General features: G+C 45.1%; 4 protein-coding genes and 1 long non-coding RNA gene across 11 annotated transcripts; 2 read left to right on the top strand and 3 right to left on the bottom strand.

Annotated features, from left to right (window-relative positions):
- Positions 1–77,896: 77,896 nt before the first annotated feature.
- On the bottom strand, positions 77,897–117,434 carry cdk7 (cyclin-dependent kinase 7). 6 transcript variants are annotated; one of them, XM_085981933.1, is made up of 12 exons: positions 117,233–117,425; positions 109,342–109,401; positions 106,326–106,359; positions 103,272–103,339; positions 101,520–101,588; positions 101,282–101,392; positions 97,494–97,612; positions 96,575–96,674; positions 94,514–94,600; positions 93,556–93,705; positions 92,228–92,372; positions 77,897–78,188 (listed from the first exon to the last, which is right to left on the bottom strand). In XM_085981933.1, the coding sequence occupies exons 1-12, from the start codon at positions 117,296–117,298 to the stop codon at positions 78,133–78,135; spliced, it is 1,065 nt and encodes a 354-aa protein (XP_085838059.1). In that variant the 5' UTR covers positions 117,299–117,425; the 3' UTR covers positions 77,897–78,132. The 6 variants fall into 6 exon arrangements, with proteins under 6 accessions (XP_085838059.1, XP_085838071.1, XP_085838078.1 ...); XM_085981945.1 differs by having other exon boundaries at positions 77,897–81,077; positions 117,233–117,422; XM_085981952.1 differs by having other exon boundaries at positions 77,897–78,655; positions 117,233–117,422.
- On the top strand, positions 117,394–127,732 carry LOC147124109 (uncharacterized). The gene is made up of 2 exons (XR_015077585.1): positions 117,394–117,505; positions 125,207–127,732. It is a non-coding gene; the product is annotated as an uncharacterized LOC147124109 (long non-coding RNA).
- kgd4 (alpha-ketoglutarate dehydrogenase subunit 4) lies at positions 121,279–139,619 on the bottom strand. Its single transcript, XM_085981998.1, has 4 exons — positions 139,458–139,619; positions 128,470–128,533; positions 124,442–124,659; positions 121,279–123,172 (listed from the first exon to the last, which is right to left on the bottom strand). Exons 1-4 carry the CDS (start codon positions 139,617–139,619, stop codon positions 123,155–123,157), a joined length of 462 nt encoding a protein of 153 aa, XP_085838124.1. The 3' UTR covers positions 121,279–123,154.
- Positions 139,620–145,763: 6,144 nt separating this feature from the next.
- On the bottom strand, positions 145,764–182,007 carry cenph (centromere protein H). Of its 2 annotated transcripts, XR_015077581.1 has the most exons (11): positions 181,904–182,007; positions 179,882–180,025; positions 171,842–171,897; positions 163,927–163,975; positions 163,694–163,765; positions 162,415–162,471; positions 158,441–158,504; positions 155,810–155,861; positions 155,182–155,342; positions 153,350–153,511; positions 146,519–146,605 (listed from the first exon to the last, which is right to left on the bottom strand). XR_015077581.1 is itself a non-coding variant. In XM_085981983.1 (10 exons), the coding sequence occupies exons 1-10, from the start codon at positions 181,906–181,908 to the stop codon at positions 146,498–146,500; spliced, it is 768 nt and encodes a 255-aa protein (XP_085838109.1). In that variant the 5' UTR covers positions 181,909–182,005; the 3' UTR covers positions 145,764–146,497. The 2 variants fall into 2 exon arrangements, 1 of the variants encoding a protein (XP_085838109.1); XM_085981983.1 differs by lacking the exon at positions 153,350–153,511 and having other exon boundaries at positions 145,764–146,605; positions 181,904–182,005.
- A 107-nt stretch (positions 182,008–182,114) lies between these two features.
- Positions 182,115–233,266, top strand: LOC147124106 (uncharacterized). Its single transcript, XM_085981911.1, has 9 exons — positions 182,115–182,317; positions 202,977–203,220; positions 208,218–208,294; positions 209,482–209,564; positions 214,614–214,731; positions 215,238–215,374; positions 220,187–220,347; positions 228,833–228,950; positions 232,001–233,266. The coding sequence occupies exons 2-9, from the start codon at positions 203,003–203,005 to the stop codon at positions 232,241–232,243; spliced, it is 1,155 nt and encodes a 384-aa protein (XP_085838037.1). The 5' UTR covers positions 182,115–182,317; positions 202,977–203,002; the 3' UTR covers positions 232,244–233,266.
- The last annotated feature ends 11,800 nt before the right edge of the window (positions 233,267–245,066 follow it).

Genomic DNA, 245,066 nt, shown 5'->3' with positions numbered 1-245,066 from the left:
GCTTGCGTACTATGATAGATGTTATAAATTGTTATATTTCTTAATAAAGTATTAAAGTTGCTGAATCTAGACTCTTTAACCTACTAATAAATAAGATAAAGCAAAGGCCAAAATCTTACAACCTTCTTCTGATTCCTCCATCCTCAACTCCAATGTCAAGTGTGAGGAGTTCATTTACTTTTTGTCCTGAAGGACCAAGACTATCAATTTGGCCCTTTCGGCCTCATCTTGCTCTACCAATGACCCCCAGCTCTCCCTGTACTCCACTTATGCCCTCAAATTACTCTGTAGATTATCCCCAACTCCTTCCTTTCTTATCAAGCTCATCTCTTTTATTAGACAGACCTCCTGTACCCTCAATTCCCTCCCAACCCAAATTCTAGCCACATAATCACCTCCTTGGCCTAACGTGTCATCAATATCCAGCTCTGTACTCGCCTCTCCCATCACTCACTGCTCAAATCACTTCAGTCTGTTTATGCCCTGGCCACAACACTGAGACCAACCTGCTCAAGTTCAGCAACATTATGACTGTAACCATGGTGCACTATCCCTTCTTGTCTTCCTTGTTTCCTTCACAGCATTTGACACAATTGACTACTCCATCGTCCTCCACCATTTCTGCACGGCACTTTGTTTGCTTATCTGAACATAGTCAGCAAGGACTTTTCCTCTTGCCCTGCATGGTTACCTTGAGTGTGCCCCAAGGGTCCAGCCTAGGCTATGTTCTATTCCTGACATATCATTCATTGACAATGCTTCCATATGGACGCTAACAACATTCAGCTCTATCTCTTTGCCACCATGCTTGGCTCCACAATCACCACTGTACTCTCTGATCACTTGTCTGATATCAGGTCATGGATGAACTAAAACTTTTTCCTATTTAACGTCAAAACGACAGAGATCATTCTTTTGGCTCCCACCAAAAACCATATTCCCTAACCCCCAATTCTATCCCCTTCTCCAGGTTATTCAGGCTCAATCTGACAGTGCATAACTTTGGTCTTGTTTGACCCTGAGCTGAGCTTCAAACGCCATATCCTATTCGTCAACAAGATCAAACTATTTTCATCTGTACAACATCACCCACCTCTGCCCCATCTCTCCCTGACGGCTACTGAAACCCTCCCCCATGCTTTCTTCACCTCCATGTTAACTTTTCTAATGTAATCCTCACTGGCCACACAAGGTCTATCCTATATAAACTCTGGCTGCATCTGCAACTCCATCCATGGCCTCACCCCATCCTACCTCAGCAACCTCCTCCAGCCCTACATGCCAGCATACACCTTCTGTACTTCTGAGTCTGGCCTCTTTTGCATCCTCTGCAACATTAGAAGCAAAGCCACCAACTCTTTTAGCCCCACAATATGAAACCCTGACCCTAACCCAGGAATTTTGGACCAGACCGGGGCTGCAACAGATTGGCGAATGGAAATCTGACCCTGCCTCACTTCCGGCGGTGCAGTGGGGCCCCATGAATTTTGGACCCTAAGGGCTAGAAATTTCCTCCTTAGCACCACCCGTTATTGTCTCCAGGGGGGCGCTAATAACTTACCGCCCGGGCGCGGTGAGATGAACGACTCCTGCGAATGTTGACGAGAGGTTTGCGGCGGCAGTAAGACTTCACGCCACGATCTCCTTCACCTGGAGATCGTGACGTCATTGCCATGTGCATCGCCCTGGACCCGAACTTTGGCTCCGCCCCCTGCAGCATCGCGAGGCGATGACACCGACAGCTGCAGGAGGCGTTGATCAGGAGGCCGGGCACTTCGGGGGTGAAGGTTAAAGGGGAGGTTGCCGAGGTAAGTACCTAAATTTATGAAACGTTGTTCTTCAATTTTTTTTTACTTCTCCTGGGCCGCGATCAATCAGCCCAGCACTCTGCTGGAGTGGATGGGGCTGTTCAAGCCGGATCATGGCTGCCGTCGGGGACCAGTTAACTGGTCCCAATGCAGAGCCTGCAGCGATGGCCCTTCCCTTTAAGGGAGGGAAGGAGCCTCGGAATGTGGCAGTGCTGCATGGGACATTCTGCAGCGCTGCACCAATACCGGCCCACCTGTGTCCTTTAGCGCTCCAGGAAGGAAGTGGAGCGCTTGATTTAACGCTAAACTTCCTTCCTGGAGCGCTAAACCCAATTTCGTGAAAGCTGGGAATCATTAGCGCCTGGTGCTAAGTTTCCCAGCTTTCAAAAGTTACCACCCCCAAACGGGACGATAATGAATTTCTCCCCCGATGTTTAATATAGGCCCTGAATTTCCGATCCCAAGCTTCCTGCGGGCGGATGCCTCCGATCGGAAAAAAATCTACGAACCTACCTGCTGGTTCCATAGATCCCGAGGCTTGCGATCCTGGGCCTCTCCTCTTCGAAATACGCAGAGGCCCAGGTATCCCAGGGGCGCTGGCGGTTCGCAAGCGCCCCTGGGATCACATGGGCCAGGCGAACCAATGAAAGAAGGGAATCTCCCTTCATACTTTTGACAGGTCTGTCCGGACAGAACTGTCAAAAGTATGAATGGGGGATCACATTTAAAAACACACTAAAACATTAAATACATTTTTAAAAATTACATATTTAAAATTAATTAAAATGCCATTTAATTAAATATTTTAAAAAAAATTTAATTTTTTGAAAAAAATAATTAAATGTTTTTACATGGCTAAAAATAAACTTACCTTTTTTAAGAGTATTTTTAATTTATAAATTAGTGATAGCATTTTATTTTCTGTCTTTTAAACTCTTATGCTGGTAAAAGTAGGCCTTACGCCTGCTTTTACCAAGCGTAAGAATTTGACAGGCTTTCAGCGGGCGGAAGTTGTGCAAAAAGTGCACTCTCCACCTGCAGAGGCACTTTTCTTGGGCATGCGGATGATCTGCCAAGGGAATTCTTGACAGATCGCAAGTGCCGGGTTTTAGCGCATGCGCTTTGCATGCCTGAAACAGCCACTGGCGCGGCCCCTATGGACGCGTACGCACCTCGTACGCACCCATGGGGGTCGGAAAATCCGGCCCATAGTTCAATTTTAGGTGTTTTACAACACTCCTGACTTCCGAAGGTGCAGTGTCTTAGGTACATCGATTCCCATGCGCTGGACAATTCTATGTTCATGTGCAATTAAAGGCTTTCCACAGTACAATCCATTATCCTGTTCACATCTTTGGCCTGCTTTTCCACCTAAGTTTGGCCTTAAAATGTGAACAGTTACAGGCTGGCATGGCAATTGTTCATTTGTACGTGTGAGTATTTCACTTATTAGACCAAAGCCAAAAGAGAAGTGATAGGCTTTAAGAAGGCTTGTGACAGCAGGGGAAGAGGTTACAAGGCAAGGTGGCTTTGGAAGAGAAATGCAGCGACAGGGATACAGTGGCTGAAATGTTTGAATGATTACCCCCAATGAAGGGGCTTAAGCAGACATCCAACATCAGAGGAATGAAGAGTTCAGGCTAGGACATATGGTTGGTGAAGATTTCCCAAATAGCGATGAGGTAAGGCTGGAAATAAAAAGCTTCTATTAGTAAAAGTGACCATGGATTGTCGTAAAAACCCAACTGGTTCACTACTGTCCTTTAGGGAAGGAAATCTGGCATCCTTACCTGGTCTGGCCGATATGTGACTCCTGCTCCAGACCAACGTGGTTGGCTCTTAACTGCCCTTTGGAGTGGCCTAGCAAGGCACTCAGTTGTATCAAACTGCTAGAAAGAATACCACACAAACTGCCGAGGTTCAAGAAGTCCTGCACCACCTTTTCAGGGTAACTAGGGATGAGCAATAAATGATAACAAGGATAAGGAGGTCTTGAAATCAATTCACGGGGCACATTGATCCAGCTCATTGTCAATGCTCATGGGAACCATGGTGAATGAGGAGCTGTTACAACATTTCAATTATTACCTGATCACCAGTGTGGCATACTTGTCAATTGGTTGATATTCTCAATATCAGGTTCTGGAAATGGAACAATTCTCCTAAATCAGTCTGAGCACTAACCTTTGACATTCCCATGGCTTTTGTTAGGATATGATAATAAGGCATTATTGTTAAGTTGAACTCTTGTGGTCTATCTAGTGTGTTGTCAGATCGTAATTTCTTCAGAGAAGGTGAACAATGCGTCATAATAAAAAGGTGTCCCCCTTTTAGTCTTTTTAAAATTGATTCTCAGGATGTGGGTATCACTGGCAAGGCCAGCATTTATTGCTCATCCCTAGTTACCCTGAAAAGGTGGTGCAGGACTTTCTTCTTGAACCTCTGCAGTCTGTGTGGTATTCTTTCTAGCAATTTGATACAACTGAGTGCCTTGCTAGGCCACTCCAGAGAGCAGTTAAGAGTCAACCATGTTGGTCTGGAGCGGGAGTCACATATTGGCCAGACCAGGTAAGGATGCCAGATTTCCTTCCCTAAAGGACAGTAGTGAACCAGTTGGGTTCTTACAACAATCCAACAGCTTCATGGTCACTTTTACTAATAGAAGCTTTTTATTTCCAGATTTAAAAAAAAACTGAATTCTCAAACTGGAATTTGAATTCACACTCTCTGGAGTCCGGTAACAGAACCACTACACTCCAGTACATGCAGGAATCCCCTCAGGCCCTTCATTGTTCTTTGTCTTCATCAAGGAACAGATAGATGTCATCAAAAATACATTTTTGTGCAGATGGCACCATGCCAACATCAGATAGGGAGTTAACCAGTGGTGACTGAATCAGTGCTGGCAGATAGAGACAGAAATGTACCATGGCTGCTAAACTGTTTTACCAGCCATGAAGTTGAAAATCAAAGGGGTCACATGTCACAAAACATGCCCGCACTTTATAACAGTGATCACAATTCAAAAGTAACTCACTGGCTGTGAAGCACTTTGGGCCGTCCTGAGGATGGGAAAGGTGTCATATAAATGCAAGTTCTTTCTTTTCATCAAAACAGAGGAGGGAAGGAGTGCCTAGCATTATTTATTGTGTAACTATGAAAATAATTGGACCTACAAGCTGCTTATGAGTCTACAGATGGAGAGCGTACTTAGCAAAATATAGCACTGTGAGAAATAAGGGAGCAGCAGAAAAGTATCAAACAGCGTTATTCATGAATCCATTGTGGGTCTTAAGCTGCATGAGTGGCTACTGAAAAGGATACACTTAGGTGAAATTAGCAAAGTAAGCAATACTAAATATATGATAATAATCAAAGTATAATAAAGAGTTCTGGTGGGACTTCCTGCTTACATTGCTTGGGTATTTTTTTTGTGAGGTTGGGAGATTAAGTAGTATTAGCTTACATTTATTGGACCATAATGTATTACTGTGTCATTTTCTACTGAGGGTATACCTTGCAATGGTTTTCTGAGTGATTGATGTACAAAATGTATTCCTCCTTCCACAAAATTACACTGTGAAGGTGCTGATATAGAGGATATAATAATGAATGTACTGCAGTGCTAAGTTTTAACAAACGGGTTACATCCTGTAGTTACACAAACAGATTAATGAGGCGATTTGGAACGATTATGCTGCAAACCGTTGCTGATGAGCTCTGAATAGGATTGACATTAAGAGAATCTGTCTGTATCATAGAATCATAGAATGATACAGCGCAGAAGGAGGCCATTCAGCCCATCGTGCCTGTGCCGGCCCTTTGAAAGAGCTCTCCAATTAGTCCCACTCCCCTGCCCTTTCCCCATAGCACTGCAAAGTTTTCCCCTTCAAGTATTTATCCAATTTTGAAAGGTATTATAGCGTCGGCGGGAATCTCGAGCGGTAGAGCAGGGCTATAAAAGGCCCCAGAGACCAGGTAAGGCCTCACAGCGTCGGCGGGAATCTTGAGCGGCAGAGCGGGGCTATAAAAGGCCCCAGAGACCAGGAAAGGCCTCACAGCATCGGCGGGAAACTCGAGCGGCAGCAGCGGGGCTATAAAAGGCCCCAGAGACCAGGAAAGGCCTCACAGCATCGGCGGGAAACTCGAGCTGCAGAGCGGGGCTATAAAAGGCCCCAGAGACCAAGTAAGGCCTCACAGCGTCAGCGGGAATCTCGAGCGGCAGAGCGGGGCTATAAAAGGCCCCAGAGACCAGGTAAGGCCACAGAGCGTCGGTGGGAAACTCGAGCGGCAGCAGCGGGGCTATAAAAGGCCCCAGAGACCAGGTAAGGCCTCACAGCGTCGGCAGGAAACTCGAGCGGCAGAGCGGGGTTATAAAAGGCCCCAGAGACCAGGTAAGGCCTCACAGCGTCGGCAGGAAACTCGAGCGGCAGAGAGGGGCTATAAAAGGCCCTAGAGACCAGGTAAGGCCTCACAGCGTCGGCGGGAATCTCGAGCGGCAGAGCGGGGTTATAAAAGGCCCCAGAGACCAGGTAAGGCCTCACAGCGTCGGCAGGAAACTCGAGCGGCAGAGCGGGGTTATAAAAGGCCCCAGAGACCAGGTAAGGCCTCACAGCGTCGGCAGGAAACTCAAGCTGCAGAGCGGGGCTATAAAAGGCCCCAGAGACCAAGTAAGGCCTCACAGCGTCAGCGGGAATCTCGAGCGGCAGAGCGGGGCTATAAAAGGCCCCAGAGACCAGGTAAGGCCTCACAGCGTCGGCGGGAATCTCGAGCGGCAGAGCGGGGCTATAAAAGGCCCCAGAGACCAGGTAAGGCCTCACAGCGTCGGCAGGAAACTCGAGCGGCAGAGAGGGGCTATAAAAGGCCCTAGAGACCAGGTAAGGCCTCACAGCGTCGGCGGGAATCTCGAGCGGCAGAGCGGGGCTATAAAAGGCCCCAGAGACCAAGTAAGGCCTCACAGCGTCAGCGGGAATCTCGAGCGGCAGAGCGGGGCTATAAAAGGCCCCAGAGACCAGGTAAGGCCTCACAGCGTCGGCGGGAATCTCGAGCGGCAGAGCGGGGCTATAAAAGGCCCCAGAGACCAGGTAAGGCCTCACAGCGTCGGCAGGAAACTCGAGCGGCAGAGCGGGGTTATAAAAGGCCCCAGAGACCAGGTAAGGCCTACCAGTCTCCGAACTCGGAACTCGGAGGGAAGGAGAGAGGTAAAAAGTAATCCAAGTGTGACGTCACCAGAAAGCGGGTAAGTGATTGGTTGGTAAGTAATTCTCTCTTTTTTAAGCTTAAACTCTGTGGTTTATAGTTTCTAAGGTGCGATATTCATCATCTAGAATCGGGGCAGAGGGTATTTAAAAATAATATTAATAAAGTTAATTAATTACACAGAATGGGAGATCAGGTGATGTGTTGCTGCTGCAATATGTGGGAGCTGGTGGACACCATTGATGCTCACGGTGATCACATTTGCAGTAAGTGTTGGCTGCTCGAGGAATTCCGGCTCCGTGTTGATGAGCTGGAGTCCGAGCTTCAAACACTGAGACACATCAGGGAGGGGGAGAGTTACCTGGACTCTGTGTATAAGGAGGTAGTCACACCAATTAGATTAACTAATTCAGATGTAGTCCGTGGCCAGGGTCAAGATGGTGTGACTAGAAGTGAGGCAGGTACGGGGATCCAGGAGGTAGTGTTGGAGGAGCCGCAGCCCTTGCTCTTATCCAACAGGTTTGAGGCTCTTACTCCCTGTGAGGATGGGAACAGGGACTGCGGGGAGGATGAGCAACCTGGCCACAGCACCGTGGAGCGGGGGGCCATTCAAGTGGGGGGAGTTAAAAGAAATGTTGTAGTGGTAGGGGATAGTATCGTTGGGGGGATAGATAGAGTTCTTTGCAGCCGAGAGCGAGAGTCCCGAAGGCTGTGTTGCCTGCCCGGTGCCAGGGTTAAGGACATCTCCTCTGGGCTGGAGAGAAACTTGGAGTGGGAGGGGGAGGATCCAGTTGTCGTGGTCCATGTTGGTACCAACGACATAGATAGGACAAGGAAGGAGGTTCTGCTGAGGGAGTTTGAGCAGCTAGGGGCCAAATTAAAAAGCAGAACCACAAGGGTAATAATCTCTGGATTACTACCTGAGCCACGTGCAAATTTGGCTAGGGTAAATAAAATTAGAGAGTTAAATGCGTGGCTCAAAGACTGGTGTGGGAGAAATGGGTTTTGCTTCCTGGGACGCTGGCATCAGTACTGGGACAGGAGAGAGCTGTTCCGTTGGGACGGACTTCACTTGGCCAGTGCTGGGACTAGAGTCCTGGTGAATCGAATAACTAGGGCTGTAGAAAGGGCTTTAAACTAATTAGTGGGGGGGAGGTTTTAAGAGAGCGAAAAATAAAAATGACAGCAGAGAAGGCAATAGAGCAAGGTAGCAGTGGGGGAATTAAAAACCAGAGCGTGTCAGGAAGGGACAGAATGTATAATGATAAAGGTAAAGTAGTAAAAGGGGTAAAAGCAGGAATAAATTGTCAGAAAACATATTTGAAAGTTCTTTATCTGAATGCACGCAGCATTCGTAACAAAATTGACGAGTTGACGGTACAAATAACTACACATGGGTATGATCTAGTGGCCATTACGGAAATATGGCTGCAAGATAATCATGACTGGGAACTAAACATACAAGGGTATTTGACAATTAGGAAGGACAGACAGGAAGGAAAGGGAGGTGGGGTTGCTATGTTAATCAAGGATGGAATCACTGCAATAGTCAGAAATGATATTGGGTCAAAGGATCAGGATAGTGAAACAGTTTGGGTGGAGATAAGGAATAATAAGGGGAAAAAGTCACTAGTGGGCATAGTCTATAGGCCTCCTAACAGTTGCAACTCTGTTGGTCGGAGTATAAATCAGGAAATAGTTGGGGCTTGTAATAAGGGAACAGCTATAATCATGGGGGATTTTAACTTTCATATTGACTGGACTAATCAAATTGGGAATGGCAGCCCTGAGGAAGAGTTCATAGAGTGTATTAGGGACGGGTTCCTTGAGCAGTATGTAACTGAACCAACCAGGGGGCAGGCAATCTTAGATCTGGTCCTGTGTAATGAAACAGGATTAATAAAAAATGTCCTAGTAAAGGATCCCCTTGGAATGAGTGACCATAATATGGTTGAATTCCAAATTCAGTTTGAGGGTGAGAGAGTTGGATCTCAAACCAGCGTACTGAGCTTAAATAAAGGAGACTATGAAGGTATGAGAGTAGAATTGACTAAAGTGGACTGGGAAAACAGATTAAAGTGTAAGACGGTACAAGAGCAGTGCTCTACATTCAAGGAGATATTTCACATCTTTCAAGATAAATATATTCCACTGAGGAAAAAGGGGAGTAAAAGAAAAGACAGCCATCCGTGGCTTAGTAAAGTAATAAAGGATAGTATCCGACTGAAAACAACGGCATATAAAGTAGCCAAATCTAGTGGGAGGATAGAAGATTGGGAAGCATTTAAAAGCCAGCAAACAATAACTAAAAGATTAATTAAGAAATGGAAGATAGATTATGAAAGTAAACTAGCAAAAAATATAAAAACAGATAGCAAGAGTTTCTACAGCTATATAAAAAGAAAAAGGGTGGCTAAAGTGAACGTTGGTCCCTTAGAGGATGGGACCGGGAAACTAGTGGTGGGGAACATGGAGATGGCAAAGACGCTGAACAAATATTTTGTATCAGTCTTTACAGTAGAGGACACTAAAAATATCCCAACACTGGACAAACAGGGGGCAATGGCGGGGGGAGGGGGGGAAGCTAAACACGATTAAAATCACTAAGGAGATGGTACTCAGTAAAATAATGGGGCTTAAGGCGAATAAATCCCCCGGACCTGATGGCCTACATCCTAGGGTCTTGAGAGAAGTGGCGGTAGGGATTGTGGATGCATTGGTGATTATTTTCCAGAACTCCCTGGACTCAGGAAAGGTCCCGGCAGATTGGAAAACTGCTAATGTAACACCCTTATTTAAGAAGGGAAGTAGACAAAAAGCTGGAAACTATAGACCAGTTAGCCTAACATCTGTGGTTGGCAAAATGTTGGAGTCCATTATTAAGGAAACAGTAACAGAGCATTTGGATAAACATAATTTAATAGGACAGAGTCAGTATGGTTTTACGAAGGGGAAGTCATGTTTGACAAATTTGCTCGAATTCTTTGAGGATATAACATACAGGGTGGATAAAGGGGAACCAGTGGATGTAGTGTATTTGGACTTCCAAAAGGCATTTGACAAGGTTCCACACAAAAGATTACTGATCAAGATAAAAAATCACGGGATTGGGGGTAATATACTGGCATGGGTGGAAGATTGGCTATCTAACAGAAAACAAAGAGTTGGGATAAATGGTTCGTTCTTGGGCTGGCAATCAGTAACTAGTGGTGTTCCGCAGGGGTCAGTGCTGGGACCCCAACTCTTTACAATCTATATTAACGATTTGGAGGAAGGGACCGAGTGCAACATATCCAAGTTTGCCGACAATACAAAGGTGGGAGGGAAAGCAGTGAGTGAGGAGGACATAAAAAACCTGCAAAAGGACATAGACAGGCTAAGTGAGTGGGCAGAGATTTGGCAGATGCAATATAATGTTGGAAAGTGTGAGGTTATGCACTTTGGCAGAAAAAATCAAAGAGCAAGTTATTATCTAAATGGAGAGAAACTGCAAAGTGCTACAGTACAAAGGGATCTGGGGGTCCTGGTGCATGAAACACAGAAGGTTCGTATGCAGGTGCAGCAGGTGATCAGGAAGGCCAATGGAATCTTGGCTTTTATTGCAAGGGGGATGGAGTATAAAAACAGGGAAGTCTTGCTGCAGTTATACAGGGTATTGGTGAGGCCACACCTGGAATACTGCGTGCAGTTTTGGTTTCCATATTTAAGAAAAGATATACTTGCTCTCGAGGCGGTTCAGAGAAGGTTCACTCGGTTGATTCCGGAGATGAGGGGGTTGACGTATGAGGAAAGGTTGAGTAGGTTGGGACTCTACTCATTGGATTTCAGAAGAATGAGAGACGATCTTATCGAAACATATAAGATTGTGAGGGGGCTTGATCGGGTGGATGCGGGGAGGATGTTTCCACTGATGGGTGAGACTAGAACTAGGGGGCATAATCTTAGAATAAGGGGCTGCCCTTTCAAAACTGAGATGAGGAGAAACTTCTTCACTCAGAGGGTGGTAAACCTATGGAATTTGCTACCCCAGAGAGCTGTGGAAGCTGCAACATTAAATAAATTTAAAATGGAGATGGACAGTTTCCTAGCAGATAAGGGAATTAGGGGTTACAGGGAGAGGGCAAGGAAGTGGACGTGAGTCTAGATTCGGATCAGCCATGATCCTATTGAATGGCGGAGCAGGCCCGAGGGGCCGTATGGCCTACTCCTGCTCCTACTTCTTATGTTCTTATGTTCTAGAATCTACATCCACCACCCTTTCAGGCAGTGCATTCCAGATCATAACAACTCGCCGTGTAAAAAAAGTTCTCCTCATCTCGTCTGGTTCTTTTGCCAATCCCCTTAAATCTGTGTCCTCTGGTTACCAACCCTTCTGCCATTGAAAATAGTTTCTTTTTATTTACTCTATCAAAACCTTCCATGATTTTGAACATCTCTATTAAATCTCCCCTTTGTTAGATCCGGGTATCTTAATGTTGTGTCCTTTCAATAATCAGACAAAGACTGCAGGGAACGATCAACAGGTGTTCACTGGATGAAGTTCAAACTGCAACTGACTGTACAGAGCGCCACTCAGGGCTTATATACAGGTGTGGTCACTGCCGGTACTGCAGGATACAGGAGCTGTAAAAAGTAGTTCTCCCCCTTAAAGGTACATACACTACAATTCCTCCCCTTTTAGATTAACAGTACCATAACACTCATTTAACAATTAAATATCAAACTAATTACAATTAACACTTTTAACATGCAACATTAACTGGAAATAGTCTATTTATAAATTCAGTCTTTGGGGAGGCTTCCTGATTCTTTCTGGATAACACCTTTCCCGAGTGTCTCGCTCTTGGTGCGGAGGCAGTTCTAACACCCTGTCGTCAGTTGATTCATCAGCTTCCAATGCTATTGTTTCTGAGGTAGATGCAACCTGTACGTCGGGTTCCTCACCAGGTACGTATGGCCGAGACATGGGGTTGACTCGTTCCTGTGACTCTAGGATCTGGTCAGCATGGCATCTCACAATGTTCTCCCCAACATCCACTGTGTACATTAGTGGCCCCTGCCGTGTGCATATCGTTCCTGGTTGCCATTTTCTGTTCGGTAGTCGCGGGCTAAGACTGGTTGCCCTACATTGAAGCTCCTTGTCGGCTTCTCATTGATGTGCTGGAATTGCTTATTCTCAACATCTCTTCGTACATTTGGTCTGAGCAAATCCAGACGAGATCTCAACCTTCGGTTAAAGAACATCATGGCCGGGGCCTGGTTGGTGACTGCATGTGTCGCATTTCTGTCGGCTAACAGGAAATTGTCCACCTTATGCTGCAGTGGAATGTCGTCATCGCACATGGCCTTTACTGCTTTTTTAAAGGTTTGTACGAACCTCTCAGCCAATCCATTTGTGGCTGGATGATACGGGGCGGATGTGTAATGCCTTACCCCATTCCTTTTCATAAATCTTCGAAACTCTTCGGACACAAACTGTGGTCCGTTATCAGAGCAAACCTGCTCTGGCAAGCCGTTCCTGGCAAAAATGGTCCGTAGGACTGCAATAGTTTTCTCCGTGGTGGTGGAGGACATTTTGATCACCTCAGGCCATTTCGAGTGCGCATCCACGGCTATTAAAAACATTGAGTCCATGAATGGACCAGCAAAGTCAATATGCACCCGTTGCCATGGAGATGAGGGCCACTCCCATGGGTGTAGAGGGACATGTGGTGGTGCATTTTGGACCTTCTGGCATCCTGAGCAGCTCTTTGTCAGGTCCTCGATTTGCTGATCGATCCCCGGCCACCACACACAAGCCCTAGCAAGGTTTCTCATTTTCACCCCTCCCAGATGACCTTCGTGAAGCTCATTGAGCACTCTCTCCCTTAACTTGGGTGGAATTACCACTCGGGATCCACACATCAAGGTCCCCTGGCATACTGACAGCTGTTCTCTTCTGGATGAGAATGCTGGCAACAGTGAGTCGCCATGTGCTGGCCATCCCTTCACCGTCAAATCATATACCCGAGACAGTGTCGGGTCATTTCGGGTCTCCTTCTCTATACCAGCATTAGTTACTGGCAAGCATTCCATTATAGTCGAATGAAATATTGCGACAGGATCCACTGCTGGTGCTTCCTCCGCAGTAGGCAGTGGCAAGCGTGATAGCCCATCAGCGTTTCCATGCTGTTTCGTGCCCTTATACTCGATATCATATTGGTGCGCCCCTAGAAAAGGGGACCATCTTTGTAGCCATTGCGCAGTCATCACCGGAACGCCCTTCTTTGGATTAAAGATGGAGACAAGTGGTTGGTGGTCAGTCAGCAAGGTGAACTTCTGCCCGTGCAGATAGTGATTGAACTTTTTCACTCCCCACACTAGGCTGAGGGCGTCCCTGTCCCTGTCAATCTGGGCGTAGTTACGCTCGGCTGAGGTTAGTGACCGAGACGCAGAGGCTACTGGCCTCTCCGAGCCGTCCGGGAATTTGTGCGAAAGCACCGCTCCAATGCCATCGGGTGATGCATCACACGCCAACCGAATTGGTAGTGCTGGGTTGAAATGAGCCAACACCTCTTTCGATGTGATCAATGCTTTGGTCTTCTGGAAAGCTCGTTTACATTCGTCACTCCACTTCCATGGTACCCCCGTTTGCAGTAGGGTGTTCAGTGGGTGTAGTACGGTAGACAAATTCGGCAAGAACTTATGGTAGTAGTTCACCAGCCCGAGGAACGACTTCAGTTGTGACACATTTTCCGGTGCTGGAGCCTTGACTACTGCCTCAATCTTTTCAGGGGACTTATGCAACCCCTCTTCATCAATAACGTGGCCACAATACGAGATCTGCTCCTGGAAAAACTCACATTTGTGGCGATTAGCTCGGAGCCCATATTCCTTCAATCTAGTGAGCACCTGCTCCAGGTTGGCGAGGTGATCACTGTCATTTTCGCCCGTGACCAGGATGTCGTCCAAATAACACTGGGTCCCTGGAATCCCTTGCAGAACTTGATCCATTGCCCTTTGCCAAATAGCCGGAGCTGATGCTACCCCGAACACCAGCCGGTTGTATTGGTAGAGACCTTTATGAGTGTTGATCGTGAGGTACTGTTTCGAGGCTTCTTCTACCTCCATTTGCAGGTACGCCTGGGCCAGATCAATCTTAGTGAAGCGTTTCCCTCCAGATAGCGAGGCGAAAATATCTTCAATCTGCGGAAGCGGATATTGTACAGTGTGAAGGATTGGGTTCACTGTCACCTTAAAGTCCCCACAGATGCGAACCTTCTTTGGTTCCCCAGGCGTATTACTCAACGACCTCTTCATTACAGGAACGATGGGTGTAGCCCACTCACTCCAGTCCACTTTGGACAGTACTCCTGAACGTTCGAAACCTTCCAGCTCTGCTTCGACAGCTGGGCGGATCGCATAAGGTACCGGTCTGGCCTTAAAAAACTTTGGGCTTGCATTTTCCTCTATTTTGATCGTTGCTGTTATGCCTTTTAGTGTTCCGAGTCCCTGCTGGAACACTTCTTGTGCGTCAGTTAGCATTTTTGACAGTCGTCCAGGTGTGACGTCATCATCCTTTTTGGCATCTACAGTCAGTGCTTGTATGGAATGCCAATCTAGCTGTATCTTCCGGATCCATTCACGTCCTAGTAGTGGTGGTCCTCCATCTGGCAATACATATAGGTCCATTTTTGGTGTTTCCTTGCCGTTATATATAACGTTCACCCTTATTTTTCCTTTGGGGTAGACTTTTTGCCTCGTTTACGTCTTCAAGTCCAAAGGCGGAAGTCACACCCCCATCCACATCAATGGGGCGGAGGTGGAAAGGGTGGCCAGCTTTAAGTTCCTCGGAGTCCACATCACGGAAGACCTCTCCTGGTCCCTCAACACCTCCTCTCTGGTGAAGAAGGCCCAGCAGCGCCTATATTTCTTGAGGAGGCTGAAGGGATGTAATCTGTCACCCCTGATCCTCTCTAACTTCTACTGCTGCACTATAGAGAGCATCCTGACAAACTGTATCACGGTATGGTACGGCAGCTGTAGCTCCCATGACCGGAAAGCCCTGCAGCAGGTAGTCAAAACTGCCCAACGCATTACCGGCACCCGGCTACCGACCATAGAACATATATATCAGAAACGCTGCCTACGGAGGGCACGGTCCATCATCAAAGACCCTACCCACCCCAGCCACAGTCTGTTTGCCCTCCTACCATCTGGAAGACGCTACAGATGCATTCGCACCCGTACGACCAGATTTAGGAACAGCTTCTTTCCCAGGGCTGTCATCCTACTGAACTCCACAAATAAACACTAAAGCCTGCACATCTGCTGATGCACTTTATTATGGTCATATTTATGCTAATATATATGTACAAATGTATGTTGAAATGTTTAAGTGTCCTAATCCAAATTGTACACTCTCGGGAGCCGCAAGCCTACATTTCGCTGTACTGCACTTGTGCACTAACAATGACAATAAAAGTTGATTTGATTTGATTTGAAGACAATCTTTGTATCTCTCAAGGGTATATGTGAGAATAGCTGCTTGTAGTCCCTTCGGTTTATGACTGTTAGGGCTGATCCTGTGTCCAATTCCATTTTCACTTGGACTCCTGCTATCTTGAGCATGACCCAGATAGTTTGGTGATCCTCTGTTTTGATCACATTATGTAGTTTCAGACAACCCAGTTCCTTGCTTCCGGAGTTTGTATCACTCTTCTGTTCGTCTGAACTACTCTCCGTCACCTTATGTACCTTCTTGTACTTCTCCTGTGGAGATTTCTTGCTGCTGGTTTTCTTTCCCGAATTGCAGACTCTTGCTATGTGTCCTACTTCTCCACACTGTCTGCACACTTTGTCCTTGAACCAGCAATCATTATGGTCGTGTGTTGTTCTGCCGCAGCGATAGCACTTCACTGTTCCGTATGACATTTCATTTGTGCCATATTCTTGCAGTCTCCGTTGTATCTCTGCAGCGTCCCGTGCGGCTGCTTCATAGATACATAGAGATACATAGAGATAGGAACAGGAGTAGGCCATTCGGCCCTTCGAGCCTGCTCCGCCATTCAATGAGATCATGGCTGATCTTCGTCTGAGATCATAGCTGATCTTACCAGTTCAGTACCCCGTCCCCGCCTTTTCTCCGTAACCCTTAATCCCCTTAGCCTTCAGAAATATATCCAATTCTCTCTTGAAAATATTTATTGAATTAGCCTTCACAGCCCTCTGTGGCAGGGAATTCCACAGGCTCACCACTCTTTGAGTGAAGAAATTCTTCCTCATCTCTGTTTTAAATGATTTGCCTGCTATTTTTAGACTGTGGCCCCTGGTTCTGTGCTCCCCGGCCATTGGAAACATTCTCTCTGAATTCAGCCTGTCCAGGCCTGCCATAATTTTATATGTTTCGATGAGATCCCCTCTCAATCTTCTAAACTCCAGAGAGTACAAGCCCAAACTATTTAATCTCTCTTCGTAGGTCATTCCCGCCATTCCAGGTATCAGCCTGGTGAATCGCCGTTGCACTCTTTCCATGGCAAGAACATCCTTCCGCAGATGGGGCGACCAAAACTGTACACAATACTCCAGATGCGGTCTCACCAGCACCTTGTACAGCTGTAGTAAGGTATCCCTATTCCTATACTCGAACCCCCTTGATATGAAGGCCAACATACCATTTGCCTTCTTAATCGCCTGTTGCACCTGCATGCTCTCCTTCAGTGACTGGTGCACAAGAACACCCAGGTCCCTCTGCACTTCCCCATCTCCCAATCTATTGCCATTTAGATAATAATCTACCCTCCTGTTTTTACCCCCTTCGTGTGATACTGCAATGCTGAAAGCCTTGTCCAGCGTAAGATCCTTTTCTGATAGAAGCCGTTTCTGGGTTCCTTCACTTTGAAGCCCACACACAAACTTGTCCCTTAAAGTATCTGCTAGTCCCGTTCCAAACTGGCAGTGTTTCGATAGCTTGCGCAGTTCTGTTAAATACTCAGCATTACTTTCATCTTTATGCTGGTTCCTTCTGTGAAACTTAAATCTTTCTGCTATCAGCAGCGGTGTGGGGTTTAAGTGGTCCTGTAGGATTGACACTATGTTTTCAAAATCCTTTTCTACTGGCTTCTCTGGGGTTACTAGGTTTCGTAGTAAGCCATACATTTTTGCACCCATTGAATTCAACAATACCAGCGCTTTCTTGTCATCTGGCACTTCATTCGCCTTGCAGCATACTTCTATGCGTTCGACATATGTCGTCCAATCTTCAACTTCATTGTCGAACGCTGTGATACTGCCACTCTTCGGCATTTTTGGGTGTGTTTAAACTGGCTTAAAATGGCGTCTCCCGTGCTTTCCTTTCTTCCCCGCTGCGGCTTAAAATGGCGTCTCCCGCGCTTTCCTTTCTTCTCTGCAGCGGCTTAAAATGGCGTCTCCCGCGCTACTGCCAACACCGCTCTTGGCGGTCCTCCTGGCAAATGGCGACGCCCTGTGGGCCTCGCGCGCTGCTCCTGCGCTGCTGCCAATGCCGTTCTCTGCGGTCCTCGTGGCAATGGCAGCGCCTCGCGTTTTCCTGCGCGCCTCTCTCCCCCGTTGACGCTGCTCGGCCCCTGAACACCGGCTGCGCTCTGCTCTCTCTCGCCTCTCTCCCCCGTTGGCGCCGCTCGGTCCCGAACACCGGCTGTGCTCTGCTCTCTCTCGTTGACGCTGCTCGGCCCTTGAACACCGGCTGCGCCCCGTGCGCTCTGCCCTCTCTCTCTCCCCCGTCGACGCTGCTCGGCCCTTTCTGTGCCGCTCAGTCGGCTCTAGCCACCGCTGTCTGGGAAGGGTCTGCGCAGTACCTGTTGCCAGCCCGTTTCGCTGGACCACCATGGCTGGAAGGCCAAGCCTGGCTCTCGACAGCCTCCCCTGTGATGCCCGTGCTTCTGGACTCGACCTCCTTATGCAGAGTTGCAGGTAGGTTCGAATCTTCTCGTCGCCAATGTTAGATCCGCGTATCTTAATGTTGTGTCCTTTCAATAATCAGACAAAGACTGCAGGGAACGATCAACAGGTGTTTACTGGATGAAGTTCAAACTGCAACTGACTGTACAGAGCGCCACTCAGGGCTTATATACAGGTGTGGTCACTGCCGGTACTACAGGATACAGGAGCTGTAAAAAGTAGTTCTCCCCCTTAAAGGTACATACACTACACCCTTAACCTTCTCTCCTTTAAGAAGAACAACCCCAGCTTCTCTAGTCTCTCCACGTAACTGAAGTGCCGCATCCCTGGTACCATTCTAGTAAATCTCCTGTGCACCCTCGCTAAGGTCTTTACATCTTTCCTAAAGTGTGGTGCCGAGAATTGGACACAATGCTCCAGCTGGGGCCTAACCAGTGATTTATAAATGTTTATTATAACTTGGTGCTTTTTTACTCTATGGGCAGGATTTTCATTGGGTCGTGGAGGCGGGATTGGAGGCGTGTGGGGGGTTAAAATCTCAAAATTGGGGGGCACGAACCCATCCCACCCCCAACCCGCCTCCATGCCAGTTTCAAAGGAGGCAGATACCCGACCTGTGCTGGAACCCGTCTCCCCGAGGCGGGAAGGGGATTAGTGCCAATTAACTGCCTATTTTTATTGTTGAAGTGTGGGATTCCCGACGGCTCCAAACTACGCCAAGTTAGCGAGGCGCACCGTCGGGCTAAAGGGCTTGGAGGGTTTGAGATGTCCGGTGTTCAGGTGAGTGATGGGTGCATGAGTGCAGAGGTAAGTGTGTTTGGTGTGTGTAAAGTGTTTAAAGAAATTTTACTGACCTTTACTTACCTTTACAGCCTTCCTTCCTTCAGGTCTCGGGAGTCCCTCATCTCACTGGCACAGAAAGCAGAATGGCTGCGAGCTATCAAAAGTTGCAGCATTCAGCTTTCTGTTCTGGAGAGATCTCTAAATCAGCCTGAGAGGAAGGAATTAACTTGGAGTACAGATTGTCAGTGTTTGACAGCTTCAAAGAGCTGTCAAACGCTGATATTTCATCTGTCAAAAGCTCTTGACAGATGAAATGTCAATCTGTGATGTTGCCGGGTGGCCCTTAATTGGCCTGCTGAGCCTGCTAGGTGGGCTCAACAAGGTCAATCAAGTGAAAATCGCGTGGGTTGGCCACAACTCGATGGAGGCGGGACTACAACCCTGAAAGTTGTAGTCCCGCCTCCTACACGCCTCCAGTATCAAAATCCAGCCCTATGCCTCTGTTTATAAAGCCAAGTATCCCATATGCTTTTTTAACAGCCTTTTCAACTTGCCCTGTCGCCTTCAAAGATTTGTGTACGTATACCCCAGGTCTCTCTGTTCCTGCACCCCCTTTAAAATTATACCAGTTAGTTCATATTGTCTCTCTTCATTCTTCCTACCAAAATGCATCGCTTCACACTTCTCTGCATTCAATTTCATCTGCCATGTATCTGCCTATTTCACCAGAGTCTAAACACCTCCCCTTGACATTCAACGGCATTACCATCGCCAAATCCCCCACTATCAACATCCTGGGGGTCACCATTAACCAGAAACTTAACTGGACCAGCCACATAAATATTGTGGCAACAAGAGCAGGTCAGAGGCTAGGTATTCTGCGGCGAGTGTCTCACCTCCCGAGTCCCCAAAGCCTTTCCACCATCTACAAGGTACAAGTAAGGAGTGTGATGGAATACTCTCTGTGATGAAATATATGCCTTCATCAGCCCCTGTGTTTTACCTGCATTGTATTGTGTGTACCGCCCCCTTTTTTCCTATTGTGTGTATTGGCCCCGCCCCTGTCTTGTGTCATATAAAGGTCTCAAGAGCTGTATGAGTCATTTCTGCCAGACGAATCCGATGTGGAAAGACATGCAATATTCTTAGTGATTAAAAGCCTTCAGTTGAATCCTTTAATTCCTTGTCTTTGAGTTATTGATGGCACATCAATTTTAATCACTAAAACACCAAGATGGATCGATTCCTGAAACCAGAGCGCTTGGATCTGGACCCCCATGCCTCAGACGCAGCCACACAGCTCGGACACTGGTTCCAATGCTTCGAATTTTTCATCGAAAGCTCAGCCACCGCCATCGCAGCCGCGACCGCCACCGGAGACGTGAAACTGGGAATCCTGCGAAACTGGGTGAGTCATCGGGTCTCCCCTCTCATCCGAGATGCCACCAGCTACGGGGATGCCTGCACCATTCTGAAGGCCCACTATGTGCGGCCAATAAACGAGGTGTACGCCAGGCATCTTCTGACTACCCACACGCAGCGGCATGGTGAGTCATTAGAGGACTTCATGCTAAGCCTAAAAGTACTGGGCAGAGACTGTAACTGTAAGGCCGTGTCTGCCACCGTGTACACGGAGGAGCTGATCCGAGACTCCTTTATTGCGGGCCTCAGTTCAAATTACATTCGGCAGAAACTGTTTGAAAAGGAGGGACTGGACTTAAAACAGGCTATGGGCATAGCGCAATCACTGGATATGGCCCAGAGGAACTCTGAATCCTCGTGCGCGCCGTGGGGGCCGCCATCTTGGAAGCCATCTTCACCTCCCAGGTCTCAGGCCAGTCCAGCACCATCGGAGCCCCAGCCTCCACCCAGGAGCCCCACTACTGCCGCGATGCATCGGGGCCCGAAATGCTACTTCTGCGGCCAAGACAAACACTCCAGGCATCTGTGCCCAGCGAAGGGCACCACCTGTTTTAAATGCGGGAGAAAGGACATTTCAGCAAAGTCTGCAGAGGGAACCCAGCCTCCAACTCCGCCACCGCCGTGTGCGCGCCGTGGGGGCGGCCATCTTGGACGCCATCTTGTCCACCCTCATGGAGTCCACCATCTTGTCCCGACTACACGGACCTCCAGGACCCACTGGTGGCCTCGATCACGGTGGATCAATCCAGGCCGCATCCGTTGTCTAGATCGATGATGGACATAGAGGTAAACGGGAACAAGGTTAAATGCTTGATTGATTGCGGGAGCACCGAAAGCTTTATTCATCCTAGCCTGGTAAAACGACTTTCACTAACGATAGTCCCTACACAGGGCAAAATCGCCATGGCTGATAAGACCCATACCTCAAAAATTACAGGTTTCTGCGCGGTTATGTTGTCGGTAAAAGGCACTGATTACAGAGATTTTAAACTATTGATAATGCCAGATCTCTGTGTGAGCGTGATCTTGGGTCTGGACTTCCAGTGCCACCACCAAAGTATCACGCTCACCTACGGTGGGTCCCAGCCGCCCCTCACAGTGTGCGGTCTGGCTACTCTGAAGGTCAAGCCGCCCTCTCTGTTCGCCAACCTCGCACCCAACTGTCGACCCATAGCGACCAAGAGTAGGCGGTACAGCTGGGAGGACAGACGGTTCATTGCGTCGGAAGTAGAAAGACTCAAGCGGGAGGGTATCATTGAATGCAGTACCAGCCCGTGGCGCGCCCAGGTAGTAGTAGTTAAGGGTAGCGAAAAGAAGCGGATGGTGATAGATTATAGCCAGACGGTTAATCTATACACCCAGCTAGACGCCTACCCTCTGCCCCTCATAGCAGATATGGTTAACTAAATCGCGCAATACCGGGTGTTTTCCACCATCGACCTAAAATCGGCATACCACCAGCTCCCCATTAGGCCGGAGGACCGTCCATACACCGCCTTCGAGGCGAACGGACGCCTCTACCACTTCCTCAGAGTCCCCTTTGGGGTAACGAATGGGGTCTCGGTCTTCCAGCGGGAGATGGACTGCATGGTCGATGAGAACCAGTTAACAGCCACCTATCCATACCTAGACAACGTCACCATCTGCGGCCACGACCAGCAAGACCACGACTTGAACCTCGCGAGATTTCTGAAAACCGCCCTCAGACTCAATCTCACCTACAACGAGGATAAGTGTGTCTTTAGCACCACGCGCCTCTGTATCCTGGGCTGCGTGGTGGAAAACGGGGAAATCGGTCCGGACCCCGACCGATTGCGCCCCCTACAGGAGCTACCCCTACCAAACACTCCCAAGGCCCTGAAAAGGTGCCTGGGGTTTTTCTCCTATTACATAGAAACATAGAAACATAGAGATAGGAACAGGAGTAGGCCATTCGGCCCTTCGAGCCTGCTCCGCCATTCAATGAGATCATGGCTGATCTTCGTCTGAGATCATAGCTGATCTTACCAGTTCAGTACCCCGTCCCCGCCTTTTCTCCGTAACCCTTAATCCCCTTAGCCTTCAGAAATATATCCAATTCTCTCTTGAAAATATTTATTGAATTAGCCTTCACAGCCCTCTGTGGCAGGGAATTCCACAGGCTCACCACTCTTTGAGTGAAGAAATTCTTCCTCATCTCTGTTTTAAATGATTTGCCCGCTATTTTTAGACTGTGGCCCCTGGTTCTGTGCTCCCCTGCCATTGGAAACATTCTCTCTGAATTCAGCCTGTCCAGGCCTGCCATAATTTTATATGTTTCGATGAGATCCCCTCTCAATCTTCTAAACTCCAGTGAGTACAAGCCCAAACTATTCAATCTCTCCTCGTAGGTCATTCCCGCCATTCCAGGTATCAGCCTGGTGAATCGCCGCTGCACTCTTTCCATGGCAAGAACATCCTTCCGCAGATGGGGCGACCAAAACTGTACACAATACTCCAGATGCGGTCTCACCAGCACCTTGTACAGCTGTAGTAAGGTATCCCTATTCCTATACTCGAACCCCCTTGATATGAAGGCCAACATACCATTTGCCTTCTTAATCGCCTGTTGCACCTGCATGCTCTCCTTCAGTGACTGGTGCACAAGAACACCCAGGTCCCTCTGCACTTCCCCATCTCCCAATCTATTGCCATTTAGATAATAATCCACCCTCCTGTTTTTACCCCCAAAGTGGATAACCTCGCATTTATCCACATTATAGTGCATCTGCCACGTATCCGCCCATTCCCCCAACCTGTCCAAATCGCACTGTAGCCTCCTGACATCCTCATCAGAGCCCACCCCTCCTCCTAGTTTCGTGTCGTCAGCGAATTTGGAAATATTGCATCCAATTCCCTGATCCAGATCATTTATATATATTGTGAACAGCTGGGGTCCCAGGACAGATCCTTGCGGCACCCCGCTGGTCACTGCCTGCCACTCCGAAAACGAGCCGTTTATTCCAACTCTCTGTTTTCTATCCGCCAGCCAGTTCTCTATCCACGTTAATACTTTGCCCCCAATCCCATGAGCCTTAATTTTGCATGATAATCTTTTGTGTGGAACCTTATCGAAGGCTTTCTGGAAGTCAAGGTACACCACATCCACTGGCTCTCCCCCATCTATTTTACCAGTTACTTCCTCAAAAAATTCCAGCAGATTAGTCAAACACGATTTACCCTTTGTAAATCCATGTTGACTCTGTCCGATCCTTTCCCCATTTGTCAAGTGCTCCGCTATTTTATCCTTAATAATGGACTCTAGCATTTTGCCCACAACCGATGTAAGGCTTACTGGTCTATAATTCCCTGCTTTCTCTCTACCCCCCTTTTTAAATATTGGGGTAACATTAGCTACCCTCCAATCCACGGGTACTGTTCCCGAGTCAATGGAGTTCCGGAAGATGATCCTTAGAGCATCTGCTATCTCCAGGGCCACCTCCTTAAGTACCCTAGGATGTAGTTTATCAGGCCCCGGGGATTTGTCGGCCTTCAGTCCCCTCAACTTACCCAACACCATATCCCTAGAGATACTAATTTCTGTCAGCTCCTCCCTCTCATTAGTCCCTATGTTTGCCCAATGGGTCCCCAATTATTCCGACAAGGCCCGTCCCCTCCTGAAATCAACGTCCTTCCCGCTCACGGCCGAGGCCCACGCCGCCTTCAACAGCATTAAACACGACATTGAGAAGGCCGCGCTGCAGGCAGTGGACGAAAACATCCCTTTCCAGGTCGAAAGCGATGCGTCCGACTTCGCTTTAGCAGCCACCCTCAACCAGGATGGGCCTTTTTCTCAAGAACCCTCCAAGGGCCCGAGATCAGGCACTCCTCGGTAGAGAAGGAGGCCCAGGCCATAGTGGAGGCAGTGCGACACTGGAGGCACTACCTAGCCAGCAAACGCTTCACCCTGCTTACCGACCAGCGGTCGGTAGCCTTCATGTTTAACAACAAACAGAGGGGGAAGATCAAGAACGACAAAATTCTCAGGTGGCGGATCGAACTCTCCACGTTTGAGTACGACATAATATATAGGCCGGGGGCCCTCAACGAATCCCCCGACGCCCTATCACGAGGGATGTGTGCCAGCATCCAGGGGGACAGGCTACAGGGCCTCCACAATGGCCTCTGCCACCCGGGGGTCACCCGGCTATTCCACTTTATAAAATCCCGTAACCTGCCCTATTCCATCGAGGAGATCCGGTCTATGACCAGGGACTGCCGCACCTGTGCGGAATGCAAGCCCCGTTTTTTCAGGCCCGACCAAGCCCACCTGATCAAAGCTACACGGCCATTCGAGCACCTGAGCTTAGATTTCAAGGGACCACTCCCCTCCACCGACCGCAATGTGTACTTTCTCAACATTGTGGACGAGTACTCCCGCGTCCCATTCGCCTACCCCTGCCCAGACATGACCAGTGCCACGGTCATCAAGTGCCTCGGCAGCCTGTTTTGCACGTTCAGCATGCCTAACTACATCCACACTGACAGGGGGGCGTCGTTCATGAGCGACGAACTGCGCCAATACCTGCTGTCGAAGGGGATAGCCATGAGTCGGACCACTAGTTATAACCCCCGGGGTAATGGGCAAGTGGAGAGGGAGAACGCGACGGTGTGGAAGGCGGTCACCTTAGCACTAAGGTCTAAAGGCCTCCCTACCTCCCGCTGGCAAGAGGTCCTCCCAGACGTACTCCACTCGATAAGATCACTACTGTGTACTGCTACTAACGCCACTCCTCACGAGAAGATGTTTGTTTTTCCCCGCAAATCAACCTCAGGAGTGTCCCTACCTTCGTGGCTATCCACCCCAGGGACAGTCCTATTACGGAAGCATGTGAGGGGCCACAAGACGGATCCCCTCGTGAAGGCAGTACACCTACTCCACGCAAACCCACAGTACGCGTACGTCAAGCACGCCGACGGGCGTGAGGACACCGTGTCCATAAAGGACCTCGCCTCGGCAGGAAGCGATGACGACCCATCCTCACCACCCCCAGAAGAACCTCCACCATCCCCAGAGGTATCCTCACCACCCCCAGAAGTACCTGCAACACCCCCAGCACAGGGGTATGCCCAGGAGGGCACCACGGACTCCCGGTCGGAACCCGAGGTACTGTTGCGGCGTTCAGGAAGGACTATCACACCCCCGGACAGACTAAATCTGTAGAAGGGGTGAATGTGATGAAATATATGCCTTCATCAGCCCCTGTGTTTTACCTGCATTGTATTGTGTGTACCGCCCCCTTTTTTCCTATTGTGTGTATTGGCTCCGCCCCTGTCTTTTGTCATATAAAGGTCTCAAGAGCTGTATGAGTCATTTCTGCCAGATGAATCCGATGTGGAAAGGCATGCAATGTTCTTAGTGATTAAAAGCCTTCAGTTGAATCCTTTAATTCCTTGTCTTTGAGTTATTGATGGCACATCACTCTCCATTTGCCTGGATGAGTGCAGCTCCAAGAACACTCAAGAAGCTCGACACCATCCAGGACAAAGCAGCCTGCTTTATTGGCACCCCATCCACCACCTTAAACATTCACTCCCTCCACCACCGGCGTACCGTGGCTGCAGTGTGTACCATCTACAAGATGCACTGCAGCAACTCGCCAAGGCTTCTTCGGCAGCACCTCCCAAACCCGCGACCTCTTCCACCTAGAAGGACAAGGGCAGCAGGTGCATGGGAACACCACCACCTCCAAGTTCCCCTCCAAGTCACACACCATCCTGACTTAGAAGTATATCGCTGATGCTTCATCGTCGCTGGGCCAAAATCCTGGAACTCCCTACCTAACAGCACTGTGGGAGTACCAGCACCACACAGACTGCAGCGGTTCAAGAAGGCAGCTCACCACCACCTTCTCAAGGGCAACTAGGGATGGGCAATAAATGCTGGCCTTGCCAGCGACGCCCTGGTCCCATTAAACAAATTTAAAAAAAAGTCTATCTATGTCCTCCCGAAGTCTGTTACTATCCCACTCACTGTTTACTATATTGCCAAGTTTCGTGTCATCTTCATTGCAATAGAAGGCTAGGGTGTGCTCAGCAATCAGCCTTCTTATTTTTCATGAATTCCATAAAGTATACTGTGTGCGTGTGTATGTTTTTACTGTTTATTACACATAAAAATGTATATTTCATCTGGGCTAAAATTAGGTACGCAGTTAACAGTTGGACAGTCAACTAAATTCCATGATTTTCCTAGCGCAACTACAGAACACAAGTGGTGTTAGCCTTCCAGAAAGCATTACTTGAAGTAAATATGATTGTAACTCTTGGTGGTGAAGCTCTGAGCTAGAATTCCTGAGGCCACTGCAACACTTGGTACAGGGTACATGGGAGAGGTAGATTTCCGTCTGTACCAACTGGGTACAAATTATCAGCTGTGCAGAGTGCAGAGAGGAAAACTGGGTGGGAAGGATCGTGAACCCATACCACAATCTGCTCAATTTTAGTTTCATTTAAATTAATGGAAGGAAAATCAGCAGAATCCAGTCGAGAATGGTCGTGGGTGTAAGAATAGGTGTACTAGATTGAATAGCCATATTTTTCTATATAAAAAAATATATCCACATATTGGAACCTATTCTGCAAAGGCTATGCAAGGCCAGGTCTCGAACCACTGGAGACATTACCTCATTAACTATCCATGAGAAGATATAGTAAATCAGTCAAGTGACTGTAGGGAGGTGATATGGGAGGAATAGTCTTGTATTATGGATGTACTGGAAGAAGATAAAGTGCCAAGCCATAACTGATACCCATGGTTTCTCAGATCTTGGACATCCTGGAGAGTTAAGGGTTAATAATCAAACTTCCTTGTATCTTGGAACAACAGGCTTTCCAATATAAACAGGATACTGTGGCGGAGCCACCAAAGGACTCAAAGCGGTTGTACATAATTCCTTTAACAGCAATGTAGTTACTGTCTGTGCCTGTACCTTTAATTACACTGTTTGACTGTACAATGTCTAGTTACCTTTACAGTGCGGTTTCAACATGATGACATCATGCCGTTAGTCACGTGATGCCCCAATGGCGGGAAGAACGTGATGACGTCATGACGTCCGTCTTCTGACCAGAGGATCAGTCCTGGTGGAGCCCTCAAGGAGAGTCGACCTGTTATTGATGTGTTCTAGCAGTTTCCAGTTTAAACTCGTTTCCTTTCATTAAAGTTCATTATTTTAATTGCCTGAGTCGAACTCAGTCTTTTTGATAGGAACCTCCATTCCTACATTGGTGACCCCGACTTCTACGAACGATTTTTGTGGAAGATTCGACATGGACACGAACGCCGTCACGCTGAAACTGCCACAGTTCTGGGAGCAACAACCAGACGCCTGGTTTATCCAGGCTGAAGCCCAGTTCGCCATCCGGAACATCATCGCGGATCAGACCTGTTATTATTACGTGGTCTCCGCCCTCGACAGCGCAACTGCATCTCGGATCATCAGCCTCCTCAGTAGTCCTCCTACTGACAGCAAGTATGATGCAATTAAAGCGCGGTTGCTTCAGGTTTTCGGGCTATCAAAGTCGGAGCGCGCTCGCCGGCTCATCACGCTGCCCGGCCTCGGGGACTCCAAACCGTCCGAGCTCATGAGCCAAATGCTCACGCTCTTGGGTGCTGAACCGGAATGTTTCCTCTTTCGGGAGCTTTTCCTCTATCAACTGCCTGAACAGGTTCAGGCTGCCCCAGCCAGATCCGACATTACAGACTGCGCCAAGCTTGTGGCCGAAGCCGATAAGATTTTCACGGTTACCCAGCAGTGCTGCGCGGCCACGAGGCGCCCATCCCCCACAGACGCGGTTCCGGCTTCTCCTACAGCGGGCTGGTGCTCCTACCACACCCGTTTTGGCGCGAAAGCACGATGCTGCCGTTCCCCCTGCAGTTTTTCGCCCAAAGAAACCCCAAGAAAGCGCAGGCGGCATCCCTGGCGACGGATGACCAAGTCTAACGGGCGTTCCGTGGTAGCGATGGCCGTCGGTTCTACGGGGAAACTCCTCTATATCACCGATTCCCTCTCGGGCCGCCGTTTTCTTTGTGACACCGGGGCGCAGTGTAGCATTCTACCTGCGTCGAAGCTCGACATGCAGACTGGGAACCTCGGTATTTCCCTCGTAGCGGCTAATGGCGCAGCAATTCGAACGTTCCGAAAGCGGCGGGTCAAAGTCTGTTTTGGCGGTCAGCACTTCTTTTGGGAATTCGTCACGGCCACAGTCTCACAGGCTATCCTAGGGGCGGATTTTCTGTGTGCCAACAGCTTACTAGTCGATGTCCGGCACCGCCGGCTGATCAACGCGGCCACCTTCCACTCGATTCCATGCTACCACGGTACCTCCGTGGTGCATTCCATTGCCTGTGCTTTCCCTCCTCCAGATGACTTCACGCGGCTCCTCGGGGAGTTTCCGGAGCTGACAAGGCCCACCTTCTCCTCTTCAGCGACGAAATATGGTGTTGAACATCACATCACCACTACTGGCTCCCCGGTTTATGCACGGGCTAGAAGGCTCGAACCCGGCAAGCTCGCAGCTGCGAAGGCGGAGTGCGACACGATGGGGCGGCTCGGGATCATTCGGCGTTCCAAGAGTCCCTGGTCCTTGCCTCTCCACATTGTGCCGAAACCAGGCGGCGGCTGGCGGCCATGCGGTGACTACCGACGCCTCAACCACGCCACCACTCCGGATCGGTACCCGATCCCGCATATCCAGGATTTCTCGGCCCGCTTGGCGGGAAATTCTATCCTCTCTAAAGTCGACCTCGTCCGTGGATATCACCAGGTTCCAGTGCACCCACAAGACATCCCGAAAACCGCAGTCATCACCCCTTTTGGCCTCTTTGAGTTCCTGCGGATGCCGTTTGGCTTAAAAAATGCAGCACAGGCGTTCCAGCGTTTAATAGACTCCGTTCTTCGAGACCTGCGTTTCATTTTCGTCTACCTTGACGACATACTCATCGCCAGTGCCAGCAAGGAGGAGCACATCTCCCATTTGCGTTCCCTCTTTACGCGCCTCAGCCAACACGGTTTAATCATCAACCCGGCCAAGTGCCAGTTCGGCCTGCAACAGATTGACTTCCTGGGACATTGCATAACATCGGACGGCGCCGTCCCTTTGTCGCCGAAGGTTGAGGCAGTTACCTCTTTCCCGCGGCCGTCGACAGTCAATGCCTTGCAAGAGTTCCCGGGGATGGTCAACTTCTACCACCGTTTTGTCCCCAAGGCGGCTCAACTCATGCAACCTTTGTTCGGGGCCCTCAAGGGCAAGTCCGGTAAAGATCCAATCAGCTGGACAGCTGAGATGGTCCAGGCGTTCGGCGACACCAAGAACGCTTTGGCCAACGCAACCATGCTGGCGCACCCACTTCCAGGTGCTACTATCGCCCTTACCACCGACGCGTCAGACTACGCCATCGGTGCAGTGCAAGAACAGTGGGTCAAAGGCACATGGCAACCGCTGGCGTTTTTCAGCCGTCAACTACGAAAGAATGAAAAAAAGTACAGCACCTTCGATAGGGAGCTACTGGCCCTTTTCCTCGCCATTCGCCATTTTCGGTTTTTATTGGAGGGGCGTCCCTTCATGGCTTTTGTCGACCACAAACCCCTTACGTTCGCCATGGCCAAGACCACCGAACCGTGGTCCGCTCATCAACGACGTCACTTGACGTTCATTTCCGAATTTACCACGGACATTCAACATGTGTCTGGTAAGGACAACCTGGTGGCAGATTGCCTCTCCCGTGCGACGGTCCATGCGATGCACCTGGGAATCGACTACGCCCTCATGGCTGCAGATCAGGCCTCGGACTCGGAGGTCCAATCATATAGAACCGTTCCCTCTAGCTTCCAAGCGACCGATGTCATTTTCCAGGCCGCAGGTGCCATGCTCCTTTGCGACATTTCCATGGGATTTCCTCGACCTATCGTGCCAGTCGCATGGCGCCGGAAGGTTTTTGATGCCATACACGGGTTGTCGCACCCGGGGATGAAGGCTTCGCAACGGCTTATGTCGGCTAAGTTCGTCTGGAAAGGTATGCACATCGATGTCCGTGACTGGGCTAATACCTGCGTCGTATGCCAGAAGGCCAAAGTCCAGCGTCATGTCAAGGCTCCAGTGGCTGTGTTCACTGTTCCGGAGCGTCGTTTCGACCACGTGCATCTGGACCTCGTGAGGCCGCTTCCACCTTCTCAGGGTTATACTCATCTCCTCACCATAGTGGACCGCACCACTAGGTGGCCAGAGGCAATTCCTTTGGTTTCCACCACTTCAGCAGACGTCGCTAGAGCTTTCATCTCCTGTTGGGTTGCCCATTTCGGGGTACCGGCGGACATCTCCTCTGACCGCGGGCCGCAATTTTCCTCGGAGCTTTGGAACGCTGTGGCTCAGGGGCGCGGTACCAAACTTCATCGCACCACCGCCTATCATCCACAGGCAAACGGCCTTTGCGAGCGATTCCACAGGTCGCTTAAAGCCTCTCTTTGGGCCAGTCTTCAAGGTGCAGGATGGGTGGACAGACTCCCATGGGTCCTTTTGGGTCTTCGTACGGCACCCAAAGACGACCTACAATCGTCTTCAGCTGAACTCTTCTATGGCCAGCCGCTCCGTATACCAGGGGATTTCCTCCCTTCTCCCACAGAGCCATGGTCCGCCTCCCAGCAACTCGTTCGCCACCAGGAAGCGGCCAGATGTTTCGCTCCGATACCTACGTCCAATCACGGTTTGCAGAACTCCTACGTGCCACTGGGACTGAAGAATGCGGAGTATGTCTTCATCCGCCACGACGCTCACCGGGATCCGCTCAAGCCCCCTTACACTGGTCCTTTCCGCGTCATCGAACCAGGAGACAAATCCTTTTCGGTCGACGTCGGAGGGAAGCTGGATCACATCTCGGTGGACCGCTTGAAGCCGGCTCACCTGGACCTGGACCACCCTGTCGTAGTCGCTCAACCACCCAAACGTGGCCGACCGCCCACAGCCGCCGCACCAGATCAACCAAAGCCGCCTGCCAACTCGACCGCGCTCGCCGTGCCTGCTCAGCCACAACTGATTGCCAATTCGACCACCGGTCATCAACTTCCTCTACCAGGGTATCAAAGTCGATCGGACAGGCTTGTCATGCCTCCTCCTCGCCTCACCTTTTCTGTTAAAGACAATTCTGGGTGGCGCATATGGCGGAGCCACCAAAGGACTCAGAGCAGTTGTACATAATTCCTTTAACAGCAATGTAGTTACTGCCTGTGCCTGTACCTTTAATTACACTGTTTGACTGTACAATGTCTAGTTACCTTTACAGCGCGGTTTCAACGTGATGACGTCATGCCGTTAGTCACGTGATGCCCCAATGGCGGGAAGAACGTGATGACGTCATGACGTCAGTCTTCTGACCAGAGGATCAGTCCTCGTGGAGCCCTCAAGGAGAGTAGGCCTGTTATTGATGTGTTCTAGCAGTTTCCAGTTTAAACTCGTTTTGTTTAATTAAAGTTCATTATTTTAATTGCCTGAGTCGAACTCAGTCTTTTTGATAGGAACCTCCGTTCCTACAATAGCAGCGAAGTGTCACAGGAGAAAGCATGGCTTATCTTCTCCTTTTAATGTCTGAGTATTATCTACAAGAAATGCTTGTGCAAGGAAATAAGTGACTGTTAATTAAACTCCTCAAAGGATTCGAGAACAGTTAGGTTAGGAAGTTTTGTTTGAGAGAGGTACCTGTGAAGTAAACAACTGTTTATGTAAATAGACTGTTTTCAAAGGATTCAGGAACAGATACATCATTAATTCTTATCTGTGACATGTACCTTTGATGTAGGCAGAATAAGATGTATAAAGCAGCATGGTTTCAACAGTTATTTGGAGGACTCGAAAGATACAGGAACCGAAAAGCTACTCTCTGTATACAGTTAGGCCGATCACCTGTGTTGTATATGAATAAAGTCTGTTCTGTATACTCTGCCATCAAGTGTCTCGTGCTTACTCGAAGCATGTAATTGTGAACCATAGAAGGAGGTTGACTAACAGTTGATCCTTAACAACTGTGCAGACTCATTGAAGTGAGAACATAATGACATTACTTTAGGATGTAACTACACATATAAAAGGTACAGATTCTGGGGCTCCTTGGGGACTTTTCTGGTCTTGCTGAGGCTAGCATAAGCAGTTCATGGCGACACGCTTTCGATCTCCTGAAGGGAGTCTCTCGTATGTGAGTTATAATGTTATAATTGCTACTTATATCACATATACACTGTATGTAAAGGGTTGTGTTTTATTATCTCCTTGACTTGATTTAATAAAGATTTAATACCAGAGGTTCAATGTTTCCTAGTCCTCAAGCTTGTATTAGAGCAATAGGGATATATGACAGTAGGCAACCACGCAACTAACAGAAGGAGGAGGATTCAAGAATATCCCCATCCTCAAGCTTGGTAGAGCCCAGCATCTGAGTGCAACAGACGGCTGAAATGTTTGCAAGTGTCCAGCCAAAAATGCCATGTAGCTGATTCTACTCGGCCTCTTCCCCAAGTTCCCTACCATCATAGACACCAGTGTCCAGTCCATTTGATTCACTCCAAGTGATATTAAGAAGTGCACTGGAAACAGCAAAAGCTATGGGCTTTGGCAACATCTGCTGTAGTGCTGAAGACCTGTGCACCAGATATAGCTGCTCCTCTAACCATGCTGTTTCGGTACAGCTACAACACTGGCAGTGTGGAGGATTGCCCAGGTATGTCCTATCCACCAAAACACAGGATAAATCTAACCTGGCCATTTTCTGCCCTATCAGCTTCCTCCGGTCATCAATAAAGCGATGGAAGGAGTAAGACTATAGTTCCATCAAGTGACATGTACTCACCAATAGTTTACTCGTTGATGCTCACTTTCGGTTAGGCCAGAACCACTCAGTTGCAGACTTATCATAGCCTTAACCCAGTCATGGACACAAGAGCCGAATACCAGAGGAATGGTGAGAGTATAACTTAACATCAATGCAACATTCGATTGAGTATGGCTAGTATGAGTCATGTTCTAGGGAAACTGAAGTCAATGGAAGTCAAAGGTAAATTTCTCCTGTGGCTACTGTCATACCTGCCACAGAGGAAGAAGGTTGTTGTTGTCAGAGGTCAGCCTCATGACACCACTGCAGGAGTTTTTCAAAGAAGTGTCATTGGCCTAACCATCTTTAGCTGCTTCATCAATAACCTTCATAATGAAGGAGCTCATGCCAGCCTACAGCAGGGACTGGATAACATCCAGGCGTGGGCTGAAAAGTAGCAGCTAACTTTCGCAACACATATGTGCCAGGTAATAAGTCTCCAACCATCACTGGGGTCACCAGAAGCTTGACTGGATCAATCACATCAAGACCATGGCTACAAGGGCAGAAGCTGGGTACTCTGCAACAAGTTGCTCATTTCTTGACCCATCAAAGCCTCTCCACCATCTACAAACTCAAGTCAGGAGTGTGATGAAATACGTATCACTCACCTGGATGGGTGCAGTTGCAATGACATTTAAAAAGCTCAACAACATCCAGGACAAAGCAGTTTGCCTTGTCAGCTGTGGCTCAGTTGGTAGCACACCCGCCACTGAGTCAGAAGGTTATGGGTTCATAGTCCTGTTCCAGAGACTTGAGCACAACAATCTAGGCTGACACTCCAGTGCAGTACTGAGAGAGTGCCGCACTGTCAGAGGTGCCGTCTTTCAGATGAGACGTTAAACCGAGGCCCTGTCTGCTCTCTCAGGTGGACGTAAAAGAACCCAGGGCACTATTTCGAAGAAGAGCAGAGTTCTCCCCAGTGCCCTGGTCAATAGTTATCCCTCAACTAATATCACTAAAACAGATTATCTGGTCATTATCACATTGCTGTTTGTGGGACCTTGTTGTGTGCAAATTGGCTGCCGCATTTCCCACATTACAACAGTGACTCCACTTCAAAAAGTAGTTAATTGGCTGTAAAGCATGTTGGGACGTCCGGTGGTCATGAAAGGCGCTATATAAATGCAAGTCTTTCTTTTTATTAGTGCCCCTACCACTGGACTCAGTATGCCGGCGTACTGTGGCTGCAATATGTACAATCTACAGGATACAACACTGCACCTCAATGTTAATATGACAGCACCTCCCTCCATTGCAACCTCTACCACCGAGTGAGAACGCAACCCCCTCCAACTTTCCCTCCAAGCCATACGCCATCCTGACTTGAACATTTTTCACCATTCCTTCACAGTTGCTGAGTCAATATCCTGGAATTCGCTGCCTAACATAATTGCAAAAGTACCTTCGCCACAAGGACCGCAGAGGCTCAAGGAGAAGGCCTGCCACCACCTTCTCAGGGTAATTAGGGATGGGTAACAAATGTGGACTTGCCAGCATTGAACGAATCCTGAAAATAATTTTTTTTAAAGTTGACTTCCATGGAAAAGAAAAATGGGCGGAGTGTAAAGAAGGCTGCCGATTCGCTATCACCCATTCTGCGCTATAGCCCAAACCAAACTCTCCACAGCCTGGCAGGAAACTGATGGGATCGGATCGACTGCTCGTTTTACACCCCACCCCATTTTACTTTCCATTGAAATCAATGGGGTCGATGTTCCTGGAGCCGTCAGGCGGGGTTTCAAGCGTGTGGGGGGGGGGGAAATCCTGAACTTGGGGGTCCCGACACCATCCCGCCCAAAACCCCGCTTGCTACGTCTGTGTAATAATAAGAAAAGGACTGCAGAGAACGGTACAACAGGTGTTTACTCAACGTGGTTCAAACTGCAACTGAAACAACAGATTACTACTCAGCATTATATACAGGTGTGGTCACTGCCGGTACTACAGCATACATGAGCTGTAGAAAGTAGTTCCCCCCTTAAAGGTACATACATTACAATTCCTCCCCTTTTAGATTAACAGCACCATAACACTCATTTAACAATTAAATATCAAACTAATTACAATTAACACTTTTAACATGCAACATTAGCTGAAAATAGTCCATTTATAAATTCAGTCTTTGGGGAGGCTTCCTGATCCTTTCTGGATAGCGCCTTTCCCGAGTGTCTTGCTCTTGGTGCGGAGGCGATTCTGGCCCCCTGTCGTCGGTTGGTTCATCAGCTTCCGATGTTACTGTTTCAGGGGTAGATGCTACCTGTACGTCGTGTTCATCACCAGGTACGTATGGGCGAGGCATGGGGTTGACTCGTTCCTATGACTCTAGGATCTGGTCAGCATGGCATCTCACGATGCTCTCCCCAACGTTCACTGTGTACATTAGTGGGCCCTGCCGTGTGCATATCGTTCCTGGCTGCCATTTTTCTGTTCAGTAGTCGCGGGCCAAGACCGGTTGCCCTACATTGAAGCTCCTTGTTGGCTTCTCATGGATGTGCTGGAATTGCTTACTCTCAACATCTCTTCGTACGTTTGGCCTGAGCAAATCCAGGCGAGATCTTAACCTTCGGTTAAAGAACATCATGGCTGGGGCCTGGTTGGTGACTGCATGTGTCGCATTCCGGTAGGCGAACAGGAAATTGTCCACCTTGTGCTGCAGCGGAATGTTGTCATTGTACATAGCCTTTATTGCCTTCTTAAAGGTTTGTACGAACCTCTCAGCCAATCCATTTGTGGCTGGATGATACGGGGCGGATGTGTAATGCCTTACCCCATTCTTTTTCAAGAACCTCTGGAACTCTTCGGACATAAACTGTGGTCCGTTGTCGGAGCAAATCTGTTCTGGCAAGCCATTCCTGGCAAAAATGGTCCGTAGGACTGCAATAGTTTTCTCCGTGGTGGTGGAGGACATTTTGATGACCTCAGGCCATTTTGAGTGCGCATCCACGGCTATTAAAAACATTGAGTCCATGAATGGACCAGCAAAATCAATATGCACCCGTTGCCATGGAGATGAGGGCCACTCCCATGGGTGTAGAGGGGCCTGTGGTGGTGCATTTTGGACCTTCTGGCATCCTGAGCAGCTCTTTGTCAGGTCCTCGATTTGTTTATCGATTCCCGGCCACCACACATAAGCCCTGGCTAGGCTTTTCATTTTTACCCCTCCCAGATGACCCTCATGAAGCTCATTGAGCACTCTCTCCCTTAACTTGGGTGGAATTACCACTCGGGATCCACACATCAAGGTCCCCCGGCACACTGACAGCTGTTCTCTCCTTGTCGAGAATGCTGGCAACAGTGAGTCGCCATATGCTGGCCATCCCTTCACCGTAAAATCATATACCCGAGACAGTGTCGGGTCATTTCGGGTTTCCTTTTCGATACAAGCATTAGTTACCGGTAGGTATTCAACTATAGTCGAATGGAATATTTTGACAGGATCCACTGCTGGTGCTTCCTCCGCAGTAGGCAGTGGCAGGCGTGATAGCCCATCAGCATTTCTATGCTGTTTCGTGCCCTTATATTCAATCTCATAGTGGTGCGCCCCTAGAAAAAGTGACCATCTTTGTAGTCGTTGCGCAGTCATCACCGGAACGCCCTTCTTCGGATTAAAAATGGAGACAAGAGGCTGGTGATCAGTCAGCAAGGTGAATTTCTGCCCGTGCAGATAGTGATTGAACTTTTTCACTCCCCACACTAGGCTGAGGGCCTCCCTGTCCATCTGGGCGTAGTTACGCTCGGCTGAGGTTAGTGATCATGACGCAAAGGCTATTGGCCTCTCTGAGCCGTCCGAGAATTTGTGCGACAGCACCGCTCCAATGCCGTAGGGTGACGCATCACAAGCCAACCGATTTGGTAACGCTCGGTTGTAATGGGCCAATACCTCTTTCGATGTGATTAGTGTTTTGCACTTCTGGAAAGCTCGTCTACATTCGTCATTCCACTTCCATGCCACCCCAGTTTGCAGTAGGGTGTTCAGTGGGTGTAGTATTGTAGACAAATTTGGCAAGAACTTATGGTAGCAGTTTACCAGCCCGAGGAACGACCTCAGTTGTGACACATTTTCCAGTGCTGGAGCCTTGACTACTGCCTCAATCTTCTCTGGGGACTTATGTAACCCCTCTTTATCGATAACGTGGCCACAATACGAGATCTGTTTTCTAAAAAACTCGCATATGGGGCGGTTAGCTCGGAGCCCATATTCCTGCAATCTAGTGAGCACCTGCTCCAGGTTGGCAAGGTGATCACTGTCATTTTCGCCCGTGACCAGGATGTCGTCCAAATAACACTGGGTCCCTGGGATCCCTTGCAGGACTTGTTCCATTGCCCTCTGCCAAATAGCCGGAGCTGATGCTACCCCGAATACCAGTCAGTTGTATTGGTAGAGACCTTTATGGGTGTTGATTGTGAGGTATTTTTTTGATGCTTCTTCTACCTCCATTTGCAGATACGCCTGGGCCAGATCAATCTTAGTGAAGCGTTTCCCTCCAGATAGCGAGGCGAAAATATCTTCAATCTGCGGAAGTGGATATTGTACGGTGTGAAGGATCGGGTTCACTGTTACCTTAAAGTCCCCACAGATGCGAACCTTCCTTGGTTCCCCAGGCGTGCTGCTCAACGACTTTTTCATCACAGGGACGATGGGTGTAGCCCACTCGCTCCAGTCTACCTTGGACAGTACACCTGAACGTTCCAGACTCTCCAGCTCTGCTTCGACGGCTGGGCGGATCGCATAAGGTACCGGTCTGGCCGTAAAAAATTTTGGGCTTGCGTTTTCTTCAATTTTAATCGTCGCTGTTATGCCTTTTAGTGTTCCGTGTCCTTGCTGGAACACTTCTTTCGCGTCAGTTAGGATCTTTGACAGTCGCCCAGGTGTGACGTCGTCATCCTTTTTGTCAGCCACAGTCAGTGCCTGTATGGAATGCCAATCCAGTTGTATTTTCCGGATCCATTCACGTCCCAGTAATGGTGGTCCTCCATCTTGCAATACATACAGGTCTAGTTTTGGTGTTTCCTTACCGTTATATATAATAGTCACCCTTATTTTTCCTTTGGGGTAGACTTTTTGCCCCGCGTATGTCTTCAAAATAATTTTTGTGTCTCTCAAGGGTATGTGTGAGAATAGCCGCTCGTAGTCTCGTCGGTTTATGACTGTTAGAGCTGATCCTGTGTCCAATTCCATCTTTACCTGGACTCCTGCTATCTTGAGAGTGACCTAAAATGGTTCGGTGATCCTCCGTTGTGATCACATTATGTAGTTTCAGACAACTCAGTTCCCTGCTTTCGGAGTCGTTATCACTCTTTTGTTCGTCTGAACTATTCTCCGTTACCTTATGTACCTTCTTGTACTTCCCTTTGGTCGGTTTCTTATTGCTGGTTTTCTTTCCCGACCTGCAGACTCGTGCTATGTGTCCTACTTTTCCACACTGTCTGCACACTTTGTCCTTGAACCAGCAATCATTATGGTCGTGTGTTGTTCTGCCGCAGCGATAGCACTTCACTGTTCCGTATGACATTTCATTTGTGCCATATTCTTGCGGTCTCCGTTGTATCTCTGCAGCGCCCCGTGCTGCTGCTTCGTGTGATACTGCAATGCTGAAAGCCTTGTCCAGCGTAAGATCCTTTTCTGATAGAAGCCGTTTCTGGGTTCCTTCACTTTGAAGCCCACACACAAACTTGTCCCTTAAAGTATCCGCTAGTCCCGTTCCAAACTGGCAGTGTTTCGATAGCTTGCGCAATTCCGTTAAATGCTCAGCATTACTTTCATCTTGATGCTGGTTCCTTTTGTGAAACTTAAATCTTTCTGCTATCAGCAGCAGTGTGGGGTTTAAGTGGTCCTGTAGGATTGACACTATGTTTTCAAAATCCTTTTCTACTGGCTTCTCTGGGGTTACTAGGTTTCGTAGTAAGCCATACGTTTTTGCGCCCATTGAATTCAACAATACCAGCGCTTTCTAGTCATCTGGCACTTCATTCGCCTTGCAGTATACTTCTATGCGTTCGACATATGTCGTCCAATCTTCGACTTCATTGTTGAACGCTGTGATACTGCCACTCTTCGGCATTTTTGGGTGTGGTTAGACTGGCTTAAAATGGCGTCTCCCGCGCTTTCCTTTCTTCCCCGCTGCGGCTTAAAATGGCGTCTCCCGCGCTGCTGCCAATGCCGCTCTCGGCGGTCCTCGTGGCAAATGGCGACGCCCTGTGGGTTTCGTGCGCTGCTCCTGCGCTGCTGCCAACGCCGCTCTCTGCGGTCCTCGTGGCAATGGCAGTGCCTCGCGTTTTCCTGTGCGCCTCTCTCCCCCGTTGACGCTGCTCAGCCCTTGAACACCGGCTGCGCTCTGCTCTTTCTCACCTCTCTCCCCCGTTGACGCCGCTCGGTCCTGAACACCGGCTGCGCCCCGTGCGCTCTGGCCTCTCTTTCACCCCCGTCGACGCTGCTCAGCCTTTTTCTGTGCTGCTCGGTCGGGCTCTAGCCCGTCGCTGTCCGGGAAGGGTCTGCGCAGTACCTGTTGCCAGCCTGTTTCGCTGGACCACCGTGACTGGAAAGCCAAGCCTGGCTCTCGACAGCCTCCCCTGCGATGCTCAAATCTCCGCTGGATGACTGGGCGGTTGCCCGTGGCCGACGCCTGTGCTCTGGGCTCGACCTTCTTCCACTGTTCTCCAGGAGCGAATCCCTGGGAGGTGATGCAAAGTTGCAGGTAGGTTCGAACTTGCTCGTCGCCACTGTTACGTCCGTGTAATAATAAGAAAAGGACTGCAGAGAATGGTACAACAGGTGTTTACTCAACGTGGTTCAAACTGCAACTGAAACAACAGATTACTACTCAGCGTTATATACAGGTGTGGTCATTGCCGGTAATACAGTATACATGAGCTGTAGAAAGTAGTTCCCCCCTTAAAGGTAGATACATTACACCGCTCCACGCAAGTTTCAGAGGCGGCGGGTACCCGCCCCACACTGGGACCCACCGACCCCAGGCGGGAAGGGATTAGTGCCAATTAACAGGCAGTTTTTAGCCTAATCCCTATTTTGAGGGGTGTCGTGTGGGATTCCCGACAGCTCCAAACCACGCCAGGTTAGAGTTGGAGGGGTCGCGATGTCGGTGTTCAGGTGAGTGATGGGTGCATGAGTGCAAAGGTAAGTGTGTTTGGTGTGTCTAAAGTGTGTAAAGAACTTTTACTTACCTGTACTTACCTTAACAGCCTTTCTTCCTGTAGGCGTCGGGAGCGCATCACTCAGCCGGCACTTAAAGCTGAACGGCTGCGATCTGTGAAAAGTGACAGCCTTCAGCTTTGAGTGCTGCTGAGAGTTCTAACTGAGTCTGTGCAGAAGGACAGATCTCTTGACAGATGAAATTTCAGTCTGTGACGACACCTGTTGCCGGGTGGCCCTTAATTGGCCTGCTGAGCCCGCTGGGCGGGCTTAACAAGGTCAATCAAGGGAAAATCGCGCGGATTTGCCGGACGTCGATGTAGGCGGGTCTAAAACCCAAAAGTTGTAGTCCCGCCTTCTTCCCGACAGCTTCGGGAAAATCGACCCCAATGAAATTAAAATCCGGCAGGGTGTAAAACAGGCGGCTGATCCGATCCCGTTAGTTTCCCGCCGGCCAGGTTAGGTTAAAATTACCCCAAGGTTTCTGGACCAAATAAATTCATCCTAACCCTTAACCAAAAACGAGTCTTGTTTCTTCATTGTCCTTCATTGGCTGTGAAATGCTTTGGGACGTCCTGAGGCCGTGAACAGTGTTATATAAAATACAAGTCGTTCTTTCCTTTTTCTCTTGCAGCAATCAACGGATTGCTGATACTGAAACCGAGCGGAAAAAGCCAGCCCAAAGAAAACCGTTTGCACAAGAGTGATTGTGCCTCATAATGTCCCTGTGGGACTCTTGGGGTTGAGGTCCCCTGATTGATGCAGAGGAACATCGCGTGCCGCGGTTGCTCTCGTACGCCTCTTTACGCAGGTTTTTGCACTCTTTTTTAGAATCGTCAATCTGCCCCTTGCATTGGTGGCCTCTTGTGAAAAAAAAGTACATTTGGCCACCTGTTACTATGCCCTGGTTGCATAGATTGCATTCATCTAATAGCTTTCACCTACAACTAAAGGTTATTTTAGGTGCACATTTGTAAATTGCAGCAACCTTGCTGCCTATGAGAAACTCCATCTTTCAGAGCAGAATGTGCAGCATTGCAGTGCCCTCTAGTGGAATAAGGTCGCATATGTAATGTATGTACCTTTAAGGGGGAGAACTACTTTTTACAGCTCCTGTATCCTGTAGTATCGGCAGTGACCACACCTGTATGTAAACCCTGAGTAGTGATCTGTACAGTCAGTTGCAGTTTGAACCCTCATTCAGTAAACACCTGTTGATCGTTCCCTGCAGTCTTTTGTCTGATTATTGAAGGACACAACATTAAGATACCCGTATCAAACATTGGCGACGACGCAGATTCGAACCTACCTGCAACTCTGGTGGTCCAGCGAAACGGGCTGGCAAAAGGTACTACGCAGACCCTTCCCGGACAGCAGCGGCTAGAGCCGACCGAGCGGCACAGAAAAAGGGCGAGCAGCGTCGACGGGGGAGAGAGAGAGGGCAGAGCGCACAGGACGCAGCCGGTGTTCAGGATCGAGCGGCGTCAACGGGGAGAGAGGCGAGAGAGAGCAGAGCGCAGCCGGTGTTCAGGACCGAGCAGCGTCAACAGGGGAGAGAGGCGAGAGAGAGCAGAGCGCAGCCGGTGTTCAGGGGCCGAGCAGCGTCAACGGGGGAGAGAAGCGCGCAGGAAAATGCGAGGCGCTGCCATTGCCACGAGGACCGCAGAGAGCGGCATTGGCAGTAGCGCAGGAGCAGCGCATGAAACCCACAGGGCGTCGCCATTTGCCACGAGGACCGCCGAGAGCGGCGTTGGCAGCAGCACGGGAGACGCCATTTTAACCCGCAGCGGGGCAGAAAGCAAAGCGCGGGAGACGCCATTTTAAGCCACAGCGGGGAAGAAAGGAAAGCGCGGGAGACGCCATTTTAAGCCAGTCTAACCACACCCAAAAATGCCGAAGAGTGGAAGTATCACAGCGTTCGACAATGAAGTCGAAGATTGGACAACATATGTCGAACGCATAGAAGTATACTGCAAGGCGAATGAATTGCCAGATGACAAGAAAGCGCTGGTATTGTTGAATTCAATGAGTGCTCAATGAGCTTCACGAAGGTCATCTGGGAGGGGTGAAAATGAAAAGCCTTGCTAGGGCTTATGTGTGGTGGCCGGGGATCGATCAGCAAATCGAGGACCTGACAAAGAGCTGCTCAGGATGCCAGAAGGTCCAAAATGCACCACCACATGCCCCTCTACACCCATGGGAGTGGCCCTCATCTCCATGGCAATGGGTGCATATTGATTTTGCTGGTCCATTCATGGACTCAATGTTTTTAATAGCCGTGGATGCGCACTCGAAATGGCCTGAGGTGATCAAAATGTCCTCCACCGCCACGGAGAAAACTATTGCAGTCCTACGGACCATTTTTGCCAGGAACGGCTTGCCAGAGCAGATTTGCTCTGATAATGGACCACAGTTTGTGTCCGAAGAGTTTCGAAGATTTATGAAAAGGAATGGGGTAAGGCATTACACATCCGCCCCGTATCATCCAGCCACAAATGGATTGGCTGAGAGGTTCGTACAAACCTTTAAAAAAGCAGTAAAGGCCATGTGCGATGATGACATTCCACTGCAGCATAAGGTGGACAATTTCCTGTTCGCCTACCGGAATGCGACACATGCAGTCACCAACCAGGCCCCGGCCATGATGTTCTTTAACCGAAGGTTGAGATCTCGTCTGGATTTGCTCAGACCCAATGTACGAAGAGATGTTGAGAATAAGCAATTCCAGCACATCAATGAGAAGCCGACAAGGAGCTTCAATGTAGGGCAACCAGTCTTGGCCCGCGACGACCGAACAGAGAAATGGCAACCAGGAACGATATGCACACGGCAGGGGCCACTAATGTACACAGTGGATGTTGGGGAGAACATTGTGAGGCGCCATGCTGACCAGATCCTAGAGTCACAGGAACGAGTCAACCCCATGTCTCGGCCATACATACCTGGTGAGGAACCCGACGTACAGGTCGCATCTACCTCAGAAACAATAGCATTGGAAGCTGATGAATCAACTGACGACAGGGTGTTAGAATCGCCTCTGCACCAAGAGCGAGACACTCGGGAAAGGCGTTATCCAGAAAGAATCAGGAAGCCTCCCCAAAGACTGAATTTATAAATAGACTATTTCCAGTTAATGTTGCATGTTAAAAGTGTTAATTGTAATTAGTTTGATATTTAATTGTTAAATGAGTGTTATGGTACTGTTAATCTAAAAGGGGAGGAATTGTAATGTATGTACCTTTAAGGGGGGAGAACTACTTTTTACAGCTCCTGTATCCTGTAGTACCGGCAGTGACCACACCTGCATATAAACCCTAAGTTGTGATCTGTACAGTCAGTTGCAGTTTGAACCCTCATTCAGTAAACACCTGTTGATCGATCCCTGCAGTCTTTTGTCTGATTATTGAAGGACACAACATTAAGATACCCGAATCTAACAGCATATGATAGTTCAGCTCTGCATGTGACCATTTGGTAATCTAAAGGGAAGACTTTTTCAACGGATCATCCTCCACCATTTCCGTCACCTCCAGCGTGATCCCACCACCAAACACATCTTCCCCTCACCTCCCCTTTCAGCATTCCGAAGGGACCGCTCCCTCTGCGACACCCTGGTCCACTCCTCTATTACCCCCAACAGCCCTTCCCCTTTGCCTGGCACCTTCCTGTGCAAGCGCAGGAGATGCAACATCTGCCCTTTTACCTCCACCCTTCCCACTGTCCAGGGCCCCAAACACCCCTTCCAGGTGAAACAGCAATTTACTTGTACTTCTTGCAATCTAGTATACTGTATTCGCTGCTCACGATGCGGTCTCCTCTACATTGGGGAGACCAAACGCAGATTGGGTGACCACTTTGCGGAACACCTCCGTTCAGTCCGCAAGGGTGACCCCGAGCTTCCGGTCGCCTGTCACTTTAATTCTCTGCTCCACTCCCACTCAGACCTCTCCGTCCTTGGCCTCTTACACTGTTCCAATGAAGCTCAGTGTAAGCTCGAGGAACAGCACCTCATCTTTCAATTAAGCACTTTACAGCCTTCTGAACTCAACATAGAGTTCAACAATTTCTGACCATAACCTCTGCCCCATCCCCTTTTTTTCCCCATTTTATTTTATTTTTCTCTCCCCCACATGGCAGCTGTCTTTCATTCTGCCAGTGTCCATTACACTTCTCTAGAGCCATCTTTTGTTTCTTAACTTGTCCCATTACCATCTCCTTTTGCCTTGTGTAGTGTATGTACCTTTAAGGGGAGAACTACTTTTTACAGCTCCTGTATACTGTAGTACCGGCAGTGACCACACCTGTATATAAACCCTGAGTAGGGATCTGTACTTTAGTTTTAGAGTAACCTGCATCCAGTAAACACCTGTTGATTGTTCCTCTGCAGTCTCTGTCGATTTATTGAAGGACACTGTTGAATCCGTGATTCTTAAAGTATGATGTTTTCCAATAACCACACGGAGGCTGTAACTTAACAATCAACAGGTGTTTACTGGAGTAGGGTAGTCTCAAGACTGACAGTAGAGAGGCATGCTCAAGGCTTATATACCGGTGTGGTCACTGCCAGTACTACAGTATACAGCAGCTGTACAAGTAGTTCTCTCTTAAAGGTACATACACTACAATTCCTCCCCTTTTAGATTAGCAGTACCCATAATATTCAAATAACAATTAACACTTTACATGCACATTAAACAGAAATAGTCCATTTATAGATTCAGTCTTTGGGGCGGCTTCCGGATCCTTTCTGGATAGTGCCTTTCCTGAGGTTCTTGTTCTTGGTGCGGAGGCGATTCTGGCCCCCTTTCGTCGGTTAGTTAATCAGTTTCCACTGCTACTGTTTCTGAGGTAGATGCTACCGGTATGTCGGGTTGATCCCCAGGTACGCGACACATGGGGTGGACTCGTTCCTGTTACGCCAAGATCTGGTCGATGTGGCGTCTCACAATGTTCTCCCCGACATCCACTGTGTACTTTAATGGCCCCTGCCGTGTGCATATCGTTCCGGGTTGCCATTTCTCTGTTCGGTAGTCACGGGCCAAGACTGGTTGTCCTACATTGAAGCTTCTTGTCGGCTTCTCATTGATGTGCTGGAATTGTTTATCCTCAACATTTCTTCGCACATTTGGTCTGAGCAAATCCAGACGAGATCTCAACCTTCGGTTAAAGAACATCATGGCCGGGGTCTGGTTGGTAACTGCATGTGTCGCATTTCTGTAGGCTAACAGGAAATTGTCCACCTTATGCTGTAGTGGAATTTCATCATCGCACATGGCCTTTATCGCCTTTTTAAAGGTTTGTACGAACCTCTCAGCCAATCCATTTGTGGCTGGATGATACGGGGCGGATGTGTAATGTCTTACCCCATTCCTTCTCATAAATTTCCAAAACTCTTCGGACACAAACTGTGGTCCATTATCAGAGCAAATCTGCTCTGGCAAGCCGTTCCTGGCAAATATGATCCGTAGGACTGCAATCGTTTTCTCTGTAGTGGTTGAGGACATTTTTACCACCTCAGGCCATTTCGAGTGCGCATCCATGGCTATTAAGAACATTGAGTCCATGAATGGACCAGCAAAATCAATATGCACCCATTGTCATGGAGAGGAGGGCCACTCCCATGGGTGTAGAGGGGCATGTGGTGGTGCATTTTGGACCTTCTGGCATCCTGAGCAGCTCTTTGTCAGGTCCTCGATTTGTTGATCAATCCCTGGCCACCACACATAAGTCCTAGCAAGGCTTTTCATTTTCACCCCTCTCAGATGACCTTCGTGAAGCTCATTTAGCACTCTCTCCCTTAACTTGGATGGAATCACCACTCTGGATCCACACATCACTGTCCCCTGGCATACTGACAGCTGTTCTCTTCTGGATGAGAATGCTGGCAACAGTGAGTCGCCATGTGTTGGCCATCCCCTCACCGTCAAATCATATACCCGAGACAGTGTCGGATCATTGCGGGTCTCCTTCTCTATATCCGCGTTAGTTACTGGCAATCGTTCAATTATTGACGAATAAAATATCTCGATAGGGTCCACTGCTGGTGCTTCCTCCACAGTAGGCAGTGGCAAGCGTGATAGCCCATCAGCGTTTCCATGCTGTTTCGTGCCTTTATATTCTATTTCATATTGGTTCGCCCCTAGAAAAAGGGACCATCTTTGTAACCATTGTGCAGTCATCACCGGAACGCCCTTCTTTGGATTAAAGATGGAGACAAGTTGTTGGTGGTCAGTCAGCAAGGTGAACTTCTGCCCATGCAGATAGTGGTTGAATTTTTTTACTCCCCATACTAGGCTGAGGGCCTCCCTGTCGATCTGGGCGTAGTTGCGCTCGGCTGAGGTTAGTGACCGAGACGCAAAGGCTACTGGCCTCTCCAACCCGTCTGGGAATTTGTGCGATAGCACCGCTCCAATACCATAGGGTGATGCATCACATGCCAACCGAATTGGTAGTGCTGGGTTGAAATGGGCCAACACCTCTTTTGATGTGATCAATTCTTTGCACTTCTGGAAAGCTCGTTTACATTCGTCATTCCACTTCCATGGTACCCCCGTTTGCAGTAGGGTGTTCAGTGGGTGTAATACTGTAGACAAATTTGGTAAGAACTTATGGTAGTAGTTCACCAGCCCTAGGAACGACCTCAGTTGTGAAACATTTTCCGGTGCTGGAGACTTGACTACTGCCTCAATCTTTTCAGGGGACTTATGTAACCCCTCTTCATCAATAACGTGGCCACAATACGAGATCTGCTTCTGGAAAAACTCGCACTTGTGGCGATTAGCCCGTAGCACATATTCCTTTAATCTGGTGAGCACCTTCACCAGGTTGGCGAGGTGATCACTGTCATTTTCGCCCGTGACCAGGATGTCGTCCAAATAACACTGGGTCCCTGGAATCCCTTGCAGGACTTGATCCATTGCCCTTTGCCAAATAGCCGGAGCCGATGCTACCCCGAACACCAGCCGGTTGTATTGGTAGAGACCTTTGAGCGTTGATCGTGAGGTATTGTTTCGAGGTTTCTTCTACCTCCATTTGCAAGTACGCCTGGGCCAGATAAATTTTGGTGAAGCGTTTACCTCCAGATAGCGAGGCAAAAATATCCTCAATCCGTGGAAGCGGATATTGTACCGTGTGAAGGACTGGGTTCACTGTCACCTTAAAATCCCCACAGATGCGGACCTTCTTTGGTTCCCCAGGCGTATTACTCAACGACCTCTTCATTACAGGAACGATGGGTGTAGCCCACTCGCTCCAGTCTACTTTGGACAGTACTCCTGAACATTCCAACCCTTCCAGCTCTGCTTCGACGGCTGGTCGGATCGCATAAGGCACCGGTCTGGCCATAAAAAACTTTGGGCTTGCATTTTCCTCTATTTTAATCGTTGCTGTTATGCCTTTTAGTGTTCCGAGTCCCTGCTGGAACACTTCTTGTGCGTCAGTTAGCATTTTTGACAGTCGTCCAGGTGTGACGTCGTCATCCTTTTTGGCCTCAACCTTCAGTGCCTGTATGGAATGCCAATCTAATTGTATCTTCCAGATCCATTCATGTCCTAGTAGTGGTGGTCCTCCATCTGGCAATACATATAGGTCCATTTTAGGTATTTCCTGGCCTTTGTATATCACTTTCACCCTTATTTTTCCTTTGGGGTAGACTTTTTGCCCCGTGTACGTCTTCAAGACAATCTCTGTAGCTTTCAAGGGTATATGTGAAAATAGACGCTTGTAGTCCCTTTGGTTTATGACTGTTAGGGCTGATCCAGTGTCCAATTCCATTTTCACTTGGACTCCGTCTATCTTGAGTGTGACCCAAATAGTCTGGTGATCCTCCATTTTGATTACCTTATGTAGTTTCAGACAACCCAGCTCCTCGCTTCCGGAGTCTGTATCACTTTTCTGTTCGTCTGAACTACTGTCCATCACCTTATGTACCTTTTTGTACTTCTCCTGTGGAGATTTCTTGCTGTTGGTTTTCTTCCCTGACCTGCAGACTCTTGCTCTGTGTCCTGCTTTTCCACACTGTCTGCACACATGGTCCTTGAACCAACAATCCTTCTGGTCGTGTGTTGTTCTGCCGCAGCGATAACACTTCCCTGCTCCATATGACATTTCATTGGTGCCATATTCTTGCGGACTCCGTTGTATCTCTGCCGCGCCCCGTGCGGCTGCTTCGTGTGATACTGCCATGCTGAAAGCCTTGTCCAGCGTAAGATCCTTTTCTGATAGAAGCCGTTTCTGGGTTCCTTCACTGTTGTATCCGTGTGTTAATGGAGACACGGAATGCAGGAGTTGGTTTAACAGGTGTTTACAGGACAAAGTCTGGAGGTGAACTAAAAGATACAAGACACTATACAGGCTTATATAGCCCGAGTGGCCACTACCGGCATTACAGTACACAGGGGCTCTTAAAGGCACATACACCACAATTCCTCCCCTTTTAGACAACCAGTACATAACATTTTAAGTAATTGTTATTAACACGTGTACAAGAACAATAATCTACACATTTGCTGCAGTTAATCAATTATAAGTCAGTCTCTCTGGAGGCTTCCTGACTCGGTCCGGATAACGCCTCGGTGGTGTAGTAGTTTTCGGTGGTGTAGTAGGTTCTTTTGGCAAGGTCGATTCGGCTTGCATGCCAGTGTCGGGTTCATCTGGTTCCAGTATCACCGGATCAGAGGTAGATACTATGGGTATCTCTGCTTCATCATTAGGCATATAGAGTGGTGGTGTAGGTTGTCCCTTTTCGGATGACTCTATGATCTGGTCAGCATGGCGCCTTATTATGCTTTCTCCAATGTCCACGGTATACATCAGCGGTCCTAGTCGTGTGCAAATAGTTCCAGGCTGACATTTCTCGGTACGGTAGTCCCGGGCCAAAACTTGTTGACCTATCTGGAAGGTTCTAGTTGGCCTTTCATTCATGCCTTGAAATTGTCGGTTCTCTACGTCCCTTCTGATGTTTGGCTTGATCAAATCCAGCCCGCATCTTAGTCTTCTATTGAAACACATCATGGCGGGAGTTTGGTTTGTAACCACGTGTTGCATTCCTGTAGGCAAACAAGAAGTTATCTACCTTATGCTGTAGATTAATGTCTTCATTACCCATAGCCTTTATGGCCTTCTTGAAGGTCTGGACAAACCTTTCAGCCAATCCATTAGTGGCGGGATGGTATGGGGCGGACGTGTAGTGCTTAACCCCATTGTTTTTTAAGAACTTCCTGAATTCTTCGGACACAAATTGTGGTCCATTATCAGAACAGATCTGTTCAGGCAGCCCATTCCTGGCAAATATGGTCCTTAATACTGTGATGGTTTTTTCCGTGGTGGTGGAGGACATCTTTATTACCTCCGGCCACTTGGAGTGTGCATCAACCGCGATTAAGAACATTGAGTCCATAAATGGACCAGCAAAGTCGATGTGCACCCTTTGCCATGGAGATGAGGGCCACTCCCATGGATGTAGAGGGGCTTGTGGTGGGGCGTTTTGGACCATCTGGCATCCTAGGCAGCCCTTGGTCATTTCTTCGATGTCTCCATCGATACCTGGCCACCACACAAGCGCTCTGGCTAGGTTCTTCATTTTCACTCCACCCAGATGCCCCTCGTGAAGCTCCTTTAGCACTTTATCCTGGAGTTTGGGTGGAATCACCACTCTGGATCCACACATCAAGGTTCCTCGGCACACTGACAGCTGTTCTCTTCTTTGCGAGAATGCTGGCAACAGTGGTTCGCCATGTGCTGGCCATCCCTTCACCGTTAAATCGTAGACTCGTGAGAGAGTCGGGTCATTTCTCGTTTCCTTTTCAATGGTAGAATTTGTTACTGGTAGACATTCCACTATGGTTGAGTGGAACATTTCCACTGGGTCCACTGTAGGTGCCTCTTCTACCGTTGGCAACGGTAGACGCGATAAACCGTCAGCATTTCCATGCTGTTTTGATCCTTTGTATTCTATGTCATATTGGTGTGACCCTAGGAAAAGGGACCACCTCTGTAGCCTTTGCGCTGTCATAATGGAAATGCCCTTTTTAGGGTTGAATATGGAGACAAGGGGTTGATGGTCAGTCAACAAGGTAAATTTTTGTCCGTGTAGGTAATGGTTGAATTTCTTCACTCCCCATAACAGGCTGAGTGCTTCCCTGTTGATCTGGGCATAGTTACGCTCAGCTGAGTTCAATGAGCGTGACGCAAAAGCTATCGGCCGCTCCGAGCCATCAGGGAATCTATGCGATAATACCGCTCCTACGCCGTAAGGGGATGCATCGCACGCCAGTCTGATTGGCAGTGATGGGTTGTAATGAGCCAAAACTTCCTTGGACGTGATCAAGCCTTTACATTTATGGAAGGCACGTTTACAGTCTTCGCTCCATTTCCAAATTACTCCCGTTTGTAGCAGTTCGTTAAGAGGGTGCAGAACAGTTGACAAGTTCGGTAAAAATTTATGATAGTAATTTATCAATCCCAGGAACGACCTTAATTGTGAGACATTTTCAGGTGCTGGGGCTTTTATGACCGCTTCAATTTTTTCAGGTGACTTATGCAACCCTTCTTCGTTAATTATGTGGCCACAATATGATATTTGTTTCTGGAAAAATTCGCACTTGGGGCGATTTGCTCGTAGGCCCCGTTCTCTCAGCCTAGTGAGCACCTGCTCCAAATTGGCAAGGTGCTCGTTGTCGTTTTCTCCTGTTACAAGGATGTCGTCTAGGTAGCATTGAGTCCCCGGAATCCCTTGCAGGACTTGCTCCATAGCTCTTTGCCAGATAGCTGGAGCTGATGCTACTCCGAAAACCAGTCGATTGTACTGGTACAGGCCTTTGTGTGTGTTTATCGTGAGATACTTTTTAGAGGCCTCCTCCACCTTCATCTGTAGATATGCCTGTGCCAAGTCAATTTTGGTGAAATGTTTCCCTCCGGATAGTGAGGCGAAAATATCTTCTATCCTCGGAAGAGGATACTGTACCATGTGAAGGACCGGGTTTACAGTCACCTTGAAGTCCCCACAGATGCGAATTTTTCTCTGTTCTTCAGATTTATCATTATTCAACGTTTTCTTCATGACCGGGACCATGGGTGTTGCCCACTCGCTCCAATCTATCTTGAATAACATGCCTGTCTTTTCCAAATTCTCCAGCTCTGCCTCGACTGCTGGACGAATTGCGTATGGCACCGGCCTTGCCTTAAAAAACTTGGGAATTGCCGCATCTTCCACTTTTATTGAGGCGGTGACGCCTTTCAAGGTTCCTAGTTCCTGTTGGAACACTTCTTTGGCGTTGGCCAAGATGTCTTTTAATCGTTCAGGTATGACGTCATCATCATTTTTTTTCTTACTGGTCACCGTCAGTGCCTGAATGGAGTGCCAGTCTAAACGTATCTTCCTGATCCATTCACGTCCCAACAGCGGTGGACCACCATCTTGCAGAACGTATAAATACAACTTCTGTATTTCCTTGCCGTTGTATACAACAGGCACCCTTATTTTCCCTCTGGGGTATACTTTCTGCCCCGTATATGTTTTCAAGATAATGGATGTGTCTTTCAAAAGGTATATGCGGAAATAGCCGCTCGTAATCCCGTCGACTTATGACGGTCAGAGCTGATCCTGTATCTAGCTCCATTTTAACTGGGGACCCCGCTATCGTGAGGGTAACCCAAATGGTCTGGTAATCTTCTTTGGCAATTACATTATGTAATTTGAGACAGCTTAGTCTCTTGTTTCCGGAGTCGCTATCACTCTTCTGGTCTTCGGAGCTACTGTCCGTCATCATTTGTACCTTTCTGTACTTTTCCTTATTGATTTTTTTTCTGTCAGTGGATTTTTTGTTTCCAGATCGGCATACACGTGCAATGTGTCCCATCTTTCCGCATTGCCTGCATGCTTTGTCCTTGAACCAGCAGTCCTTCTGGTCATGGGTGGATCTGCCGCAGCGATAACATCTCTCGAAACCCTGTGTCATTTCATGGGTGTCGAAGTCCTGTGGCTTTTGCTGTATCTCTGCAGCTCCTCTTGCTGCTGCTTCGTATGATACAGCCACACTGAAAGCCTTGTCCAGTGTTAAATCTTTCTCAGAAAGTAGTCTTTTCTGTGTTCCTTCACTTAGGAGACCGCAGACGAATTTGTCTCGAAGAGAATCTGCCAGTCCTGCCCCGAATTGGCAGTGCTTTGACAGCTTTCGTAATTCGGTGAGGTAATCAGCGTTACTTTCATTCTTGTGCTGATTCCTCCTGAAGAATTTGAATCGTTCCGCTTTCAGCAGCGGTGTCGGGTTTAAGTGCTCCTGTAGGGTATCAACAATCTCCTTAAAATTCTTGTCCATCGGTTTGGCTGGAGTGATTCAGTTTCGCAACAGCCCGTATGTCTTTGCGCCCATTAGATTTAGAAGTATCGATGCCTTTTTATCATCCTCTATTTCATTCGCTGTGCAATATACCTCCACTCTTTCCACATATGTGGTCCAATCCTCTACATCACTATCGAAAGCAGTAATATTGACAGCCTAAGGCATCCTGAAAAAAAAATGGCGCCTCCCGCGCTTTCCTTTCTTCCCTGCCGAGAAAAAAAATGGCGCCTCCTGCGCTTTCCCACCGCTGTCGCTGCTGACAACGCTGTTCTCTGCGGTTTTTATTTATACAGATATTTTTAATAGTCGGAGACTCATTCCCGCCGGACTCTCTGGGACTTTTCCCTCCCTCTGCTTGGTCCGAACGCCGACCTGCTTTGCAGAGCTGGCCGTCTCCCGAGTGCTCCACCCTTCGTCTCTGTTTGCCTCCGCCTTCGCTGCTCGGCCCCGCTGCAGAGCCAGCCGATCGAGCCCCAGCCCGCCGCCCAGGAAGGATTATTGCAGTACCTGCCACCAGCCCGGCTAGCTGGTGAAACCACAGTTTTTTCTTTTTTTTTCTTCGACCTTCGTCTGAGGAATCGATCTCCTTGAGGTGCTGCCGAATTGCAGGTAAGTCCGTTTCCAATTCATCGCCACTGTTGTATCCGTGTTTTAATGGAGACACGGAATGCAGGAGTTGGTTTAATAGGTGTTTACTGGACAAAGTCTGGAGGTGAACTAAAAGATACAAGACACTATACAGGCTTATATAGCCCGAGTGGCCACTACCGGCATTACAGTACACAGGGGCTCTTAAAGGCACATACACCACATTCACTTTGAAGCCCACACACAAACTTGTCCCTTAACGTATCTGCTAGTCCCACTCCAAACTGGCAGTGTTTCGATAGCTTGCGCAGTTCCATTAAGTACTCAGCATTACTTTCGTCTTTATGCTGGCTCCTTTTGTGGAACTTAAATCTTTCTGCTATCAGCAGCGGTGTGGGGTTTAAGTGGTCCTGTAGGATTTCTACTATGCTTTCCAAATTCTTATCCACGGGCTTCTCTGGGGTTATTAGGTTTCGCAGTAAGCCATAAGTTTTTGCACCCATGGAATTTAACAAAACCAGTGCTTTCCTAGCATCTGGCACTTCATTCGCCCTGCAGTACACCTCAATGTGTTCCACATATGTCGCCCAATCTTCAACTTCATTGTCGAACGCAGTGATACTGCCACTCTTTGACATCCCTGGGTGTGATTTAACTGTCTAAAATGGCGTCTCCCGCACGCTCCCTTTTTCTCCGCTGGCACAAAATGGCGTCTCCTGCGCTTTCCTTTCTTCCCGCGCTCGCCCTTCTTCTCCGCTGCGGCTTCTAAAAATGGCGTCTCCCGCGCTCTCCCTTCTTCTCCGCGGCTCAATGGCGTCTCCCGCGCTCTCCCTTCTTCTCCCCACGGACGCGGTTCAGCCCTTGAGCCCTGGCTGTGCTCTGCGCGTTCTCCTGTGCGCCTTTCCCGTTGCCGTCGCTCGGTCCTGAACCCGACTGCTGCTTTACCCTCTCTCTCTCTCTGTTTGTTTTTCCTCGACGCCGCTCGGATTTCAACCCCCAGCCGCGCCCTGTGCGCTTCACCCTCTCTCTTACCCCGTCGACGCTGCTCGGCTTTTTCTATGCCGTCGGTCGGCTCCAGCCGCCGCTGTCCGGGAAGGGTCTGCGCTGTACCTGTTGCCAGTCTGTTGCTGGATCGTCGTGGCTGGGGAACCAAGCCCGGCTCTCAACAGCCTCCCCTGCGATGTTCACTCTCTGCCGGATGACTGGGCGGTTGCTCGTGGTCGACGCCCGTGCTTCTGACCTCGACTTTCTTCCACCGCCCTCTCGGAGCGAATCCTTGAAGGGAAATGCAGAGTTGCAGGCAGATTCGAATCGACCTCGTCGCCACTGTTGAATCCGTGATTCTTAAAGTATGATGTTTTCCAATAACCACACGGAGGCTGTAACTTAACAATCAACAGGTGTTTACTGGAGTAGGGTAGTCTCAAGACTGACAGTACAGAGGCATGCTCAAGGCTTATATACCGGTGTGGTCAATGCCGGTACTACAGTATACAGGAGCTGTAAAAGTAGTTCTCTCTTAAAGGTACATACACTACAGACACCATACATCAAAATTCACGGATTTAACACCTTGCACCATCTCTTAATCTCTCTTAATGTCTCTTACTCTCTCCTGCCTTCCATCCTATCACAGACCTTCCTTTTTGTTCTTTCCTCCCCTCCCCCCTTTCCCTGCCCCTGCACTTGCTTTAAATCTGTTACATCTGTAACTTTTTCCAGTTCTGACGAAGGGTCATTGACCTGAAACGTTAACTCTGTTTCTCTTTCCACAGATGCTGCCTGACCTGCTGAGTATTTCCAGCATTTGCTGTTTTTATTTCAGATTTCCAGCATCCACAGTATTTTGCTTTTGTATTTGGGGAGACTTTTTGATTTGGGCACCGAGCGGGCGCGATCTCGGCACTGCCCCCAGCCTGCCCAGCAGTCGGGAGGCCTGAACCACTTTCAGGTTTGGGCATCATTGAATTTTTGTTGGCAAGTTGCGGGCGCCAAACAGGTTCGGCAACTTGTTGGGCTCCCGAGGCAAAAAACTGGCCAACTGCAGCACGCAGCCAGCTGGCAAGCAAGGCCCATCAAGGGTGGGAGCAGATGCCAAGGGGAGGAGGGGTACGAGTGGTAGTGAGAACAGGCTGGCAGCAGGCTGGAAGATTTCGGTGGGGCCCAGAGCAGCACCCCTGTTCCTCCTGGCCCCACAAAAATCTTAAACTTACCTCTTGGGAGAGGCCTCCAACGTTCCCCTTAAGGACGGCTGGTTAGTGCCCGGAGAAATAGGACAGACATGCGCTGTGCATGTTCCGCTCATTTCCCTTTGAAAGTTGCAACAGGTGTAGGATCCCGATTTGCATAACTAACAAGCTTCTCGCCTGTTTTGGGCGGGAGTGCTGGTGGACACCGATTTAAAAGTTGATTCAGGCAGGCACACAAGATCCCCACCAGACTGTCAACTTCCGGTCACCCGTTTTTCAGGCGTGAAACAGGCGGTCAGCAGTTGAAAGTCTCGTCCACCCCCCCCTCCCAGTATCTAATATCAACAAATCACCGCTCAAAAGGTGCACACTTGTAATCTGGTGCATTCTGAAGCAGTATTTTGTCCTCAATTTTCCTTATAGTTTCTCTCCTTAAATCTCTACTCTTGAAAGTTGCAACATTAGGGTACAATTCCATTATAGTGGCCCCACAGTACTTTGGACCCAAGCCGTCATTGTGGCAAAGTTGGTAAACTATACATTTTGTGGAAGGCAATATAAGGGCTGATTCTTCAGTCGGCGGGGTAATGCTGGTTGCGCTGACTGAACTGCTGGGTACACCTGTGCTGTTTTAGTAGCCCACAGACCTTGCCTGATTCGCTGGAGTCAGACTATTTCCTCTTAATATGTTCCCTGCGCCGCTTGATCCGTGAGCAATTAGGGCCACAGGCCTGCAGAGGGCTGAATACTCGATGCACAAGGATCAAGGGCTGCTGCCTTAAATTAAAAGGAATGCAGCCACTTAAAGGTAAGTGGCCACACGGGAGGGGAAAAAAAACATTCTGCAGCCCCCAGAAAGGCTGAAAATAGCGTTTCTCAGCCTTTTCAAAGGGTGTATAAAGGGGAGAGAAAGAAATTATAGAGGTGTTTAAAATCATGAAGGGTTTAGATAGAGTAAATAAATAGAAACTGTTTCCAATGGCTGAAGGGTCGATAACCAGAGGGCACAGATTTAAAGTGATTGGTAAAAGAACCAGAGGCGACATGAGGAAAAACATTTTTAACGTAACGAGTGGTTAGGATTTGGAATGCCCTGTCTGATAGGGTGGTGGATACAGATTCAATAGTAGTTTTCAAAAGGGAATTTGATAATACTTGAAGGAGAAAAAATTGCAAGGATATGGGGAAGGAACAGGGGAGTGGGACTAACTGGATTGTTCTTCGAAAGAGCTGGTGCAGAGTCAATGGGCCGAATGCTCGCTTTTATACCTCGCCGGTCACTGCTCTCCCCAGCGGCTGGACCTGTGAGAGCAACGACCGGCGAGGTATAAAAGCGGTGGCAGCAGCGAGGCCCGACCAGAGCGGCTGGACCTGGGGGAGAGCAGCGACCGGCGAGGTATAAAAGCGGCGGCAGCAGCGAGGCCCGACCACAGTGGCTGGACCTGGGGGAGAGTAGCGACCGGCGAGGTATAAAAGCGGCGGCAGCAGCGAGGCCCGACCACAGTGGCTGGACCTGGGGGAGAGTAGCGACCGGCGAGGTATAAAAGCGGTGGCAGCAGCGAGGCCTGACCACAGCGGCTGGACCTGGGGGAGAGCAGCGACCGAGGCGGAGCATAAAAGCGGCGGCAGCAGCGAGGCCCGACCACAGCGGCTGGACCTGGGGGAGAGCAGCGACCGGCGAGGTATAAAAGCGGCGACAGCAGCGAGGCCCGACCACAGCGGCTGGACCTGGGGGAGAGTAGCGACCGGCGAGGTATAAAAGCGGCGGTAGCAGCGAGGCCCGACCACAGCGGCTGGACCTGGGGGAGAGCAGCGACCGGTGAGGTATAAAAGCGGCGGCAGCAGCGAGGCCCGACCACAGCAGCTGGACCTGGAGGAGAGCAGCAACTGGCGAGGTATAAAAGCGGCGGCAGCAGCGAGGCATACCAATTCAGCAGCAGGGAGAGAGGTAAAAAGTAATCAGAGTGTGACATCACCAGGGAGCAGGTAAGTGATTGGTTGGTGAGTATTTCTCTATTTTTTAAACTTTAACTCTGGTTTATAGTTGCTAAGGTCTTTCTGGTGTAGCGGGGACTGTTGGTAAACCATACAAGCGCCCTAGTGTATATCTTTAATTGGTGGTATTGAATTAATTTAAATTAATTAAAGGGTAAGTCATGTCAGGACAGCCCAGCCCTGTGTTATGCTCCTCTTGCTCTATGTGGGAATTCAGGGACGCTGCCTGTGTCCCTGACGACCATGTGTGCCAGAAATATATCCAGCTGCAGCTACTAGTAGACCACATTGCGGCGCTGGAGCTGCGGATGGATGAGTTTTGGAGCATTCACGATGCTGAGAGGGTCGTGAATAACACGATTAGTGAGTTGGTCACACCGCAGGTAAGGGCTGCACAGGCAGAAGGGAAATGGGTGACCATCAGGTGGAGCAGTAGAAGCAGGCAGGTAGTGCAGGGGTCCCCTGTGGACATCCCCCTCTCAAACGGGTATACCGATTTGGATACTGTTGAGGGGGATGACTTATCAGAGGAAGGCAGCAGCAGCCAACTTCCTGGCACCAGGGGTGCTTCTGCTGCTCAGGAAGGGAGGAAAAAGAGTGGGAGAGCAATAGTGGTAGGGGATTCTATTGTAAGGGGAACAGATAGGCGTTTCTGTGGCCGTAGATGTGACTCCAGGATGGTTTGTTGCCTCCCTGGTGCCAGGGTCAAGGATGTCACTGAATGGCTGCAGGACATTCTGAAGGGGGAAGGTGAACAGTCAGAGGTCGTGGTTCACATTGGGACCAATGACATGGGTAGGAAGAGGGATGAGGTCCTGCAGCAAGAATTTAGGGAGCTAGGTAGCAGACTAAAGAGCAGGACCTCAAAGGTTGTAATCTCTGGATTACTCCCAGTGCCACGTGCTAGTGAGTATAGGAATAGGAGGATAGAGCAGATGAATGCGTGGCTAAAGAGTTGGTGCAGGAGGGAGGGCTTTAGTTTCCTGGATCACTGGGCCTGCTTCTGGGGAAGGTGGGACTTGTACAAGTCGGACGGGTTGCACCTGAACTAGAGTGGGACAAATATCCTTGCGGGGAGGTTTGCTAGCACTGTTCGGGGGGGTTTAAACTAACTTGGCAGGGGGATGGGATACAGAGTGGAGCTATAATAGGGGGTGATGTACAGCCAAATATAGAGGAAAAAATAAGTCAGACTGAAAAGCAGAGCAAATATGTAACGGCACAAGGGAGTAGGGCAAGGCTAAATGGCATTTATTTTAATGCAAGGAGTCTTACGAATAAGGTGGATGAACTGAAGTTGTTGATGAACACATGGGAGTATGATATTGTTGCTATCACGGAGACATGGTTGAGGGAGGGGCAAGACTGGTGGCTCAATATTCCGGGGTATAGAATCTTCAGGCGAGACAGAGGGGGGGGGGGGGATAAAAGAGGAGGGGGTGTCGCAATATTAATTAAGGAGACAATTACTGCTGTAAGGAGGGATGGTATATTAACAGGTTCTTCTAATGAGACCATATGGGTTGAACTTAAAAACAAAAAGGGGGCTAGCACTTTGTTGGGAATGTACTATAGGCCCCCAAACAGCCAGGGGGAGAGAGAGGAACAGATATGTAGGCAAATCGCAGAGAAGTGTACAAATAATAGGGTAATTATAGTGGGGGATTTCAACTTCCCCAATATTAACTGGGATAGTCAGAGTGTGAAAGGCTTAGAGGGTGCAGAATTCTTAAAGTGCATCCAGGAGAGTTTTTTGAGCCAGCATGTAGAAAGTCCTACAAGAGAGGGGACGGTACTGGACCTAATTCTAGGGAATGTGGCCAGGCAAGTGGTAGAAGTGTTAGTAGGTGAGCACTTTGGTGACAGTGACCATAATTCAGTGAGATTTAAGGTAGCCATGGAAAAGGACAAGGATGGACCGGAAATAAAGGTTCTAAATTGGGGAAGGCCGATTTTAATATGATAAGGCAGGATCTGGCCAATGTGGACTGGGATCAGCTACTTGAAGGAAAATCCACATCGGAGCAATGGGAGTCTTTCAGAAAGGAAATTGAGAGAGTACAATGGCAACATGTTCCCGTAAAGGTCAAGGGTGGGACCAACAAGCCCAGGGAACCTTGGATGTCAAGGGATATATGAGAATGGATTAGGAAAAAAAGGGGGACTTTTGGCAGATACAAAGGACTAAAGATAGAGGAAGCCCTAGAGGAGTATAAAAGGTGCAAGGGGATACTTAAAAAAGAAATTAGGAGAGCGAGGAGGAGCCAGGAAATAACACTGGCGAGCAAAATAAAGGAAAATCCTAAGGTGTTTTATAAGTATATTAAGGGCAAGAGGATAACTAGGGAAAGAGTAGGGCCCATTAGGGACCAAAGTGGCAAGCTGTGTGTAGAGCCAGAGGATGTAGGTGGGGTTTTAAATGAATTTTTTGCATCTGTGTTCACTATGGAGAAGGACGATGTGGACATAGAAATCGGGCAGGGGGACTGTGATATACTTGAACATATTAGCATCGAGAGGGAGGAGGTACTAGCGGTTTTAGCAGGCTTAAAAGTGGATAAATCCCCAGGCCCGGACGAGATGTATCCCAGGCTACTATGTGAGGCAAAGGAGGAGATTGCAGGGGCTCTGACACAAATTTTCAGAACCTCTCTGGCCACAGGGGATGTGCCAGAGGACTGGAGAACAGCTAACGTAGTACCATTATTCAAGGAGGGTAGTAGGGATAAACCAGGTAATTACAGGCCAGTGAGCCTAACATCAGTGGTAGGGAAATTATTGGAAAAAATTCTGAGTGACAGAATTAGTCTCCACTTGGAGAGGCAGGGATTAATTAGGGATAGCCAGCATGGCTTTGTCAAGGGAAGATTATGTCTGACCAATTTGATTGAATTTTTCGAGGGGGTGACTAGGTGTGTGGATGAGGGTAGTGCAGTGGATGTGGTTTACATGGATTTCAGTAAGGCTTTTGATAAAGTCCCGCATAGGAGGCTGGTCAGGAAGGTAAGAGCCCGTGGGATCCAGGGTGCCTTAGCACATTAGATCCAAAATTGGCTTAGTGGCAGAAGGCAGAGGGTGATGGTGGAAGGTTGTTTTTGTGACTGGAAGCCTGTGTCCAGTGGGGTATCGCAGGGATCGGTGCTGGGTCCCTTGCTGTTTGTGGTCTACATTAATGATTGGGATGTGAATGTAAAAGGTATGATCAGTAAGTTCGCAGATGACACGAAAATTGGTGGGTGGTAAATAGCGAGGAGGAAAGCCTCAGGCTACAGGACAATATAGATGGGTTAGTCAGATGGGCGGAACAGTGGCAAATGGAATTTAACCCTGAAAAGTGTGAGGTGATGCATTTTGGATGGACTAACAAGGCAAGGGAATACACAATGAATGGTAAGACCCTAGGAAAGACAGAGGATCAGAGGGACCTTGGTGTGCATGTACATAGATCCCTGAAGGCAGCAGAACAGGTGGATAAGGTGGTTAAAAAGGCATATGGGATACTTGCCTTCATTGGCCGAGGCATAGAATATAAGAGCAGGGAGGTTATGATGGAGCTGTACAAAACGCTGGTAAGGCCACAGCTGGAGTACTGTGTACAGTTCTGGTCGCCACACTATAGGAAGGATGTGATTACTTTGGAGAGGGTGCAGAGGAAATTTACCAGGATGTTACCTGGGCTGGAGCACTTCAGCTATGAAGAAAGACTGGACAGGCTGGGGTTGTTTTCCTTGGAGCAGAGAAGGCTGAGGGGGGACCTGATTGAGGTATACAAAATTATGAGGGGCATAGATAGGGTAGATAGAAAGGAGCTTTTCCCCTTAGTAGAGGGGTCAATAACAAGGGGGCATAGATTCAAGGTAAGGGGCAGGAGGTTTAGAGGGGATTTGAGGAAAATCTTTTTCACCCAGAGGGTGGTTGGAATCTGGAACTCACTGCCTGAAAAGGGTGGTAGAGGCAGGAACCCTCACAACATTCAAGAAGCATTTGGATGAGTACTTGAAATGCCATAGCATACAAGGCTACGGACCAAATGCTGGAAAATGGGATTAGATTAGACAGGGCTTGATGGCCGGCGCGGACGCTGTATTGTCCATGTGTAATTGAGACACGGACTGCAGAAGTTGGTTATAACAGGTGTTTACTGAATGGAGACAAAACTGGAACTACTATACAAAGTTACTGCACAGGCTTATATACAGGGGTGGTCACTACTGGTACTGCAGTATACAGGGGCTGCAGAATATAGTTCCTTCTTCAAGGTACATACACTACAGACGCGATGGGCTGAAGGGCCTCTTTCTGTGCTGTATAACTCTATGACTCCGTGGCCTAGATTTTCAGTATAGACAGTTTTGGGGCGCTAACCTTAGCGCCCGCCCGAAGTTAGCGCCCGCCCCAAAGTAGCGCCCCGTTGCCGGAAATTCAGTGGCTTCGCCCTAAGAGGTTGGTGGAGCGCTAAAAGAGGCGTTCCACTACTATCTTTAGGCGCTAAGCTGGCGGTGCAGGGCGCAGCGCACGGCAGACACTCTGGTGCCAGTGAGCTCTTAAAGGGGAAGGGTGCATGTGTTTTTTGCAAAGGCAGAGTCTGGGGGGGAAAAGACGAAGATGACGGAGGAGGAGGAAGAGGAAGAGGAAGAGGAAGAGGAGGAGGAGGAGGAGGAGGAGGAGGTGATGGTGATGGTGATGGTGGCCGGAAACATAAATACACCATTCAGAACACACAGGTTCCTTCCATGATAGTGCAGGAGGAGGGCCCTTTAATTTGCGCTCCTCAGGGTGTGTTGCGTTCCATTTTACAAACGCACTGGACGCCAGCCGCACAATCGGGCGGTCCAACTGAAGTTTGCAATCGGGGCGGCCAAAGGGCGTTGCACGAGGATGTGACGTCATTTTCTGCGCGCGCATCCGGGCGGCCGCTAAACTTTGCGCCGGCGCTAACGGGCAACTTAATTTGGGGTGGGGCGCAAACTGCGCTGCGCCCGGGCGCTACACGCATAGCGCCCGAAAATCACTTCTCTTAAGGCGCTAACTGCTGGCGCAAGCAACTGAAAATCTAGCCCCGTGACTCTAATGGCCTCCTTCTGTGCTGTACTATTTAATGATTTTATGAAAAGAGGAGAATGAGAACGAATGTAATTTAAAGGCCCAAAATGGATTCTAAGGGCAAGACAGAGAGTAGTGCATCCCCAAATCCCATGTTTGATAGTAGGGAAAACCAACCTGCTGGTACATTAGGAGGTTGCAAGGAGTCTTGCACTGATTGGCACTTCAGGGCAACTTCCCCAGAGAACAGCAGTGCACCATGACTGGTAGGAGGTGATGGCCAGACTAAACACAGTCCACAGTATCTGAAAAAATACCGAGAAATGATGCAGGAGAACATGGCACACTTTAAGGGATCTGCCAAGATAAGGCTAACCAATAGTGCTATATAGCACAAGCCACAAAATGTGCTGGTATGAGTTGATTAATACTAAAAGTCAGTGAACCCACATTTGTCTCCATCTTTGCCCTTGTGGCATTATTGATTCACATTTGACTCTCTAAATTTGATTTGACTGAGGATAAGGCTGCCTCATATGGCAATTAATTCCCAGTGCCTCCGTTGTTTCTTTCAGTCAGATACTTAGTAAATCAAAGTCCCAAAACGTGAAAAAAATTCTCTGCAGCAACCGTAGCTGTTTCCTGCCTGCTGGGGAACATCTGTGCCCATTTGGAGAAGAAATCAATGATCGCCACCAAAAGGTGTTTTAAAGCGTGCTCCCCGACTCCACAATGACATAGAATTTACAGCACAGAAACAGTCCATTTGGCCCAACTGGTCTGTGCCGGTGTTTATGCTCCACAAGAGCCTCCTCCCACCCTACTTCATTTAACCTCAAACCTCACAAATACCGCCCCCGCCCCCCGCCATTGCTGCTCCAAACCCCCTCCTGGGACTTACCTCCAGACTGTTCCCGGCAAGGCAAGCAACCCAATATCCTTCTTACTGAAGTGCACAATCTGCCTGTGGGGACAGTGAAATAAAGAATAGATTTGCCTTCCAAAGCTAGGCTTTATTAACTTTAAAATCTGCAGCACATCTTTCCACATCCAGTCCCAACCAAAGCTGGAAAAGAACTGAATTTAAGGTGGCCACCACACATCATGTAATATCAACTACCAATGAGATTACAACATATATCCCAAGGCAGTTAACAAACAACCAATCACAATACTTTTACTAAACAAGGAATAATCACCACATTCACCCCTCCTTTTAACATATACTCCAACCTAAATAACCTTTACAATTTATAATTAATTATTTACAACTAAAACTATGCACAAGAGTAAAACTGTTTACATGACACAATACTAAGTGAACAACAACAATTAATAACATTGCACATAAGTATTAAGTATCTCTCAACTAAAACAATATAATATAATATTTCAACAATTTTAAAACATTACTATCAATTTAAAAGTCCATTTTCAATCGGTCGACCGGATATCTTGTTCGTGTCGACCTTCTTAACCTTGGTGAAATTCCTTGCCCTCCCACACCAGAAGGCACAGAAGTATCTTCAGCAGGAAGGCTATCCATATCCCGATTTTCAACGGTTTCTGGATTAGAAGTCCCATCAGAAGGTTAACTGGGACGGTCATAAACATCCATCAAGGGCTGACTAATAGAAGTATAATTATCTGCAATCGGATTGGAGACATTCGTAGTATCTGTAACAGCATCCACATTATCTAAATCATGACTATTGTTAATATCCTCAGAAGAGGGCTGGCCACCACAAGGAGCCAAGTCTTTAATTGAAACGGTACTTTCTTTCCCATCTTGGAATCGAATATGAGCATATTGGGAATTTGCCTCCAACAGCTCCACCTCCTCCACTAAAGGATCATATTTTGACAATCTAACATGGCGTCGAAGCAGCACAGGTCCCTGCATAGTAAGCCATGAAGGTGCCGAATATCCCGTAGTAGATCTCTGCGGATAGTTAAAGAGCCTTTCATGGGGGGTCACATTAGTAGCCGTTGAAAGCAATGATCTAATGGAATGCAGGGCATCAGGCAGTACCATTTCCCACTGTGTATTCTTAAGGTTCCGGGATGTCAAAGCCAACATAACTGCCTTCCAGATCACCCCATTGTATCATTCGCACTGTCCATTACCCTGGGGATTATACGGGGTAGTTCTACTAGTAGAAATTCCCCGACTCTGAAGGTATTCCTTCAACTGGGAAGACATAAAAGAACTTCCCTGATCCGAATGGATATACGCAGGCATCCCAAAGATGACAAAAAGTTGAGTCAGACATTTGATAACTGTAGCAGCTGATACATCTGCACAAGGAAAAGCAAAAGGAAACCTTGAAAACTCATCCACAACAGTAAAAATATATCGGTTTTGAGTAGTTGAAGGAAGAGGCCCCTTAAAATCGACGCTCAAACGTTCAAAAGGAGAAGTAGCCTTTATAAGATGAGCTCGTTGAGGCTTAAAGAAATTCGGTTTACACCGAGCGCAGATAGAACATGATGAAGTCATCCGCTTGACGTCTTCAACTGAAAAGGGCAAATTCTTACTGCGTACGAAGTGTATCATCCTCGTAGCCCCAGGATGACATAAGGCATTGTGAAGATTAATAAGCGTATCTCCGTGAATCACAGAACAATAAGCCCTCGACAGTGCATCAGCAGCAACATTATCCTTCCCCGGACGATAAACTATGTCAAAATGGTAACATGCCAACTCAATCCTCCATCTCATTATTTTATCATTTTTGATCTTTCCAAAATGTTTAACATCAAACATAAAGGACACAGATTTTTGATCAGTTACCAACGTGAAATGTCGCCCCGATAAATAATGTCTCCACTTACGCAATGCTTCTACTATTGCGTATGCCTCTTTCTCTATTGAAGAATGTCTTTTTTCACTATTGTTCAAAGTACGTGAGAAAAAGGCCACAGGTCTTCCATTTTGGTTCAGAGTAGCCCCAATTGCAAAATCAGAAGCATCCGTCTCGATCACAAAAGGAACCTGCTCATCAATAGAATGCACAACTGCTCCTAAAATATCCTTTTTAAAATTGTCAAAACATGTCCTGGCCTCCCATGATAGAGGATATGTCGTAACCCGAATAAGAGGCCGGATCTTCCGTGAAAAATTTGCAATCCAATTAGAATAATAAGAAAACAGTCCAACAACTCGTTGCAAAGCCTTAGAATTAGTAGGACAAGGTAAATCAATCAATGGTCGCAGACGTTCTGGATCTGGTTTAATCTTGTTTCCCGAGATAATATACCCCAATAGATTTACCTCAGTAGTCGAAAAGATACATTTCTCTTTATTAAAAGTTAAACCAACTTTTTCCGTAGCTTGAAGGAATCTTTTTAAATTAGAATCATGCTCCACCCTTGATTTGCCACACACTGCGATGTCATCTAAGTATGAAAAGGTGTCAGAGAGGGAGTTATCACTTATAAAAGCATCCATTGCCCGTTGAAAACAAGCAACACCATTAGTAACACCAAATGGTATTCGGCAAAACTGATACAGCTTTCCACCAGCCTCAAAGGCCGTATATGGTTGATCCTTCTTAACAATAGGAATCTGATGATAAGCACTCTTTAAGTCAATAGTGCTAAAAACCTTATACTGAGATACTTTATTGATAAGCTCATCAATCTTAGGCAAAGGGTACGCATCTAATTGAGTATACCTATTAATAGTTTGGGAATAGTCTATCACCATTCGTTTCTTGTGTCTCTCGTTAGTCGTGACAACTACCTGTGCTCGCCAAGGCGAACAACTAGGTTCAATGATTCCTTCCAATAAGAGACGTTGAACTTCAGAATTAATAAATTCTCTATCCTGACTACTATATCTTCTTGACTTGGTAGCAATTGGCTTACAATCCGGCATCAAATTGGAAAAAAGTGATAATGGAGAAATGGATAAAGAGGTTAATCCACAAATAGATAAAGGTGGCTTAGTCCCTCCAAATGAAAGACTAAGAGACTCGTGTAACTGAAGCACATCATGTCCAATCAAAATATCCGCACAGAGATTAGGCAAAACAGATAGGCATATATCAGTATACGTATTACCTAGAAGAATCATTTTCACAAAGCAACAACCAGCTATTTGTGAAGTAAGGGTCGTCTGAGCCATACACACCTGATACGTAACAGGCGAAATTTTCAAATGCTTCTCCTTCGCAAACTGAAGACTTATAAAACTCTCAGTACTGCCCGTATCTATAAGGGCCTTCACTTCCAACCCATTAACTTGAGCCATAACTATAGCTTTGTTTAGGCCATGAGCAAATGCAGCAGAAATTGATGCAATAAACGCCCTATCTAAAGGCTGAATAGTCACAGAGGAGGAGGGCCCTCCCACACCAGGAGAGGAGGAGGTAATTGAACCTGATGATTTGCACACGTGTGCATAATGACCTCTCTTGCCGCATTTACTACACACAGCCTCCCGAGCAGGACACTTCAGACAAGGGTGCCGGATATTCCCACAAAAATAACACTTCTGAATCCTAGAGGCAACAGCCACCGAAGTAGAAACTGTTTCAGAATCTAGTAAACCACTCCCATTAAGTCCACATAATTCCTTTTCATCCGAAACTGCCGAAACCATAGTCGCAGGCCGATTAAAAAGAGCATAAGAATCCGAACTTCTCTGAGCCACATCCAATGTAGAAGCTTGCTCAAAAGCACTTTTAAGATCCAAAGTCTTATTTTCTAACAACCGCTGACGAATTGATCTAGACAGTAATCCATTAATAAAAGCATCCCGTACCGATTCTTCCTTATATTCTTCAGCCGTCACGGCCTTATAATTACAGTTAACACTAAGGCACCGAAGTGCTTGTAAATAAGTATCCAAAGATTCTCCCACCTGCTGCCTACGGGCAGATAGAAGGTGACGTGCAAATACCTCATTCTTTGGTTTAACAAAAATCTTTTCCAATGTAGAAATAGCCACTTCATAAGTTTTACAGTCCAAAATATATTTATATACATCCGGAGCAATGTAGTTGATCAGCATATTCAGCTTATTTAGAGACACTTGATCCAACACGCCCAAAAAGTTTTTAAATGTACAATACCAATGTTTCCATTTATCATCCACTCCAGCAGAATTGGGGTCAGCCTTGAATCGTTCTGGTTGAAGATATCGCTCCATTCTAACATAAAGTTAATAAATTGAAATAAAGAATAGATTTGCCTTCCAAAGCTAGGCTTTATTAACTTAAAAATCTGCAGCACATCTTTCCACATCCAGTCCCAACCAAAGCTGGAAAAGAACTGAATTTAAGGTGGCCACCACACATCATGTGATATCAACTACCAATGAGATTACAACATATATCCCAAGGCAGTTAACAAACAACCAATCACAATACTTTTACTAAACAAGGAATAATCACCACAGACAGCAACTTATGCACAAAAATGTTACTGAGGCACAAAGGCCAGCCTCAGGCCTCACAGTCGGGGTCCGGCTGTCTGGGCTTGCCCTGCAATTTTTTCAGCTGTTTCTTACTCTGAATTGGACCTGATAGGTCCTGACTAGGATGAATCTGTAGGAGAGAAATTTCTCAGATTTCTTTCCCCCAAATTGGCCTGTTTTTTTTTTCCATCTCTCCCAGGAGATCACATGGTTTTGGGTGGGGTGGGTAGTGTACATATTGTGATACACAATGTATCAAAATTGTGTGGGACATACCAGAGGGTCTTTTCCTGTCCATCATTGTTCGTATGTTCGTAAGAGGAGGTTCAGTCAGATACCTGCTCCTGATCACCATCTAGTCACCCTTGAGCGAAGGCAGATTTGGGCATGATTATGATGCTCTTCCCTCACCCATGGTCAAATAGCCCATTTACATTCACTGTCTTGGCTCACAGATAAGGAATAGCCACTTAGGTGAGATATCTGAGGGCAGCAGTTATCCATAGAATCATACAGCAGGACAAGAGAGAAATTGTGAAGAAAAAATGTTTTTGGCTTGTATTAAACAGATAACTTTTTTAATATAAAATATGTACAGAATTTTGAAAGTTACTTTTCCACTTGCTTTGTATACCCAACACTATAAACCATGCCCTTGTATATTCAAGACAGAGATCGATAGACTTTTGGATATTAAGGGAATCAAGGGATATGGGGATAGCGCAGGAAAGTGGAGATGAGGTAGAAGGTCAGCCCTGATCTTATTGAATGGCGAAGCAGGCTCGAGGGGCTGAAAGGCTGACTCCTGCTCCTATTTCTTATGTTCTTATGTTATGACTAGGAAATAAGGACTTGAGCTGATTTAAAGACTCTGGCAAAAATCGCTGTATGATAAGACTCTCCATAAAAATCAGCTTTTGGATATCCTGTGATTTAAAAAAAAAGAGATTTTATCCCTTACAATATCCATTTGAGACTGATTTTTCTTTGTTGAGAACTGATGCTTTCATCAGAGTGACAGCTTATACCTGAAACAACGTATCCGTACAATTTACTGTCTGTTCTGGGGAAAGGAAAACCTCTATCCAAGTCTCTTCAAACACATTCAGGTCTGCTAATCCTCCCTCCCCTCCCCGTCCCCCCTTTCATTTGGGCACCATATTCCATTCACTCAATGAGAAACATTGGGCACAAAGCATCTGCTGAACACCATGGTATAAGGAGCAGCAGCTGGCAGTTACTCTAGAAACAGAAAAATAGGAGTAGGCCGTTCGGCCCTTCGAGCCTGCTCTGTCATTCAATATGATCATGGCTGATCCTCTATCTCAATACCATATTCCTGCTCTCTCCCCATACCCTTTGATGCCTTTTGTGTCTAGAAATCGATCTATCTCCTTCTTAAATATATTCAGTGACTTGGCCTCCACAACTGTCTGTGGTAGAGAATTCCACAGGTTCACCACCCTGAGTGAAGAAATTTCTCCTCATCTCAGTCCTAAATGTCCTACCCCACATCCTGAGACTGTGATCCCTCGTTCTAGACCCCCCAGCCAGGGGAAACATCCTCCCTGCATCCAGTCTGTCTAGCCCTGTCAGAATTTTATACGTTTCCACGAGATCCCCTCTCATTCTTCTAAACTCTAGTGAATACAGGCCTAGTCGACCCAATCTCTCCTCATAAGACAGTCCTGCCATCCCAGGAATCAGTCTGGTGAACCTTCGCTGCACTCCCTCTATGGCAAGTATATCCTTTCTTAGGTAAGGAGACCAAAACTGCACACAGTACTCCAGGTGTTGTCTCACCAAGGCCCTGTATAACTGTAGTAAGACATCCTTGCTCCTGTACTCAAATCCTCTTGCAATGAAGGTCATTTGCCTTGCTAACTGCTTGCTGCACCTGCATGTTTGCTTTCAGTGACTGGTGTACAAGGACACCCAGGTCCCTTTGTACATCAACATTTCCCAATCTATCACCATTTAAATAATATTCTGCCTTTCTGTTTTTCCTACCGAAGTGGATAACTTCACATTTATCCACGTTATACTGCATCTGCCATGTATTTGCCCACTCACTCAACTTGTCTAAATCATCTTGAAGCCTCTTTGCATCCTCCTCACAACTCACAATCCCACCTAGTTTTGTGTCGTCAGCAAACTTGGAAATATTACATTTGGTTCCCTCATCCAAATCATTGACATATATTGTGAATAGCTGGGGCCCAAGCACTGATCCCTGCGGTACCCCACTAGTCACTGCCTGCCATCCCAAAAAAGACCCATTTATTCCTACTCTCTGTTTCCTGTCTGTTAACCAATTCTAAATCCATGCCAGTATATTACCCCCAATCCCATGTGCTTTAATTTTGCACACTAACCTCTTATGTGGGACTTTATCAAAGGCCTTCTGAAAATCCAAATACACCACATCCACTGGTTCTCCCTTGTCTATTCTACCAGTTACATCCTCAAAAAGCTCCAGTAGGTTTGTCAAACACGATTTCCCTTTCATAAATCCATGTTGACTTTGTCTAAGTATATTTTCTAAGTGTCCTGTTATCACATCCTTTATAATAGACTCTAGCATTTTCCCTACTACTGATGTTAGGCTAACCGGTCTGTAGGTCCCCGTTTTCTTTCTCCCTCCTTTTTTAAAGTGGGGTTACATTTGCCACCCTCCAATCTGCAGGAACTGTTCCATAATCTATAGAATTTTGGATGATGACAACCAATGCATCCACTATTTCCATGGCTACCTCCTTTAGTACTCTGGGATGCAGATTATCAGGCCCTGGGGATTTATCGGCTTTCAGTCCCATTAATTTCTCCAGCACTATTTGTTTACTAATACTAATTTCATTTAATTCCTCCTTCTCACTGGACCCTTGGTTCCCTAGCATTTCTGAGAAGTTATTTGTGTCCTATTCCGTGAAGACAGAACTAAAGTATTTGTTTAATTGCTCAGCCATTTCCTTGTTCCCCATTATAAATTCTCCCGTTTCTGACTGTATGGGACCTACATTTGTCTGCACTTATCTTTTTCTTTTTACATACTTGTAGAAGCTTTTACAATCCGCTTTTATGTTCCTTACTCTCATACTCTATTTGTCCTCTCTTAATCAATCTCTTGGTTCCTTTTTGCTGAACTCTAAACTGCTCCCAATCCTCAGGCTTGCTACTTTTTCTGGCAACTTTATATGACTCTTCTTTGGATCTAATAATATCTTTAATTTCTTTTGTTAGCCATAGTTGGGCCACTTTTCTTTTTGTGTTTTTTGTGCCAAAGGAATGTATAACTCTTGCAATTCATGCATTCATTCCTTAAATGTTAGCCATTGCCTATCCACCGTTATGCCTTTTTAATGAAGCTCCCCAATCTATCATAGTCAACTCACTCCTCATGCCTTCGTAGTTTCCTTTGTTTAGATTTAAGACCCTAGTTTCAGATTGGACTTCTTCACTTTCCATCTTAATGAAGAATTCTATCATGTTATGGTCACTCTTCCCTAAAGGGCCCCGCACAACAAAATTATTAATTAACCCCTTCTCATTGCATAATACCCAATCTAGGATAGCCTGTTCCCTAGTTGGTTCCTCAACGTACTAGTCTAAAAAACCATCTCGTACGCACTCCAGGAATTCATCCTCCATAGTATTATTGCTAATTTGGTTTGGCCAGTCTATATGTAGATTAAAGTCACCCATGATTACTGTAGTACCCTTGTTACATGCATCTCTAATTTCCTGTTTGATGCCATCCCCTACATTACCACCACTGTTTGGAGGCCTATAGACAACTCCCACCAATGTTTTCTGCCCCCTGGTGCTTCTTAGCTCCACCCAGACTGATTCTACAAATTTATTTTCTGAGCCAATATCCTTTCTCACTATTGCTCTGATTTCATCCTTTACTCATAATGCCACCCCACCTCCTTTTCCTTTTCCTTCCTAAATATCAAATATCCTTGGTCACCTTGCAGCCATGTCTCCGTAATTGCAATTATATCGTATCCTCTCTTGGTTTTCTTTCACTCCCTGTGGTAAAACAATGGCCTCCATGAGGTTAAAACTTAAAACTAAAGGCTTTTATTAAGTAAGAATCATGGCATCAAATTAACACAGGGCAACCATCATTCATCACCAACCCAGCCCTTATGAGTAAAACCCAGCTCTTATAAATAAGACTCACACCAATCAGGAGGATCCATAAAGGCGGAGCTAGGGAGGAACATTAGTGGTTACACCTGTAAAACATTCCAGACATTAACAAGTACAACAACAGACAATCCAGAACACAAGAGTTATTTCATCACATTCACCCCCTGCTATAGATTCAGTCCGTCAGGAGGTCTGATAGTCCTCTGGGAACGATGTAACTCTTGCCGAGGCTCCTCCCGGCATACCAACTCCGATTCATCCGAATTCCCAGAATCATCAGTGTTTTCCACACTGAGGGTTTGTGTCTCTGAAGGTCCAATACCACGATTGAAAACTCTACTCTCAGAGTCAAACTCTTTGAGCTGCAGCAAGTGCAAGATCTTTAATAGAGACTGTATCCTCTCGCCCATCCGGATATTGAATGTACACATGCTGGGGATTAGCATTGAAGTAAGAGATTAAAATTAAGCATAACAGGGCATATTTAGTAGAACTCAATCGCGGCCACAGAATGTTTAAAGATGAAGTGTACTAATTATTTGTATGTTTAATTGCAGAAATGACCCTACCAGTTTAGAGAGGTGAAACTTACAAAAGGAGATACTGGCATAACCCTTTTCTGGAGAAACGAAACTTAGTAGGGGCCAGAAGGGGAATGACTCATTTCCCAGAAGTCACATGTCCTGGATGACTCATTTCCAAGAAATCAGAGGGTCTGCATGCCTCCTTCAGTGGAAAATGAAACTTATCTTATAGGTTATTCTGTATGAGTTAGACACTCCTAGATAGTGATTAATGTATAGACTTTTAAATCGATTGGATCTCTGAAGAGGGCTTGCAAAATGTGTATAACTGTGTAGATCTTGAGAGGTTCAGTGGAGGTGGGACTCGTATTGGGATGAGAGAAGCTCTCCCCAGGCCTGAATAAACCATTTTGACTTCAATTATTGGGTCTGTCTTTCTTTCAACAAGCCAGTGACGTCGACTTTGTATATCACTTAGTCCGCACTTTGGGGGCTTACATCAGCATGAAGGAGTTGTACTTCCTCCACCAGTGGATCAGTCTTGTGGCCTCTCACATGTCTGCGCAACAGCACAGGGCCCATGGTCGTCAACCATGTGGGTAACGATACTCCATTAGTAGCTTTTCTTGGAAAGCTATCATGAGGGGTGGCATTCGTCGCTGTACACAAAAGAGACCTTATAGAATGTAGCACGCCTGGCAGGACATCCTGCCAGCGAGAGGTCGGCAGGCCTTGTGACTTCAAAGACAATACGATAGCCTTCCACACTGTTGCATTTTCTTTCTCGACCTGCCCATTACCACGAGGGTTATAGCTGGTAGTTCTACTCATTGCAATCCCTTTCAATAGCAAAAACTGTTGCAATTCTTCGCTCATAAAGGAAGAACCCCTATCACTATGTATATAGTTAGGCATGCCAAACAAAGAAAACAGTTGGCAGAGGCATTTAATTACAACAGCACTGGTCACATCCGGACAGGGGATAACAAAAGGGAACCGAGAGTACTCATCTATAATATTAAGAAAATAGACATTACGGTCGCTCGCTGGAAGGGGACCTTTAAAATCGAGACTCAAACGCTCAAATGGTCGAGTTGCTTTAATAAGATGAGCTGGCTCGGACGGCTTATAGAAGCGGGGTTTGCATTCAGCACAAACACGACAGGTTCTGGTCACTGTCCGGACCTCCTCAATAGAGTAGGGTAGATTGTGGGACTTAATGAAGTGGTTCATTCTGGTAACCCCAGGGTGGCAGAGTGCATCATGGAGACTTTGAAGCTTATCTATACCTAGACTAGCACATACTCCTCGTGACAAAGCATCCGATGGTTCATTAAATACTCCAGGCCTGTACTGAATATCATAGTCATATGTTGACAGTTCTATTCGCCATCTTAAAATCTTATCATTTTTGATCTTGCCTCTCTGCTTAGTATTGAACATAAAGGCCACAGATCGCTGGTCAGTAATAAGCGTAAAATGTCGGCCAGCGAGATAATGTCTCCAATACCTGACTGCTTCGATAATCGCCTGCACCTCCTTTTCCACTGAAGAATGTCGAACTTCTGGTCCTTGCAATGTACGAGAGAAGAAAGCTACTGGTCTACCAGCTTGGTTAAGAGTTGCTGCCAACGCAAAATCAGATGCATCACTTTCCACTTGAAATGGGATCTTCTCATCCACGGCACATACCACTGCCTTCTCAATGTCCTGTTTGATATTACAGAAAGCCTCCTGAGCTTCCGCCGATAGCGGAAAAGACGTCAACTTAATAAGAGGTCGGACTTTATCTGAGTAGCTAGCCACCCACTGGGCATAGTACGAAAAGATTCCCAAACACCTTCTTAAAGCTTTTACAGTGTGAGGTAAAGGTAATTCCTTAAGTGGGCGTAATCTTTCAGGATCCGGCCCGATTACCCCATTCTCCACAACGCAACCAAGAATACACAAACGTGTAGTATTGAAGGTACACTTGTTTTCGTTGTAGGTCAGGTTTAACCTCTTTGCCGTCTCTAGGAACTTCACAAGATTTTAATCATGCTCCCGTTGGTCGCGCCCACAGATAGTAACATTGTCCAGGTACGGGAATGTTGCTTCCAACGCGTATTCATCCACCATACGATCCATCTCCCGTTGGAAGACGGATACCCCATTCGTCACTCCAAAGGGCACCCTAAGGAATTGGTACAGGCACCCATTAGCTTCGAAGGCCATATAAGGTCGGTCTTCTATTTTGATAGGGAGTTGATGGTAGGCAGACTTTAAATCAATGGTGGAGAACACGCGATACTGAGCTATCTGGTTCACCATCTCAGAAATACGAGGCAAAGGATAGGCGTCCAATTGGGTATACAAGTTTATAGTCTGGCTATAATCGACCACAAGTCTTTTCTTTTCATTAGTTTTAACCACCACCACCTGGGCACGCCACGGGCTATTACTGTGTTCGATAATTCCCTCCCGTTTAAGCCTTTCCACTTCCTTTTTTATAAATGTTTTATCTTCTGAACTACACCGTCGACTTAGTCGCTATAGGTCTACAATTAGGAGCAAGGTTCATGAACAAAGAAGACGGACTTACTTTTAAAGTAGAAAGGCCGCAGACTGTGAGTGGAGGCTGAGACCCACCATACTTAAGGGTAACGCTCTCATGCTGACACTGGAAGTCCAAGCCTAAAATTAAGTTCCCACACAACTGAGGTAATATAAGGAGTTTAAAGTCCTTATACTCCGTATCCTTAACGGTCAATGTGACTTTACAATATCCAGTTACGTCCGAAGTAAGAGACTTGGACGCCATCACAATTTCACTTCGAGTAGGATACACCTTCAATGAACAGGAGTTAACAAGGTTGGGATGTATAAAACTTTCAGTACTGCCACAGTCTATCAAACACCCAGTAGGACGACCATTAATCTTAATGTCCATCATAGATTTCAACAAGGAACACGGTATGGTCTGGTCAACCGTAACTGAGGCTAGAGTAAAACGCTAGGCGGCAGCAGAGAAGGCATCGGGTACAGGATTACCCTTACACTTTACTAAAATGTCCCCGTTTCTTACATTTAAAACAGGTAGCCCCTTGGGCTGGGCATCTTTGCCTGGTGTGTTTAGATTGGCCACAAAAATAACACTTAGACTCATGGGGTACAGCCACAACAGTAGGATTAAGTGGAGGCTCCATTGGCGTTATGGATGCCTCCATACTCGGAACACACGAGGCTGAAACGCATGGGCTGATGCATACACTTCTAAATTCTTCTGGGCTACATCTAATGATCGAGCCGTAACGACTGTTTTTAAAACTAACGAGTCATTCTCGAGGAGTCTCTGTCTAACATAATTAGATCGGAGGCCAGATATGAAAGAATCGCGGATGGCTTCTTCCTGATACAATATGGCAGAGACAGCCTTGTAGTTGCAATCCTTAGCCAAAGCCTTAAGATACTGCAGGAAATCATCCAGGGATTCTTCGGGTAATTGCCTGTGAGTAGACAAAAGATACCTGGCGTATACTTCATTAACCGACTTAAGGTACTGGGCCTTAAGAGCTGCAAGGGCCTCTTCATACGTAGTAATATCTTCAAATATAGAGTAAGTTTGATGACTTACCAAGTTGGTTAAAAGACCCAACTTGTTAACCGTCGGATCGATCGATGCGATGAAGTGTTCAAAACATCGAAGCCAATGCGTAAATTTCTTCGACGCATGTGCCGAATGGGGATCGATATCCAGACGCTCTGGTTTCAAAAATCGATCCATCTTCCAAAGTTGTTATTTAATAAAATTGATGTGCCAAATAACTGCCTGAATCCATGAGGTTAAAACTTAAAACTAAAGGCTTTTATTAAGTAAAGAATCATGGCATCAAGTTAACACAGGGCAACCATCATTCATCACCGACCCAGCCCTTATGAGTAAAACCCAGCTCTTATAAATAAGACTCACACCAATCAGGAGGATCCATAAAGGCAGAGCTAGGGAGGAACATTAGTGGTTACACCTGTAAAACATTCCAAACATTAACAAGTACAACAACAGACAATCCAGAACAGTTATTTCATCACACACACACAAGATCAGATACTCACCATGTGGAGAATCAGCACGAACCCCATGCTGTCATTCTATGGTGCAGCAGGTTAGAGCTCTAACTTCTTTGCTTAATCTGTGTTGTATCATTCATTCATATCAGTTCAGTTGTTGTAGCAATTTAACTCTAATATATTAAATGTCCTTTGTATGGTGTGCATTTCCTGTCCAGATTTAGTCTTACTTCTAGTTCATTACAATGTTTCTGTAACCCTTTTTATGTCAGTGTTTATAATAGAAAAACTGCATGTCAACAGCTTACAATGGGAAAATCCTATTTCCCGGTTACACTGCAGATGTAGGTTTTCCACTGCACTGCCAGGTGGTGCGAGTCACACAGGGCTGCCTGCCATTTTCTTGGTTTTTTTCACTGAATTTTCGTGCGGTTTTTGCTGTTCCCCTAATTGGTTGAAGCTCATTATAAATTTAATAAAATTCCTTAAATCAGAATGATCAAAACACAAAGCCCAAAATAAATTTCCTCAGGAATCCATGTAATCCTTTCATGTTCAGCTCTGGGCCACTTAAAGTACATATGGAACCAGCACTGGGACTTAATGGACTTCCTGTTGGTGCCGTTTGAGATTTCTGTGTTTTGTGTTTCTGGCCTCTTGCACATCCCCTATTGGCAGCTATGCCTTCAGCTGTCTAGGCATTAAGCTCTGGAATTCCCTCCGCCTCTCTCTCCTCCTTTATGATGCCCCTTAAAACCTACCTCTTTGACCAAGCTTTTGGTCATCGGTCCTAATACCTCATGTGGCTCAGTGTCAAATTTTGCTTGTTAATGCTCGTGAAGTGCCTTGGGACATTTTACTACGTTAAAAGCGCTCTATAAATGCAAGTTGGTGTTGTATTGTACTTTTCTCAAGGAAGAATTCATGAAGTGTTAACCATCTTATATGTTTGCACAAGTCAACAATATTTAAAGTGACTGGATAAGGTGCTGATACAGGTCAGGAGAAGGGTCCTCGTCTCTTGGCCGGTGACAGTGCAGAGTCTTGCGATCTCCTGGACAGTGCCAGTAATGAGTCACTACTGCTGAAGTTCCACCAAAGCTTCTAAACCCAAGTTAGGGACTTGCTTTACACTGGAAATTCCCACATAGCTCTACTTGAGCCTAACTGCCGCCTTTGTGATCTCACGATACATCTTCTGCAGCTTTCTTCCTGGTCTCTACTGATGCTGTTCTCTTGTCGAGTGCATCAGTGGAAACCCTGTTACATGCAAGAAGGGGGTTTCTGAACTCCTGCTGAAGTTAATGGCGGTGCAGCGGGAAAAGCCATGAGGAAATTTCCCCCTACCCAGTCTTTTTGCGCCCCTAATAACCAACAGGGTCCGCTCATATGACAGCTACCTTCGGTTTTTATGCTTTCTAAAAAGAGGCAAGTTTACAACATAATATTTATTCAAATCAAACACTGCACCACATGGAATTATGATTATATAGCAATATTACTGATAAGGTAGGAATACATTTGTAATAAATAGCATCTGTCAGAGCTGAATATTATTCTTTGCATTTTCCTTTTGCAATCCATTTGTGGCTTTTCCTTCAGAAAATTCCTCATTTTTAACTTTTTCCTTGAATTAGTTCATGTTTCATCCAGTTCTGGAGTTCTGAACTCAGGCACTGACCTCTGTCAAGAAAATCCATCTGCTGCAGCCATAAGAATGTTTTTCTGCAACCAGATGCAGCACAAAATGACAATCGTTATCCAGATTTAGAGGTGCGGCCATTTCCCAGCACGAGGTAATAGAGAAGTAATAAGAATGTTGGAAAAATCCAACCAAAGACCATAAAATAAGATTGTGAAAGCCATCAGAAATAAGACTAGAATTTTACACAGCATTTTAAGAAAAATGGTTTCTATATTCATACAGCTTTTAAATGTTCTGTAATATTGTAGAAAATAAACATCAGGTCACATTGCACTGTATCTATAGTTTGGCCCAGAGTTGCTTAATGTCTTATACAGTTAGCAGGTAGTGTGTGTGTGTTTTTTCATAACACTGTTTTTAAACACTTGCACTGCTTGTTTGAAATTTGATGCCATGGAGACAGAGATGCAGTTTAATACTGGCCTGAGGTCAGATGAAATGGTCATCAAATCCTGTACTCAGCATCAGACCTGTTTCCATTTGTCGGCTACAGAGAGGATAAGGGAGAGAAGGAAACGGGGTGAGAGGCAGTCAACCGTTGAGAGAAAGGTGGAAAATAAAGGTTTTCTGACACAGGCACGAGAGTGCTGGTAATAAAGAAAAGGTAGAACAAAAATATTACTAGCATAGTAGACAGGGAGGGGAAAAAAAGAAAGAGACCTACTAATAATCCAGGGAGCGAGAGTTCAAATCCCACCATGGCAGTTTGAGAATTTGAATTCAGTTTTAAAAATCTGGAAATAAATGCTGGTACCAGTAAAGGTGACTATGAAGTTGTTGGACTGTCATTAAAACACAACTGGTTCACTAATGTCCTTTAGTGAAGGAAACCTGCCGTCCTTACTTGGTCTGGCCTACATGTGATTCCAGGCCCACACTAATGTGGTTGACTTCTAACTGGCCTCTGGTGCCTTATCAAGATCAGACCGCTAGAAACGAAAACAAGAATCAAACTAGACGGACCACTCGACTGCAACCTAGGCATCGAATCAACCCAGTCCATCCTGCAAAGTCCTCCTCACTAACATCTGGAGGGGACTGGTGCCAAAATTGAGAGAGCTGTCCCACAGACTAGTCAAGCAACAGACTGACATACTTGCAGAATCATACCAATCAGTCAACATCCCAGACTCCTCCATCACCATCCCTAGGTATGTCCTGTCTCACTGGCTCACCTCCTGACTCCCCAAAGCCTCTCCATCACCTACATGGTTTAACTCAGGAATGTGATGGAATACTCTCCACTTGCCTGAACAGGTGCAGCTTCAACAACAGTCAAGAAGCTCGACACCAGCCAGGACAAAGCAGGTGGCTTGATCGGCACCTTATTCACTACACTAAACAGCCACTCTATCCACCATCGGCATACCGTAGCTGCAGTGTGTACTATCCACAGGATGCAATGCAGCAAGTCACCAAGGGTTCTTTGGCAGCACTTCCCAAATCTGCAACCTCCACCATCTAGAAGGACAAGTGCAGCAGAGGAATGGGGGACACCATCGCCTCTAAGTTCCCCTCAAGTCACACACCATCCTGACTTGGACATACATCGCCATTCTTTCTTACATTGCTAGGTAAAAATCCTGGAACTAACAGGATTGTGGGATTACCTTGGTCACATGGACTGCAGTGGTTCAAGGAGGCCCAGCATAGCCTTCTCAAGGACAATTAGAAATGGGCAATAAATGCCGGCCTTGCCAGAGATGCCCACATTCCGAAGAATGATTAATAAGAACAAACGAATTTGCATTAATATAGCACTATTCAAGTCCTCAGGACATTCCAAAGCACTTCACAGCCACTGAAGTACTTTTGAAGTGTAGTCACTGTTGCAATGCAAGTATGGCAGCCAATTTGCACACAGCAAGGTCCCAAAACAGCAGATTGTTGGTTGCGGGATAAATGTTGGCCAGGAGACCTCACCTCCTCTTCTTCAAATAGTGCCATAGGACCTTTGCATCCACCTGAGGAGGCAGACGTCTCATATAAAAGACAGTACTTCCATCAGTGCAGGATTCCCACAGTACTTCACTGAGGTGTCAGCCTAGATTCTGTGCTGGAGTGGGGCGTTAACCCATGACACTCTGACTCAGAGGTGAGTGCTAACACTGAGCCAAGGAATGATGGAGACAAGCAAGAAACAAGAACTGGATGGACAAAAAAGGAGGCCTCTGTATAATAGTGAAACAGGGAAGTAGGTTATTAAGAATGTTGAGAAGGAGTCATAGATAAGTTGAGATGAAAAGCAGCATGGAGATGCGAGTTAGGAAATAGAGACAACACTTAGGAAACCTTCACTAAAGCAGTGATTGATCTGCACTAGAATGAAATCCAGATAGAAAAACATTGCAAACTACACGAGTATCACAGATTGCACATACCAATCTTTCTAAGGTAAATAATCCGGTTAGACACCACAACACCATGCTCCTCTGGTGGCATTTCTGGGGTATTTCATGCTTACATTTTTTTTATCCTCTCTTGAATGTGTTGATCTTTACTTAGAAATGATTTTACAGGCCCTAGACATCCTGCAGTATATCATCACTGTGGCCATTATTACATCAGTCAGGTGCCATATAGGTTATGTAAAAATAGAGCTCCAGTTCTCTATTCAAGACCTGTATTAAAAAGGTATTTGATTGCAACATATGCACCAGAATGAGCAAATGTCCAATTTTTTTTGATGTTTATTGAAAAATTACTGAGGCATTATTATTCACAAGTACACAATCAGGACGCTTTTGAATGTAATGAATCTACTCCACTTTGTACACAGCAGCTAAGTCTTTGTGTTACAATAAGTAACTGGAATATTAACTTTTATCACATATGTTGGTTCCATTTCTGTCCAGTATCAGCAGGAGTCGACAACAAGGGTCAGAAAATTAATCTCTTAGCCAGGCCACCTAAAAATAAGTGCAACAACATTTACATCTGGATATTAATGAAAATAAATTTATGTCAACTAATAAATCTAGGTGGACACAGACTGCGTGAAACAAATGGAACATCTTCTACAACTTCACCAGAACCATCAATGCTGCAAATTGAATTACTATTTATCACAAGGTACAATGTAGGTTTTCAAATGAAGCAGACGCTTGTCACCACCCCACAAAAAGGAGAGTTGGCTGGGATGGTTTTTTTGTTAAAACATAAAAGGAAAAAAAAAGATATTTTAGGATTCTTCTGCATCTCCTAGTAGCTTGAACATAGTTCGCATCAATGGATAAAGCCACGGGCCTTTTCTTGGGGGGCGATGATACCTGACATTTTCCTCACAATGTTTGAATTTTTAAGTGAAGGAGGAATATTTTTTCAATGATTGCGTCTACCATCTACTATAACTGAAGAGCTTTAATTGTTACGGGCCACTCCATCTTTCTTCCTTTTCATGTGTACAGTGGCACGCTATAGCAGAAAGAAAAATCGTACATGTGCCTGGAGTGGGGAGAATCAAACCAATCGCATCTGGGCTTCATTTTCACTAGAACCTATTGTTGCCCTCTGTCTTCTGGTCGCAACTGGCCAAGACTTGGGGCCTCCTGCAGGTGTGGTATCAGCAAGTGAGAAGCAAAGAACATCCACATTCAGGGAGCACCATTTGGGTGATGGGACAGAAGCAGGCGGTCACAAACACAGTCACAACTTAAATGCAGGAGCAACATTACGAGTTTGAAAGGGCCGAGCAGTTGCCAGGATATAACAGAATTGAGAAGAATCTAAATGAGCCAAGGCAAAGTAAAAGTGAACAGCTGAGTTAAAATAGAGAACATAAAGAGAGGGAAAGCAACACAGAGACAGTGGCGGACAAAAACTAAAGAAAAGTCTTTTGTTGAACAGAGGGGAATAAAGAAGGAAACAGGGATTAGAAACAATAGGCATGCCAGAGACTCAGCTAGTTAAAAAAAAGCTTATGTTGAAAACTAAGGGGACGTTTAAGAAATTGCAGAGGGAAACTAAAAGTGAACACAACAGACTGTACATGTCACTAGTAGCACAAGACAGACGTGTAAGAGCTGCCATTTCAAATTGATGTGTTTAAAACCTTAAGACTCTCAAAGTTGATAATTAAATACATAAGTAGGGAAAGAGAGAGCCTGGAATATCGAGATAAAGTTGAAGACGGTGAGCATATGATTGAAGTAAGCAAGCTACTTAGCATGGACAATGATGTTAGAACTGGAGGACACAAGTCTCAAGTAAGGTTCAAGAGTAGACAAAAAAAATCATTCCCCACAGGTTACTGGATACATGGAACAGATAGAGAAAATAGTTGATTCAATATCAGTTGGCACCTTTAAAAGGATCTAGATTGATATGTTGAGAAGAATAATTGAAGGTTATAGAGATAATAATAGCACTGCTTGTATCCCCCTCCCACCTCTCCCTGGATAGGCAGGGGAAGGAACTCAAGTGTTTCTTAAAGTAAGAGGGTCGACAGGTGGTGTATTAGGGAAGTCCATGATAAACAATCATGGACCTTTTCTCACTGTGGATTCTGTTGTATGTTTTGTCACCATATGACACTCAAGCTTAAAAAAAAAGTTTTCTGCCATTACTTTAGAACCTACTGGGTACTAGTATAGGGACATTTCCACAATTCAGGGGGAGGGAAGGCAGTTTTGCAGAGCAGAACACATCTCTGCACGTGGGAGACACAGTATTCTTAATATCACACTTAACAGAACTCTTAGTGAAAATGACAGATGAAATATTTTGGGAGGACTGTTTCACTGACCTAGGAAATGGGATGAGAAAGAATCTTCCAACTCTGCCAAATAGATTTGCCTTGGGGTTGGGCAAAGAAAATTGCATCTTATCTGTATGAATTTTATCTTAAGATTAAGTTGCATAACTTCTAGAATCTCTTAACAAACACCTTCATTTAAAAATCAAAGTATTTAACAATGTATTTAGACAGGGAAGAAGGCTTGATTGAATAAGGGTTGAATAAGGCTAAAATGCAAATATTAGAGATCAATGGAAGTGGATTTGCCCAAAATATCTCATTAGATACCGAGACATCCGTACCCTTCCATTAACACACACTCCTATTTCGGAGTAGGTTTAGAATGCCATTTGATTGACAAAACTGACCATCCTGTTTTATTCAAAAATAGTCCAGAGAAATAAATCCAGAAAAAACATGCAAGCTTTTAGGCCTCATCTAAAGATGCCAACCTGAAAAAAATCTTTGTTAATCAAAGGAAGGCACCACCTGTTTTCACTTCAGGATCCTTGGAAAAGGCAAATGTGTTTCATCTAGAGGATAGTCAATTTGTTTTTTTCAATCTTAGTTCTTCAATACTTACAACACTAAGGAAAAGCACTCCTCAGAGAAGGGTCAAGACTCTGGAATGATTTCTTGAGATTAATAAATTTAAACCACCAAGTTTTACAATGGACACAGTCCGTTTGTGAATAAAAAGATTAATTTATTTGAAAATTGTTAACAGGGTACACTATGTCTTCAATGAATGAAAACCTTGAAAGCACAGACTACAGAAAACAAGTGACAGGTGACCCTAAGAAAATGTTATACATACACATTACTCACATGGTAGTACAGTATTGACCATTTAATATGTACTACGGCAATGGTCCAATCTTGGCATCATTATCAAATCAGTGACAAAGGGAGTGCTGTTACTGTATGGCAGAAGGACCTCATCTACCCTGCCAAGGTTGAACACCAACTCTCTGGACACTCCTTAACCACAACCACACTACTAAACACCAAGCCACCAATCCCCTGAGCATTACTGATCTCTTCTCTGGAGATTCCCCAACCAACGACGTCACAACTTCCCAACCCGGCACAGCCCACTTCTACCTCTTCCTCAAGATCCACAAACAGAACTGTCCTGGTAGACTGAACTCATTTCTTATCTTGACTTTATTTTTTCCCCTCTGTCCAGTCCCAATCCATCCACAACACTTCTGACACCCTCTGCCACTATCAGATTCCAGTTTCCTAGCCTCAATTGTCTCCTTTTCATTATGAATGTACAGTCCCTCTAAGCCTCCAGCCCTCACCAGGATCGTCTCTTCTTCCTCGAACAGCAGCCCAGCCAGTCCCCATCTACTACTACCTTCCTCCTCCATCTGACTGAACTTGTTCTCACATCGAGCAGCTTTTTCTTAAACTCCACTCACTTCCCCCAGATAAAATATACCTGTCCCTTTGTTGAATATGTTGAACATTTTTTGTTCCAGTCCTACTCTGGCCACCCTGACCTATTTTTCCATTACAGTGATGTCTGTGTCAGGTCACTCTTGCTTTGATCTAGAGAAGTTCATTAATTTTGCTTCAAATTTCCATCCCTCCTTACCATTATGTAGACCATCTCTGACTCATTGTTTCCCCTCCTGGATTTCTCTCACCTCTGGGGATGGACCTTCCATCAACATCTATTACAATCCCACCAACTCCCATAATTTCCTTGATTAGTCCCACCCTGCTTCCTGTAAGGACTCCATTCCCTTCTCCCAATTTCACTGATAAATCTGCTCTGATGTTACCACCTTCCACGCCAGAGCTTCTAAAATATCTTCCTTCTTCCTCAGCCGACGATTCTCTTTTAATGTAGTAGGCAACTGGAGTTCTCATGCTTCTGCGCTCACCCTTCCCTCCCTCCCACATAAGAACCGTGATAGGGATCCCCCTTGTCCTTGCCTTCCACCCCAGAAACCTCCACATTCAACAGATTATCTTTCGTTATTTCCAACATAATCCACTCACTTAACACATTTTTCCCTCCCCTTCCCTCTGAGCTTTCTAAAGGGACCTTTCTCTCCGTGACATCCTTGTCCACTCTTCTATCATCACACCACTTGATCTCCTTCCCCGGCACCGTCCATGCAAGTGCAGAAGATGCAACACCTGGCCATTCACCTCCTCCCATACCACTGTCCAGTGTCCCAAACTCCTTCTAGGTGAGACAGCAAGTTACGTGTACTTCCTCAACCTAGTATACTGCATTTGCTGCTCATGTGCGGTTTCCTCTACATGAGGGAGGCCAAACGCAGATTCGGTGACCGCTTTGCAAAACACCTTCATTCTTTCCGTAACTGTGACCACGTGGAAGAGCTTGCCATTACAATCCTCTGTCCCTCTTTGTCTGTGGCCTTCTGCACGGTTCCAATGAAGTTCAACGCAAGCTTGAGGAACAGCACCGTATCTTTCTACTGGACACTTTGCAGCCCTCTGGCTTTAGTATTGTCTTTAACAACTTCAGACCTTAACAATAGCTCCCATTTTTGCTCTAGCAGGAGGTGCTGCCAATGTGGAAAGGGTGTGCCAGTATTTCTGGGGATGGGGAGAGGGGGGGTGGAGGGAGCTTAGTGCTTGGGGTGGGGACCCCCTGTTGGAACACTGTGCTGTCGGGTGGTCTGCATGCTTGGTGTTAACCTGATTTTTCCTTGTACAAGGCTCCTGGGCCACTGGAGCCTGTAACACTTTGCCAGTTTTTCCAAGCTCCCTTTAACCTACCTATTCCTTCACCCTTTTAACGATTCAGCACTCTATGTCTTTTATTTCTTTGGTTTCTCTCATTGTGACTCTTAATATCTCATATTTGTATCACTTGTGCAATTTAAGCATCTCCTATTTTCTACACAAGTTACTTTATTTCTTTTACGGTCATTCTATTTCTTTTCCTGTATGTGTTTTTAGCCCCTCTCCTTTCTCTTGTCCTGTTCCTTTTTAAATGCTGCTCATCGGTAATATCTTCCAGTTGTGACAAAGAGCTTGCACACTCGAAACATTAACTTGTTTGTTCTCTCTCTCTAGAAATAGAAGGGTATTTCAGATGAATACGTGGCTAGAGGAATGGTGCAAGGGGGAGGGATTCTAATTCCTGGGACATTGGAACCGGTTCTGGGGGAGGTGGGACCAGTACAAACCGGACGGTTTGCACCTGGGCAGGGCCGGGACCGATGTCCTAGGGAGAGTGTTTGCTAGTGCTCTGGGGGAGGGTTTAAACTAAAATGGCAGGGGGTTGGGAACCCGAGCAGGGAGACAGAGGAAAGGGAAACAAGGATAAAAGCAAATGATAGGATGGAGAAAAACAAAAGTGGCAGTTAGAGAAATCAACGGTTTAAATCAAAAATGGCCACAGTAAATAATAATTCTAATAGGTCTAAGAGCATTAAAAAAACAAGCCTGAAAGCTTTGTGTCTTAATGCGAGGAGCATTCGTAATAAGGTGGATGAATTAGCTGCGCAAATAGAGTTAAATGAATATGATTTGATTCAGATTACGGAAACATGGCTCCAGGGTGGCCAAGGCTGGGAACTCAACATCCAGGGGTATTCAATATTCAGGAAAGATAGGCAAAAAGGAAAGGGAGGTGGGGTAGCATTGCTGGTTAAAGAAGGGATTAACACAATTGTAAGGAAGGATATTAGCTCTGATGATGTGGAATCTGTATGGGTAGAACTGAGAAATACCAAGGGGCAGAAAACGTTAGTGGGAGTGGTATATAGACCTCCAAACAGTAATGCGGAGGTTGGGGATGGCATTAAAAGGGAAATTAGAGAAGCGTGCAATAAGGGCACAGCAGTCATCATGGGTGACTTTAAGCTACATATAGATTAGGCTAACCAAATTTGTAACAATACTATGGAGGAGGAATTCCTGGAGTGTTTACGGGATGGTTTCCCGGACCAATATGTCGAGGAACCAACCAGAGATCAGGCCATCTTAGACTGGGTATTATGTAATGAGAAAGGATTAATTAGCAATCTTGTTGTACGAGGCCCCTTGGGTCGGAGCGATCATAATATGATAGAATTCTTCATTAAGATGGAGAATGAAGTAGTTGACTCAGAGACTAGGGTTCTGAATTTAAATAAAGGAAACTACGATGGTATGAGGTGCGAGTTGGGTAGGATTGATTGGGGAATGTCACTCAAAGGGTTGACGGTGGATAGGCAATGGCAAACATTCAAAGATCGCATGGATGAACTACAGAATTTGTTCATCCCAGTTTGGCATAAAAAACATAAAAGATGACTCAACCGTGGCTAACAAGGGAAATTAGGGATAACATAAGATCCAAGGAGAGGACATATAAATTGGCCAGAAAAAGCAGTAAACCTGAGGATTGGGAGCAGCTTAGGATTCAACAAAGGAGGGCAAAGGGATTAATTAAGGGGAAAATAGAATATGAGAGTAAGCTTGCAGGGAACATAAAAACTGACTGTAAAAGCTTTTATAGATATGTGAAGAGAAAAAGGTTGTCGAAGTCAAGCGTAGGTCCCTTGCAGTCAGAATCAGGGGAATTTATAATGGGGAACAAAGAAATGGCAGACCAATTAAATACATATTTTGGTTCTGTCTTCACAAAGGAGGACACAAATAACCTCCCAGAGATGTCGGGAAACATATAGACTGATGAAAGGGAGGAACTGAAAGAAATCAGTATTTGTAGGGAAATGGTGTTAGGGAAATTGACGGGATTGAAGGCCAATAAATCCCCAGGGCCTGATAATCTACATCCTAGGGTACTTAAGGAAGTGGCCCTAGAAATAGTAGATGCATTGCTGATCATCTTCCAACATTCGATGGATTCTGGAACAGTACCCATGGATTGGAGGGTAGCTAATGTTACCACACTATTCAAAAAAGGTGGTAGAGAGAAAACGGGGAATTACAGACCGGTAAGCCGGACATTGGTAGTGGGGAAAGTGCTAGAGTCCATTATAAAAGATGTAATAGCAGAGCACTTGGAAAACAGTGACAGGATCGGACAAAGTCAACATGGATTTACAAAAGGTAAATCGTGCTTGACTAATCTACTGGAATTTTTTGAGGATATAACTGGTAAAATAGATAAGGGAGAACCAGTGGATGTGGTGTATTTGGACTTTCAGAAGGCTTTTGATAAGGTCCCGCATAAGAGATTAGCGTGTAAAGTTAAGGCACATGGGATTGGGGGAAAGGTATTGACTTGGATAGAGAACTGGTTGGCAGACAGAAAGCAAAGAGTTGGAATAAACGGGTCTTTTTCCGAGTGGCAGGCAGTGACTAGTGGGGTACCGCAGGGATCGCTCCTTGGACCCCAGCTATTTACAATATATATTAATGATCTAGACAAGGGAACTAGATGTAATATCGCCAAGTTTGCAGACGACACAAAGCTGGGTGGGCGTGTGTGCTGTGAGGAGGATGCCGAGAAACTCCAGGATGATTTGTACAGGTTGAGTGATTGGGCAGAAGCATGGCAGATGCAATATAACGTGGATAAATGCGAGGTTATCCACTTTGGTGTCAAAAACAGGAAGGCAGATTATTATCTGAATGGTAATAAATTGGGAGAAGGGGAAGTGCAACGAGACCTGGGTGTCCTTGTGCACCAGTCGCTGAAGGTAAGCATGCAGGTGCAGCAGGCGGTTAAGAAGGCAAATGGTATGTTGGCCTTCGTAGCGAGAGGGTTTGAGTACAGGAACAAGGATGTCTTGCTGCAGTTGTACAGGGCCTTGGTGAGACCACATCTTGAGTATTGTGTGTAGTTTTGGTCGCCTTATCTGAGGAAGGATGTTCTTGCCATTGAAGGAGTTCAGCGAAGATTCACCAGGCTGATACCTGGGATGGCAGGAATGACGTATGAGGAGAGATTGGGTCGACTGGGCTTATACTCGCTGGAGTTTAGAAGAATGAGAGGGGATCTCATTGAAACTTATAAAATTCTGACAGGACTGGACAGACTAAGGAAGGAAGTTCCCGATGGTCAGGGAGTCCAGAACCAGGAGCCACAGTCTAAGGATAAGGGGTAAGCCATTTAGGACAGAAAGGAGGAGGAATTTCTTCACCCAGAGAGTGGTGAACCTGTGGAATTCTCTACCACAGAAGGCAGTAGAGGCCAATTCATTAAATATATTCAAGAAGGAGTTGGATATATTTCTTAAGGCTAAAAGGATCAAGGGGTATGGGGAGAATGCAGGGACAGGGTACTGAATTTGGATGATCAGCCATGATCGCATTGAATGGCGGAGCAGGCTCGAGGGGCCGAATGGCCTACTCCTGCTCCTATCTTCTATGTTTCTATGTTTCTCTCCACAGATGCTGCCTAATCTGCAGAGTAGTTTCAGGATTTTCTGTTTTTTTGTGACCATTTAATACAATGGCCTGTAATTTGTGGTCAGTGGTGAAGCGGTGGCGATCGCCGCTGACCTCAAAGAAAGTTGCCCAGAGATCTTGCGACCTCTGTGGGGAGAACTTTAGCTTCCTCGGTGTGAAATTGATTGTAGCGCTGCCAAAAGGGGAACTCCAGCAAAGAGCAGCAGTGATGTAATCAAGCTGTCTAAGCAGCCAATCACATTGAAGAATTCTCACAGACAGCAAACCAGGAAATGAAATGAAAAACACTGATTATCTGCACTTTTTAAAAATGTTGCAGGGAGCGAAATAAAGATTGGGACATGCACACGTGGTTAAGGTGGAAGCTGAAATATCATGAACAAACTAAATATGTAGTCATTTTTATCATAATGGAGAAATTTGACATTCCACAAATATAAAATACGTTTTGCAGTGTTAAAACCCCAGGTGCACCTATTCCAACAAGGCTTAACATTTAATGGGGTGTTTAACAGCAATATTAGCACAGAAAAGCTTGTTGTTGTCAGTTCCACAGATTTCACTGATTGTCGGCAATGGGGGGGGGGGGAGGGGAGGGGTTCCACAGAGACTGTGGCAGAGCAGTGAATGACTGACTGCAACTTCGGGATTTCCACGTTTAGCTTCAATCCTGAAGTTGTGGTCAGTTTGAGAGAGGTAACACTGACAGTTTGCCGTCATTACCCACCGCAAAATCCGGGCCATTACTACCCTTCAACAGTTTATTAGTATAAATTATTTAGGTGTGGGGAACTGGGTACATTCCTATACTGCACTCAATCCCTAGAACAACTTTATAAATTACTTCATATAAATTGTCACACAACTAGTCTAAATTTCTAACCTTGGCAACTGCTGTTTCAAAATCAGTAGTTGAAGGTGTAGATGACGCAGTGGAGTAGGCTCAGATTCATTTCACCTAAAGAATCGGGGTTTAATTCCAGCTCAGACAGATGAGATCAAAGTCTCTTCTTTGCCTGTTGAAAGGGTGCTAAGTGAAATTAATTTGAATAGTCTCAATTACATACCAAGAGTGCATAAAGTGATCTACAGTTTGGAACAAATTGATCATTTCTGTCAAAGAGGCTACAAGAATGGATGGTGTGGGAAATAGAAATGTCACACTGGTGTACTTGAGGGTACTCTTCACAAGTTAGGGTTAAGACACCATGTCGGGCCTGAGTAGAGGAAGCATTACTCTGCATCTCAAGCTGTTGTACCCAACTTGTGGATTCTTGATGCTGACAATGATACCAATGTTCCAATCCCCTGTCCTAGCATTTCTTTAACAAAAAAGCACTACAAAACAGTAATGGAAGAGGTGATTAACCCAACTATCAGCCATGGCATTGATGATTATTTATAGTAATGTAGTAGGATTAGCTGCCTGAAATTTAAATTAGCTCCATGAAAGATTAGTCAAACACACGCTTTTTGGGGTTGTACCAGCTATAATTTTAACTTTAATTCCTAGCAATAGGATTTCCAAGATGTGGACATACTTTTCTAGATAGAGATAAAAGCTACTTCACCGAAAGATGTGGGAGATATCAAAGCACTGCCGTATCTCTATTTACAATAAGCCAAATAAAATAAAACAAAATGACTAATAAAATGTTGTATTTAATACTGGATTTGTGGTCCAAAGAAAATACTTGAAGGGAAGTTGAACATAAAATTCATCCCACTCAAAATTGGGATGTACATAACTCATTCATTCCTTCTTGCTCTAGGCACACAGGCCAGCAAGCACACAGTCACTTTTGCTAGCCTGGATGAATAGGCTGAACATTCATGCTGTCGCCAGTCAGAAAACATGGCTGCTTCTATCTGACAGCAATGCTCACCTCGTCGTTGAAGCATGGCTGCATGGCTCTAGTTATCAGCTCTCTCCTTATACCCATTGCAATTTTTCTTTTAAGTAATTATTCACTTTTCTTTCAAAAAGTCTTATGGATTCTACTTCCACCACTGTTGCTGGTAGAGCATTCTATGTCCTCACAGCAACTCTGTGTAAAAAGAATTCTCCTAACCTCTCCCTTCATTCTTTTGATGATAATCTTAACTTTTATCCTCTCGTTACCAGCTCACTGATTGGTGGAAATAGCTTTCCCCTATTTATCTTATTAAGGACTTTGAACACTTCTATCAAATTTCTCTTAACCTTCTCTGCTGTAATGAAATCTACCCTCCCAACTAAAGCCTTTAATCCGTGGTATCATCTTAGTGAATCTGTGCGCGATCCCCTTTCTGCTTCCATTTCAGAAACAAGTTGGTTAGAAATAGTACAAGTTTAGGGTGCCCAGTTGATTAACAGGTTATTGGATCTCCCGGTCCGTGGGACAGCACAAGTCTGAATCCCAATAAATAATCTGTCTTCCAGAGTCAAAGAAGTGGTCAACAGTCTAAGGATAAGGGGTAAGCCATTTAGGACTGAGATGAGGAGGAATTTCTTCACCCAGAGAGTGGTGAACCGGTGGAATTCTCTGTCACACAGGGCAGTTGAGGCCAATTCATTAAATATATTCAAGAAGGAGTTGGATATATTTCTTGAGGCTAAAGGGATCAAGGGATATGGGGAGAAAGCAGGGACAGGGTACTGAATTTGGATGATCAGCCATGATCTAATTAAATGGCGGAGCAGGCTCAAGAGGCCGAATGGCCTACTCCTGCTCCCAACTTCTATGTTTCAACTACAGCCAAGCTATCAGGCCCTGTACAGAATAGAAGCCTTGGTAATAGGAGGCAAATCATCAAAGGATGTGGTTTAGCACCCTCTATTAGTTGCCTGCAGACCATTGGCAGAAGACATGGTGTTCATCATAAGCCACATACATCTAGTTAGACTGCAGGTTATGCACCTTAGAAAGCAATTTGGGGGGGAAAAAAAACTGAGAAGTGGAAAAATCCAATGAGAAGGCTACCCATTACCTTGCTCCATGTTTTCAGTTCGTTTACGCTTGAAACCTGTCTTAACCTCTTGCTCTTTTAAGACTTCCGTTGAGTAGTTGGGTCGGGGCAATAGAGGTCCTGCTGTTGGTCCTGGACGGTTACTAAAATACCTCTTCTTCAGTGCCTTGAAAGAACATAATTTTGCAATATAGTCAAAGTACCACTTAATAAAGTACAGAAGATGAGGCTAATCAGCTCATCAAGCATCCCCTTCCAACAGGCTAGGAATTAAATTGCACGATTACGGGTTTGCCATGAACACAAAAATGGAACCATAGCCTCTCATGAAGTCTTTTACTTTTATTGCCAATTTCATTTCCCCATCTCGCTTGAAAGCGTCGACTCCTTCCTGGAGTACAGTTCTACTAGCGTTGGTCACCCTTCTGCAATTCACCTAATCCCATCCTCATATGATACCCACACATTCACAGGAGTCACTAGTTAGCATTCAGGATGACAACACTGGCCAGGATTCCCCTCTCTAGCCCAGGGACATTGAGGTCAATTGTGTTGGACATCCCGGAGAGATGTATGTTGGACATCTTGGAAAGTTAAGGGTTAACAGTTGAACTTCTTTGTGTCTTGAAGCAACAGGCTTTCCCAATATAAACAGGATGACTTTGAAGTGTTGTGAAGAGAAAGCATGGCTTATCTTCTGATATGTAAAGTGCTTGTGTAAGGAAATAAGTGTAGGTAATAAAATGTAACTTTAGTTTTAGGGTAATAAAACAGGGGTAGTGAATCCATTTCAGGAAGTCTTGCTTAAGGGAAGTAGTTTTGAAGTAAATAAACTACAACTGTTTACATGAATGGTCTATTTCAAAGGGTTTGGGAATAGGTACGTCATACAGTCTTATTTATGACATTTTCCTTTGATGCAGTCAAAATATGGTGTATAAAGAATCATAGTTTTCAACAGTATGTCAGAGTGCTCGAAAGATACAGAAACCGGAAAAGCCACTCTCTGTATACAGTTAAGGCCAATCACCTTTATTATGTATCAATAAAAGTCTGTTCTGTATACTCCACTACGAAGTCTCATGCTTACTCGAAATGTGCTGTTGTGAACCAGAGGAGTAAGGAGGTTGCTAACAAATTGCAACACACTTGCCAATGCCCCAGTTGAGATTAGTGTTGGGGGGGGGGGGGGAAAAGAGGAGAAAACACCCTAAAAAGTATTCAATTGTCCACCCCCGTACTTATACATTTAATTCTACTGAAATGCAAACCTAGTTGACTGGATGGAGAGCGAACTGTAGCTCTCAGCCCTTTATGTAAATCAGAATAATGAATCAGCATCCATTTACCTGTGTAGCTGTTGTTCTTGCGCAGGGATTAAAAGTAAACAGGTCTTGTAGCAATTCCAGCAGGTCATCCCCAGCAGCACTGAATATGTGCTCAAGTGGAGTTCCAGGAAAGCTTTTAAATGATACATAGTCAGGAAGGCTGGTCATTCCCTGCAATTACAAAATATTCAAGCAAACTCTGAAGCATCTGTTTTGGATGTGGGTGTGAAAGTAATGCAAAGTGCCCTGTAACGCATGGTCACAAATCAAAAGTGCCCAATAACACATGATTACAATAAAATCTTTCTGCTTTTCTAACGTGATCGGGGTAGCATCTAATCAGATAAACAATGTTCATTTTATTGATATTTATTCTGGCAAAATTAAGAAACTCTTACAGCCAAATGAAGTATATTGTGTAACTAGATCAATCGTATTAAAAGGTTTATTCTACTTCTGATGTTTTTATTGTGCACAAAGGCCCAGAAAAAAAATTAGTTTGTTCTTCAAACAGGCTGTACACTTGTCAAACAAGAAACTTTAGGGTAGTTCTTCCTCTTCAGTATCAGATTGTAAGAGCTTAGCAGGCGGTAGCCCATATTACAAAATTAGGCACAAGCTGCTCATGATTCATTTTAGTGGATGAAAAATCATAAGCAGAAGACCGTATTATTTTATAATATGGTTTTCTGTCCACCAAACCCTTACACCCCGGTGCTGAAGATTGCAGATCGACTCCAATATTAGGGGATATGCCTAAAGCAGGATTAGTCTAAATTGAAACTACCGAATTAAAATAAAGGGATCGGTGGTCTCTGGGCAGGAGGTAACTATAAAATCAGTAGTTCAGAGTTTAAACCACCTGCTGTGGAACAAGTACTCGACATCTCAGTACTCACCTCATACGAATATACAATGAGTTTTCATTCTTACTCTTTAAATGAAATACCCATTTTCAAATTTAAAAAAATTAACTCACAGGCCATTGTTCCTCTGTTGGAGTACCCAAAGCTTCGAATATTTTTGTCAGCTGATCTAGATCGGAATCTCCAGGTAAAAATGGCGTCTGTGTTAACACAAAATAACAGTTAAGCCGACAGAAGGTTTTTGTCTTCTCAAACCACTTAGGATACATGAATAAAATTGAAATGCAATGCAGTCAGTGCCCTTTAAAGTAGCAGGCTAGAAACGGGCTTTGAATTCAAAAGAAATCCAGATGTTTTAATAAGTAAGTGAAACATTCAACGACACTGTGCCAGCTATTGAATAGTCAGGTGCAAACTAGCTCCCTCTGAAGGGTGCAGGATTCTTCAGAATTATCATGGAAAAAGGGAGGCACCAATAATACAATGCTATCGAGCCATTCACAGGAGCACTCGGGGTTTGATCAGTCCGCCCCTGACCACGGTCCACATCCAGACCGCAAAACGCTCACAACTGGACTGCAGCAAGGGTTTCGTTGCTCCTAACCAGTCTTTCACTGTAGCTGCTGCCCAGGCTTGCTCTCTAGTGCCATCGCCACCTCTCTAACAGTTCCCACGTCATCTGTACTCTACAGCATGACATTATCATGAACATTAAAAATGTTAGAGAGCAAAACAAAGATTGGGGCTCACATGGGGATAAGGTAGAACTGGAAATATCATGAGCAAACTTTTTTTTTTTTTTTTAAACATTTCTTAAATATTTAATTTTTTTTTATCATAATGGAGAAATTTCACACACCACAAAATTAAAATTCGTTTTTCAGGGCCATCACATTTGTTTAGAAGTCAATACACTGTTTAAACCCCAGTTGCACCTAATCCAACAAGGCCTAACATTTAATGGGGTATTTAAGAGCGATATTACCACGTTTTCATCAGTTTTACTGATTACACGGGGGGGGGGGGGGGGAAAGAAGGAACCCACAGCGCAGCCAGTGTCGGAGCAGTGAATGACTGACCGCAACGTCAGGATTTCCGCACTTAGATGCGCACGCTCTACATCCTGAAGTTGCGGTCAGTTTCAAAGTGGTAATAGCAGCGAACGCTGTTAGTTCGCCATTATTACCTACTGCAAATTTCGGCCCATATTTTCTTACAGTTGCCAATTGCCTCAAGGCAGAGGGAAAGTTTGACCAGCCTCAATTCGTGTCCCAGAGGACAAGGTCACAGCTAACTTACACTGATTCAGCAAAACTTACTCAGAAAGGCCATGAGGGTAGGGAAGGAGGCACGGGAGGGGTGGAGTGGTCAGAGATAGTGTATGGGTGGGGGAAACTTTTCAAAGATTTGACTATACCAACGCTCTCCTGGCCGGCCTCCCATCTTCAACCCTCCACAAACCTAAACTCATCCAAAACTCTGCTGCCCGCGTCCTAACTCGCACCAAGTCCCGTTCACCATCACCCCTGTGCTCACTGACCTACATTGGCCCCTGGTTGAGCAACACCTCGATTTTAAAATTCTCATCATTGTTTTCAAATCCCTCCATGGCCTCACCCCTCCCTATCTCTGTAATCTCCTCCGGTCCTACAACCCTCAGAGATCTCTGCGCTCCTTCAATTCTGGCCTCTTGCGCATCTCTGATATTAATTGCTCCACCATCGGCGGCCATGCCTTCATCTGCCTCGGCCCTAAGCTCTTGAATTCCCTCCCTAAACCTCTCCGCCTCTCTTTCCTCCTTTAAGACGCTCATTACAACCTACCTCATCTGCCCTAATATCTCCTTATGTGGCTCGGTGTCAAATTTTGTTCGATAATGCTCCTGTAAAGCGCCTTGGGAAGTTTTATTGTGTTCAAGGCTCTGTAGTTGTTGTTGGTCTTAGTACAATTGAGGATGATTCTACAACTAACAGAATAAACCAGAAAAAGGAAGCTAAGGCTTCACAGAATACATTCTCATTACACCATGTTAATAAAAAATGGCAGGAACATTTAAAAGGAATGATGAAATTATTATTTGAGGGCATGTTGGAGGGAAAGTAACTTTTAACTTAAATTTTAATAACATTTAAAGAGACTTGTTTACCCAGTTTCTCTCATTAATTAGCACTTACCCTAAGAAGTAGCTCAGCTAATATACAACCGACTGCCCACATGTCTACTCCAACACCATACATCCTGGCTCCAAACAATAACTCTGGTGATCTGTACCATCTGAAATAAAGCATTGCATTTTCAAGAAAGTGCTTCCAGAAATTGGGAAATGCTATCACCAACAGAAAGCAGAATTTCATGGAGGCCGGAAATAAACCTCTAGAGCCCTCCCTCTAGTCCCCCTCCAAAAAAAAATAGGCTTGCTTTAAAATCAAAAATACTTTAAGAACTTAGAGACAGATATAATACTCAGTTATAAAGTACTTGTCACATCTAGTCTAGTTTTGTCTCCATAATTACAAATACAAAAGTAAAAGCTTATAAATTGGTTGTAAATAAGCAGGCCAGAGAGCTGTAGCTTTACTGCTGCTGTTTAGGGAATTGTTTATCAGAAGTTCAAAACAATAAAAAATAGATGTTATTATTAAATGAGTACCACAACAAAGTCTACTGATTAAACTCTTTGCATAATTATCCAAAACAGGACATTATAAAGCTGTAATATTATTTTGTAATAGACTGAATACCAAAGTAATATACATTTCCCATTTCACACACTCCCTAAGTTGGTGCTATTTCTAATACTACAATATTATTTCCAATGCTCTACACCTAGTAAAGGAAAGCAAAGGAAGCAATTTTTTTCTCATCTTGCTTGCCTTGCCTCACTAAACAGAGAGGAAGGAAAGCAGAAGATTACTTTGGACCATGATGTATATTTTCTAAGCGGCAGGGAATTTTGATACAAAAAAGCAGGCCAGATCAGTGGGCTCAACGCACATTGATAGCACCAGGTCAATCTTCAGAAAATGTGCAACTTGCTTCATTTTATTCCACATAATTAAAAGGTTTTCCAAAGTTCTCCTGTGGACATGTTACCTTGTTACTACCTGATGTGTATACACTCTATTGGGGCTTCCAAATGACTTGGCCAAGCCAAAATCAGCAAGTTTAAGGATTCCATTCTCATCCACTAATAAGTTGTTGGGCTTCATATCCTGAAAAATGTATTAAAATGGATATACTATAATGACCATCTATAAACATTCAAAGTAAAGAACAAGCCAGCAGTGTGGAAGAGAGACTATTTAATTACTTAAAAGCTGGATAGATATTGCTAATGTAGAACAGTAATGTTCGTGCAGAAGGGAAAATTTATACACACTGCAATAAAGCTCTTGAACTGCTTACATGGAGAGGGAGAGGCATAAACAGGATGTTCAAACTCCAATAGAATCATATAATCTTACAGCACAGAAGGGGGCCATTTGGTCCGTGGTGCCTGTGCCGGCTCTTTGAAAGAGCTGTCCAATTTAGTCCCAGATTTTCCCCCATAAATTCATTCTCTTCAAATACATGCCCAATTGCCTTTTGAAAGTTCCTATGGAATCTGATTCCACCATCCTTTCAGGCAGTACGTTCCACATCATAACAACCCTCTATGTGAAATAATCTCTCCTCATATCCCCTCCAGTTCGTTTGCCAATTATTTTAAATCTATGACCTCTCGTTACCGATCCACTTGCCAATTTCTCTCTATTTGCGCTATCAAAACCCCTCATAATTTTGAATACCTTTATTAGGTTTCCCCTTAACCCTCTCTGCTCGAAGGTGAACAATCCCAGCTTCTTTAATCTCTCTAAATAACTGGTATCATCCTGGTAAACCTCCGCTGTATCCTCTCCAAGGCCTTGACATCCTTCCTAAAGTGTGGTGCCCAAAATTTTACACAATACTACAGCTGAGGCCTAACCAGTGATTTGTAAAGGTTTAGCATGACTTCCTTGTTTTTGTAATCAATGCTCCGATTTACAAAGCCAAGTATACCATATGCTTTAATAACGCCTCAATAACTTGCCCTGCCACCTTCAAGGATTTGTGAATATGCACCCCCAGGTCCCTCTGCTCTTGCACCCCCTCAAAATAGTACCATTTAAATTATACTGCCACTTCTTCATGTTGTTTCTCCCAAAGTGCATCACTTCACACTTATCTATATTAAATTGCATCTGCCACGTGTCTGCACATTTCACCAGTCTGTCTAGGTCCACCTGAAGTCTGCTACTATCCTGCTCACTATTTACTACCTTGCCAAGTTTTGTATCATCCATAAACGTCAAAATTGTACTCCCTATATCCAAGTCCAGGTCATTTATATATAACAAGAAAAGCAATGATCCTAATGTCGACCCTGGGGGACCCCACTGCATACCTCTCTCCAGTCAGGAAATCATTGTTTACCACTACTCTGTGCCTCCTATCCCTTAGCCAATTCTTACCCAAATCACCACCGTCACTTTAATACCATTTGCAGCTAATTTCCATATATGTCTGTTACGTGCTACTTACATAGAATATACAGCACAGAAACAGGCCATTCAGCCCAGCAAGTCCATTCCGGCGTATATCAAATGCCTTTTGAAAGTTCATACATATATCTACTGCACTACCTTCATCAACCCTCTCTGTTAAAACATGATTTGCCATTAACAAATCTGTGCTGGCTGTCCTGTATTAACCTATGCTTCTCCAAGTGAGAATTAATTTTGTCCTTGACAATGGTCCCTACTAATGGTTTTCCCACCACTAACGTTAGACTGACTGGCCTGTAGTTACCAGTTTGTCCCTCTCCCCTTTCTTGAACAGGGGTGTAACAGCTGCAATCCTCCAGTCCTCTGGCACCACTCCCATATCCAGGGAGGATTAAAAGATAGTGGTCAGAGTTTCTGCTATCTCCACCCTTGCTTCCCTCAGCAACCTAGGATGAATCCCATCTGGACCAGCTGGCTTGTTAACTTTGAGTGATGCCAACCTATTTAGCACCTCCTCTCTACCTATTTTTATCCAATCCAATTTCTCTACTCCCCCCCTCCTGTACTGCGACATTAACTTCATTCTCTTCTTTTGTGAAGACAGATGCAATGTACTCATTCAGTACCTGTCATGCCCTCTGCTTCCACAAGATTTCCTTTTTTGTCCCTAATCAGCCCCACCATTCATTTAACTATCCTTTTTATATGTTTATAAAAGATTTTCGTGTTCCCTTTTATGTTAGCTGCTAATCTTTTCTCATACTCTCTCGTTACCCTTCTTATATTCTTTTTTAATTTCCCTCTGCTCACTGTATTCTGCCTAGTTTTCTACTGTATTCGGTACATAACATTTATCATAAACCTCCATTTTCTGTTTTATTTTAACCTCTATTTCCTGTCATCCAGGAAACTCAAGCTTTGGATACCCCACCTTCCTTATAGAAATATGCTTGGTTTATAGCCAAATTATCTCCACCTTTAAGGCCTGCCATTGCTCATTTACTGTTTTCCTGTTTTCTCTTTGTTTCCAATCCACCCGTGCTAGATCCCTTCTTAAATCACTGAAATTGGCTCTTTTCACCTTTGACTTTTCTTTGACCCTTTCCATAACTACTTTAAACCTAATTATATTATGATCACTATCACCCAGATGCTCTCCCAATGCAACACACTACAGTTGCCTTACTTCATTGTCCAGAACTAGATCCAGCACTGCTTCCTTCCTCGTTGGGCTAGAAACATACTGATTAAGGAAGTTCTCCTGTATACATTTTAGGAGTTCTTCACACTCCTTGCCCTTTACTCTGTTTTATTCCCCCAGTCTATTAGGGTAGCTGAAGTCCCCTACTATTACTGCTCTAATATTTTTACATTTCTCTGAAATTTGCCTACAGATTTGCTCCACTATCTCCTTCTCACTATTTGGGGGTCTATAGTAAACACCCAGCAATGTAACAGCTCCTTTTCTGTTCCTTAAGTCTAACCAAATAGATACAGTCTTTGAACCCTCTAGTATATCATCCCTCTGTAGAACTGTAATATTTTCCTTGATCAATACTGCCACCCATGCACCTCTCCTTTCTTTATTCCTTTCCTATCCCTCCTGAATACTTTGTAGCCAGGTATTTTTAGTTCCCATTCCTGCCAGGTCTCCGTCATAGCCACTATATCATAACCCCATAGGGCAACTTGTGCCTGCAGCTCATCAACCTTATTTGTAACACTCCTCGCATTAACACACATGCATTCCAACACCATGCTAGTCGGCTTTGCTTTTTTCCCTTCATCTAATTCCTGCTCTTTCTACATCATTCTTTGCCTTGTTGCTGTTTGTCCCTCCTAGTTTTCTATGCACTTCATCTCACCTCCCTTCTGCTACTTTCTGGTGTCCCTCCACTCTAATGTTCCAAAGTATTTTAATGAAGCAGAAGACACATGGTAAGCTTGTGAGTCTGCTCCACAGCACTCGGCACCAACAGTGATGAATTTGTAATATTTACACAGCATTCTCTGAACTCTTTCCCTCCCCACCTCTCCTGTCCTTGTTGATAGTGGAGGTAGTTTACACTGCAGTGGAGCAGGCATTCGGAATGGGAATCACTTTGCCTTTCACCTGTTTTAGTAAAATGGAAGGATGCAGGGCTCCCCATAGAATTGCCAAGGCAGAAAGCGTGGAGCAACATAATACTGCAAACAGGGCTGATGTTAGAGGCAAGTACACATTGCATTTATTGCTACATTGATATTTCTTTAAAAATGCTGAATTTAGAAGGAATATGGTTTTTAACAGGTATGTGGGTGGAGCACATTCTTTGTCAAGACATTCAGGTATAATAATACATAATAAACACTTACCCTATGTAGAATCCAGTGTATATGAAGATATTCTAGACCCTGGAGTGTCATTAACGTATATGCTTTTATGTTAGCAGGAGTCAGCACAAGGCTGGTATCTTTTATTATTACCTGTATTTGGTGAAAGAGCAGTTAAAAATAAACTTTTAGAATGCCAGGCACAACAGTGTCTGATTTCCTGTCACCTGCGTCACTTATGGAACGCAAGCCAGAAAGTGACATACATGTTAAATTTTACCTCTAAATCGGTCTCCATAAAGTCGAACACAAGACTGATGTTGGACTTGTGGCCAAAAGCATCAAGAAGCTAAGGAGAAAAATTACAAAAAGTCAGCATTTTACTTCCATTTACTTGAGTGTTAAATTTTGAAAAGCAAACCAAAACACCCCTATTATCTCACACAACGATAACAGAGATTAAAGCTACATGGCTCCATAATTTACTAAATTCAGTACTGCTCACAAATATAAATAGCTTGAGTAGAAATAGCATGATTTTTAACCTATTTGGTTTGAGTAAAATAGTTTCTTGAAATGAACTCTAAGATTCCTACTACTCCTGTGTGACTGATGACACTTACTCTACTACAGGGAAACAATGCTTTTGAATATTTTCATAGCTTTACAAAGAACTTCTTTTGTCCGATCGCAGCCCTGCCTTCAATCTATTATTTTCTTTCCAGTTTTGAAGAAGGGTTCGACCCGAAACGTCAACTCAAGTTTCTCTCCACGGATGTTGCCTGACCTGCTGAGTTTTTCCAGCATTTTCTGTTGTTATTTCGGATTTCCAACAGCTGCAGTATTTTGCTAGCTCCCTAATTAGTGAAATATCTTGCACATTGTGTATCCCGTAGGTTTGCTTTAACATGAAAAGTCTGTAACTATTGAATTATTTGCTATGTCTATTTTATTCTTCAATACTTTCACAACCCAGAGTAGAACACAGGAACGGGAAAAGGCCATTCAGCCATTCAATTAGATCATGACTGATCTGCACCTCGATTCCATTGACCTGCCTTTGCTCCATATCCCGATTTGTCTTTCTCAAATTAAAAGTTGATGACCTCACACTTCTCCACATTGAACTCCATCTGCCATAATTTTGCTCACTCACTTAGTCTGTCTATCTCTCTTTGTAACTTCCTGCTCCTGTCTCCACAACTTACTGTGCCTCCTAACTTAGTGTCATCTGCAAACTTGGATATACAACTCTCTATTCCTTCATCTCATTTATATATGTTGAAAAGCAGAGGCCTCAAATCAGATCCTTGAGGAACGTCACGTCAAATGCCACCAATCATAGAATTAACTCTTTATCCCCACTCCCTTTTCTACCTCCCAACACATTACCAACCCATGTCTCAAGGTTACCTCCAATTGTATTTTTAAATTCCCTTGTGCCACTGGTATTTTGTCCTCATTCTCCACTGTGAAAACAGATACAAAGTACTCATTTAACAAGCCTGCCATTTCCTTATTATCCATTTTAGTCTTGCCTTCATGTCTTTAATTGGCCCACATTCCCCTTTACTACTCTCTTTCTTTATAAAAACTTTTGCTGTTTGTTTTGATATTCCTTGCAAGCTTTTTTCATAATCCCTTTTTGCAACTCATTACTTTCTTTGTATTCCTTTGTTGCTTTTTATAACTCTTCCAGTCTGCTGGGATTTCCACCTTTCCTTGCATTTGTGTAAACTTTTTCTTTCAGCTTAATACTGTCTTTTACCTCATTTGTTGACCCTGGTTGCTTAACTATACAAGTGGAGTCTTTGCCTTTTAGGGGTATGTACTGGCTTTGTAGCATACCAAATACTTTTTTGAATACTTCCCACTGTTTGTCTGTCAGTTTACCCAATTAACAGTTCAGCTCAGTTTAGTGCAGTCAATTCATTTCTCATCCCTTCGAAGTTTGCCTTACTTAAATTTAAAAAAAATTCAGATTTTTTATTATTTGTAGAAAATTATTTTGAAATTATTCTGTCATACTTACTCCTATAATATTTGGATGGCTGAGTTCCTGTAGTAACTTGATTTCTCGGAGGGCTGTTCTATTAATACCTGCAACAACAGAACATTAGTTAAAAATGTGATGCGCCAACATATAATCATGGTTACAGATTAGATTTCTTTAACTGGTTCAAATTTCTTACAGCTTTTAAAGTTTGTTCTTCTGACTAATTAGTAAATAATGGACTGTTTTCTGTCATGAAAGCAGGATGTAGGAGACTACAATACTACTGAGAATGAAGGTGAAATTGAGTTTTGAATCTGTGACCCGAGGTATAAAGTATCCCAAGATCAATTCAGGTGATTTTCTATCACTTTGTTTTCTCAAATCATAGTAACAAACAAATTTACTTCTCCCCAGCAGTCTATATATCAAAATAATTTTCAAGGGCCACTTACAGCATTTTCTTTATACAAAAGATACCTGCAATTTTCATTTCAATAAATCTGAGCCATTTAAAGTTAAAATAAAACTAAGTACTGCAGGTGTGGTAAATCTGAAAAAAAAACAGAAAATGCTGGAAATACCCAGCACGTCAGGCAGCTACTGTGGAGAGAGAAACAGTGATGACCTTTCCAGCATTTTCTGTTTTATTATAAAAAGTTAAAATTAGCTCAATTATTTTGAACACAGAATCATTTATTGTTGCTGATTATGTTCGCCTACTTAGATCTCGAACTGGCGTGAATAATGACGTGATCACTGGTACCAACCTAGGGCTATCAAATCGGGTCAAAGGCCAGGCAATGCCGTCAGTGCCTGGTTCATCGACCTCGGGACGTTAGCTGATTATAACAAGATATTGTGCAGTGCAGTTGTAACTTGCCCTCCATTACAAAACAAAACACACATTTGACCACTCATCTCTCAGATAATAATTATTTTGCTATATTAGTGAGCTCAAGCATTTTGTGGGGAATGTGGGGACGAGAGAGTTAAATCTTCAATCTGTATTATAGCTGCAGTGTCATATATTAGCTTGTGGGATAAAAAAAAAGTCACTTCGTTTTTAAGTAGCAGTTTTGAACACCTTTATGAACATCAGTAGATATTATCTTCAGGCAAACCTAGTTTACTGTTACAGTACCTTTGAGGGGGACAAAGTATTTTGACATGCTGCTGTTTTGATTGGTGATGTACAAGAACACATCCGGTGGACAAGAGTATTATTTGGACAATGCACATATTTTGGTTTCAAGAATTCAGAGATTATTAAAAATATTAGCAACAATCAATTTCACAACAATTTATATATTTCTAATAAAAGTCACACTTTTGACCGAAGTAAAGATCCAAAGGTAAATAAAACATTACTTGCAAAAGGATGTGGAAGGAGGAAAGAGTCAAAGTAGTACTTAATTAAAGTGCACAAATGCTTGGTCTTGACAGGATCATCTGAGTGGTTCTTCCTAGAACTGTACTTTTTGATGCGGTTTGGTATTATTGATGGGCCCGTGGCCTTGAGGGGGGGGTGGCTAGATTTGGATTTTCACTTCCATTGCAAGGGATTTCTTAGATGTTTGCACTTTTTAGGCATCTCCATGTCATTGTTCTCACATAACACAAAAGCGAGCTCATATAATAAGCAAGCCCACACCTCCTATGAACTGAAGCAATACCCTGCGTGCATTTTAATCTGGGATAGTGTGCCCTTGGAGAACAATAGATCTGTTTACTGTCTCTGGGTTACATATAAGATTTTCACTATGTGCTCACATCACTTCAGAGGACGATTAATATTAGTTACGTCAAACACTTTTATAACTGACTAAGCTACCAAACAGGTTTATTCACAGATAGTCATTTCAGAACCAAACACTAACAGCGAGTTGTTGGAATCAAGCGAAATGACAGCAACTTTAAACCAATTTATGAAGTGTTAAACAGACAACCTGTCAGCTAAGTTCCTTTGATTGGCTTTCTTTACAGATCCTTTTTAAAAGAATAGACAAAAGCTTCTTGAAGAGGGGATAGGCACTAGGCACCCAATCCTTACCAGTTACAGACTTTCTAGAATTACACTAGAGCTTCTTCCAATGGAGCTACCTCTTGCCTCTACATTTGTTGCAGCTGGATTAACTAACTGGTACATTAAGAGTTCCCATGAAATATAGACTCGGCTTTCAAAATTCAGTCAGCTAGACAGAGGTACTTGCCTCTGAAAATGAACAGCAGATTCCGTAAAACATACACAAAAGCATGTGATGGCAACCTGTTTGTTCCTAGGCTATCCTGCTTAAATTATGATGATTACTTGCCCAGTCATACATGATAATTATTTCTAGCATTTGGGTGTGTTTGGTGACGGTTTATCCAGAAGTGTTTATCCAGAAAAGTGAGCTTTTCTTAGTAATAAAGTATACTGACTGGCTTTTTTCCTAATTATTTCACGCAGAACCAAAAGAATAGAACCATTCTGCCAGGATACAGTTACAAATAATGTTCTTTTTCTTAAAATAACCTATTTTTAAACTAAAACATTTTAAGCAGTCCAGGGGAAAAAAAGGCCATCAGCGCGCACCGTTAAGTGTAAATCGGACAACAACTTCCAGTGACCGCACATGCATAGTTAAACGCGGAAATCAGGATGTTGCTGTCCCAAGTTTGTTTGCCGCTGACCGCAAGAGAGTCTTAGAGATCCACAAGGTTGCTGTTACCTTACTGAAATCAAATGTAGTTACAGGAAACTCTTTTTTATCCGGCACCGACAGGACCGGCGTGGTGCCGGTTGATCAAAAAGTCCAGATTACAGGGAGGTATACTAAGGTACGAGAGCTCACAGATCCAGGCGTCCCTGTTGCATGGCAACAGGTGCAGGAACCCCGGATACACGACCACAGATCCAGGAACCCCGGTTACACGGCCACTAATATGAAGTAAAACTTACCTGAACCTACTCCTGAATTTTGCCGGTTAAGAGAGATGTCCGGTTATTTAGGTGCCAGTAAAAAGAGAGTTTCCTGTATTTGGACAAATCATCTGCACATTCTAAAAGGACCTCCGATTCTGAAACAATTAGGATACTCCGCTACTCACCATCTTTAGCTTCTGATCTGTGACCAACCTTAATCTGAAAAGAAAGTAAATACAGGAGTAGAAAATGAAGTGTATTTAAGCAGAGTAAATATTTCAGTTGTAACATCACAATGTTACTGATAAATTGATGGTGTTTCTAATACGGAACCAGCCCTCTATGAAAATTGTGTTCTCTGAAGGCTGTACCTGCAGCGTTTCCAAATTTATTAGGACGCCCAGTTGTGTGAATATTTATACTGTTTCTAGGATAGATTCCAGGTGGCATTCCCAGACAAACCAATCTTCAAGGATGGAGTATATGCAAACCCCTCAAGGAGCAGATGCACAGCCAATACAAAGAGAAAAATTCCGTAAACAAAATATGTTTTGGAATGGAAGTCAGGCTGCAAAGCAGTATAGTGTATTGGAATCACTTGAAACCATAAAAGCATTCTACAAAATATCTATTTTTGTTTCTAGTACTTGGGTGTAATAAATTCTGAGAGGGTGAGGTGAAAAGCATGCGATCTAGCAGGGTGTAAAGTCTGCATACAAGATTCTTATGTCATTTATTGCTCTATTCCCACATGATGTGACCTGGAAATTTAAAATAGTTTATTGCATGTCTTTAGGGGATGTGGGTATTATTTTTCAGAATACTTTGCGACTAAACACATCAAAAGAGATAAGAACATAAGAAATAGGAGCAGGAGTAGGCCATTCGGCCCGTCGAGCCTGCTCCACCATTCAATAAGATCATGGCTGATCTTCTACCTCAACTCCACCTTCCCGCACTATCCCCATATCCCTTGATTCCCTTAATATTCAAAAATCTATCGATCTCTGTCTTGAATATACTCAACGACTGAGCCTCCACAGCCCTTGGGGTAGAGAATTCCAAAGATTCACCACCCTCTGAGTGAAGAAATTTCTCCTCATCTCAGTCCTAAATGGCCAACCCCTTATTCTGAGACGGACTCCTAGTTCTAGACTCCCCAGCCAGGGGAATCATCCTCCAGCATCAACCCTGTCAAGCCCGTTATGAATTTTGTATGTTTCAATGAGATCACCTCTCATTCTTCTAAACTCTAGAGAATATAGGCCTAGTCTACTCAATCTCTCCTCATAGAACAATCTCCTCGTCCCAGGAATCATTCTAATGAACCTTCGTTGCACTTCCTCGAAGGTAAGTATATCCTTCCTTAGATAAGGAGACCAAAACTGTACACAGTACGCCAGGTGTGGTCTCACTAAGGCCCTATATAATTGTAGTAAGACTTCTTTACTCTTATACGCCAATCCCTTTGTAATAAAGGCTAACATGCCATTTGCTTTCCTAATTGCTTGCTGTATCTGCATGTTAACTTTCTGTGATTTGTTACAAGGATACCCAGGTCCCTCTGAATACCAACATTTCCCAATCTCTCACCATTTATAAATATTCTGCTTTTCTATTTTTCCTACCAAAGTGGCTAACTACACACTTCGCCACAGTATATTCCATCTGCCATGTCCTTGTCCACTCACTTAACCTGTCTATATCCCTTTGCAGCTTCTTTGCTTCCTCCGCATAACTTACTTTCCCAACTAACTTTGTATCGTCAGCAAACTTGGATACATTACACTCGGTCCCCTCATCTAAGTTTGGAGCGACATATCCTAATTCCTCCACTCCAAAGTGCAGCAGATTGGTAATTACCCTTTAATTGTCTTATTGCTATTGGAAGTGTAGTTCTAGATGGGTTCTGGGGATGCCTGTGTCTGGGCTCCTTGAATTATGTCATCAAGAGATGGTACATACAGTCGGTCAGAATGCAGCAAGAACAGGGAATCTCAGCATGTCTAACTGGCAAGCCTCTTAAAAGTCCATGTAATGGCTTTAAAATTATTTCCAAAAGGCTACATTAGAATCACCAAGCCAGTCAACTAAGCTTACGGCAACTTCTGGTTTCTGTCAGCAGAGTCAGGCTGCATAAAAATGCTAAGTAAAGTTCACCAGCTTTGGGACCCTATTCTCCTTCTCCCCTTATGGAAAATAAATTCAACAATGTTTGCAACTTGGCCCTACTTTGGTATCAGACTGCAATTTTATTATAGATTTAAAACAGACTGTGTCATCAGATTCTAGTACAGAACATTGTCACATCTAGTGCACCCACTAAACGCTGCCACTAAGCAATATGCAGGATTTTGTTTCTGTATCTGGAATACTGTCCTGGAATTTTTGAAATATTTGTTTCTTCACTTTTCTGGAAGATTACACTATAAAGTTGCAGAATTTAAAAGCAGGAACTTCCAAAAATGGACAAGGGTTTAACCCTTAGATTACAGACTTGAAAGCCTTACATCAATTGTGGCCAAAGTGTTCAAGACTTTGATGAGGGATAGGATAAGGAATCATCTTGCAAGCGCAGGGCTTGATCAGAGAGCCAACACGGGTTCAAAAGGGACGTCAACTTACTTGGAGGAGGTTGCAGATCTGGTGAACAAGGGTGGCAGCAAGATTTCTACCTAGATTTCAGGAAGGCATCTGACACTAATACGATAGCAAAATACTGCGGATGCTGGAAATACGAAATAACAACAGAAAACGCTGGAAAAACTCAGCATTTGACACTGTTACACAGAACAGACTTATTCATAAAGGTATATGTCTGTGGGAGAGATAGCAAAGTGTTGCCAAGAGACCCACAGCAGTTAGTGCCGGGCTGCTGTTATTTATAATTTTTATAAAATGACTTAGAGGACAGAATATTGTCCAAAGTATCTATGTTTGGAAAGAACACCAAATGGGACACTGTAACCAATAATGCTAACCAATATGTGAAAATCCAAGGGGCCTGGGAAGACAATGGACAGAGATAGATAAGTGCAAAGTCATGAGATCAGCAGTAGCAGCGAGAATACAAAGTACACATTAAATGATAATTTGCCTCATTATTGGCAGTTTGCAATTTTCCTTTGAAAACTGTAAATGCTGTTCTGTCTTTACCAATCTATTAGATGTGTAGTTCTTCTTGATGAAAGCCGTGCTTACCTTCTTTATTGCAACAATGTTGTCTGTGTTCTTGTCTTTTGCCTTATATACAGTGGCAAACTAAAAATTGAAAACAGAAAAATTTACTGTACCATTTACAAGAGTAAGGAAGTCTTACTACAATTGTACAGGGCTTTGGTGAGACCACACCTGGAATACGGTGCACAGTTTTGGTCTACTTATCTGAGGAAGGACATACTTGCCTTAAGAGGCTGTGCAACAAAGGTTCACTAGATTGATCCCTGGGATGAGAGGGTTGTCCTCTGAGGAGTAGATTGGGTCTATACCACCTGGAGTTTAGAAGAATGAGAGGTGATCTCATTGAAACATACAAGATACTGAGGGAGATTGACAGGGTAGATGCTGAGAGGTGGGTTCCCTTGGCTGGAGAGTCTAGAACTAGGGGGCATAGTCTCAGGATAAGGGGTCGGCCATTTAAGACGGAGATGAGGAGGAATTTCTTCACTCAGAGGGTTGTGAATCTTTGGAATTCTCTACCCGAGGGCTTTGGATGCTGACTCGTTGAGTATATTCAGGGCTGAGACACAGATTTTTGGACTCTAGGGGAATCAAGGGATATGGAGATCGGGCGGGAAAATGGAGTGGAGGTCGAAGATCAGCCACAATCTCTTCCCACCTACATTTGCGACTCTTCCGACACCCTCCGCCACTTTAACAGTTTCCAGTTTCCTGGCCCCGACAGTCTCCTTTTCACTATGGACGTCCAATCTCTCTACACCGCCATCCCCCACCAGGACGGCCTGAGGGCACTCCGCTTCTTCCTTGAACAGAGGCCCAACCAGTCCCCATCCTCCTCCGCCTGGCAGAACTTGTTCTTACTTTGAACAACTCCTCCTTTGACTCCACTCACTTCTTCCAAATTAAAGGTGTTGCTATGGGAACCCGCATGGGTCCTAGCTATGCCTGCCTTTTCGTGGGATATGTGGAACATTCTTTGTTCCAGTCCTACTCAGGTCCCCTCCCTCACCTCTTTCCGGTACATTGATGACTCTATTGGTGCCGTTTCCTGCTCTCGTCCGGAACTAGAACATTTCATTCACTTTGCTTTCAATTTTCACCCTTCCCTCACCTTCACATGGTCCATCTCCGACTCGTCCCTTCCTTGACTTCTCTGTCTCCATTTCTGGGGATAGGCTATCGACAAACATCCACTATAAACCCAGTGACTCCCACAGCTACCTGGATTACACTTCCTTCCACCCCTATTCCATTCTCCCAGTTTCTCCATCTCCGTCGCATCGGTTCTGACGATGCCACCTTCCATACTAGTGCTTCAGATATGGCCTCCTTTTTCCTCAAGCGAGGATTCCCCTCTACTGTGGTCGACATGGCCCTTGACCGCGTCCGTTCCATTTCCCGCACTTCTGCTCTCACTCCGTCCCCTCTCTCCCAGAACCATGATAGGGTTCCCCTTGTCCTCACCTTTCACCCCACCAGCCTCCACGTTCAACAGATCATCCTCTGCCATTTCCGCCACCTCCAGCGCGATCCCACCATCTTCCCCTCCCCTCCCCTTTCAGCATTCCACTCCCTCCGCGACATCCTGGTCCACTCCTCTATCACCCCCAACACCCCTTCCCACGGCACCTTCCCGTGCAAGCGCAGGAAATGCAACACCTGCCCTTTTACCTCCTCCCTTCCCACCATCCAGGGTCACAATCACTCCTTCCAGGTGAAACAGCGATTTATTTGTACTTCTTGCAATTTAGTATACTGTATTCGCTGCTCACGATGTGGTCTCCTCTACATTGGGGAGACCAAACGCAGATTGGGTGACCGCTTTGCAGAACACCGCTGTTCACTCCATAAGCGTGACCCCGAGCCTTCGGTCGCCTGTCACTTTAATTCTCCACTCTCACTCTGACCTTTCCGTCCTCGGCCTATTACACTGTTCCAACGAAGCTCAATGTAAGCTCGAGGAACAGCACCTCATCTTTCGATTAGGCACTTTACAGCCTTCTGGACTCAGCATCGAGTTCAACAATTTCAGACCATAACCTCAGCCCCTATGTTTTCTTTTCTCTCTCACATGGCAGCTGCTGATCATTCTGCCATTGCCATTTACACCTCATCTAGAGTCATCTTTTGTTTCTTAACTTGTCCTTTCCTCCCTTTCCCTGCCCCACACTTGCTTAAATATCTGTTACTTCTCCAACTTTTTCCAGTTCTGACAAAGGGTCATCGACTTGAAACATTAACTCTGTTTCTCTCTCCACAATGCTGTTTGACCTGCTGAGTGTTTCCAGTTGTTTCAGATTTCCAGCATCTGCAGTATTTTGCTATTGTATCAGCCATAATCGGCTCGAGGGGCCGCATGGCCTACTCCTGCTCCTATTTCTTATTTAGGTTGGGGAGAAAAAAATCAAACTGTAAAACACAGCTGCCAAAAACAAGCCTATAATTTAAGGCATTTAAACTGCAAATTGTGGATTTTATCATCTCTCCCTTCTTGCATCTGTGTATCTCTCTAAATTTCAGTTTTCCATTTCTTACAGTTTTTCATGACAAAGTAATCTTCAAAGCTGTCCATTATATATAAAAGGAACATTATTACCTTGCATCTGATTGTTCATTTTCATCATGGCAAAGAAAGAGAATCATTTTTTGAGCAGCAGAATAATGAGTTGCTTCTACTTTTCATACACAACACAAATGGAAAACTAGTACGGCATAGATACAGTTAAAAGTAAACAGGCAAAAAGCGATGTGAGAGGGATTGGAAAGACAGAATGAAGGCAAGCCTTATGATTCCCAGACAGAGGTGAGGCAAGATGAGACACAGCAGCAATGAGACCTGAAATACAAAAGGAAATAAATGGAAAATTTTGCAATGTTTTAATTAGTTTAATTCTACAGGTAATCTAGATTTTCCAATCTACACACAACAACAGGTTCCAAAAGCTATGCAGTGATGTAGGGAATGCAGTCCAGAAATAGAGTTCAGCAGCTAAAACAGTGAAAGCAGATAGAGAAGATTTCCATATTTTTTGAACGGTCTTGGTCCTACTTATGACTAACATATTCAAATTATGCAATACTCCAGTGAGTTACTGAGTTCGCAAATGACAGGCTTGCGTTTTGCTTTGGTGCTGCGAGACTTAAAATGACAATGGGCCTCACTACAAAATTGTATGATAACTTCTTACAGATATGATGCGCATATATTGCTTCACAGAAATCATCCAGCTTATATCACAAAGTATGCAAGATGTTTTTGCAGGACGGTTTTCTCTCATCCTCTCCCCTCATAAAAGGCATCAACTCCTTTGTAAGAAATCATGAATTGGAAGAAATAACTCAAGACAAAAAAGTCTCTTCAGACTGGTGTTCGAATAACTGGATAGACGCTTCGAATTTATTTATGTTCTTGGTTCCCTGCGGATGTTCTAACAGTCTGCACCGTGTGTGGCAATGACCTTGTTTCCAGACTAGCTGTCTGCTGTTTGTGCGCTAGAAAGGTTGTTGATTGTATCTTTGATAATCTACCTGAGGCCCACCCCTAAGAAGAAAGTAAAATAGATATCTAAAAGCTTTTAGCACAGACGGTGAAGGGAAGAGCTGTTCGCGCACGCCAGCCGTCTGTCTGATCAGGACCGATACCAGCTGCTTGTCACAGTCGTGTGTCTACTATGTCTATCTTGATTGCGTGTTGTACTTAACTTAAACTGCCGCTCCTTAATAAAATGCCTTACAACTCCTAAGACCCTTTGGGTAATGTGTGTGTGACCTGTGATCCAAATCTTACACCTTGTTGGGTTCCAATTATGTAGGGACCAGTTGCTCTACGGTGTCTCATCCAAGTCTCGACAGTGGGTATTGATAGGCTATTTAACAGCAGGAGGCATCATATGCAGTTCAATCCTGTCTTCATCCAATGTCCACAATGTACACTTCCAGCAGAGTTCACTGGATAGTGATTGGAAGTGGGAATCCTGGACGATTTTCCCCTCCATAACTCAGGGAAGCTGAGGCTAATCATAATGCCCATTACTGCTACCCTGAGTGAGATCAACTAACTTAACAGACTAATGATTGAATTTGGGATCTTTCTTGTCTGTTTGGCTCAGCTACACACAGAATTACTAATATACAGGGTTCAAAGGAACTTTTGGTTGCACAACATATTTTCTGAATGTCTTTCCTTTTATACCTGGATAACAAGTTTAGAGCTGATTTTTATCTTCATCTAAACAACCTAGCAACAAGATAGGAAAATTCTAGATTTTAGAAAGTTTCACATTTTCTATTTCCAATTTTTAGTTTTTCAATTTTGTACAAGTGTTGTTTTAATCAGATATTAATTACTATCATATTTTGTCAATATTAATTGATTCTACATGTCACTTTTCTCCTGATGTCAAGAAATTTGAATGCTGAAGATGTTTTAAAAAAATTCAAGGAGAAAGGGCGTACTTTCATAGGAACATAAGAAATAGGAGCAGGAGTCGGCCATTTGGCCCCTTGAGCCTGCTCCGCCATTCAATGAGATCATGGCTCATCTGATCTTGGCCTCAACTCCACTTTCCTGCCCACTCCCCATAACCCTTGATTCCCCTGTTTTAAAAAAATCTGTCTATCTCTGTCTTAATATATCCAATGACTCCGCCTCCACAGCTCTCTGGGGTAGAGAATTCCAAAGATTCACGACTCTCAGAGAAGAAATTCCTCATCTCCGTTTTAAATGGGCGACCCCTTATTCTGAAACTATGCCCCCTAGTTCTAGATTCCCCCACAAGGGGAAACATCCTCTCAGCATCTACCCTGTCAAGCCCCCTCAGAATTTTTTTGTTTCAAGAAGATCACCTCTCATTCTTCTAAACTCCAATGAGTATACATAGAAACATAGAAGATAGGAGCAGGAGTAGGCCATTCGGCCCCTCGAGCCTATTCCGCCATTTAATGAGATCATGGATGATCATCCAAATTCAGTGCCCTGTCCCTGCTTTCTCCCCATATCCCTTGATCCCTTTAGGCCCAACCTGCTCAACCTTTCCTCATAAGACAACCCCTTCAACTCAGGAATCAGCGTAGTGAACCTTCTCTGAACTGCCTCCAATCCTTTCTTAAATAAGGAGACCAAAACTGTACACAGTACTCCAGGTGTGGTCTCACCAACGTCCTGTACAGCTGTAGTAAGAGTACTCACCATACGGTCTAGGTAATTCCTACCTTAGAGACATTTCTGATCCCCCAGACTCACCAAGGGAGCCATTCAGATGACATCAGCAAATTGGACTCATCACCAAGCATTTAAACAGGGAAGAAAGCAGATTGGTCGCTCGGCCTGGAAGCTGCAATATCACCCAAAGTACCCACAGCCTGGACTGCATTGAGATAGGCATCATGGTTAAAGAAGTGTTGGATTTGGCAAAATTGCAAATGAAACTAAATCCCAACAATCCAAAGTAACAACATGGCTATTGTTATCTGAAGTGCTGCACAGCTGTCTTGCACACCCATGCAGTGGTGGTTTTTCTATCATCTATGTTGACTATTGCACAGGATCCAGCTGAAGAAACTCGGCATAGGAGAAAAGAAAACTACTGTTCATGCGAAGTGCTTTTTGACTAATCTACTGGAATTTTTTGAGAATTTAACTGGTAAAATAGATAAGGGAGGACCAGTGGATGTGGTGTATTTGGACTTTCAGAAGGCTTTCGATAAGGTCCCACATAAGAGATTAGCGTGTAAAGTTAAGGCACATGGGATTGGGGGCAGGGTACTGACTTGGATAGAGAACTGGTTGGCAGACAGAAAGCAAAGAGTTGGAATAAACAGGTCTTTTTCTGAGTGGCAGGCAGTGGCTAGTGGGGTACCGCAGGGATCGGTCCTTGGACCCCAGCTATTCACAATATATATTAATGATCTAGACAAGGGAATTAGATGTAATATCTCCAAATTTGCAGACGACACAAAGCTGGGTGGGCGTGTGTGCTGTGAGGAGGATGCCGAGAAACTCCAGGATGATTTGGACAGGTTGGGTGATTGGGCAGAAGCATGGCAGATACAATATAACGTGGATAAATGTGAGGTTATTCACTTTGGTGGCAAAAACAGGAAGACAGATTATTATCTGAATGGCAATAGATTGGGAGAAGGAGAAGTGCAATGAGACCTGGGTGTCCTTGTGCACCAGTCGCTGAAGGTAAGCATGCAGGTGCAGCAGGCAGTTAAGAAGGCAAATGGTATGTTGGCCTTCGTAGCGAGAGGGTTTGAGTACAGGAACAAGGATGTCTTGCTGCAGTTGTACAGGGCCTTGGTGAGACCACATCTTAAGTATTGTGTGCAGTTTTGGTCGCCTTATCGGAGGAAGGATGTTCTTGCCATGGAAGGAGTTCAGCGAAGATTCACCAGGCTGATACCTGGGATGGCAGGAATGACGTATGAGGAGAGATTGGGTCGATTGGGCTTGTACTCGCTGAAGTTTAGAGGGGATCTCATTGAAACTTATAAAATTCTGACAGGACTGGACAGACTAGATGCAGGAAGGATGTTCCCGATGGTCAGGGAGTCCAGAACCAGGGGTCAGTCTAAGGATAAGGGGTAGGCCATTTAGGACAGAAATGAGGAGGAATTTCTTCACCCAGACAGTGGTGAACCTGTGGCATTCTCTACCACAGAAGGCAGTAGAGGCCAATACATTAAATATATTCAAGAAGGAGTTGGATATATTTCTTAAGGCTAAAGGGATCAAGGGGTATGGGGAGAAAGCAGGGACCGGGTACTGAATTTGGATGATCAGCCATGATCGCATTGAATGGCGGAGCAGGCTCGAGGGGCCGAATGGCCTACTCCTGCTCCTATCGTCTATGTTTCTATGTTTAGCCTTCCCATTTTCTTCCAGGCCCTGACATTTGGAATACAGTTCCTAGGATGCCAGCAGCATGGGACCTTGTTTATGTGGTCATTATTCATTTGTTAGCCAAGACAATTACTATCAGCAGGTTATTTGACAATGAAGAACATCAAAGTCAAGTCCCATCTTGTCCCTCACACCACATCCACTGGGTTACTGGAGATCAATCAGGTATAGGAACCCTGGCTGATTTTTTAACCTGACCTCATTCAGCGACATTGAGGCCAATTGCAGTGCTCCTTTCTTTGCTGTGGGTAAAATCAGCATAGATCAAGGATCTAAATTGGGAAGCTTTCAGTCTCGCAACACACCGTGCAATATGTTTACCCACCAAGCCATCGGAGAATCCAACATACAGAGCTTTCAAATTTCTTCAGTTTGGTCTCCTCATACCTGCTGAGATATGTCAATACAAAACCTTGGCACACAGTTCTTCTCCTGCTGGCTCAAAAGTGGATTTGGGAGTGGAGTTTGAATACCTATCAGTGACGAGGACTCCAAGTTCACCAACATCTCTGATCTACATCTGAATCAATTCAGTCCTGGCAGAGTTGGGGAGTTCACAATGTTAATGATGCCAAATGAATATTAAATGAATGTTGGAAATATAATTCAAACTCCAGTAGTTAGATGTTAAGCTTTGCAGTCATGTTGTTTGGATTCCATTTTTAAATCCCCTTCAACTACTTAATTCTGTGTAAAATATTGGCTACAAAAATTAGAATTATGTTCCTTTATACAGTTTTCATTGCACTGATTGCATTGTTCCCTGGATGTTGTTAAAGCAGGAATGAATGAAACCCACAGTGTTCTGCTTCGAATTGAATAAAGCCCCAGTTTTAAAACAAAAAAATGCCATTGTAAGCCATGAGAAATATAGCAATCTAGTGCAACCAGCCTCCTCCATCAGCATTAAAGCACCAAACACCCCAGTCTGAGACCTGCACCCGTGTGCTCGATTGCCATGGGCTGTGTTTAAATATTTGCAGGAGGCAGGAGCAGGGCAAGCCTCACCTGTCCCTCTCCCAGGAAGTCGAGCTTCTCGTAGCGCTTGGCCCTGGACCTGACATCCACCGCCATCAATCCTGGAAACGGTAGAAACTTCGCAGCACAACTTCCGACCCAGCCAGCTCGTCACTTCCGTATTCTGGCCGTGGCGAGGCACCAGCCTCACCGGAAACCAACCTGGCTGCCTAGCAACAGCAGCCAAAGTAATCAACTCAACCCACCAATCAACATCAGCAAGGCAATCTACCAGTGGCAAAAGGGAACAGCTCAACACTACTGGTCGGTGTGTTTATAAATTCATTAAAAAGTAGGTACTGAGCTCCCAGCCTCAAGGAGATGTGTGGAGTGAAGAATGATGATCAAAAAATAGTACTGCCAGATTTCAAACCCATTATGAAAATATGGGGCTGTGTTTACTTTTCAAGGTGGGATTCCTCAAAATTGTGTTTTGAAACCAAAGTGAGCAAAGGAAAGGAAAGTACTTGCATTTTATATAGCACCCTTCACAACCTCAGGTCGTCCCAAAGAGCTTTACAGCAAATGAAGTACTCTTATGCATCCCCGATTTCCTTCGCCCCACCATTGGCGGATGTGCCTTCAGCTGTCCAGGCGCTAAGTTTTGGAATTCTATCCCTTAACCTCTTCACCTCTCCTCCTTTAAGACACTTCTTAAACCTACCTCTTTGACCAAGCTTTTGGTTACCTGACCTAATATCTAATAATGTTTTTGTGACTGAAAGGCTGTTTCCAGTGGGGTTCCGCGGGGCTCAATACCAGGTCCCTTGCTTTTTGTGGTATATATCAATCATTTAGACTTCAAAGTAGGGGGCATGATTAAGAAGTTTACAGATGATACAAAAATTGGCTGTGCGGTTGTTAGTGAGGGAGAAAGCTGTAGACTACAGGAAGATATCAATGGACTGGTCAGGTGTGCAGAAAATTGGTAAATGGAATTCAATCTGGAGAAGTGTGAGGTAATGCATTTGGGGAGGGCTAATGAGGCAAGGGAATACACAATAAATGGTAGGATACTCAGAAGTGTAGAGGAACAGAGAGACCTTGGGAGTGCATGTCCACAGATCCCTGAAGGTAGCAGGACAGGTAGATAAGATGGTTAAGAAGGCATACGGGATATTTTCCTTTATTAGCTGAAGCATAGAATATAAGAGCCGGGAGGTTATGCTTGAACTGTATAAAACACTAGTTAGGCCACAGCTAGAGTACTGCGTACAGTTCTGGTCACCACATTACAGGAAAGATGTGATTGTACTGGAGAGGGTATAGAGGAGATTTACAAAGATGTTGCCAGGACTAGAGAATTTTAGCTATGAGGAAAGATTGGATAGGCTGGGGTTGTTTTCTTTGGAACAGAGGAGGCTGAGGGGAGACTTAATTGAGGTGTATAAAATTATGAGTGGCCTAGATAGAGTGGATAGGAAGGAACTATTTTGCTGAGCAGAGGTCAATTAGCAGGGGGCATAGATTTAAAGTAATTGGTAGTGCGATTAGAGGGGAGTTGAGGAGAGCTTTTTTCACCCAGAAGGTGGGTGTTTGGAACTTCACTGCCTGAAAGGATGGTAGAGGCAGAAACCCTCATTGCATTTAAAAAGTACTTGGATGTGCACTTGAAGTGCCGTAACTTACAAGGCTACGGACCAAGAGCTGGAAAGTGGGATTAGGCTGGCACAGACATGATGGGCTGAATGGCCTCCTTCTGTGCTGTAAATTTCTCTGATTCCGTGATCTCCTTGATCTAGACAGGGATGTCAGAGGAGAGGCGAGAGTAACTACCCTCAATAACAAGACATCATTTGACTTGAATAAGGTACCAAGCAGCCTAAGCAAAATGGAGCTTAATGGGAAAACCCTGACGCATGGGGAAATGGTCATGGTTGTCAGAAGACAATCTTTGCTGCCCCAGGATAATTCCTCAGGGCAGTGTCATTGTACCAACCATCTTCTTTAGCAACCACATTACTGCTATTTCCTTAACGTTAGCAAACAGATTGAGTTCAACAGATTTCGCACCTTATGAGCTCACCATATGAAATTGGCAATGAAAGCCTGGTGTACTCTGGTCTATAAAGAAGATTGTTTTTCAAGCTTGTATGGTGGGAGTTTGTATATGGCATTGTTGATGGGCTATTTGACAGCTGAATTTCTAATTGCTTGATTTTTGTTTGCGAGATTTTTAATTTACACAATCAAAAATCAGATTATGGTATTTCCTATGGCTATTTCTCTTGCGTTCTTTGGAAGCATTAGAAGAGGATGTAAGAAAAGATGCAAGACAGGTGGACTTCCCCACACAGCTGCGTGTATAGATCACGGCAATATCCAAAGGCAACTGCTTTCACAGGTTCTACTTCACCAGGCAGGCATTGAGAGAGCTGTCAGCATCCGTGGAGAGAGAAACAGAGATAACGTTTCAATGTTAACTGTTTCTCTCTTCACGGACGCTGTCTGATCTGCTGAGTACTTCCTGTTTTTATTTCAGATTTCCAGCATCCGCAGTATTTTGCTTTTGCATTGAGAGCGCTGTGCTGGAACCTGACCTAAACGAGGTCCCTGCAGCCTTGAATTTTTATTCCTCCAGCCCATCCCTAGCTACTTCAGGTGCTACCAGCAACGTCAGTCAATCTGCAGCTCAGATTCACTGATGTGCTCACCAGGGCATTAGTTGTTCATTAAAAACTAGTAGCACAAGAGTAGACAGCAATTTTTCCACATTGCAGGATCCCCAAAGTCCTAGCATTATTGATGGCACCCCTGTGGCCAGCTGGGCCCCTACACACAATACCATGGGCTTCATGAATCATGAGGGGTTCCATTCCATCAATGTCCAAGCATAGAGGATCACACAAGTTGATGCCCAATTCCCAGGTAGGAGTCATGATTCCTTCATGTTAAGGCAGTCCTCTGTGTCTGGATTAGTTAAAGGAGAATCCTGGGAGACCAAGACTACCTTAGGCCTGATTCATAACACTATGACAGCCGAAATAAAGATCCAACAAGACGCACATAGCCATCAGTATCATAATTGAGTGTACTATAAGCATCTTAAAGCAGTGATTCAGAATACAAGACACCTCTGTCAGTGTCTCCAGGAATATCATTAACCTGCTGCATGCTGCTCAGTTTTGTCACCCAGAGAGGAGGAAGTGGTGGCAGCCAGAGGAGCTGATGATGAGCGTTCATAAGAGATGCGTGGAATGGTCCTTTGGTTAGGATAGTGGAGGCAAAAACTCAAATAATTTAAGATACAGTTGGATGCTATTGTGGAGGGAGAGGGGGGGGAAAGAATTGTACCTTTCTGTGGAAGGCTAAGCTAGATGTGCCAAATAGCCTCCCTCATCTATACTTCTATTTGTGGGGAATGTTTTAGGATCCTATTGTATATCTTAAAAAGCTGATTAGCATTACCACCCTCTTCTGATCAAAACGAGCTTAACATAAGAGGAACTTGCATGGTTAGAAACCAAGTTGGAGCCTCCTAAAGAATTTCTCAATTGTGTAGTGTTGGGGCTGACAACAGCAATCAGAAGTGGAAACTCAGCCTGATTTTTCCATGTAGTGCCCCTACTATTATCCTAGCTGAGATCAGCTAATTCAGCACAAATTAGGGATCAACCCTGGGACCTTCCTGATCCGTATAGCTGAGCCATATACTAAGCCATTGTGAGAGTCGTCAAAAAGGTTCTATCTACATCTTTTCGAAAAGTGCTTTTAGTAAAGAATTGTAGCAGAGTCCTTCACACTGCCATGTTGTATTTCCCTCAAGCGGCCTTCTGTACTGAACTCAGTTTTTGTTTTACTGCTCGAATGATTACTTGCTTTCATATTAAGCAAGCAGCATGATGTTGATAACTGGTGAAATGTAACAAATCCTCTTGGCTGAAGCAAAGTCACTGATAGTTGTTAATTGTGAGGTGGCTAATCTCTAATTTTCAGTTCTTACAGAAATTTTGAAATAGTCAACTTTTTTGAGGGTTCTTCTGTCTGCAAGATAAATAAAATCTAATGCATCACTAAAAGACTGCATAAACGTAGAATTTAGAATAGTTCATACATAATTTATTACATAAAATGTCTTGTCACCGAATATAAACAGTACAAACAATACCTCAACATGAGTTACAGGACCTCTTTGGCTCCTGCTAAAGATTAACTTATAATCTTTACAAGTGTCTGTCAAGTTTTGGAACATCTACCCACCCCTCTACATCCATAATGTACCTTGGTCTACGACTGAGTGGGAGGTAGCCTGTTCTTACATCTCTGTCAATGTGATACTGAACCCAGTTGATGAATCAATCTGGACTCCTATTATACATCTTCTTAAAACTCCCCAGGTGGATGAAGAGAAATGCTGTTAATAATTAGAAACAGCAGGTGTTTTGTGTGATCAAGTTTAGAGTAGAGCGAGAACACAAGCAATCCGATCTTGCTTAAAATTCATCTGAAGAGATGATAGAGTGATTACAAATTAGATGATCACATCACACCAGAATACTGCACAAAACATGTGATTTAAGTCATGTTTTAATCATTTCTATTTAAATTCCTTAAATTATTTTTATTTATAATTTTGTTGAAGGCATATGGCAGTAATAGTGAGTACAGTATGCAGTTTATGTCCATATATTTCTGTACAATAGTACTTCTCTCCCCCCCACCACACATTAAAAGAAGTATTTTTTAGTCCTGCACTTAGCTGATGGATGTTTTAACAATTTCACATGCAGATGATAGCAACATCCTGTTAATAAGTCTTATGTACATAATTTTCTAGTTTCCTACAGCGTCAAATCTTTGTGGCAAATGTATGCTGCAAGGTTAACTTAAATATAAAACACTCAATTAAAAATACTTTTTAATTCTGCCATTAGACTGCATAATTCACAATGTTTAATTCAGCAATATGTTTAAATACATCTTTAGCAACTGCTGTACCAAAAACAAAGATGGATAACACTTGGCTAAATCAGGATTTTAAGCAGAACTAAGCACTTAAATCTGCCAATGTACTTTACATTTAAAATGTGAGTATTGACAATATGCCAGAATTAAATAATTCCACAGGCTCTCAAAAATGTGTGGAGTCAGCATTTTTTTTTGAAAACATTGTGATGTATATAAATTGGGAACCATGTATATTGAATTTCCTGATCTTTACAAACAAGTGTATGAAATTATTTTGTTAAATATTTCAAGTTAAATTCAACATACAGGAAACTTTGTGCTATCCGGCACCCATGGGACCGAGCTACTGCCGTTTTTTTAAAAGCTCCGGATAGACCAGCGTCAATGTTATCAGATAGGAGCTTTTCATCGCAGTATCTGACCACAAACACTGTTGCTCAGCAACAGCTTGTAAACACTCGGCCCAGTAGCTTGGAAGCGTCTCTGAAGCTGTTGCTAAGCGACAAAGACGCTTTCCAGAGCCTGCCTGTGAAAAGAATGCTAGGAGAAAAAAAAACACCTAACCAAAACGGCTGCTGATTTCTGCCGTTAGATCAAAGTTGCCGGACATTCAACTTCCGGATAGCACAAAGTTTCCTGTACTTAAATTAGAATTTGGAAGATCTTTATGGAAGAAATTGCCTTAAAATTGGGCAAGAAATAATTTATCCTTACTGAAAATATAAAAAGGCTGTTTAATTTCACCAAAATCTTTCCTATGAAAGTCACTGAACACGGTTTGGGGAATACACCAGGATTTTTCTGCTTTTATGAAATGTGACAACTTTTTCAATGTTTATTGAATGCTGTGGCATGTACATCCATTCAGCCAGAGGACATGTAGTCAGCGCAGTGATATAAAGTGTATTCAAATGATTGCAATTATATCCACAGCTTGGAGATCCCACAAAAATCAGCAAACAGTAGAAGCAGCCACTGATGGATGACAGAAATAAGCCGTTGATCTTACTCGGGTCCACCACGCTGTAAAACAGAATTATAGTAATATAAGTGTACAGTTCAATGTACTCAAACAATATACTCAACTAGGGCAGAATAAAATATGCATTTATTATTAAACAAATGGACAATTAAGTTCAACAGTTACAATGGGCCAAATGGCCTCCTGTGCTGTATCAATCTATGAGTTCATTGAAATTCATATTAATTATTTTCACTAAAATTTCATGTTGACAAGAGTTGGAATTCTAAACAAGAACGGCAAATTACAGGAAACTTTGTGCTATCCGGCACCCACGGGACCAAGCTGCTGCCATTGCCTCAAAACTGCCGTACTCTCCAGAGTTAATGTTGAGAGATACGGAGATTCTTATCTCCGTATTTGACAACAAACACTGTTGCTTAGCAACAGCTTCTAAACACTCGGGTGTGGCCCTAAAGCTCTGTAGCTGAAGCTGTTGCTATGGCTACAGACCTTGCACAGCTTGACTGTTTTTTTTGCTTTGTTTGAACAAACAAAAAGAATAAAAAACGGCTGCTGATTTTTGCCAGTGGCTCCAGATTGCCGGATAGCTCACCTCCGGATAGCACAAAGTTTCCTGTATATATTCTCAGTTGGTCATGAACTTGGAACATTCATATTACAATGAATTCAATACATCGAAGTCCATGGGACATGACAAAAACTTAATATACAGGAAACGCTTTATTATCCGGCACCGACGGGACCGGCGTCGTGCCGGTTTATCAAAAAGTCCGGATTACAGAGAGGTATAGTTAAAAGGTACGAGAGCTCCGTACACAGCAACAAATCCAGGCTTCCCTGTTGCTTAGCAACAGGTGCAAGAAGCCCGGCCACAGACCAAGCGTCCCCAAGTGCAGGAACCCCGATTACACAGCCACAGATCCAGGAACGGCAACTAATATTAAGTAAAACTTACCTGAACCTACTCCTGAATTTTGCCGGTTAACAGAGATTTCCGGTTATTTAGGTGCCGGTAAATCGAGAGTTTCCTGTATTCAGATTTTTGCTCCTCTCCTAATCCTGCTCAACCTAATTCTCCAGCTCGGAGAGGCTGCCTGCATTTGCTACATATACAATTGAGGTATTCCTAAACCTGGTCCAACATGTATCTTTTTTTAAGCCTTCTACCCAAACTCCAGTGCCAGTCTGCAATTTTCCCTTACCAGACTCCGGATCAGATAATGGAGGCTTGCATATTGGGATCAGGTAGGAGAGACCAGCAGAATGGTGCTGGAGTCAGGGTCGAATCTCAGATTGTGCAGACTCACCTGAATGTATTCCATTTCTTCTATTGGCACTGGTAGCCTTCTGTATTTCTGTGGTAGAGATCTTACTATTTCTACAGTGTCACGTGTGCCGGACAGTTGGCTAGTAGGGACAGAGACTGAAGAAACGGAACTTGATGCTGTTGGTTGCCGTCCTTGGATTGACACAGGCGTTGAATTTGACAGTGCCTGATGATTCATTGATTTGAGAGCTTCCCGTACTATAAAAGTGAATACAAGAATTAAAAAATCTTTGCTGAAACCGCCACTTTAAAAATAATGTGGATTATACAGCACACATGTATCCTCAACTCCTTCCTTTCTGCTGCAACCTATGGTTTATACAAATTTCAATCTATGAATAGTTAAAAATGTATAGTAAGTAATGTTTACTATAATAATACAATAAAAGACTGCATCAGTCGGTATAAGAATAGAAAATGATAAAACATGATGCAAAATTTCCAGCACGTTACTTATATATTTATAAAAGATTCCAGTCATCTCAGAATGATGTCAAAGCTTACAAAAACCCAGTTGGTTTGGCAGCAAAAGTATTTCATATAAATTAAATAAAAGGAACCTAAAATTAACTATTAGGAACAAATTCAAAATGAATTAATTACACTAGTGCTCATTTGGTCATTCTACAGAAAACGTTATTGCAGGTGCCGCTAACCTCTCAAAGCTCAAGAGCTCGATTTAGTTGAGCACATGGGCTAAGATTAGTTTACATTATAATTAATTTAAAATATATTGTTTTGCCAGGTCAAAAAAGAAATGCTGCCAGTTTTATTGTGGCCCGACCCCACTGCGGGCCAAGAATGGAGAGGTACTCATCAAGGACAGGGAGGCAGTCAGTGCCCGCTGGAAGGAGCACTTCGAAGATCTCCTTAACCGAGACTCTGTCTTCGACGCGAGTGTCCTCAACTCCATCCCGCAGCATGCTACCCGCCACCACCTCAGCACAACCCCAGCCCGGCAAGAGGTTGAAAAGGCCATCCGACAACTGAAGAACAACAAGGCCTCAGGTGCAGATGGAATCCCTGCCGAGACACTAAAGCATAGCGGAGAAGCACTACTGGCATGAATTCATGAACTAATTTCTCTAATCTGGAAGGAGGAGAGCATGCCAGGGGATCTCTGAGATGCCATAATTGTGACCATCTTCAAGAAAGGTGACAAGTCCGATTACGGTAATTACAGAGGAGTTTCCCTGCTGTCTGCCACAGGGAAAGTCATCGCAAAACTCCTCCTCAATCGCCTTCTCCCAGTGGCTGAAGAGCTCCTCCCAGAGTCACAATGCAGATTCCGCCCACTAAGGGGCACAATGGACATAATCTTCACCGCGCATCAATTACAAGAGAAATGCAGGGAACAGCACCAACCGTTGTACACGGCCTTCTTTGACCTCACAAAGGCCTTCGACACTGTCAACTGTGAGGGATTATGGAGTGTCCTCCTCAAATTCGGCTGCCCTCAAAAGTTTGTCACCATCCTCCGCCTGCTTCACGACAACATGCAAGCCGTGATCCTGACCAATGGTTCCACCACCGACCCAATTCACGTACGGACCGGGGTCAAGCAAGGCTGTGTCATCGCACTACCGCTCTTCTCGATCTTCCTTGCTGCAATGCTCCATCTCACCCTCAGTTAAGCTCCCCACTGGAGTGGAGCTAATTTACAGAACAAACGGGAAACTGTTCAACCTCCGTTGCCTCCAGTCCAGATCCAAGGTCGTCCCATCCTCTTGTTGAATTACAGTATGTAGACGATGCTTGCGTCTGCACACACTCAGAGGTCGAACTCCAAATCATCGTAAACACCTTCACCGAAGCGTACAAGAGCATGGGGCTTATACTAAACATCCGTAAGACAAAGGTCCTCTACCAACCTGCCCCCACCACACAGTACTGCCCCCCGATTATCAAAATCCACGACAAGGCCTTGGACAACGTGGACCACTTTCCATACCTCGGGAGCCTACTGTCAACAAGGGCAGACGTCGATGACGAAGTCCAAAACCGCCTTCAATGTGCCAGTGCAGCCTTTGGTCACCTGAGGAAGAGTGTGTTTGAAAACCAGGACCTCAAACCCGGCACTAAGCTCATGGTCTACAGAGCAGCAGTGATACCTGCCCTGCTGTATGCCTCAGAGACATGGACCATTTACAGTAGGCACCTCAAAGCACTGGAGGTACCACCAACGCTGCCTCCGCAAGATCCTGAAAATCCATTGGCAGTGTTCTTGCTCAGGCCAACATCCCCAGTATCGAAGTTTTGACCACGCTCGATCAGCTCCGATGGACTGGCCACATCATCCGCATGCCAGATATGAGACTCCCAAAACAAGCGCTCTACTCGGAGCTCCGACACGGCAAGAGAGCCCCAGGAGGGCAGATGAAACGCTTCAAGGACACCCTCAAAGCCTCCTTGAAAAAGTGCAACATCCCCACCGACACCTGGGAATCCCTGGCCCAAGACCGCACAAAGTGGAGGAGAAGCATCCGGGAAGGCGCCGAACACCTCAAGTCTCTTCGCCGGGAGCAAGCGGAAGCCAAGCGCAAACAGCGGAAGGAGCGCACGTCAACCCAAGCACCCCACCCACCCGCCCCTTCAACCACCATCTGCCCCACCTGTGACAGAGACTGTAGGACCCGCATTGGACTCATCAGTCACCTGAGAACTCATTTTTAATATGGAAGCAAGTCATCCTCGGTTCCGCCCAAGAAGAAGGAAGTTGTATTTCTAACTTCATTACTGAATACGTGGGTAGGTGAAATGAGCCATATTTCAGTCACAGACGAGCCACATGTACTCGGAAGTGGTCAGTTGGCTACGCTTATTCCATAATCGCACACCTTCCCATTCCTTAGGGCTTATACTTTGAATTTAGAACCTCAAAGGCACCAACAGCTTGAGACTATAGGATGTTCATACCTATTTATTATATATTAATAAAGATGAACATCTTACTATCTATGATTAAGGCTCTGCAATTTTCCAAGAATTAAACAAAGATGTAGCTTTAAATCTTACTGCAGATAGTATACTGAAATATATTTACATATTGTTCTGCTGCAACATTAAGAGCAAAAGTAATAAATGACAAAAACATAGGAAATAACATGTTCTATACTGTGCTCTGCTAAGGTTATGTTTGTTCGACTGGTCAGTTCCTATAAGTGGTTGTTCTATTGCATCCTGGAATATCACCAAGTGTCTTAATAAATAAGTGGCATTGTTCAATATATTGTAAATTTCCATCATAAAAGACCATCTACTTCCACCTCTGCCACTTTGTCCGTCTCCATCCTTGCTGCAGCTTATCCACTGCTGAAACCCTCACCCATGCTTTTGTTAGCTTCAGACTCAACAATTCCAATGTCATCCTGGCCGGAATCCCATCTTCCACCCGCCATACACTTGAGCTCATCCAAAGCTCTGCTGCCCGTATCCTAACCCACATCAAGTCTCGCTCACCCATCACCCCTGTGCTCATTGACCGATACTGGCTCCCAATCCAGCAATGCCTTGATATTACAATTCTCATCCTCATGTTCAAATCCCTCCATGGCCTCGCCTTATCTCTGTAACCTCATCCAGCCCTACAACCCGGAGAACTCTGCATTCCTCCAACTCTGGCCTGTTGTGCATCCCAGACTTCCTCCTCCCTACCGTTGGCAGCCGTGCCTTCAACCACATAGGCCCTAAGCTCTGAAATTCCTTGCCTAAACCTCTCCACTTCTCTCTCCTCCTTTAAGACCCTGCTTAAAATCTACCTCTTTGACCAAGCTTTTAGTCACCCATCCTAATATCTCCTCCTTTGGCACGGTGTCAATATTTATCTGACTTTGCGCCTGTGAAGCGCACTGGGACATTTTCTAACGTTAAAAGCACTACGTAAATGCAAGTTGATGTTGTTAAATTTTAAAGAAGGATCTCAAATCAGTATCCCATGGGGTAAAAATAATCAAGATTTCTTTCTAACCTATGGCAATTAATGAGAACATTTCATTGAACGACACTTACCATTGAGTTCAGGGGAGGCTCTTCTATCTGGGAATTTAATTAATCGTTGATGCGGTTTCACAATCTAGAAATTAGAAAAAAATACATATTTTACTTGGTCAGTCTTATAATTCAATCCTCATCACAATATATATATATATATATATATATATATATATATATAAATGATCTAGATGAGGGAACTAGATGTAATATCTCCAAGTTTGCAGACGACACAAAGCTGGGTGGGCGTGTGTGCTGTGAGGAGGATCGAGAAACTCCAGTACGATTTGGACAGGTTGGGTGATTGGACAGATGCATGGCAGATGCAGTATAATGTGGATAAATGCGAGGTTATCCACTTTCGTGGCAAAAACAGGAAGACAGATTATTATCTGAACGGCAATAGATTGGGAAAAGGGGAAGTGCAACGAGGCCTGGGTGTCCTTGTGTCGCTGAAGGTAAGCATGCAGGTGCAGCAGGCGGTTAAGAAGGCAAATGGTATGTTGGCCTTCATAGCGAGAGGATTCGAGTACAGGAGCAAGGATGTCTTGCTGCAGTTGTACAGGGCCTTGGTGAGACCATACCTTGAGTATTGTGTGCAGTTTTGGTTGCCTTATCTGAGGAAGGATGTTCTTGCCATGGAGGGAGTGCAGCGAAGATTCACCAGACTGATACCTGGGATGGCAGGAATGACGTATGAAGAGAGATTGGGTCGATTAGGCTTATATTCGCTAGAGTTTAGAAGAATAAGAGGGGATCTCATTGAAACTAAAATTCTAACAGGACTAGACACAGGAAGGATGTTCCCGATGGCAGGGGAGTCCAGAACCAGAGGTCACAGTCTAAGGATAAGGGGTAAGCCATTTAGGACTGAGATGAGGGGGAATTTCTTCACCCAGAGAGTGGTGAACCTGTGGAATTCTCTACAACACAAGGCAGTTGAGGCCAATTCATTAAATATATTCAAGAAGGAGTTAGATATATTTCTTAAGGCTAAAGGGATCAAGGGATATGGGGAGAAAGCAGGGACAGGGTACTGAATTTGGATGATCAGCCATGATCTCATTAAATTGATTGGGAGAAGGGGAAGTGCAAAGAGACCTGGGGGTCCTTGTGCACCAGTCGCTGAAGGTAAGCATGCAGGTGCAGCAGGCGGTTAAGAAGGCAAATGGTATGTTGGCCTTCGTAGCAAGAGGGTTCGAGTACAGGAACAAGGATGTCTTGCTACAGTTGTACAGGGCCTTGGTGAGACCGCACCTTGAGTATTGTGTGCAGTTTTGGTCACCTTACCTGAGGAAGGACGTTCTTGCCATGGAGGGAGTGCAGCGAAGATTCACCAGGCTGATACCTGGGATGGCAGGAATGACGTATGAGGAGAGATTGTTTCGATTGGGCTTATACTCACTGGAGTTTAGAAGATTGAGAGGGGATCTCATCGAAACCTATAAAATTATGTCAGGTCTGGACAGACTAGATGCAGGAAGGATGTTTCTGATGGCCGGGGAGTCCAGAACCAGGGGTCATAGTCTAAGGATAAGGGGTAAGCCATTTAGGACTGAAATGAGGAGGAATTTCTTCACCCAGAGAGTGGTGAACCTGTGGAATTCTCTGCCACAGAGGGCGGTGGAGGCCAGTTCATTAAATATATTCAAGAAAGAGTTGGATATATTTCTTGAGGCTGAAGGGATCAAGGGATATGGGGAAAAGGCAGTGACAGGGTACTGAATTGGATGATCAGCCATGATCACATTGAATGGCGCAACAGGCTCGAGGGGCCGAATGGCCTACTCCTGCTCCTATCTTCTATGTTTCTATCAATGTCCCTACAGACATTTAAGAATTTCCAGCATCTTCCTTCGCTGGTGCACATTAGGAAGATTTTGCATTTAGAAAATTAATGAAATCTCTAAACATTAATGCATATATCTCGCATGAACCTCTTGGTCAATATTTTGAGATGTACAGGTATTAAAATATTCAGTTTGATGCCTCCATGCAAAATGTTACTCTATGGCAATATTCAACAATAGGGTAAATAATAAATATTTGAAATCTCATAACAATGTCAGCTGTGGCTCAGTGGGCAGCACACTCACCTCTGAGTCAGAAGGTTGTGGGTTCAAGTCCCACTCCAGGGACTTGAGCACATAAATCTAGGCTGACACTCCAGTGCAGTGCTGAGGGAGTGCTGCACTGTCGGAGGTGCCGTCTTTCGGATGAGACGTTAAACCGAGGCCCCGTCTGCTCTCGCAGGTGGACGTAAAAGATCAGATGGCACTATTTCGAAGAAGAGCAGGGGAGTTATCCCCGGTGTCCTGGTCAATTTATCCCTCAACCAACATAACAAAAACAGATTATCTGGTCATTATCACATTGCTGTTTGTGGGAGCTTGCTGTGTGCAAATTGGCTGCCGCATTTCCCACATTACAACAGTGACTGCACTTCAAAAATACTTCATTGGCTGTAAAGCGCTTCGAGATGTCCAGTGGTCGTGAAAGGCGCTATATAAATGCAAGTCTTTCTTTAACAGATTCATCAACTCAAGAGTTGTGGCAAGAAGTCTGGACTGAATAGGCTCTTTTCAGGTTTTGAATAGGAATTCAGACATTACTAGTGACTTTTAAACCACCTCACAAAAGCCTTTTTTTTTATAATCTGACTGTTGAGAAGTCAGTTTCAAGATTACAAATTTGTAAAATTATGTTCTCATTGGAAAAAAGACAGAGGTGATATGATTGCTGGTTTTAGGATTCTAAAGGAACTAGATAATGTAGACCATGACAACCTAGTTTACCTGATCCAGAACAGTAGAACCAAAAGGACACAGTCCACTGAAGGGAGGAAAATTCAAAACTAATCTACAGAAACATTATTTCAGTGAGCGAGTGGTAAATCTATGGCATGGGCTTTCTAAGGAGACAATGGAAGCAGTTAGTAGTAATTCATTCATATGCAAATTAGATAGATTTCTTTCAGAAAATTTGGGATAAAGTATACATGAGTAATTGGAGAGATGGCATATGGCAAGTGTGGCATGCTTGGGAGGAACAGGTAACTTTGCACCTACGGTTCTCAAAGCTCTCCACCACAGGTTTTTCTTGCGCCATGTTTGGGTCTGTTGTAGATGAATTGATAGAGATTGATTGCCATGATTAGTCAACAACTCTGATCATCATTGTATCATATGGCGGATGGTAGAATGGGAACTAGATGAACCATGGTCTTTTTTCATCTAACAATTCCTATAAATATTTAAGTAAAAAACTTTTCATAGAATACAATTTCCTTTTTTTCACTAAAGCAAACAAAAAATTAAGAGAAAAAAAGGAGGAACTGGGTCCAAAGATAAAGAAATAGCGGACAGAAGATTCCACTCATTCCATCCATGCTCCGATTGGTAAACTTCTAGTCACATATTGGTGCATACTGACCATGGCTGGGGAATAATGGCTGTTATTTTCAGTTTACATTTGGTTTTATTTGTTCACAGGATGTGGGCGTCGCCAGCAAGGCCAGCATTTATTGCCCAACCCCAATTGCCCTCGAGAAGGTGGTGGTGAGCCGCCTTATACAACTGAGTGACTTGCTAGGCCATTTCAGAGGGCAGTTAAGAGTCAACCACAATGCTGTGGGTCCAGAGTCACATACAAGGGCAGCAGATTTCCTTCCCTAAAAAGGACATTAGTGAACCAGATGGTTTTTACGACAATCCGGTAGTACGGATACTAGCTTTAAATTCCAGATTTTATTTTAAAATTAACTGAATTCAAATTCCCCAGCTACCGTGGTGGGATTTGAACTCATGTCCCCAAATCATGAGTCCAACCCTCTGGATTACATAGAAACATAGAAGATAGGAGGAGTAGGCCATTCGGCCCCTCGAGCCTGCTCCGCCATTCAATGCGATCATGGCTAATCATCCAAATTCAGTACCCTGTCCCTGCTTTCTCCCCATATCCCTTGATCCCATTAGCCTTAAGAAATATATCTAACTCCTTCTTGAATATATTTAATGAATTGGCCTCTACTGCCTTCTGTGGTAGAGAATTCCACAGGTTCACCACTCTCTGGGTGAAGAAATTCCTCCTCATCTCAGTCCTAAATGGCTTATCCCTTATCCTTAGACTGTGACCCCTGGTTCTGGACTCCCCGACCATCGGGAACATCCCTCCTGCATTTAGTCTGTCTAGTCCTGTTAGAATTTTATAGGTTTCAATGAGATCCCCTCTCATTCTTCCAAACTCCAGCGAGTATAAGCCCAATCGACCCAATCTCTCCTCATACGTCATTCCTGCCATCCCAGGTATCAGTCTGGTGAATCTTCGCTGCACTCCCTCCATGGCAAGAACATCCTTCCTCAGATAAGGCGACCAAAACTGCACACAATACTCAAGATGCGGTCTCACCAAGGCCCTGTACAACTGCAGCAAGACATCCTTGTTCCTGTACTCGAACCCTCTCGCTACGAAGGCCAACATACCATTTGCCTTCTTAACTGCCTGCTGCACCTACATGCTTACCTTCAGTGACTGGTGCACAAGGACACCCAGGTCTCGTTGGACTTCCCCCTTCTCCCAATCTATTCCCATTCAGATATTAATCTGCCTTCCTGTTTTTGCCACCAAAGTGGATAACCTCGCATTTATCCACATTATACTGCATCTGCCATGCATCTGCCCAATCACCCAACCTGTCCAAATCATCCTGGAGTTTCTCGGCATCCTCCTCACAGCACACACACCCACCCAGCTTTGTGTCATCTGCAAACTTCGAGATATTACATCTAGTTCCCCCGTCTAGATCATTAATATATATTGTGAATAGCTGGGGTCCAAGGACCGATCCCTGCGGTACCCCACTAGTCACAGCCTGCCACTCGGAAGAAGACCCGTTTATTCCAACGCTTTGCTTCCTGTCTGCCAACCAGTTCTCTATCCAAGTCAATACCTTGCCCCCAATCCCATGTGCCTTAATTTTACACGCTAATCTCTTATGCGGGACCTTATCGAAAGCCTTCTGAAAGTCCAAATACACCACATCCACTGGTTCTCCCTTATCTATTCTACCAGTTACATCCTCAAAAAATTCCAGTAGATTAGTCAAGCACGATTTACCTTTCGTAAATCCATGTTGACTTTGTCCGATCCTGTCAATGTTTTCCAAGTGCTCTGCTATTACATTTTTTATAATGGACTCTAGCATTTTCCCCACTACCGATGTCAGGCTTACCGGTCTATAATTCCCCGTTTTCTCTCTACCACCTTTTTTGAATAGTGGGGTAACATTAGCTACCCTCCAATCCATGGGAACTGTTCCAGAGTCTATCGAATTTTGGAAGATGACCAGCACTGCATCTACTATTTCTAGGGCCACTTCCTTAAGCACCCTAGGATGTAGATTATCAGGCCCTGGGGATTTATCAGCCTTCAATCCCGTCAATTTCCCTAACACCATTTCCCTACAAATACTGATTTCTTTCAGTTCTTCCCTCTCATTAGACCCTATATTCCCTGACATCTCTGGGAGGTTATTTGTGTCCTCCTTTGTGAAGACAGAACCAAAGTACTAGTCCAGTAACATAACCACTAAGCTACGTATCCATAAATACATACTGTTGAAACACCTAGTAGCTAGGAGTGGGCCTTTGGCATAGCGGTAGCATCCCCGCCGCTGGGCCAGAAGGCGTAGGGGTTTCGAACCCCGCTCCAGACAGTCCCGGCAAGTGGAGTCGGAGCTCAGGCTCTAAATTCTGGGTTGACATCCAGCGGGATACCTGCGTCCGTGGGTGTGGGTGGGCCCCCCCCCTCGTATGGGTTGTGGGAGCCCGTAAAACACTCCCGCCATAGGACTAACCACCCTAATGGCTGGTACGAAGATGGTTACGGTCACGGAAGGAACATTAATCGCGGCCAGAAATCCTTCCACCACTTCATACAGTTCCCCAAAGGGAACAGTGTGAAGACACGTAGGACGACGACCTAGTAACTCCACACTGATCAGGCCTCGTTTCCAAACACTATTTTCAATTACTGCCCATTCCCCAACTCTTATCCTAAACTGCAGCCAGCAGTTCCCAACCTAACTGTGAACTTTCTAATACCCTTTGTTTAACTTACTTGTAAATTTTTTTCTATAAAGTAGATCACTTCTGTTTATTAGTTGTTACTCAGCAAAAAAAAAAAGTATTTATAACCTGCTTTCCACATTTGTGGGGCTCAGACTCCTCCCATGTTCTCCAGTCTGCTGCACAGATAGGAGGCTTTAATTAACCTGTTCGATGGGAGCAACTTGACTCAACCCACGTGACTCAACACACATAACATAGCTAATGGGAGAGCAGTTGTGGGTAGTATTTTTGCTGAATTCCTAAAACCTGCTTGGTGAAAAGAGGATTGGCAGAGGCCTTGGAAAACTGTGTCAGGAACCACTGACTCAGCCTGGAATTGCCTTTCTGAGGTTGGGGAATAGGATTGTGTTCAAGATATATATACCTCCAGTGCTCCAGAGCATACACATGCTTTCTATCCACAAGAAAGAAGATTCTAGTAAGAACATAAGAAATAGGAGCAGGAATAGGCCACTTGGCCCCTCGAGCCTGCTCCGTCATTCAGTAAGATCATGGCTGATCTTGGGCTCAAAGCCACTTCCCCACCCGCTTCCCATAACCCTTCACTCCCTTATCTTGCAAAAATCTGTCTATCTCCATTTTAAATGTATTTCATGACCCAGCCTCCACGGCTCTCTGGGCAGAGAATTCCACAAATTTACGACCCTCTCAGAAAAGAAGTTCCTCCTCATCTCAGTTCTAAAAGGGCGACCCTTTATTCTGAGACTGTGCCCCCGAGTTCTAGATATCCCCACGAGGGGAAACATCCTCTCTGCATCTACCCTGTCGAGCCCCCTCAGTATCTTATATGTTTTGATAAGATCACCTCTCATTCTTCTAAATTCCAATGAGTATAGGCCCAGCCTGCTCAACTTTTCCTCATAAGTCAAACCCCTCATCTCTGGAATTAACCTAGTGAACCGTCTCTGAACTGCCTCCAATGCAAGTATATCCTTCCTTAAATAAGGAGACCAAAACTGTACGCAGTACTCAAGGTGTGGTCTCACCAATACCCTGTACAGTTGGAGCAGGACTTCCCTACTTTTATACTCCAACCCCCTTGAAATAAAGGCCAACATTCCATTTGCCTTTTTGATTACTTGCTGTATCTGCATGCTAACTTTTTGTGTTTCATGCACAAGGACCCCCAGGTCCCTCTGAACTGTAGCATTTTGTAATCTCTCTCCATTTAAATAATAGTTTGCTTTTTTATTTTTCCTGCCAAAGTGGATAACCTCGCAGTTTCCCACATTATACTCCATCTGCCAAATGTTTGCCCACTCACCTAGCCTATCTATATCCCTTTGCAGATTCTTTGAGTCCTCTGCACAACTTGCTTTCCCACCCATCTTTGTATCATCCGCAAACTTGGCTACATTACACTCGGTCCCTTCATCCAAGTCATTAATGTAGATTGTAAATAGTTGAGGCCCCAGCACCAATCCCTGTAGCACCCCAATAGTTACCGTTTGCCAACCAGAAAATGACCCATTTATCCCGACTCTCTGCTTTGTTAGTTAGCCAATTCTCTATCCATGCTAATATATTACCCCCAACTCCGTGAGCTCTTATCTTATGCAGTAACCTTTTATGTGGCACCTTATCGAATGCCTTCTGGAAATCCAAATACACATCCACTGGCTCACACTTGTTACATCCTCAAAGAACGCCAGCAAATTTGTTAAACATGATTTCCCTTTCTTAAAACCATGCTGACTCTGTTTGACTGCAGTATGTTTTTCTAAATGCCCTGCTATTGCTTCCTTAATGAAGGACTCAAGCATTTTCCCAATGACAGATGTTAGGCTAACTGGTCTATAGTTTCCTACTTTCTGTCTCCCTCCTTTCTTAAATAGGGGTGTTAGATTCGCGGTTTTCCAATCCGCTGGGATCTCTCCAGAATCCAGGAAATTTTGGTATATTGCAACCAATGCATCCACTATTTCTGCAGCCACTTCTTTTAAGACCCTGGGATGCAGGCCATCTGGTCCAGGGGACTTGTCTTTTAGTTCCATTATTTTACCGAGGACTATTTCCTTAGGTGATAGTGATTGTCTTTAGTTCCCCACTCCCAGTGGCCCCTTGATTATCCATTATTGGGATGTTGTTGGTGTCTTCTACAGTGAAGACAGATGCAAAATATTTGTTCAGAGTCTCTGCCATTTCCCCATTATTAATTCCCCAGTCTCATCCTCTAAAAGGGACCAACGTTTACTTTAGCTACCCTCTTCCTTTTTATATACCTGTAGAAGCTCTTACTATCTGTTTTAATGTTTCTTGCCAGCTTACTTTCATAATTCATCTTCTCTCTCTCATTTTTTTTTTTTTAAAGTCACCCTTTGCTGGTTTTTAAAAATTTCCCAATCCTCTGGTCTCCCACCAATCTTGGCCACATTGTATGCCTTCATTTTCAATTTGATACCATCCTTTACTTCCTTAGTTAGCCACGGATAGTGTTCCCTTCTCTTAAAATCTTTCTTTCTCACCGGAATATATTTTTGTTGAGAGTTATGAAATATCTCCTTAAATGTCCGCCACTGCATTTCAACTTTCTTACCCTTTAATTTGTTTTCCCAGTCCACTTTAGACCTTAAAATCACCCAAGAATGCCAACATCAGTAGCTCGAGGTAGTTTTTCAGTTTGTCACAGCATGCAGAAACATAGAAGATAGGAGCAGGTGTAGGCCATTCGGCCCCTCAAGCCCGCTCCGCCATTTAATGAGATCATGGCTGATCATCCAAATTCAGTACCCTGTCCCTGCTTTCTCCCCATATCCCTTTAGCCTTAAAGAAATATATCTAACTCCTTCTTGAATATATTTAATGAATTGGCCTCAACTGCCGTGTGTGGCAGAGAATTACACAGGTTCACCACTCTCTGGGTGAAGAAATTCCTCCTCATCTCAGTCCTAAATGGCCTACCCCTTATCCTTAGACTGTGACCCCTGGTTCTGAATGGTTTGGAGACCGGCAAAGTATTTAAGAATGAAGAGGCTCGATTTCACTCCTGAGGAATGTGTAGGACAGGTTGTGGTTTTATCAGAGATTAAGTGTCTTCATAAAGTTCTGGCTTTCATCAATTTTTGTAAAGCTTTTGACCTAGTATCACGAAGATGCTGGAAGGTACGCCAAGTCTTGGATTTTAACTGTGATGTGTACTCAGCTCCAAGATCCATGCAAGGTTAGATGAGATTCTTGGTGAACCTAATTGTTAAGCTTGCAGCGTATAATTAGGTGTCTGACCAGTTCTTGTTTATAGTTCAGAACTCTTATGTATGTACCAGAAAGCTTCCTCTGGTCCACATGCAAGATCCAGGGCCAAGTTGAGTGAATTTGTGGCAAAAAGGGGAACTGGTTGCAGGAAGGGAGAGCTCCTAACCTGTCAGTTAGAGTACCCAGGAAGGGATAAGTCAGCCTTAGAGTGTGCATGCCTTTTTTTCCCCCAAAATCCCTTACCAGGACCTGAATTTAGCAATTGGTGAGGAGTACAGCTGGTGTGTTGCATTGGAGTCAGATGTCTAGAAAATCAAAATGGCAGGCACGTCACAAGCTGCCTTGTGTAAATCCATTCATCACACTGAAGATACATGTTCATTGTAGAACTGATGAGGAAAGTCAGACTTGAAAAAACACAAGTTGAAAGGCGTTAATGGAGGCCAGATGAAAAAATGTGCACATGCAGAGAGGTAACCTCTCCTGAAGCTCCGCACCAACAACTAATGGGACCACTGTTTAGAGGCCACGGTCAAGAGGGCATGGTGGTAATGTACTCCCAACATTTATTGTGAACGGTGCTGATCACTATACCACTCAACTTGGTTCTGGATCTTGTGTGCAAGACAGAGGTAGCTTTTCTGTTGCATACCTAAGAATTCCAAATAATGAGGAGGAATTCCTGGTATCTACTGTCCATTGATGCGAGGAGGCCTGAAACCCCTGTAAGTTGTCCAATAATCAAGTACCAATTCTCCAGGAAGGAAGGAAGTAGGGTCTTTGAGGTTGAGAAAAGGTTCAAGATGACATGTCTGTCTATTGAAGTTCAGAACAAAGCCAACCCTCTGCAGCAGGCTCAATAATCCAATATCCGAGTCAGGCAAGTTTGCTTTACTCCTGGATAATGGTTCTGATTAGTGAGCCAGCTCGCTTAGGGTTCTTAATTCGGACGTGTCCACCTTGGCTCAGCAGTAGCACTTTTGCCTCGGAGTCGGAAAGTCTAGATTTCAAGCTCCACTCCAGAGAATCGAGTACATAATCCAGGCTGATACTTCAATGCAGTACTGAGACAGTGCTGCACTGTCGAAGCAGTGCTGTCTTTCAGATAAGATGTTAAACGCAGGCTCTGTCTGTCCTCTCAGATGGACGTAAACAATCCCATGGCCCTATTCAAAAAAGAGCAGGAGTTCTCCTGGTGTCCTAGCCAAGATTTATCCCTAGAAGTGTGGCAGCAGAATAATCAGCCCCATCGTATCTTTATTAAATTGCACTGTACAGACAATATAACAACAACTTGCGACCGATCGGCAATGTGAACAAGTCCCTGCGTGACTCAGTCGCCCTTCAATGAGCCGGGGTTAATGACTTGGTTACTGAGGCTCAGACTCGCTACTCCAACTGACGTTTTTCTCCGCGCTCTCTCTCTCTCTCTCACGGTCCCGGAAACTGCCGGCCCGGCCCGGCCGCTGGAGAAGCTGCAGGATCTCGGGCAATGAGCGAGTCCCATCACCGACAATCGGCTCCCCCGACAAGGACACACACCCGACCGCAATAAAATACCGCACTCGGGCAGGACGCGGGACGCCGCCGCTGCTCTTAACGTCTACTCTTGCTTCCCCTGTAAACAAGTGCGAACGGAGCTGGGAAAATAACACCACCAAGAGAAGCCGCAGTCGCCGCGCTTACCTGAATGACCCGACCAATAGCCGCCATCTTACTTCCCCAAGTGTTCCCCATATTTACTTCCGGGTTATAAGCTGGGTCAGGGCAGAGTCCGAAGGCGGGAGACGGTGCGAAGGCTGGGCCGGCGTCAATGATGCTTTGGCAGGGAGAGGGGGTCATAGTCATAGTGTGCGGGCTCCCTAATCACGCTGCTGTCAATCAAAAGACTCACAGCTCAGCCAATCCACGCCACATCATATCAACCAGAAGGTTGCCAACCGTAGTTGGAGGTCGTCCTGGAGCCTTGACCACGTGACGTCTGCGACTCCTGTTGCATTGACCTTATAAAAGTTGGGGTGCCCATCCCAGCCAGCAAAAAAAAGACCCTGCATTTATTATCAGCGCCTCTCACCACCCCAAAGCACTTGCCAACCAATGAAGTGCTTTTGAAGCGCAGTCACTGTTGTAATATAAATAAATGCAAGTCTTTTCTTTAATGCTCACAATATTGCCAACTCATCCATCGCGAGAGACACGATTTCTGAGTGAAATAAAGCATCACTCACGATGGAACTCCTAAATCTCGCAGATTGGGTGATCACTTTGGGGAACCCCTCCATTCACAGTCCGTAAGCGTGACCTGCTACTTTAATTCTCCGCTCCATTCCCACTTTGACCTCCATCCTCGGCCTCTTACACTGTTCCAACGAAGCCCAACGTAAGCTCGAGGGTCAGCACCTCATCTTTCAGTTAGGCACTTAAGAGCCTTCTGGACTCAACATTGAGTTCAACAATTTCAGACCATAACATCTGCCCCTATTTTTTCATATGGCAGCTGTTGATGATTCTGCTATTCCCATTTACACCTCTTCTAGACTTATCTTTTGTTTCTTGTCCCATTACTATCTCCTTTTGCCTTGCACCATCATCCCTTTTGTCTTTTAACCTCTCCTGCCTTCCATCCTATCACAGACCTTCCCTTTTATTCTTTCCTCCCCTCCCCATTTCCTTGCCCCGCACCTGCTTAAAATCGGTTATATCTCTAACTTTTTCCAGTTCTGACGAAAGGTCATCGACCTGAAACGTTAACTCTGTTTCTCTCTCCACAGATGCTGCCTGAGTGACCTGCTGAGTATTTCCAGCATTTTCTGTTTTTATCCTACATCTCGGGATTTTTTTTTTGGATTTGCGCCGAATGCCCGATGACGTCAATTTGCCAATTTGTGCATGCGCAAGAAATTCGCTCCCATCATTGAACATCAGCACCAGGTCCTGGGAGGCAATTGAAATGACTGATTCCAACTGCCTATCCTTTCATGCCAGAGCCGCAGCATTGCATAAGGGAAACTGTTGCCTTCAGAAGTGTGCTTAGAAGCTGGTTCCAGATCCCCCTGACTTCACTCTATACTTTCCTCCTTTTTTTTCAGTCTGCCTACTGATGTTACACTGAAGAAATTTGACAAGTTTTACCAGGATTAGTCCCACGAGGAGCAGGAACATGCGGAGAAGCTGATGAAATTCCAGAATTGGTGCGGGGTCCGTGTCATTCTGCAGGATGTTTCGATTAGTGCAAGAAATGGCTTCCCGGCCCCAATACATCTTACTGACTCTCTCTTTGTTCAGTGTTTGTTTTTTATTTGTGGTCTAATCTAATCTCTTCCCTAGAAACCTGACCGGGATGAGTGGAGCAATGGTCTCGAAGCGATGAGGTGCGCCCTCCAATTGGAAAAGACCATCAAGCAATCTCTCCTGGAGCTGCATAAACTCGCTTCTGACAAGATCGACCCTCATGTAAGTATCGACCTCTCTACTTTCATTGCCCTACACAAGGCCAATCCTATCGGATTTTAAACGACCCCCAACAAGCCATTTGATTATAATGAGACCATGGCAACTGTAGACTTTTAGTCTCGGAAGTACTTTCTTTTGTCATACGGTATTTACAGCACAGAAACAAGTCGTTCGGCCCAACAGGTCCTTGCCAGTCTTTATGCTCCAATATGAGCCTCTTCCCACCCATCAGCTCACCCCATCAGGAGAAGATAAAGTACAAGCTTTTCTTGTGGCAGATCAGTGGTAGTCTCGGAACTTTTTGAGTTTTGAGGTGGGAGTAAACTTTTTTATATATTGCAATAACTTGTTCTGATCTTTAACTGTAACTGTTATGCATTGAGTCAGTCAACATAATTGACTACCTAAATTGGCCTCTAAAAGGACATCTATTGTAATGGTCTTTTAGCTGCGTGATGAGATTTTTTAAGAGGCAATGCATCGCACCGAGATTATCTTCAAGATCAAATACGTTTGTTACCCATTGGCTGGCTGCCATCGGAGTTCCCAGTAAGTGGGGGATGGGGGTGGGGTGCTGTGTTTAACTTGTCCCCCTATCTGGTCGCTGTGCCCCATGTCGGTTTAATGGAGCTGGGTGTGTACGCCCACGGGCGATTGTCTTTACAGAGAACACCAGATGGTAACCTGGCAACGAGGGCCAGAAATCGCTAACAACAACAACTTGCATTTATATAGCACCTTTGAAAGTAATAAAATGTCCCAAGGCGCTTCACAGGAGCGATTATCAAATAAAATTTGACACAGAGCCACATAAGGAGATATTAGGGCAGGTAACCAAATACTCGGTCAGAGGTAGGTTTTAAGGAGCGTCTTAAAGGAGAAGAGAGAGGTAAAGAGGTTAAGGGAGGGAATTCCAGAGCTTAGGACCTAGGTAGCTGAAGGCATAGCCATCAATGGTGGAGCGATTAAAACCGGGAATGCACAAGAGGCCCGAATTGGAGGCGCCCAAACATCTCGGAGAGTTGTAGGGCTGGAGCGGATTATGTTCTGGAAACAGTAACGATTGAAAGCAGAGCGAGGCCGGCCTGCGAGTGACGAGACAGCAGGGCCATCATTCCACCTACTCCTGTTCCTATTTCTTATGTTCTTATGTCAGTAATCGGTTAGTGACGGCCGAATGCACTTCTTGTCCGGGAACAAAGGTCGCAGAATGCACTTCCTATCTGGGAGCAAAGGTCAGCGAGGGGTCAGGTCAGGAAAACAATAGCAACTCCTGATTTCTATACCAAATCTCATGATATTTAACAGTTTGTCGCCTGATTTATGAGGCGGTGGGGTTGGCAATACTGAATGTAGGATACGCAGCAGCCAATTTGTGCACAAGGTCCCACCATAAAGGAGAATTTTCATAGAACAATAGAAATTACAGCACAGGTGGAGGCCATTTGGCCCTGGTGCCTGTGTAGGGCTGGTGTTTTCTCCTGTAACTCCATTCCCCACAGATCCTTTTAAATGATGTTCTGCTCAATTGTCACTTGTGGTGAAGCATCCTATGGTCTCATAGTCCTCAGTTCAAAAATGTTCCTTCTCCCTTGGTTCTTCCAGTGAGAAACCTTGGTCTCTATTGCCTTGTACCCTATTTACCCACCAGTGAAAACCATCTTTCACTATTTATCCAAAGTAATTCCCCAGCTTTCACCACCCCTTTATTGGCTGCTCCTCTCTTGACACTGCTCCCACTCACCACGTTGCTGCAGCTGTTCCTGGCTGTGCAGGAAATGCTGGGCTCCACGCCCAACCCAACTCCCAGTCTTCCTCTCTCCTATCCCTGGTCTGTAATAAAGCAGGCTGATATGCAGCATTCCAAGTTATTCCATCATCTAACATCTAAGCAATGTAATCTTTTCTTGCAATAGCCATTCTGGGCTCTAATATTTAGAACTCTAGGGCGGCGATTTTCGCCAAATACTTTAGGTACTAAAGAGGTAAAGAGTTGGCCAAGGTGGGGTCTTAAACTGAAATGCCCATTTAGCGCAAGACGCCATCTTGGTAAAGGAGTTGAAGCCAGCGCTAGGAACGGTCGCCCGGAAGCTAGTTAAACAGCTGATTGCCACTTAAAATGCCTGCTAGCACTAATCAAAGAGGCTGCACGGCCTTTTGGTAGCTAGCACTTCAACTAACACCCTCTCCAAACAGCGACCAGCAGTTTGGGAGTAAACATGGCGTTGATGTCAATTTCAAGCGCAACTTAAAGGGATAAACACCATTTCATGGTCATTGCTGCTAGAGCAGTGACGAGGACATCTGAAACACATTGAGATACTTTCTGGGACACTTTGTCAAGACTTCAACACTCGAGCAACATTTATTCCAGAAATTCTCTGAGGACTTGACCTAAAATGAGTAAGTGCTGTGCTACTCCACCTTATATGAGTCACCAGGCGAAAGGGAGTGCTTGGTCATCAGCATCTTGATAGGGGATACTTTGGTCTGGACAAGAAATGGGAGGAGGACTGAAGGCCAGGCAGAGCAGTACTAGCTGCTACAGGAGAGGGGGACAGGAGGGTGAGGTGGCGTCCTTTCCCCCCTGCGGTACAGGACATTCCTTCTCCTCTGGACCTCCTCCACCAGGACCTCAAGTGCCGCATCTGATAACCTGTACGCCCTCCCTCGGTCCCTAAGCCATCCTGCAACATGTGTGCCAGGTAGAGCACGCCATACCTTCAGTGGAAATAGTCCCAGTGTCTCACACCTTCATTGGAAGTACTCCCAGTGTCTCAAGTCTCTCTTCATAACTGTAGTTTCCCATCCTTGACATCATCGTGGTGAATCTATGCTGTACACTCTCTATGGCTTTAACGTCCTCTATAATGGGGTACTTAAAACTGCACACAGTACTCTAACTGCGTCCTAACCAATGTTTTGTACAGATTTATTATTTTACTCTTGTACTGTGTCCCTATTTAGAAAACCCAAAATGTTGTTGGTCTTCTTTATGGCTTTATCTATCTGCACTCGCACTTTCAAATATTATGTATTCAAACCCCTAGGTTTCTCTGTTCATCCACATCGTTAGGTGTCTTTCCACTGAGTGTATACTCACATTACTTATTTTGTCTCCCAAAATATCACCTCACATTATCACATTAAATTGTACCTCCTAATTATCTTCCCACTCCACTAACCTGCTTATGTCTTGCTCAAGTCTTTTACAGTTCACCTCACTGTTTGCTAAACAGGAGGCCATTTGGCCCATTCAGCTGTTTAGCAAGGTATTTGACTGGTGGACATATTCATCACAATCAAATACCTTGCTAAACGCTCACATGGATAAGATACTGGATTGTTGATAGCACTTGTGGAACATATTCAGGATAAATGGCTTCGGGAGCGAAGATAAAAAGGAGAGAAAATTGCAAGGAATAACATGGTCTGTAAAAAGTAGTAAAACATCTTAAGGTAGTCTAATCCTGTTCATTCAAAATTGTTTTGCGCTTAAAAAAAAATCCAAATCAATTAAGTCATTCAAATCGAGCAGTTGAAATAAAAAATAAAAGAGCCCTCTGGCCTTAATACTGACTTTAACAGACCTTAACTATAGTTCCCATTTTCTCACTGGTAGTAGGTGCTGGCAGTATGCGATGGGCGTTTCCAGGATTGGGGAGAATGGGTTGGTGCCAAGGATCAGAACACTGTGCTGGTGGGGTGGTCTGCACCCTTGGTGTTGTCACTTTTGTCTTCCACCAGACTCCTAGGCCACTGGAGTCTGCTTCACTTTGCCAGTTTTTCATACTTCCCATTCTACTTACCTATCCCTCTTTAGCTCTTCTCACATTCTGTCTTGTATGTCTTTTATTTCTTTGATTTGTCTCATTATGTTTTGTCTCCTGCACACATCACTTCTGACCTTTAACCATTTCCTGACCCTCACCTTATCACTTTATAGGTCATTTCATGTCGTTTCCAGTCTGTCTGTCTTTGTGTGTTTTTTTCCCTCCTTTCTCTTGTTCTGTTCAGCTGGAAATTAAATCAATTAAATGTAGTTTTGGAGTAAATGGGCCACTGGGAATTAAATTAATTAATTAATCCATGTATTCTGTCTTGGGAGAAGCAGACCTGGAAGGAATTCAATAAATAAATGATTTTGGCTTAAATACATGAGCTTGGACATTGGAGCAACAAGCCGTGAATTATGTAATTCATTAAAATATACCCTGAATAAATGCACTCAACCTTTGGGAAGCATGCCAGACACACATTAAATAAATGTGGCACTGAACAAATGAAAGCAGAACAGCCACAAATTAATTATTTCTTTTTATGTGGCTCGGTGTCAAATTTTGTTTTAGAACGCTCCTGTGAAGCACCTTGGGACATTTTACTACGTTAAAGGCGCTGTATAAATACAAGCTGTTGTTGTTGTTGATTTCTGTCACCACCACACCAGATCCACTTCCATATAAAATGACATTTCTTCAGACTTTAGTCAGCCACACACTGTATATCCATATATACACACATATATACCTAAAATCAAACTTGTTTATGGTGCTGAGGAATTTATTTATATTACTCAAGAATAAAATTATACATACAGTATTAATAGCAGTCACTTGTACTTGCAAGTTTCCAGAATGTAAATATATGTAGACATATAACATTTTGAAACGGTTTAACACATCATATGGGAGACAAGTTCTAAACATTCTTAAAATGTAAGTAATTATATTTACACTAGATGCTAATGGGGCGGGGCGGGGGGGGGGGAGGAAGAGAAGGGAAACAGAGTCAAAAATGTAGTTAATTTTGCACAGCAGATTTTGTGTAAATTTTGAATGCCTCCCAAGTCATATTCAGTATTGATCAGGTGGCTGATAGATATAATTCAGATTTCTCCATCAGCAATTTAAACAACCATCAAAAACATATTTAAAAGGCTTATTTTATAGTTGTTGCTCAGGTAAAAAAAAATACAATTATTTTCTTATAGTATTACTTGAAGACCAAACACATGTAGTTTACATTCACTGCAACATGAAAACAGCGTCTATAAAAAAAAGTTGAATTTAAAAGACACCTATACAGAAAGACAATTAAAACAAAATTCTGTGTTCACTTTTTATATTTAGCACAGTACCAAGAGAAGTTCAAGAACATGGTTCTTCCCATTCTAGTAGAAAGCAGGCAGTGATGGGATGGTAATGTGCTAGGTCACTTTGCATGTTAAATTGAGCTTCATTTTACTCTTCACCATTGAATGCTATTGGAAAACATCAATGGCTTGAATCTGCTTCGTCGAGTGGATTATTCTCTAGCTGCAAAACAATTTCCTTCAATTCAGGATCCTTGGCCCAGTTCACTCCACTGGCAAGAATAACACCCTGTAAAAATAAAAGTCAATACTTGATTACTTTTCAAATCATTACAGAAAAACTTTCAAGATTTGCAGGTTAGTTCAGCAACTGTTCCACACATTTTCCATAGAAAATAAAAACATAGTTCCCCGATGACTCAGTTAATAAAGGCAACATGCAATGGAGCTGTAGGGACCACAACATGAAATGGAGCTGTAGGGACCGCAACATGCAATGGAGTTGTACGGACCGCGACATGAAATGGAGCTGTAGGGACCGCGACATGCAATGGAGCTGTAGGGACCGCGACATGCAATGGAGCTGTAGGGACCGCGACATGCAATGGAGCTGTAGGGACCGCGACATGCAATGGAGCTGTAGGGACCGCGACATGAAATGGAGCTGTAGGGACCGCGACATGAAATGGAGCTGTAGGGACCGCGACATGTAATGGAGCTGTAGGGACCGCAACATGTAATGGAGCTGTAGGGACCGCAACATGTAATGGAGCTGTAGGGACCGCAACATGCAATGGAGCTGTAGGGACCGCAACATGCAATGGAGCTGTACGGACCGCAACATGAAATGGAGCTGTAGGGACCGCAACATGAAATGGAGCTGTACGGACCGCAACATGAAATGGAGCTGTAGGGACCGCAACATGAAATGGAGCTGTGGGGACCGCGACATGTAATGGAGCAGTGGGGACCGCGACATGTAATGGAGCTGTGGGGACCGCGACATGAAATGGAGCTGTGGGGACCGCGACATGCAATGGAGCTGTGGGGACCGCGACATGCAATGGAGCTGTGGGGACCGCGACATGAAATGGAGCTGTAGGGACCGCGACATGCAATGGAGCTGCAGGGACCGCAACATGCAATGGAGCTGCAGGGACCGCAACATGCAATGGAGCTGCAGGGACCGCAACATGCAATGGAGCTGTACGGACCGCAACATGAAATGGAGCTGTAGGGACCGCAACATGCAATGGAGCTGTACGGACCGCAACATGAAATGGAGCTGTAGGGACCGCAACATGCAATGGAGCTGTACGGACCGCAACATGCAATGGAGCTGTACGGACCGCGACATGCAATGGAGCTGTAGGGGCCGCGACATGCAATGGAGCTGTAGGGACCGCGACATGCAATGGAGCTGTAGGGACCGCGACATGCAATGGAGCTGTAGGGACCGCGACATGCAATGGAGCTGTAGGGACCGCGACATGCAATGGAGCTGTAGGGACCGCGACATGCAATGGAGCTGTAGGGACCGCGACATGCAATGGAGCTGTAGGGACCGCGACATGAAATGGAGCTGTAGGGACCGCGACATGAAATGGAGCTGTAGGGACCGCAACATGCAATGGAGCTGTAGGGACCGCAACATGCAATGGAGCTGTAGGGACCGCAACATGCAATGGAGCTGTAGGGACCGCAACATGCAATGGAGCTGTAGGGACCGCAACATGCAATGGAGCTGTAGGGACCGCAACATGCAATGGAGCTGTAGGGACCGCAACATGCAATGGAGCTGTAGGGACCGCAACATGCAATGGAGCTGTAGGGACCGCAACATGCAATGGAGCTGTAGGGACCGCAACATGAAATGGAGCTGTAGGGACCGCAACATGAAATGGAGCTGTAGGGACCGCAACATGAAATGGAGCTGTAGGAACCGCAACATGAAATGGAGCTGTAGGGACCGCAACATGCAATGGAGCTGTAGGGACCGCAACATGCAATGGAGCTGTAGGGACCGCAACATGAAATGGAGCTGTAGGGACCGCAACATGAAATGGAGCTGTAGGGACCGCAACATGCAATGGAGCTGTAGGGACCGCAACATGCAATGGAGCTGTAGGGACCGCAACATGCAATGGAGCTGTACAGACCGCAACATGCAATGGAACTGTAGGGACCGCAACATGAAGTGGAGCTGTAGGGACCGCAACATGCAATGGAGCTGTAGGGACCGCAACATGCAATGGAGCTGTAGGGACCGCAACATGCAATGGAGCTGTAGGGACCGCAACATGCAATGGAGCTGTAGGGACCGCAACATGCAATGGAGCTGTAGGGACCGCAACATGAAATGGAGCTGTAGGGACCGCAACATGAAATGGAGCTGTAGGGACCGCAACATGAAGTGGAGCTGTAGGGACCGCAACATGCAGTGGAGCTGTAGGGACCGCAACATGAAATGGAGCTGTAGGGACCGCAACATGAAATGGAGCTGTAGGGACCGCAACATGCAATGGAGCTGTAGGGACCGCAACATGCAATGGAGCTGTACGGACCGCAACATGCAATGGAGCTGTAGGGACCGCAACATGCAATGGAGCTGTAGGGACCGCAACATGCAATGGAGCTGTAGGGACCGCAACATGAAATGGAGCTGTAGGGACCGCAACATGAAATGGAGCTGTAGGGACCGCAACATGAAATGGAGCTGTAGGGACCGCAACATGCAATGGCGCTGTAGGGACCGCAACATGCAATGGAGCTGTAGGGACCGCAACATGCAATGGAGCTGTAGGGACCGCAACATGCAATGGAGCTGTAGGGACCGCAACATGCAATGGAGCTGTAGGGACCGCAACATGCAATGGAGCTGTAGGGACCGCAACATGCAATGGAGCTGTAGGGACCGCAACATGAAATGGAGCTGTAGGGACCGCAACATGCAATGGAGCTGTAGGGACCGCAACATGCAATGGAGCTGTAGGGACCGCAACATGCAATGGAGCTGTAGGGACCGCAACATGCAATGGAGCTGTAGGGACCGCAACATGCAATGGAGCTGTAGGGACCGCAACATGCAATGGAGCTGTAGGGACCGCAACATGCAATGGAGCTGTAGGGACCGCAACATGCAATGGAGCTGTAGGGACCGCAACATGCAATGGAGCTGTAGGGACCGCAACATGCAATGGAGCTGTAGGGACCGCAACATGCAATGGAGCTGTAGGGACCGCAACATGAAATGGAGCTGTACGGACCGCAACATGCAATGGAGCTGTAGGGACCGCAACATGCAATGGAGCTGTAGGGACCGCAACATGCAATGGAGCTGTAGGGACCGCAACATGCAATGGAGCTGTAGGGACCGCAACATGAAATGGAGCTGTAGGGACCGCAACATGAAATGGAGCTGTCGGGACCGCAACATGAAATGGAGCTGTGGGGACCGCGACATGCAATGGCGCTGTAGGGAGCGCGACATGAAATGGAGCTGTAGGGACCGCGACATGCAATGGCGCTGTAGGGACCGCGACATGAAACGGAGCTGTAGGGACCGCGACATGCAACGGAGCTGTAGGGACCGCAACATGCAACGGAGCTGTAGGGACCGCAACATGCAACGGAGCTGTAGGGACCGCAACATGCAATGGAGCTGTACGGACCGCAACATGAAATGGAGCTGTAGGGACCGCAACATGAAATGGAGCTGTAGGGACCGCAACATGTAATGGAGCTGTAGGGACCGCGACATGTAATGGAGCTGTAGGGACCGCGACATGAAATGGAGCTGTAGGGACCGCGACATGCAATGGAGCTGTAGGGACCGCGACATGCAATGGAGCTGTAGGGACCGCGACATGAAATGGAGCTGTAGGGACCGCGACATGAAATGGAGCTGTAGGGACCGCGACATGAAATGGAGCTGTAGGGACCGCGACATGAAATGGAGCTGTAGGGACCGCAACATGCAATGGAGCTGTACGGACCGCAACATGAAATGGAGCTGTAGGGACCGCAACATGAAATGGAGCTGTAGGGACCGCAACATGAAATGGAGCTGTAGGGACCGCAACATGAAATGGAGCTGTAGGGACCGCAACATGAAATGGAGCAGTAGGGACCGCAACATGAAATGGAGCTGTAGGGACCGCAACATGCAGTGGAGCTGTAGGGACCGCAACATGCAGTGGAGCTGTAGGGACCGCAACACGAAATGGAGCTGTAGGGACCGCAACACGCAATGGAGCTGTACGGACCGCAACACGAAATGGAGCTGTAGGGACCGCAACACGCAATGGAGCTGTAGGGACCGCAACACGCAATGGAGCTGTAGGGACCGCAACACGAAATGGAGCTGTAGGGACCGCAACACGAAATGGAGCTGTAGGGACCGCAACACGCAATGGAGCTGTAGGGACCGCAACACGCAATGGAGCTGTAGGGACCGCAACACGCGATGGAGCTGTAGGGACCGCAACACGAGATGGAGCTGTAGGGACCGCAACACGAGATGGAGCTGTAGGGACCGCAACACGAGATGGAGCTGTAGGGACCGCAACATGCAATGGAGCTGTAGGGACCGCAACATGCAATGGAGCTGTAGGGACCGCAACATGCAATGGAGCTGTAGGGACCGCAACATGCAATGGAGCTGTACGGACCGCAACATGAAATGGAGCTGTCGGGACCGCAACATGAAATGGAGCTGTAGGGAGCGCAACATGAAATGGAGCTGTAGGGACCGCAACATGCAATGGAGCTGTAGGGACCGCAACATGCAATGGAGCTGTACGGACCGCAACATGAAATGGAGCTGTCGGGACCGCAACATGAAATGGAGCTGTAGGGAGCGCAACATGAAATGGAGCTGTAGGGACCGCAACATGCAATGGAGCTGTAGGGACCGCAACATGAAATGGAGCTGTAGGGACCGCAACATGCAATGGCGCTGTCGGGACCGCAACATGCAATGGAGCTGTAGGGACCGCAACATGCAATGGAGCTGTAGGGACCGCAACATGCAATGGAGCTGTAGGGACCGCAACATGCAATGGAGCTGTAGGGACCGCAACATGCAATGGAGCTGTAGGGACCGCAACATGCAATGGAGCTGTAGGGACCGCAACATGCAATGGAGCTGTAGGGACCGCAACATGCAATGGAGCTGTAGGGACCGCAACATGAAATGGAGCTGTAGGGACCGCAACATGAAATGGAGCTGTAGGGACCGCAACATGCAATGGAGCTGTAGGGACCGCAACATGCAATGGAGCTGTAGGGACCGCAACATGCAATGGAGCTGTACAGACCGCAACATGCAATGGAACTGTAGGGACCGCAACATGAAGTGGAGCTGTAGGGACCGCAACATGCAATGGAGCTGTAGGGACCGCAACATGCAATGGAGCTGTAGGGACCGCAACATGCAATGGAGCTGTCGGGACCGCAACATGCAATGGAGCTGTAGGGACCGCAACATGAAATGGAGCTGTAGGGACCGCAACATGTAATGGAGCTGTAGGGACCGCAACATGAAGTGGAGCTGTAGGGACCGCAACATGCAATGGAGCTGTAGGGACCGCAACATGAAATGGAGCTGTAGGGACCGCAACATGAAATGGAGCTGTAGGGACCGCAACATGCAATGGAGCTGTAGGGAACGCAACATGCAATGGAGCTGTAGGGACCGCAACATGCAATGGAGCTGTAGGGACCGCAACATGCAATGGAGCTGTAGGGACCGCAACATGAAATGGAGCTGTAGGGACCGCAACATGAAATGGAGCTGTAGGGACCGCAACATGCAATGGAGCTGTAGGGACCGCAACATGCAATGGCGCTGTAGGGACCGCAACATGCAATGGAGCTGTAGGGACCGCAACATGCAATGGAGCTGTAGGGACCGCAACATGCAATGGAGCTGTAGGGACCGCAACATGAAATGGAGCTGTAGGGACCGCAACATGCAATGGAGCTGTAAGGACCGCAACATGCAATGGAGCTGTAGGGACCGCGACATGCAATGGAGCTGTAGGGACCGCAACATGCAACGGAGCTGTAGGGACCGCAACATGCAACGGAGCTGTAGGGACCGCAACATGCAATGGAGCTGTAAGGACCGCAACATGCAATGGAGCTGTAGGGACCGCAACATGCAATGGAGCTGTAGGGACCGCAACGTGAAATGGAGCTGTAGGGACCGCAACATGAAATGGAGCTGTAGGGACCGCAACATGCAATGGAGCTGTCGGGACCGCAACATGAAGTGGAGCTGTAGGGACCGCAACATGAAGTGGAGCTGTAGGGACCGCAACATGAAGTGGAGCTGTAGGGACCCCAACATGCAATGGAGCTGTAGGGACCGCAACATGCAATGGAGCTGTAGGGACCGCAACATGCAATGGAGCTGTAGGGACCGCAACATGTAATGGAGCTGTAGGGACCGCAACATGAAATGGAGCTGTAGGGACCGCAACATGAAATGGAGCTGTAGGGACCGCAACATGCAATGGAGCTGTCGGGACCGCAACATGAAGTGGAGCTGTAGGGACCGCAACATGAAGTGGAGCTGTAGGGACCGCAACATGAAGTGGAGCTGTAGGGACCCCAACATGCAATGGAGCTGTAGGGACCGCAACATGCAATGGAGCTGTAGGGACCGCAACATGCAATGGAGCTGTAGGGACCGCAACATGTAATGGAGCTGTAGGGACCGCAACATGAAATGGAGCTGTAGGGACCGCAACATGAAATGGAGCTGTAGGGACCGCAACATGCAATGGAGCTGTAGGGACCGCAACATGCAATGGAGCTGTACGGACCGCAACATGAAATGGAGCTGTAGGGACCGCAACATGCAATGGAGCTGTAGGGACCGCAACATGCAATGGAGCTGTAGGGACCGCAACATGAAATGGAGCTGTAGGGACCGCAACATGAAATGGAGCTGTAGGGACCGCAACATGAAGTGGAGCTGTAGGGACCACAATATACCAGATTCAATCTCCAGTTTGTGCCGAGGTACCTGACTTCAGCTGGGATTGCAATAGGGGCACTGCAGCTAACCAGTCACAGTTCCTGATCATTATCCGAGGTATTGAGCTTTGGATGACACATTAAACCAAGATCCTATCTGCTTTTAATTAAAACAGAAAATGCTGGAAACACTCAGCAGGGCAAGCAGTATCTGTGAAGAGAGGAAGATAGGGTTAACGTTTCAGGTCAATGACCTTTGGCAGAACTGGGTGATGTTACAGAGGAAGAGCTAATAATGAGGAACAGAGCCAGGGAAAAGGGGGCAGGGAGAAAAAAATGGCTCGTTTTAGGTGGAGGACAGGAGATGGTCAAGTTATGATGGGTTAAGACAAAAGAAGGCAATAATGAGAAAACAGTGAAATAAAAGATGTATCCAAGACCCAGAGAATATGCGAATGGTGACAACAGAATAACAAAACAGAAGGGAACGGACACCTCTGGTGGCACCTTCCTTTTTCTTCCACCTTACTCCCAGGCCACTTGAGTCTTCTCCGCCTTTCCAGATTTTCCATGCATCCCTTCCCCATTGCTATTCTGCTATATCATCTGATTCTGATGAAAGGTCATCGACCTGAAGCGTTAACCCTACCTTCCTCTCTGCACAGATGCTGCCTGACAGGCCGAGTGCTTCCAGCATTTTCTGTTTAAATTTCAGATTTCCAGCACCTGCAGTATTATGCTTCCTACTTGCTTATTCCTATGGCACTATTGGAACAGCAGTAAGGGATTCTTCTCGTGTCCCAGGTAACCTAGCTCCTTAAAGCAATACTGTCAAAAAACAGACTAATTAATAACTCACCTCATTACTCTCTGTGGTAGCTGGCTGTGCGCAAAATGGCTGCTGCGTTTCCCTGCATAACTGTCGCTGCACTTTTAAACTGAAATTATTGTATGTGAAATGTTTTGAGATAATTCCGTGAGATGTGATACGGCAGCATATAAATACAAGTTTTTCTTTTTTGCCCTGCCTGAAAGTGAGTGTGGTGGAAGAGGTCAGGATTGGGTTCAGTGGTGATGCTCCTAGCAGCTGAACAGCCTGCCAACACTCGGGTGGAGGTTTATACTTGTACAGTCGCCAGCCTATGATTTCCCCTCATTATTTTAATGGTGAGTAAAATCGTGAGCTGACAAGTGCATAGTGGAAAACCCTTGCTGTCCAGGATCACATATGAAGCATGAATATCTGGCAAAGTACCAGAGGGAGCCCAATGTCCATGGAATTGTACATCAGAGGCAATCAAGGTATTCAGAAGAAAAGAAAGAAAGAAGGACTTGCATTTATATAGCACCTTTCACGACCACCGGACATCTCTAAGCGTTTTACAGCCAATTAAGTACTTTTGAGATGTTGTCACTGTTGTAATGTAGGAGACGCAGCAGCCAATTTGCGCACAGCAAGCTCCCACAAACAGCAATGTGATAATGACCAGATAATGTTTTTGTTATGTTGACTGAGGGATAAATATTGGGCAGGACACCGGGGATAACTCCCCTGCTCTTCTTCGAAATAGTGCCATGGGATCACTTGAGAGCGCAGACAGGGCCTCGGTTTAACGTCTCATCCGAAAGATGGCACCTCCGACAGTGCAGCACTCCGGCTGCTGCGTTTCCCTGCACAACTGTCACTGCACTGGAGTGTCAGCCTAGACTTTTTTGTGCTCGAGTCCCTGGAGTGGGACTTGAACCCACAACCTTCTGACTCAGGAGAGCGAGAGTGCTACCCACTGAGCCACAGCCGACACTGGAAAATATACAAAATAAAGCAAATGTATATTAGTTATATAATATTAGTTTTGGTATTTAAATGTTGGCTATCTCTACCTGCAAAACCTTCTGAATTAAAGTCACCATCTTCACATGCTCTCGCAAGTTTTTTTCTCCACGTTTTGGAAGTTCATTTTCCAGTTGCTGCAGTAATTCTTGCCGTTTCCTCTTTTCAGCTCTCATGTTCTTCAATACACCTTGCATCTTTCTTTTTAACACTAAGTAAATTGAAAAAATATATACATCACTGTTTCAGTTTGTGGAGGAATAAGGATGTAAACACACTTTGTACCACTTGTACTGGAGCAACAACACGCTGTCACTATTAATTATATTTATTCTAGTTTCAGAAGACTATCTATCTCAAACTTGTTTGTACTTGCTTACCTAATAACTATGTTGTATTGCAAACATTAGAAATTTGTTTCTACTTGTGCCTCCTAGCTGCTGGCTTAAGGAGGCAATGGCAGGTCTGGGTGCAGTCTCTAAGCTATTGATGACTTAACTTCCTGTCAAAAAATATCCATTCTACATTCTGAAATTAGATCTGGGTGGAATGTTGTACTCTGGATAGTTAAGGAATAACTTTATTGATACAGCACACTAGTGGCCTAGAATAGATTTTACCAAAGTATTTATATGTCTATACAGTAATAGGAAACAAATGCATCTCTACTGCAATTACTTAGCCTCTGCTTTTGAACTTCAAGCACTGCATCCTCCAAAGTGCGAACTTCCTATAACAGAAAAAAAATAACAAAATCAGTAATGGATTTGCATCAAGATCGCCAGATATTTAATGTTAATTGTTATTATAGTAGTCATTTAATTAACCACTTTATTAAAGAAATGAAGTAAAAGTGTCAGGAGTAGTAACTCTAGTTTTTTGTGTGCTCATATTAGTACTGAGGAGTGGAACTCTTCCTGTTTCAGGCACGCAGTGTTAGCATCGAGCACTCCCAGGTCAGGTACAGCACAGCCAAATGCAGAGTAAAGTTTCCTCCATTCTGCCTCAGAAGAGCACTATTGAACCTCAACATGGGTTGAGGAAGTCACCAAGTTGGTGGATATCAGTAGCCCAGTCGACTGTGTATCTTGATTTTCAAAAAGCCTTTGATAAGGTGTCACGCAATAGGCCACTAAATAAGATAGTCGCCTTGTTGGAGTAGTGGGCAGATTTTGGGTTGGGTAAAAAATTGGTTTAATTCTCGTAGACAGAAGGTAGTTATTAATAGTAGTGGATCTACACAGGGACCAGTTACTAGCAGAGTCCATAGGGACTGGTGTTAGAACCATTGCTTTTCACCATCTTTATCAATGATCTGGATTAAGGTGTCAAGGAACCATCCACAAAGTTGTGGAGGATACAAAGATATGTGCAAGTGTTAAAACCTTAGATGAGGAAAAACATCAGAACTAGATGGTGGTGGTGGTTGGGGTTGGGGGTGGATGGGGAAATGAGCCTGCATCTGGAAGATGCCTTTTAATAATATAGATAAATGTAGTGTTACACATGAGGGCAGGGCCGCACCAAACACATGTAAACCATACAGGGCTGACTGCTCAAGGTTGCAGAGCAGGAGAAGGAGCTGGAGCTGGATGTTATAGTGCATAAATCTTTGAAGGTCCACGATCAGTGCTGCGAGTATTTTGTAAAAGCAAATAGTGTTAGGATGTATTGGCGGGATGATTAAAGACAAAACTATGTACCATATGTATAATTTGGAGGTGTTATTGTTTCCTTTATATGGAAAGAGTGCATTTTAGCTGCAGATAGAAAGAAAGTACAAACAAACAAACTTGCATTTCACATCCTCAGGACATCCCAAAAGTGATTTACAGCCAATTAATTACTTTTCAATTGTAGTCACTTGTTCAGCAGCCAATCTTCACACAGCAAGGTCCCACAAACAGCACGGAGATGAATGACCAGATAATCTGTTTTTTTGGCAGTTTGTTGAAGAATAAATGTTGGCCACAACACAGGACGAACTCCTCTTGTACGAATCTTGCTGTGGGATCTTTTATGTACACCTGAATAAGCAGGCATCTCATTCAAGATATGACACCTCTGACAATACAGTACTCCCTCAGCCCAGTGTCAGCTTTATATGCTCAAGTGCTGGAGTGGGGCTTGAATCCACAGTCTTTTGACTCAGAGGCAAGAATGCTACTACTGAACCCAATATAAAAGGGACTGAAGTCTTTTGTATGAACCCTTTGAGTTACATAGGCTTTAACAAAAACCCACGACATATTCTATAATAAATATTTGTAAACAAACAATTGTGACAAATTACTTTGAATATAATAGGATTACTAATGAATTTCCAATGCAACAATATCCTTCATATTACTGGTCTGAATTTGTGCATAATTTAAAATATGTAATGCAATGCAAGTGCCATTACAAAGTGTGAGGTCATCCACTTTGGATCTAAAAAGGATAGATCAGAGTACCTACTAAATGCTGAAAAGCTGAAACAGTGGAGATCCAAAGAGACTTAGGGGTCCATGGACCGTTTACCTGTCATAGACAGGTATAGAAAATAATCAAAAAGGCTAATGGAATGCTGGCCTTTATATCTAGAGGACTAGAATACAAGGGAGTAGAAGTTATGCTACACAAAGCCCTAGTTAGACCACACCTGGTGCACTGTGTTCAGTTCTGGGCACCACACCTTAAGGAGGTATATACTGGCCTTGTAGGGAGTGCAGCATAGATTTGCCAGAATGATACCTGGACTCCCAAGTGTAAAATTACAAGGGCAGATTATACAAACTAGGGTTGCATTCCCTGGAATTTAAGGTTAAGGGATGATTTGATCGAAGTTTTCAAGATATTAAGGGGAACTGACAGGGTAGATGGAGAGAAACTACTTTCACTGGTTGGGGAGTCAAAGACTAGGAGACATAGCCTAAAAGTTAGAGCCAGGCCTTTGAGGAGTGAAGGTAGGAAACACTTCTACACACAAAGTATGGTAGAAGTTTGGAACTCTCCCACAAATGGCAGTCGATTGTTAATTTTAAATCCGAGACGGATAGGTTTTTGTTCACCAAAGGTATTAAGGGATATGGGCTAAAGGCGGGTATATGGAGTTAGGTCGCAGATCAGCCATGATCTCATTGAATGGCAGAACAGGCTTCAGGGGCTAAATGGCCTACTCCTGTTCCTATCCAAAAAGAAAATGAACTACAGTAGCTTATAGCCGAAGATACTGCTATATAAAGTACCTGCAGATAATAAAACATTACATAATGTTGGCAACAATTTTCAACCCCAAACTACGGGAGTTATTAATCATATTAGACTTACTTTCTGGGTTGTTAGAATATCAGAACAAAGATCTAAAGAGTGCTTGATCGTTTCCATTATCAACCTAAAAACAAGGAATGCTTCATGAAAAAAGCTGAAGACTTGGACACACGAAAATAAACATTGATCTTCATTAAAAACGCAACAATAATTTGCATTTATATAGTAGCGTTAACAGAAAATGTCCCAAGCTGCCTTATGGAGACTATCTTTAAAAAGCTTTGCCACTAATAGGCAAAGCGGTTTGTGCATGGAGGAATAAAAAGAATGTGGAAAGAGTGAAAAATAAGGAAAATATTACCAGAATCAGAACAATGAACTTTAGGAAAATTATGTGGATGTAATTTTACATCAATAAAAATGGAAGATTATTTTATCACAATCAAGAGAACACCTCGCTCATATCTCTTAACTTCCTTTGCTCTAATTAAGAGAGTCCAAGTTTCCCATGTCTCATAATTAAACCCTTGTGTTGCTGGTATCAGCTTAGTGAACCTCTTCTGTACCCTCTCTATAGTCTTGACATCCTTCCTAAAGTAGGGAGCCCAAAACTGGATGCAATATTCTAACCGTGGTCTAGTCAATGATGTGTGTAAGTTTTGCATTACCTCTTTGATTTTGTACTCTTTGTCCCTATGTAAATAACCCAGAATTCCATGCTTTAAAAAAAAAAGTGCCTTCCCAGTTTCAAAGATTTGAGTATCTGAACACCCAAGTCTCTCTGCTTCATTTACACTTTTACTACTTGGTATATATTTCTTCTTATTCTTCCCCTCAAAATCACTTCACACTTGTCTGGATTAAATTTCATCTGACATCTATTTGCCTAATAACCTAACTTGTCACCGTCTTTCTAAAGTCATACACAGTCCTCTTTAGTTGACCACACTATTTTTGGGCTGTTTGCAAATTTTCATACTGTTGAAAACTCCAATCAAGTGATGTTACAATTAACTCATTGTCTACATAATGGTATTCCAATTATACTTTCCAAAATCCATATTAACTGTACAATTGCACCAGTAATACCATCTGAATCTTGAGGCTATGGTAAAAGCTGTGCCAAATAATATTGGAAGAGTACATAAGTATCCTCCATAAACTTGAACTCATTCAAAACTCTGCTGCCTATATCCTAAATCACACCAAGTTACCCCTGTGCTCGCTGACCTACATTGGCTCCTGGTCTGGCAACACCTTGATTTTAAAATTCTCATCCTGGTTTTCAAATCCCTCTATGGCCTCGTCCCTTCCTATTTCTGTAACCTCCTCCAACCCTACAACCCTCTGAGATCGCTGTGCTGCTCCAATTCTGGCCTCTTGCACATTCCTGATTTCAATCGCTCCACCATTGGCAGCCATATCTTCAGCTGCCTGGGCCCTAAGCTCTGGAATTCCCTCCCCAAGGCTCTCCACCTCTCCTCCTTTAAGATGTTTCTTAAAATCTACCTTGATCAAGGTTTTGGTCACCTGTCCTAATATCTCTATGTGGCTCAGTGTTAAATTTTGTTTGATAATGCTCCAGTGACCTTGGGATGTTTTACTACGTTAAAGGCACTATATAAGAACTTAAGAGTTAGGAGTAGGAGTAGGCCAGAAGGCCCCTTGAGCTTGCTCCCGCCATTCAGTAAGATCATGGCTGATCTTCGACCTCAACTCCACTTTCTCACCCAATCTCCATATCCCTTGATTTCCCTAGAGTCCAAAAATCTATCGATATATAAATGCAAGTTTTTGCCGTATGTTATAATTGACAGCATAATTTATCTAGAAAATGGATTAATAGATACAATAGGGTAGTTTAGGATATCTTAACGGATTTAAAAGTATGGCAAGATGAATTCTAGTAGAGGAAATAATGAGATCTTTGATTGATCCATTTGGATGAAAAATTGAACAGACTATATAAAAATGCTGAATTGCAACTCTGATAATGTAAGGACTGTGTATATTAACTGCACAACTATTAATTTTAGAAGAGGCTCTCAGCTATTTTATGGCTTCTGCACTTAAGTTTCACTCTCAGCTAATTGCTGGTAATTACTAAAAATGCTTTCTGGATCAAAGGAGCAAGAGACACCATGCTACCTAAACAGTTTAACTATTCCCTCCAGAAAGTGTATATTTCTAAGTAACATTTTATGAATAAATATTAGAAGATAGTTCTGTAGTCTAAACTAGTCCAATAGGTATACAGCTCCCAAAACCTATGAAGAAGACAAGAGGGTAATCAAGAACAACACTATGACACTGGACTAAGTTATTACCCATAAGGAAAAGAAAGGCACTAGCCAAGGGAACAGGAAGTCAGGAAACTGAAGGGGGATAGACAACCTGTTTGCCAATCTTTCAGTATTATTGATTATGACTGCATTCTGATGAAAGGTCATCAACCTGAAATGTTAACTATGTTTCTCTATTCACCAACGCTGCCTGAGCTGCTGAGTGTTCCCAGCAGTTTCTGTTTTTAGTACTGAAGGGTCATTGATCTCCAAGGCACCGGAGCAAGGGACAGAACAGAAAAAGGAGGGAAAGCAGATAGAATTCATGGTTCATGTAGGAGCCACTGACTTAAAAAATGAGTAGGATGGAAGTCTTGCAGAGAGAGTTTGAGGAATTAGGTTCTACATTCTGAAAAGCTATGGGTAGTGATCAGGATTACTTCTAATGCCATATGTTGGACAAGTTAAAGAAGAACAGATTAAATATGTCAATACTTAGCAAGAAAGATTGTATAGAAGGGAAGGTTTCCGATTCCAAGGACAATGGGACAAGCTCTGGGGTTGGGGGTTTGGATTCCCCCAAATCGAACTGGTACCAATATCCTAGCAAAGAGGGTAAATAAGACAATGAGGAGGGTTAATCTAATGATAGAAAAGAGGGGCAAATAGAGCTGACAGAGAGGGGAAAATCAACAGTGATGGAGGTAGAAAAATAAAGAAGCTGCATGTCAGATTATAGAGGAGGGCTTGTAGATGACTACTGAAGTGCACATACTGATAGTTACTTTTAGCAAGTAAGTATGCAGAAGGATATGACCACACGGAGAAATTATGACAAAATAAACAAATGGATGCCTCAAGGTCTATACATGAATACTCAAGACTTTTTGAAATAAAACATGAGACCTAATGATCCTTGCTGGAAAGGTAGGCTGTGATATTATCAGACACCTAGATAAACAATGACAAACCAGGTAAACAGATAATTTTGTAGAGATGGAATAGACAAATTAGGAGGGAGTGTGGCTTTTAATGTGAAAAAGATCTTGGTTATGACAAAGATGGACCTGCAGGTGGAAATCCTGTGAAGCAGGATGAGGCACAAGGGGAAGGAAACTGCTACAGACCATCAGGTCAGGAGGAGGGACGACTTAAGAACTTTGTAGTCAACTAAGAGAAGCATGTACAGAAACAGGTTGTAATGGGAGACTTCAATTTACCAGGGATAGATTGGGAAATCTAGAAAAGGTGCAATAGGTATGAATTGTTGCATGGAACGCTGGTCAAGGAACTTATGCCAGCAGAGGTGCAATTGGACCCGATATTAAGTAACAACCAAGAGTCCCTGGCTGGTAAGTTACTTGTTATATATCAGATTTCAGTTTTGTTGCATGCCCAGCACATACAGGCCACAGAACACTTATTCTCTTAAATCTCCGAAAGCTGAAGCTCTGATGCCTAAAAAGAATTCCAAATATAACTATGTAAGGCCCTAATCAAAACGTACTTCTTATAAAGATTGCTTGATTAGCCCCCATTCTTCTACATAAATGTAGTTCACTGCTCTTCCTTCTCACAGTGGCAATCGTTAGGCCTGTTAGAAAACATGTTTGCAAAGTAACAGCGCTGAAGGTCAAATTTAAATTAAGGAGCAGAAATTTGACTTAAGAATCTGCTTTGACTTTAACACGAGTATACAAATGGAGAAGACAATATAGCCTTTACTAAAATTCATGCATTGGAAATACTTACTTTCCTTCTCCATTATTCATCTGTGCTACTTCTCGGAGTGCATGTGTGTACTGAAGTCTGTGAAACAACAAAGGAATGCAACAGCTAGTTATTTTGTGTGTTTCTTCTTTTTGGGTCCCAAGAAACAGTTTCTACCTGAAAGCTGGAAAAGCTGTAGTCTGCTCATAGGTTTCTTTAGTGTAGCTATCCAGGAGGTACAAGGCTAATGCTCATCAAGATAGATTAATCTGCCCTTTGCAGTAGCTTGACAGAGTGATGCATCTTATGGCAGATAGGTCTGAGATTACAACTTGCAAGAGGTCCAACAGCTTAATTTAAAGATATTGGCCTGGACTTTACGATGAGGGTGCATTGGTATTGGGATGGGACTTCTACCCGTCCTGCAGATGCCCCTGACCCTGGTCACACATCTAGCCCTGGAATTATTTGCTCGTGGGAGACAGGCTCCCTGGGCTCTACAGAGTCTCACCAGACTGGGGGCTTCAGGGGCCTGTCACAATAGGAGGAAGGTGCAGCCATGAGCTACCTGCCAAAAACTTCCCTGTTGCTGATGGGGCCTGTACACAGCAACGTCAAGAGCTCTTCATTAGAACCCCAAAGCTCTGCTGACTTTACAACGCTGGAGCCTAAAAGATAGTCCCAGCATCCAATTGGAGAAAACAGTGGGAAATATGGTGGAGTTCATAATTACCTCATTTTAATTCAATTTGCATACACCTGTCCACATATGGGAGAACGGCAAGTTTGCTAAACTGGAAAACAGGGTGGGATAGAGAAGAGGTGGGGATGTGGCAGAGCATGTTCATGAGCAGGTTTCCATCTATGTCCATCCAGATAAGTTAAAGAAAAAAAATCGTCAGGTGTAGTTGGAAAATCTAAGCCATCAAAACAGTATATATCCATCACTTTTAGATTACTTGGAAGCTTATAGCAGCACAGGTTTGTGGCAGTCTAGTTAGGATTTTAATTAAAAAATTTAATTCCCTTCAAAGTTACACACCATCCTGACTTGGAAATACATCGCCGTTCCTTCATCATCGCTAGGCCAAAATCCTGGAACTCCCTACCTAACAGCATGGTGAGAGCACCTTCACCACATAGACTGCAGCGGTTCAAGGTAGCGGCTCACCACCACCTTCTCAAGGACAACTAGGGATGGGCAAAAAAAAAAAAAAAAAAAAAATTAAAAAAATAAAAATCGCAATTTATTAGATTTAGAACGGAGTCACAAACAAGATAAATGTGCCTGGGCAAAAATGGGACCTGGATCTTTTTGTACCTGTGGAGGGCCATGGTTTTGTGCTGGAAAGATACTGAAGCATCTTCTAATTCCTTTTCAATCACTTGAATTCTGCCAAAGACATAAAAGAAAATAATCATTCCACAAACAACTGACAGGTCATGTTGTCTTTCAATTATGTTTCTCGGTAATGAAAATAATTTTGTAATGATAGAAGTGAAAGATAATCCATCTTTTAGTTCACAGTAGGACAGTAAATTGCACCAACGTACGCTTCTTTCAGGTTGTCTTCTGACATAGCCTCTGTATTGGTTTCAACACCTGGCAATAAAATATAGATACCAGTTAAACTTGGCATTTGAAAAACATACAAGCTTTTGTTATCTGCTTCATTTTGGTGGTTGAGCTTTGCTGGTCAGTTTACAGGCAGAGAGATGAAGCACTGTGTGGTAGCAGGACATTCTATCCTGAATGTATGTGTGCGCGCGCGTGTGGGGGTGGGCGGTGAGGGGAAAACATAACATCCATCATATTCTGCAAAACAGCATCTTCCATCAGCCAACTGTTTAAATTATTATTTTTTTCTTTCAATTTTCAATGTCATTTTTAAAATTATAGCCACATAATCTATTACAATCTAAACAGCAGTAGAAATGATTTCATATGCTTCTAGTTATTCAGTACACAGTGAAGTAAAGTTTTCTGCAAGATAATCTATTTTTTACCCCTCAGAAAAATCAAAAAGTAATATACAGAATGTCATTCACAAACATTGTAGGTGACCCAATGTACTAACAGACAATGCCACACAGGGAACCAGCCACTTTATTGAAGGATGCACCAAGGAAAATGAGAAAAAACACAGCGGAGTCACACTTTTAGAAAGCCCCTAGAAGGCAAACACAGTACATCCTTGAATGAGGCCAAGAACCTGGCTCCCTTCCTACTTTCAACTATGTAATATTATGCAGGAATAGAGGATAGAGGAGAAACTTGTCTTTTTCTGTAACTAAAAGTCAAAATGAAGTGTCTTCCCCATACAATTATCTCTTCTCCCCTACCTAACAACTTACATTTATATAGTGCCTTTACTGTTTGTCCCAAGGTGACAGGGGTATCCAGATTAAAATGGATGCTGAGTCAAAGAAGGAGACATTAACAAGAGTGACCAAAAGATTGGGCAAAGCGATGAGCTTTAAGGGGGTTTTAAAGGAGGAGAGGAAGGTGGAGAGGCACAGAGGTTTAAGGAGAGAATTCCAGAGTATGGGACCTAAACAGCTGAAGGCACAGCTGAAGGTGGGATGAAATGAGGGAAGGAAGGATACACAAAAGGGCAGAATCTGAGGAATGGAGAGTACTGATGGGGTTGTAGGGCTGGAGAAAGTTATAGGGAGAGCAAGGTCAAGAAGGGATTTACCTACAAAAATGAGAATTTTAAATGGGAGGCGTTGGAGGACCTCAGAGTCAGAGTCATAACGGCACAGGAGGAGGCCATTTGGCCCATCGAGTCCGTGCCGGCTCTCTGTAGACCAATCCAGTCAGTCCCATTCCCCCGCTCTATCCCCGTAGCCCTGCAAGTTTATCTCCCTCAAGTGCCTATCCAGTCTCCCCTTGAAAACATTTAGTGTCTCCGCTTCCACCACTTCCGTCGGTAGCGAATTCCAGGTCCTCATCACTCGCTGTGTAAAAAAGTTTTCCCTCACATCCCCCCTGTATCTCTTGCCCAAAACCTTAAATCTGTCCCCCCATGTCCTTGTACCATCAACTAGTGGGAACAGCCTTTCCTCGTCTAGCCTATCCAAACCCGCCATAATCTGGTACACCTCTATCAAATCACCCCTCAACCTCCTTTGCTCTAATGAAAACAAATCCAGCTTCTCCAACCTGTCCTTGTAGCAAAGATCCCCCATCCCCGGAACCATTCTGGTAAATCTCCTCTGCACCCTCTCAAGGGCCTTCCCATCCTTCCTAAAGTGTGGTGACCAGAACTGGACGCAATACTTCAGTTGTGGCCTAACCAGCGTTTTATAAAGGTTCAGCATAACTTCTCCACTTTTGTACTCAATACCTCTAATTATGAAGCCCAAGATCCCATATGATTTGTTAACCACTCTCTCAATATGTCCTGCCACCTTCAGGGACCTATGCACATTAACTCCCAGGTCCCTCTGTCCCTGCACACACTTTAAAACTGTGCCATTAAGTGTATATTGCCTCTCCCTGTTCCTTCTACCAAAATGCATCACCTCACACTTCTCTGTATTAAATTCCATCTGCCACTTGTCTGCCCATTCTGCTAGCCTTTCTATGTCCTGTTGCAGTCGATTGATATCATCACTGTTTGCCACACCCCCAAGTTTGGGGTCATCGGCAAATTTAGAAATTCTCTGTATCCTAATATCCAGGTCAATATCCTGGAGCCAATGTGGGTCAACGAGGACAGGAGTGATGTGGGTTCGTATTCAAACAGCAGCCTTTTGGATGAACTGAACTTTACAGAGCATGGAGGATGGGAGGCTGGCCAGGAAAGCATTGGAATAGTCGAGTCTGGAGAGTGACAAAGGCATGGACGATACCGTGACCTCAGGACGTCCCAAAGCACTTTACAACTAATCAAGTACTTTTGCAGTGTAGTCACTTTTGTAATGTAGGAAACGTGGCAGCCAATGTGCGCACAGCAAGGTCCCACAAACAGCAATGTGATAATGACCAGATAATCTGTTGTAGTGATGTTAGTTGAAGGATAAATATTGGCCAGAAAACCAGGGCGAACTCCCCTGCCCTTCTTCGAAATAGTGTCATGGGATCTTTAACGTCCACCTGAGGGGGCAGACAGGGCCTCGGTTGAACATCGCATCTGAAAGACGGTACTTCAGACAGTGCATTGCTCCCTTAGTACTGCACTGCACTGGATTACGTGCTCAAATCTCTGGAGTGGGACTTGAACCCACAACCTTACTCGGAGGCGAGAGTGCTACCACTGAGCCAAGGCGGACTACCTGAGGAAAGAGAACCGCTTACAATGTCAGCTAGCATGGGGCCAGGGTGGCATGGACAAGATGAGCTCGGAAGGGGCATAAAGGGAGATAGGAGGGAAACTAGGGAAGGACGCAGCTACAGCTTGGCTTGGTAGTGTGGTAAACCACTGTTATAACCTGTCTGTGTCTGTATGTGTATTCCACTAGGTACAGGTCTGGACATGCCTCGGCTGACTCCTCCCACTATTCCAGGTATATAAGTGACTACCTCCCAGTCCCTTAGTATTCTGGACGGGTCGACCACTCGAGACAAGACCTTCATTCTTTAGTTAATAAAAGCCTGATTGTTACTCGCTCAACCTCAGTCTTTTGAGTAACTGATGGCGCATCAATTTTATTAACTAAATTTTTTATAATGGAGAAGATCCTCACACCAGCATGCCTGGACCTGGACAGTCGGGAAGCGGACGCTTCCACCAAGTTTGCTCACTGGCTCACGTGCTTCGAGACATTCCTGACTGCCTCCACTGCAGTCGAAACGGATGCGGACAAACTGTCTGTCCTGTTCTCCAAGGTGAACCACCGAGTGTACTCAGTCATCCAGGACGCGACCTTGTACACAGCCGCCCTCCAGCTCCTCAAGACCCAGTACACGCGCCCTGTGAACGAAGTATACGCTAGGCACCTTCTGGGGAGTCGCAAGCAACAACCTGGGGAATCGACTGAGGAATACCTCCAAGCACTGTCCGTGCTTGGCCGGGCCTGTGGGTGTAAGGCGGTAACTCCCACTAAGTACACGGAGGAACTGATCCGGGATGCCTTCGTAGCGGGCCACAGGTCCAACTACACCCGACAGCGACTGCTGGAGCAGAGTGACCTCACCCTCGACAAAGCCTCCGACATCGCACGAACGCTGGACGCAGCCTTCCGGGGCATGGATGCCTACTCCTCTGCACCGTGGACGCCGCGGGGAACGACAACCTGGGACACGGTAGGACAGCCCCATAGCACCGTGCCACCCCAGCCACAGCCCAACAACGGCCCAACTACCGCAGCAGTGTCCCAAAGCCAGACAGCAGTATCCCAAGGCCAGAAATGCTACTTCTGTGGCCAGGCCAAACACCCCAGAGCGCACTGCCCAGCGAAGAATGCGACCTGCTCGGGCTGCGGGAAAAAGGGACACTACACCAGCGTCTGCAAGGCCAAAGCCACCCCGAACGCCAGCAGCGCCGCGTGTGGGCCTTGCGAGCCGCCATCTTGGGCCCCCAACAGCGCTGCGTGTGGGCCGTGCGGGCCGCCATCTTGGGCCTCCCCAGCCATGTGCGAACCACCGCAGCAGCAGCCATCTTGGACGACTCCAGCCACATGGGAATCATGGACGCCGCCATCTTGGACACCAGCCGGGACGCAGCAGATCGCCAACCCCCCCCCCCCCCCCCATCTGATACTCGCAGCGACACACCGACCCCTACGCTGGCCTCTGTGACGCTGGACCAAACGAGACCGCACCAGCTAGCTCGGTCCAAAATGGACGTTAAGGTAAACGGCCATGCAATAAACTGCCTTTTTGACTCCGGGAGCACAGAGAGCTTCATCCACCCCGACACGGTGCGGCGTTGCTCTCTCCCAGTCCTGCCTGCGCACCAGCGGATTTCTATGGCCTCCGAGTCCCAGTCAGCAGACATTGGCGGCTACTGCGTGGTGACACTAGTAGTAGACGGGACTGTGTTCAATAATTTTAAACTCCTGGTCCTGCCCGACCTCTGCGCTGCCGTTCTACTGGGGTTGGATTTCCAGTGCCACCTCAAAAGCGTTACGATGGCGTACGGTGGCCCCCTCCCCCCACTCACAGTCCGCAGCCAGTAGCTTCCAAATTGCCCACCGCGCACCAGATGCAACCTCTCCACACTCAGAGTCCCACCCCCCCCACTGTTTGCTAACCTCACCCCCGATTGTAAGCCCATCGCCACAAAGAGCAGGCGATACAGTGCCGGGGACAGGGTTTTCATCAAAACCGAAGTGGAACGGCTCCTGAAGGAGGGGATTATTGAGGGCAGCTCCAGCCCCTGGCGAGCCCAGGTTGTAGTCGTTAAGACCGGCGAGAAACAACGCCTGGTCATCGACTACAGCCAAACAATAAACCGCTACACCCTGCTGGACGCCTACCCACTCCCCCGCATAGCTGACATGGTCAACCAGATCACGCAGTACCGCGTCTTTTCGACCATTGACCTGAAATCAGCGTACCACCAGCTCCCCATCAGCCCTGAAGACCGCCAGTATACTGCTTTTGAGGCAAACGGCCGCCTCTATCACTTCCTTAGGGTTCCCTTCGGCGTTACTAACGGGGTCTCCGTCTTCCAAAGGGAGATGGACCGGATGGTCGATCAAAACGAGCTGCAGGCCACTTTCCCTTACCTAGATAATGTGACCATCTGCGGCCATGACTTGCAGGACCATGACGCAAACCTCGAGAAATTCCTCCGCACCGCCCAACTCCTGAACCTGACATATAACAAGGAGAAGTGCATATTCCGCACAGACCGCCTCGCCATCCTTGGCTGTGTTGTGGAACACGGGGTCATCGGTCCCGACCCGGACCGGATGCGTCCCCTTATGGAACTCCCACTGCCCCACTGCCTAAAAGCTCTGAAGAGGTGCCTAGGGTTTTTTTCCTACTACGCTCAGTGGGTCCCCTACTATGCAGACAAAGCCCGTCCGCTGATCAAGTCCACCTCTTTTCCCGTGACGGCAGAGGCCCGCTTAGCCTTCCACCGTATCAAGGAAGACATTGCCAAAGCCACCATGCACGCAGTGGACAAATCCATCCCCTTCCAGGTGGAAAGCGATGCGTCCGACTTCGCTCTGGCCGCCACCCTTAATCAGACGGGGAGACCTGCGGCATTCTTCTCACGAACCCTCCAGGGCCCGGAGACCAGACACTCCGCGGTCGAGAAGGAGGCCCAGGCTATCGTGGAGGCTGTGCGTCATTGGAGGCACTACCTGGCCGGAAAACGATTTACCCTGCTCACTGACCAGCGTTCAGTTGCTTTTATGTTCAACAACAAGCAGAGGGGCAAAATCAAAAATGACAAGATCTTGAGGTGGAGAATCGAACTTTCCACCTACAATTACGAGATCTTGTACCGGCCTGGGAAGCTCAATGAACCCCCAGATGCCCTATCGCGTGGCACCTGCGCCAGCGCGCAGATCGATAGGCTGAGGGCCCTCCACAATGACCTCTGCCACCCGGGGGTCACCAGGTTCTTCCACTTCATCAAGGCCCGCAACCTGCCTTACTCCATCGAGGAGGTCAGGACCATGACCAAGAACTGCCAGGTCTGCGTTGAGTGCAAACCGCACTTTTATAGACCAGACAGAGCCCACCTGATAAAAGCCACTCGCCCTTTCGAACGCCTGAGCGTCGATTTCAAAGGGCCTCTCCCCTCCTCCGACCGCAATGTGTACTTCCTCAACATCATTGACGAGTACTCCCGGTTTCCGTTCGCTATCCCCTGCCCGGACATGACCAGTGCCACGGTCATTAAATCTCTGAACAGCCTCTTCACCCTGTTCGGTTTCCCCAGCTATATCCATAGCGACCGGGGCTCATCGTTTATGAGCGACGAACTCCGCCAGTACCTGCTCGCTAGGGGTATAGCCACAAGCAGGACCACCAGTTACAACCCCCGGGGGAACGGACAGGTGGCAAGAGAGAATGCAACAGTTTGGAAGGCCGCCCTACTAGCCTTAAAGTCTAGGGGCCTTCCGACCTCCCGCTGGCAGGAGGTGCTCCCCGATGCGCTCCACTCGATTCGGTCACTGCTCTGCACTGCCACCAATGCCACCCCTCACGAGAAAATGTTTGTCTTCCCAAGGAAGTCCACATCGGGGACATCGTTACCGCCATGGCTGACGTCCCCAGGGCCGGTACTACTGAGAAGACACGTGAGGGCCAATAAAACAGACCCCCTGGTCGAGAGGGTCGACCTCCTCCACGCCAACCCCCAGTATGCTTACATTACGTACCCGGACGGGCGGGAGGGCACAGTCTCCATACGAGACCTCGCACCCTCGGGGACCGCTGTAACCCACTACCCATTACCACCCCCCCCCCACGACCCGATATCCAACCCCAGCAGCCGGCTCGCCTTGGACCGTCACCCACGAGGACTACACTCCAGGGCCCCAGCCTACACGGGACGCGACGCCGGAAGCTCCACCACCCCTGCCGTCGCCACGTCGATCACAGCGGCAGACAAGACCTCCGGAGAGACTCCAATACACGAACTTTTAAATACACTTCACCCCGCTGGACTCATTTTTAAACAAGGGGTGAATGTGGTAAACCACTGTTATAACCTGTCTGTGTCTGTATGTGTATTCCACTAGGTACAGGTCTGGACATGCCTCGGCTGACTCCTCCCACTATTCCAGCTATATAAGTGACTACCTCCCAGTCCCTTAGTATTCTGGACGGGTCGAACACTCGAGACAAGACCTTCATTCTTTAGTTAATAAAAGCCTGATTGTTACTCGCTCAACCTCAGTCTTTTGAGTAATTGATGGCGCATCAGGTAGTCAATGAGAAGGGTGGGGTGGGAAGCAACCGCCGAGGCAGTCACAAGATTCACGATACGCAAGACTCATGCTGGGTTATGGCTCTGCTAGTACTAACTTCTCTGGTACCTCACATGTTAACATTGAGTTTTGGTAGGATAGAATCAAACCTATTGGCATCTAATGTCCACGCAAAAACTTTCCAACATAAGTCACTGGATGGCAATTTGGAGTGGGAATCCTGGTTGATTTTTATCTCCTCGGGTAAGGGGACAGAGACCCATTATCGGGCCTTGTTGTCACCTAGGCTGACACTAGATAACTCAGCATAGACTAAGGATTGAACCGGAGACGTTTCTAGGGCTCAGTTTCACACAGGGCAGAGCTCTTACTAATGGAGTCGCTGGGGAAACATGTAAAAGAAACTGAATGTGAATCAGTGGTTTCTGTATCAGCATTATTTTTCCATGTTATAATATCAAACATGTTCCACACAAGGAAATAAATATATTTATTATAAGCATTATCCATTATAATATTTTCAAATTAAGTACATTGGTTTTAACAAGTAGAAATAAAAGCTGCAACATTCAATTCTCAGACAGCATGAGGTAAACCAAAATGACTTATACAATTCAAAAGAACTTACAAGCTTTCACACCAGTCTGCAGTTCCACAGTTTGTTGGATTACTCGATCCTTTAACCTCAAAAGAAAAGAAATACAGAAAGTGTAAGAATAACAAGTATTTTCTTTGCATGTACCAGGGCAGGTCAGGACCAGCAAGATGGGAAAAACACATGTATTGCCCAAAACTGCCATTGGGCTTGCCTTATTACCGTAGCGTTCCATTTGAAAAAATATTACTGACTTTACATTAAATAACGTTGACCGCCACCCCCCCCCCCCCCCACATACATAGGATACCTAGCAATTTTGATGTACTGCTCAGCTCAGCTTCAACATTCAGCCTAACACAAAGGCTGCTTATTTTCCCCCCGTCACTGCTGCAATATCTCCAGACCCAACTTCTGCAGTGCTCTTCTCACTGGTCTCTTGTGCTCAAGTATGTTAGAAATCAGTGGTGTCCAAAATGTATATGGTTATGCGGATAAAATTATGAGGTGAATAATGTCGTGTTTGACAGTGGCGGCGGCAGTGCGGTCCTGGGAGGAGCGGCGAGGCGGCGGTGGCGATAGAAAGAGAGCCCGAGGCGCAGGTAGGCCCCGCAGCAGCGGCAGTGCAGACCTGGGAGGAGCGGCGATATAAAGAGAACCCGAGGCACAGGTAGGCCCCACAGCAGCAGCAGCGGCAGTGCGGACCTGGGAGGAGCTGCGATATAGAGAGCCCGAGGCGCAGGTAGGCCCCACAGCAGCAGCAGCGGCAGTGCGGACCTGGGAGGAGCGGCGATATAAAGAGAGCCCGAGGCGCAGGTAGGCCCCACAGCAGCAGCAGTGTGGACCTGGGAGGAGCGGCGAGGCGGCGGCAGCGATACCAACTCAGCACCGGCAGAATTTTCAAAGAGTGACGTCAAAAGTGACGTCAGCACAAGGGGAGGGAGCTGATTGAGGCCAGTGTCGGAGCGGAGAGTGTGGCGGTACAGTGACTACGTAAACTCACTTTCGCTGGCTTTTTTTTTTTTATACAGAGGCCAGTGTCGGGAGGAGCAGAGAGCGGCGATACAGTGAGTACTTAAACTCACTTTCACGGGCTTTTTTACAGAGGCTTACCAATCTCACAGACGGTGGTGGCGCTCCAGAGCCACGTCACGATTCAAAAAGTGACGCGGGCAAGAGGAAGCAGCTGATTGGGTGAGTACGGCCAGGTGAGTATTTATACTATACTCTATAGTTTAACAGTTAAGAATAATAGTTTATAAAGTTTAGACGGTCTTAATTTTTGTGGTTATATTTTCTAAGGTCCCTGTTGTGTATCGGGGAGTGCGAGTAACCAAGGGCCCTTGAGTATATCATTTAATTGTAGTATAATTAGTGGTACAGGTAGACTATCCTTTATCCGAAAACCTCAGGACCAGCCGTGTTTCGGTTTTCGGAAAATTTCGGATTTCGGAAGGTATTTTACAAGACTGGGAAATTTGTCGGGGGTGGGTCGTCGGGGTCGGCAGGGGGCGGGAGGGTCGGGGGTCCGCGGGGGGGGGTCGGCAGGGGTCGGGGTCGTGCGCCACTCTGGTCATGTCGTGCGCACAACTTACGCTGAACGAAAAAACCTTCGGTTTTTAGAGGGTTTCGGTTTTCGGAAGTTCGGATAAAAGGTAGTCTACCTGTATTGATTTGATTTAAATTAATTAAAGGGCAAGTCATGGCAGGACCTCAAAGGTAGTAATCTCAGGATTGCTACCAGTGCCACATGCTAGTCAGAGTAGAAATAGAAGGATATTTCAGATGAATACGTGGCTAGAGGTATGGTGCAAGGGGGAGGGATTCAAATTCCTGGGACATTGGAACCGGTTCTGGGGGAGGTTGGGACCAGTACAAACTGGAAGGTTTGCACCTGGGCAGGACCGGGACCGATGTCCTAGGGGGTGTGTTTGCTAGTGCTGTTGGGGAGGGTTTAAACTAAAATGGCAGGGGGTTGGGAACCTTTGCAGGGAGACAGAGGAAAGGGAAGCAAGGATAGAAACAAAAGACAGGAAGGAGAAAAGCAAAAGTGGCAGTCAGAGAAATCAAGGGTTTAAATCATACATGGCCACAGTAAATAATAATTCTAAACGGTCTAAGAGTGTTAAAAAAACAAGCCTGAAGGCTTTGTGTCTTAATGCGAGGAGAATTCGTAATAAGGTGGATGAATTAGCTGCGTAAATAGATGCAAACGGATATGATATAATTGGGATTACGGAGACATGGCTCCAGGGTGACGAAGGCTGGGAATTCAACATCCAGGGGTATTCAATATTCAGGAAAGACAGGCAAAAAGGAAAAGGAGGTGGGGTAGCATTGCTAGTTAAAGAGGAGATTAACACAATAGTAAAGAAGGATATTAGCTTTGATGATGTGGAATCTGTATGGGCAGAGCTGAGAAATACCAAAGGGCAGAAAACGTTAGTGGGAGTTGTATACAAACCCCCAAACAGTAATGCTGAGGTTGGGGATGGCATTAAACGGGAAATTAGAGACGCGTGCAATAAGGGCACAGCAGTTATCATGGGTGACTTTAATCTACATATAGATTGGGCTAACCAAATTAGTAACAATACCGTGAAGGAGGAATTCCTGGAGTGTATACGGGATGGTTTCCTGGACCAATATGTCGAGGAACCAATTAGAGATCAGGCCATCTTAGACTGGGCTTTATGTAATGAGAAAGGATTAATTAGCAATCTTGTTGTGCGAGGCCCCTTGGGGCGGAGCGATCATAATATGATAGAATTCTTCATTAAGATGGAGTGTGAAATATTTGACTCAGAGACTAGGGTCCTGAATTTAAATAAAGGAAACTACAATGGTATGAGGCGCGAGTTGGGTAGGATTGATTGGGGAACGTTACTTAAAGGGTTGACGGTGGATAGGCAATGGCAAACATTTAAAAATCGCATGGATGAACTACAGAATTTGTTCATCCCTGTTTGGCATAAAAATAAAACAAAAAATGTGACTCAACCATGGCTAACAAGGGAAATTAGGGATAGCATAAGATCCAAGGAGAGGACATTTAATTTGGCCAGAAAAAGCAGCAAACCCAAGGATTGGGAGCAGTTTAAGATTCAGCAAAGGAGGACAAAAGGATTAATTAAGAGGGGGAAAATAGATTATGAGAGTAAGCTTGCAGGGAACATAAAAACTGACAGTGAAAGCTTCTATAGATATGTGAAGAGAAAAAGATTGGTGAAGTCAAGCGTAGGTCCCTTGCAGTCAGAATCAGGGGAATTTATAATGGGGAACAAAGAAATGGCATACCAATTAAATACATACTTTGGTTCTGTCTTCACAAAGGAGGACACAAATAATCTCCCAGAGATGTCGGGAACATAGGGTCTAATGAGAGGGAGGAATTGAATTACAGGAAACTTTCGATTAACCGGCCCCTAAATAACCGGAACGCTCTATCCACCGGCAAAATTCAGGAGTCGGTTCAGGTAACTTTTTTTTACTTTTATTACTCCATTTGTTGCTGTGCAAGGGTGTAGCTGAAGCTGTTGCTAAGCTACAGAGACGCTTGCAATTTGTGCCGATTGTTTTGAAGCTGACGCAACAGGGTTTGTTGCTTTATACGGAGCTCTGAGCTCCGTATCTTTTACTATAGCGTTCGGTTATCCGGAATTGTTGACGAACCGGCACCACGTCGGTCCCGTCCGTGCCGGATACCAGAAAGTTTCCTGTAAATCAGCATTTGTAGGGAAATGGTGTTAGGGAAATTGACGGGATTGAAGGCCGATAAATCCCCAGGGCCTGATAATCTACATCCTAGGGGACTTAAGGAAGTGGCCCTAGAAATAGTAGATGCATTGCTGGTCATCCTCCAAAATTTTATAAACTCTGGAACAGTTCCCATGGATTGGAGGGTAGCTAATGTAACCCCACTATTCAAAAAAGGTGGTAGAGATAAAACAGGGAATTATAGACCGGTAAGCCTGACATCGGTAGTAGAGAAAATGCTAGAGTCCATTATAAAAGATGTAATAGCAGAGCACTTGGAAAACAGTGACAGGATCGGACAAAGTCAACATGGATTTACAAAAGGTAAATAGTGCTTGACTAATCTACTGGAATTTTTTGAGGATGTAACTGGTAGAATAGATAAGGGAGAACCAGTGGATGTGATGTATTTGGACATTCAGAAGGCTTTTGATAAGGTCCCGCATAAGAGATTAGCGTGTAAAGTTGAAGCACATGGGATTGGGGGTAAGGTACTGACATGGATAGAGAACTGGTTGGCAGACAGGAAGCAAAGAGTTGGAATAAACGGGTCTTTTTCCGAGTGGCAGGCATTGACTAGTGGGGTACCGCAGGGATCGGTGCTAGGACCCCAGCTGTTCACAATATATATTAATGATCTAGACGAGGGAACTAGATGTAATATCTCCAAGTTTGCAGATGACACAAAGCTGGGTGGGTATGTGTGCTGTGAGGAGGATGCCGAGAAACTCCAGTATGATTTGAATAGGTTGGGTGATGGGCAGATGCAGTATAATGTGGATAAATGCGAGGTTATCCACTTTGGTGGCAAAAACAGGAAGGCAGATTATTATCTGAACAGCAATAGATTGGGAGAAGGGGAAGTGCAAAGAGACCTGGGTGTCCTTGTGCACCAGTCGCAGAAGGTAAGCATGCAGGTGCAGCAGGTGGTTAAGGCGGCAAATGGTATGTTGGCCTTCATAGTGAGAGGATTCGAGTACAGGAGCAAGGATGTCTTGCTGCAGTTGTACAGGGCCTTGGTGAGACCACACCTTGAGTATTGTGTGCAGTTTTGGTCACCTTATCTGAGGAAGGATGTTCTTGCCATGGAGGGAGTGCAGCGAAGATTCACCAGACTGATACCTGGGATGGCAGGAATGACGTATGAGGAGAGATTGGGTCGATTGGGCTTATATTCGCTGGAGTTTAGAAGAATGAGAGGGGATCTCATTGAAACTTATAAAATTCTAACAGGACTACACAGACTAGATGCAGGAAGGATGTTCCCGATGGCGGGGGAGTCCAGAACCAGGGGTCACAGTCTAAAGATAAGGGGTAAGCCATTTAGGACAGAGATGAGGAGGAATTTCTTCACCCAGAGAGTGGTGAACCTGTGGAATTCTCTACCACTGAAGGCAGTTGAGGCCACTTCATTAAATATATTCAAGAAGGAGTTAGATATATTTCTTAAGGCTAAAGGGATCAAGGGATATGGGGAGAAAGCAGGGACAGGGTACTGAATTTGGATGATCAGCCATGATCTCATTAAATGGCGGAACAGGCTCGAGGGGCTGAATGGCCTACTCCTGCTCCTATCTTCTATGTTTCTATGTAATAAAACTGCTTGAAAGGGAGATAGTTTGGATAACGGCAGGATGAGCAAGACATCGCTGATGTGGGCCCCTTGATGGAGAGGGTATGAGGTCAGGCCTTGTACTTGCTGTGCCAGGGAGGATAGGGACAAAAGAGAGATAAGACAAATTCCAAAGGAAGAACCTTCAGAAAGATTAAATAATAAGACAAATTGGCTGAGATCACGAAACCCCGTTAAGGTGAGGGCTTTCATCCAAAAATCGAGACAAAGAACTCGACGCCACATTGGGTACTGAGGTTTTAGAGGCTCCTCTATAGGTTAAATGGTCTTGTCAATAATTTGGCCTCAGGCCCACCCCTAAAGAGAATAAAGAAACTCTGAGGGCTTGCCCATACAGACGGTGGAGGGAAGTGTCAAGCAGAAGTTGGGCTGGTCGAACGTTCTTTTGAGAGTGATCCCACGCTCATCAACTCGGAGGATCTAGACAAGAGGAAGAGAGGCCGCAAGCCAGAGAACTGTTCACGCACGCCAGCCGTCTGTCCAAGCGGGACCGGTACCAGCTGCTTGTCACTGTCGTACATATTTGCTCTATAACTAGCATGTTATATTCCATCTTAAACTCTGATTAAACACAATATACCCACCATATTGGTTTGCAGTCGATCCTGATTATTTGAAAGACTAGAGATAAGCTACTATTTGGCCTAATCTCTACAACCCTACACAAACTCCACAGTCCTCAATGGTTTCCACTGGTTCCTTCTAGTGCATCGATTTCAAAAATCCTTACATTGTTTACAAATTCCTCCATGGCCTCGCTCCACTCTACATCTGCAACCTCTTCTAACCTGAAGACATCACTACTCAGATTCAGGTATACTAGGACTTCCTCCCACCCTCCACTCCACCCCTTGCGGCAGAGCCTGCAGCCAACATGCCCCACACTATGGAATTCTCTTTTTAAACCCTTCCACCTTGCAAAATCTCTCTTCACCTTCAGAAGCTTTGGTCTAACTATTCTCCGAAGTCCTGCTTAATTCATAATGCCCCTGTGAAGTGCTTTGGAATATTTTGCTGTTATAGGATATTGTCATCATCTCATGAGGTGGGGGCATAAAAGAGGGGAAAGCTTAAGATACTGCCTCTTAAGAAAATACATATCCCGTACACCACCATGGTCTATTCTGACTTTGCTGTACATTAGGCCACATTCCAGACTGTAGCCCTAGCACTTCGCTTGAAGGAAACAGCACAATGACCTCAATTAATAACAAAAGCACTGAAACATAACCAGCCATACTTGACCAGAAAGAGAAGTCAAAGTAAGGAGCTTTATATGTGGAAGCTGAACTGCACTCAAACATTGAGTAAGACTTACTTCGAAGGCAGGTAATTACTTCTGTGTTTTTTCAACCTCTATATATAAAGTATGCCTTAGTAAAACAAAACTGGCAGCAACAGGAGGAAAAAATGGATTAAGACATTGTTCAGAATAGGCCATACTTACACAGAGGACGGGGGGGGAAATCACCTAACCATGCAAGACAATGTAGCTCATGGGACAGTGTCCTCAGGTGTTTCCCTCCCCACCCTACACATGATGGCATTATCTTACTTGTATGTGAAAGTTGAACGAATGAGAAAGACTACAACATTTCACCGAGTTCTATAGAAGTCAGCATCAAAGTTATTACATTTTTGATGAATAAAATTCCTGTATCAGAAGTTAAAATTAGAACTTGAGAAATATAATAAAATGAAAATCTTTCACAGACCAACAAAATGAGGTGCTGCATTGGATTCTTTCCCCTCGTGGGAGTTGACTCACTGCGCTATAACTGCTTGTGCAATAGTGTCCCCTTGTGATCTGAACTGTGTCCTTGGAAACAGATGCTCTTCAATATCTTTGAAGACAGCTCAAGTGAACACTTAGTGTGACAAGGCCAGACATAAATCATTAAGCTACTTTAATTTACAGCAGGCAAACATTTAGAGCAACATTTGTATGACCATATTTATAATGGAAACTGCCTGTGTAAACTTGTCATGCTATAATTACACCCCTCTGCACATGCCATTTCCTATAGAATACACACACATTCTCCCCTAGATAGCAATAGATATTTAGATGGACGTACATACACAATTGCTCTTAATGCTTCCAAAGAAAATTCATCTTGATACAATAAAATAAGCATGTAAAACTGAATACTGTTTCCACTGGCAGGAGGGTTGGTAACCAGAGGTCACAGATTTAAGGTAATTGGCAAAAGAACCAGAAGTGAGATGAGGAGAATTTTTTTTAGGCAGCAAGTTACGATGATCTGGAATGCACTGCCTGAAAGGGTGGTGGAAGCAGATTCAATAGGAACTTTCGAAAGGGAATTGGATAAATATTTGAAGGGGAAAAATTTGCAGAGCTATGGGACTAATTGGATAGCTTTTTCAAAGAGTCATGATGGGCCGAATGGTCTCCTGCATTGTATGATTCTATAAGAGTCAGTAAAAGTTCAGATGAAGCATTTAATTTGGAAGCCACCAGTTAATAAAAGGAAATTCTAAAATTTAACTTCAAACTAAAACATTTTCAAAAATCAAAAGCTAATCTTTATCCTGAATTCAACACCTTCATAATTACTATTCCAATTGCATTAGTAACAAACATTTGCTCTAGTATTTTTATTTTGATAATGTGGTAATAGAAAATCTACCATACTTCACATTAATGCACAACCATTACTCACCACATGAGGTGCAGAATGGAATCCATTACAGCAGGATTTTCCTGGCCAACTGCTGGTGTTACATGGAAGTTATCAAGTGCTAACTGTCCCAACTTCATGCAGGAAGTACCGAGCTCCTGAAGAATACGTGTTTCTGCTCTATAACTGATTTAGAGAGAACAAGTAAAGTATTGCAAGATGGAAAACAGAGAATATGCAATTTTTAAGAAGTGTACAGCGGCTGCCTCTTCAGAGTGGATCACAGTCACAGCTTCTGTGAAGGCTAGATACTTCCCTACAGGGAAGAAAGGAGATAAAGAACAGAGCTACCATCGCACCATGTCTAAAAGTCAACCATTGGGTGTTTGATGTCAACACTAGACACAGGGAAGAAAGGGGACTTAACTCAGTGGACGGGCACATGTTTTGAGGCCATTGGTTCATGCTCTGGCATCTCCCATTTAAATTTTCTGTCTGTGTTATCTTGCCTCAGTGATAGCACTCTCACCTTTAAATCAGAAGATTGTGAGCTCAAGTCACATTCCAACACTTGAGCACATAATCTAGGCTAACACTTCAGTGCCATAATGAGGTGCCGTCTTCCAGATGTTAATTTTAGGCTTTTTAGGTGGATTTAAAGGATCTCATGGCACTATGCAAAGAGCAAGAAAGAACTTGCATTCATATAGTGTCTTTCATGACCTCCGGACATCCTAATGCACTTTACAGCCAATAATGAACAACAACAACTGCATTTATATAGCACCTTTAACATAGTAAAATGTCCCAAGGTGCGTCAAAGGAGCATAATCAGACAAAAGTTGATCGTTCTTTGGAAGTTATAGTCACGGTTGTAATGTAGGAAACTCAGCAGCCAATTTGCAAATAGCAAGGTCCCACAAACAGCAAAGAGATAATGACCAGATAATCTGTGATGTTAATTGAGGGATAAATATTGGCCAGGACACTGAGGAAAGCTCCCCTGCTCATCTTCGAAAGCGTCATGGGATCTTTTACATATACCTGACAAGGCCTCAGTTTAATGTCCCATCCGAAAGACAGCACCTCCTACAGTGCAGCACTCTCAATACTGCACTGCTCTGTCAGCTCAAGTCACTGGAGTGGGACTTGAACCCACGACCTTCTGACTCAGAGGGCAACACAACCAAGGCTGACACTTCAGCGCCAGGGAATTTATTTTTCAGGGCCATAACATTTGTTTAGCAGTCAATACACTGTTAAAACCCCAGTTACACCTAATCCAACAAGGCCTAACATTTAATGGAGTATTTAACAGTGATATTACCGTGGGAAAAAACCAAAGTATTCGTCAGTTTCACTGATTACACGCGGGGGAGGGGTGTCCACAGCACTGTCAGTGTCGGCGCAGTGAACGACTGACTGCAACTTTAGGATTTCCGCGTTTAGCTGCGCATGCACTAAATCTTGGCATTACGGTCAGTTTCAGAGGGGTAATGACAGCAAACGCTGTTTGTTCACCATTATTTTTTTATCATCTGGACCTGGAACGCTATCTAATTTCAGATCTCCTATTTTATTCAAGATGACAATCCCTTTCTATTTTAATGCTTATGATGATATTGCTCCCTGACCAGTCACCATTTCTCCTCCATTTACAGACACTCCCTGATCAGTCACCATTTCTCCTCCATTTACAGACGCTCCCGGACCAGTCACCATTTCTCCTCCATTTAAAGACACTCCCTGACCAGTCACCATTTCTCCTCCATTTACAGACGCTCCCTGACCAGTCACCATTTCTCGAGTACAGGATTCAGGTCAGCTGTGATGCCACCCATCCCAACGCGAACACAGTCCAATCATCTGTTGACACCCACTGTCCCGGCTCACAGCGGGTAATCGGGCCTGATCCTAGAGGACGAGCTGCGTCCCCAGATCCTGTACACCAGCAGGCAGATAGACTCCAGCTCAGACATTGCGAGCGGGGAGACCTGGCTGTGCCCCAGCGGCTATTGGCCTGTAGCTAACTCCACTAGTTTATGAAGCGGGCCGGGCTCTTACTCCATGCTTCCCACCGCTCCCACTCCTGGCTTGGGCTCCAACGCGTACAAAACTTTTCAACGGCTGCCCGCCGTTGGCGTTGGCCCCGCCCATCCGCTGTGCCGATTGGGCGAGCGGGCGGGGCCTCGATAATTCCCGGCCTCTCTGGTTGAGAGGTACGTCAATCAGAAACCAATCGATCGCAGCTGACATCGATAGGGGGCGCGCGCAGTCCGCGGACGATTCGCTGCGTCTAATAAGCCTCAGCCAGTTCAATTTGAAGCGGGAGAAGAGGAAGCTGGACGACTGACGTTGCTTGATCCGGGTCTCAACAGATTAGGGCCTGGGTATTCGGGTAAAGGACACAGACCTCGTCCTTTATCCCTTTACTAATTGCAACATGAGCCAGTAACTCAGCCAGAAGCATAAAGCAAGGTAAGGTGGTTTGGCGGAAAGAAAGACTTGCATTTATATAGAGCCTTTCACGACCACCAGACGTCCCAAACATAGAAACATAGAAGATGGGAGTAGGCCATTCGGCCCCTTGAGCCTGCTCCACCATCCAAATTCAGTACCCTGTCCCTGCCTTCTCCCCATATCCCTTGATCCCTTTAGCCTCAAGAAATATATCCAACTCCTTGAATATATTTAATGAATTGACCTCTACTGCCTTCTGTGGTAAAGAATTCCACAGGTTCACCACTCTCTGGGTGAAGAAATTCCTCCTCATCTCTGTCCTAAATGGCTTACCCGTTATCCTTAGACTGTGACCCAAAGCGCTTTACAGCCAATGAAGTACTTTTTTTTAAGCGTAGGCACTGTTGCAATGCAGGAAACGCGGCGGCCAATTTGCATGCAACAAGCTCCCACAAACAGCAATGAGATAATGACCAGATAATCTGTTTTAGTGATGTTGATTGAGGGATTAAATATTGGCCAGGACATCGGGAGGACTCACCTGCTCTTCTTCAAAATAGTGCCATGGGATCTTTTATGTCCACCTGAGAGAGTAGACGGGGCTTCGGTTTAACGTCTCATCTGAAAGACGGCACCTCCGACAGTGCAGCACTCCCTCAGCACTGCACTGGGAGTGTCAACCTAGCTTCATGTGTTCAAGTTCCTGGAGTGGAACTTGAGCCCACAACCTTCTGACCTGGAGGTGAGGGTGCTACCAACTGAGCTGCGACTGACACAGAGGAAACCTGCTCTCTCATCTCAGAAGCTGCATTGCATAGAGGAGCCCTTGGCATAAAATTGGGGCAGACTTTGAAAGCTGGGAATGAAATAGAGAATGCTGGAAATATGCTCCTTTGGGGAGCTCTGAAAACAAATAGTACTAAAATAACCCCTTTTCCCCACAACCTGTACTGAATGCTTGCTTATTTTTCACTTTTCAATTTTGATGAAGGGTTATATCTGAAATATGAATGTGTCTTCTCTGTGCAATTCATTCATGGAATGTGGATGTTGCTGGCAAAGCCAGCATCTATTGCCCATTCCCGATTGCCCTTGAGAAGGTGGTGGTGAGCCACGTTCTTGAACCGCTGCAGTCTGTGAGGTGAAGGTACTCCCACAGTGCTGTTAGGTAGGGAGTTCAGGATTTTGACCCATTGACAATGAAGGAACGGCGATATATTTCCAAATCAGGATGGTGTGTGACTTGGAGGGGAACTTGCAGGTGGTGGTGTTCCCATGTGCCTGCTGCCCTTGTCCTTCTAGGTGGTAGAGGGCAAGGGGTTGGGAGGTGGTGTCAAAGAAGCCTTGGGGAGTTACTGCAGTGCATCTTATACATGGTGTACACTGCAGCCACGGTATGCCGGTGGTGGATGGAGTGAATGTTTAAGGTGGTGGATGGGGTGCCAATCAAGTGAGTTACTTTGTCCTGGATGGTGTCGAGCTTCTTGAGTGTTGTTGGAGCTGCAATCATCCTGGCAAGTGGAGAGTACTCCATCACACTCCTGACTTGACCCTTGTAGATGGTGGAAAGGCTTTGGGAGGAGGAGGTGAGTCACTTGCTGCAGAATACACAGCCTCTGACCTGCTCTTGTAGCCACAGTATTTATGTGGCTGGTCCAGTTAAGTTTCTGGTCAATGGTGACTTCCAGGATGTTGATGGTGGGGGATTTGGTGATGGTAATGCCGTTGAATGTCATGGGGCAGTGGTTAGACTCTCTTTTTGGAGATAGTCATTGCCTGGCACTTGTGTGGCGCGAATGTTACTTGCCACTCATCAGCCCAATCCTGAATATCGTCCAGGTCTTGCTGCATGTGGGCATGGACTGCTAGAGGAATGTGGGCTAGAGGAATGGTGCAAGGGGGAGCGATTCAAATTCCTGGGACATTGGAACCGGTTCTGGGGGAGGTGGGACCAGTACAAACCAGACGGTTTGCACCTGGGCAGGACCGGGACCGATGTCCTAGGGGGAGTGTTTGCTAGTGCTCTGGGGGAGGGTTTAAACTAAAATGGCAGGGGGTCGGGAACCTGAGCAGGGAGACAGAGGAATGGGAAACAAGGATAGAAGCAAAAGACAGTAAAGAGAAAAACAAAGGTGGCAGTCAGAGAAATCAAGGGTTTAAATCAAACATGGCCACAGTAAATAATAATTCTAAAAGGTGTAGGTGTAGCGATTCTTGTGCATCACCACTAAATAATCGAGTTCGACTTCGACGAACTATAAATAAGTTGCTTATTTACAGGAACAGGTTAAATACAACAGGTAAGGTAGCAGGTAAGATGGCTGACTGTAGGAGCACCGTGGTGTAGGTCTTTCCCCAGCAGGGATGCCACGAGGACTAACTAGAAGCTTCCCAGCTCAACTGCCAGCAGGTTCCGAGCTCAGCTGCCAGCAGGTTCCGAGCTCTGACGTCATGACGTCAGAGTACAGGAGAGAAGCCTGAGTATAGTAACAGACACATATAGTAAGGTAAGTTAAAGGGAATTATGTATATCCATGTAAGGGACAACCGGTGGTACTGCCACATAGGCCCCCCCAGAATTCGCTTTAACGAAAGTCCAAGGATGAGATGGTCTGACGAGCTGGTGGTCACGGCGGTCGTGCTGTCTCGACTTGGTAGGCGAGGCCTGAAGATGCTGCTCGTGAGCGGATCCTTACGCGCGTCGTGGCGAATAAAACGTATCCGTTAGGCGAAGGACCGTGGAGACGTGCGAAACAGCAGGCCTTGTCAGAGTGACGGGCAGGTTGGGCGGACGCGGGCGATGTCTCCGTTGATGTTGAAACAAGTCCTTGTTCTGATGAACTCTGCAGGAATGCCAAACGAGCGATCCAGAAGGACTTGACAGGCGAGGTCGGTGAACTCGCCGACAGGTGAGCGAAACCTTCGGGAGGCTGGAACGCACGGAACGGTGCGTGCCATAGTGCTACGACGATAACACAACGGAGGGTGAAGAGTTGCTGCGTTGATCAGTGATCGGTGAGGCTAGCAACTTTCACGTGGCTGATCGCGGCCGCAGGATGCCCGTTGGGCCCGTCCTCTGTGTGCAGCTTCAGTAGACATTTGCATTTGTTAAAGGGAAAACTGGAGAAAGGGCGGCAACGGTCCAGGTTGTTGTTGCTTTCGGGAGGGGTAAACTCTGCCTGGAGGGCGGCAACACTTGTAGTTGTTGTAGATTTAGGAGAAAACAGCCGTGAAGGCGGCAGCGCTTTTCGTTCGCACTGAAACGTGTAGTAGGTAACACAACCAGCAGGCTGACGGGCTGGTGCGTCGTCGGCGGGGAACGAGTCTTCGTGTTTCACGAGGGCAGGGTCCTCGTGGTTTGCGAGGGATGGATCCTCGTGGTTTGCGGGGGTGAGTCCTCGTGGTATCCCCGCAGGGCACGCTCCGATTTTGTGGGCCCGAACATGCTGTACCCTGCGCTTGGAGAGATACTTGCTGTTGCTTTGGACGTAGAGGCGGACGATCCGTGTGACGGTAGGAAAGACGAGTACGGGGACCGTAAGCAAGTGCGTGGTCGGGGCCGCATCGATGTTCTCGTCGAACGGGGCTTCTACCTTTATAAAGCACGAGGGAGACTGTGGCTCCCTGGATTGCGGTAGCGACAGCAAAACGGCTGGTGTTTCCATGGCATGCTTCTTTTGTGAAAATTGTTCACAAAAAAAAAACGGGGTCCGGTTGAGTTTTGTCCGTGTCAAACGGGATCTGCTCCAGACTGCGCTTACCTTGCGAATACGTTCGCAAAGACGGGGTCGCCTTTGGAGGAATCGGTGTTAGGCGGTTGCTGTTCCGTGGCTGTTCGTCGGTTGTGCGTCGATCGTCTTGTGGGAAGACAAGGTTCAGGCGCGCGTTGCTACCATGAAAATCGTTCACGGATACGGGTTCACCAATTGTAGTGTTGGAATTGATGAGCTCCCGTACTCGCATCACGTTGGGGTCACCAATGTAGCGATTCGTGTGCATCACCACTAAATAATCGAGTTTGACTTCGACGAACTATAAATAAGTTGTTTATTTACAGGAACAGGTTAAATACAACAGGTAAGGTAGCAGGTAAGATGGCTGAATGTAGGAGCACCGTGGTGTAGGTCTTTCCCCAGCAGGGACGCCACGAGGACTAACTAGAAGCTTCCCAGCTCAACTGCCAGCAGGTTCCGAGCTCAACTGCCAGCAGGTTCCGAGCTCTACTGTTGAAAGGTTCCGAGCTCTGACATCATGACGTCAGAGTACAGGAGAGAAGCCTGAGTATAATAACAGACACATACAGTAAGGTAAGTTAAAGGGAATTATGTATATCCATGTAAGGGACAACCGGTGGTACCGCCACATAGGAGTGTTTTTAAAAAAACAAGCCTGAAGGCCTTGTGTCTTAATGCGAGGAGCATTCGTAATAAGGTGGATGAATTAGCTGCGCAAATAGAGGTAAACGGATATGATATGATTAGGATTACGGAAACATGGCTCCAGGGTGACCAAGGCTGGGAACTCAACATGCAGGGGTATTCAATATTCAGGAAAGACAGGCGAAAAGCAGGTGGGGTAACATTGCTGGTTAAAGAGGGGATTAACACAATTGTAAGGAAGGATATTAGCTCTGATGATGTGGAATCTGTATGGGTAGAACTGAGAAATACCAAGGGGCAGAAAACGTTAGTGGGAGTGCTAAACAGACCTCCAAACAGTAATGTGGAGGTTGGGGATGGCATTAAATGGGAAATTAGAGATGCGTGCAATAAGGACACAGCAGTCATCATGGGTGACTCTAATCTACATATAGATTGGGCTAACCAAATTAGTAACAATACTGTGGAGGAGGAATTCCTGGAGTGTATACGGGATGGTTTCCTGGACCAATATGTCGAGGAACCAACCAGAGATCAGGCCATCTTAGACTGGGTATTATGTAATGAGAGAGGATTAATTAGCAATCTTGTTGTGCGAGGCCCCTTGGGTGATAGAATTCTTCATTAAGATGGAGAGTGAAGTAGTTCACTCAGAGACTAAGGTCCTGAATTTAAATAAAGGAAACTACGATGGTATGAGGCGTGAGTTGGGTAGGATTGATTGGGGAATGTTACTCAAAGGGTTGACGGTGGATAGGCAATGGCAAACATTCAAAGATCGCATGGATGAACTACAGAATTTGTTCATCCCTGTATGGCATAAAAATAAAACAAAAAATGTGACTCAACTGTGGCTAACAAGGGAAATTAGGGATAGCATAAGATCCAAGGAGAGGACATATAAATTGGCCAGAAAAAGCAGTAAACCTGAGGATTGGGAGCAGTTTAGGATTCTGCAAAGGAGGACAAAGGGATTAATTAAGAGGGGGGAAATAGAGTATGAGAGTAAGCTTGCAGGGAACATAAAAACTGACTGTAAAAGCTTTTATAGATATGTGAAGAGAAAAAGATTGGTGAAGTCAAACGTAGGTCCCTTGCAGTCAGAATCAGGGGAATTTATAATGGGGAACAAAGAAATGTCGGACCAATTAAATACATAGTTTGGTTCTGTCTTCACAAAGGAGGACACAAATAACCTCCCAGAGATGTCGGGGAACATAGGGTCCAATGAGAGGGAGGAACTGAAAGAAATCCATATTTGTAGGGAAATGGTGTTAGGGAAATTGACGGGATTGAAGGCCGATAAATCCCCAGGGCCTGATAATCTACATCCTAGGGTACTTAAGGAAGTGGCCCTAGAAATAGTAGATGCATTGCTGGTCATCTTCCAAAATTCGATAGACTCTGGAACAGTTCCCATGGATTGGAGGGTAGCTAATGTTACCCCACTACTCAAAAAAGGTGGTAGAGAAAACGGGGAATTATAGACCGGTAAGCCTGACATCGGTAGTGGGGAAAATGCTAGAGTCCATTATAAAAGATGTAATAGCAGAGCACTTGGAAAACAGTGACAGGATCGGACAAAGTCAACATGGATTTACAAAAGGTAAATCGTGCTTGACAATCTACTGGAATTTTTTGAGGATGTAACTGGTAGAATAGAAAAGGGAGAACCAGTGGATGTGGTGTATTTGGACTTTCAGAAGGCTTTTGATAAGGTCCCACATAAGAGATTAGCGTGTAAAGTTAAGGCACATGGGATTGGGGGCAAGGTACTGACTTGGATAGAGAACTGGTTGGCAGGCAGGATGCAAAGAGTTGGAATAAACAGGTCTTTTTCCGAGTGGCAGTGACTAGTGGGGTACCGCAGGGATCGGTGCTTGGACCCCAGCTATTCACAATATATATAAATGATCTAGACGAGGGAACTGGATGTAATATCTCCAAGTTTGCAGACGACACAAAGCTGGGTGGGTGTGTGTGCTGTGAGGAGGATGCCGAGAAACTCCAGTATGATTTGGACAGGTTGGGTGATTGGGCAGAAGCATGGCAGATGCAGTATAATGTGGATAAATGCGAGGTTATCCACTTTGGTGGCAAAAACAGGAAGGCAGATTATTATCTGAACGGCAATAGATTGGGAGAAGGGGAAGTGCGACGAGATCTGGGTGTCCTTGTGCACCAGTCGCTGAAGGTAAGCATGCAGGTGCAGCAGGCAGTTAAGAAGGCAAATGGCATGTTGGCCTTCGTAGCGAGAGGGTTTGAGTACTGGAACAAGGATGTCTTGCTGCAGTTGTATAGGGCCTTGGTGAGACCACATCTTGAGTATTGTGTGCAGTTTTGGTTGCCTTATCTGAGGAAGGATGTTATTGCCATGGAAGGAGTTCAGCGAAGATTCACCAGGCTGATACCTGGGATGGCAGGAATGACATATGACGGGTGTCGGCGGGAGGCGCGAGCGAGAAGCTTAAAAAGGCTTCAGAGACCCAGGTAAGACGTTCCAGTCTCCGAAGTCAGAGGGAAGGAGAGAGGTAAAAAAATTATCCAAGTGTGATGTCACCAGAAAGCGGGTAAGTAATTGGTTGGTAAGTATTTCTCTCTTTTTAAGCTTAAACTCTGTGGTTTATAGTTTCTAAGGTGCGATATTCATCATCTAGAATCGGGGCAGAGGGTATTTAAAAATAATATTAATAAATGTAATTAATTACATAGAATGGGAGATCAGGTGATGTGTTGCTGCTGCAATATGTGGGAGCTGGTGGACACCATTGATGCTCACGGTGATCACATTTGCAGTAAGTGTTGGCTGCTTGAGGAATTCCGGCTCCGTGTTGAAGAGCTGGAGTCCGAGCTTCAAACACTGACACACATCAGGGAGGGGGAGAGTTACCTGGACTCTGTGTATCAGGAGGTAGTCACACCAATTAGATTAATTAATTCAGATGTAGTCCGTGGCCAGGGTCAGGATGGTGTGACTAGAAGTGAGGCAGGTACGGGGATCCAGGAGGTAGTGTTGGAGGAGCCGCAGCCCTTGCTCTTGTCCAACAGGTTTGAGGCTCTTACCCCCTGTGAGGATGGGAACAGGGACTGCGGGGAGGATGAGCAACCTGGCCACAGCACCGTGGAGCGGGGGGCCATTCAAGTGGGGGGAGTTAAAAGAAATGTTGTAGTGGTAGGGGATGGTATCGTTAGGGGGATAGATAGAGTTCTTTGCAGCCGAGAGCGAGAGTCCCGAAGGCTGTGTTGCCTGCCCGGTGCCAGGGTTAAGGACATCGCCTCTGGGCTGGAGAGAAACTTGGAGTGGGAGGGGGAGGATCCAGTTGTCGTGGTCCATGTTGGTACCAATGACATAGATAGGACAAGGAAGGAGGTTCTGCTGAGGGAGTTTGAGCAGTTAGGGGCCAAATTAAAAAGCAGAACCACAAGGGTAATAATCTCTGGATTACTACCTGAGCCACGTGCAAATTTGGCTAGGGTAAATAAAATTAGAGAGTTAAATGCGTGGCTCAAAGACTGGTGTGGGAGAAACGGGTTTTGCTTCCTGGGACACTGGCATCAGTACTGGGACAGGCGAGAGCTGTTCCGTTGGGACGGACTTCACTTGGCCAGTGCTGGGACTAGAATCCTGGCGAATCGAATAACTAGGGCTGTAGAGAGGGCTTTAAACTAATTAGTGGGGGGGAGGTTTTAAGAGAGCGAAAAATAAAAATGACAGCGGAGAAGGCAATAGAGCAAGGTAGCAGTGGGGGAATTAAAAACCAGAGCGTGTCAGGAAGGGACAGAATGTATAATAATAAAGGTAAAGTAGTAAAAGGGGTAAAAGCAGGAATAAATTGTCAGAAAACATATTTGAAAGTTCTTTATCTGAATGCACGCAGCATTCGTAACAAAATTGACGAGTTGACGGTGCAAATAACTACACATGGGTATGACCTGGTGGCCATTACGGAAAGATGGCTGCAAGATAATCATGAATGGGAACTAAACATACAAGGGTATTTGACAATTAGGAAGGACAGACAGGAAGGAAAGGGAGGTGGGGTTGCTATGTTAATCAAGGATGGAATCACTGCAATAGTCAGAAATGATATTGGATCAAAGGATCAGGATAGTGAAACAGTTTGGGTGGAGATAAGGAATAATAAGGGGAAAAAGTCACTAGTGGGCGTAGTCTGTAGGCCTCCTAACAGTTGCAACTCTGTTGGTCGGAGTATAAATCAGGAAATAGTTGGGGCTTGTAATAAGGGAACAGCTATAATCATGGGGGATTTTAACTTTCATATTGACTGGACTAATCAAATTGGGCATGGCAGCATTGAGGAAGAGTTCATAGAGTGTATTAGGGACGGGTTCCTTGAGCAGTATGTAACTGAACCAACCAGGGGGCAGGCAATCTTAGATCTGGTCCTGTGTAATGAGACAGGATTAATAAAAAATGTTCTAGTAAAGGATCCCCTTGGAATGAGTGACCATAATATGGTTGAATTCCAAATTCAGTTTGAGGGTGAGTGAGTTGGATCTCAAACCAGCGTACTAAGCTTAAATAAAGGAGACTATGAAGGTATGAGAGTAGAATTGACTAAAGTGGACTGGGAAAACAGATTAAAGTGTAAGACGGTACAAGAGCAGTGGTCTACATTCAAGGAGATATTTCACATCTTTCAAGATAAATATATTCCACTGAGGAAAAAGGGGAGTAAAAGAAAAGACAGCCATCCGTGGCTTAGTAAAGTAATAAATGAGGAATAGCACCTCATCTTCCGAATAGGCACTCTGCAGCCTTCCGGACTCAATATCGAGTTCAACAATTTCAGATCATTAGCTCGGCCCCTATTTCATTTTTTCTTGTAATTTTTCCACTCCTTTCCCCCCACCCTTTCCTTTTGTTTCTCTCTCACACCTGGCAGCTATCTCTTGCCCTGCCAGTACACTTTACACCTAATCTCAGCCTATTACCATCTCGTCTAGCTTCTAATCTCTTTTACTTCTTTTGTTTCTTTTATTCTTTTGTCCGATCGCAGCCCTGCCTTCGATCTAGTTTCTTTTCTTTCCAGTTTTGAAGAAGGGTTCGACCTGAAACGTCAACTCAAATTTCTCTCCACGGATGTTGCCTGACCTGCTGAGTTTTTCCAGCATTTTCTGTTGTTATTTCGGATTTCAAGCATCTGCAGTATTTTGCTATCGTAATAAAGGATAGTATTTGACTGAAAACAAGGGCATATAAATTAGCCAAATCTAGTGGGAGGATAGAAGATTGGGAAGCATTTAAAAGCCAGCAAACAATAACTAAAAGATTAATTAAGAAAGGGAAGATAGATTATGAAAGTAAACTAGCAAAAAATATAAAAACAGATAGCAAGAATTTCTACAGCTATATAAAAAGAAAAAGGGTGGCTAAAGTGAACGTTGGTCCCTTAGAGGATGGGACTGGGAAACTAGTGGTGGGGAACATGGAGATGGCAAAGACACTGAACAAATATTTTGTATCAGTCTTTACAGTAGAGGACACTAAAAATATCCCAACACTGGACAAACAAGGGGCAATGGGGGGGGGGGGGGGCAGCTAAACACGATTAAAATCACTAAGGAGATGGTACTCAGTAAAATAATGGGACTTAAGGCGGATAAATCCCCCGGACCTGATGGCCTACATCCTAGGGTCTTGAGAGAAGTGGCGGTAGGGATTGTGGATGCATTGGTAATCATTTTCCAGAACTCCCTGGACTCAGGAACGGTCCCGGCAGATTGGAAAACTGCTAATGTAACACCCTTATTTAAGAAGGGAAGTAGACAAAAAGCTGGAAACTATAGACCAGTTAGCCTAACATCTGTGGTTGGCAAAATGTTGGAGTCCATTATTAAGGATACAGTAACAGAGCATTTGGATAAACATAATTTAATAGGACAGAGTCAGCATGGTTTTACGAAGGGGAAGTCATGTTTGACAAATTTGCTCAAATTCTTTGAGGATGTAACATACAGGGTGGATAAAGGGGAACCAGTGGATGTAGTGTATTTGGACTTCCAACAGGCATTTGACAAGGTTCCACACAAAAGATTACTGATCAAGATAAGAAATCACAGGATTGGGGGTAATATACTGGCATGGGTGGAAGATTGGCTATCTAACAGAAAACAATGAGTTGGGATAAATGGTTCGTTCTCGGGCTGGCAATCAGTAACTAGTGGTGTTCCGCAGGGGTCAGTGCTGGGACCCCAACTCTTTACAATCTATATTAACGATTTGGAGGAAGGGACCGAGTGCAACATAGCCAAGTTTGCCGACGATACAAAGATGGGAGGGAAAGCAGTGAGTGAGGAGGACATAAAAAACCTGCAAAAGGACATAGACAGGCTAAGTGAGTGGGCAGAGATTTGGCAGATGCAATATAATGTTGGAAAGCGTGAGGTTATGCACTTTGGCAGAAAAAATCAAAGAGCAAGTTATTATCTAAATGGAGAGAAACTGCAAACTGCTACAGTACAAAGGGATCTGGGGGTCCTGGTGCATGAAACACAAAAAGTTAGTATGCAGGTGCAGCAGGTGATCAGGAAGGCCAATGGAATCTTGGCTTTTATTGCAAGGGGGATGGAGTATAAAAACAGGGAAGTCTTGCTGCAGTTATACAGGGTATTGGTGAGGCCACACCTGGAATATTGCGTGCAGTTTTGGTTTCCATATTTAAGAAAAGATATACTTGCTCTCGAGGCGGTTCAGAGAAGGTTCACTCGGTTGATTTCAAAGATGAGGGGGTTGACGTATGAGGAAAGGTTGAGTAGGTTGGGAGTCTACTCATTGGAGTTCAGAAGAATGAGAGGCGATCTTATCGAAACATATAAGATTGTGAGGGGGCTTGATCGGGTGGATGCGGTGAGGATGTTTCCACTGATGGGTGAGATTAGAACTAGGGGGCATAATCTTAGAATAAGGGGCTGCCCTTTCAAAACTGAGATGAGGAGAAACTTCTTCACTCAGAGGGTAGTAAATCTATGGAATTTGCTACCCCAGAGAGCTGTGGAAGCTGCAACATTAAATAAATTTAAAATGGAGATAGACATTTTCCTAGCAGATAAGGGAATTAGGGGTTACGGGGAGAGGGCAGGGAAGTGGACGTGAGTCTAGATTCAGATCAGCCATGATCCTATTGAATGGCGGAGCAGGCCCGAGGGGCCGTACGGTCTACTCCTGCTCCTATTTCTTATGTTCTTATGTAGATTGGGTCGATTGGGCTTATACTCGCTGGAATTTAGAAGAATGAGAGGGGATCTCATTGAAACTTATAAAATTCTAACAGAACTAGACAGACTAGATGCAGGAAGGATGTTCCCGATGGCGGGGGGAGTCCAGAACCAGGGGTCACAGTCTAAGGATAAGGGGTAAGCCATTTAGGACAGAGATGAGGAGGAATTACTTCACCCAGAGAGTGGTGAACCTGTGGAATTCTCTACCACAGAAGGCAGTGGAGGCCAATTCATTAAATATATTCAAGAAGGAGTTAGATATATTTCTTAAGGCTAAAGGGATCAAGGGATATGGGGAGAAGGCAGGGACAGTGTACTGAATTTGGATGATCAGCCATGATCTCATTGAATGGCGGAGCAGGCTCAAGAGGCCGAATGGCCTACTCCTGCTCCTATCTTCTATGTTTCTATGTTTCATTATCTGAGGAGTTGCAAATGACACTGAACACTATGCAGTCATCAGCGAACATCCTCACTTCTGACCTTATGATGAAGGGAAAGTCATTGATGAAGCAGCTGTAGATGGTTGGGCCCAAGGACACTGCCCTGAGGAACTCCTGCAGCAATGTCCTGGGGCTGAGGTTATTGGCCTCCGACAACCACAACCATCTTCCTTTGTGCTAGGTATGACTCCAGTCAGTGGAGAGTTTTCCCCTTGATTCAACCTTGATACCACACTTGCTCAAATGCTACCTTGATGTCAAGGGCAGTCACTCTCATCTCACCTCACCTCGGAATTCAGCTCTTTTGTCCATGTTTGGACCAAGGCTGTAATGAGGTCGAGAGCAGAGTGGCGGAACCCGAACTGAGCATCAATGCACAGGTTATTGGTGAGTAAGTGCTGCTTAACAGCACTGTCGATGACACCTTCCATCACTTTGCTGATAATTGAGAGCAGATTGATGGGGCGGTAATTGGCCGGATTAGATTTGTCCTGCTTTTTGTGGACAGGACATAACTGGACAATTTTCCACTTTGTCAGGTAGATGCCAGTGTTGTTACTGTATTGAAACTAGTATTTTCTAGAGTTGTTTCTGAAATGCAATGACAGCATGCATGCCAACCATTATTGTTGTAAACAATGCGTCAACTTGTCATGCAGCAATAATAAAAACAGAAATGCTGGAAATACTCAGGTCAGGCAGCATATGTGGAGAGAGAAACAGTGTTAACGTTTCAGGTTGATGACCCTTTGTCAGTGTTATGTATTGTGTGTTCTCCTCCCACCTGTGGTGGCGCTGTCACAGCAGATAAATGGTTGGGTGTTCTCTTGGTTAAGTTTAGCTCTCTTTGTTCGGAACTCTCCAGAACTTCCCTTTCCCTTCGAATAAAGCACTTCATGTTTGAATCTCTGAGTTCTAATTGTGCCTAGGTAAAAAGGTACCGACACAACAAAGTGGCGACGAGGAGCGGATGAATCTGCGTACGTTACGGGTGCAGTGAGTAAACAGAAATATAAATTTGAAACGTGAGATGGCTACTATATTAGGAAACATCAGTGATTTTGATGAAAATGTGGAGCAATGGAGCGCTTATACAGAACGTTTTGACTATTTTGTCTTGGCGAATGCGGTGGCAAACGAAAAGGTCATGCCTACCTTTTTGAGTGTAATGGGGCCGAAGACATTCAATTTACTTCGCAGCCTTGTGCAGCCAGATAAGTCAGGAACTAAAACATATAAGCAACTAGTGGAAATTCTTGGAGCACATTTTTCACCAAAACCTCTGGTTATTGCTGAGAGATTTAGATTTCACAAACGGAATCAAGAGGAGGGGGAATCAGTGACGATGTTTATTGCTGCTTTAAAAAGGTTGTCGGAACACTGCCAGTTCAAGGAGGTGCTGAATGACACCATTAGAGACAGACTTGTGTGTGGTCTGCAAAGTGCAGCCACACAGAAGCGCCTTCTTACTGAGGACAACCTTACTCTTAAAAAGGCCATTGAAGTTAGTGTCTCCATGGAGATGGCGGAAAAGGAGGCTCACCAGTTGAGTTCAACAGGGAGAGTTCACAAGGTGTCATCTGAGTCTAAAGGTGCGCGGAACGGCACATGTTACCGTTGTGGGAAAACGGGCCATCACGCTAGTGACTGTTGGTGTACGGAGCTGGAATGCCGAAATTGTGGCAAAAAGGGTCACATTGAACGCGCCTGTAGAGGTAAAAAAAGAACAGACAGAGCTGGGAAGCATGCAAGCAAAATGTGTATTTGGACAAGAGAGGAAAAAGAGTGTTCATTCAGTGCAGTATGATGGAACAAGCAAAACAGAGGGGAGCGACACCTCTGAGGAGAAAGAGGTGCACATACTGACGGTCGCAGGTGGTTCAAATGGCTACTGGGTGTCACCACTGGTGGAGGGACAATCAGTGCGGATGGAGGTGGACACAGGTGCGGCTGTGTCCCTTGTTTCAGACACTGTCTACAACAAAATGCTAAAGCATCTTCCCCTTCAGCCAACAAACATTGTGCTAAAGACGTATACCGGCAAACCTGTGGCCATGAGAGGCGCCATTGAGGTGACAGTTAAATTGAACGGACAGACTGCAAAACTGCCACTATATGTGGTAAAGGGAAATTACCCATCGCTACTGGGACGTGCGTGGCTAGAGAAAATCACACTGGACTGGCCTGCAGCCCGCATGATGTCAAAAGGGGAGTCAGGTCTGACTGCAGTGTTAAACAAACATGCAGAACTCTTCAATGGGGAACTTGGGAGCATGAAAAAGATCAGCGTGAGACTGGACATTAAACCTGACAGCAAGCCGAAGTTTCACAAAGCCCGACCTGTACCCTATGCAATTAGGCCAAAAGTTGAGGCTAACTTGGAGGCCTTAGTCGAGAATGGAGTCCTGGAGCCTGTGAGCGTGAGCAAATGGGCCACACCAATTGTTCCTGTCCTGAAAAAGGATGGATCTGTTCGAATCTGCGGGGATTTTAAAGTGACTATTAACCCGGTGCTGTCTGCGGAACAGTACCCTCTTCCCCTCATTGATCTTTTTACGGGCCTGGCCGGAGGGCAAAAGTTCAGCAAAATAGACTTATGCCAGGCTTATCTACAAATGCATGTCGATGACAAATCAAAGGAGCTGCTGACAATTGTGACACACAAGGGGCTATACAGGTACTGCCGCCTTCCATTTGGAATTACGTCAGCCCCTGCTCTATTCCAAAGGGCAATGGATCAGATTTTGAGTGGACTGCCAGGAGTCCAGTGCTACCTGGACGACATCCTTGTCACTGGGACAAATGAGGAGGATCATCTTCTGAACTTGGATGCGACACTACAACGACTGAAAGAGTACGGACTCAGAGTTCGTAAAGACAAAGGGGAATCTTTCAGTCTTTAGTTGAGTACCTGGGGCATGTGATTGACGCTACTGGCCTGCATAAGGCGCCGTCAAAGGTCAAGGCGATCGTGGAGGCCCCAGCACCCCAGAATGTGAGCCAGTTACGTTCATTTCTGGGGCTACTTAACTACTATGGGAAGTTTATTCCAGACTTAGCAACATTGCTGAAGCCGTTACATCAGTTGCTATGTCAAGGCAAAACATGGAAATGGACTGAACTGTGCAACGAAGCTTTCGCCCAAGCAAAGAAAGCATTGCTGAAATCGGAGGTCCTGACACACTTCGACCCAAAGCTACCCGTGCAGCTAGCATGTGATGCATCACCATATGGTGTGGGAGCAGTCATATCCCACATCATGCCTTCGGGTGAAGAGAAACCTATCGCCTTCGCATCACTCATCTTGAACAAGGCCGAGAGTAACTATGCGCAGATCGAGCGCGAGGCCTTGGGAATCGTTTTTGGAATTCGAAAATTTCATCAGTACCTGTTTGGGAGAAGGTTCACACTCCTGACGGACCACCGTCCATTGACTTCAATCTTCAGGCCCCACACCGGAATTCCGTCTCTCGCTGCAAGCAGGATGCAAAGTTGGGCTTTACTGTTGTCAGGACACACATACGACATCAAATATCGCAAATCAGACTTGCACGGCAATGCAGACGGTCTCTCGAGGCTACCCTTGCCTGTTACTCCCCCAGAGCCTCGTCAGATAGACATCTTCTACTTTAGACAAGTGGAGGGAGCACCTGTCACTGCAGTTCAGGTGCGAAGGTACACCTGCAACGATCCAGTCCTGTCTGAGGTAATGGACAATGTCATTTGAGGGAGAGCTATAGGAGATTCTCTTAGTTTGAAACCTTACATTTCAAAAAGAAATGAGCTCTCCGTCCAGGCAGGTTGTCTTCTTTGGGGACGCCGTGTCATCATTCCGCCACCTCTGAGGGAACCTATACTGCAACAACTTCATACAGGCCACAGTGGGATGGTTCGGATGCAGGAAATGGCAAGAAGCTACTTCTGGTGGCCAGGTCTCGATGGGAATATTGAGGAGAAAGCCAAAACATGTTCCCCATGTCAAAGGGTCCGGAATGTTCCACAGCTGGCAACCCTACACCCCTGGGATTGGCCTGCAGAAGTGTGGCAGCGAGTACATGTAGACTTCGCTGGTCCTTTCGAAGAGAAGATGTTTATGGTGGTTGTGGACGCTTGTAGCAAGTGGCCGGAGGTCGCTGTGATGAGGTCTACCACGGCAGAGAAAACAATTGAGAAACTTGGTGAGATGTTCAGCCGCTATGGCTCACCGGAACAACTCGTAAGTGACAACGGTCCACAATTTGTATCACAGGAGTTTGCAACCTTCCTGCATGTGAATGGTGTCCAACACATCAGGTCTGCGCCCTATCATCCCTCTACTAATGGCCAGGCAGAAAGGTTCGTGCAAACTTTGGAGCACGCCTTGAAGGCATCGCAAGGTCAGGGCTCAATCCACCAATGTCTGAACAGCTTCCTGTTGTCCTACAGGAACGAGCCGCATGCCACAACCAAAACTTCCCCTGCTTCGCTCATGATGAAGAGGCAGTTGCAGACAAGTTTTGACTTACTCAAACCTCCAACGGCAGAGCAGGTTGTCCATCGTCAACAACAAGCTCAAGTTGAAAAGAGCCAAGGAGAGACGGTTTCATCCGGGAGAGCACGTCCTAGCTCGAAACTACAACACTGGACCGAAATGGGTTCCTGCTACGGTGATTGCGCAGACGGGCCCTGTGTCTTACACGGTTGAGACTGCTGAGGACGTCGTCTGGAGAAGACACACAGATCAACTGTTGCTAGGGGCAGAGACAGCCACAGAGGCTCCAACGGCTGGTTGGCCTGAACTGTTTCCGGATGATACGGCAAACCAGCATCCTTTGCCACAGTGCTCTTCTCCAACACAGGAAGTCAAAGAGACTGTTCCACCTGTGCAAACTCCTGACTTTCGACTGACACAGGCACCTTCTCCATCTAGGCCTGTGTCAATGCCTACTGCTGTGGAAGCCAGCGATGACCGCCGGTATCCTGTCAGAGAGCGGCGGCCTCCAAGACGCTTAGATCTGTAGGCTTAGCGACTTACCCACAAGACTGGGGCAGAATAAACCCCAGGGTAAAGTCAGGGGTTGAGGCAGTCTACCTCTACCCTAGGTTAGTTGAGTGCATTGAAAGTAACTTACCTGTTGAGGAATAATGTAGACCTTCCATTTAAGAGGGGAGGAATATGTTATGTATTGTGTGTTCTCCTCCCACCTGTGGTGGCGCTGTCACAGCAGATAAATGGTTGGATGTTCTCGTGGTTAAGTTTAGCTCTCTTTGTTCGGAACTCTCCAGAACTTCCCTTTCCCTTCGAATAAAGCACTTCATGTTTGAATCTCTGAGTTCTAATTGTGTCTAGGTAAAAAGGTACCGACACAACAGTCAGAACCAACACCTCATCACTGAACCAACAGCAGAGGTCCCTGGCTTCAACCTCCCTCGAGGACGGTGGACAGCGCTCAACCGAATCCGCACAGGGCACGGGTGATGCAGCCACTTGCTCCACAAGTGGAAGATGTGGGATGACCCGAAGTGTGAAAGTGGCCATGAGTATTAGGTTGATGTGATTTGTTCCATGGCCTAAGATCAAACTAGACATCCCATTCTAAGCTTTTCCTGTCATTAAAAACAAGAAGTACTTCACCAGCAAAATCAGCTTTTTTTTCTCACTGGTTTTTTGCTACAACCATCAGAACAGATGGAAAGCAGGACTGGAGCTAGTTGAGGCCATACTATATCTATATCAATGACTTCGATGAGGGGGCCGAGTGTAATATATCCAAGTTTGCTGATAATACAAAGCTAGGTGGGAAAGTATGCTGTGAGGAGGACATAAAGAGGCTGCAAAGGGATATAGACCAGTTATGTGATTGAACAAGAAGGTGGCAGATGGGGTATAATATGGGGAAGTGTGAAATTATCCACTTTGGTAGGAAGAATGGAAAAGCAGAATACTTGACTAGTAAATGTTGGTATTCAGAGGGACTTGGGTGTCCTCGTGTAAGAAACACAGAAAGCTAGCATGCAGGTATAGCAAGCAATAAGAAAGACAAATGGCATGTTGGCCTTTATTGCAAGGGGGTTGGCATATAAGAGTAAGGAAGTCTTGCTGCAATTATATAGGTTTTTGGTGAGATCACACCTGGAGCACTGTGTACAGTTTTGGTCTCCTTACCTAAGGGAGGTTATATTTACCTTGGAGGCGGTGCAACGATGATTCACTAGATTGATTCCTGGGATGAGAGGGCTGTCCTATGAGGAGAGATTGAGTAGAATGGGCCTATATTCTCGAGTTTAGAATTCTTAGAAGGCTTGATGGTAGATTCTGAGACCGCTGTTTCCCCTGGCTGGAGAGTCTGGAACTGGGGCTCATAGTCTCAGGATAAGGGGTCAGCCATTTCGGACTGAGATGAGGAGAAATTTCTTCACTCTGAGATTGTGAATCTTTGGAAGTCTCTACCCCAGAGGGCTGTGGATGCTGAGTTGATGAGTATATTCAAGACTAAGAGCAATAGATTTTTATGCATCAAGGAATATGGGGAAAGGGCAGGAAAGTGAAGTTGATGTTGAAGTTCAGCCATGATCTTATTGAATGGCGGAGCAGGCTCGAGCGGCCATATGGCCTACTCCAGCTCCTATTTATGTCCTTATGTTCAAACAGTCAGGTGTTGCTTTCTCCTACTATTGCCTGTGTAGGAATTAGAGATCAAATCTTTTTAGATGAGGTGGTGGTTTGAGTTGCAGCTGTTTAGTGTCTGTCACCAAAGAACTAAGTTGCTGAAAGGCAGTTCTTTAAAAACTTCACTTTTCTAAAGGAACTTTTTGTGGGCATGCCTGACTGTCCACTTGTGAATATCTGCTTATTTTTTTTCCAAGATTAGTTGCAGATACACCTTTTGAGTTAAGGAAGATAGTTCCTGGTGTGACTGCATTAACTGGCTTTATCTAAGCATTCCTATCTCTGCACTCATGAAATTGTCACAATTTCTAAATAAAAATAGGGAGTTTGTTTGGTGCAATAATGAGTTTTACTTAATTCTTAAATACAAGAATGTCAGTACAATGTTTTAAGGTTTTGCTACAGCACAAGGTACTGTGGTGTGGACATTATGGCCTAGATTTTCAGTGTGCCGTGAGGTGGGCTTTTAGGCGGGCGGGGGGCAAAAATCCCAAATTCGGAGGACCCGACACCATCCCACCCAAAATCCGCCTCCACGTAAGTTTGCGAGGCGGCGGGTACCCGCCCCGCACTGGGACCCGCCGACCCGAGGCGGGAGGGATTAGTGCCAATTAACTGCCTGTTAACAGGTAGTTAACAGGCAGTTTTTAGCCTAATTTCTATTTTGAGGGGTGTCGTGTGGGATTCCCGACGGCTCCAAACCACGCCAGGTTAGAGCAGACGGGCCGTCGGGTTGAAGGACTTGGAGGGGTCGCGATGTCGGTGTTCAGGTGAGTGATGGGTGCATGAGTGCAAAGGTAAGTGTGTTTGGTGTGTCTAAAGTGTGTAAAGAAGTTTAAATTACCTGTACTTAACCTTAACAGCCTTTCTTCCTGTAGGCGTCAGGAGTCCATCACTCAGCCGGCACTGAAAGCTGAATGGCTGCGATCTGTCAAAAGTGACAGCCTTCAGCTTTTAGTGCCGGTGAGAGTTCTCACTGAGTCTGTGTAGAAGGACTCGGGTTAGAAGTCAGACTGTCAGTGTTGGACAGCTTCAAACAGCTGTGAAACACTGATATTTCATCTGTCAACACCTCTTGACAGATGAAATTTCAGTCTGTGACGTCACCTGTTGCCGGGTGGCCCTTAATTGGCCTGCTGAGCCCGCTGGGCGGGCTCAACAAGGTCAATCAAGGGAAAATCGCGTGGATTGGCCGGACGTTGATGTAGGCGGGACTAAAACCCGAAAGTTGTAGTCCCGCCTCTTTCCCGACAGCTTAATGAAAATCGACCCCTATGGATTTAGTTATACACCAGTTGCAGTAAACAAACCCAATTTTCAGGTACCAATGCACTTATTTATTTTTTAAATTCATATGCCTTCTGAAATTAGAGAAACTGGGATTGTTCTCTAGAACAGAGAAGGTTATGGGAAGATTTAATAGAGGTGTTCAAAATTATGAAGGGTTTTGATTGTGTTAAGAACCAGAGGCGAGTTGAGATTTTTTTTTAATGCAGTGAGTTGTTGTGCTCTGGAATGCACTGCCTGAAAGGGAGGTGGAAGCAGATTCAATAGTTACTTTCAAAAGGGAATTAGATATACAATTGAAAATGAAACATTTGTAACATTATGGGGAAAGTACAGGGGAGTGGGACTAATTGGATAGCTCGGCACAGGCACAATGGGCCGAATGTCCACCTGTGCTGTATGCCTACCGCCTCATTTTTCAACGTGAGCAGTGTGGTAGGCAGACAAAAATTAACCCGTATGTATCAGCTCATAAGCAGTGGCTAACTCATTTGACGGTGCAAGTGTTACCCTATGTCACAGTACCTTGCAGAATATGATTCAAACAGTATGTACAGCTGTAAATGTTTCGTGCTCCGTTTACCACTGCCGCTTACCCAGAGCCCCCCACACTGCATAGATTTAGTTTTTAATAAGTAATTTGTATCAATCTAAATATAATCTGTTGTTTTTTCTAGGTTTGGTGAGCAGAGTGATTAGCATTATGACTCCTACTCGTAGACCAAACAAATTTCAAGAAGTAGATGGCACGCCATGCCATGGGTACAAGAACCTCCAAAGAGGAGTAAAAATGAAATCTCAGCATCTCTTCGCAAACAGAAGGGAAAACATGGAGACTCCTAATGAGAAAAGCAAACTTGCCTTTACTCCACGACAGCGATTGGTAACGCCTCTAATTTCAAACACACTGAATCATCTGATGTAAGTATTGGGGTTAAATATAGAAAAGCAGGCAAAAAGCCTAATGATTTGTTGCATACAGTCTTACTGACCTCTAAGCATTAAATATTATTGCATTTGTATAACATTTTATCGCATCAAAACATCGTGGCGATTCACTCATTACTTTTTGAAGAGCAGTTACTGTTATGTGGGCAAAGGGAGCAACCATTGTCCAGAAGCAGGTCCCACAGTGATGTAAATGACCAGTTGGTGGCATTAGTTGACAGAGATTGATGTTGGCCAAGATACTGGAAGAACTCCCATTTTTTTTTTTTTTTTGAATAGTACCTTTGGATTCTGAACCACCGGAATGGGCATTAGGACCTCTGTTTAATGTCCCGTTCAAAAGGTGGTACCTTTGACAATACAGCACACCATCAGTATTGCACTATAGTGTCATTCGAGATTTGCCTATTCCATATCTTGTATACCTCGATAAGATCACCCCTCAGACGCCTCCTTGCCAGGCTGCATAGTCCAAGTTTCTCCAGTCTTCCCTCATAACTCAGACCTTTGCCTCCAGTGCTTCAATGTTTTGGCGACCAGAACGAGAGACAGTAGTCAAGGCCAGAACACTGTACAAGCTGGTCGCAACTTTCCCAGACTTGTACTCTGTTTTGGCCATGTAGTTGAAGATTCTATTGGATTTGCTGATTACTGCTTTGCATTGATTGGGCAAGTTTAGGATTGAGTCTACTGAGACTTATAGAAACATAGAAGATAGGAGCAGGAGTAGGCCATTCGGCCCCTCGCGCCTGCTCCGCCATTCAATGCGATTATGGCTGATCATCTAAATTCAGTATCCTGTCCCTGCTTTCTCCCCATATCCTTTGATCCCCTTAGCCTTAAGAAATATATCTAACTCCTTCTTGAATATATTTAATGAATTGGCCTCTACTGCCTTCTGTGGTAGAGAGTGGTGAACCTGTGGATATCTCTGGGTGAAGAAATTCCTCCTCATCTCAGCCCTAAATGGCTTACCCCTTATCCTTAGACTGTGACCCCTGGTTCTGGACTCCCCGACCATCGGGAACATCCTTCTTGCATCTAGTCTGTCTAGTCCTGTTAGAATTTTATAAGTTTCAATGAGATCCCCCTCATTCTTCTAAACTAGCGAATATAAACCTAATCGACCCAATCTCTCTTCATACGTCATTCCTGCCATCCCAGGTATCAGTCTGGTGAATTTTCGCTGCACTCCCTCCATGGCAAGAACATCCTTCCTCAGGTAATGCGACCAAAACTGCACACAATACTCAAGATGTGGTCTCACCAAGGCCCTGTACAACTGCAGCAAGACATCCTTGCTCCTGTACTCGAATCCTCTCGCTATGAAGGCCAACATACCATTTGCTGCCTTAACCGCCTGCTGCACCTGCATGCTTACCTTCAGCGACTGGTGCACAGTTTCACCCGTAGCTAGTTCAGCGCCATTCATACCTATTTTTCCTTCCTATGGGCGGCACTTTACATTTGTCTGCATGATATTCATCTGTCATTGTTGTGTCCACATAAATATTTTGTCCAACTCACTCTCTAATATATGAGCTGCCTTCCCTGAATCTGCTGCTCTTATTTTGGTGCCATCTGTAAATGTAATCATTTGAATTGAGTTTCTGTTTTCAGGTTATTTATGTAAATTAGAAAGCGTGGCAGACCCAACAATAAGCGCTGAGATGGCCATTCAGTACTCCCCACCCCAACATCACTCCTCTAACAACTACTCATTCTTTTCTACCCATCAGCCAGTTAACCTTTCCCAGGGCTTATCCTGAATCTCCACAGCTTTGAGTTTAACTAACAGCCTTTCATGTGGAGCTTCGGCAAATGCCTTTTTCAGAAGTCCAGGTACATCAAGTTGTCGGGAAGTGAGATGTCTCTTAAGAAATTGAGGAGGTTGGTCAGGCAGGATCTTCCCCTACTGAATCCATGCTGACTCCTGTTAACTAGGTGACTAATGTACAGATAATCCTAATGTTTGCTGCTAATAAATTCGATTATTTTTTATGGAATGGAAGATGATAAGTCAGGTTTGCAAAGACCACTGGACTCTGGTCCAGGAGAGTGGACTGATTGGTAGAAGTGTTCCACTGGAGTTATTGTTTTGGGAAAAATAAAGCAAACATTTTAATTTAATGTCACAATGTACTTAAAATGCAGAGTTCTACTTGTGAATGTCAGAACTCCCATCTAATGTGGGAGAAATGCACTCTGTCTCCCGAGTCCCACCACCACTTCTTGAGTGGGTGGCAGACATTCTGATTTTTCCCATGACCTCCACTTGTCCCCCCAGTGTTTGCATGCTGCTGTATGTTTCCACAGTAGCTCGGACGTCACTGCAGTGTCTCGTCTCTTGGGGAAATCTCACTCCAGCATTGTCTGCACAGTATTTTCCATGCCAAGGAAGTCATGGCATTTATTTCATTGTATTGAAAAACTGATTTTTTTTAATTGCATTCTATGCTTGTTACATATTCATGGTAATTCTTCAAGATAGTTGGTACAACTGGAAATAATTATCTGTTCATACATCTATATATATAAGGGATAGATAGAAACCTCTTAATGTTTTTCTTGGGCTCCCTGATAGTTCAGTGGACAAATGCAGTTTGCTGAGGAACTGAGTTATAGAGAACGGGAAGTACAGAGTTCGATCCCTGCTGAGCTAGCTCATCTCAGTCTGGTCTGTGGTTGGATTGCTACAGGTTGGTTCCTGTTTCCTTGGGGGGGCAGGGGTGGAAAATTGGCAAGAGTCCCCTTTCCTAATAATTGGTATATACGGCAGCCCCCTGCTGGGAGGTGCATGGGGTGAGGGCAGACTGGAAAACTGCTAATGTAACACCCTTATTTAAAAAGGGCAGTAGACAGAAGGCTGGAAACTATAGACCGGTTAGCCTAACATCTGTGGTAGGTAAAATTTTGGAGTCCATTATTAAGGAGACAGTAACAGGACATTTGGATAATCATAATTTAATAGGACAAAGTCAGCATGGTTTTATGAAGGGGAAGTCATGTTTGACAAATTTGCTGGAGTTCTTTGAGGAAGTAACATATAGGGTGGATAAAGGTGAACCAGTGGACGTAGTGTATTTAGACTTCCAAAAGGCATTTGACAAGGTGCCACACAAAAGATTATTGCTTAAGATAAAAAATCACGGGATTGGGGGTAATATTCTGGCATGGATAGAGGATTGGCTATCTAACAGAAGGCAGAGAGTTGGGATAAATGGTTCATATTCAGACTGGCAATCAGTAACCAGTGGTGTTCCGCAGGGGTCAGTGCTGGGTCCCCAACTCTTTACAATCTATATTAACGATTTGGAGGAGGGGACCGAGTGTAACACATCAAAGTTTGCAGATGATACTAAGATGGGAGGGAAAGTAGTGAGTGAGGAGGACATAAAAAACCTGCAAGGGGACATAGACAGGCTAAGTAAGTGGGCAGAGATTTGGCAGATGGAATACAATACTGGAAAGTGTGAGGTTATGCACTTTGGCAGGAAAAATCGTAGAGCAAGTTATTATCTTAATGGCAAGAAACTTGAAAGTACTGAAGTACAAAGGGATCTGGGGGTCCTGGTGCACGAAACTCAAAAGGTTAGTATGCAGGTGCAGCAAGTGATTAAGAAGGCCAATGGAATGTTGGCTTTCATTGCTAGGGGGATAGAATATAAAAATCGGGAGGTATTGCTTCAGTTGTACAAGGTATTGGTGAGACCGCACCTGGAATACTGCATACAGTTTTGGTGTCCATACTTAAGAAAGGACATACTTGCTCTCGAGTCAGTGCAAAGAAGGTTCACTCGATTAATCCCGGGGATGAGGGGATGGACATATGAGGAGAGGTTGAGTAGATTGGGACTCTACTCATTGGAGTTCAGAAGAATGAGAGGCGATCTTATTGAAACATATAAGATTATGAAGGGGTTGGATCGGGTGGATGCAGGGAGGATGTTCCAGATGATGGGTGAAACTAGAACTAGGGGGCATAGTCTTAGAATAAGGGGCTGCTCTTTCAAAACTGAGATGAGGAGGAACTACTTCACTCAGAGGGTGGTAGGTCCATGGAATATGCTGCCCCAAAAAGCTGTCGAAGCTACATCATTACATAAATTTAAAACAGAAATAGACAGTTTCCTAGTAGAAAAGGGAATTAAGGGTTACGGGGAGCGGGCAGGAATTTGGACATGAGTCTAGGTTCGGATAGGTCATGGCCCTGTGGGTAGCGGAGCGGGCCATGGGGCCGTGTAGCCTGATCCTGCTCCTGTTTTCGTGTGTCTAATGCTGTTAGATTCAGGAGATAGTCCTGTCATAGTGGATTGGCAGTTAGGATCAGATCAGCCATGATCTTATTGAATGGCGGAGCAGGCTCGAGGGGCCGATTGGCCTACTCCTGCTCCTATTTCTTATGTTTGGGCTTGGCTATGACACCACCTGCCACTGTCTTAGATCACAGTAAAGAATAGCCACCTAAGGTAGCCTGTGCCCTTGAAATGACCTAGCAAGAGTCGATGGGGCCGATTTTAACTTTTGATGGTGGCGGAAAACAGGCAGTAGTGGATCGGCCGGTCATTATACACCCTCCTTTGACAGGATGTATAGTGGATCAACCGGTCATTATACACCCTCCTTTGAAATGGGATGTATAGTGGATCAGCCACATTACACACCCTCCTTTTGAAAGGAGATGTGTAGTGAGCAGCAATATTCCCTCTGATTGTTTTTGGCGCCGCACGGCTCCTTTAAGGGGCTGCACGGGCCATTCAGAATACGGCACATGGGTGGTTTTTGCATTGAAAAGCTGGCGGACGCACAGCTTAAAGGAAACGTTGGTAATTGGCCAATCCACTACCCCCCCTGCTTTCCACCACCGACGTAGGTTAAAATCAGCCCTGGTATTTTCAGGACAGGAAGGAGAAACAAGTTTTCATTTCATTGGATTTTTTTTTTGAAAGAAAATGTTTTGTTTTGTACAGCTCCAGCATTGAAAACAGCCAAAAAAAATCAGAAAAACCGGTCAGTCCAAATCTTGTGATGCTTAGAATGACACCAGGTGAGTTGGTAGTTTGATAAAATCTTACTACCTTAAATCGAATGCCACAAAGGTTGGGGTGTACAAACTGTCTCCTGTTGACCTCGAGTAGTCCCTGCACCCTGGCAATCTGGCCCTCAAAGCCCAGGCAGCTAGGTCCCATTTGTGTTTATATTTCTTACTTGCTGGTTTGTCCTGTTTGAATTTTGTGGATCTGGAGGTTTGGAAAGTGTTGTTCTTGGTGCTGTTGCCTCATCAGTGGATAAATCAAAATACTACGGTCTGTCACTATCAGTAACTTGAGATATATGCAAAGCAATAAGAGCATGGATTCAAAGTTTATATGTGCCTCCCCGCCAGAGGCTCTGTGGTACGCATCTATATAAGTACCACAAGCACTAAAGGATTGGATGTCCTGCCATAAAATCTCACTACAATGCAAATTGGATGATGTATTTCAACCAGGGTTGTTGAGTTATTGAGAGAACAGTGCGACTATGAATGGTGCTTGGAGGGGAATCCAAGCAATTATTAAAGATCGGGCAGTTTCTTTAGCTATGGATTGAAGAGCCTCTTTAGTTGCCTTTATGTTTCGAGGCTGGTTTTGGGAGAGCAGCGCTATATCAGGCTGCCTCCTCACTTCCATCTGGCGCCGTTCTTCATCATACGCTGAGTAGAAGCGGAGCTGGTGAATCCAGCAGCAGTTCCCAAGACGCATGAAAAAGATGGATCTTCGCTGCCGATGGAACAAGGGAATTTGACATTTATATTACTAACTGCAAGAGATGTACGTGTTTGGCATCATCTGCAGTTCTGATATGTAATGGTGCGTTACAGCTGAGCATGCTATATAAACCTTTCCACGGTGCTCTCGGCTCTTCTTTCTCATTTGCCCCACATTTTAGCTGTTGCTGATGCTCCTGCAAGAAACAAGCAGTGACCTCTGTTTGATTAGTCCATACCAAATTAGTGCAAGTCCCTGACAATAACCAATGCTCATTCATTTAAAGATGTTGTAAACGGTCTATGAGGCATATTCAGTCGCCAAACCTGATGTTTCTTCACACTAATTTTGCTGAAATCCAGAATAATACATTTAAACTGTCAAACTGTTCTTATAAAAAGCTGCAGTACAAATTTGTAGAACTGTAGCATGTAAAGTAAAATTGAAAGTCTTTTAACTATATTTCTCATATTTGATAAACCAGGTCTTCAACAGAAACAAAAGATTTTACAGGAAAAGCATCTGAAGGCAAAATCTTCAGTGGACAAGATTCCTGTCGGAGGTGGGGTAAGTATTTATCTCGTAATATGTTCTGAATGCTTTACCTTGTGTTGGATTACATCCTGCCATTTGCTGAGAACACCATGTGCTGGTTAATGGGGACATCTACACAGGCATAGTTGCATTTCCTTTGCATGTCTGTGGTGTTCCATTACTAGATAAAGGCTGCATTTGTGTTCTATTTAAAAGAGTCCTACACTTTTTAAAATACATTTCAAGCACCTAAATGAACAGAAACCAAACCAAAGGAATCATTATTTTCCTTCAGGTATTTAAAATTGGTTTTAGATAGTTGATTAGGAAAAAACATCTAATCTATTGCCTTGAACTCCCTCCAGGATACCCATTATTTAATAACACATAGACACCAGTGGATAATGTGGTGAACAGTCTGCTGTAGAATGATGAGACATGAGCTCATGACTCCAATTCCTCACTTTTGTGAGTGAACTTCTGCCACAGGAGGTGCTGACATCAAGCCCTTCTTAATGTGGAGGAGAAATCGAGAGTTACCCTGATGTGTGCTCGCCTGCCTTCTCTCCACTTGTTTAAGGCAAGCGTTGCTAAACTTGGGAGCAAAACACTCGCCCTCCCTTGCTTGTGAATAATGTGGAAAAATCTGAGGAAAATGTTCCATGCCATTGTGCAGTAATGTCCACAGTGAAGGATGATTCGCATCAATTGGCACCAGTTGATGGGAAGTCATTTTAAACTTTTTTTAAAATTCTTGATGTGTGTGGTGCTGGCAAGGCCACGATTATTGCCTGTGACAGTTGCCCTCATATGACGGTGGTGTGCCTTTTTCTACAATGAGTGGCTTTCTAGACCATTATAGAGGCATTAAGGGACAACCACATAGTGTGGACTACAACAACAACTTGCATTTACATAGCGCCTCTAACGTGGTGAAATGTCCCAAGGTGCTTCGCAGGAGGTTATCAAACAAAATTTTACTCTGAGCCACACAAGGAGATATTAGGACAGATGACCAAATGCTTGGTCAAAGAGGTAGGTTTTAAGGAGCGTCTTAATGGAGTAGAGAGAGGTAGAGAAGCGGAGAGGTTTAGGGAGGGAATTCCAGAGCTTAGGGCCTCTGCAGCTGAAGGCACAACCGCCAGTGGTAGTGATTAAAAATCAGGGATGCGCAAGAGGCCAGAATTGGAAGAGTGCAAAGATCTCGGAGGGTTGTAGGGCTGGGGGAGGTTACAGGGATAGAGAGGGGTGAGGCCATGGAGGGATTTGAAAACAAGTATGAGACTAGAGTCATGTGTAGGCCAGACCAGGAAGGAATGACAATTTCCCCTTCCTAAAGAACATTCATGAGCCAGTTGGGATTTTACTAGGATAGAGCCGATTTCACGGTCATTTCTTTTCTTTGGCTAGCCCACAAAATTAGCTGCTTTATTGAATTTAATTTCACAACTTCCCATGATTTGAGCTCTCAACCTGTGGGTTGGTAGTCTAGTACCAAAACCAGTTCCCTGTTGGCTAATATATTTTGCTTTAACAGCAAAGTGTTCAAATAATGTTCAGTGTGTGCCTTTTTTAAACTACAGTAAGAAAATGCGAAACAGTACAAGATTTTTTAAAAATTGAGAAAAAAAAACCTCCATATAAAGAAAGAAGACGACTAACATTTCTATAGCGCCTTTCATGACCTCTGGACGTCCCAAAGCGCTTTACAGCAAATGAAGTACTTTTGAAGTGTGGTCACTGTTGTAATGTAGCACGGTTTTTTTTTGTTCCAACACAAACACTTTGTCAGATGTTTGCTCTGTAGCCCAAAGATTAGCTTCAACATGTGAAGGTATACACCTTGCCTAGAGGCATGTGTAGCACATTTCAGGAGTGAGGGAGAAACCACAGAACCATTTGTGACTGACTGGCACATCTCTGTCCCTACTGTGTATGCTGTTTGTAAACCTTCACATATAAGGGACAACATTACGAGTCTGTTGCTGGGCAGTGTGCATCTGAATTTCCAACATGCACTGCTGGCAGATGAGGCTTCCTTTCAGCAAGGTGAGCTCATAAAATTACCCCTATTAACTAGTTTTATGCTTTCTTTAAACATTTGCATAAATTTGTACATAAAAGGTGGACAAGCTTCTTCATGTTGCCCTCACAGCTGCTATGGTCGTGCTTTTACCACCATGTAACTCTTTTGGCTTCTGCCCATCTTCTGGGGTATGTTCCTCGTGCTGGTTGCTTTGTGATGGCTTCTCTCTTCCCCACCTTGATTTGACCTGTAGGCCATTTGAACACTAACTAAAGCTCCAATTTACCCGGGGCTTCCCGCTATTGGAACAGTTCCAAATCTGTGGGGGGGGGGGGGGTCATTGTGAACAAGTTGCAGTGATTAAGCTTCCTAAGTGAACCTTTGTTTCCAAAACCTCTTGAGTCCATCAGAACAACATGATACAATTTTTTTGAAACTTTTTGCCAAGCTCACTTCAGTACAGAAAATGCCAGCACATTCAGATAACAGTCAGTGTATGGCTTAAGGCAAAGAAAAGTCCGCTGCATATTTTAAATGGTCTAGTAGATAGTGTGACCATCTTACCAGACAGTCAGTCAATCAAACTGAGATTTAAAAAGCCCATAGCAGTGTGGCAAACAGACATTTAGCCAGTTAGAAAGCAATTGCCTGTGTGCGTGTACACTTGGGGAGAAGGGCTATCCACTGACACAGTAGAGATAGGAGAAAACTAAAAAAAAAAAAATTCAAAATGTAAGTACTTCAGCTAAAAAAAAAAATTAAAAAAAAATTCCATTACTACCACATAATCTATAGTTCTATTACCAGTTGAGTTGCAAAGTACAGAAATTACTGAGCTTGGGAAAACCTTATCTTTCTGAAAGGTTAACTAAAACTTTTGATTATGGTTATTTTACCCTGGGAAAGTTCTGTGATGAATTTCCATCCCTTTGTATAATATTTCAACATCTGTTACTCATTGGACAAGTGTAATATTTAAATAGTTAAAATGATCTGAAATATCTTAGTAGCCCGGATATTCCGATCCCTACGGGTGGGTATGCGCTGTGTACACACCCGTAGGGACATCGGAAATGCCGGTTTCAGGCATGCACAGCGTGGAAAACCGGTATTTCCGACCTGTCGCCAGATCGGACGCCTGCCCTGGAGAAGGGCCTCTGCGGGCAGATAGTTCCGCTTTCTGCAGACCCTCTGCCCGCAGAAAACCCTTACAATTCTTACGCCTGGTAAAAGCAGGTGTAAGGCCTCCTTTTATCGGGATAAGAGTTGAAAAAAGTGTTTTTTTTTTAATTCAGTCATTTATCATTTAAAAATACTTTTTTTTTTAAACTAAGTTTATTTTAGCCCTGTAAAAAAAAAACTTTAAATTTTTGTTAAAATATTTAATTTATTGTAATTTCAACTAATTTTAAAAATGAGATTTTTTTTATTTATTTAGTGTTTTTTCTTTGACCTCCATTCATATATTTTTGACAGGTCTATCTGTCAAGTGTATGAAGGGAGATTCCCTTCTTTGATTGGCTCCCCATGGCCCACGTGATCCCAGGGACGCTTGCGAACTGCATGCGCCTCTGGGATACGTGGGCCCTGCGCACTTGGAGTTTGGAGAGGCCCAGGATCGGAACTATATGCACCTCGGGAGCCCTCAGGTAAGTTCGTAGATTTCTCCAGATCGGAGGCCTCCGCACGCAGGAAGACTCCGATCGGAAAATACGGCCCAATGATGCATCAGCACGAATTGTATAGTTTTGGGAAATGGATGAAGTTACGCCACAGCTGGATTCACTAATCTGAGAAAATTGTCTGGTTAAAGACCTGTAGGCTGTATGATTGTACAGTATAATATTACAATAACGTGGCACTTGAGAGCCAATTAAAAGATACTTTTGTATATGGGATAAGGATGTTGATTGCAATTTTCATTCAGTGCGGAATGTAGCTTCTTCCTCAGTCTACCTTCCTGTGCTGGGAAGGGGAGGAGGTGTGGATGTAACTAGACTGCAAATTGTAGCATTGCACTTTTAGAATCTGCCATTGTTCTCATAGTTCCTTCAGGTCTCATCATCTTGAACATGTACTGATCTCTCAACGATGCTGTAACTAAAGCATTCCAAAAGCTCATGAACGTTGTAATCCAACCAGTAGCAGAAGTGTAGCTGAGGTAGTGACTATGGACGCTGTATCTTTCTTGAAGCTATAAAGAAATTAGATTTTGAACCAAACCTATTTTATTTCTGTTTTCTAATATCTCCACGCTGTCTCTCTTCTACTTCCCGTTATGAAGTGGAATCTCCCACTGTTTGCTGGAGGAGCTGTCTTGCATTTGAGATAGTGTTGCATTGTTCGGGAGCTGTGAACTCCAGTGCTCTGCGTGCTCAGTGTTACCAATCAATGTGGCAGTCTATAATTATACAAAGTCTTTGTCATTCTCTCTCCTTTCCTATCTGATAAGTAGTTACTTAATGTGCACCCAGACTAAATTAACAAAAAAAAACACCATATTTAATGTCCGTTAATTGCTTGACTTTCTTGCTGTGCTTTTCAATTAAAACTTTTGTGTGTGAGAGAGAGAGTAGCACATTGGAGTTGGAGCACGGTCTCGTCTGTGGGATCTGTCCTAGAATCCAGCCTAACTCGATGTGATAAATCTCTCTGCCAGCTATAAAAATCCTATGTAAAATCTATTTGAGTAGACAAGCCAATTACTAGTGAGTGTATGCTCTTAAAGAAAAAATCCCCCAAATTTGGCACAAACAATCACACTGGATTTAGAAGATTGTAAAGCATTGGGGAGGTAAGAATAACACCATGGTGTTGAGGTTAAGATATAATAGTGCCGAGTAGAGGGAATTTTGCTCGGTATCTACAACACTATACCTAACTTGGATGCCCAAAATGGAAAAGTAGTTCCATTCCCAAACACCGAAGTCTCTCGTGTTGATTAACACAAAAAAATTACCAAAGAAAGACGATGAGAAATTAAGCTAGCAGATAAATTTAAAGAAAAATCTTGTGCTTATCACAGGCATCTAATGATCCAATTTCTATATTTGCAGATCAGCCTATGGCCAGAAATGGACAATATGAGACTTACTAAAGGAGAAGTAATTGTTCTCACTATATCATCTTTGCTCCTATGTTTTGCTGTTATCATCTTGTTTGAATACTTACATGGTATGTGTTCAGTTTACTGGAAGGACCAAAAGCCTATTTAAATTATCCATTACTTCACCACAGTTTTGGCCTCTGAGAAGCATAGGAGGTTCTGATGAAGGGCCTGTCTCAGAAATGCTAACCCATCTTTTCTCTCTTCGATGTTGATGGAAATACACACCGGGTCCAATGTTTTATTTTTATTTCAATATTTAGCATTTACTTTTTTTTTTCAAATTAAACTGTTTTATTAGAAGCTGTTGAATGTTTTGCACTCTGGCTACGGTAGATTGCATGTGATCTCTGGAAGGAGCAGGCTTGATGGGATGAATAATCTTTTTGCATTTCATTTATTTGCGCTCCGTTTAATCATATTTGAGTCTCCGATCCTAGGAGAATCCACCTTCCCCCGTGGCACTTTGTACCATCTGAGCAATTTACTCTTAAATCTGCTTATGTTTTAACTTTAATAGGACACATCAAGTCTGTGTGACAGTGTTAATGATTGAACTTGTATCTGTTTTTAGGCCCATTACTGATGCATTTGAATTACTACAGTGGGAGAGTGAGGACTTTCCACAGGTCCCATCCTATTACAAGCAGCTCGGAAGTAGCAGTCAACCAATCACTCGTAAGGTGGCACAAGGATTTCAGGAAGCTATTGGTGAGTAAAGAAAAGCTGGCGAACCTATTGGAGAATCAAAGCTTGAGTTCTCTGATGCTTTCCTTAACCAGCAACCCTAGCTCCACCCTACATTAACTACAACTGGTCCAAAACTCCATGGCTTACCTATTATCATGGACTATGTGCTGCTCCCCTATTTACCCATTAAATAGGGTAGCCCAGTGGTTGCCCTCTTGCCTGAGTCAGAAAGTTATGAGTTCAAGCCCCATTCCAGGATACTTATAAGCCCATAATCTAGGCTGAGACTTTAGCGCAGTACTGAGGGAATGTTGCACAGTTGAATGTATCATCTTTCGGATGAGACATTAAGCCGAGGCCCCATCTGCTCTCTCGGGTGGGTGTAAAAGATCCCATAGCATTATTTGAAGAAGAGCAAGGGTCTTCTCCTGGTGCCTTGGCCAATATGTATCCCTCAACCGACATAATTAAAAACAGATTATCTGGTCACTTATCTCATAGCTGTTTGTGGGACCTTGCTGTGCACAATTTGACTGTCACATTTCCCTATACTACAACAGTGAATATCTTAAATGATGTAGCTGTACAACTTGTTCAAAAACCGAGTAGGTGGCTGGTAGAATTATGCATGTTCCAGAAATAATTGGGGATCAAACATGGGGCATTTTCCATTTGAAATTCTGAATATTATCCAAAAATGTAAGTAACAGTATTTACATAATGTTCTCATGCCCTCTACTGATAGTAGATCAGTACTACAGCCAATTGGTGAAGTGCCAGCAAATGCAGCTTAAAAAGCAAGTGGTACAATAGAAGAACCTAATTATCAAAAAGGCTTTGGGCAAAAAGCTGATAGTACAAATAGATTAACATATGGTTCCAAAAAGGTGAAAAACTGCTTCAGTCATTAATCTTTTCACAATTGGGAACAGGAAAAAAAAGTGGATTAAGTAAAATTTAATGGCCTGGGACCTTCAGGCCTGCGTAAAAGGCCACGGATCCCAGAAACGCAAGGCGTTTCGGAATTGCCCCTGGGATCACGTGGGCCAGATCCTCCAATCAGAAAGGAGGATTCCTAATATACTTATGGGGATTCCATTTACGAACGGAATTCCAATAAGCGTATGAGGAATCCCCAAATAATAAAATAATTTATACAATTGGAATAAAAATAAATGTTCCCATTTTCAAATTTAATTAAAAGTCCCTTCAATAAAGCATAAAAATTAAATTTTTTGAAAAATAATTTTAAATATTTTAATCCAGGCCACAATTACATAATCTAATTTTAAGTGTTTGTGCATGATTTTTAAAAATTTTTTATTTAAGATTTATATTAACATTTACACTGGTGAAAGCAGGCCCTATGCCTGCTTTTACCAGGCGTAAGGGTTTCGTGGGCATTTGCAAATAGCCCAACTCTGCGCCAGCGAAAGTGATTTTTGGGTCGGTTCGGTAGATCTGTCGAGGTGGACCTTGACAGATCGCAAGTTCCGGGTTTTTGCGCACACAGAAACCAGGAACGTGCAAGGCCTTTCTGATGGCTTCTGATTGTGTTTTTTTGTAGGGTTAAATAGGTGATGCAGTAGAAGATGTTCTTAAGATAAGGGATTTAAAAAAATAGCCAGATCATATTACTGGAACCTATTCACTTAGGCAGAATATGAAAATACAACAATGTGCTGGCAGGCTGGAAACAGTTAAGGTGCCTTTTACCTTGCAGACAAGTAAGAATAAACAGGCTGCAATATGATTTGTGATGAGGTTCAATTATATATTAATAACAAAAACTACAGCTGATCTTCTCCCTGATAGAGGATCCAAGTCCTCTCTAAGACAAAATAAGAGGATGAGTTCATCTGTATCACACCACCTCTGACGCACGTTTACCGAGTTCTGACTAGAGTGCCTGCTTGTGCTTACAGGCAGGTACTGGTTATGGTGCTTGGGAAACCTAAATCCAAGAGGAAATAATGGTAATGAATGCTTTAGGGTTTTTTTTAAAGATCTGATCATATACTAAAAATATGTGGTAAGCGGCCTTTCGTGGTTCAGGTTCCAGATTTGAACATTAACATATGATTAGAATAAGTATTTTATGCAAGTATTGGAAACAGCTTGATGTACTAGTATTACTTAATGAATATTGCATGTCTCTGCTGTCTGGTTTTGTAGTCTGACTTGATCTAGTCACATTCTCTGAATCCTTCATGTTTTCTAATAAGGGGAAGAAGGATAAACACAAAATGAATGTATCTTGGTGGGCTACAAATTCAGTATTAAATTGAATTTTGGCTATTGATCCCAACATTAGCATTTTTATACAGCTTATATGTTAAATATACTTTGGCTAAATTGTGCTGATTTCAACAGCAAATAACAATGCCGAAATAACCTTAAATAAACCAAACCGGGGTTACTCGGCTGTACAACTGCTCACTACTTTGATTTTAATACTTCATTCAATTTCCATCTTAACCTTGTGTATTGCGTAGAGCGAACGCATCCTTAATATGCAATTTTTTTGATCCTGCTTTAGTCAATTCCTGTCCATTGACTTATTCCACATCGCCATGAGTTCTTAAAGTCAGAGCCAATTTGTTGACTACGCACTACTCAGCATGAGGACCAGAAACTGTAGGATGTTTCTCCTCCCTCCTTGTAGGGCTTAAACACTGTCAGTTATCCCATGATACTGAAGGCCTTGCATAAATCTTGTAGACTAAATTGCTGAATATTATTTCAAATGTGTGTGTTTAGCACTGCATGAAAGAGAGCATAATAGCACACTGCTGTATTGAGAACGATCTTGTGTTACAGAATCAGAGTTCTGCGGCATAGGAGACCATTTGGCCCGTTGCGCCTGGGCCGGCTCTCTAAAAGACCTGTCACTCAGACCCATTCCCCAGCCTTTTCTCCAATCCTTTTTATTAAAAAAAAAATCTTTATCAAATATTTATCCAATTTAATTCTAAATGTTTCTCTGGATTCTGCTTATACCACTCTTTCTGCTAGGGCATTCCATGTCGCACAAGATAATTATGGATGAGAAAGGGCACTCTGCCCTGGATGGACGAATCAAGATGGGCTATCAGGGATGGGCAATAAATGCTGGCCTTGCCAGTGACGCTCACATCCCGAGAATGAACTTTACACCCTCTCAATTGCAGTATCTAATTGTTTCTTACATTTTTTTTTCATTATTCATTCATGGAGAGGCTTTGGGGAGTCGGGGTGAGTCACTCACTGCAGAATACCCAGCCTCTGACTTGCTCTAGTAGCCAAGGTATTTGTGTGGCTGGTCCAGTTAAGTTTCTGGTCAATGGTGACCCCCTCCAGGATGTTGTTAGTGGGGGATTCAATAATGGTAATGTCATTGAATGGCATGGGGAGGTGGTTAAGTTCTCTCATTGGAGAATGTCATTGCCTGACACTTGCGTGGTGCAAATGTTACTTGCCACTTAGTCAGCTGAGGCTTGGATGTTGTCCATGTCTCGCAGCATGCGGGCATGGACTGCTTCATTTATCTGAGGAGTTGCATCCAGCCCTTAACTGTCTCCTTTGTTCCTTGGTAGCCAGAACTGGCACAGTACTGAAGATGTAGTCTGAACAGAGCACTCTGCAGTTTGATCCTCGAACTTGTACACTACTGTTCTAGTTCTATAGTTCAACATTCTAAATCAAATCAAATCAAATCAACTTTTATTGTCATTGTTAGTGCACAAGTGCAGTACAACGAAATGTAGGCTTGCGGCTCCCGCGAGTGTACATTTAGATTAAGACATTTAAACATTCAACATACATTTGGCTTGTAATACATTAACATAAACATAACCATAATAAAGTGCATTGGCAGATGTGCAGGCTTTAGAGTTTATTTGTGGAGTTCAATAGGATGACAGCCCTGGGAAAGAAGCTGTTCCTAAATCTGGTCGCACGGGTGCGAATGCATCTGTAGCGTCTCCCAGATGGCAGGAGGGCGAACAGACTGTGGCTGGGGTGGGTAGGGTCTTTGATGATGGACCGTGACCTCCGTAAACAGCGTTTCTGGTATATGTGCTCTATGGTCGGTAGCCGGGTGCTGGTAATGCGTTTTCTGTTGGCTTTGTTGATTACTGCTCCGCTTTGGTTGAGCATGTTTAGCATTGCCTCTGACTGCTGTTCTAACAAACTTCTGCGGGTTTTTTTAAAACAGAAATTCAGTGGTGTGTTCCTACAGTGAGTCGCATTTTTCCCCTTCTCTTTCCAACCCACAAAGTTTGTATGGAATGTCAAAATCTCTTGTTTAGGAGGGTTCTGCTAACTCCTTGATTGACATGTCAGGCTGTGTACTTTCCAAGAGTGAAACAGGATGTCTGCTTCTTCCAGACAATCTTTCCTCTTTCCCTCAGACTGGCAACATTTCACACATAGTGTGAAGCTTAAGTGGGAATCTGTGAAGACCGAGTTTCAAAATCTGGGCTTCCAGTTGGACTCTAGCATTGGTTTCGGGGCTGTTCTTCTAAATGGTATTGAGGTAATAAAACTCTACGCACTTGGTTTGAGCATAAAGCAAGGCTTTAATCAACTTGTTTCAGAACATGGAGGTCTAGTTGTACTTCACTAGTTTCTTGTCTTACAAAATGTCCCTGGCAAGCTGGGCCCACACCCGAGTATTTATACTCCTTGGACGGCGCCACCAGCTGGCCGTCCAGCATTATTTCATGAGTAGTTTCTTGATGATGGAGATTTATAACCGGTATTTTTAAGGATACTTAGATGAAGCCTCGGATGTTGAATAAATTATTTATTGATCTTAAATGATGTCATTGGTGTCATTTGTTTAAACGACAGGATAACATTCAACGGCAGTTTGAAGCGCCCTTTCATCGTGTGCATGTGACCTTCATCCTGTATATAATGTTGTACATTGCTGGGATAACCGTGCTGCTTTACTACCTAGTGGATAACATGATTCAGAAAAGCAGACTCACTCCAAAGAGAACAAAGACCTGGTAAGTTTCCCATTCCTCAATGTACGTATGCATGCAGCCGTAACCTTTTGTTTCCCTCCTGTCTCCTTTGAGCAGAAGACTGAGAGGGCCTAAGCTGTAGAACTACAGGAAACTTTCGATTTACCGGCACCTAAATAACCGGAAATCCACACAAAAGATTATTGCTTAAGATAAAAAATCACGGGATTGGGGGTAATATTCTGGCATGGATAGAGGATTGGCTATCTAACAGAAGGCAGGGAGTTGGGATAAATGGTTCATTCTCAGACTGGCAATCAGTAACTAGTGGTGTTCCGCAGGGGTCAGTGCTGGGTCCCCAACTTTTTACAATCTATATTAACGATTTGGAGGAGGGGACCGAGTGTAACATATCAAAGTTTGCAGATGATACTAAGATGGGAGGGAAAGTAGTGAGTGAGGAGGACATAAAAAACCTGCAAGGGGACATAGACAGGCTAAGTAAGTGGGCAGAGATTTGGCAGATGGAATACAATACTGGAAAGTGTGAGGTTATGCACTTTGGCAGGAAAAATCGTAGAGCAAGTTATTATCTTAATGGCAAGAAACTGGAAAGTACTGAAGTACAAAGGGATCTGGGGGTCCTGGTGCACGAAACTCAAAAGGTTAGTATGCAGGTGCAGCAAGTGATTAAGAAGGCCAATGGAATGTTGGCTTTCATTGCTAGGGGGATAGAATATAAAAATAGGGAGGTATTGCTTCAGTTGTACAAGGTATTGGTGAGACCGCACCTGGAATACTGCATACAGTTTTGGTGTCCATACTTAAGAAAGGACATACTTGCTCTCGAGTCAGTACAAAGAAGGTTCACTCGGTTAATCCCGGGGATGAGGGGATGGACATATGAGGAGAGGTTGAGTAGATTGGGACTCTACTCATTGGAGTTCAGAAGAATGAGAGGCGATCTTATTGAAACATATGAGATTGTGAAGGGGTCGGATCGGGTGGATGCGGGGAAGATGTTCCCGATGATGGGTGAAACTAGAACTAGGGGGCATAGTCTTAGAATAAGGGGCTGCTCTTTCAAAACTGAGATGAGGAGGAACGACTTCACTCAGAGGGTGGTAGGTCCATGGAATATGCTGCCCCAAAAAGCTGTAGAAGCTACATCATTACATAAATTTAAAACAGAAATAGACAGTTTCCTAGAAGTAAAGGGAATTAAGGGTTACGGGGAGCGGGCAGGAATTTGGACATGAGTCTAGGTTTGGATCGGTCATGGCCCTGTGGGTAGCGGAGCGGGCCCAGGGGCCGTGTAGCCTGATCCTGCTCCTATTTCGTGTGTCTAATTCTGTTAGATTCAGGAGATGGTTCTGTGATAGTGGATTGGCAGTTAGGATCAGATCAGCCATGATCTTATTGAATGGCAGAGCAGGCTCGAGGGGCCGATTGGCCTACTCCTGCTCCTATTTCTTATGTTCTAACCGGCAAAATTCAGGAGTAGGTTCAGGTAAGTTTTATTACTTGCCTTCCTCCATCTGTTGCTGTGCAAGGGTGTGGCTGCAGCTGTTGCTAAGCTACAGAGATGCTTGGAACTTTGGGCCATTGTTGGGTTTGTTACTTTATACGGAGCTCTCAGCTCCGTATCTTTTACTATAGCTTTCGGTTATCCGGAATTTTTGATGAACCGGCACCACGTTGGTCCCGTCGGTGCCGGATTAAAAAAAAGTTTCCTGTATACAAGTTTACAGCACAGAGCACAGCATAATTTGGCCTATCGTGTCTGTTTGCTAAAGCAATCCACTACGTTTCTCCATGACCACTTTAAATCTTGCTTTTAATCTGTCAAAAGTAGCTTCCTTTGTGGAATATGGAAAGCTTGTATGGGGAGCCTGTCACTTTCCACCCTTAATCCACCCCAAAAACAGAGTTGTCTGCTCATTATCTCATTGCTGTTTGTGGGATCTTACTGTGCAACTTGCCTGGCCTGGCCTATGTGTGACTCGAGTCCCACAGTATGTGGTTGACTCTTAATACCTTTAGGGCAACTAGGGATGGGCACAAAATGCTGTCTTGCCAGCATCTCCACATCCCAAAAACAAATGATAAAACATTGTGTATTTACAGTGTACTAAAGGGAGTAAGTTTTAACTGTTGGAGTTTATACAGCAGTTCTCAGCTGGTTGGAGCCCTTCTTTCATGCCTGTGTAATGTTTTTAATTCATTCTCTGGCTGTGGGCATCATTGGCAAGGCTGGCATTTATTGTCCATCCCTAACTACCATGAGAAAATAGTGCTGGTCCTTTGGCACATCTCCATGGCTTGTCAGCCTACTTCAGAGGGCAGTTAAGAGTCAGTCACACTGGTGTGCGACTGGAGTCACCTATAAACCAGACCGGGTAAGGACTGCGGGCTTCCTTTCCTAAAGGACATTAGCAAACCAGTCGGGCATTTACAATGATCTGACAGTTTCATGGTCACTTTTACTGACACTAGATTTCTTTATTTCCAGATTGTATTTTTTTTAAGCTGAATTTAAATTCTTAAAACTTCCATGGTGGGATTTGAACTCCCATTTTCTGCATTATTAGTCCAGGCCTCTGGATTACTAGTCCAGTATCATAACTACTGCACTAACGCACCGTCAAATTAGGAGTTCTATCCTGAACAAGGGTTAAAAAATGCAAAATTAAATTTAAACTATTCCTTTAAAATATATTTTGTAAACAGGTTAATTTTGTGACCTCACAAGCAGTGGCTTATATAAAAATTATTCCTGATCCCCATATAGAATAGAAAAAGAGAATATTTTTTAAATGGTGAGAAACTTTTAGATGTTGGTGTTCAGAGAGATTTGTGTGTCCTCGTGCAAGAAACACAGAAAGCTAGCATGTAGGTACAGCAAGCAATAAGGAAGACAAATGGCATGTTGGCCTTTATTGCAAGGGGCTTGGAGTATAAGAGTAAGGAAGTCTTGCTACAATTTTACAGGGCCTTGGTGAGACCACACCTGGAGTAGTGTGCACAGTTTTGGTCTCCTTATCTAAGGAAGGATATACTTACCTTGGAGGCGGTGCAACGAAGATTCACTAGATTGATTCCTGGGATGCATTTTGGACGGACAAATAAGGCAAGGGAATACACAATGAGTGGTAGGACCCTAGGAAGTACAGAGGGTCAGAGGGACCTTGGTGTACATGTACATAGATCCCTGAAGGCAGCGGAACAGGTAGATAAGGTGGTTAAAAAGGCATATGGGATACTTGCCTTCATTAGCAGAGGCATAGAATATAAGAGCAGGGAGGTTATGATGGAGCTGTACAAAACGCTGGTGAGGCCACAGCTGGAGTACTGTGTGCAGTTCTGGTCGCCTCACTATAGGAAGGATGTGATTGCTTTGGAGAGGGTGCAGAGAAGATTCACCAGGATGTTACCTGGGATGGAGCGCCTCAGCTATGAAGAAAGACTAAACAGGCTGGGGTTGTTTTCCTTGGAGCAAAGGAGGCTGAGGGGGGACCTGATTGAGGTGTACAAAATGATGAGGGGCATAGATAGGGTAGATAAAGAGGAACTTTTCCCCTTAGTAGGGGGGTCAATAACAAGGGGGCATAGATTCAGGGTAAGGGGCAGGAGATTTAGAGGGGATTTGAGGAGGAACTTTTTCACCCAGAGGGTGGTTGGAATGTGGAACTCAATGCCTGAAAGGGTGGTAGAGGCAGGAACCCTCACAACGTTCAAGAAGCATTTGGATGGGCACTTGAAATGCCATTGCATACAAGGCTATGGACCAAATGCTGGAAAATGGGATTAGACTGGACAGGGATTGATGGACGGCGCAGACACGATGGGCCGAAGGGCCTCTTTCTGCGCTGTAAAACTCTATGACTCTATGAGAGGGCTGTCCTGTGATGAGAGGTTGTGTAGAATGGGCCTGTACACTCTGGAGTTTAGAAGTATGAGAGGTGATCTCATTGAAACACACAAGATTCTGAAAGGAATCAACAGGGTAGATGCTGAGAGGTTTCCCCTGGCTGGAGTGTCTCGAACTAGGGGGCATAATCTCAGGATAAGGGGTAGGCCATTTAAGACTGAGACGAGGAGGCATTTCTTCACTCCATCTTTGGAATTCTCTGCCCCAGAGGGCTGTGGATGCTGAGTCTTTGACTATATTCAAGGCTGAGATCGATAGATTTTTGGACTCTATGGGAATCAAGGGATATGGAGATTGGGCGGGAAAGTGAAGTTGAGGTTGATGATCAGCCATGATCTTACTGAATGGCGGAGCAGGCTCGAGGGGGCGTATGGCCGACTCCTGCTCCTATTTATGTTCTTGTAATGTACATGATATGATTGTGTTACATTGCTCCTTTAAAGTTAGGAATGCAGAATGTATTTACGACACCATTGCATGATGTACAATAACCATTTTGCCATAACCTCTAATAGTATCCTGGTATTATGTTCACACTACTGAAACACAGCCGTACACTTCCGCGTGGCTACCAACATGATCAATTACTTGCCCCAAAAAATCAATCTCTCTAGTGCAGTCACTGCAGTCACACCTTTTGTGATTGCAGGTTTAAGTCCTGGGTGAGGACATTAGGGTCTGCAGACATTGTCCAGTACACCGTATACTAACTATTCTAATCATAGATTTTAACTGTCTAGTCTAAACCAGTGTTGTCCGATAGAAATCGCTGACTAGCCACAGGCGTGGCTACAGCAACACCGTTTTAGCCACATGCACTCATTTTAGTAGAAAATGACTTGCACACAATACAGGTAAGTGTACGTCACGTGTGTATTTATTTAACGCACATCTATCACCATTATGTGCATAACTTTGGAGTCTTTCTGTTTCACCAAATATTGGAATTCTGGTGTGAAGTTATCACACAGCACATCTTCGTGCAGTTTCTGGATCTTTGCCCAGCAGTTGTGAGCGGTACTTTGACTTCTTCAAATTGATTGCTGAGAATATTGACTCTCGCAACTTTTCACTTCAGCTCCTGCTCTCCACCAAGAGTGCAGTTGGATGTTGCTTGCCCTTTGCCATTACAAAGCTGGGTGGGAATGCAAGTTGTGAGGATACAAAGAGGCTTCAAGAGAATATAGACAGGCTAAGTGAGTGGGCAAGAACATGGCAAATTGAATATAATGTGGAGAAATGTGAAGTTATCCACTTTGATAGGAAAAATAGAAAAGCAGAGTATTTTTTAAATGGTGAGAGATTGGGAAATGTTGGTGTTCAGAGGGACTTGGGTATCCTTGTACATGAATCACAAAGTTAACATGCAAGTACAGCAAGCAATTAGGAAAGCAAATGGTATGTTGGCCTTTATTACAAGAGGATTTGAGTATGAGTAAAGACATCTTACTGCAATTATATAGGGCCCTGGTGAGAGCACACCTGGAGTATTGTGTACAGTTTTGGTCTCCTTACCTAAGGAAGGATATACTTGCCATAGAGGGAGTGCAACGAAGGTTCACCAGACTGGTTCCTGGGATGGGGGGATTGTCGTATGAGGAGAGATTGAGTAGACTAGGCCTATATTCTCTAGAGTTTAGAAGAATGAGAGGTGATCTCATTGAAACATACAAAATTCTTACAGGGCTTGGCAGGGTAGATGCAAGGAGGATGTTCCCCCTGGCTGGGGAGTCTAGAACCAGGGGTCACAATCTCAGAATAAGGAGTTGGCCATTTAGGACTGAGATGAGGAGAAATTTCTTCACTCAGAGGGTGGTGAATCTTTGGAATTCTCTACCCCAGAGGGCTGTGGAGGCTCAGTCGTTGAGTATATTCAAGACAGAGATCGATAGATTTTTGAATATTAAGGGAATCAAGGGATATGGGGATAGGGCAGGAAAGTGGAGATGAGGTAGAAGATTAGCCATGATCTTATTGAATGATGGAGCAGGCTCGAAGGGCTAAATGGCCGACTCCTATTTCTTTTGTCCTTATGATGTGACCTGTCGGAGCTGTTTGTTATTTGTTTGGCTTGGTTATTCTGATTTTTTGAGCTGACCACAGTGACAGCTCCTTTCTCTGTACAATATTGCTGCTGTTTCCATGGTGCTGAAGTCTGGCGTTTCACCCATATTACACACCATTTTAGAAGAGAACCAATAAGCAGGAGCCAAGGAATTAAAGCACAAATGATCAGAAAACATTTACACACTTCGTCTTACCATTTAATCACCAAGTGCACGTAAAAGTTAAAGCACACGTGCATACCCATTGCAAACATGATTATTGAGATTACATGCCCAATGATTGTGTTTATTACTTTTTATTTACTAATTAAAAATACAATTAGCCACATCTGGATTCACAATTAGCCACATAGGCTAGTGGCTAATGTACTGGACAATATTGGTCTAAACCATTCACAGCTTAATCTCACCCGGATTTGATCACTGATATTTGACTCTGCTTGTAAACTTCCAATAGCGAAAATATTTTTGATGGCATTTTGGTCTAGGAATCAAGTGACAAAATGCACAGATCTGCTCTGAATTGTGTTGCAAAATTTGTACTTGGAAATCCGTCAGTAGATTCTAGCAATATGTTCTACGTGCGTACAGCATTTTAAGCTGATCCCTCAGATATTAGATTTTTCTCTCTAGTATGTTGATTCATTGTAAATTACAGATTCAAACAATGTTGAAACAACCTACTGCAATTCTGATCTGTCTCTAATCTGTTTTCAAGCATGTGTAGTTTAGTTGTGGTCATGGCTGAAGTTATTAGTATTTAACTTCAAATATTTAATAAAGCCATTAAATAGTTTGTATATTATATGGCCCACTGTCACCAGTGAGTTAAATCATAACATGCTTATGGAAAAAGAAACCGTGACCTACAATGTGTTTCTTGGTGTCTTCTGCTTGTAACAGAACTGCCCTTGGTGTAGGAGAGAGTTGTGCTATGTACGGCACAATCTATTTAAAGTATGCTTTAGAAAGCTATATTAGTTATTTTAGTCCACTGTTATTTAAAGTACTTTATTGTACTCGCTATCTATACCAATACAGATTGTTTAATGATTTCACATTGGGACTTTTAGATGCTTCACTTAATTTGATTTAAGTAAACCAAAATAGATTTATGTAATTTATTACTGCAGCACCATCAATCTCTTAAAACGCTCATTGAATAGTCCTTGAGATAATTGCAGAATTTTCTTGTAGTATCTTCTTACTGTCACTAGATGTCACCAACACGCTTAATAAGGGGAAAACCTGACTGGTTCAAAAGACACTATTGGAGTAATTTTCACCTTCACTGCTTGGGCAATAACCTGGTGAGTGGATTGCCCACCAGTGTAGAACCCACCCAATGTTTTGTTCCATTGATCACACTGCCTCGTGGTTAACGTTTAGGCTACTTAGGACTGGAATCTGGAGGAAATGAAGTGCATTTGCTGCAGTTGTAGACTAGTTGCTGAAATGTGGTACCAGGCAATCCTCACCGAGTCACCCAAGTGCGATAGTGTTCCACTGTATTTCAGCCAGTCTACCAGATGGTGGGCTTGCAACTTTCCATAGTAGTTGGAATAATTTCAGCATCTGTTGGCTGTAAATAGCTGGCAGTTATCAGTGGAACAAATAACACCACCTATATTGGTGAGGTTGGAACAGTGACTGAACTATTAACAGCAGAATTTTGCACCTGCCTGTCAGTCACCGTTTCTAATCCAGTCTGTTTGCATACGGAAAAAGTGAAGTTACCCTGCCTGCTTCGTAATGCATGCTGTATGGAATATAGATCCAGACTCATATTTTGGAAGTTATGTGACTTTTTTAGATTTTCCTGTTACAATATGTTTTAGATTGTCTATGTTTGTAGAATTTTGACAAAACCTGGATTTATTTTTATTTTTTGAAGTCCCTTTGGTACTTATTCTGGTTCAAGACACTGATGCAAGTGAGCCATTTTTTTTTTTTTAAACACTCACTTTCCCAGAGTGGTGCCCTGCGTGTGGAAACCAGCGCTCTGGTGTGTAAGGGCTACTTCAGTAGCCATATATGATAGCCACTTGTATGTGAATCTGCTGCTGGGGAGGGGTGGAGTACGGGACGTGGTGGACTTTGACTCCAGTAAATTGATAAACCAGTTTCAATGCACAGCATACTACCAATCCCATGCTAGCTGATTTATCCTGGGTGTGACTCACCTGGAAAGAGATTAGATGCATCACTGATTTTTTATTTTTTTATTTGGCTGTATACCATGGATTAGGTATCAGATATGTAGTATGAGATGTTGATTCAGCCTGCATTAACCAAGGAATCCACAACTTGACCACTTCATTGCTACAACCTGGGTCATATATTGCTAAAAAAAATATCTACACACTATGCATGTTATGTGACACTATTGCATGAAGGTTGCAGTCAACATTGATATGTTAGGACACCTTAATAAAGAGCACTGTCCAATGTCACTTATATAATGCAGTCTGTTGCCAAAACCATTCATGTTGGTGTCATTATAAGAAATGTATTTTCTCTTTTTAAATAGGTTGACTCTGCTGGTGATTACTGCATCCTGGACCTTTCTTATGATGAAGCTGCTGGTTGCTGCACACCACCTGGAACGTGCAATTGAAGGAACAGTGTACAGATTGATAGAAGAGCTGGTAAGGCACATGGTTTATCACTTCATGGACTTTAACTTATAACCACGACATACAAATTAGATGCTAGCGAGATGTATTCTACACTTTTTAAGAATGTTTGAAATAATAAACATAAGAACATAACAAAATCCAGAGCAAGTACAGGCCGTTCAGCCCTTCGAACATAATCCGTCCCGAGTCCATGTATAATTATTAGATCGGGAACTCCCCCTGACTTGTTGATCCTCTATTTTAGGGAGCACCAGTTCCTTTCCCTGGGAGCGAAAAAAATCAAGCAGTGCTATTAAATATCTCTAGAACACTGAATTCTATATCTCAATAGACATCGATGGAACTCCTTTGTAGAAGTGCTAGTTGATCCTGAATCAACTATCTTCTCTAGGAGTTTGCGTGTGCAATAAGTATATTTTCTGGAGAACATTTGGAAATATATCTACTGAGTAATGTACAGCAATCTTCCAGGTGCTTTTTTAGATTAAAAGTGTAACAGGAAAGCCAGATCAGAATGTGGATTTTGTGCAGGTACAATACATCCGAGAGCCCTCTCGCTCTCTATCTCTCCTCCCTTCCACCCCCCCCCCTCCCCAATGATTCTTCAAAGGCTGTGGAATGTAGAGCGTTCAGCTTTCTTTTTTTGGTAACTTTAATTAAAATAGTAAATTAAGTTTAATTAATGAGCTGCCACAGAAGAAGGGTCAGTGTTAAAGCTGTAAGATTGAGACAGCTGATAATGAGAACAAGCAACACAGTTTTAAAAAAAACACTTGGGAGGAAGCTAAAGCTGGTGACATGTTAAAGCTACATATAGGTCCACACTGCAGTGTAAAAATAGCACCGGATTCAAGTCGATGATGCAAGAAAAAACTATATTTAGTCTACTGCAGTGATCTTAAAATGAACCAGGAGTTCAGTTTTGCACGATAACACCCACGGTCTTAGTCTAATTATGGTGTGTGGCACAGGGGAATGCCTAGAAAAAGGGGAGAAACATTACAGAATGGTTTAAATTGCACACCCTCATTCCTGTGCCATTTTTGGCCTTTTGCATCGTGATCTCAATAGAATGAAATGAATCTATAAAACCTGAAGATTGTAGTAGTGGTTTGCAGTCAGAATGAAGTCCTGTAAAGAATCCGAAATCTTCATTTTAATAAGTATATGAATAACGAGTTCTCGTTACACACAATTTTCTTTCACCTTCAGTTATCACTTGTTCTAATCTGATCAGTGCAGAGAGACTTATTAATCATGCCTAATTGGCGTTGCCCTGGATTATACTATGTGACTACAGTTGATGATCTGACTTCCTCTGAAACTCTAAACACCAGTGCACAGGCATCTTGTACATCGCACATTTGCACCTATGTGCCTCTAACTTCTTCAATCTCTCTGGCTGAACCAAGTGGTGTACAGCCTCAGAGTACCTTGTTTGATCTTGAGCTGAGCTTAAAACCTCAGGTCTGATCAGACACTTAATTCCACCCCTGCCAAAACCCTATTCTACACCTTCACTACAATAAGAATTTATTTCTCAAATGCACTCCTCACTGGCTTCCCCAGCTCCACACTTCAGCTACTCTTTGGCTCAAGTTCCCAGCCACACACACCCTTGTCCCTTTTTTTTTTGCTCTCTGGATGTAGGCAAGGCTGTCCATCTCAGTTGTGCAGTGAAGCTGGTGGTGAGCCTTCTGCTTGAACCACTGGAGTCTATGTAGTGATGGTACTCCCGCAATGGCGTTGGGTTGGGAATTTCAAGATATTGACACCGCGACAATGAACGAATGGTAGTATACATCATAGTCAGGATGTTGGGTGATTTGGTGAGCTTGGAGGCAATGGAGTTTTTTTAATTCATTCATGGGATGTGGGCGTCACTGGCAAGGCCAGCATTTATTGCCCATGCCTAATTGCCCTTGAGAAGGTGGTGGTGAGCCGCCTTGAACCGCTGCAGTCCACCTGGTGAAGGTACCCCTACAGTGCTGTTGGGGAGGGAGTTCCAGGATTTTGACCCAGTGACGATGAAGGATCGGCGATATATTTCCAAGTCAGGATGGTGTGTGACTTGGAGGGGAACTTGGAGGTGGTGGTGTTCCCATGTGCCTGCTGCCCTCGTCTGTCGAGGTGGAAGAGGTCGCGGGTTTGGGAGGTGCTGCTGAAAAAGCCTTGGCGCGTTTCTGCAGTGCATCTTGTAGATGGTACACACTGCAGCAACTCGCCATGACATTACTGCTCTTGTCTTTCTCCGTGTTAGAGGCCGCAAGGGAGGGAGGTGCTGTTGTAGTAATCTTGGTGAATTGCTGCGGTGTATCCTGTAGGTCGTACATACTGGAGCCATAGTGTGCCAAAGGTGTAGGGAACGGATATCGAGTCACTCGTAGGGCCACTGATCAAGTAAACTGCTCTGCCCAGGATTGTCTCTTTCCAAAGCATCACCATTCCTCAGCAAATTGATTTCAAGATCCTCCCAGATTTACTTCCACAATGCTTGAGGTTGACTGTTTTGTCACCGGTTAGGCCTTATTTGGCTCAGTTATCCCAGACCAGCATGGCCTTGAGATTGGTTTTGATGCTGACCAGCGCCAAGCACTATGTTCCAGTCACCGCACTGATTTGTTGAGCATCGAGTTGAGCTGACTGTGACCTTTCCTTGTCCGTCTGTCCTTGTCTCTGACCAGGATAACCTACCAACACACACGCTGCTGGCCTGTGGGGTCAGATGTGTGCTAGTCGATAGTAACTAGTTACAGTGGGGTTTTGGTGATCTCGTGTGGTTTGGATTCTGCTGTATTTCATGTTTAGCTGATGTACTGGAACTAGCCTGTTATTCTATCACCAGGCTATTACTTTGAGTAGACTACAGTGGAGTCAGATTCAATGGCCTTATGAGTTTCACAAATCTGTGCTGTTATGGATTTAAAGCCTACAACAAAGACAAAGGATTCAATCACCACCCCCCCCCCCCCCAGCCTTCCTCTGCAAAAATGGAAGGAAGATTCATTTTTAAGCTGTGTGATGGTGAAAATTAACCAATATGTGTTGCACAATTTCAGGCCGATCTAGCAGTAATGGGCTATGATCTTCGCTGCTACCATGACATTGTCACCTATTGGCGATTCCGATGCCTTCCTCCAACAAGCCGTGGGATTTTGAACATCTTCGGATTAATAAAAGTCCACGATGTCTCCTTCTATTTTCAATACTATAGCCTGCCGGTGATTACTGCATTGTGCACACCAGTTATTAAACTATTACTTGCATTGAAGACCATCTACAGCAGGCCATGTGTCAGCTAAACAGACTGTTGCAATTTTAACTTTCTTCCAAATCAGATTGTACAGCTATTCAGAGATGTGAAGTCTATGCCATGTTACTTTGTAAGAATATGTGTAACTGTTTTTATGATCAATTTTTGTATTCTGATTTATTAGTTATTTCTTGTTTTGCAAACAACTAGAGCTTGATATTGGTGTCAAATTGTAACTAATTCTAGAACAGACATCTCAGTCTTACGATAGCAAAATACTGCAGATGCTGGAAATCTGAAATAACAGAAAATATAGTCTTATTACTCTGCAGCAGCTCTGTACAACTGGCTCTTTTAAAAGTATTGTAACTTTTATCCTGGACAAGCATTTTGACTTGTGTTTTACCAATACATTTATGCAAAAGATTCAGGAATGCCATTTTAAAAGGGTCTTGTCTTTGGAATGGTTTAGATACAAATGGGTATAATCATGTATTGCACCTTACATCGGAACAGGAATAGGCCATTCCGCCCTTGAGCCTGCTCTGCCATTCAATGAGATTGTAGCTAAGCTGTACCTCAACTTAGTGTAAAATACAATGGGGCTAATCGTGCCATGGCAAGTGCTCCTTGTACTGAAATTCATTATGGCCGTGCAATTTATTTAAATTAGAGCTGCTCCTTCTAATGCAACTGGAGTGCTTGAGCAGTGCTTCAGTTGCTCAGGCACAGATGAATTTGCCCTCCCCACCATGCACTCTAGGGGAGTTTGTACATTCCAAATGAGTGTTATTGCTTCCATATAATTTTTTTTCCAAGTGTGACACAGAAATTTGCATTTGACTGGCATATGAAGTGTGATGGATGTAGTGTATGTATCCGTCTACCTTTAAGAAAACCATTGTATGTAACCGTTCACCTTTAAGAGAACTATTTGAGGTGTGGCACTACTTTGTTGGCTTCTGTATACTGTAATACCGACGGTGACCACACCAGTATATAAGTGCTGTGTCAGGATTTATTTGGCAGATTCGCCCTGACCTTCGAATAGTAAAGTCCTGTTTTAAGTTACTCTGGTAGTCTGTGTATTAATTAACTAAACAACCCACAGACTTTACAGTGGCGACGAGTCCGATCGTACCCTGCGGCAACAATACTTCCGAAGCAGTTAACGAGCGTCGAGAAGAGGCAACCGCCCTCGTCATTCTGCTGGGAGAAAACTCGAGTCTGCAGAGCTGGAAAGGAGGAAGAATTCAGAGACAAAGACTTCCATCAGCAACAGGCACTGACTGTCCCTTCTGCCACGGTGAGGAGTGAGCCAATCAGCACGAGAAGCAAGCCGGCCACGGTGACTGTGAGTAAGGGAAAAGTAAAAAGAATAACCGGAGGATAAGGGCGGTGCACTCGACCACGGTCGAGGGGGAAAGGAGCCGGACAGAAGTCGGGCCCAGAGGCGCCGAGACTGGGGCAGCGTGGAGCAAGGAAGCCGCGGTACAGACAGGCTGGGGACGCAACAGCGTCGTGAGACAGCTAGACCACGACCGGTGAAAAAGGCCGGGCAGCGACCGAAGCCACGAAGCGCTGCGACCGGGAGCGTAGGCGCGGGAAGGTATAAAAACTCAGCCGCAGCCAGGGAGGGAAGCACCGGACTGCGAGAGGGCTGGGAGGCGCGATTGGGAGCCGAGCGAGCGGGAGAGGCAGAGCCGACCAAGGGAGACTGAGCAAGAGCCAGTCCAGCGGCTGAAACTTCGCCGTCAACGGGGTGTACCCAGCGCCGGTAGAGCCGCGCGAGCGGGAGCGAGACAGAGCCCGAGCAAGGGGAACTGAGCGAGAGCCAGCCCAGCGGCTGAAACTGTTCGCCGTCAACGGGGTGTACCCAGCGCCGGTTGCCCTGCCGAGAAAAGGGAAAGCACTGAAGCCGACGCGCAGGCTGTGAACCTGAAAGCCAGCAGCTGTCGCCCGTGGGGAAAGTGTACCCCTCCCGCCAGGGGAAGAAACGCGGGAAGCCGCCATTAGGCGGAGAAGAAGACAGAAGCGGGGAACCGCCATTGAAGTGGGCGGGGAGAGAAGATAAGCGCGGGAAACCGCCATTTTCGCGGGAACCGCCATCTTGAAGAAAAAAAAAGAAAATTTAAAGAAATAATCCGTGGTGTTATCAGGAAGAGAGGAAGATGCCTAAGCGTGGTAACATCAACGATTTTAATTCCGAGGTAGAAGACTGGGCCACGTATGTGGAACGCATTGAGATCTATGGTGAGGCCAATAAAATAGAAGATGACAAAGCTATAACCTTGCTAAACTCGATGGGCGCGAAGACATACGGGCTCTTGAAGCATCTACCACCAGCTAAACCGGCGGATCAGACTTTCGATGATATTGTGACTGTTCTGAAGGATCACTTGAACCCCACACCGTTGATGTTGACGGAACGATTCAAATTCTATGCGAGAACGCAAAGGAAAGACGAAAGCAACGCAGAATACTTGGTCGAACTGCGTAGACTAGCGAAACACTGCCAGTTTGGAGGGAATCTGACAGAGGCATTGCGAGACAAGTTCGTGTGCGGGTTGTCAAAGGAAGGAACGCAAAAGCGACTACTCGAAGAGAACGACCTTACACTTGACAGGGCTGTCCTTATTGCAGCATCGCACGAAGCCGCAGCGAAGGGAACTGCGGAAATGCAGCTAAAGGCAGCGGTACTCAGTGTGGATCAAATTACCTCGAGTACAACAAAATGCTATCGTTGTGGGAAGACAACACACGACCAGAACCAATGCTGGTTTAAGAACCAGGAATGTAGGAAATGTGGCAAACTGGGTCACATAGCTAAGGTATGCCGGTCAGGGAAGAAGACCAACAACCAAAGGAAGCCATCACAGGAAAAGTACAACAAGGTACACAAGGTGGCTGAGAAGAGTTCAGACGAACAGAATTCGGACTCGGACCCAAACGGCCAGGAGCTGGGCAGTCTGAGAATTCACTATGAGTAAGGAAGCTGACCTACAAACTATCTGTGTCATGCTAAAAATAGCTGGAGTCCAAGTGAAAATGGAGTTGGACACTGGATCAGCTCTATCAGTCATAAATCGAAGGGATTACCACCGGCTATTCTCACATATACCCTTAAGAGATACCAAGTTCGTATTGCAGACATACACGGGGCATAAAGTATACCCCATGGGGAAGATAAGAGTCAAGGTGAGAGATGGGAGTAAAGAACACCCAAGAATGAACTTATACGTACTACCTGAGGGAGGACCACCACTTCTGGGACGGGAGTGGATCAAGAAAATAGACATGGAATGGCACTATCTAAAAGCCATAACGAGTGAGGACTCGGTGCAGACAATCAGCTCAGATTCTGAAACGGATGACGATAAGACCAAACCAAATATGAAAGACAAGGCTAAAATGGACTTGCCGACTAAGGTTGGAAGAACGAAGGCATGCATAAAGGCTTATGCTCCAGAGAAGAACAAAGTTTCAGAACAGAACTCCACCGAACATTGACAACATAGTTTGACGGAGAATTCTGAGTCTGTTCAGTTTACGGACATATCCATGACTGACTAACACCGAGCTCGGACTCAACTTTATTTCAAATTACGACAGCAAGTAGAACAAGTGAGTTACCGTCTCGAACAAGAGATGAAAACAATGAAAAAGTTCTATGACACCGAATGGGAGAATCTGGAAAGACAACAGAAGCAGCTAGCTCAAGCAGAGAGTGACCATAGAGCCATTGTGACCAATTACCGATCACATCTCCCTTATGCTGTTCAGGAGTTAGAATATTTGCAGGAAGGAGCAAATGAAGAGGAATCTTCAGGAAGCCAGGATTTTATTCCCGTTCTTCTCTACGACTCCTTACAAGCAGAGTTTGAGAAGTTGAAGGAACAGTATGAACAGGCCCAGGCTACAATCCTGGAGGGGATTAACTCGGCAACCTCCGAAAAGCTAGTTTCAGTAGAAGCATATGAGCAACTAAAGGTTGAACATGAGCAAGAAGTCCAAAGGCTGCAGGAAATTCTTGATGAGCTCAAGGCCAAGACAGACTCATCGGTAGAAGTTCCATCCATAGATGAGAAATTAGAGGTGAAAGACATGGCAGAACATGAAAGACAAGATGTCCAAGAACTCATAAAAATATTGAAGGAAACCCAAGACAAATATGAGGCGGCAATGACCGAGGTTCAACAACTTGAAGAACAGATTCAACTGGGAATCCTTTCAGTGGAAGAAAAGGAAACTGTAAGAAACACAGAGACTGTAAGAATGGCCCCTGAACATGAGCTAGAGAGCATCAAGGCGCAACTTCTCCGAGCGCTGAAAGTCAAAGTACAAGAGGAAAAGAAGGTGAAAGCATTGGAGGAAAAGGTGGATGAAATGGAGAAGACTCTGATCCACAGTGTTCCCGTGGAAGAGTTAACGGTCAGCCAACTCCTTCATATGCTGAGGGACAAGACTCTGCAATGGGAACAATCTGAACACGAGCTTCAATCTTCAAAGGGAAGGAGTTCGGAGCTCTCAAAAGTTATGGAAATAGCTGAGGTTGCAACACAGATTTTACTGGGATGCCAAAAGTACGCTGAATCACGTCTATGTGAACAACAGAATGTTGAAACAGCTGCTCCAGTAGAAGGATTGAATAGCCCGATCAATCAATCCCCGATGGAAGGGGAAGTGTTGAAATCACAAATGAGGTCATTAGTGAAGGATTTGCAGGAAACCCAGGAAGAGCGGGATGAATATGAACGCATGAAGAAGTCTCTTCAGGAAAGATGTCTAGGGAGGGGAACAACAGTCGGCTAACGTCCAGTTGGGTAAGGAAGAAGTAGCAGGCCCTCTCGCTAGACTAGTTCAGGACGACACCGAATATTACCATGACCTGTTGAGTGACACGGAATATTACGAGGACTTGGTCTGCCCAGCTTGTGATGAAAACTCCCAAAGTGCAGAAATCAGGATGAAGCACTTAAAGTCTAAGGAACATAGGGAGATGGTGGCGCTACAGCTGGCAGCTGATAAGGGAGCCCCGAGAGTCTCCAAGAAGCAGAAAAGAAAAAGACGAAGCAGAAGGTGATAACCATCTAAATCATTATCACTTCTACCAGATCATGTACGTGGGCCCTACGAAGGGAGCCAAATCAGTTGGCAAGTAGGAAAAATTACCAAGGCAGTCCAGCTGTTTGTAAAAGTCAGCACTGCTGGTTCAGCAGGACGGAAGTTCAAGCTGTTAAGTCAAGGGAAAGACTATTGGATGAGTCACGCTAGCAATGTGAACCGGCTACACCAGAGATGTTGTTCGGACCGAGTCAAGACCAGAGACTGAATCTGTGAACTGTTCCCGCAGAGACTGAATCTGTAAACTGTTTCCCGCATAAATTATACCTGTGAATTGTTTTACATGAAGTTGAATATATGTTATGTTTAATGGGGGACTAAGTATGTTGTAAGCTAAAAAGGGAGGATTGTAGTGTATGTATCCGTCTACCTTTAAGAAAACCATTGTATGTAACCGTTCACCTTTAAGAGAACTATTTTAGGTGTGGCACTACTTTGTTGGCTTCTGTATACTGTAATACCGACGGTGACCACACCGGTATATAAGTGCTGTGTCAGGATTTATTTGGCAGATTCGCCCTGACCTTCGAATAGTAAAGTCCTGTTTTAAGTTACTCTGGTAGTCTGTGTATTAATTAACTAAACAACCCACAGACTTTACAATGGACAGGAAGTATATGCATTTTTTTATGATCTTAGCAAATCGCCATGGTGCTGGTTATGGCAAGTTAGAGCATATGCCATTTTGTTAGTTCCAAAGATCCTTTCATTCTTTATACTTTCAAATGTGACATAAAAGCTTAAAGGTGACACTTGAAGTGTGATGGACAGAAAATGTGCACTAGGTGTACCTTTTTTTCTGTTTTACACAAGCCTGAGCCATACAGACCAGGAAGGTGCAAGTTTCAATCCCTGGTCTGTGCCGAGTTAGCTGATCTTCACTCGGGGGCACTACAATTAACCTCAGCTACCTGGGTTAGGGAGTGGACAAATCAGCCAGGGTTTCCACTCGAGATCGCTATTCAGTGATTCTTGCTGGTAACGTATATGTGGACGACGGGTGTGGGAAAGATTAGTTCATTTGTAACATTCCCTGCAGTTGAATAGTCTGCTGATGCACACTGCAAAATGGGAAGCTCGATAATGGCTGAGAAACTGAAATAAGACCGGTTGACACTGCAAATTTTGTAGCAGTATAATCAGCCTGTAGTGAGAACCCTAATTATCTTGTATCTGTAATATGCCAGTATAAAATTGTGACTGAATATAAAAGACTCATTGCATAAACTTACAATTTAACTGATTTTAAGTCTTGTGTCCAATTATTACACCATGAAGAATTTTGCATTAGTTAACTGAGTTAATACACAATTATTCTCCAAGACTTCAAGCTTTCAGTTGTAACTTCAAGGCAAATAGGTCAGATGGAAAACTCAGCATGTGAACAATAGAGGTCAAGGGGCGATATGAGTAACAGGACTTATGACGTCTGCTCTATCTAGACTAGCTTTTTAAATCATTACTGAATGTAAAAATGGCATGATGAAGCTCTGCGTTTGTTGTAAAAGCATCGAACTTCACACAATCTGGTACCTATTCTCTTCCCTTTTTATTCCTAACTTCCCCTGCTATTTAGGGTTGTCACCTACTACAGTGGGGTGGAAAATGAACTGACCGCTACTATTTTGCACTTTTTGTTGATTGTTCTGTTAATTATTTAGGATTGTTAATAGCATTTTGAAGCTACTGCCATGTCAGAGTTACACCACTCCCCTCCCATTGTATCCAGAAATTTGACCACTACTAGACGCAGAAATTTGAGGTACAACTGTACCAATGTAGAGAATTCCATGCACACACTGATGTAAAATTAAATTGAAAATATTCTGCATGCCTGTGTGGGACAAGAACTATATAGTTAATTGATCATTGGCCCTTTACCTGATTTACAAGTAGGATTCAATCCTCCATTTGTGTTCTCTTTTATACTGATAATAAAAGATCAGAATATATAGCAATAGAAGACAGGAGGCCAACTTGAGATTGACTGATTAACTAACAAGCTGACACCTGGTGACAGTCCTTTTAAGGTTCCTGCATAATCTCGACAGCTCAGAGAGAGGGCTTTGTAGCAACCGAGTTCTACTAAAAATAAAAGTTGACGTGTGGAAGAAGAAAGCAACCAGCTGGCTGGATCCTCTCGCATGCTGTTACGGCGTTACACGCTGATAGTGCAGTGCATGCTTGCCTGTGTGGGTATGTGTGTTCTTGTGATGCTGCGTCTAGTAGTGGTCATTGCATTTCTCCAGTGAGTGGTCCATTTTCCTGCCTGATCTCCATATTTCATAATTCCCCTAGACTCCCAAAATCTATCTATCTCAGCCTTGAATATACTCAAAGACTGCATTCACAGCCTCTGGGGCAGAGAATTCCAAAGATTCACAACCCTCTGAGTGAAGAAATTCCTCCTCATCTCAGTCTTAAATGGCCTACCCCTTATCCTGAGACTATGCCCCCTAGTTCTAGACACTCCAGCCAGGGGAAACAACCTCTCAGCATCTACCCTGTCAATCCCCTTCAGAATCTTGTATGTTTCAATGAGATCACCTCTCATTCTTCTAAACTCCAGAGAGTACAGGCCCATTCTACACAATCTCTCATCATAGGACAGCCCTCATCCCAGGAATCAATCTAGTGAGCCTTTTGGTAGCAGTGACCACCACACAGTCATTGTGGAGAGGAAGTCCCGTCTTCACACTGAGGACACCATCCATCGTGCTGTGTGGCACTACCACCGTGCTAAATGGGATAGATTCAGAACAGATCTAGCAGCTCAAAACTGGGCATCTATCAGGTGCTGTGGGCCATCAGCAGCAGCAAAGTTGTATTCCACCACAATCTGTAACCTCATGGCCCAGCATATCTCTCACTCTACCATTACCATCAAGCCAGGGGACTAATGCTGGTTCAATAAGGAGTGTAGAAAAGCATGCCAGGAGCAGCACCAAGCATACCTAAAAATGAGGTGCCAACCTGGGGAAGCTGCAACACAGGACTACATGCATGTTAAAAAGCAGAAGCAGCATACTAAAGACAGAGCAAAGCGATCCCACAATCAACGGATCAGATCAAAGCTCTGCAGTCCTGCCACATCCAGTCGTGAATGGTGGTGGACCATTAAACAACTAACGGGAGGAGAAGTTTCCATGAATATCCCCATCAATGATGGTGGAGCCCAGCACGTCAGTGCAAAAGACAAGGCTGAAGCATTTGCAACCATCTTCAGCCAGAAGGGCCGAGTGGATGATCCATATCGGCCTGCTCCTGGGATCCCCACCATCACAGAAGCCAGTCTTCAGCCAATTCGATTCACTCCACGTGATATCAAGAAATGGCTGAGTGCACTGGATACAGCAAAGGCTATGGGCCCCGACAACCTTCTGGCTATTGTGCTGAGGACTTGTGCTCCAGAACTAGCCACGCCTGTAGCCAAGCTGCTCCAGTACAGATACAATCTATCCAACAATGTGGAAAATTGCCCAGCTATGTCCTGTCCAGAAAAAGCAGGACAAATCCAACCCAGCCAATTACCGCCCCATCAGTCTACCCTCAATCATCAGCAAAGTGATGGAAGGTGTCATCGAAAGTGCTATCAAGTGGCACTTACTCACCAATAACCTGCTCACTGATGCCCAGTTTGGGTTCCGCCAAGACTACTCGGCTCCCGACCTCATTACAGCCTTGGTCCAAACATGGACAAAGGTGCTGAATTACACAAGTGAGGTGAGAGTGACTGCCCTTGACATCAAGGCAGCATTTGACCGAGTGGTGCATCGAGGAGCCCTAGTAAAACTGAGGTCAATGGGAATCAGGGGGAAAATGCTCGACTGGATGGAGTCATACCTAGCACAAAGATCGCACGGATGAACTACAGAATTTGTTCATCCCTGTTTGGCATAAAAATAAAACAAAAAAGGTGACTCAACCATAGCTAACAAGGGAAATTAGGGATAACATAAGATCCAAGGAGAGGACATATAAATTGGCCAGAAAAAGCAGCAAACCTGAGGATTGGGAGCAGTTTAAGATTCAGCAAAGGAGGACAAAGGGATTAATTAAGAGGGGGAAAATAGAATATGAGAGTAAGCTTTCAGGGAACATATAAACTGACTGTAAAAGCTTCTGTAGATATGTGAAGAGAAAAAGATTGGTGAATCGGGGGAATTTATAATGGGGAACAAAGAAATGGCAGGCCAATTAAATACATACTTTGGTTCTGTCTTCACAAAGGAGGACACAAATAACCTCCCAGAGATGTCGGGGAACATAGGGTCTAATGAGAGGGAGGAATTGAATAAAATCAGTATTTGTAGGGAAATGGTGTTAGGGAAATTGATGGGATTAAAGGCCAATAAATCCCCAGGGCCTGATAATCTACATCCTAGGGTGCTTAAGGAAGTGGCCCTAGAAATAGTAGATGCATTGCTGGTCATCTTCCAAAATTCTATAGACTCTGGAACAGTTCCCATGGATTGGAGTGTAGCTAATGTAACCCCACTATTTAATAAAGGTGGTAGGGAGAAAACGGGAAATTATAGACCGGTAAGCCTGACATCAGTAGTGGGGAAAATGCTATAGAGTCCATTATAAAAGATGTAATAGCAGAGCACTTGGAAAACAGTGACAGGATCAGACAAAGTCAACATGGATTTACAAAAGATAAATCGTGCTTGACTAATCTACTGGAATTTTTTGAGGATGTAACTGGTAGAATAGATAAGGGAGAACTAGTGGATGTGGTATATTTGGACTTTCAGAAGGCTTTCAATAAAGTCCTGCGTAAGAGATTGGCGTGCAAAGTTAAAGCACATGGGATTGGGGGTAAGGTACTGACTTGGATAGAGAACTGGTTGGCAGACAGGAAACAAAGAGTTGGAATAAACAGGTCTTTTTTCGAGTGGCAGGCAGTGACTAGTGGGGTACCGCAGGGATCGGTGCTAGGACCTCAGCTATTCACAATATATATTAATGATCTAGACGAGGGAACTAGATGTAATATCTCCAAGTTTGCAGACGACACAAAGCTGGGTGGGCATGTGTGCTGTGAGGAGGATACAGAGAAACTCCAGTATGATTTGGACAGGTTGGGTGATTGGGCAGATGTGTGGCAGATGCAGTATAATGTGGATAAATGCGAGGTTATCCACTTTGGTGGCAAAAACAGGAAGACAGATTATTATCTGAATGGCAATAGATTGGGAAAAGGGGAAGTGCAACGAGGCCTGGGTGTCCTTGTGCACCAGTCGCTGAAGGTAAGCATGCAGGTGCAGCAGGCGGTTAAGAAGGCAAATGGTATGTTGGCCTTCGTAGCGAGAGGATTCGAGTACAGGAGCAAGGATGTCTTGCTGCAGTTGTATAGGGGCTTGGTGAGACCACACCTTGAGTATTGTGTGCAGTTTTAGTCGCCTTATCTGAGGAAGGATGTTCTTGCCATGGAGGGAGTGCAGCGAAGATTCACCAGACTGATACCTGGGATGGCAGGAATGATGTATGAAGAGAGATTCGGTCGATTAGGCTAATATTCGCTAGAATTTAGAAGAATGAGAGAGGATCTCATTGAAACTTATAAAATTCTAACAGGACTAGACAGACTAAATGCAGGAAGGATGTTCCTGATGGCGGGAGTCCAGAACCAGAGGTCACAGTCTAAGGATAGGGGGTAAGCCATTTAGAACTGAGATGAGGAGGAATTTCTTCACCCAGAGAGTGGTGAACCTGTGGAATTCTCTACCACAGAAGGCAGTTGAGGCCAATTTATTAAATATATTTAAGAAGGAGTTAGATATATTTCTTAAGGCTAAAGGGATCAAGGGATATGGGGAGAAAGCAGGGACAGGGTACTGAATTTGGATGATCAGCCATGATCTTATTAAATGGCGGTACAGGCTCGAGGGGCCGAATGGCCTACTCCTGCCCCTGTCTTCTATGTTTCTATGTAAAGGAAGATGGTTGTGGTGGTTGATGGTCAATCATCACAGCCCCAGGACATCGCTGCAGGAGTTCCTCAGGGCAGTGTCCTAGGCCCAACCATCTTCAGCTGCTTCATAAATGACCTTCCCTTCAACATAAGGTCAGAAATGGGGATGTTCGCTGATGACTGCACAGTTTTCAGCGCCATTCGCAACTCCTCAGATAATGAAGCAGTCCATGCCCGCCTGCAACAAGACCTGGACGACATTCAGGCTTGGGCTGATAAGTGGCAGGTGACGTTCGCGCCACAGAAGTGCCAGGCAATGACTATCTCCAACAAGCGAGTCTAACCACCGCCCCTTGACATTCAATGGCATTACCATCGCCGAATCCCCCACCATCAACATTCTGGGCGTCACCATTGAGCAGAAACTTAACTGGACCAGCTACATAAACACTGTGGCAACAAGAGCAGGTCAGAGGCTTGGTTTTCTGCGGCGAGTGTCTCACCTCCTAACTCCCCAAAGCCTTTCCACCATCTACAAGGCACAAGCAAGGAGTGTGATGGAATACTCTCCACTTGCCTGGATGAGTGCAGCTCCAACAACACTCAAGAAGCTCGACACCATCCAGGACAAAGCAGCCCACTTGATTGGCTCCCCATCCACCACCTTAAACATTCACTCCCTCCACCACTGGCGTACCGTGGCTGCAGTGTGTAGCATCTGCAAGATGCACTGCAGCAACTCGCCAAGGCTTTTTTGGCAGCACCTCCCAAACCTGCGACCTCTTCCACCTAGAAGGACAAGGGCAGCAGGCGCATGGGAAAACCACCACCTCCAAGTTCCCCTCCAAGTCACACACCATCCTGACTTAGAAGTATATCGCCGATCCTTCATCGTCGCTGGGTCAAAATCCTGGAACTCCCTACCTACAGCACATAAGAATATAAGAATATAAGAAACAGGAGCAGGAGTAGACCAATTGGCCCCTTGATCCTGCTCCGCCATTCAATAAGATCATGGCTGATCCAATCTTGGCCTCAACACCACTTTCCCGCTCTCTCCCCACACCCCTCGACTCCCTTGTAGTTCAAATGTCTGTCAATCTCCGCCTTGAATATATTCAATGACTCCGCCTCCACAGCTCTCTGGGGTAGAGAATTCTAAAGATTCACAACCCTCTGAGAGAAGAAATTCCTCCTCATCGCCGTCTTAAATTGGCGACCCCTTATTCTGAAACTATGCCCCCTAGTTCTAGATATCCCCACTAGGGGAAACATCCTCTCAGCATCCACCCTGTCAATCCCCCTCAGAATCTTATATGTTTCAATAAGATCACCTCTCATTCTTCTAAACTCCAATGAGTATAGACCCAACCTGCTCAACCTTTCGTCATACGTCAACCCCTTCATCCCAGGAATCTACCTAGTGAACCTTCTCTGCACTGCCTCCAGCGCAAATATATCCTTCCTTAAATATGGAGACCAAAACTGTACGCAGTACTCCAGGTGTGGTCTCACCAGCGCCCTGTAAAGTTGCATCAAAACTTCCCTACTTTTATACTCCATACCCCTTGCAATAAAGGCCAACATTCCATTAGCCTTCCTAATTACTTACTGTACCTGCACGCTAACTTCTTGTGTTTCACGTACTCGGACCCCCAGATCACTTTGTACCGCAGCATTTTGTAGTCTCACTCCATTTAAATAATAATTTGCTTTTTCATTCTTCCTTCCAAAGTGGATAACCTCACATTTTCCCACATTATACTCCATCTGCCAATTTTTTGCCCACTCACTTAATCTATCTATATCCCTTTGCAGACTCTTTGTGTCC

This window comes from Somniosus microcephalus, chromosome 1, assembly GCF_052327205.1.
Source record: "Somniosus microcephalus isolate GS21.2 chromosome 1, FLI_Smic_1.0, whole genome shotgun sequence".
NCBI classification, from domain to species: Eukaryota; Metazoa; Chordata; class Chondrichthyes; order Squaliformes; family Somniosidae; genus Somniosus; species Somniosus microcephalus.
This window is presented reverse-complemented; position numbering and strand designations above follow the sequence as displayed.

Coding starts and splice junctions, on each gene's coding strand:
- cdk7 (XM_085981923.1), bottom strand. CDS start 117,298: ATGGCGGTGGATGTCAGGTCCAGGGCCAAGCGCTACGAGAAGCTCGAC. Junction 101,589..103,271: donor GCCATCCAAATATTATAGGA/GTAAGTATGACA, acceptor TTTTCTCCTTAG/CTTCTTGATGCTTTTGGCCA. Junction 93,706..94,513: donor CAACAGAGGAACAATGGCCT/GTGAGTTAATTT, acceptor TTGTAATTGCAG/GGAATGACCAGCCTTCCTGA.
- kgd4 (XM_085981998.1), bottom strand. CDS start 139,619: ATGACTATGACCCCCTCTCCCTGCCAAAGCATCATTGACGCCGGCCCA. Junction 128,534..139,457: donor CTATTGGTCGGGTCATTCAG/GTAAGCGCGGCG, acceptor TCTAATTTCTAG/ATTGTGAAACCGCATCAACG. Junction 124,660..128,469: donor AGCCTCCCCTGAACTCAATG/GTAAGTGTCGTT, acceptor TCACTTTTATAG/TACGGGAAGCTCTCAAATCA.
- cenph (XM_085981983.1), bottom strand. Junction 162,472..163,693: donor AAAACCATGGCCCTCCACAG/GTACAAAAAGAT, acceptor GTTGTTTCACAG/ACTTCAGTACACACATGCAC. Junction 155,862..158,440: donor ATATTCTAACAACCCAGAAA/GTAAGTCTAATA, acceptor TTTCTGTTATAG/GAAGTTCGCACTTTGGAGGA.
- LOC147124106 (XM_085981911.1), top strand. CDS start 203,003: ATGACTCCTACTCGTAGACCAAACAAATTTCAAGAAGTAGATGGCACG. Junction 215,375..220,186: donor AGGATTTCAGGAAGCTATTG/GTGAGTAAAGAA, acceptor TTTAAACGACAG/GATAACATTCAACGGCAGTT. Junction 228,951..232,000: donor ACAGATTGATAGAAGAGCTG/GTAAGGCACATG, acceptor GCACAATTTCAG/GCCGATCTAGCAGTAATGGG.